Here is a 288,358-nt window from a genome sequence, read left to right as displayed (position 1 = left end):
GACAAAGAGAGAAAGACTCAGTTTTCTGAAGAAAAACAGTACATGGATATTGGTACCTCCTGTGACAATAATCTGTGGCTGTTGCCCTTGCACTGAGCTGTCACATTCCCCGGTGAGATCCTGGGACTCCAGGTGTGGCTGCAGTCTACTGGGAACAGATGAAAATGCTTTCACTTGCATTTTGGGTCCAAGCCAGATGGCAGAGTGACACGTGGGTAAGGCATGATGTGGCAGCTAACCGTGTCTTACCTACCTCAACTCCTTGGCTACTGAGGGACTTGAGGATGCGTTTAACTCTGCACTGTTAAAAGTGTAACTTAAGCATGTACTTAGCTGTTTTGTTAATGAGGGCTGGATTTCATTGAATGCTTAGCTAAACTAGTGCCTAAGATCTTTTGGTTGTTGTTTCATACAATGTTGTCTATAAGCTATGCAGCAGAGGCCAGTCCTTTGAGACTCTTGTCATGCTCCCTCCCAAATGACTGAAGGAAGTAACAAATGTCCAGATTTCTCTGGGAACTGGGATTTTAATCTTTCTTTTTGTTTATTAGATGTTTGCAAGTCTATATAAATGCAATAAAGCATGGGACTATATCATCATGATCAAAACCGTAAGTATTTAAGATGCTCATACTATAGAAGACATTTGTCATGGTGGTGAACTTGCAGTCAATTTTTATTTCAGTATAGACTGTCTAGAAACCAATGGCATGTTGAGGATAGATATTCACCTTACACTCCATAGATTGCCCCAAAGTAATGCCTTAAAGTGATCTGTTTGCTAGATAAATCTTCTTTATCATCTGTTTGTTTTGACAGTGTTACTCTTTTTATCTCCAAAGCTCCATCTGTCTGTCCTCTATTAAATTTACTAGGGGAAAAAAATCAATAATCTATGACTCTCCTGATGACTCATTTGTTACATTAGAAGGAAATGCATGTTCGCCTGGGTATCTGAGGAGGTGAGGGGTGTGTACATTTGAGATTTCAGAACTGCCAAGTGCCAGTTCAGTGTCACTTGCCCCATGTATGCAACCTGTAATTCACCCTTTAAGGAAAGACCAACATAATGGTGGCACTGTGAAAGTGAGAAATGACAGTGCTAGTAACCAGTGTCTTAGTTTGTCTTTACCTGCAGGATCATGCTGGGTGTCTTTGGCAGCTGTTAGTAAAGAGCAGAAGTTTTCCCACAAAGACTTTCCCTTCAGTTGTTTTCTGTCCCTTCCTTCACCCTTATCAGTACCCTTTGCTCCCACAATTTCCACTTTGACTAATCAAACCCCAAAGCTCTGCCCACATCTCAGCTCTCCGGAAACACGTGCCTGCTGCTGCGGGGCAGAGGCAGCTGCTGTGCGGCTTCTTTCTCTCACTATCATCTCATGACTGGGGGAGATGTCAAGTGGTGTAACTGGAAATTAGACAGGGGAAACAACTGTTGCAGTCTTTACACTTCTCCTTCTTCCCCCGATAAACCTACTCTTTCTGACTCAGCAACAGTGAGAACCTGCTTTTTCTGCCTCGATTCAACACATCGGGCAGTAGGATATACAATGAAAAAGTTTCAGATACTGTAAGCTTCCAATGTACCCTTTCCTACATAATCCAAAGCATTGAGTCTGTAGATAAGAAAAGAGCCTGCTGGGATCATGGTAAAAATAATCCTGTTTATGCTGCTGTTCACTACAGTACCTCAGAGAACCCTGATGGATCATGTACTTGCAAATAATGTTTACTCCATGAAGAAAACTTAAAATTCTCACCCATTATTATCCACAATGAGATCACATCACTAGCTCTGGGTATAATGAAACGGTTCTTGAATAAAAAAAAAAAAAAAACAAATCTGCTGTTTTTGTCTGCTCAGATGACATTAAGGACATAAAACTGTGGAAATTTACCAGCAAAAAAAGTCAGAAGTTCACTCAGCTGGAGACATCAGAGACGTGCCAAAACCAAAAAGCTGCTATCCAGCACCCCTCACTGAATTCAAATAAATAAATTTCTAATTTCAACTAATCCATTTAAGTATGTGAATCCAAACACCCTAACAGGCGTCTTCCACTGTGCTCCATGTCCTTAACTCCTGCTGAGGTCAAAGTCTGCATTTACTGTCTTTATTGAGATGGCCCTTAGTCTGCAGCCCAGACTGGACCTACCCACTGGACCTTCACTAATGTCCTCTGCTGGATTTAGGTGTAGCTGGGATGTGCCCACCAGGGCATGTAGGACCATGCAGGGAACTTTTTGGCTCACATGTTGCTGCTCAGCATGTTTTCATCAACACACAAGCTGAAGGCTATCCACAAGGTTGCTGTGTGGGTGGAAGACAAACTAGACATGGATATAAACATGGGTACCACACTTTAGTATTGCATAGACACAACTAATGAGACTTGGGGGCACACACTAAGGCTAAGTGAGGAATAGCTATTCATTCCAATGACTACATTTCTAATTAATAAATAATATTTGGCCAGGAAAGGAGAAAGAGTTTGGCTGAGTCTCAAGTCTTGTTGTTTGGACTAGGGTTCAAGTTCATACACCAATAATTATTCAGAGAATGTAGAATAGCTTTTGTAGGAGATGCTGAAACACAGTCAACTGAGAACAGCAAACGGGCTGCTAAGCTAGTTAACCAGGTAACTGGGCAGGCAGGTCCAAGGCTGTGGCCTGGGTATGGATTTGGGGCTGGATGTCCTGACCTCATCAAGTGCCCTAATAATAGCATAGAGGAGGGAGAAGCATCTCTCTTTCTCTTTGTCATTTTGACCAGAAATCCTATCCTACCATGGAAACCTTTCTTATGAAAATTTCATCAAAACTGGCATATTGCCAAGAGAAGTCTCCATTTCAACAAACTGGCATTTTCCAATGATAAACTATGTTTCTGGAAAGTACCCAAATAACTCTACTGCTTGGCACCTGTTTAAGCTGCTAAATATTGAATCAAGTGGTTCACATTACCATGGAACACCATAGCATTTTTCATTATATGACACTTGGAAAAAATGCAGCTATATCAGAGGGGAATTTTTTGCTGTGAGTCTCTCTTTTGTAGTACAAAAGAGCACTCTGAGCAGGGTGAAAGCTGTGATCAGACCATTAGCCATGTGAGAGTCCCACTGCATGATCAAAACTCTCAGGCTTTGGTTGCCCAAGATGAAACATTGGCAGCAATGCCTGATCAAGGTATATTTGTCCCTTTCTGCTTTCACTCCCACATAACCCTTGACATGTTTCTGCACACCCCCTTGTGATGAACTGTACTTGGGAATTTAAATTGGTTTTAGAAAAAATTCCAACGTGTTTCTGTGAAAGTAGGCTTGGTCCACCACAGCTTCACAGACAGTTCTGCCACACAGCTGAGAAAGTCCAGCAACAGGTCAGGAACAAATGCAGGTGTGAAAAGGGGCAAAGCAGACATATGGGAGTCTTGTGGGTAGAGGCAACCAGCAAGTCTCTGGGGCAGAAGACCAAAGATAAAAAGTGTGACATTGCTGCTACCTCAAATAGATATTTGATGTAAAGGTCTATTTTAGCCTCTTCTTGCAGGCTTGATTCAAAACCCACCAATGTCCACAGAAGTCCCTTTTACTGACTTCAGGAGTTCTGGTCTGTAAAGTTGTTCTGTTTTCTAGCCTATCAGTAAGAGCAAAACCAAATTATGTTTGCTTTTGGTAGGACAGAAATAGCAAATCCCTGAGGATATTTTCTTGTTTTCTTCAAAGATCACGAAGATTTCTTACTCAGATGTAAACCTCAACTGTGAGATTCATCCTAATTTCATTGTCTTTACATAAGTAATGATTGGGCATGATTCATCTCAGCTACCTGAGATGTCTACTTTGAGATGAGATGAACGGCACCTCAGGCAACATTGATTCTGTTGATTACCTCCTGTCTGACCATTACAGATAAATCCTCTTCCAAATGTTGGAAGTAGAAAACAACATCTCTTCACAGTCATGTTAATGTTTGTGCCATGAAGCTTTTAACAAGTTTCTTGATGACTCAGATGGCATAGCTTCAAAGGGGTGAGGCATGGCTAGTCTGAAATGCTTGTTTTCTATCTGCTTATGCACAGATATACACACAGAGCTACTTAAAATACATACATGCTGAAAGTCCATTTTCTTTCAAGATCAGTAGACTCTCCACTACAAATTCTCAAGTCCTTGATGCCTGGCACCCTGTAGGGTCACTTACGTGACTGCAAAGTGGATGCTTACTCCTGTTGTGAGTTTTACATCTGCTTAGCACAGCTGTGAATGGCCAAATTTAGTACAGGGTGGCAGCGAACTGAGTCCTCAGGAGGTTTATTCTCTCTGATTGCAGATTTTTTCTCCCCTCAGCGCACAGCTACAGTGAGGAATTGCCAACAGTCAATCAAAGAACGTATTTAACCCAATGAAGCTCTGAGGAGAGAAACATGCTCTTTGACAGCAAAATGCATGACTAACTCGGGGCAGGTCTGAGAAAATCATCAAGGAATCATGAGATACATAAATACAGGTGAATTTCCTTCCTCCTCTCTCCCATTTCATCAGCTACAAATTAAATGTAAATGGTTATTTAAAAAAAAGAACAGAAAAAATCCTGTGTGACATTTATTTGCTGTAGGGCACTTGGAGGCTAAAGTTTTCTATTTATTCCCACAGCATATGGAAGATAAGCAAAGGCACGGCAGGACATGGTGCTGTGGAAAGACCCCCTGCCATTTCCAGCTGGTATCCTGGATCAGTGTAAATTCATTGACCTCTCTGCTATGGCTGTTAATGTGACTTCTTGTGATGTGGGTTCCTATTCACTGGAAATGGGACTCTTCTCTTCAGGGTGGCATACTTGGTTAGGACACCCCACTGATCCAGAAATAAATGATTTCTCTTCCATAGTTTGTTCTCTTTCTCCCTGCTGGTGGGATAATTATAGTTTTAAATTACTGTTATTACCTTAATGACCTGTTGTTCAGTGAGGAGAATACTGTGAGGACATTTATACTGGTACTGGCAAACAGCAACTGTCCAGCCCACCTCAGATGCTGGAGGCTGCACAGACATGGTTTGGCCATTGAGAAAGCCCTCATGATGATGGACTTTCATGGTGGGCAAGTTTCTTGTTCTCTCTGAAGTTTTCAGGGCCATCCCAAAATGTAGAAGTTAAGGTCTTGTAGATAATATAGGTCATTTCTGCTCAAATAGGATAAACACTGAACAATTCAACTGCCATTTAGGAACTTTATCACAGAAACCAAAAGGATTTAGAGGTGTTAGTAAGATGGAGATTTTAAAAGATTTTTCTCAAAGCTTTGCCAGTATGTTTAAATTTGGGCCAATATTCAGCAGTAAGCCAATAAAGTGAGCCCAGAGTAGCATGTCTGCAGAGAGCTGTGAGGCTGAGAAGATCCTTGTGTTCTTCTGTACCAAGGAGACATCATGTGAAAATAAAAATCATTGCAAAAGGTTACTGAAGAGAAGGCAAGGTTGGGGTTCATGTCATCTGAATTTGAATGTGCCACTTACCTTACACCACACAGAGGTCAACATCTGAGTTAGTCCTTGTGTCCTGAAGGACTTTCCAGCTTTGCCACCTACTCCCAGATGCAATGAACTGCTCCATAAAAACTCCCATTTCTCTCCACTGACTACAGAGAGAGGCTAAACAGTGCAGCTGCAGACATGTACACGGCAGCCCTGATGCTAGACAAAGTAGCATTTAATATAACAAGAATGCTAGCAGAAGAAGCAGCTTGTGGAGATGGGAGCAGGATCTAAGTTTAGCACCAACTCCTCAACAAGACCATGCTGTCCCTTCCAAAGGAAACATTTTTCACTGCAAGAACTTGATACAGTAAAATGCACCACTCTTGCAGCTGAAATCTCACAGTAGCTCCCTACTATGGTTATGTGGATAATACATCAAATGCAGGAAAGGCTGGAGTCTGTGGGGACCCCAGAAGTAAGTGCAAAGTTGCTTTCTGACCATTGTTTTCTGGAAATAGCCTAAACCAGGTTATTTCCAGTTAGGAATTTGTAGCGGTTGAGTCATTGCTGCCAGGGCTAAGTCTCAACCTGAGGAAAGGTTTTCTGATAAGGCTATCCTTGTTAGTAACTATTGAAAATTCTCAGTCTCAGCAAAAATCAAATCTAATTTCTGGGACAAGAGCGAGGGTTAAACACACATGTGGATATTTCATTGTCACACTGCTTTTTTTTGTGACTCTAATTTTTCCTGTCTTTTTCAAGGCTCCCTTGGGAAGAACTGGATGCATTTTCCTTGGAAGTTAAGGCAGAAATGTGGAAGTATGAGCATAAAAGGAAAAGCTCTTCAGTCAAAGGATTAGTTCACAGTGAGAGTGAGTGGAGTACATCCTAAACATATAAATATCAATGAGACCTCTCTAATATGCCTTGATATGCTGTTGTACACCATCTATCAAAGGTGTTAAAGAGACATCTAAAGTGAGAAGAAAAATCCTTGAGTTGAATAAAGTAAAAGTCACAGATCAAACCTTATTAAAGCCTGTCACTTACAACACCCACGTCAGAGGAAGAAATTAGCACCTCCTGACACAAATCCCACGTGTACAAAAAGCAAGTAATGCACACAAAAAGGCACAAAAAGGGATGAATATTAAAGCAATCACTCAAAGGGAGGATTCATCTCCTGCTCCTAACTACGCATGAAGCAAAAAATAAAATGCCTATAGAGAAAATTTATAGGCAGAAAAGCAGCTGGGTACACCAGGGACCACAGTCAAAGCGTGGAAGCTGTGAAGAGCAGAAGAAGAACTCAGTTTGATCAAATGTAGATGAGTAAATATCAGTGAACTGAGAAATAATAAATACTTAGATGAGTAATGGGGCTAAACACCGATTTAAAACCAAGCACCTGTTTAGAAGGAAAAACAACCATTTTAAAGTACCAACAAAAAGCAAGAGGCTGAAGTCAGAACAGTGACAAATATTGCTGTGACAGAAAGCCCCTACAGTACTCTGGCTGGATAGAGATAACAAGTAAATAACTTTAAAGTCATGAATTTAAGGGATGTGTGTGTTTGATTTTCTCTTTTCTTCAGTACAGGTCAAAAGGACTGGAGTTTGCAATCATGCTGATGGAAATGAAAAGACCAGAAGAAAGCTAGGGAAAAGGAGAATTGTTCTGTGTCTAATTTACAATGAGGTGAAGGAAAACATAGTGATGAGCCACGTAGTCTTATTTCACTGTTTTGCCACTCTGTACAGATGCACTATCAATACTGATGTCTGGTCATCCATTAACTTTTGGTGTCTGTAAATATACCACCGCTCCTTGCTGGCAGCAATGATCAGGTCTCTGAAGTCCTCCTGATCTCTAAGAAGACTACTCCAGGGGCATCCCACCTGTGCTGGTCACCCCACTTTGGCTGACTTTATAGCCCCCCATGTAAGCACAAATCAATAATCTTCTATTGAGTTTGGGGACCTGATAATCTTTAGGAATCTGCTTTTCTAGCTTATTGTGGCTGTGTTTGCTGGCAGTGTCCCTCATTCAGGGCCCAATTGCTCCTGGCCACGTGAGGCCAAGGATGAGAGTGTGTGTGCATGTATGTGTCTCTCTAAAGGGAAGGCTGGTACTGTGCTTTTTACTGAGGCAGTTAAAGATGCTGCAGCCTACTCACTCTCTCTCTTCTCCTCTTATAATCCTACCCCCATCAGCAGCCAGAAATATTCCAGAGACTGCAATAACCTACACTGGCTGGGAATGATGCCAAAGTGGCTGTTGGCTGAGAGTTGCTGGAGTCTGCTTCAGCATGGCCTTTCATACCCTCTGCACGATCCTCCTAAACCCTGGGGGATTAATACCCCTATGAACCTCCTTATACCATCCATCAAAGAGCTCCCCACATGAGGGAAATTCTCAGCTGGCCAAGGAGAACCAGAGGCTGGGCAGCACAAAGACCTTCGTTCACTCCCTAGCCAAGGCTCTTAATTTTTAGACTTGCTGTCTGCATATATACAGTGTGAAATGCTCAAAGTGACTACTTCCTGGGATTAGGAATTAAAACAAACAAGTAAATAGAGAAGCAATGTTAGCCTGCTTCTGCCCTACTATTAAAAACGGTTTTATGACCTGAAAATTATACGCCAACTGATTTTGGCAGTGATTTCTCAACTAATCTATTCTGCACATATATGCATCTGTCTTCTTACTTACAGCATTAGCTGTCGCCACGGAACTCTCTCTTTATTTTCTTCAACAGATTTTTAGTGGGTTCTTCAGCCCTAAAACAAGCTCTCCTGGGGTATATGTTTGTCTCCTCAGCTCCCATGTGCAGGTTGCTGCATGATTCCTGCTGGCTATATGGAGATTTATATTCCAGAGCTCTGTACAGACCTGCCATGTGGCAGAATGGGAGTGGAAGCCAAAAGATGAATTACGGAAGTTGCTGGGTGTTTGCAGCAAAAGGAACACTGTCTTCCATAGAAACATGGGGACTGATCTTGCTTGTCCTTTTGCATTTGATACTGAAATGGTCAGTCTGTTGTGGGGTACAGGGCCTTCTACACTTGTGACTCCCTTGACAGCTCTGCTGCAAAACATGGTGAAAAATAAACTGATCTGAGTCACTTTGTGCACACCTGTCTCAAATATGGAAACTCATTCTTTTTTGTGTGCACCTTCAGTTTCCTCAGACTGTCAAACCCTTTGGACCTGCAGGACTCAGAGCATTAAGAAAGAGGCTATGAGCCCTACTTCACCATCTGAGCCCAGTTGATGAATTTAGGGGATTTAAATTTTTGGGCCTACCTGAAGAACTCTGAATCACAGGATCACAAAATAAAAAGTCTAGGCTGGAAGAGACCTCTGGAGATCATCTAGTCCAACCTTTTGTTGAAAGCAGGCTTTAGATTAGGTTATTTAGGGCCTTGCCAAGACAAGCCTTGAATATTTCCAGTGAGGAAGAAAGACTCCACTGCTTCTTTGGGAAACCTGTTGCAATGTTTAATTGTTCTCACATTGAAGCATATTTTTTATATCCAGGTGGAGTTTCTCTTGAAACCAGTTGTGCCCATTGCCTCTTGTCCTGTCACTGTGCATCCTTGTGAAGAAAGTACCTTCATCTGCTCTATAACTACCTTTAAGTATTGGAAGATTGTGATAGATTCTCCCTAACCTTTCCTCTTCTCAAGGCTGAAGCCAGTTCCTTCAGCCTTTCTTCGTATCTCAAGTTCTCCAATCCTCTGATCACCTTGGTGGCCTGGAGTGTCTCAGATTTTTTAGTGGCTCCAGAACAAACTGCGTTTGTCTTTATTTCTGTATTCATCTTGGCACACACTGGCCATATTGGGTCAGGCACAAAACACAGCCATGCATTAATATACTGCGGAAAATGACCTGTTTCCTCCTTTATAGAACCTGAGGCACCTTTGCAACCATGCTGCAGGAAACTTCTGCTGTAAAGCCTGCTGTGAGTATGTAGTGGATCACTCTTGTACTCAGGTCTCTGAGGCTGCCAGGCTAGTACACAGTTCATCTGTGCTAAGCATACTTGCAGACACACACGCACACATAAAGTCCTTCTCTCGGAAAGCTGGTTTAACTGATCTGTTTGGAATGCTTAGGCCATATGTTTCTGATTATTTATATAGATAAGTGTGTGTATTTTTCTTTGCCTAAAAATAACCAGACTTAGGGAAGGAAGATGCTTTTGTGTAAATTATTTGAAAAGGAAAACTGCTAATCCCTTGAGAAAACCCTCACTAGTGTTGCACGTGGTACCAGGAAGCCCCTGAAATGACAGGGCGTGGGGCCTGGCTGTTCAACCATGCTTCAACCACATCCTTTTACACCCTCAGCGTGACCACCCTGGCTGCTCCCTCTCGAGTTAGTGCACATTTCTGCAGAACAGCTGATGAAAGGCAGCTGCAGGGCAAATATAACTCGTGGCCTTCTGTGTTGTGGCTTCTTTTCTCCCTCTAGACTCCAAGTTTTCAACAACCCCCCTTAAACTCTCACCAAATGAGGCTCTAATGAGTCTGGAATACTGAATGCTAACATCTGTGACTGCTCATGGTCTGTTGCCATGGTGGAGGTTGCTCTAAACTGCCTAGCAGCCTCAGGCAGGATGAGCAAAGTGGATATATGTAGTGAAGAAATTCAGGTCTAGGAAGGGTAGGTCTATCTAAGGTCCAAACCGGACTGGATAAGGGACCCCCAGCTATAGTTGAAGAACATGCACCATCCTCCTCTTCGTCTCCTTCTTCTTTGTGTGCTTTGACATTCCCCCTCCATCTATCCCATCCTTGGCTAGCTATGCTGCATCTTGGTATAAGCACGGAAGGCAGCTAGGCCATGGCTGCCTTTAAACTGGGGACTTTTGATGTTCTTGGCAGTTGACTGTCCTAGAAACTGTGTTCTCCAACTGTGCCTATGCCTACTGAAGAATTTCATGAAGTTAAACACACTAACACTTGACAAGGTCCGAGATGCAAGTGTGAACATGATGGAAAATGTGCTACTGTTCATTCTAGTACAAATAAGCAAGCAATTAAACTTTGAATTTCTTCTCAGTTACAGCATCATTCCTTATGACATTCTTCATGGAACAGTGTTGCCTTTGCAAAAATCCTCTTTACAAGATTTATATTTATATTTATGTTTTTTATATTTATATAGAGGTCTCTCTAACAAGGACTTTCTATGGCATACTTCATAACCTTCCTTCACCCCCTTCCAACCCCAGTCTCATCCTGTAAGAAAGTGTTTCTCAAGGGTGAAACTGTGAGGAGACCAGCTATTTCTGTCTCCCTGACATTTCTCATTACAATCTTCCTCATTCCCCTAAACAGTTTGTTTCTGACTGTCAGCATTGCACAATCTTTTTTATGACAGTGGAGGAGATCTGACATTTAGCTGAGCTTTGCATTGGTTATTTGGGTGTAACGGTGCAGTGAATGGTTATTATTAATATTATTATCATTTTCTGAAGTTGCTGTGGGAATGTAAAAGTTGTCATTCCGCATCCCAGTTCCTCTCCTGTGGTAAGCGTTGGCCTGGAAGACTGCTGACTCATGCTAGCTCCCCCCAGTTTCACAGAAGATCCAGACTCATTTCCCATCCAGGGCTTCAAATCCTATATGCTTTTGTGGCTGTGACTGCTGCACTATGGGAGCAGCTCCCCATTTCATCCTCCCAACTGTGAAGCAGTTAAAATAGAACTCCACCTGTGCTGTACATGGGGACCTAAACCAAAAGTAGACCATATAATTTGTCTTTGATTCCACACTGGAAGTCTGTGGGAGGTCAAGAGCTTAGCTCAGATTCCCCCCTTGGAAGCAAGCGGTCTCACCGCTGGATGACCTCTTCATCTCTACAGCCTCTCCTTCAAGCCTATGGGGACCTCATCTTTTGCTTCTGTTTCTCAATCAGTGTTTTCACAGCAGACCTCAGGCTTGGAGCTTCACTCTGGGCTGCATTACAGAGCACTGAACTGGCACTTGGTTAAGGAGATGACTGCCAAGCAAGCAGGGTCCAAAGCCTCTCAGCAGCTTGGTGGATGCCAGCCAACCCCAGCCACGTGGCACCTTCTTCCTGCACTTTTGGAGCAGGGAGACGGGATTAGTCTTCCCACCTTGCCTTCAGGTGGCCAGCAATATGGAAGTGATCTCACTCATGTCTCATGAGAGACCAGATCCCCTTGTACATCCCATCAGAGCTCCCTGGGTTTGGGTCCAACAAACTGTTGTATCATACTACTGGGGTATATACATGCATAATAATGATTAATATGGTGCACAGAAGTTTTGAGATAAAAATCTCAGACTGTGGCTTGATCTGTGGTAGAAGATACCAAGAGGTGTTGAGTCAGGATCCCCTGCTCATTCAAAACAAGGTGACAGAGGAAATTGTTCCACTTGACACCTTCTCTTCCTCTGAAAGGCAGTGTGATTAATTACTGATAGGTAGTCAGAAAAAGAGATTTCTTCTCTGCTGAATGACAGCTACACTGTTTTCATGCTAGTGGCAGAACTGGTGTTATTGTTTCAAACCCTCCAAGGGTATATACTAATTAGTAGCAACAGTGAGTTCCAGAGATCCAGAGCCCAGCCCTGACCCATTTCTCTAGCACAAGGACTCTTCACTGGAACTTCTCTAGAGAGAGTTTAGAAAAGCCCCAAATGCAAACAAGCCTTTGAAGCAATGTGTTGCAGAGATATATATGTTCAATGTCACAAAAGACAAGTATTATTTCTGTGAGGGTCTAACTGAGAGTCATTCTGGAGTTGAGAGAGCATCACAAAAATAAAGATATTCCTTTGAGATGTTCTCCTTGTTGCTTTCTTCCATCACAAGCAATTCCTAATTATCAGAAATCATCCTTTTTTTGTTGTTGCAGTTGATTTCAAGGGCTAAGAAGAGTAAGGAATTTTCCTCCAGGCAAAGAAAGGTAGCTGGAGATTTACACATGTTTTCAGTGGAAGTACACTAAATCCGTATGTCTACATTTGGAAGAATCCTTTGTTGTTTTTGGACATGAAAATAATGAAGTTAAGCTTTCTGTTTTACAAAAAAATAAAGTCTAATGGAAGGAAATCAGTCCACAGAGCCAATTTTGGATTTTCTCCTACATTTTTTTTTAAAGAACTTCGAAAGGTAGGTTAACTCCAGCCCAGAGGAGATTAAAAACCTGAAACATTCTTATTCCACTTCCAACTAACTAGGAGAAAGTAGGCCTGCCTTGTTTCAGGTTTGCTCCCAACATGTTTCCCAAGTTCTTGTTTTCTCATATATTTTGGGATATTTTTTTTCTTTAATTTAGTTCTTTGTAGAATTGTTAAAGCCTATCACTAGGTTCAAAAGTAGTATGGGATCCTGCTGTCCCCAGACAAGCCTCAATAACTTTACTTAAAAACTTCTGTTTAAGGGTTAGTCGACTGCAGGGTCTGCAGTCTGGGAAGAAAATATCTGCAGCATTTTTCATAAAGTACATCAACAAGTCAGGTTAGAGCTGAACTTAAGTTCTGTGAAATGAAGATTCAAACCAATAGAAATGTTTCCGTATTTAAGCATTCCAATGAAAACAATTTTGATTGGAATTATTCCCCTGTTGGATTTGTAAGCCAAACACTGCATCATTTTGCTAGAAAAGAAGAGCCAGAGTTGTTACCTTCCAGTAAGTTTCACAGTCTATTTTCATTCTTTATGTGGAGTGAAATACAGAAAGTAAGTATGGAATGACAAAAATTGAAATGCAAATTAAGTTTTTAAAATTATTTGCTGTGAGCAACATAGAAATGTAAATGCACTGAAAAATATGATCTTAGGGTTGAACATTTCCCCTGTTTAATTTCGAACCAGAGAGGAATTTCTGTACTTTCAAATAGCATTTTATGGCTGATGTTTGCAATGCTCTCCCAGGTGCATAATACAAAGGACTGTTAATTATTTAATGATGTGTACAGACAGTCCATGGGAATGGGGAGAGTGGGAAATAAGTAAGATGAGTGGAAGGAAACAAAGAGAGCAACTCAATGTAAATAATGAAACTTGCAAAGCTCTGTCCTAAAAAAACTTCAGGATTACCATAGCAACAGAAGACAGGAGCATGACATGGGCAGCATCTCCATCCCCCTCAGACAGCTGCTGCTGAAGGGAAATGAGCTTCTGACATGAGCTTTGCAGAAGTTTTTTTGGGGGGATCCTTTGCCTAGAAAGTTGGAATCTTTTCCCTTAGATGCAGATGCCTTCCAGGAGATGCATAAATGTCCCTTCTGGCAGTCACTCCTTTTCTTGGCAGAACTTGGACCCTTCCCAAAAAGTGACTGCTTCCTGGAAGACTACTGTCTATGCCAGTCCTGAGGAATGATCTTTCATACCTACTCCAGCCTTAAAGCCAAAATAGACCTTCACAGCAGGTAGTTTCTATATTTAGACTATAAAGATCATACCAGTGCCCTCTCTCAGACCTCAGACTATAGCTAAGCTAGAGTTTGGGGGACCAAATCAGAGAGGACTGGAGAAGGTGAGGTCCAGCAATGCTACAAGAGTCTGCAGTGGCAGGATTTGATTTTAGGAGTTGCACCAGGATGTTATTTGTGTGTCTACACGGGTCTTGAAAGACAGCTCTGTAGATAACATTGTAAGTCAACATGGTAATGAAGCAGTTTCCATTTAAACAATCCTACAGGTTATTGCAGCTTCCACTGAAATTGCCAAAGGCTTGTTTTTTGTCTTCAGTGGAAGCAAGTCTAGATCTTTATTGCTTCACAGCATTTTTTCATACATGCTAGAGCTTGGGAGAATTAAATAATTCATATACTAACTTGAAATAATAAATAATCAGAGGGGGCTTAAAATTCACAGTACATAAGAAAAGATGGATCATTATAGCTTATTATAAAGCTCCCCTTATAGCCAAGCCTTGGGGGTCGGTGCCATAACATAATAAAACCAGTGAAACTGTAATTAAATTCTGCTTCCCTAGCCCCTTGAAATTCAGACAGGAAAAATTCAGGAAGGGGATATGATTCAAATGGTGATAGGAGTGAATGGTAATAACACAGAGTCAAAGAGAGGTCATTCCGAAACACACCTTGGGGACAGCAGGTGTGGTAATAAATTAACTGTATATACTTCTTCAAGGCAGGGCAAAAGAGACACAGAGGAATTCCAAGGAAGACTAAATTGCACGTGGCAGAGCCTGCCAAGCAATAACCTGCTGATTTAGGGTCCATTCTTGGAGGTGCTCCATGCTCAAAACATCTACAGACAACTGAACAAACAGGTCCAGACTTGTTCTTGCACTGGAGTCCCTTTCCTATGCTGGTGCCTTTCCAGCATGGTGCATTGATCTACCAGCGACTGAGGGGGCTCACCCTGGCTGATGAAAGGCATTGAAACACAAGGTGCTCTTGGAGGAGTTTTAGATCCATCTCTCCTTCTATATGAACACTGTAATAATTACAGTGCCACCTATTTGGTGGCCCATGGTGAGGACCTGACCTCTTCTTCTAGAAAATGACTCCTGGGGAACCACAGTAGCCTGTCCTCCCTGGCTAATCCAGGCAAGAGGGGATTTCATCCCTTTCCCTCCCTTATCATGGAGGGTAACTCAAGGGATCAAGGTTTTGAGGTACAGTAAAACTCACTCTGCCTTCCTGTGTGCTCTCATCCTGACAGAGAGGAGCACAGAAACCTGATGGTGCAGACACTTACAGAGACCTAAGACTGCAGTAGCCTGACGTTTTCACCCAAGACTCAGATAGACTCAGTGATGCACACAAATAGGCTCATTACTGCTCATTTCATTCTCCTCCAAAGTTTTATAAACTAGGTATTGAAAATCAATATATGAATTGCATAATTTTGAAAAGTGTGTGGAAACCCCCTTGAACAATCAGGAGAAACCCAATCCAGTGTCAATAATTGCTGAACAGACAGTTTTATGGCTACAGCCTTAAGGCTTTGGAACAAAAGAAGATTTTACTTGTAGTAGTTGCTGCAGCTGAATGTTAATCACTCCAGACTATGAAGTTTTGTTGACATTTGCAGGCTCTGAAATTACATGACCTAGATTCTGCATCTTTTTTTTTTTCTCATTTCAGAAGTCCAGGTTTGAGAAGCAGATCTCTGTTTGTGACATTTTAATGATCTGCAATTTATACAAAAGAATGGGAGACTCAATAGAAAGCTTTCACTTTTTTTGTAGGAAGTTTTACTGTGCACTCCCTCTTTTGATCCTGTATTCATATTCTGAGAATGTATGAAGTTTTGTGTATGCAAGGATGGTAGGATTGAATCTTAAATGGAAATCAGAGTGCTTTCCATCTCTTCTCCCCTAGTGTATGTTGTTTATATAGATGTCACGGTATACTCAAATATAAAGATAGTCTTCTACTTCATAACATCTACAAAATACATCTCAGCTGAACTGATGGAAAGTGGGTAATTTGCCTATCTGAATTTCTGGAAATAATGAATTTTATAGTGAAACAAACTCAGCTAACGTTCTTAAGAGCTGCATTTTGCTTTAGGTCTGAAACATCAGTAGTTTCCTTCAGTTCTCTTTGAGAGAAAGAGACTATTTAACATTTTTGTCCAGTCTATCCCTGCTGAAGGATGTAAGGGTATATGGAAATAAGATCTCTTGAATTAATGGATTTTACATGGGAATTAAGGGGATAAAGATTGGTGGTCTTGCTTTCTAGATACAAGTTTAATTCACTATAAGTGTTGGTAGAGAAATCAATGGTCATGACATGCCTTGGATATTCCTGCCTCAAGAGGAAGAGTCTTTGCTTATAAGGTATAGAAGAATTATATTCTTGAGGCATAGCTGATCATCTTCATATGTGTCAGGAGTGGAGATGACTTTCCTGATGTTCAGATCCAAGCAATAGCACAGCATGTCCTATCACAGAAATGGAGGTTGTATCACAAGGACACGGGAGTGCAAAGCCACTTGGAAAAAGGAGAGAAAAGGAATTTATGTCTCTGTGTGGCTAGATAGAGAAGAACAATATATAAGAACTAACTGGAGTATAGGTTCAAAAAAGTGGGAAATAACTTCTATTCAACTCAAACTGGGCAACTCAGAAAGTAGTTAGGATTGGCCAAAAAAAGAGAAATCTCTTAGGAGAATTGAGCAGGTGTCCTGCAAGGGGACCAGTACAATAATGCAGCTACTTTCCAGGAGAAGGAGGGGAAGCTTTTATTAATTACAGATGAGATCCTGAGGTATGGAGGGACAATCCCCTGTGATCCAGTGATCTGCACTGGAACTAGTGACATCATAGGAAGTTTCATTGCACAGAACCTGGGGGACATTGCAAGTGGGAGGACACATGTCTCTCAGTAACAGAGAAGAGAGATGCCAGGGAAGACAGGAGGATCCTTTCTGTTCTGTAACACTGGAAGGGAAAGGAGACAATTTTCATCACAGGTCATATTACCATTACGGGGCCATATATGATTCCATGTCAGAGAGAATGCTTGAATACTTACAGATTACTAAACTGTAAGATGTTTATCAGTTACCACTTCTGTCCAGCTTTCATTAGACAACATGCTGTCTTCTCCTTAAGCATCTCTTTACAATATGGGAACATAAGTGGCAAATATTAATAGACACTGTAAATTAGTTATCTGAATACTCCTGAAGACCCATAAAATCGTGATCCTCTGAACTCAAGAGAGCTTCCTTTTTTAAAAAAAAGGTATCCTGTAAGAAAAAGTACCTGTGAAACATAAGCGTTTCCCAAATGTAAAGAACAGGAAAGAAATGGGAGTTAATAACCATGAATGTAATTTACAAATTTGAAAATATAAGTGGGTGATAGAATAAGCTAAAGAATCAGTGGCATAGCAACAATTGACAGAATTACAGACAGTAAGAACAAACATTTTAAGGGAGGGAAAAAAAGCTAAGGTCAGGTATAAGTCATTTATTGGATACAGATGTAAAATCATGTAATAAGTAAATGTAAAATCATAAAGAGTAATGCAAAAATATTCAGCAGATATTTCTGTTCTGTATTTGAAGGACACAAGACAAAGAAGAAAACCACAGCCCAAGTGATGTGAAAAGAATTTTTACTACCAAAATAAGATATGAAGTGGCATTTAATATAAGACTTCTTCAAATAAACAAATCAAGAACATAATTTACTTTTAAGAATTGAGAAGAGCTGAGGCGAGAATTACCCTGACCCTCTGTGGTTAGCTGCTAATCCATCCTGGTAAATAAGACAACACTGTATCATCAGAGAATCATCTTGCGATTCCTATAGTTAGAGAGAAAAGGGATAAACCACAGATCAGTCAGCCTGATATTCCTTATGGGCCAGACAGTGGGGCAGTGAATTCAGGACTCTGTCAATGAAGAGTTAGAGCATAGGTAGGTAATTGACACCAGGCAAAACGTTTTTAATGGAAGGTACATCTTGTTAAACAAGTCCATTATCTCTGTTTGATAAGATTATAGGTTTGGATGATTAAGACAGCTGTGCTGAGGTGGTACCTTTGGATTTCTCCAGGGCGCTTCACTTAATACTGCCTGGCATACTGATTAAAATCTTGCATTAAAAGGAATCAACAGGGCACAAAATAGATGGATGAAAAGCTGGCTCACTGACAGACCTTGAAATGGAGTTGTTAATGTAGCTGTTCCTGAGTGAGGCCCTTAGTACAGGACTTGTCTGGACGCTGGCTCTTGGTCTGATACCATATAATGTTTTCATCACTGATGTAGCTGGTGATAATAAATATTTGCTGGTTAATACATGTTGTGAGAAGGATGATTGGAAATGTATGCTTTTTTAGTTTTCATACAGAAAATTAAGTCTTACATTGCCTAATCAAGGTAAAAGGACAGGAAGGAAAGAAAACAAGTGTCTCCACAAAGGATATACAAAAAAAGAGAGTATGTCTGTAGGGGACTGATACTTTCTTTGAACACAAATTAGGTGGTCTGTTAACAAAATATTTCATCCAATTATGCTGACCATCCTTCCAGACAGATATGGAAATAACAGAAAAAGTCCAGAAGAGGCCAAAACATTAACTGGGAGCTATGAAATCAGCCTTCCTTTAGAAGGTTTAAAGAGCACAATCTATTTAGTTTATTCAAGAGAAAGTGTGAATGGGCAATTTGGTCCTATCGGTGTCCCTAGATACTGTAAAGAATAGATGTTAAATATGTCAGCATTTTAGGTAAAGCTGATCCCTTCCTGGAACAAGATGAACCAAGAGACCTCTCAAGGTCCCTCCCAGTCTTGTCCTCTATTATATTGTGACATGATGGGTTATAAGTTAGAAAAAAATGTCGATGTCCTAGTTGTGAGATTAATTAAACATTGGAGCAGCTACAAGCAAAAGTGCTGAACTTGCCTTCACTTGAAGTCTTTCCAAGGAGACGAGCTATCTCTATTAAACACATGCTTAGTCCAGTTTTTTGGGAAGAATAAAATGGCCTGCTCCACCCCACAGGATCCTGGTGGCCCCCTGACTTCTGGCCTTGCAACTTGACTGTTAATCTACAGAATGGGAATATTTCTGTCAACATATCTCTGCTACTTACACCTCCATGCATCTTCTCTGACTGACTTTTTAGGTAATACCTGAGCATCTCACTGTCTTCTATTAATTTAATATTCATAATCCTGAGGTTAAGTCTCTTCATGGTGCTTCTTCAATATACAGCACTACCTTCACAAAATTACCTTTGAAACTATAAACTGCACTTTTCTGGAGGCTGAGGTATTTTAGAAAGCCTGATGGGGTGGCAAAATATTCAGCTCTGTGTATCCCCTGAGGTCTTGGACACATCTCAGCTACTTCTCTCTGTCACCCTTTGTGTCTGGTTTGGGGCTTCTCATAAGGTAGCATTGCAGTTTTCTTCCAAAATATTTGTGTCAGAGAAATGTAGCTACAGCTAGATGGTTTAAAATATTTTGGACCTTTTACTTGGTAAAATAAAGAACATAATGTTAGAATTGAATACTCCTTATTTAACTGAAGGGTGGATAGACTGGTGTTTTGGGTGCAGATCTAGGGCTCAGTGCTGCATGGTGAGATGGAGCTGCAGCCAAACTACTGCTCTGCACGTTGCAGCCTTTTCTTGTCCCTGCAATGGGCTGCCACAGAGAGCCACTCCCAGAGGTTCTGGTTTCCCATTTCTTGTACCCATTTCTGCAACAAGGGCTTATCTCTGACATATGAAGAAATGTCAGTCATCTTTGGTAAAATTCCAAGAAACTAAGTGTCTTGGAAGAAAATTAATATGCCTTTACTTCTGAGCAGTCATGTGATTATTATAATACAATCTTGTTCATAGTTATAGTTTACTACATTATTTAATGTTTATGAAGCAAGTTGGAAGTGCACACTTATATTACTTTGCCGAACCCAATGATCAGAAATATTCTTGCAGTCTAGTTCCAAGAAATAATTGTCTGGTTTTGGTTTGTTTGGAAATAACTCAATCCTAAATTATTGTTATTTTTGCATCAAAGAATTTTCTCTTCTTCTTGTGCTTTATCTTTTCAAGTGATATCCCAAGCAGTGTCATCCTGTAATAATTTAACAATATGGCAAAGCTAGACTGTAGCACTAAGAAAAACTTATGGCAAGTTTGGATAATGTCACAAACAGTGATGCAGAGAATACAATAAACAAAATTCACCCTCTCAAAAGACTGCTTTGCAAGATTATCTCATAGGAACTCCTGAGACTGAAATATTGCTGTGGGTGCCAATACTGATTTAGGGGACCAGCAGGCTAAGAGGGACCTTTTTCTTTTCAATGCAGTTCCACTTGGCCCTTCTGACTCAGTGAGAAAAACTAGAATTGTTATATTATCATCAGTCTTTTGGTCTTTTGCCTTTTTTTTTTTTTTTTGGTTCTTGTAACAACATTTTTCCCCTTAGCAAACAGAAGAGACAACACAGGGCTCAGTTAGTAAAGCTTTTTTTTAAAGAATGGATTCTGTCAAATCAGTGTGCATGCTCATTTTGTTTTCTGAATTCATTACTAGGTCTCTAAAGGCAACTTCTGATTTATTACTCCAGGAATAATTATTAGAAGCATTAAGGCTCTTGGTGTCTGGTCTCCTGCTGATAATGTTTCTATTGTAAACATCTTAAAGAAAAGTTGATAACTTAGCCTATTGTATACTACAAAATCTCATTCCCACTGATTTCAGTGAGAGCAGGGTAGCATCAGTTGATTCTTACTGATTTCAGAGGGATGTTAGGAGCCATCTAAATAAGAATTAGAAACCTAAATACTTTGTTATATCAGGGGCTTAGGGCATAATAAGATGGATTTCAGTTATAAGCTGAGAGCTCATCATCAGGAAATAACTAAGGAGAAGAAAGACTTTTGTGTAACAGTCGCAAAACAGTCATGCTGAGTGTGAGCCACAGAAATGATACAGATGTGAAGAAGGCAAAGGCAGACCTGGAGTGTCTCAAAGAAAATATTTCCAACCAGAAAGAGTTACGTTGTGTTGCATACTGCACAGTTTTCATCACCCATTTGAAAAGATGAGTTTATGCTGCAACAGTCACAGAGAGGGGTCACGGTGATGACCAGGAAAGGGAGAGTTCATAACCTGAAAAGAGTCTAACTGAGCTGGGAGCTTGTCTGGTCTTGCAGAAGAAAAAGTGAGAAGGGATGTAGTTGTCAGCTATAAATATACCAACGGGCGAACACCAGGGAAAGATCAGAATGAACTAATTTGAGGGATACAACTAGAAGAACAATTAGCTACCAATTGCTTATGGATAAATCTGGCCAGAAGTTAGAACAGTGCTTCTAATTATTGCAGCAGTGAGATTCTTCAAGACTCTCCAGTAGCAGTAAGGATGACAAAAATCCCTCCTCCTGTTTTTTTTTGTTTTTTAAATTCAAAACATGCTCAGCTCATAAACTGAACTCGATGTGTGTCAGCTGGGGATGAGACTTGATTCAGGAGATCCTTCCAGTTTCCTGTTCCTAGGGGTTGTTCAGGATTGTTTAAAGACAGGTTTGTCCTCTATGGCTCAAGCAGGCAGGGAGCTAATTCCTTCCAACATTTTGTATGTGACAAGAAGACACTGGGTCACAACAGAGCTTGCCACCATCTCCAGCGTGTCCAGTCCAGGAAGATCTCTCATTTTTTCTGGGATACAGGGTCATCCCTGAGGATGACTGAGGAAAGCTTAGGATTGTAAATAGAAGTCAGTGCCATTTTAAAAAGTTTTAACAAAGATGGTGCTGCAAGAAGTAGGACAAATTTACAAAGAATGAGAATGAAGCCAGTTCTTACACAAGAGATAAGAAAAAAAGGTCTGTGCTGCATGTCTCTTTGGGACTATTTATCTTGTAAAAACATGGTGTTTTTTCTCACTATTTATTACTTCTTGTTCCTGAAATAAGCAATATTGCATCTGGAGCCCAAGGTGATATAAAACTTTGTGTGCATTGAAACAGTCTCATGCCTATCATTCTGACCTGCTGGTTTTTGTTCTGTCACTTTGGAAACATGTCACACAGTGGTCAAGTCAGCCCTGGTTTCTGGGCTAGCTTGCTCAGCTTGAGAGACCTGTATATGCCCAGAGAGAGGCTGCTTATATCTTAACAAGCTGAATATAGCTTGTGAAATCTCATCATTTCCACTGAGCCTTACAGTGCTTAGACTTGTGCACCTTAGGTGCCTGTCAAATGAGGCTTTAGGCAGATTTGCTAATGACCTTGAGATATGGACTAAACTAGAGCAGCACTGAATGAATAACATCTTCCATTTCAACATGTTTCACCTCACAGAGCACAGCTCTGCTATGATCTATTAGTGAGGGAGACTGAGGCACAGTGGTAGCTTACAAGAGCTTTCTTTAATTAAAAAGAAAGTACCTGTGTGAAGATATTGTGGTGCTTGGTTCATTGGACATATCTACCCACTCTCTTCAGTGCTTCTTATTATCCTGAGCTGCAGCTCAGGCTGTTTAGCTTCCAGAAGATGAAATTTGCCTTTAGGAATAACAGCCAGCTAAAATTTTTAGTATTCATTGTAGGAAAGATATTTACAGAAGGTGTTCAATGTTTGATCACGTGATCAGACAAGTATCCACTAAAGGCAATGTGCCTGGCCACTTGACTTATATTTAGAAAAAGCAAAAATCCCATTTTATTTTAGTATTATTACTTAAGTCACACCCAGGGCATCCTTAGGCAGACTGGGCTAGTTTTGCTAGATTCTGTACTTATGCAATATCAGAGGCAGGAGTCTGGCTCAAAGGCTCTCATGATCAAAGCAATAAAAATGTGAAAGTGGGCCAGGGATGCTGAAACTTGGTAATTAGCCTATTGTATGAGCCTTGCTTAGGTGTTGTAAGAATTCCCTACTGCCTGTGCAGATCCTAGGAAATGAGTTCTCATCCGACTCATTTATCATCCTGCTCTGTTTCAGATGTCAGAGTAGCTGCTATAGCTGAAATTAGGCACCTATTGCACTTGTACATAACTCTGAATGGGGCTGTAACTGAAGAGAGATAAAATGGGATTCATCTCACTCTGCTTTAGACACCTATACTGTAGAGCACTGCTCACCAGAGAGGCAACCTCTGCTCTTTTTAGCCAGCGAAGGGATAAAGCATCTTTAGGGCATGTCATGCCAAAGGAGATGCTTAATGCAGACCAGACGGAACTCTCCCTGAAAGTGCCCATTTATGTCTGTTCACTATAAAGGGACTCCAGATGTTGATGCCTGGGGGGGGGGGGTGTCCTCCTTTTCTTCAAGTGCCCTGTGTGTTGTCGCAGGGCTGTATCCAGATTTGGTTTGTTCCTTGATGGCAGATGCATTTTGCCTTAATTCCTTATAATTAACTGATTTTTGTAATAGGGTGACCACTCACATGACCTGGAGCAGATGAAATCAGCTCTTAAATGGACTAGAGCTTCTGTGCATGCTAATGAAACCAGGAAAATAAGACACAGAGAAGCAGGCTAGGAATACAGAGCAAAAAGTAACAAAATAAGTGTCAGAAAAATGCCAGTTGCTCTCATATAGTGTGTGCAAAATGCTTTAAGCAAGGCATTACGATGATGGGGGACATATAATTTGTCAGTTTGATATTATCAGCAAATAAAGCAAGGCAGAATTGCAGTTAAAGACCAAAGAGGTAATTGAAGCTCTTTGTAGCTCTTAGAGGCTTTGCTGTAACTGCACCGCGCGTATTGCATTAAGTTCTAACTATTGGAAATTAGAAGGCATTCAAGAGAGCAATAAAAATGATTAGGGGCCTGAAATTACTGACCTAAGAAGGAAAGATGAGGTAGATTAAAGCGCATCCTCGAAAAGATGAAATGATGAGCTAACTGCTCCACAAAGGGCTCCACATGTGGTTTTCCCCACCACCCAGAGATTCAAGGGACCACAGTGTAGGTGAATGTCAGTTCTGATATGTTAGTGATGTAAAAAATCCAGTTTAATCCAGAAACACACAATTTATTCATTTTTGATGCCTTCTGACCCTGAAATGCTGTTTTATAACCGCAAACCCAAAGACTGGAAAATTCCTTTGAATTTCTTCTTTCAGCTTCTTTTCCAAGTACTCAGTGCCTTTCTTTTAGGACAGAAACTCAGATCATATTGGTTGAAACACAATGCTTTTAAAATCTTTATGCAATACTGGCACAAATGGTTTGTCTCTCTTCAGAGGCCCTTGGGCAAACTTCCTGTATATGTCAATAGAAATTCAGTGAATAGATTGAAGTGAAAATATTGTCCTGAGCAAAGAAACTTTTTTCACAACTCCAAATTTGTCACTGCTCTATTTTGAGGTTTAATTGCCACCTAGAGCATTTGGATGCCAACAAAAGTCAGAGAATTAATCTGTATATATTTTACCAATGCCAGTGGCAAGAGCCTCTAAAAATACACAATAGAGGACAAAAGGCTCAGGCTGAACATCAAACTTATGTCTGAAAATGCTGACAATCCTGATTGATGGTATTGTCCTGAGCTTTGACCAATTCTCAGTGAATCAAACTGGAGGACTCGTGCATGCTCCCCCATGGCTGGTAGAAAAGTGCACTGACAAACAGACTATTTTTCTGAAGGGTGAGTAGTGTAGGGCCAAGAACTTGAAGCTGACTATGAACTCTTTGAAGCAGGAATTATTATTCACAAGAGCTAGCTGTTATAAATAAACTAAATCACATCAAAGCTGTGGAAGTTATGTAAGGATCCTAATATACCCTTGGCTTTCCAGAATGCAGGATCTGGACTGAGTAGACCTGAGCCAAAGTTACAAGTGCAAACTCAGGCTGCTCTTAATGATCACCCAGCATTTAATGATGATGCAGGATAAAGGAAGAAATTAAGGTCGAGTTCATTGGCATGGTGAATCCTGCCCCTAATGTAAATCAAACTCAGATAAACTCTTTTGCATGTACTCATGTCACTGTGGAGTTCATAGGGTTTAAGCAGGAGTCATTTTGCAAAGTAAGCACGTGGCTAAGTGCTCTCTGAAATAGAGGTGCTTTCCTGGAACATGACTGAAATCAGAAAGAAAATATTAAGACTGAAAAGAAACACTGTGAAAAAATAATCCAGTCTTCTCTCTACCAGATGCCGTAAGATGTTACCCATGGGATCCTGTGTCACATATATACCTCTGTGGAGAGCTGGAACAAAATTTTCTTCTTGATTTAAAGATCTGCCATGATGGAGTTCTGGCCTTGAGTTAGTTATGCTAGTGATTAGTTATGCTGCCAGTGCATTAAATAGTGACTTATTTCAGCAGTTGTTCATCCTTCTGATTATTAAAAAACCAAACTGTAACAAAACCCCAATGTCTTTTAGGGACAAATATGTAGGTTAAGAGGAACTGCTTGAACAAACCCCATTAACCTGTTGCTCCCTCCCTCCCTCCCTCTTACCTCCTCTCTGGTCACACCTTTTAAATCACAAACTCAGACCTTGATCTGTTTCTTTTGCTTTAGATCTAAATCATCCAGCATGCTTGGGCCATTATATTAGTCATAGCTGATATCAAAGTCCAAGGCTGAGCTCTAAATCAGGAAAGAACCCTAGGAGAGGCATGACATAAAAGAACATTAATTAATGGAGTAGCAGAAGACTTTTGAGCTCCCAGTAACAGCTACCAAATATTTGACAGTTTTACTCTAAATGTGATCCGCATTGTACCTGTTCCACATGTCTGCTGTGTGGAAAGCATGGACTGCTAGGCTTCTCCCAGGTACTTAAAATTCAATATTGTTCTATAAATCTGAAACGTCAAGTTAGATCAAAGAATCTAATGCCATCCAAGGAGTGTGCTGCAAACACTGCATGCTAAGTGCCTGCAAGTTTTCACAACCTACGAGACAGTTATCTTTTACCTGTGCTCCTTTTACCTTTTACTCACAAAAAACAAGGAGTCATTAAGGAGGCAGGTGGAGGGATAATTCTCTACCAGATCATTCATTCATTTTTCAGGGATGACAAATTTTCAGGTAGTATCAGCAGATCAGGTCTCTTGTGCAGTATCCAGTGTCAAGCATACTGACAGTGGTCAGAAAACCAGCACGTCACTGTAGTTCAGCATCTTTAGAATGACACCTGCCCTGCAGTCCTATGGCAGTGAATAATAACTAATTCCCATAGAGGAGAAATAGCAAAGAGTCCTTGCATTAATGTTACTCGTGTGCTGGCTGTTCTGCACCGTGTGTGCTCGACGGACCTACTCCTATTCCTTCTTTGGAGGCATCAGCAGAGAATCTGTCTCCTTTTTCCCTTTGGAAGAGTACGCAGTGAAATCCTGACAGCTGTGAAGCTGGTGGGGATGTTGCCAGGATACCCAGCAAGGTTTTGGGACTGGACGAAACAATGACCCAATTCTATTAGCTGCATCTTTGTAGGTGCACTTCTGAAAAAGATCGGCTTAAACAAGTGTACCATGTATCAAAGGGTCACTGCTGACATCAAGCATGTTCGAAAAGTGACCTTTACCACTGCATCAGCTGGGAGAGCTGAAAATGGCCTGGGTGACTCATGTGGTGCTTTGGGAAAGCACAGCAACTAATTTTTAAGATGACAGAGTGACTCAGATTCACAGATCACCTCTTCCCCTTCACGTGCCCCAGAAATTGAAATAATTTTAAAACATCAGTATGGTTTTCCTAGATTAACATTTTTTATCTTTGCACAGAGAAGAAATCTTTAAACTGAAAGCGATAAAATATAACTGTCAGTTACTGAGATGTTATTTTATTTGATACTCTGTTCCAACTCCTCTTCCTTTCCTGCCTCATTGTTTCTTTTTACTTCAATTTCTCGCTGGATTTCTTCTTTGATTCTTTCCCTTTCCCGCTTTAAATTCTTCCCAAAGTAAAGATCGAACACAAAAGGTCCAAGTTCTAATCTAACTTTTAAAATCACCAAACTGACAAGAAAATGTTCTGTGAATACATTAGAAGTAAAGAAGGAAAAGAGAGTGCATAGCGGCCCACCATTTAATGTGAAGAACAAAAAAGGGGTTATTGCAGAGAAGACTGAAAATAATTGCCATCTTTGCTTCACTTTTCTCCCAAAAAAGGATTACTTATTCCTAGATACATGACAAAATTAATTTTAACAAAGAGATTGAAATGCAAATGAGATCAGGGAGTGAACCAAAAGTCAATGGTTATTTATATAAAATAAATGTCTTAGCTCAGCAGGGTCTGATAAAATTGAGTGGATTTAAGGAACTAGCCAAGGCAGCTCTGGATTTTTGGTGATTATCTTCAAGAACTCAGCAAGGGCACTACAGTCCCAGAGGACTGGTGGAAAATGTACATCATGTCAGGGATTTCAAGATCAGTTCCTTTAACTTTGTTACTCAGGTAGGTACCAGAAAAGATTATTAAATAATGAATTTATTCAGGTTTGTAGAATAATAAAAAGATGCTTAAAAACAATGAGTCTAAGTGTGTCAATAACAAATCGGACCGAATTAATTTAATTTCCTTTTTTGAAAGAAAATTGGAAAATTGTGTGGACACAGAAGATATCTGTTTAGTAAATTATAGATTCAGATTTTATGATGCTATTGATGATCTCCAATTTAGTGATGTTATCGATGAGCTCCCAATCCACAGTTGCACATAAACTAGGAGAAAACATTTTAGATCCCTTACAGCCAATGTTCCTGGTACAGGAGTGGGGTAGGACAAATAACAGTTTGTGTTAATCTGCTCTCCTTCATTTCCACCTCCTCATTTTCTATTAAGTGTCCTAGGTTAGAGACCATGATCTAAACAATGTCAGTAGATGTAAATACAGATTGAGGAGCCATGGAGAAAGAGTGGATTTTCACAGTGAAAGAGGGGTTCAGTGAGGCCCAGTCTGGGTTCCTGTCATGGTCATTAGTTTTGTGAGTGATTTTGATGATGAAGAGGCAACATACTCAGGACAGCTGAAGAGACCTCTGGATAGAAATGGGCTGTAAGCTCTTGATGGGAGATCAGTCTTCAAAATAATCTTGATGAACTGGAGAGAGTGTCTGAAACCAGACAGATGAAATTCAGTGAAAGTCAGGAACCAAGTCCTGTACTTTGGGAAGAAAAATGGACAAATGCAAAGTGGCTAATGCTTGCGTTATTAGAACTTTCAAAAAGGGTATGTTGAATATAGAGGATCACAAACTGAAATTATATTAAAATGGGATGGTGTTGCAAGGTTGAAAAATTTTCTTCTGAGATGTATTGAGCAAGGTTTTAGATGTGAGATTGAAGAAGTATGACTTCAGAATAACTTAAAAAAAAGATATAGGAAAAATCAAAAGAATACAAATGAAATCTACGGAAACAAATGTATTTTGAAAAGGCTGGAGAAGGTGTGTTTGTTCATCTAGAAAGAGCAGGTTAAGTCATGGTCAGTCAGTCATTGTGCAAAACAGTGTGATGAGGCCAATGAGAATGTCATCATTTGTGCTTGTAGTAGGATAGGTAGAAATCAGCTAGGAAAAGCTAAATTACATATTAGGAAAATATTACACAATATGAAAGATGCAAAGCACAGACAGTGTGTAGATTTTGTGGGATCTTCTTCACTGATAATTTCTAAGAGTAGTAGGACAAAAATTTTCACAGAAAATCTAAATATAAATACCTGTCCTTAGAGTAAAAAGGTCTGTTGTCATTCCTTCTGGTCCTATACTTCCACACATGCCTGATTAAGTGATGAAGTGAATTTACCCATCCATGCTGGCTGCATGCATGTAAAAAAAAACATTGTCAGGATGTGCTGAACCAGGAAAGGGGATGGAATGGCTGTGGTGTAACATCAGGAAGGAACTGACTCTGACTTGTAGGGATAAGAACTGCAGAGCCCAATTTCTTGAGGCTTTTTAGATATGGCTTTTACAGTGCAACTTGTTCTGCCTCTGTAAAATATCTCGTTGAAGCTATTGGATTAGGACAGAAAAAATTGTGCTGGAAGAAATTAAACTGAAAGTTTGAGAGAACAACAAATATATACAAATCCAAGTGATAATTTGCAGTAAGCCTTGAAAGAATGAAGGAAATGGGATAGTGAAGTACAGAAGAGAGGACGAGAACAGTGACCTTGTGGCCATGAGCTGGCAATCAGGAAGGGTCCAGAAGGAGCCACATGTGATGTTAATGTCTGTCATTGATAGTGATTCAGAAGGTAGTACACTTTGGATAATGAAATAAAGTGCACCCAATCTTTCCTTAGAGCTACAGTGTTCTCCTTGGTACCCAGCTTTGCCCAGCACCCACACCTAACATTTGGCTTCCTGATCATCTGCATGTCTTGACCATCTGGACCTCATTTTGGAGAAAGGCCAAAATAAGCTCGGAAAAACTTTTCAAATATGTGTCTATGCTAAAAGCAAAACACAAATATTGTACTGATCTCTTGAGTTCAGTATTCCAGGCAAAATGAGTGCAGTGCTCAGGCACTTCTGAGCAACAATGACCCCTTTAAACACCTTGCTGATAGCATCTAAGGTCTTGTGATGGAGGAGTCATAAGAAGGTATATAGCAATATGAAGGTTTTAAGTAATTTGTCACGTGACAGTCTAGAACACAATTTGGATCTCCTTACTTTGAGGTCTAGCTCTGATTTTAAAATTTTCAGCTATTGTGAAATAGAACACATCAAGGTTTTCATAATGACTTTCCATTCTAACACAGCATCAATGAAAATCCTTCATGACTGAGGTCTATCAACCTAAACTTGTTAGTACTATTTCTATTTCATTAACTCTGAGGACATTATTCCACCTTTACTGGCTCTTTCCTTGTAAGACTTATGTTTCAAGGCAATTTTTGAAACAACTTTTAATCCACTCTCCTCCATTCTTGCATATATTTTTTCTTTCTCTAATGAATACTAATGCTGGCAAAGAATGCAAGGCTTGACCCAGAAACAATTTTATGCAAAACCAGTTTGTACACTCTTGCTCTAAACCCAAGGGGACAATAGTCAAAGTCTCTTCACTTCTATTTCTACTATGCAGATTAATTAATTCATGTTCACAAAGTGCTCTGAAAATTTTGGCTAGTGGTGCTTATATAAGTGCTAATGTTAATACTGTGAAGAATTTTTTTCCTGTCTCTTTCAATAGACGTTAGTGTCAGGAGGGAAATCCACTGAAACTAGTGGCTAACTTGCTAGTATTTGGAGACAGCTGATTATTACTGGAGAAGGACAGAAGGGTTAGATGAAGGTTTGCTGAACACTTTCATTCTTTGTTATTGTCACATGACTGACAGCCATAACAAAGGTCTGAGAGGGAGCAGCATATCTAAGTGGCTTGTGTATGCCAGTGTCTTGAACAGGTAGTGTTTGGGGTAGAGCTGTTGCTCTTCACCTACCATTTTGAGGCGTGGTGGAGTAATTTATAGTTTCCTTATCTTATTCATCTTTTTCTATCCACAAACACTGTGCAAAGGGCCAAACAATGTTTTCATTAGTCCAAAAGGAATGGAGTTTGAGTGAATTGCTAGGTTATGCCTGTTAGATCAAAGGAGAAGGGACACTCCATCATTCATTAAGGACCCTTAGCGGGAGAGAATGATGGAGGAGCTGGAATGTTTCTAATGCCTGTCTTTACTTAGGGAGGCCATAGTCAATTTTAATGGGTAAAATATTTTAAGTCTACTTAGAGCTGTAGTGTCCAGCTCCTGCAATGGTCAGCTTCAAAGACCACCCAGGCTGTGGAGCAGTGGTGGAAAACAGCATTGCCTTGGCCTCTCAGTAATGCGGGAATACTTCAAGCAGCTCTGATAAAATAAAAACCAAAAAGCTTCAATTTACAACATAGCTGAAGAAAACCATAAATGTTTTATACACAGACATAGCTCATTTATCAGACCTCACAAGTATCTTTTCTCTGTGTGCACCAGACCTTGTGCACTGGGTCATGGGACTTGGAAATATGCTGGGTTACGTGATGCTTGGCCTGGGCTGTCTTCTGGTGGTATATGTCCAGCCTCCATGGTCTTCTTCAGCCAGGGGCTTTGACCCTTCTCACTAGGATGTCTGTGTTGTTATGTTGTCTATTTTTTATTTATAGTGTCTGACAAGCAGTACAATACTTGCATACAGCTGGTCAGAAACCACCCATGTAGAAGCCGCAATATAAAGTGCCACAGCTCTGACTTCTCTTACTCATTGACTACTTAATTGTGTTGTGTTGTAGATTAGTTAATGGGCTTTACTGCTTTTTCCTACGCTTAATGCAAATCACACTTCTGGTGTATGCCCACCCATACAATGGTTCTCACAGTTGTTTCAAACAGCACATAAAGAGGTCAGTTAAACTCTAGGTATTCTGTTTCTGCTAGGCCCTAAATTGTGAGTTAAATCCCATCCATGTTGGACTTCTCAAAGTTTAACATCACACAAGAGTAACCAACAACTTTCCTGTTTGAGGAGTTCCCCTGATGAATAGGTTTGCTCATTGCCAGGGCTCATGCTCGTTGCCAGATTCACAGCCAGGGCTTCTTTAAACACAGCTTTCCATTTTTGTGGCACATGAGCAGCTGTGACGCAGGCCTGTGCCCCTCTTCCACACAGTGGTGAAGCAGCGCATCCTGCATGTTCTCCTTCACAGGAAGAGATGAACCTGGGAGGTCTGATGAAGACAGTGGCTGGGAAGTCCTGGCTGTGATGCTATGTATGTTCTACCTGTAGGGTAACATGAGGGAGAAGCCAGTTGTGAGCCTCGTGTTTAGTATGTGAGGCTCTGCAGGTCTGTTTTAAGTATATATGCCTTGGTAGTAACAGTGTTATTGCATCTGCAACAATTGCCACCTGGTCTAAGTGAGCTGATGAAGCTCATCTCCTTTGACCCTATCAGCTGGTCTGACAGAAGACACGTCCTCTTCCCCAAACTTTACTTCCCCCTATGTACTTATATAAGCAACTACTTTCCTATTTATGAACCTAAGTGCTGCACTGCTAAAGAACCTCATAGGTGATTCTGGCTTATATTTTCCTTGAATGTAAATGTGGTCTCCCTCATGTAGTGTCTCCAGGAAGCTCTTTCATGTGAAATATGGAACACAAAGAAAGGTCATTCTGCTGTTACTATTTATCATCAAGATATAGACATTAAAAATGTTTTAAAATATCAGATTTAAACTGGCCCAGTGATTATTCTATTGCTGTAAGCCAGAAATGAGGAACAAGGAACAGAAAGGAAGGAAACCATTAGAAAAAATAATAGAATAACTCAGTATTTCTTTATATAAAGAAAAATGGGCTCAGGCTTGTCAGTGTGCCATTTATTATACACTATCTTACTTTTGTTTTGCTGTTTACTTCAAATGCCAAAGAACCTCTGAATTGGCGGCGATGAATGGAAGTTTTCTGGCATGCAGCAACACCAAGTTCAAAGGAACAAATGTGATCAGCCCTAGTAAAACACGTTCCCTGTTTCATTGTATGCAGCCTCTCTTGTGTGTTTATTTAAATTCCCTCTAGTCATACAAGACAAAAATGATGAGATGCAAGTCTACCTGGTAGCCTTCTTGCAAAAACATTGCTATTTTGACCATCTCAGCAACAATAATGTATTCAAAACAGATCTTGGGCTTAATACAATCCTTGCTTTCAAGGTAGGCCAAGGTTATAATAGAAACGTTTAAATCTTGTATGATGAATTATCTTCAAGCTTGAAAGCACTTTGAAAAATAAAGGTTCTAAGTAAATCTGTTCTCAGATGGGATCAGTGAAGCAAAAGTAAAATAAGTTTCTTTGGTAAACAAGTCAGTAGCAGAGACAGGAGTAAAACTCATTAGTATTGTAATTTGAGGGATCTTAACCAACATTAGACAATAAAACTCCTGAAAGTAGTATTAAAGTTTAATTTCAGTAGAGCTATGAGGTTTTATAACAGCTGAAGAGAGAGATGCTTCTGCAGAAGCATTACCTTGCACTTTGCACTAGGGAACAGCTGGTTAAATGAGATATTTGGTGCCTGTTTATGTTGAGTGATAGGAGACTTGTTAAAGTTTACCTGCTCCTGAATCTCAGCAAACTAATAAGTAGGTGTTCTGGAGTACCTTGGCCATGATCTGATGGACATGGGCTGCCCTCAGGCAGAACAGGCAGTCAGAAGGCTCTTGGCTGCTTCTATAAATAACAAATGCTATTGCAAGATGTTCTTTGTGTTGTCTATGCATGAAGGCATAGCAGCCCTAGTCCAAGAAAGTCTTCTGTAAATGTATGGGTATTATACAATAACACCCCGAATGTATGTGCATGTACAACACTGTTGGGAAAAGAGCTAAAGTATAAGCTTTCACCTGCAAAGCTGAGGTGATGCCCTTTTTTACGGAATGAGTATCTGGACAGTATAGTCTACTGAGAAATGAGAAATTTTGGTGTGTAGTTAAGCATTTCCTAGATAAGGAGCTACCACTGAGAGCCTTCAGCTCTGAAAACAGCTTCTTCTTTCTTCCTGAGCTGTCTGAAATGGACAGTATTATGATCCTGACAGTTTAAAGCAACAATTAATTGTCAATTGATAGATAATATCCTCCTTGCCCCTGTGAGAGACAACTTGTAACTCCCTGAAACAGGGGCTGTGAGAAACAGGACTGTGAGAAACTAAGACTGAGAAAAACAGCCTGAGAAAGAGATAAGTGATGGGGGGGAGCAGAGACCCCCCGAGCTGAGGAATGTCTCAAACACTCACAAGTAACAAAATTACAGTCACGGGGTGGATTGTGTGGAGTTTGGAGCTGATAAGTGTTCACAGATAGCACAGGATGCAGCTGGAGGAGGGAGCCCTGTGAAGGCAGGACGGTTCTGCTCTGGAGCATCTTGTAAAGTTTCAAGGGCCATCTGTCCAGTGAATGACCTTTGCTTCATTATCTGCAAAATGCATATTAAAGTTGAAACCCTGCATATGCTAATGAAGATTAACAAGATCATGCTACTTACATCATCCTATGAAGCACCTTACCCCTCCCCATACATATGGGGATGGGCCCAAGGAAAGCATGTATAAATTGAGAGGGGGTGAGGAGTGAAATATAGAAAAAAAAAAGAAGACTTGAAGAAGTGAAGAAGATGGATGCATCCCTGACAAACTCAGATGGGACCAGTGCAGGAACCCAGAGCAGTGATCTCTATTTCTCTGTTGTCTCTCTATCTCTCTTTTCTTTTTCCCCTTTTCCCTTATTAACATTCCCATAGTAACACAAGGCATACTATATCGCTTGCCATAACTTGTTATGTACTTAGCCTATTATCATGTATCCAGTTAGTACATTGTGGAAAATTAATAAATGTCTTTGAGACTTGTCTCAACTGGGGATTTACAAATCTAGAGTCACTTATCTTTCTCACCTGAGTGTGACGTGACAGGCCCCCACCTCCAGACAAGAAATTACTGGGAAAACTGAGTGACTGGTTTAAGGCTCCTCCCCCTAAACCCATGGCAAAGGGATCTAGTGACAGCAGGGCATGGTTAGGATGCCCTCATGCAAAGCCACTAAGTGTGGGGCTCCAGGATAAGCAAGTATTTGCTAAAGGAAGCAGTAATAGGTGTAAATGCCTGGAGCAGGCAGGAAGGCATGAGAGGAGGCCTGGCTATGTGATGGGGAATGACTGCTATGGAAAAAAGGCCCTGGAAGGGCTACCCTGGTGTACTCTTTCCCACTCTTTTTTTTCCCTTCTCCCCACTGGTGTGGCAATATATAGGCCACAATGTTGGAGGTGGAAAGGGGCTGATATTTCTGAATCTGGGCCCTGGTAAAGCAACATGGCAACTCCTGACCACTGAGTGCAGGGATCAAACCCCACTGACTCTTGTTTAAACCCTGACCCCATTATGCCGTCTCACGCATATCCCTGGAGGAAGGTGGCCATGCAGCAACCCACAGACCTGCACAATATTCAAGGTTGAAACTATGTCATCCAGTCACTGTCCAAGCCTACAATACATGCTATGAGGTTACTATGATACCACAGATACATGGCACTTGGCCACCTGATGTTTAATTCCAGGCTTAAGAGTGTTTGACAAACCCTACCAGCAAACATGGTTCTGTCCATCTCCTTCCAGTCCATCTGTCATAAAACAGGTTACATAAAATGCACGTTATTTCTTGAAAGGGCCACTTTGGAAATTTCAGAGGAAGTTTTAGCTCTGAAGTTGCCACCTGAAAGTCTCTGTCTTCCACCAGTTGTCACCCTGGTCTCTGATAACTAAATAGTTTCAAATCCTTAAACAGAGGTTAATCAGCTCTTCCAAATCCTGTCTCTTTAGTCAGTTTAGGGCAACTTGGATATCAAGACTGTTCCAGGTGATTGCTTGTGCACTTTACCATCTTGCTGAGCCCCCAGACCTTGCTATATTACTGGGAAAACAACTTAATCGCATGTGATGTATGAAAACCTTACTGCTTTTGAACTTTAAATTTTCAATTTTGGTAAATGCCTTCTTGTTCTTGAATGAGAACTGGCAGAACAAGCACCCGCTAGCTTCTTTGGATGGTGAATTATTTCTATTTCTCACCAGGAATAACCTTACTGGGAACAGAGAGGTGCTAAAGAGCACCCAGCTCCCTTTTGGCAGTGGCAGATGCTACTGCACCTTGGCCAGAGTCTGCTGATACGACTCTCAGTGTTGCCATACAGATAGATACCGCCTGCATCCAGCCCGGGAGCCCTTCAGGTTAGCAGTCCCTGTCTCCTCAGCATCTCTTCAGATTAAGTTTCGACAAAAGGAGTCACCTCTAAGAGATGTTTGTTTTCCCAAATCCCTGCTTTGATGCAAGAGAGCAAGAATGATTGCAGGCAAGTAATGGCCTGATCTGAGCAAGTTGACGGAGAGGAGTATCTGCCTGTGGTGAGAGCCCGCACCTCGCCATTGCCCCTGGCTTGTCTGCTTGGGCTCTGTGTGTAGCAGCCCTTTGGCAGCCCTCAGGGAGCAGCTGGGGGCTGGAATGACCCTTGATAACAATGAGGAGAATAAATAGAATTCGTGGCTGCCTTTCATCACAGGGGAGGGGAAAAGAATTTCTTTCTGAGGAGCCTCAGTTGGCCCCAGCCTATTGTAACTACAAAGATGGTGTTTGTCTTTTTTCAGTCCTTAGGAAAACTGAATGACTGTCACCAGACATGCTCTAAAAATATCCAGGCAGATCTCCGGACTACTCTGGGGAAGCAGTGAGCTCCCTGCAAGAGATGACAAACCAGGCTCAGATCACAGCAGATCCCAGGTCATGGCTGCAAAGTGCTGCTGCCCTCATTGCTTGCAGAGTGCTAGCAATTTAGAAGTGCTAATCAAAACTTTGGAGCAATATCTTGTCCTTCAGCTAAGCGGGAGGAGATATAAGGAATAAACAAATTTCTCAGCCCATTGCTTTCATTTAGGCAAACTTTGATGTTGTGTCCACCTTCTGAAAAGATTGCCTAAATGAACAGTGACTTGTGGTCACTGTGGCTTTGTCCCGCACTTTTTTCCCTGCCCTTGTCACTCTTCTTTTCCTTGCACAAATAGAAAAAGCAGGTTTGTCCTTAAGTGAACTCAGATGTCAGCTTGTACCTGTAGTTCTTGGCCTCTACATCGTTGTATCGATTCATACCAGCTGGTAGATCAATCTACTTTTCTAATTACAAGATTTAGATACAATACATGAAACTGGTTTGTAAAGACAACATTTTCCTGTATTTTTATCTCTACTGGGAGAAGAGTTTTCTATTTTCCATGTTGTTAGTTTCACTTTTTAACAAAGATAGATTTATGCATTCAGCAAAACACTTGAAAATTATCATAAAACCTGTGGAGAGGGGGATGAAGGAGATAGGAAGGACTTTTAGTTTCTGTATGTGTCCAGCAACTGTTTTCTGCTTTTTTTTTTCTTCTTTTGTAGTGAGTAGTGGAAAACTTTTCCCTTTATACATTTGGACTGATGTACCAAGTCATAGGCAGTCTGATAGAAGTGGCAAGTGGAGTTGTTTCTCTGAGCATGTCCCACCTGAATGAACTGCCACAGCAAAATCAGGAGGAAGATGATGCACTTCCATGTGGTCTCCCAGTGATGCTCCATGTACTATTTTGCTGCACTGGTAGGCAACAAGGTTTGTATTTGGGACATTCAGCCCTGTTGAAGGAAATCCTTGGAGTTCTGAGGTGGTGACACATTTGTATCTGCTAATCAGGCTGGAAGGTGAGAACTGTAGGATTTAACTGATAGCTCTCTGTGAGCTGGCAAATGTGAGACTCCCTCTGTAGTCAGTGGAGAAGAGCATGTCTGGGAAGGAATCATGGAAGAAAGTTTTCAGTGTAGTGCCTGGTCCCACTTTTCCAATGATTGGAGGGAACCTGGAATTTAAACTGGATGAAGACATGGGAGCTTAATCTCACCCCTGTCTTTAAGGTTGCAAGAACTTTTGTCTCTGTTCTGTATCTCAGTCTCCTGCATGGGAAGGCAAGTCATAGAATCATAGAATCATAGAATGGTTTGGGTTGGAAGGGACCTTAAAGATCATCTAGTTCCAAACCCCCTGCCATGGGCAGGACACCATCCACTAGATCTGGTTGCTTAAAGCCTCATCCAGCCTGGCTTGAACACTGCCAGGGAGGGGTCATCCACAACTTCTCTAGGCAACCTGTGACAGTGTCTCATAAGGGAGGTTCTCCAGCCCCGTCATCATCTTAGTGGCCTTCCTCTGGACCTCATCAAGCAGGTCCATGTCCTTGTTATGTTGGGGGCCCCAGAGCTGAACACAGTACTCCAGGTGGGGTCTCACGAGAATGGAGTAGATGGGGAGAATCACCTCACTGAACATGCTAGCCACACTTCTGATGCAGACCAGGTTATAGTTGGCTTTCTGGGCTGTGAGCACACATAGCCAGTATTCCATCCACCAATACCTTCAAGTCCTTCTCATCAGGGCTGCTCTCAACCTACTCATTGCCCAGCCTGTATTTGTGCTTGAGATTGCCTTGACCCATTGCGGGATGTTGCACTTGGTCTTGCTGAACTTCATGAAGTTTGCACGGGCGCACCTCTCCAGCTTGTCCAGGTCCCTCTGGATGGCACATCCCTTCCCTCCAGTGTGTCGAATGCAACTCACAGCTTGGTGTCATCAGCAGACTTGCTGAGTGTGCACTCAATCCCACTGTCCATGTCACAAAGATGTTAAAAAACATCTGTCCCAACACCAGTCCCTGAGGAACACCACTCGTCACTGTTCTCCACTTGGACATTGAGCCGTTGACTACAACACTTTGAGTGTGACCATTCAACCAATTCCTTATCTATCAAGTGGTCTATCCATCAAATCCATGTCTCTCCAATTCAGAGACAAACATGTCATGTGGGACACTGTAAAATACTTTGCACAAGTCCAGGTAGATGACGTCAATTGTTCTTCCCTTATCCACCACTGCTGTAACACCATCGTGGAAGGCCACCAGATTTGTTAGGCATGATTTGCCCTTACTGAAGCTGTGTTGGCTGTCACCAATCACCTCCTTATTTTCCATGTGCCCTAGCATAGTTTCCAGAATGATCTGCTCCATGATCTTGCTGGGCACAGAGGTGAGCCTGACTGGCCTGTAGTTCCCTGGGTTTTCCTTTTTTCCCTTTTTAAAAATGGGGGTTATGTTTCCCCTCATTCAGTCAGTGGGAACTTCATCGAACTGCCATGACTTCTCAAATATGATGGGTAGTGGCTTGACTCAGGAGTTACCTCAGGACCCCTGGATGTATCTCATGAGGTCCCGTCGATTTGTGAACCTTCAGGTTCCTTAGCTGGTCTTGAACCTGATCTCCTGGTGGTTCTTCAGTCTCCCAGTCCCTGCCTTTGCCTTCTGCATCTTGGGCAGTGTGGCTGGAGCACTTGCTGGTAAAGACTAAGGCAAAAAAGTCATTGAGTACCTCAGTCTTCTCCATGTCCCAGGTAACCAGGTCTCCCTTTTCTTTCCAGAGAGGGTCCACATATTCCCAAGTCTTTTATCACTCACATAAGTCCCCAGTGCTCTAGGGTTGACACATACTTCATCAATGTGCTGAACCTCACCTCTCCCACAAGTAGATGCACCTGCTCTCAATTGCTTGTGTAAGCAAAGTTTGGAGATCATATATTACTCAAAAAGCAGCACATTCTGTATCATGGACTGAGGCTTGCTTTGCTTTATGGAGGTTACTTTTTCATGGCTATCTTGTCAGCATGCATCAGCTTGGCAAACAATAAGTTTGTTGAAGGGAATAACAGTGCATATATATTTAGAAAGAGGGCACTTAGCTAGATGTTTCTGACCCAAAGTGACTAATTGCTTCTGATAAAGGACTGGGAGACATTTACATCAGTGGTTTCTGAAACTCTGCAGCTCCTGGTGTTGTGCCGACAGATAATGAATGAGGATGCTGCTGAACAGGGATGTAAACAAAAATGATGGCAAGTTAAACTTCATCATGGTTAAAAACCAGGAGATAAAACAAACAGAGAGCAGTGCTTCAGAAATGTAAAAGGATAAAAATGTTCAGAGAAGAGAAATGATACTGTCTGTCTTCCAGGATTGCAATAAAGCAAGTAATAAAATGCATAAATACCGTGTCATTAGTATGAGGTTCCAAGTGCTCTACAAACATTTTAATTAATAGCTCACAGAATCGTTGTGAGCCAGAAGAGTACCATCAGCCTGTCATAGCCCACATGGACAGGAGAATTCAAACTGCTGTTTGTCTCTTTAAAGAGGAGAGATAGGTTGTAGACACAAACCTTTGATTTTTTTTTTTTTTTTTTTTTTTTTTTTCCAAAATCCTGGTTTCCTGAACACAGGAGAAATGAAATGAGTAATAACAGCCCTATTCTCTGTTCAAGAACCACCCCATGTCTTAACTCAAAAGTTCTTAATTTTCTCTCCAGGATGAGCTCTTGGACTCATTCAGCATGATCCTTCACATTTTTATGCCCCCAGATTTCTTCTCTTGACCCCTTGCTCACAGTTCTGGTATAAGAATCAGCCAAACCATTTCAGTGCACCTATCTTTTGTTTCATACAGTGATATACTTGTGGTGGAACTGTTACTGGTTTATCTTTTTATTTGCATAAGGAACTTAGCTGTTTCTACCAGCATCCTACAAATGGAAAGACGATGAAGTCCCTGTATTTCTTATCTGGGTCAATTGGTTTCCTAAATGCACAGATCACCTTCAAGCTTTTTGGTTTTTGGGTGGCTTGGAGAGATACCCCAGAAATGAAGATGTCAGCCCTTGGAAGACCCTTCTTCTCCCTCAGCTCTCCAGCTTTCTGTGTTTCACATTGCAGCCACACAGCTGCAGTGACTACTGAACATTGCTGGATGTTTTCTGCTTTTCTACATCCCTCGCAGACCACTCCTTTTTACAGGACCTATCAAATACAGCTCCCCCAGACTCTTCTTGTGATCTATGCCTCCCCTGGAAAATGAGATCAAGAGGCATTACAGTTGCTACCCAACAGGTTCAGAAAACCCAAAGTGCTCTTACACCTTCCTTTAATCATTAACTCAGAAGACCGGTCTAAGACAACTAAAATGGAGCCTGAGAAGATCCTGGCAGATAGAAACCTTGGTGTAAAGGACTTTGATGTCAGCAAGAGGCTTGCTTTCGACAGAGCTGAGGGGCTGTTGCTTTGTCCCCTTCTTTAAGGCAGTCCTGAGCTCAGGATGACTTTCTAGTAGTGAATCATCTGTGTGCCCCCAAAGGGCAATTCCAACTACATCAAATGAGGTGAATAATTTTTAGGAATGACAAAAACTGTATTGCACAGGGGGACCAAGTCTTAAAACAGGGACAAGATGCTGCTACATCCCTCTTCCATCAAATAGTGCTCAGACACTCGTCTCAAACATGGGAAGGTGCTTTAGGATTCAGGGCAGAGAGATAAACCATGTCTTTGCCCCTCTCAAGCTACTGCCATGGCCAGTAAACCACAAATCTTCCCAGCACATGGGTCTCAGTCTGGTCAGTTGTTTGGCTTAGCAGGGCCTGAGGCACACAATGGGCAACGTGAAACAACTATTTGCCCAAATGCTCTTTTCAGAGCTGCCCATATCTGAGAGTTGCACATTTTAGGAGTGCAGCTGAGTAGCTGCATAGCCAAATGTAAATGGTATGTTAATTAAGTGGGCGTAGGTAGGAGAACTTTTTTCTCTTCTTCTTGTAAGTCCAGGAGCGGGTGATCCCCTTTACCTCAGTGATGCCTTGGCACCTTCTTAATTCACCATACCCTACCCTGCAATAAAATGACTGGGATTACACAAACTCAGCACCTGTGAAAATACGAACCAATTATTTTTATAAGCCAGCAGTGAGTTCCTATCAAAGAGCCTTCTGACAGCAACTGTGTTGTTTAGGAAAGGGTTTGTGGGACACAATAATTATGTCAAGTTGTCCCAGCTCTGTAGAGACATGGCATACAGAAATGGCTTTGAATGTGCTTTAGAAATGCATCTGGTCTCGTTCTCCTTCCTGGCAATGCTCTCCAGGGATTCTGGAACAGGAGGGAGATGACAGTGAAATGCTGGTGCTGGTGTCAAGGTGCAATCCACACTTAGTTGACACCAACAGTGGTGCTATCCACCATGCCAGGAGAAACCATATGATTAAATATGAAATGATCACGGGGCATTTCACTGCTCAGAGGTGTTTGTTTGTGTGGAACCGTGTGGCTGTTTCGGAAAAATCCTTTTCTTGCTCTGTCAGGGCTTGCATGGGAATGGGACTTAAGGAAAAGACGTCATACCAGTGTTTGCCTGGTAAGAACTCACAAACAGCAGAGGAGCAGTGGAGGGCAGCAAGCAGAGACCAGGGCAGGGCCGAGCCCTGATGGATCATCCACTGCCACAGACACAGCTGGCAGCATCCCCTGAGCCTGGTTCCTTTGGGTACCGGGGCATCCCCCGATTGCTTGTAGCGAGGGCTGTAAGACTCCCCGCTGTGCAGATTGTCTCCCCAAGTTTTCCATCTCTTCCTGGCAGCAGGCAGGCACAGTCAGCTGCGTTACAGCCTGGGTTTAGAGGAGAAGCAATTCCTGCTGCGAACCAAGGCTGGCTCCAGCAGCTCTCTTGCGAGCCCTAGTGATAGCAGGACCTGCCTGCAGACAGACGGGGACCCTGAAACACATGCCTGTTCTCACAGAGAGCACTTGCTAGGAGAAAAAGGAAAATGTTTCATCCCTACGCTAAACAGATTTCTTTTCCCATCCTTCTCTTCTCAGAGAAGATCGAAGCACCAGAGAACATCACTGACCTCCACAACGGTCTGCAGAGCTGAAAGTCTTGTATTACATTCATCCCAAGACAGAGATAAGAAAGGGGCCAAGACAGAAATAAAGGAAGGCAGAGATAGTTGGAATAAAAATGAATATTGCTTCCTATGACATCAAAAATCCCACGACATTTGCATTCAGAGGATTGTGGACCTGGTAGCAGAGCCATTTAGTCCTCCTTCCACGAAGTGGTGAAACACATGCTTTCACCCCAGTGAATGGTTGTGTGGAACAAGGACGGGCACCTAACTGCTGTCCTGAATGGGGCTGCAGTTCCCACCTGAAAACCTGACTTTCTACTAGACCTCAGAGTGGAAACTATGTGATGCTGTTATGAGTTTTATTTGTTCCAGGGGTCTTTTGTCCTTCTTTTTATCACATGCTCAGTGTAAGTCTTGGAAATTGGGATGCTGAGTATCGATACCCACACAAAGGTAGCTCAGGTGGCTTCTTTTTCAAGTAATGTTTTTGTAACTGCAAATTTGCTTTACAGGCAAGTCTGGTTCAATGGAAAAATCAAACACCCAGTGATTCATATCCAGGTTCACATCACCAGGCAACTGGTGAGGGGGAAAGCAGAACATGTAACGTGTTTCTTAATTCAAGGAATGTCTCATTTGCCATTCCTGGATTAGAGCACAATTACTTTTTAATCTGAAAACTGGAATTAGTGACTGGCAAATATTGTTAAGGGCAATATCTGCCTGGTGCACGCTCCCAGTGAACTTGCCTCTGTTCTAAACAGGTCAGATCAAAAGACAGTTCGTGTATCTCTTCAAATCCAGCACCAGTCTCTCAGTAAGTGAATTTCTGAAACCTGTCAGGATATTGCTAATGGAGTTTCTGAACAAATAACATGTAATTCAGGCTTTTTCTCTCTCATCTGATGAAATTACGATGAATATGACAGGAGGTGAACAGAAACCAGACTCAGACAAGGATCTGAAAGCATGTGTGTGTACATGTACTTATATATATACATACATACACTGCTAATTTTTATATTCATCTTCAGGAGTTAATGTAAATCTTCTTAATTTTGCTTGTTGACATTAACTAGGTAAATTTAAAAAGAAAATTTGCACTTGATGGGGCAAGTTCTGGTCTCGTGTGGTACAGAGCACTATATTTATATTTATACCACAATAAAACAAACAAAAAGGTTTTCTGTATTTGTATTTATGCCATAATAAGTGAGATCAGCATTTGGCAAAAAAAGATACTCTGAATATGATAAAACAAACCTCTCAGTCTTCTTTAAATAAAAAGACATTTTCCATCTGGCTAGTACTAGGTCTGAAAAGGCAGTTTTCTTCATGAGGAACTTCCAAAACTGATAAGTCTGAAAGTTCAAAGTTTCCATCTTGTTCTCAGCCAACTTCTTTTTTTATTGACAGTGTCTGGGCTAGCTATAGGAATAGAGCAACAAATCTGTTCTTCCTGGATTTGTAATTGCTGCAGTCTTCTAAAAAGCTGTCTGGCAAGGGTACTGGATTTATCTTCAGGAGTGAAATTTAAGTAGTTTGGAGACAAAACAGTTGAACACAGGCCTCATTTTTCTTTTAATACAGGCAGCAAGAGGTTTCCCACTGGTTTAAAAAGAAAGCAAGCTGAATATGCTTCATCTAGGCTTACATACAAGTGTCCAAGCAGACAACTCATCATTCCAGGAAAAATCACCCAGTTTACTCCAAACAGAATGTGAAAAGGAAGCCAAAGAGACAAAAATGTCAACTTCACCCTGTGTCAAGATGATCCTCTTTATTGACACGACTATACTGTACCTTACCCAGTGATAATGCAGCTTCTGGTTCAAATCACTCATCGGGGATGCTCAAGATAATGTACAGATATTAATTTTATCTCCCAAAACTTGTATGTGGGGAGCATAAAATAACAGATGGGGAAAACAAGGACAGAAATTTCAAGTTCTCAGAGATATTTGCATTCTCATTCCTTAAATCAGTAGGGGAATCCCTGGTCTTGACTCCCAGATACTCTTTCCAAATAATCATCTTCTCCTTACAGAGAGGCATCCTGCTTCAGCTCATAGGAATTGTCTTCAACCCACAGCATCCCAGCTAAACATCACCTCTGATCCTCAATTGTATCTCCCACAGTCAGCAATTAAAGGGCAAGACAAAGCAGTCCAGGTGATTCTGGGTGAGGGACATCTTAGTCCTGCCTTGTTGCACAGGCTTGACAGACCGTGCAACAGCCTGAATGGCTGAAGCAGACCTCTGGACAACACTTGGAGAAGTACCTGCTCTCCTGATGGCCCAGTCTGGGCAACAATGGTGAAAGATTTGTGGGTCCTTCTCAAAACACAGCCTTGTTTTTTAGTTTTCTTATGTTGAGTTTTGTATTAAGGTAAGAAAATGAGAACAAAGAACTTTATTATCAAGAAACCACTTTTATCTTGGTCTGGTTAAAATATTCCCATGAATTTATACTTAACAGGACTGAAAATACCCACCCAATTGCCAGTGGCATTTAAAGCTCCACCAAAGCCTTTAACATATAAATAAAAATACAAATCAATTTAGCATCTAATGTATCACTTTTTGATTTCCATGTACTTTCATAACATCAACTTATTAATTCCCATAACTGCCAATAAAGTGTTTTACAGATGAGAAAAGTCATAAAGAGAATCTGTTAAGAGGCTAGATTTAAGGCTGTAAGATGACTTTTGGCTTTTTCAAAAGAACATTAAATACTTGAGGTCCTGTGGCAAAAATCTGCAATTATATTATAATTAAAAAACAGAGAACAGAGGAGGAACACCAATGTTTAGCAACTTGTAAATCTCCTACAGAGATGTATAGGGCAGTGCTGCCTGCCTGGTGGCTGATTTGAAGGTGAGAGGTACAAATCCACGTCCTATCTTCCTCAGTGCAAGCCAAACCTAGAAACTGCTGCAAAATATCAGTAAAATGGCAAGTATCAATATCAATAAAATGGCACGTAGTATGAAGATCTGCTCATAAAACCAGACTGTAGTTTTAAAATAGCTTTTGGCTCTGTTCCTTTTGTGGGATTCATACTTCTACTAAATTAAAGTTTGACACAGGCACTTTGATATATTAAGTCACAGTTTATTATAAAAATCCCATTGCCTCTTTCAAAATATGAAATATTATCTCAACTAATCCTGTTATCGTCCATTATTTTGGCTATTCATTAGCATATGGTTTTATCTGCTTTATGTGATAAGCTGTGTTACAAACTTCCAACGTGCTTTGCTATGCAGCTTTAGGCCTGGATAAACTTCTCAAGATCTCATATTTCATCTAACAGTTTGGGGGGGGGGGGGGGGGGTGTTAGGTTGCTAACCCAGAGCTTGCTCAACACCCTACCCCACCACCCTCCCCACCACCCCAATATGAGCTGTTTTGGAGTTCTGCATTTTTCTTACTTTCCCTTCTGAGTGAGGTTTTCTCTAACAGCCAGATGGCTGTTAGAAAACAGGAAGGCCTGTAGGTGGTCTTCATGATTAATATTTTAGTAGATTGGTACAGCTGCTTATTCAATGGTCAAATAAAGATTACGTCAGGCTACAGAAAACATGCAATTAACTAATAAACTGTAACTGTGCATTTTTTATATTTGTTTTCATTTTGATCTGCTGCTTATAGCAGAAACAAGAGCTTTATAACACATATCTTTTTAAACCTGATTAGTTATGGTCTTTTATAGCTTCAGTCAATAAATAGATTGAACCAAGCTGGTCTTCTGAAGTCATATATATAAATTGATCACTGATACTCCACAAGCTGTGAACCACTTCGAGATGCAAGAAGTACTGCATTAATCCACTGATAGAACCAGTAAAAGAATGCTTATTTTAGAAGTAGATATTCACAACTTTATATGAAGCTTGCAGATCAGTTTGGTATCCATCCCTAGCACAGATAGTTCCTCTCTGGAGCATCTAACAGCTGGCTAAATTGGATCCATTGCTAACTGGTCAGTCCCATAAGTGGGCAAGGCAACACAGAAAAATATTAAAGTGCTACAAGGAGAGAAGTAGTGCAAAATGAAACAGTCATTTGAAAATTAAACAGATGAGATAGAGTCTTTTCACCTCCCTGCAAGATTCAAGACAAAACCAAAACCAGAAGCTAAACCAAATTGTTCTTTGGAGCTCTAAATGTATCCTATTCTGCCAGATTGCAAAACAAAGTTTATTCTCCTATACCTTTTTTTTTTTTTTTTTTTTAAAGTAAGAATTTTGGAATGGGTAACCTTAATCTGTGTGATTAAGACTAACAATATGTCATTTGTTTCTATAAAAAACATATATTTAATTTAGGGCAACACACATTCCGAGTATTTTTTTTAGAATATTTACAAAAGTAATTTCAGGGAAAAGTACAATCAGTATTTCTGATTGTGGTGGGTTGACCCTGGCTGGACACCAAAGCCGCTCTGTGACTCCCCCTCCTCAGCTGGACAGGGGAGAGAAAATATAATGAAAGGTTCATGGGTTGAGATAAAGACAGGGAGAGATCATTCACCAATTACCATCATGGGCAAAACAGACTCAACTTGGGGAAATTAGTTTTATTTATTACCAATAAAATCAGAGTAGGATAATGAGAAATAAAACCAAATCTTAAAAACATCTTCCCCCACCTCTCCCTTCTTCCTGGGCTTAACTTCACTCCAAAATTTCTCTAACTCCTCCCACATAGCAGTGCAGGGAGATGGGAAATGGGTATTGTGGTCAGTTAATCACCCATTGTTTCTGTCACTTCTTCCTCCTCAGGGGGAGGACTCCTCACACTCTTCCTCTGGTCCAGCATGGGGTCCCTCCCACAGGAGACAGTCCTCCACAAAATTCTCTAACATGAGTCTTTCCCACAGGCTGTAGTTCTTCATGAACTGCTCTAGTGTGAGTCCCTTCCATGGACTGCAGTCCTTCAGGCACAGACTGTTCCAGCACAGGTCCCCCCCATGGGGTAACAAGTCCTGCCAGCAAACCTGCTCCAGTGTGGGCTCCTCTCTCCATGGGGCCACAGGTCCTGCCAGGAGCCTGCTCCAGTGTGGGCTTCCCACAGGGTCACAGCATCCTTCAGGTGTATCCACCCATCCATGGGGTCCTCCATGAGCTGCAGGTGGGTATCTGCTCCACCATGGACCTCCATGGGTGCAGGGGCACAGCTGCCTCACCATGGGCTGCACCACGGGCTGCAGGGGAATCTCTGCTCTGGCGCTTGAAGCACCTCCTCCTCCTCTTTCTTCACTGACTTTGGTGTCTGCAGAGTTTTTTCTCTCACATATTCTCACTCCCATCTCTTGGCTACTATTATGCAGCAGTTTTTCTCCCTTCTTATATATGTTATCCCAGAGGTGCCACCACCATCACTGATGGGCTCGGCCTTGGCCAACAGTGGGTCTGTCTTGGAGTCGGCTGGCGTTGGTTCTGTCAGACATAGGGAAAGCTTCTAGCAGCTTCTCACAGAAGCCCCCTCGCTACCAAAAGTCATGGTTTGGTGCCACTGGTTTGCCATGAAACCAGTACAGTGATGGAAAGAGACACGGGTATAGCAAAGCATAGAAACAGGCAGAAGATGTACACAATCCCCGTTATGGTCATCTTTACCACTAAACTCTGTAATTACGGTTGGTGAACACTATCGTTCATGAGTCTCAATTAGAATTGATTGTTAAAGAGATCTATCTGAGGCATTTGTCTTCATGGGAGAATTAATGTAGAGGTTACCTCCTATATGCAGTTTCACACCCTTAATTTCTTATTAAGATTAGACTGCAGTTACATTTAACCCTAACTGATAATGAATTGCTGTGTTGGCTGTAGACTGTTCCTAAACAAGAGTCTCAAATATTGAGCAGTTTTAATCCAGTGAAAGGACCTGTGCACTAAAGCAGGCATGTTTGTGAGTCTGATAAATATATATATATATATATGTCAAAGTATGACAGCCATTTTGTTCCTTGAGTTAATCCTTGTTTTGCCTTGGCCTAAGGTACAGACATTCATTATGGTTGCCTGCTCAGAAGAAGAACAATGCAGAGATGCCATCAGGGTGTACTGGGTTAATGACTGGCAGGCACCCATCAAGTGACTCTCTCATTCCCCCTTTTTAACAAGACAGGGGGATAAAATGAAAAACTCATAGGTCAATTTAAGGACAAGCTTGAGAGTCGACTGAAGGACAGAGAGATTGCTTACCAGTTACCATCACGGGCAAAACAGGTTCGACTTGTAGAAGATTAATTTAATTTCTTGACAATTAAATGAATAGAGTAGGATAGTGAGAAACAAACACAGAACTAAAACCACCTGTTCTCTTTCTTCCCAGGCTCACTCTTTCATTCCAGACTCCTCTATCTCCTCCCCTCTGAGTGGAACAGAGAAATGCGAGTTGGGGATTGTGATCAGTCTATAATGCTTCATTTCTACTGCTTCTTTGTCCTCACAGTCTTCCCCTGCTCTAGGATGGGTCCCTCCCACAGGATGCAGTTTTTTGAGAACTACTCCAGCATGAGTCCTTTCCACGGGGTGTAGTCCTTCAGGAATGAACAACTTCAGCGTGAATCCCACATGGGCTGCAGCTTCTGCCAGAAGACCTGTTCCAGCATGGGGTCCTCTCCATGGGCCAGAGTTCTTGCCAGGAGCTGGTTCCAGCATGGGCTCTCCATGGAGTCACAACTTATTTCAGGGGACATCCATCTGCTCCAGCGTGGGGTCTGCCACAGGCTGCAGGTGGAGATCTGCTCCACCATGGACCTCCACAGGCTGTAGGGGGACAACCTGTGTCACCATAGTCTTCTTCACAGTCTGCAGCTAAATCTCTGCTCTGGCTCCTGGAGCACCTTGTCTGTTTCTCTCACTTTTTCTCACTCCTCTCTCACAGGTGCGTCACAGTGGCTTTTTCCCTCACCGAAGTATGTAATCATAGAAGTGCCACCAGCATTGCTGATGGACGCTGCCTTGGACTGCAGTGAGTCCATCTTGAAGCTAGCTGGAGCTGGTTCTGAGACTGGGGCAAACCCCTGGTCTCAGCCCAGAGGGGATACCCCTGCAGTCCTTCACATCCCCTCTCCACTACCAAAACTTTGCCATGTAAACTCAATACACAGGGAGCAGTCAGTAATCATCAGTTTGATTGTCACAGAATCACACAGAATCACAGAATCGTCTAGGTTGGAAAAGACCTTGAATATCATCTAGTCCAACCATTAACCTAGCACTGACAGATCCCAACTACACCATATCCCTTAGCTCTATGTCAACCTGACTCTTAAACACCTCCAGGGATGGGGACTCCACCACCTCCCTGGGCAGGCCATTCCAACGCCTAACAACCCGTTCTGTAAAGAAATACTTCCTAATATCTAGTCTAAACCTTCCCTGGTGCAACTTAAGGCCATTACCTCTTGTTTTAATGCTTATTACTTGGTTAAAGAGACTCATACCCAGTTCTCTGCAACCTCCTTTAAGGTAGTTGTAGAGGGCGATGAGGTCTCCCCTCAGCCTCCTCTTCTCCAGACTAAACAACCCCAGTTCCCTCAGCCATTCCTCGTACGACATGTGCTCCAGACCCTTCACCAGCTTCGTTGCCCTTCTCTGGACATGCTTGAGTAATTCAATGTGCTTTTTGTAGTGAGGGGCCCAGAACTGAACACAGTCATCGAGGTGCGGCCTCACCAGTGCTGAGTACAGGGGTAAGATCCCTTCCCTGTCCCTGCTGGCCACACTATTTCTGATACAGGCCAGGATGCCATTGGCCTTCTTGGCCACCTGGGCACACTGCTGGCTCATGTTCAGCTGGCTGTCAATCAACACCCCCAGGTCCCTCTCTGACTGGCAGCTCTCCAGCCACTCCTCCCCAAGCCTGTAGCGCTGCTGGGGGTTGTTGTGGCCAAAGCGCAGCACCCGGCATTTGGCCTTATTGAAACTCCTACAGTTGGCCTCAGCCCATCGCTCCAGCCTGTCCAGGTCTCTCTGCAGAGCCTCCCTACCCTCGAGCAGATCAACACTCCCACCCAATTTGGTGTCATCTGCAAACTTACTGAGGGTGCACTCCATCCCCTCATCTAGATCATCAATAAAGATGTTAAACAGGAGTGGCCCCAAAACCGAGCCCTGGGGGACACCACTCATGACCGGCTGCCAACTGGATTTAACTCCGTTCACCACAACTCTTTGGGCCTGGCCATCCAGCCAGTTTTTTACCCAACAAAGCGTGTGCCCATCCAAGCCACGAGCAGCCAGTTTTGCCAGGAGAATGCTGTGGGAAATGGTGTCAAAGGCCTTACTAAAGTCAAGGTAAACAACATCCACAGCCTTTCCCTCATCCAATAAGCAGGTTGCCCTGTCATGGAAGGAGATCAGGTTTGTCAAGCAGGACCTGCCTTTCATAAACCCATGCTGACTGGGCCTGATCATCTGCGTGTCCCGTATGTGTTGTGTGATGGTACTCTGGATGAGCTGCTCCATCAGCTTCCCGGGCACTGAAGTCAAGCTGACAGGCCTGTAATTTCCCGGATCATCCTTCTGACCCTTCTTATAGATGGGCTTCACATTGGCCAATTTCCAATCTGTCGGGACCTCCCCGGTCAGCCAGGACTGCTGGTAAATGATAGAAAGTGGCTTGGCGAGCACCCCAGCCAGCTCCTTCAGCACCCTTGGGTGTATCCCATCTGGTCCCATAGACTTGTGTGTGTCTATGTGATGCAGTAGGTCACTGACTATCTCCTCCTGGAATGCAGGGGGGTCGTTGTCCCAGTCTCTGTCTTCTGGCTGAGGAGGCTGGATTCCCTCAGTACAACTAGTCCTGTTATTAAAGACTGTCCTTCAACTGTCTTCTCAGTCTTCTGGGATTAAAGGCAGCCTATGTAGTCGACATTTTGGAGATGTCTAGGTTTTCAGTCTGGACACATGCAGACATGCTAGAATTGATGTTAGAGATGCTTCTTCAGGTGGAGTGTGTACAGACTTCATGTGAATAAGAACTGGTAGAAAGGATGAAGGCAAGTGGCATTCTATGCAGTCTGAAAGCTTGGAGGATTTATACTTGTAAAGATGACTCACCACATAAAATTTTGGAATGGGATTTCTGTTATTTTTCAGATATACACATACCTCTTTCCTGGTCTGAAAGAATAAATTGTGTGGTGTTAAGATATTGTTCTGCTGTGTCATTGCACAGTCTTGTTCTCCAAATCCACAACAAGGTTGCTGATTGAATGTAGGATGGGGTAAGCCACAGAGAAGTTTAGGTCTTCTCAGGATAATAGTCCATGTACACCACAAGCCAGCAAACATGAATTTAGATATATGCTCTACAGTGCATGCAGAACGTGTCCAGTTACATCCAAATGATGACTGTAGAGGCAGTCCTCAAACCTTTCTGAGGCAGCCACATGGAGACAGAGCACTCCTTGATTGAACTTGCACTGGGATCATATCTTCTGAAGAATAAACTTAGCCACTGATACCACGCATATCCTTGCAATGCTGGGTTATGGCAGCGTGCTTAAGAATCCACTGAATCAGAGCCCTAGGGTGGTTTTTGTATGAACTGGAAGTATCAATTGAATATGACAGCATGGATGTCACTCTGAAACCCACTTTCTTTTTTTTTTAGCAATGTCTGTTTCAGTTCAAATTTGCACACTGTCAGCTTTGCTGGAGGAGTCCCTTTCTTGGAAGTTCTTTAGCTTATCATTTTTCATGGCATGTGTTGCACTGTAATAGTAAAAGTGTTATCCTGAGAACAGTGTTCTGTGGGTGCTCTCCTGCAAAGTGAATTTTCCTCATCCTCAGTTCTGCTGTCACTTAGCAACCAAGAGGATAACCAGTGAAACTCTAAATATTACCTTGTCAAGGAGATCAAAACACAAAATGAACAATGAAATTGTTTGGGAAACTACCTCGTCTTCTTTTCTTTTTTTCCCTTGCTTCAGCACCTGTCAGTGGCAGATGCACAAAAAATTGCTAATCATAGTGAATTTATGCTGCAGTCTAAGGATCTAGAAGATAGCTCCAGGGATGAATGCCTTTCAATGCTCTTTAAGTCAAAAACGGTCCAAGGATATATGGAGGTGGATCTGCTGAAGACAGGACTATGGCTTAGCATAATATCACTAGTTATCACTACCACCTTTACCTCCTGATGTGATCAAAGGTTTGTTCACAATGCTCCGTGAAACCTCACCTACTGGAAGGGTTACATAAAGAACACATCAAGATTAGGTCTATGCAAGAGTTTTAGAGAAATAGGATATAATAGTAGATAGGGACTGTGACAAGGATTTGGAAGAATTGGGTCCCACTGCCTTAACCCATCATTATTGCCTTGTGGTTTGACTTCCTAGATCACTCAGGCCACAGAGGTTTACTCAGTGATTCTGTTTCACATCCATGACTGAGTTAAAAAATATCTTTTTAGAGAGGCAGAGTGGCGCAGAGTATGCATTTAAAGGGTGATGGTTATTTAATCGTGTTGTAAAAAAAGATTTTCAGTGCTTAATTATCCATTAAAACAGGCTATTTTATTTCCACTCTGAATTTGCCTGCCTGTAAAAGAGACTGTATTCTGTTCTTTTCTATTACATTAAACAATCTTTATAGTGGTCATTTTTTCCTCATGGAAGCATTTAGACTGTCATCAAATCATCTTCTTACCTTCCTTTTGATAAGCTTCTCTACTGACCCTCTTTAATCTTCCTCCATAGTGTTGTCTCCAACATTTCCTTAGACTGTTCTGGAACCTTTGTTTTTTAGAAACTAAGAAAATGAACAAAAAAAATCACACAAAATTTATGGTTGGTGGCATCCATCATTCTCCAAGTGCAAACCTTAGTACGGGGCTCAGTATCCGAGCACTGAGCTCTTCATGTAAATGTAATATTGTCTTCCTTTTCCTGATTAACATTTATTTTCTACAGCTGGGTATGAGGCTTGGTTTCTTTAGTTATTTATTACAAAAAAAGTCAGTGTTCATCTGGTTACCCTCAGGGAAGTCTGAGTTGCTTTTTTCTAAAACACAGTTCCTTATTATGAAAATGCATCTCAGTCACTATGATGAACCTTGATGTAGCCTGTGTTAAATAACATATTACATGAGTCCATCTTGCATATGTTCTAGATCACACTATATAATTCAGCTTCCCTTAGATAAACTTATCAGGTTTTGGGTTATTCTGTAGCTCTATTGTTTATGTTTTATCATTTCTTCTGGCTAATAGCTAGTGATCATAGACTATAAGGTTAGAATGGACTTCAGTAGGTCACCTAATCCATCCTGCTGAACACAGGCAATTAATGTCTAAGAAAAGTCCCAGTGAGGTTCAGTGGCTGTCTGACTGAAGACACTCCAGTTTCACAGCTAGGTATGATGACAAGCATTTCCACCTGCCCATCTTGAATTCTTAGTGCAAGTGATCAGGTACCTTCTTGTGACTGGATCACTTGGAGGTGGCCTTCAGTGCCAGTCCCCAGCAAGGTCCCAGGTCATGCTTTTGAAGCTGGAGACCTTTAGTGACCTCACATCAGCACCGTTGTCACCTGGCACTCTAGTGAGCTGGCTGGCAGAATTTAAGACAGACAAGCAGTTCCCTCACGATGTCGTTCTGGGATTTCAACAACTAATGGCCCAAACAGGCAAGGCTTGAGAGGAGAGGGTTAAAAAATGGCAGCAGTTACTGCTGTGGAAGAGTATGCTGGCATCACAGCAGAGGTCTGTACAGGAGCATTGCAGTCTTAGGCTGCAACTGAACCTGACGATCTTAATGTTTCCTACTAAAATCCTTGTGGCTAAGCTTAACTGATTCTGATAGAGTTGTTTCTTATTAAATACAGAGAAAATGAACAGACAAAACCATTTAGGAGTGTGTCTGTAGATCAGAATATGATTAAAGTAAATGAAGAAAAAGAAAAAGAAAGCATTTCTCTTCATTTTCAATTCAATTAATAACTTATGCTGCATTTGGAGTCCCTGAGGCCTCTGTGAAGAAAACATTACTGTCCCCTTTCTGCAGGCTAGAACCCAACAGGCACAGAGACAAGCTGACTTCAGGAAAGTCACACAGTCATCTCGGAATGTGTGAGCTGTGGAAAAAACCACAGGTGTCTGACTTTCATTTCTATGCACAGCTTAATAAATAGCTCCTCCATTTATTCAGAAAATACATAGGGTTCCTGTCGCTGACTAAAGATTTACTTCAGCTCCAATTTGTAGCCACATGAATGATAAAATTAATCTGTAGGCAAGAACTCAACTTAAATGGCTCTGTGCAAATGCACGTAGCATGGGGACTAAATAAGAGGAGTTAGAGACACGCGCACGCCTGCGGGGCTATGATCTGATTGGCATCACTGAGACTCCAGCTCCTAAGGCTGGAGTGTTAGAATGGGACATTACAGGCTCTTTAGGAAGTACAGGCAGGAAAGACAAAGAGGGGCTGTCACCCTCTGTGTCAATGACCAGCTGGAGAGCATGGAGCTCTGCCTGGGGATGGATGAGGAGCCAACTGAGAGCTTATGGGTCAGGATTAAAGGGAGGGCAGGGACAGCTGATGTTATTGTGGGGGTCTGTCACAGGCCACGTGGCCAGGAAGACTGAGCAGATAAGACCATCTATGGAGAGATAGGAGCAACCTCACGTTCACAAGTCCTGGTCCTCACGTGAACTTCAACCACCCCAATATCTGTTGGAAGAACAACACAGCAGGGCATAAGCAATCCAGAAAGCTCCTGGAATGCGCTGATGATAACTTCTTTTCCAAGTGGTAGAGGAGTTAATGAGGAGAGGTGCTGTGCTGGACCTTGTTTTCACTAGCAAGGAAGGGCTGGTGGGGAATGTGAAGCTCAAGGGCAGCCTTAGCTGCAGTGACCAGGAAATGCTGGAGTTCAAGATCCTTAGGGCAGCAAAGAGGGAGCTCATCAAGCTCATGACCCTGGACTTAAGGAGAGCAGACTTTGGTGTTTTCAGGGATCTGCCTGGTAGAGTAGCATGGGATAAAGCCCTGGAGGGAAGAGGGGCCCAAGAAAGCTGGTTGATGTTCAAGGATCACCTCCTCCATGCTCAGGAGTGATGCATCCCAATAAAGAGAAAGTCAGGTAAGAATGCCAGGAGGCCGCATGGATGAACAAGGATCTCTGGCTAAAGTGTTAATAGATTATCCTAAACTGATACGAACCACGTGTCAACCTGGATTCTTCTTGGGATGCAGTTGGTATAAAAGGGACACACAGCATTGAGCAATATCTGAAGCCTTCAAATTGCACACCTCTCTGTTTTCATCCAACCTTCTCACTTGTTTTCTGTATCTGCAGAAGCACTGAGCCTAATGTGATCTCTCTTCCATCTGTTTTGGAGTCTTTTATGGGATGGGTTAACCTTGACTGGACACTGGGTGCCCACTAAGCCGCTCTATCACTCCCCTCCTCAGCTGGACAGGGGGAAAAAGTTATGATGAAAGGCTCATGGGTCAAGATAAGGACAGGGAGAGATCACTCACCAGTTATCATCACGGGCAAAACAGACTCAACTTGGGGAAATTAGTTTAATTTATTACCAATAAAATCAGAGTAGGATAATGAGAAATAAAACCAACTCTTAGAACACCTTCCCCTCACCCTTCCCTTCTTCCCAGGATCAACTTCACTCCAGATTTTCTCTACGTCCTTCCTGCCAGCAGCAGAGGAGGACTGGGGAATGGGGGTTGTGGTCAGTTCAATACCCATTGTTTCTGCCACTCCTTCCTCCTCACGGGGAGGACTCCTCACACTCTTCCCCTGCTCCAGCATGGGGTCCCTCCCACAGGAGACAGTCCTCCAGGAACTTCTCCAACATGAATCCTTCCTATAGGCTGCAGCTCTTCATGAACTGCTCTAGTATGTGTCCCTTCCATGGACTGCAGTCCTTCAGGCACAGACTGCTCCAGCGTGGGTCCCCCATGGGGTAACAAGTCCTGCTAGCAAACCTACTCCAGTGTGCGCTCCTCTCTCCACAGGGCCACAGGTCCTGCCAGGAGCCTGTTCCAGTGCGGGCTTCCCACAGGGTCACAGCATCCTTTGGGTGCATCCACCTGCTCTGACATGGGGTCCTCCATGAGCTGCAGGTGGGTATCTGCTCCACCATGGACCTCCATGGGTGCAGGGGCACAGCTGCCTCACCATGGGCTGCAGGGGAATCTCTGCTCTGGCGCATGGAGCACCTCCTCCCCCTCCTTCTTCACTGACTTTGGTGTCTGCAGAGTTTTTTCTCTCACATATTCTCACTTCTCTCTCTTGGCTACTATTATGCAGTAATTTTTCTCCCTTCTTGCATATGTTATCTCAGAGGCGCTACCACCATCACTGATGCGCTCGGCCTTGGCCAACAGCGGGTCCATCTTGGAGCTGGCTGGCGTTGTTTCTGTCGGACATGGGGGAATCTTCTAGTAGCTTCTCACAGTAGTCACCCCTGCAACCCCCTCTCTACTGCCAAAACCTTGCTGTGTGAACCCAACATGTCTTATTTCCCCCTCTCTCTCATTTTTTTATTCTACCAGTCTCTAATTCTCTTCTCTATTTTTTCCCTTCGATTTTGTCTCCTCATTCTGTTGTTACCTCCTTCTGTCCTGACATATGGCAACTATTTTGTTACACTATTTGACCAAGTCCTTACAAGATCAATTGAGGGAAGGGTTCCTCCCAATGACAGTTCAGCCCTTCTAAGTGAGGGCCACTCTGTTTCCCAGCCCATAACTGTTAGGCAGTTGCCTTGAGCATGTTCTTTACTCTGGGGATTAAATCACTTCCTGGAGGTCAGTGGTTCTGGCAAGCAGGATAGAAGCATGAACCACCAGGAAGAGCTGGAGAAGGAAATCAGTAGTGAAAAATAAGTATGTCACAACATTGTAAGCTAGCAGTAGACTTATTTTAAACCTTTGGCCATTTCTGTCTTCCCACCAATTACTGAGTCTGATGGGCTTACATTCTTTGTGTGAAGTGGTATCTTCTCATGTTCTTCATAGCTCTTGGGAGCTCCTGGGATCTTTATAGCTCCATAGGTCCTGGAAGACCATGATTAACCTAAAGGTGCTATATACTTATATTATCACATAAAAGCAAACTCCAATAAGCTGTATTCATATAAAACCCCCTCCTACTGATTTCCTAAATTGACTTTTACAGTGAAACAAGAGGTGAAAATTCTGTGGCTGCTGTCCTTTCCACAGCTTGACAAATACATAGAAAATAGTAACATGGGAGTAGATATCAATAATATTCCAGATAAAAGGGCACAGCAAGTGGCAAGGGGTCCATGTGCAAGGATGATCTTTATTCCTGTTGTTTATATGGCAGCTGCACTTTATTCAAGATGACCCATACTCCCATCAACCAGTACTTCCTAAACCTGGTGGGAGGCAGAACCTTCCCTCCTGAGTTAATTTGATGCCTTTGTCTTCCCTTGCAGTCTGTTCTTCTGTAGCACTTGTAATGTTGAAAGCCAACATGGGAATGTTAATGTTTGGCGTATGCGCATTTATGAACTATGAAAGAAATTAAAATTGTCATTTCTGTGCCATTGGCTGGGGACCATAGTTTGGCTGAATGGTGCCCTCTTTTAACAGCATGGGTGAAAGGAGCCAATATGAAAGCTCATAAAATGTTTCCGTCCCCTTTTGATAGTAACTGAACAACAAAGAAAGAACAACTGATGTTCTCACATTAAACGTTTTGTTCAATATTTAAACATCAAGGCCTAAATTTTTAACACAGTGCAGAAAGCTTCATCTGTGTGCCTCCCATGGAAGGTAATAGGAGGCGTGGAGCTAAATCCCACCACACCACATTTAATATTTATCCCTAAAGGCTTCTTCTGCTGCTGAGGACATTCGAGCACATTGCACTTGCTAAGGCTTCCCAAGGCATTCCAATATAACCTAGCTGATTATGCTGTTTGCAAAGAGCATATTAACTTTCTGCCTTGCAGTACATGGGGGGGGGGGGGGGGGGGAGAAAGCAAAACAATTGTGCCAGGCTGCAGAAAATGAAAGAAGTTTATAAGATTTAAAGGAAAATCAGAGATTTTGGTTAATCAATCTAGCCCAAATAATTTAATATACTAATTTAAAAAGTCTAGATAAAAGATAAAAGAAGAAAAGAGCCCATATGGGTAGTATCCTGTATTTTTAGATATTGGCTGCAAAATGTGTTTCTATTTATGTTATCCTGCTCAGTTTTTCATCAAATCTCTGAAGAGGCAATGACAAATACTTGTTGTGTGCTAGATTGTCAGAATCAGTTTTGCAACATGCTCCTTGGTTCCTGCTCTTGGCTGGGCAAAGCTGTGTTGGTTTTATGTTCAACAGAGTGCACTTTTCCCTCCACACTTCCTGGAGTGTGCAATTCACTTGGAGGAGGAAAATCTATACCCATTGCCATCCCCTGGACTACTGGGATAGAGAGAAAGAAGACTGGTGCCCTCCATGATGGCTCTCAATCCTGTGATGCAGTGTTGGGCATGGGCCATTAGTTTGAGGATACAGAGGAGCACAGAGCAAGATGGAGGATTGCCCCAATGTGGTCAGGGTGTAAGTAGAAATTTAGGTGAGGAAGCTTGCTGTTGTACCAGCATGAAGTCTGTGGGTTCTCCCACTTTTTCTTTTAGCTTACAGATACACTGTGTGAGAACTGTGGCTGTAGCACTGCATGCTTCCTGTCCTGTGTTTTTCTTCCCCAAACTGCTGAGTGAGTAGCCTTCATGGTGAGGGGATACTTACCTGGGCAAACATCAAGTATAAGCTCATAGTATGAACTATTTATGAGTCTGGTCTTGAAGCTGCAGTCAGCATTACAGGCGTAGCCTATTTTCCTTATATTGTGAAAGATCCCATGTGAAGACTTGCCTAGCTTTTCTCTCCTTGGAAGTAACTCATCCAAGTTACCTTGATTCAGACAATTCTTGGACTGTGCTGTTGAGACCAGTCCCAGAAGTAATCAGTTGGCATTTGCAGATTCTTGAAGAAACCTTTATAGGACTACAGCTATTAATGAGATCTATCAATTGAAAAAGTATATGGACTATTATCTAGTAACTAGCTGAGCTAGTAATATTTCAATTAAGAGATTTCAGGAATTACAAATTTCCATAATTAGGATTATCTGTGGTTTGTTAAATGACGATTAATGGAAACTCTGAGATAGAGTTTATAATTATGATGAGTTTTCATTATAACAATATAAAAGTAAAAGACACTAAGGCATGTAAGAAAGTGAGAAGATATTTAGTGGAGCTACTTACCACACAGCATATTTAATCAGCATATTTCAGGGTATAATTACTTTTTTATTATTATGCTTATAATTTAAGACATTTGTGTAAATGAACATACGATTCTTTTGTGACTCTAAAAAGATAGTAATTTTGTATGCAAGTAAAAGTTTTTCATAAATGTATTAGTAAGTTCTCCTGTTGAACTGGCCAGTCCACAACGCTAGGGATATACTACAATTGTAATGCCAGACACTGAGAGTTTTTCCCATAGAAGAGAGTTTGTGCATCTTGTCCTCCAGTGAAGGGTGGGTACATAAGCCTAAAAGTGGGAAGAGGAGGACTGATCCCACATGCAGTTTCCAGGCGAAGACTTCCTTCCTCCCCCTTAACTTACTCTCTCCAAAAGTTGATTATGCCTCTGAGCCAGTTCAGCCTCCTCTTCATCTTTAGGTGGAACCAAGACACCACTAAGACATACCACTAATCTTGCAGTCTGACTCTGTTATGTATAATATCATTATTTTCAGTGGCAATGCTTGCAACAATGAATCAAAAGGGGTATGAACTGTAGTCTACTGCTATGAGAGACTTGACATGGGATCTATATGGACCTTGTTCTCACCAGCAAGGAGGGGTTGGAGGGGAATGTGAAGCTCAAGGGCAGCCTTAGCTGCAGTGACCAGGAAATGCTGGAGTTCAAGATCCTTAGGGCAGCAAAGAGGGAGCTCATCAAGCTCACAACCCTGGACTTAAGGAGAGCAGACTTTGGTGTCTTCAGGGATCTGCCTGGTAGAGTAGCATGGGATAAAGTCCTGGAGGGAAGAGGGGCCCAAGAAAGCTGGTTGATGTTCAAGGATCTCCTCCTCCAAGCTCAGGAGTGATGCATCCCAACAAAGAGAAAGTCAGGTAAGAATGCCAGGAGGCCGCATGGATGAACAAGGATCTTGGGGACAAGCTCAAACACAAAAAAGAAGCCTACAGAGAGTGGAAGCAAAGACACATAGCCTTGGAGGAATGCAGAGAAATTGTCAAAGCAACCATGGATCAGGTCTGGAAAGCTAAAGCCCTGATAGAATGAAATCTGGCCATGAGGGCTGCTGTAGGGGAAAACCAATTCCAGCTCAGCCAGACCCAGTACAGGATGCAAGAGCAACAAGAAAAGCCTCTATAGATACATCAGTGATAAAAGGAAGACTAGGGACAATGTGGGCCCTCTCAAGAAGGAAACGGGAGACCTGGTTACCTGGGACATGGAGAAGACTGAGGTACTCAATGACTTTTTTGCCTCAGTCTTTACCAGCAAGTGCTCCAGCCACACTGCCCAAGATGCAGAAGGAAAAGGCAGGGACTGGGAGACTGAAGAACCACCCACTGTAGGAGATCAGGTTTGAGACCAGCTAAGGAACCTGAAGGTTCACAAATTGACGGGACCTCATGAGATGCATCCAAGGGTCCTGAGGGAACTGGTGGATGACGTGGTCAAGCCACTACCCATCATATGTGAGAAGTCATGGAAGACCGGTGAAATTCCTACTGACTGGATGAGGGGAAATGTAACCCCCATTTTTAAAAGGGAAAAAAGGAAATTCCAGGGAACTACAGGCCAGTCAAGCTCACCTCTGTGCCCAGTAAGATCATGGAGCAGATCATTCTGGAAACTATGCTAGGGCACATGGAAAATAAGGAGGTGATTGGTGACAGCCAACACAGCTTCAGTAAGGGCAAATCATGCCTAACAAATCTGGTGGCCTTCCACGATGGGGTTACAGCACTGGTGGATAAGGGAAGAACAATTGACGTCATCTACCTGGACTTGTGCAAAGTATTTTACAGTGTCCCACATGACATGTTTGTCTCTGAATTGGAGAGACATGGATTTGATGGATGGACCACTTGATAGATAAGGAATTGGCTGAATGGTCGCACTCAAATTGTTGTAGTCAACGGCTCAATGTCCAAGTGGAGAACAGTGACGAGTGGTGTTCCTCAGGGTTTGGTGTTGGGACAGATGTTTTTTAACATCTTTGTGACATGGACAGTGGGATTGAGTGCACCTTTAGCAAGTTTGCCAATGATACCAAGCTGTGTCGTGTGGCTGACATGCTGGAAGGAAGGGATGTGCCATCCAGAGGTACCTTGACAGGCTGAAGAGGTGGGCCCTTACAAACCTCATGAAGTTCAACAAGACCAAGTGCAGGGTCCTCCACAAGTGTTGGGGAAATCCCAAGCACAAATACAGGTTGGGTGATAAGTGGATTGAGAGCAGCCCTGTGGAGAATGACTTGGGGGTGTTGGTGACACAGCAATGCATATTTGCAGCCCAGAAAGCCAACCGCATCCTGCAATGCATCAAGACGAGCACGTTTAGCATGTTGAGGGAGGTGATTCTTCCCCTCTACTCTGCTCTTGTGAGACCCCACCTGGAGTACTGCATTCACCTCTGGGGCCCCCAACATAAGAAAGACATGGACTTGCTCGAGCAAATCCAGATGAGGGCCATGAAGATGATGAGGGGCTGGAGCACCTATGAGGACAGGCTGAGAGAATTGTGGTTGTTCAGCCTGGAGAAGAGAAGGCTCTGGGGTTACCTCTATAGCAGCCTTCCGCTACTTAAAGGAGGCTACAGGAAAGGTGGGGAGGCACTCTTTATCAGAGAGTGTAGTGATAGGATTCCTCTCTAGCATGCAACATTTCACATGGTTGAAAAATTGCTATCAAGTGGAAAAATGTGTTCTTTTTGATCCCACAAGTCACAAAAAATGACCATACAAAGTGAAGTTCCTTCTGGTCTCATGAAGTCAGAACTGAAAGTCATTTTAAAAGATCTTATATTGTGATATGCAGCTAAAGCATTCTTTTTCTCCATTAGTTATAATGTATTACTTTCACCTAAAATCAATCACATAACCAATCAGTCACTCCTGAGAATAATGTCATAATTTCGTCCACAAGTTTGAAAGGTGTTAGCTATCTGAGGAAGTGCTCTGAAACAAAGCCACCAGAAACTGGAAGGATAACAGAAAGTTAAATGGATGGTTACTCTTATGCTACATTTTAATTTAAAAGGTAGTGAGCTCTGCAAACCAGGTGTGATACCCATGTAAGACAGGTAACCCATCAAACACAAAGGAGGAAGCAGCCTTGACATACAATGAAGGGCTATTGACCAAAAGTAGACCATCAGTCAGAGCTGGCAGCAAAGATTAGGAAAAGCTCTAGTTGCAATAACTTCTCTTAAGGCTGCTGATTGTGGATGTGGAAAATTACATTAGGGAGGCAATGAACAATTCAACCCTTAAGGGAATAAGAGAACTAAATTTTAAAGCTAATTTAGTCACAGCCCTGGTGAAAGCTCATTCTTTGGCCTCTGTAACTATCTCACAAGATTCACCATCCATTTTAAACACAATTCATTTATTTTTATTTGTTTTACATGTTAACAATAAATCATCATAGTTTTCATCTACAGCAATAAAAGTAGTACTCCTGCAATCACCTGCTGGAATTGTCATCCAATTTTAACTTTTTTTCACTGAAGGTATTTACAATGACTGCAACAACCTGTTGTTATTGCCAGCAAGTGTTAATATAAGGTACTTGTCTGTCTGTCTCTATATCACTGGAGAAAAATCACAGAAATATCGGTCTGGAAGGACCTTGGTACTAAAATAGGAGCAAGTGTATCTAGCCTGTCCCTGGCAGGCAGTACTATCACAGAATCACAGAACCATCTAGGTTGGAAAGGACCTTGAAGATCATCTAGTCCAACCGTTAAATCAATCAAATGGAGAATGTGGGCAAAGCTGTGAGGGATATAATGGCAGAAGATAACCTGTTGCTCTAGTGAGGGGTTAAATGTTGACCATCTCATAGGAAACACATTTTTTGCCCAACCAGGACCTCAAAACTCTGTCAAGGCATGTCCATGTCCTTCTGCAGGTATCTCCTTCCCATGCTTCCCTACCTATGTTGTGGAAGGATTTTGTTCAAATTTAACCAGGTTTCCCATGCTGGAAATTAAACTCGTGATTTCATGTGGGAGCATGTGGAAAATGGAATTAGAGGCACTGTTAGCAAACAGCTGATCACAATTCCTTCTAGTACCAGCTCATCTGCTCTTGTTCCTTCCCACTCCTTTCTTTTTTTTCCCCTCCAGTTCTGTTCCTGCAGCACTGGTCTTTTCTTTTCAGGACTTAACACAGTAATTCCTGAAAAATATTCTCAGAGGCCATATTTTGCAGAGTGTATCTTTTTTGTTTCTCTTCTCTAGACTCTCACTGGCATCCCTGAGTTCAGTTCTGTAACTGATGTTTCAGTAATGTGAAAACTAGAAGAACGATGATGTCCCACAGCTTACACACACCGCACCTGTTAATTTCTCATGGAAGAAAACTTTTCTTTTTGGACAGCAGCAGCAAGTGCTGCCCAGATATGGTTTCCAAAATCCATTTTTTCCCATGTTATTGCTAAGCCCATTGATCTTCATGTTGTATTTGCATATTTTCTTCCTCCTTCAGAAATACAATGTGAAACCTCTGTTTTCTGAACTTCAGCTAACATACAAAAAGATCATGCATACTCTGTCCCTCAACTAAAATGCTTTTACAAGTGCGTGCCATTACATCAGCTAAGCTGTTAATGAGAATCCAGACTATGACAGGGCAAAAGAGACTCTTTTAAATCTCCACATGAAATGCTTTTTCTGCATTGTAGTCAGCTAATGACATGAAACTTTACAAGGCAGTTACCAACTGGTTGTTCAGATACTTTAAGGTGGATTAATAGAGACTACATTCCATTTGTTTATGATAATGTTATGTGAGAAAGTTTCAAATAAGTTCCTAATTTTCACATATCATCCTTAAGCATGCTCTTCTTAAGTGCTAATTCAGCTGACCATCCACATAGCTGGTAAAAACTGCTGACTCCAGCACCTAGCCTGTTCCTGTTGTTTGCAATGGACATCTGACAGGTTTGTTTCCCATGGCAATGTAAAACCTCCCCTTTTTCTTAAAATGTTTTATTTCCCATTGTTCCTCTGCTTGTGTAAGATGATTTAGCTCAGTAATTATATTAATTTCATATGCACTTTTGAGGCATCATTAGTCAAGTAGAGCTACTGAATTGTTTCCAAAATTTCATCTCATAAATTTCACTTTGCATAAAATATGAATTTACATCAGGTTTTCAAGGTGTGCATTTTCTAGATAAAACTACAATTTATTTGTAAGGAAAGATATTTGTGTACTATAATCAGATACACATCTTTACGTGATGTGTGAGGAGAGATTCTAATATGATGTTGCATAAGACATTGCCTTCATAAGGTAATGAGAGGAAAAGTTAATCTGTTTCATCTGAAGATGCCCAATGTCAATCACAGTTATCTTGATTAGACAGCAAGAAGTATAATTGCTGTTCAAGTGAAATGTCTTCACTGATTGCTGACTATGTAATTGTGAGGGGTTGATAAAACACCCTGGCAACACAGACGTTAATGCTATGCAGTTTTTCCAGGATTTTAAAGAAGGTATAGGTATATAGTTGGTAAATAACGGTATTGAAACAAGGTATTCAGTTCTTTGTCGTGCTGCACTTCTAGGAGCTTATACAAGGTAATTGAAATGTTACTGAAAGGCAAATCTGTAAATCCCAGTCTGTGTGGGCTGAGGAAGCAACCACATTAATTAATTTGGAAGGATTGGACCTTGGATCCTTCCTCTTTGTGTAGGTCAAGACTGACATTGTAAAAGGTCAGAAGGAGCTTTCCATGGGCCAGAGCTGTCTAATATGCATTAGAAGCTGATCCTGTGAGAAAGGCAACATCTCAAGCCTCAGGTCAGTTATGAGTTTTAACCCATTCTCTGTGATCTTTCTCAAAGTCTTAGGCTTTTCATACATGAGCACTCCTAAAGTAATACAGATATAACACTTCTTCGGTAGTCTTCTGTTTACAGTAAAACTGCTGCATGACCTCAAAACAACAAAAGTTAAAGGAGACTGATCTCATTTGGGGGTTCATATCCTGCTGTTAATGAAGAAACACCCCTGGCTTTGCAGGTTGAAGTCTCTCTCTAACATACCTGTACATGTTATTTCCCTTGCTGAGGGTTTGTCAGATGCCACAAACTAAAATCTTTCCATCCCTAGGGATGACCTGATTAACTTTAGTCTGAGAAGCAGGATATTTTTAAACCTAATTTTATACCACTTCTTGTCAGTGGTGACAATTCATTATGATAATGAAGGATAATAGAGAGGAACATTTTTCCAGCAGCCATGAGAGATCATCTTTAATTTTCTTTATAATATCTTTATGAAAAACCTGAATTTTGCTTGAATGATAGATATCATATTAATAACAATGATAAAAAGGTAGTTTCTGAAGAGAAGTACATTAATATCAGCTTCAATGTCAGCCAGAGAATTAAACAAACAGTTTTCTTGGTGAAAAGCAAATAGTGAAGATAATGATCCATCAAGCCTTGAAAAATAAAAGCATAGTATGATTTTATCATTACCTTTCATTGAGGCCATTAAAGAGTGAGGGAAGGTAGAATGACTTTGAAAGATCTTGTGTATGGACACTAAGCACTGGAATGCCGACCCAGCGCTCTCTGCAAAGGATGGAGCCAGACTTCTGACCTTGCAGTACTCCTTGCACAGAAGACCTGATCTCCTCTCCAGGATCCTAGTTCAGCTTTTCATTACATTACCAGCAACTCTGTATGACACTCACTGCCCCCAAATGCCAGGATGGAGGTATCTGTGGAAGGATCCATCTCGCTTAGTTTTAGGTGTTTATAATACAGACTTTTATATGGGACCATGTGATCTCTTTATAATCAGTGGAGATCTGTTCAGTAGAGTCAATGGAGTGTGGGGTGTGATTTGTCTCACTTCAAAATAGGTGTCCCCATTGACCAGATAGGTCACAATCCAGACTCCACTGACTCACCATTGACTACAAGGACACTTAGACAGCAGGTCAGGATAGATGCCAACAGTTGGTATGAATTCCTTCTTTGGGTCTGGCTTGCAAGGTGCTAGTCTATGAGTAAGCAGATATTTTGTGGATTAAACTCTGTTCTTAGTCACAGAATCATTCAGGTGACTCCACCACCTCCCAGGGTAGCCTGTTCCACTATCTGACCACTCTTTCTGTCAATTTTTTTTCCCTAATGTCCAGTCTGAACCTCCCCTGTTGCAGTTTAAAGCTGTTCCCACTTGTTCTGTCACTAATCACCTGTGAGAAGAGACCAGCACCAACCTCTCTACAATGTCCTTTCAGGTAGGTGTAGAGAGTGATGAGGTCTCCCCTCAGCCTTCTCTTCCTCAAACTGAACAGTCCCAGCTCCTTCAATCGCTCCTCATAGGATCTGTTCTCCAGGCCCTTCACCAGCTTCGTTGTCCTCCTCTGCACTCACTCCAGCACCTCGATATCGCTCTCATATTGAGGTGCCCAAAACTGGACACAAAACTCCAGGTGTGCTCTCACCAGTGCAGAGTACAGGGGGACTATCACCTCCCTACTTCTGCTGGTCACACTATTTCTAATACAAGCCAGGATGCTGTTGGCTTTCTTGGCCACCTGGGCACACTGCCGGCTCATAGTACTTCACTGTGCTTTTCATGTCCACTTACCCCATGACACTGGTTACAGCTCTGGAGGTTCCATGTTTTGACAGAGTGGACCTGCATCATTGTATGCAGGAGTTGACATAGAAATAAACCAGGCCCAGAAGTCTTCAAGTAGAATTAAGTTCAGCTGGTTGCTTGCAGGATTGAAAGCCCTCAGAGTCAGTTACTAACAATGGTGTCGTTTGTATTGAATTTACAAAAGTTAAACATTAATCACAATCTCTCTGTAGCTGGTTGGGGCCTAGTGAAACTACAGAAAGGCTCCAGCTGGTTTTAATGAGACAGGAGAGAAGCCTTTAGTTAGGCATTAAGTGTGAGACTGATATGAGCTGACAGGAGAGTCATGGTTTATATCCCTGCCATGGGAAGCCTTCTGTTGAAGAAAAATGAGTCCTCTTCAGGGACTGTCAATTACTGATATATCTCTCTAGATAATATCTGTTTTACCAGTTCTGTAAAATACACATACTTAGTGTGCTAGTTCAGATCTTTTTAAAAAGTCTTCCTAGACTTGAGGTGCACAAATGGGAACTTGTGTGTGGAGACATCTAAGAAAGATGTCTAAAGAAGTCCATGCAAGTTTTTGCAGAAACTTCTCTCACTTTAAAGAGGGGAGACTTACAGCCTTTGTGCAAGACTGGAAGAGTTCTCTGTGAATAACTGTTGAGGGTTAGTTCTGAGCAGATGACAATTTATGTCTGATATATGTTTAGGAAAGCACTATTTTTGCTAATGTTTCCCATGCAACAACAAAAGAATAAAATATAATTGATCAAGAGTGTGAGAAGAAGTCACTGTTTAGTAATTCAGAAACATATCCTGGATGTGAAATGGCCATTTAAATGACCTTAACTTTTAGATTTGACCAGTGGTTCTTTCTTCCTGTAAACCTATGTCTCAAGACAGTCATTTCAATGTTAATTACATTCACTCCTGATTAAAGCAGGTGGTTGAATTAGGGGTCTATTACACAGATCATTTCCTGCTCTGAGACTGGTAAATGTATAATTGTGCTGCTGTTCTTCAAGCCATCTAACCACAGGTTTGGAATATTTTTTCCCACTCACAGAGTTGGGCAAAGATCGTGCAGCCTCCTATTCCGGTGCATAAATAATTTCTCTGTTATCTGAAAATCTAAATCTCTCACAGCCTATATTTCCTTAAGCATAAAATCAATTAAAACCATAGAATATCTCCCAAAACTAATTAACACTTCTTAGCCAAGCTTTTAAACCATCCGGCTTCAAGCTAGTGAGTCACCTCAAGGCAGAGATATCTGCCAGGTCTGTGTAGACATTAATGCTCAACTCTGTGGCTCAGGTAAGGCAGACATCAGCTAGAAAGCAATAGCCTTGAATCTACACTCACTTTTTCATAATGGGCTGACACTGAGGTATCCTGGCTTCACGCAATAGTGAGAAAGGTCTGGGCAGAACCAAATCCCAGAGGCACCTGAGGCAAGCAAGCACCTTGAGTGATTCAGCTGCTGAGACATCAGCACTCAGGTCCTCAGGTGTGCCATGGATCATCAACCACCCACCTAAAGGTCATGGTATCTTCTACAGCTTCTCAGCAGTAGAAAAAGAGCCATTGTGCTATTTTGCTCAGTAGTGCCTCTCAGAGCCATGACTGCTTTCAGTTCCCATATGTAGGGTCCAACTGCCCCATCAGGTATTATAAAAGAGGCTTTTTCTTCTTCTCACCTCCCTCAACCTGAGACATGGTCTGAAGGACAAAGAAATACATTCATTCAGGTGAACAACACCATAACTTGAAAAACATCAGACAATTGGAATAGCTCTAAAAATCTAGAGAACAGTGCTCAGAAGATGAAGGGAAAATTATCCTGGCAATTCGTTTAAATTGTGAATAAAGTGATGAGAGTGTCCTGAAATTAAAAAAATACTGACACTGTTCAAAAAAGCATGCAACATGTTTTGAAGACTTGACTTTTGACAGAATTGCACGGCAAACGTTTGCCATCTGCAGCTCTCCTTAACCATCAGGATCTAGATGGATGAACAAAATGGTTCACAAAAAGGTGTTGGATTCATTAGCTCATCTCAAGTGCATCTATACCAATGCACGCAGTATGAGCAACAAACAGGGGGAGCTTGAAGCCATGATGTAGCACAAGAACTATGACATAGTAGCTATAACAGAAACGTGGTGGGATGCCTCACACGACTGGAGTGCTGCAATCGATGGCTACAAGCTCTTCAAGAGGGATAGACAGGGAAGGAGAGGCGGTGGAGTGGCCCTGTATGTAAGAGAATGCTATGACAGCTCAGAAATCAAGTATAATGATAACGGGATTAAGAGTGTGTGGATTAGGTTAAGGGCCAATAAAGCAGATCTTGCTGTGGGAGTCTGCTATAGACCTCCCAACCAAAGCAGTGAGGTGGATGAAGCTTTCTATAAACAGTTGGGAGAAATCTCGCGGTCACTTGCTGTTGTTTTTGTGGGGGACTTTAACCTCCCGGATATCTGCTGGGATCACAGCACAGCAGAGAGGGAACAGCAGGAGGTTCCTGGAATGTGTGGAGGATAACTTCCTCACACAGCTGGTGAGTGAGCCGACCAGGGAAGGCGCCCTCCTGGACCTGCTTCTTTTGAACAGGGAAGAGCTTGTGGGGGAGGTAAAGGTTGGAGGCCGTCTAGGGTGCAGTGATTGTGAGATGATTGAGTTTTCAATCCTTGGAGAAACAGAGGGGTTAGTAAAACTGCCATCTTAGACTTCCAGAGGGCTAACTTTGACCTGTTCAAAAGAATGATTAACAAAATCCCTTGGGAGGCTGCCTTGAAGGATATAGGAGTCCAGGAAGGCTGGACATACTTCAAGAGAGAAGTCTTAAAGGCACAGGAGCAGGATGTTCCCACGTGCCGAAAAACAAGCAGGCGGGGAAGGAGACCGGCCTGGCTAAACAGGGACCTTTGGCTGGGTCTCAAGAACGAAAGGAGAATCCACCGCCTTTGGAAGAGGGGCCAGGTCTCTCATGAAGGCTACAAAGACGTAGTGAAGTTATGCAGGGAGAACATTAGGAGAGCCAAAGCGCAGCTAGAGCTCAACTTGGCTGCAGCTGTTAAGGAGAATAAAAAATGTTTCTATAAATTCGTTAACAACAAAAGGAGGATTAGGGAAAATCTCCCTCCTTTATTGGATGCAGAGGAAAACATGGTAACTAAGGATGAGGGAAAGGCTGAGGTGCTCAACGCCTACTTTGCCTCAGTCTTTAGCAGTGGAACTGGCTGTTCCCTGGACACCCAGCCTCATGAGCTGGGAGATGGGGAGGGGAAGCAGACTGAGGTCAGCACAGTTGAAGAGGAGGTGGTCAGAGACCTGCTACACCGCTTGGATGCACACAAGTCTGTGGGACCAGATGGGTTACACCCAAGGGTGCTGAAAGAGTTGGCAGATGTGCTTGCCAAGCTGCTTTCCATGATTTACCTGAAATCATGGCTAACTGGGGAGGTCCCATTGGACTGGAGGGTGGCAAATGTGACACCCATCTACAAGAAAGGCAGAAAGGAGGATCCAGGAAACTATAGACCTGTCAGTCTGACCTCGGTGCCAGGGAAGGTCATGGAGCAGGTCATCTTGAGTGCCATTAGAAGTCATATAATGGACAACCAGGGGATCAGGCCTAGTCAGCATGGGTTTATGAAAGGCAGGTCCTGCCTGACAAACCTGATCTCCTTCTATGACAAGATGACCCAACTATTGGACGAGAGAAAAGCTGTCCATATTGTCTACCTAGATTTTCAAAAAGCATTCGACACAGTTCCCCATAGGATTCTCATAGAAAAACTGGCTGCCCATGGCCTGGGTGAGCAAACGGTCTGCTGGGTCAAGCACTGGCTGGATGGACGGTCCCAGAGAGTGGTGGTCAATGGAGCTAAATCCAGCTGGCGGCTGGTCACAAGCGGTGTTCCTCAGGGCTCGGTGTTGGGACCATTTCTGTTCAACATCTTTATGGATGATCTTGATAAGGACATAGAGTGCATTATCAGTAAATTCGCAGATGACACCAAGTTAAGCGGGAATGTCGATCTGCATGAAGATAGGGAGGCACTACAGAGACTTGGATAGGTTGGATCGGTGGGCCAACGTGAACGGGATGAGCTTCAACAAGGACAAGTTCCAGGTCCTGCACTTGGGCCACAATAACCCCCTGCATCGCTACAGGCTTGGGGAAATGTGGCTGGAGAGCTGTCTGGAAGAGAAGGATCTGGGGGTTCTAATTGACAAGCAGCTGAACATGAGCCCAAGTGGCCAAGAAAGCCAACAGCATCCTGGCTTGTATTAGAAATAGTGTGACCAGCAGAAGTAGGGAGGTGATAGTCCCCCTGTACTCTGCACTGGTGAGAGCACACCTGGAGTTTTGTGTCCAGTTTTGGGCACCTCAATACAAGAGAGATATCGAGGTGCTGGAGCGAGTGCAGAGGAGGGCAACGAAGCTGGTGAAGGGCCTGGAGAACAGATCCTATCAGGAGCAATTGAAGGAGCTGGGACTGTTCAGTTTGAGGAAGAGAAGGCTGAGGGGAGACCTCATCACTCTCTACAACTACCTGAAAGAACATTGTAGAGATGTTGGTGCTGGTCTCTTCCCACAGATGATTAATGACAGAACAGGTGGGAACAGCTTTAAACTGCAACAGGGGAGGTTTAGACTGGACATTAGGAAAAAATTTTTCACAGAAAGAGTGGTCAGACAGTGGAATAGGCTGCCCAGGGTGGGGGTGAAGTCACCATCCCTGGATGTGTTTAAGGGTCGTTTAGATGAGATGTTGGGGGATATGGTGTAGGGGAGAACTTTGTGAAGTAGGGCTGATGGTTGGACTCGATGATCCCAAGGGTCTTTTCCAACCTGAATGATTCTGTGATTCTATGATTTTATGTGAGAATCACCTTTGGATTTCAAGGAAACATTGTGGATGGTGTGTGAATAAATCTTATTTCAAAATGCCTTTGCAAACAAGTTGGCTAAAACCCACTGAAACTGCAGCATTTTTGAAGATGTGGATGATGGGTTACCGTTAGAGTCAATCTTGTTTAACACCCATGTTAATGGTCTAAGAAGGCTGAGTAGGCTCCTTGTTAATGGGACTCTTAGACTATTAAATTAAGGGAAATGTGAACATCAGGCAGGAGAAAGTAATAATGATAAAAGGACACAAAGCTGCCAGCAAAAAACAAAATGAGGTTCAGTTTAGAGGAAAAGAAGAAAAATTATCCAGTGAAAAAGATTTTTGTTTTAGACACTGGGTAGAGGGATGTTAAAAATTAATTGTGCTGAATAAAATGTGGAGACAGAAATATATCTGTGGAAATGTTATAGGTAGAGTTGACAGTGTTTGGATCAGGAGGATGGCCTAGATTCTTTCTTCCTTTCTGTCCTATTTTCTTGGACTCTGCAAGTTTTCAACAAGCTACTACAGAAACTTTTGGTCTGCATAAACAAATGAGCAAAACAAAGTGATCGTTTAGCTGAGAGGTGTCAGTCTTATCTATGTAGGCAGAGTATCATTGTACATAGGGCCGTGCATTCAAAATGGGGAAGATTCAAAGAACAAAAAATAGTTTGAGAAAGTGGAGGCATTAAATATAAAAGAAAAGATTAGATGTTAAATTGATCTAGCTAAATAAGGTCTTGTAACCAGGCCTGGGTGGAGTTGCAGAGCAGATGGACAAGAGCTGCTCTTCCATGCCATGGCACTGTGGCTCACCCATGGCATTTCAGATATGTCAGTCCACTGTAGTGCAGGTCTCCCAAACACAGTGAGCAGATGAGAGATGGGGTGGGTGGGGGCCTTGCACCTTTCAAGAACAGCAGCTGATGGCTGGCTGGGATACCATGGGGAATAAAAACTGGCACTATATGTACCTGAATTTCCCCCAGAGTATTTGGGGATTGAATAAAACGGGACATCGATTCTTGCCTTCCTTGGTAGGTGGCCTTTTGTAGATGCAGAACAGGGCCTTCATATCTCCCTTCATTTCAGGTGCTGTACAGGGGACTCCCCACTTGTCTGTGGGGCAGAGAAAAATGTGACATGGAGATTGCACCCTCTAACCCTGTTGGTTATGTGCACCTGGCTCATAACCCTGCAGGCTGCTGTCCTACCATCACAGGCAACTGCAATCCTGTCCAGTCACCAACTGAGACCCAGCTCAAAAGCAAGTCTGTTGATTAGAAACCTCCCAGGTCAATCTCACATGAATAGATGAGGTTCTCCTTGGGGTGTTACTGGGCTATTTTTCTCTGAAAATTTCCAAATCTCAGCAGACCTGACTAATAACACCACAGCAGGGCATAAACTAAGGAGTGGCTTGTAAAGGTAAGGACTCCTTCTTCTGGAGCTTACAGCTCTATGCAGAGATGAAACTTACCCAGCATCTCCTTGCAGTGACACCTCTCTTTCACCACCATGTGGGCTTAGGAAGGTCTCCTAGGAGAAGCTAACCCTGATATGTGATCTGGGCTTACACTGTGGGGCACAGCAGAAACAGCTCCTGGGAAAGCTGCTGAACAGTGATGATGTCAGCTTAAAGCATTGGTAAAACAGCTCAGGATCAAGGAGGGAAGACTGAGGTCCTTGTAGTAGAGTGCATCAAACTATTCCAGACCATGGTGGATGGAGGAGTTTGTGAACATGAAAATCTCTCTGGACACGGGCACCCAGGAAACAGCTTGTTTATGGCTTGTTCTTGAAATGGAGAGCTGTCATGGCCAGATAGCAGATGTGGATAGGTGTCACAAACAGCTCACTCTGCTTTCTGGAGGGGCCTGGGAGTGAGAAGATGCACATACAAGTCAGACAGGCCTGGGGTTGGGGTTGCATCCAATGTCCTTCTCTGTGAGTACAGGGAGCCCCTTCTCAAAAGCAGCAGCCATAAACAGCATAGACACTTTGCTGTACTCTCAGACTGAGTCCCATCCATCACTCCAAACCTATGCCTGCTTCTGATTTTCCTCCTTGGCTTAATTTCCATATTTGGCTGTTTCTTCCCTACAAAACCTTACATGTCAGGATAAACACCATGACCATAAGGGTAGAAGGCAGCAGAACTGCCTCCCTTTATACCTCCAGCAGAGGTCACCAGCAGAATTTTGGGTTTTTTGATCATGGGTTGGTCTACACAACACCAGGCCTGCTGGTGACAGTTTGGGTACACCTGTCTCAAAGGGGGAAAAGAATCTTTGCACAGGAGTTAGCAGGACTCATTGAAAGAGCTTTAAACTAGATAAAAGGAAAAGGGCTAAAACCAGGCTCACTAGAGATAAGCCTGGGGGTGGCACGCCAATGTTTGAGGAGTGGTATGTTAGCAAAGTCCTTTGGTCTGCCGTCTCAGTGGGGGTAGGGGATGGAGGCAGCAAAGACACAAAGGTTATTGATGTGTTAGAAACCACAGAAGTGCCTTTGAATGGTCACATAGGAATTAGAGTTTCTCTCCCAAAAAGGTGACAGGATCAATAGCCCAACTGAAAAATGCCTACACTAATGCACTCAGCATGGGCAACAAACAGGAAGAGCTGGAAGCCATTGAGCAGCAGGAAAACTATGATATAGTTGCCAACACAGAAGCATGGTGAGATGATTCGCATGACTGGAGTGCTGAAATAGATGGCTATAAACTTCAGAAGGGATAGGCAAGGATGGAGAAGTGACGGGGTAGCCCTGTATGTTAGGGAGTGTTTTGATTGTCTAGAGCTTAATGATGGTGATGATAGGGTTGAGTGTTTATGGGTAAGAATCAGGGGGAAGGTCAAGAAGACAGGTATCATGTTGGGAGTCTGTTACAGACCACCCAACCAGGATGAAGAGGCAGATGAAATATTTTACAAACATCTGGGAGAAGTCTCACAATTGCTAGCCCTTGTTCTTGTGGGGGACTTCAACTTACCAGATGTCTGCCAGAAATACAGTACAGCAGAGAGGTAACAGTCCAGGAGGTTCCTGGAGTGTGTGGAAGATAACTTCCTGACACAGCTGGTGAGGGAGCCAACTAGGGAAGGTGCCCCGCTGGACCTGTTGTCTGTGAACAGAGAAGCACTTGTGGGTGATGTGATGGCTGGAGGCTGTCTTGGGCATAGTGATAACAAAATGATAGTTTTTGATTCTTGGAGATGTAAAGAGGAGGGTCAACAGAACTGCTACCTTGGACTTCTGGAGAGCAGACTTTGGACTGTTTTGGAGTCTGGTTGACAGGGTTCCTTGGGAGGCAGTCCTGAAGGGCAAAGCAGTCCAGGAAGGCTGGACATTCTTCAACAAGGAAATCTTAAAGGTGCAGCAGCAGGCCATCCCTATGTGCTGAAAGATGACCTGGAAGACGACCATCCTGGCTGAACAGAGAGCTCTGGCTGGAACTCTGGGAAAAAAGGAGAGTTTATGACCTCTGAAAGAAGGGGCAGGCAATTCAGGAGGACTACAAAGATGTCATGAGGTTATGCAGGGAGAAAATTAGAAGGGCCAAAGCCCAGCTAGAACTTATCTGGCTACTGACATAAAAGACAATAAGAAACGTTTCTATAAATACATTCACAGCAAAAGGAGGGCTAAAGAGAATCTCCATCCTTTATCTGATGAAGGGAGAAACATAGTGACAAAGACTGAGAAAAAGGCAGATATACTTAATGACTTATTTGCCTCATTCTTTAAAGTAAGGCCAGTTGTTCTCTGGGTACCCTGTCCCCTGAGCTGGAAGACAGGGATGGGGAACAGAATGAAGCCCCCATAATCCAAGGGGAAATGGTTACCATCCTGCTACACCACTTAGACACACACAAGTCCATGGGGCCAGATGGGATCCACCCACGGGTACTGAGGGAGCTGGCACAAGTGCTGATCAAGCCACTTTCAATCATTTATCAACAGTCCTGGAAAACCAGGGAGGTCCTAGTTGACTGGAGGTTAGCAAATGTGGCACCCATCTACAAGAAGGGCGAGAAGGAGGATCCAGGGAACTACAGGCCTGTCAGTCTGACCTCGGTGCCAGGGAAGGTTATGGAGCAGATCATCCTGAGTGCCTGTTTGACTAACCTGACCTCCTTCTATGACAAGATGACCCACTTAGTGTTTGAGGGAAAGGCTGTGGATGTTATCTACCTAGACTTTAGTAATGCCTTTGACACCATTTACCACAGCATTCTCCTGGAGAAACTGGCTGCTCATGGCTTGGATGGGTATAATCTTCACTGGGTAAAAAACTGTCTGGATGACGGGGCCCAAAGAGTGGTGGTGAATGGAGTTTAATCCGGTTGGCAGCCAGTCACAAGTTGGCTCAGTGCTGGGTCAGTTCTGTTAATATCTTTATTAGTGATCTAGATGAGGGGATTGAGTGCACCCTCAGTAAATTTGCAGATGACACCAATTTGGGCGGGAGTGTTGGTCTGCCTGAGGGTAGGAAGGCTCTACAGAGGGATCTGGACAGGCTGGATGGATGGGCCAAGGACAGTTGTATGAGGTTCAAGAAGGCTGGGTCCTGCACCTGGGGTCACAACAACCCCATGGAATGCTACAGGCTTGGGGAAGAGTGGCTGGAGAGCTGCCTGGAGGAAAAGGACCTGGGGGTGTATGTTGGCAGTTGGACAAATATGAGCCAGCAGTGTTCCCAGGTGGCCAAGAAGACCAATAACATTCTGGCTTGCATCAGAAATAGTGTCATCAGCAGGACTAGGGAAGTGACTGTCTCCCTGTACTTGGCACTGGTGAGGCTGTACCTTGAATACTGTGTTCAGTTTTGGGCCCCTCACTACAAGAAAGACATTGATGTGCTGGAGCGTGTCCAGAGAAGGGCAATGAAACTGGTGAAGAGTCTAGAGCACAAGTCCTGTGAGGAGCAGCTGAGGGAACTGGGTTGTTTAGCCTGGAGAAAAGGAGGCTCAGGGGAGACCTGATCGCTCTCCACCACTAACTGAAAGGAGGTTGTAGCAAGGTGGGCGTCGGTCTCTTCTCCCATGTAACAAGTGATAGAATGAGACGAAATGGCCTGAAGTTGTGCCAGGGGAGGTTTACACTGGATATGAGGAAAAATCTCTTCACTGAAAGGGTTGTCAAACACAGGAACAGGCTGCCCAGGGAAGTAGTTGAGTCACCATCCCTGGAGGTTTTTACACCTGGAGGTGTAGATGTGGTGCTTAGGGACATGGTTTTGTGGAGAACTTGGCAGTGCTAGGTAAAGTCCTAACACAAACAGCCTAAAGGATTCTATGATTCTATACCCACCCCAAGCTTATGCTGGTCCTTTCCTTTTAATCTGAGAATTTTGAATCTGGGATTATCCTATACTCTGTGTTATACTCCATGGATAGCACACAAAGGATATTGTTTACAAATGTATAAAGGTAAAAGGGCCTTGGACTTTGTTGGTCCTTATAAGACAATAATACATGTATTTAAAGAAAAAAAAATAATATATGCTTCCCTATTGCTATGAGGAACACAAATGACAAGTTTTTGAAATATTAAAGTATCTAGGAGAAAATCATGATGAGTCTTCCAGCCATAACATAGCACAATGTGGTTCATTAGATTTTGACAGATTCTGCTTTCAGGGAAAAAAATAAAAAAGAAAAAAACAAAAGAAAAAATAAAGAAAGAAGCAAAGCAAAGTAAAGGCCTGAAAGTGAGATACATTATTTTCCCCAAAGAATAAGTGTATTGTTAGTGTTCCCAGAAAAAATAATGATGTGGTGAATTCACAAAGTATGAATAAACAGGGCTGTCAGTACAGTTTGGGAACCAGGGCTCTTCCATGTGTCCCTGAATTGCTGCAGAACTGAATGTGTTGCTCATTACTGAAAATCAACAGGTCAGATACTAATTGTCATCACTTCCTTCTCTCATCATTTATACTGTGTGTTGTGGGTGTTAAATGTTACTGTGGGACCAGTGAGCGGAAATCTGTGATTTGACATTGAGTTCACCCATTTTACCAGATTCTGTATGAGGACTTAAGAAAAATTGTTGCAGAAAATTAGGACCTGAAGGTGTTGGTTTGTTTTTAATGCTCAGAGCATGATACTGGTTAGGTTGTTCCTTAAATTAGACACGAGGAAAATTATAAGTTATGGGTTAGAATTTCTGCAGGTGTTAATTAATGTAGCATCAGCTGATGCAACAGAGCCATACCAATTTACACCAATCAGTGATTTACAGAAATTTGCATTGCCTTAGAACAGCATCCTGATTCCCTTTGCACACCTTTCCCACATGTCAATGTGATAGGTATTTTTGCTCTTCATGTTTAGACTGTTTGTAATGAGATGTGACAGGCAGTACATAAGTTTATTGAAGTGACACTGATTTAAACAAAACAGCAATTACTGTAGCAAATTACTGATGATAACATTTGCCTGGCTACATCATAACGTAGTGCTGACTCTTACTGTGTGCTGTTATATGGTCAGAGGAGGTAAAGAGAGCTTGGAGTTCACATGGGTGGAGAGCATCGCTGAATTGCCAGACCATTTGGTACACTGAATAGCATTCATCACCCTTAGAAAGGCACTCACAGCTAGCTATGCTAGGCATTACATGAACAAATAGAGCATTTTCTGACCTCAGAGAATGCAAACATTATGCGGTGTGGTCAAGTAGGCAGAGTACTGGTCTCCAATTCAAAGAATGGAGTTTTCTTGCCTGCTGCGTGACCTTGAATAAATTGGTTTGACTCTTTGTGCCTTAGTTTTCTCATCTATAGAATTGTGGCTGTGTTGCTGATCCCCATTGGAAAATATTTTGGGATAAACTGCTGAAAAGGACATCCTAGTGATGCCTACTTCATTATCTCTAACAGACCCTAGCTAGAGTGCTTTAAATTTTAGTGCCAAGCTCATAGCAGATGAAACTATTTCATTGCAGTGATTCACCCTCTTGAACTGAGGTCCTGGCTCACAACACTTACCACTTTTGACAAGATATTTTCTCTCATTTCCTGCAAAACTAACAGGAAAGTAGTTGTTCTACATTGCTCCAGCATCATGAATGAATCGCTTGATGACTAACCTTCCCACTCCATCTGCCACGTGTCCTCTTCTAGGATATGTAGTCTCCCCCTTTAAATGCTTTTTAAGTAATTCAATGAATTTGCACAAAGAATTCTCTGTTTCTCTAAATGATCATAGAATCATGAACACAAAGCATTTGTAGTTGTCCTGGATTTTGGAGCTCACATACATATAATAACAACTGGGATGCAGCACAGTCCAACAGGAAGACCTGTAGTGATACTTTCCTCTGAAAATAACAGAGTGCTGATGGGGATCTTTGAAAACATCGCCTCAGATGAACTCATTATGTTTCGAAACGCTAATATTTGACAGAAAAGTCTAATGTTTGGGCTTACTTCAGCAGTGTCTGTGAAGTACCCGCAAGAATGTAGGGGTTTCGCGAATAAATCCACTTCTGGAAATGGAAGGTGGGGTAATCTCCCAAGTCCATGTGCTTTAGGACTGACATTTAGCGTACCCAAGGAACCCCCAAACAATTAACCTGGCCTGCTTGTACATGCTACCATCATCCAAAGAGACATCTGAAAAGGGGCTATGGTGGATTTACACAACAGTGCTCCTTTGACAGAATCAAAGAATCACAGAATTGTCTAGGTTGGAAAAGACCTTGAAGATCATCCAGTCCAACCATTAACCTAACATTGACAGTTCCCAACTACACCATATCCCTAAGCGCTATGTCGACCCGACTCTTAAACACCTCCAGGGATGGGGACTCCACCACCTCCCTGGGCAGACCATTCCAACACCTAACAACCCGTTCTGTAAAGAAATACTTCCTAATATCCAGTCTAAACCTTCCCTGGCGCAACTTGAGGCCATTACCTCTTGTTTTAATGCTTATTACTTGGTTAAAGAGACTCATCCCCAGCTCTCTGCACCCTCCTTTCAGGTAGTTGTAGAGGGCGATGAGGTCTCCCCTCAGCCTCCTCTTCTCCAGACTAAACAACCCCAGTTCCCTCAGCTGCTCCTCGTACGACATGTGCTCCAGACCCTTCACCAGCTTCATTGCCCTTCTCTGGACACGCTTGAGTAATTCAATATCCTTTTTGTAGTGAGGGGCCCAAAACTGAACACAGTCATCGAGGTGCGGCCTCACCAGTGCCGGGTACAAGGGTAAGATCCCTTCCCTGTCCCTGCTGGCCACGCTATTTCTGATACAAACCAGGATGCCATTGGCCTTCTTGGCCACCTGGGCACACTGCTGGCTCCTGTTCAGCCGGCTGTCAATCAACACCCCCAGGTCCCTCTCTGACTGGCAGCTCTCCAGCCACTCCTTCCCAAGCCTGTAGCGCTGCTGGGGGTTGTTGTGGCCCAAGTGCAACACCCGGCATTTGCCATATTGAAACTCCTACAGTTGGCCTTTAGCCCATCGCTCCAGCCTGTCCAGGTCTCTCTGCAGAGCCTCCCTACCCTCGAGCAGATCAACACTCCCACCCAACTTGGTGTCATCTGCAAACTTACTGAGGGTGCACTCGATCCCCTCATCTAGATCATCAATAAAGATGTTAAACAGGAGTGGCCCCAAAACCGAACCCTGGGGGACACCACTCGTGACCGGCTGCCATCTGGATTTAACTCCGTTCACCACAACTCTTTGGGCCCAGCCATCCAGCCGGTTTTTCATCCAGCATAGCGTGTGCCCATCCAAGACTCGAGCAGCCAGTTTCACCAGGACAATGTTGTGGGAAATGGTGTCAAAGGCCTTACTGAAGTCAAGGTAGACAACATCCACAGCCTTTCCCTCATCCAATAAGCAGGTTGCCCTGTCATGGAAGGAGATCAGGTTTGTCAAGCAGGACCTGCCTTTCATAAACCCATGCTGACTGGGCCTGATCATCTGCGTGTCCCGTATGTGTTGTGTGATGGTACTCAGGATGAGCTGCTCCATCAACTTCCCGGGCACTGAAGTCAAGCTGACAGGCCTGTAATTTCCTGGATCATCCTTCCAACCCTTCTTATAGATGGGCGTCACATTGGCCAGTTTTCCAATCTGTTGGGACCTCCCCGGTCAGCCAGGACTGCTGGTAAATGATGGAAAGCCGCTTGGCGAGCACCCCAGCCAGCTCCTTCAGCACCCCCGGGTGTATCCCATCCGGTCCCATTCCTCTGCTTGGGTTAATGACCACTCCAAAGCTTTTGTTTGGTTTTCTTCTCAGGGTAATGACAGGCCATGCCCAGGGAAAGAGAGACTTGGTGCATCATGCTGAAAACTCATAGGAAGAGTTTAGTGTAGTATAAACTGCCTGAGTTTTGGAAATGTCAGCCAATTCTGAAAGATGTGTGTGTCTGCCTGCTTTTTATGGAATTCAGCCTTTGTCTTTCTAAAGAGATAAACTTTAACAGGAGAGGAGAAAAGAGGCAGAAATAATTCTAAGGTAATATATTTAAGGTGTCTCAGCCGATGCTCTTTTCAGTGTGTTAATGAGAGACCATGTCTCATTGCAAAGCTGTACCTACAGAGCCCTGCAGTCCCACAGGCTTTTACAGCACTGTTTTACTGGGAAAACATAAGACCTTTAGGCCTCACAGGTTTATGTCATGTAGTCTGTGGATATTTTCCTTGACAGTGGAGCAAGCTGGAGGCAGCCTTGGCTGCAGCTCATCCAGAGATGATTACATTATCTGCTCTGGGCCACCCTGTATTGGATAATAACATTTGGTTACTCATAAATAAAGATCACGTGGCACCATTATTCAGAAATTAAAGATGTTAATAAACTAGTACTGTGAAAGGGAACCTACCACGGCTATGAAACATTCAGGTCAATTCTGATGATTTACTACCATAAAGTTATAGTGTATGTTCATGATGCCACTGGGAGAAAACAGCTTTAAATTGCCCATGACTTTTGTCATTCCTACAAGCTTGAGCAGTGCTTGTAGGATCTAACTTAAGACTCTTCTGGGTTTTTTGAGGATTTTCTGTTCTTTCCCTATTTTGGATAAGAAGACTGTCTGCTTGGAGAGTCATACAGTGTACTTTTTATTATCATAATCATATCTGTGCAAATAAAAAAGTATTTCTCTCATAATAAACAAAGACTCACATAATGTTCAGCATTCATCAGCTCAAGCAGTTCCATAAAAGGATAAACTCAAGAATGATCTTTCTTCAGCTTCCTTTTAGGGTTAAAGTTACATTACCCCTAAGAATAGATCTCTTTTCGGAAAATCTTGGATAACAATGTACTTGCAGAGGTGAACGTCATCTGTAATGTGCAAGTGCCACTGAGATCCTCAGAACTGGTGGGTTACAAACTTGCCTTGTGACCTGAGTTTCCAGAAAAATGTGTGGCTCTCAAATGCAATGAAGGTTTGTGAGATCACTCTTCAACATCACTGGGAACTTGTGAGCATTTAATGTCTTTATCACAGGGCTTTTCACTTCAGCATTTTCATATTTAATGGAATGCAAAATTTGGCTGTTAATCTTGTCTGACTCTTTGTCTTCAAAATATGGTATGGGACTAGTCTCTCAAGACCAGGATTGTCTTCATGGCTAATCCGAGAATTCTGTTAGAGCTGCATTAAATAAACCTTTACATATATTGTACTTTACATATGCATATATATACACACATATATGTATACATTTACATAATACCTGTGTATACAGTATATATGAGTATATACTGTATACATGCATATATGTATCTTCCCCCGCAGTTCATTGAATTGTTTCATGCTGTTTCCAGCTGATCTGAACAATGATGTTTTACGACATGGATATTTTACATTTGATCTGTTTTACCATACAGAGGCTGCCACTCAAAGAAAACCTCCTCTCATGAAGAAACTGTATGAAATAAAACAAGCTTCTTTCACAGAGATCTATCTCCAGTTTAGGTGAATTTAGGTCAGGATATATTTTGATGAATGAAGCCTTTTATTTTTGTTCTGAATGGACGTTTTGTCCGTTATCCCACAAGAGGGCAGCAAAGGAAAATGGTTGCCAAAACACAAGACAAAAACATTCAAGGACATTTAAGCATTTAAGTTTCCTACTGTGTTTAATAAGATACTGAAAATACCATTGTGTGGGAACTAGGAGAGCTTGTAGAAAGCCACCTGGTGAGAGAAATAGACATTTTTTTTTTTTTAAATGCTCTCCAAGCTTCCCAGTCTATTGAGAGCTTAATGTAGTTACTTGCTATTACCTTCAAATATGCTCCCTGGTCATGTGGTAACAGCACAGCAGCTAAGCAAGGTCTCCTGGGCTTCAGGATTCTCATCTCTAGTGCTAATTGCTCTATTCTCACAGAATTTAAGTGCTTTCCCCAAATCTCTCCCTCCCTTTCTAAACCACTCTTTGCCCGAGGAAGCACTGACAAAAATGGGGAGGGTTACACTTGAAGAACAACATGGTGACAACAAAACCATCTCACTTTTGGCTGTTTTATCCCAAGATCCCACTGAAGTAATAAAGGAATCCTGATTTGAGGGGGTTTGTTGTCCGACAGCCTTAGCTAGAGCTATTTGAGCAGGAGACAGGATGTTAGAGCTGGTTCGAGTTGTTTGGGGGAGTGTCTGTATGCCACAGTGGTTGTGCTGAATGCAAATAGAGATTTAGTCAAAGAAGTGGTGCTGTGCCGCATCTTGCATTTTCATTCATGCATTCTGCAATCCTGCAGGCAACCAAGGAACAGGAATGTTAATTACCTTTAAAATATACAGGAGATTTTTCCCCATTTTGAATGTTTCAGCTTCTAAATAAATGACAAACAGAAGGCAGAGAAAAAAAAATAGCATAGGAAAGTGAAGGCATCTTTCCAAAGGCTGTATTAGAGCTTGGATGCAGACCCAAATCTCAGTCATTCTGCAGCCTCGGGATGGTGGTGTTTTCTGCTACCACTGCTGCCATATTGTACCTAACAAAAAGTGTGCTCTGGGTGATACCAGAACACAAGTAAGAGGGACCACACAGGGACAGGATTGTTTATTCAAAGCAGGATCCTACTCCATGCTGGTTGCTTCCAATGAATGTGGTAGAATGAGATGTGAAATGAGGCAAACCACAAGTGTAACCAAAAGCATCACAATTTAGCTGAGAATGAGGACGCAGATAAACTATTGCTTTAATTGATACCTGAGAACTATTGGGTCTGAGTGTAAGACATGGGCATCCCTCCACCATGTGCCTGATATTGCCAGAAAAGAAACCTGAGCATCTGCCCCAGGGGAAGTACCAACATGCTCCAACCTGCTGCTCAGATGGAGAAGTGGACCATATCCCCGCTGCCATCTGTGGTAGATGCGGTCATATGGAGCCGATGTCTTAACTGGGACTGGGGTATTTTTGGCTGCCTGGAAGATTTCCCTAAAGAAGGCTGTATGTCTCTGTCCCCCCTTTTTTTTTTGCTGCAAACTGGCCTATTTCTGACTTCCTAATGAAACCATCCTCCTCAGACTCAAACTAGAAGTGATAAGCACTATGCCCTGTCTGCTGCTACTCATAGAGTGACATGGTCTAATATTCACTGCAGAGCATCACACTTTATGCACAGCTGTGAGCAGCAGACTGGGTCATTTTGGGGACCTGCTTGCAGCTGTGCAAAATTTTTCTCAGTACATCTGCCTGGCACCAGTGCACCATGTCTTTATGCGGTCTTTGTGTCATGCTTCTGCTATGACTTGCTGGGGTGGGGTGCATTGTCCTGTCCCTTCAGGGTTGCAAGAATTGAGCCTAAATCTATTCCAGGGCAGGAAAGGCCCTGGCAAGCCCTGATTAAGGCCAAAAGAAGAACATACATGGAATACAACCATGCACTCAGTGTAACTCTTTCAAGCCACAGAAAACAAAATCTTTTCCATGTTAGACTGAATGTCTGGAATAGCAAGTACCGCTCAGCTCTCCAGAGCTCTAGCAGATGGATGGACTGGGAGTGTTTTTTAAGCCAATGTGCATCTCTCCAAGCAAAATGCCACTCTCCATTATTCTGAGCTGGAAGAATAATGAAAGAATCAATCAAATCCTCTAACAGTGACAGAAAACAGACAAAAATCCATGTGAGTCTCTTTTGAGGCTCTAAGAGGATTAAACTCCTCAGGCAGGAACTCTTCTGTAAGGGTTTGTTTATGGGGAGAAATAAAAGTTTGACAGATGTGTGTGGTCAGTTCAACAAAGCAGCTTGTAAAACCCTTGTATACTATCTGAAGCGACGCAATCTGGTTCTTTAGGTCTCGGTTAGGATCAAGGATCTGAAATGCAATTTTGACTCTGATACGAAAAAGCCAAGAAGGATCAAACAAATCCCTCTGGTGCTTAGAGCTTTTCATTTCCTTCCCTATTCATCCCGTTTGTCTTCTTGTGTAGCAAACTCTTCAAGGCTGTGGCTATAGACACACTTTCAGAAGTAGCTAGTAAAGTGATTAATACAACCTGAGACCCACTCAGGGAGTCTTGTGTAGTCCCACCATGCTAGATCTGTGTGCAGTGATGAAGATGAGGGGTACCAAGGAAGCTTCCTTTCTTATTTAGCAGCGCCTTCTGGGGTGCCAGCACCCCACATGAGATTGTGCAAGAGCAATGCTGAATACTTCCCCTCATTCTCAGTGTGACTGAACGTGGACCTGCATCTGATAACATTTCCAGGGGCACTGAAGAGATAACTAATTCCTTTTACATGATATGGAGTGGAGAAAAGTGGGATTCCAATCTTGTCTAGAGACTCTATTACAAAGCAACAATAGTCTGGTGTAATATAAAACAATTGTAGAATGAATTAGCCAACAACTTGGACTGTGCATTTTGTTCATGGAAGATAATGTTTTGGAGAATATAATGAATAGGGTAGAGTTTTCAGGATTCTCTAGTACAATAACTCCAGTACAAAGAATTTTTAATATTAACCTTCCATTTTAATGTTAGAAAGCTCTGGGTTATGTATTACACAAGGTGAAACTACTAAGCAAATTTTATTTCTTCCAGGTGATTGAAATGACTTCCCAATGACTGATGCTATTCAAAGACTTGGGCTGCGTCTCAGGCTATGTTGATCAGAAACAACAGAGGTCCCAGAACTTCATGGGTTGCAATATGTCATGAAGGTTTTTTTAAACAAAACAGGCTTTACTTTGCAGTTGCCAGGGGCTATCATCAGGCATTCAGTCAATGACAACTGGTACCTTTGTGGGGAGCAACAATTTGTCTGTGCAGCTGGAGCATGGCTCTACTGACTACTGCAGCATCATGAGTTAGATATATAGAGATATAAAATTCAGGGCCTACTGAGGTCCAGCAGGGAGAATGCGGATATCCTGGGTGTTATTGCTCACTGTTACTTTCATTTAAGTCTTCATGACACATCTGACTACTGTATAGGACAAAGATACTAAAACAATCCCTGTCCCAGCCTTAAAGAAAACATGAAATGCTGCGGATTGCCAGGAAAAAATCAGGTTAGAAAAGTCCATCTGTTCTCCCTGTCCCCCTCCTTCTCATTTCAATTCCTGTCTCATTCAGAACATGATGATTCCACATCAAAACCACACATTTCCCAATAGATATGCCAAACCTCTCTAGGTTAGTTTGGGGCCTACAGATGACCTGAAAACCTCAGAAATTTTATGTGACCTTCTGGGAAGCTGATGTGATCTTTGAGCAAAGTCAGATGATTTCCATGCACTTTAAATTTGCACTCTAAACTTTTTGCGCAGCTATAAATACAGCAGCATTATATTTTTGGACATATCTGCCTTCCTTGTTCCAGGCAGAGGGTGTTGAGCATAAGAAGAGCATCTGATGCTTGTTTGTTAGAGGCCCACGTGAGTTAAGAGCTCCTTTTAAAAAATGATGCACTGTAAAGGACTGAAAGCAGCTGACCTTTCTGCACATTAGCATTCTGTTCTGGTAAAAGAGTGAGTGCTATTTAAGGGTGTCACAGGAAAGCAAGAAAGAGGGAAAGTTGTTCATAGCTACCTAAACAATGATTACACAGTAAATGGATCTCTCAGAAAATACTGGAAGGGTTTCTAATGCTAGTAGTTTTCCTCTGCAAGCAGCGTGACAGATTTTCAGATGAATTAGACTTCAGTAGTCAGCAGATGTGATTGTTTTTCAGAGCCATTTTTAAGACAACCCTACTGAAATTCTCTGATTTTTTTTTTTTCAAGATCCCTGCCTCCAAAAGGAGCTTGCATTGTCTTTTTTTTTCTTCCTCAGGCCCCCACGCCCCACCCCCACCATCTTAGGTGTTTTGGTTTTTATTTCATGGCAACTTGTTTCAGATATCCAGGTCTGAGCCTGTGTTTGCCCATGTGCATGTTCTGCACGCAATTTTTCATCCTTTCTATTTCTGTACCTGTAGCTCTTTTGTAGCTTCCATCATTTTGATCATGGGACCAGCTGTCTTACCAAAAGCAATGAAAGAATTTGCCCTGGACTCTAACAAGTGCTCAGGTAATGCCAAGTGTAGAAAATGTCATCTGCTAAATTCATTTTATAAGAATGTGCATATTAGTGTTTCAGCACCAAACTTGATGTGATGCAGCCAAGTGCTATAGCCAAGGTTAGGAAAGGTATCTGTCGTGATCTGATTGCTCTGGAAAAATAGCTCTTCCACTTTAACAGTCCCTAATGTGCTTTGGCAACCACAGTAATGAACATCACGTCTTGAGGGCTTGAATCCAGCAAGAGTACAAGATTCAACATAAAGAGTGCCAAGATTAGTGCCTTGAGTGGCCTTTCAATACTGATAGGATCATGATCATGAGGGAAAGTTGACAGCAAAGATCAGATTAGGAGGAAAATCCACAGGGGTGTCTGAGATGCCAGTAGCCATTTTATGCTGTTTGAGTTGGGAAGAAGGGTCTCAGTTGGACTGGATGGTGCTCCAGTAAAACTTTAGGATTACTCATTTCTATGGCTCTCCAATCCAGCTCTCTGTGACTGAGATTTGCATCAGCAGAGTAGAGGCCTGAGCTGATTCAGGATTCTTCAGAGACAGCTGGGAGGAGTTAGGTTTCCATGAATGGGCTCAAATTGTGCCAGGGAAGGTTTAGACTGGATATTAGGAAGCATTTCTTTACAGAACTGGTTGTTAGGTGTTGGAATGGGCTGCCCAGGGAGGTGGTGGAGTCCCCCTCCCTGGAGGTGTTTAAGAGTAGAGTCGACATAGTGCTTAAGGATATGGTGTAGTTGGAAACTGTCAGTGCTAGGTTAACGGTTGGACTAGATGATCTTCAAGGTCCTTTCCAACCTAGATGGTTCTTTGATTCTGTGAATGCTTGAATAAATGCAATGTATTTACCACTGTGGAAAGTATTTGCTGACCCCATGGCTGGGATAGAAATTGTAGGACTTGGTAGACTGACAGGGCCTAGGTCACAGGGTAAAAGCAACCAAGGTCAGAAATAAGTGTTAATTTTGTGTTGGGTCATAAAACTTATTTATTTAGATTATCCAGCCCTAGGTGCTTTCAGTGCAAGATAATAAACACCTGAGTCCATGGACATAACTTGAAGAAGAACTGTGCCCATGAGCAATGTCCACAGCTCTGTATACATTATCCCTGTATCTCCTTGTGGTGGCATTGTGAAGAGAGTACCTACACAAAAGCAGCTTCTGGCTGGCTCGTGATAAACAGTCTGGATTTATCCTGAGCAAGTCTACTCCCTGCTATGGGAGTCAAAATTAGTAACTTGGTCAGCTGTGTGTGCTTCATCTTTTTCATCTCTCAGGCCAATAGTTTCATCCTGCCTGCTGGTGCAAAAATATATTGCTGTGTCGTTTATACTTGTTTCAGGTTTTAAATGTTTTCTTCTTCTTTCAAACAGTAAAAAGTGAGCTTTTGCTGTAGAAATACAGTCTTATGTTTTCTACGTAAATGAATGTAATAAGACAGATTTATGATTCCTCCACAAGCTGTCACACCTTGAATATTTTCACCTATCAAAGACAGAGGAGACAGGAGAGGTTGTAAATAAAGTTGTCTCTGCCAAAATAACTTTTTGCACAGTTCAGGAACAACTGTAGAAGGGCACTACAGAGACAACTTACTCTAGTCTGCTGCAGCCTAAACCCCAAACCAGTTAGAAAGTCAGGTTATCGTTTTTCAGAATGTTTATTTGGACACAGCAAATACACCACTGACAAACCCCTGAGCTGTGCTTGCTGGCATATCCTGTGAGTTACAATGATTCCAGGACATATATAACAGGTGTCCAGCAAAATACTTTCTGGTTGTCTTGAAGAAACTGCTCCTCTGCCTCAAAAATACCATTCAAGCCTGTTAGATATGTTAGGAAAAGTCTAAACATCAGAATCTGTGGGATAAGCTGCATAAAGGCAACCAGCCGAAGGGAATCACGATGCATGGCAATTTAGATATCTATATGCTTGTATAATTACAAATTTTAACTTTTCAAACAGAGCCTAAGGGGTTTAGGAGCACTAAACTGTTCTCCCTCCATTTGGATGCTGTTGAAAATGTCTTCCCAAAATAACCCATGTGAAATCCTCATATCATGCCTCTAAGCAGGATGATATGACTTTAAGAAGTCTGCCCTGCCCTGAAACTATCCCTGGTATGAAATAGCTGGGTGTACTCAAAGAGCTTTTAAAAGGCTTGAAGTATGCTGGAAACTATACTTCTTTCTCCTGAGGCACCAGAAAAGAGAACAGTGTGACTGGTGTGTGCACTGCGGTGATACACTATTAATAATTCAAAGCAGCAGAGGCTTTTATTCTGCCTTGCCATTGTTACTTTCCAGTACAAATCTCTCGCCTCTATCATTTGGTAGGAACTGATAATCCAAGTAAGATATTAGGACTCAACTTTTTCTTGTCTTGGTAACAGAATTAGGTAATAGTGCAGTTCAAGAAGAGAAGGGGAAAAAAATCTTCTTGTCAGCCTTTGTGAGATGTTTGAGAAATGCATCATGAATTACAGGTTGCAAATAGGTAATCAGGTTATTTGGAAGATATTTTCTGAGCATTTAACATGGGTCTCTTTCTTGCCTCCACACAACTTCAGAGGAAACTTTTATTTCCATTCTTCTTTTACTGCATACTATGTTTTCTATTCAGCAGAGGCTTTTCTGGATGTGGAATTGATGATTGGACTGGATGATCTTCAAGGTCTTTTCCAACCTAGACAATTCTGTGATTCTGTGGAACAAAAGCCTACAGAAGCCTTGTCAGTCTGGGTATCTTACATATGTAATATCATCTGCTTATATAACAATGACAGGGAGACATGATAAAAAACTACTCTTGTAGTGAACTCTTCATTCATTTGACTCAAGGTCACATTTTTAGTTGTAAGGGAAAGTACAGACATGTTCAATGTAGCCAAGGTCACACAACTCAACTACCACAAAGATTTCTTGACATCTCACTAAATCCTCTGTGAACAAACTCCTGTTAAGAAACAGATGCTCTTCCCCAGTGGGTCTTACAGCCCTTCCTTAGAACAAATGCCACAGAGAGTTATTGCTCTGAGCACCAGGATAAGTAAGGAGAAACAGCAGAGTGAGAGGTGGTGGGGTGCGAGTCGTGGAATGTAATTGGGGGAGTAATTCAATTTCTTTCTTGATGCTTGACGACAGAGTTTTTTGCTAAAATCAATGAAGCAGTTATATAAGTCATAGGGAAGCTAAATAGCTTGGTAGAATGTCTGTCAGTGAGCTGAGACACTGGTTTTCAACACCTTTGGTGCCTTCCACAAAGGGAGACATGTAACAAATTATGTTTTTTCTGGGCTCTGAATTAATGGATGAAAAGGAAAAAGTTTGCCTTCCTCACCTTCAGTTAGTATTAGCAAGGGCTGTGAAACATTCCCAGGACTGAGGATTTTACCTTCTATTTTGGTTGTTTATCCCAGTGGTGAAGAGATAATACTAAATTCATGGATTTAGAAAAAAATATTATTGAAATTATTGTTGCTACTTCACAGATTGTAGAAAGCCTCATTGTTCCCTTATCAGTGGATTCAGGCACTTGTATTTGATTAAAGCACAATTTTCACAAAGATCTCTATAATGTTGTTTTGAACTCTTTGGAAGATAATAGATTCATTGTTTTTCATGGTGGTTTCTTCCAGTGGTTAATTATATTTGCTGACAAAACTACATGCTTTATTTCCAATTTGACCTTGTTTAACTCCCCATCATCATTTTTGTGGTGCTTTTCTTCACTAGCTTAAAGATGTCTCAAGAAACTACTATTTTTGGCTCATGAAAGTATACATATATTGGAATTAAATCAATTAACTACATCGAAGCTTTCATTTGCATAAGCCACACTGCTTGACTCAGTTCTGCCACTGACCTCCAGCAGAATTTTTATGAACACATATTTGTCATCTCTGACAGTCTTAAGGATCATGAAATCTTAAAATGATAGAATCATAGAATCATTTAGGTTGGAAAAGACACTTCCAAGCCCACCACTAAACCATGTCCCTAAGCTCCATGTCTACACATCTTTTAAATACCTCCAGAAATGGTGACTCAACTACTTCCCTGGGCAGCCTGTTCCAGTGTTTGACAACCATTTTGGTTAAGAGATTTTTCCTAATATCCAATCTAAACCGCCCCTGGCACAACTTCAGGCCATTTCGTCTCATTCTATCACCTGTTACATGGGAAAAGAGACCGACACCCACCTTGCTACAACCTCCTTTCAGTTAGTGATAGAGAGCGATCAGGTCTCCCCTGAGCCTCCTTTTCTTCAGATTAAACAACTCCTGTTTCCTCAACTGTTCCTCATAAGGCTCGTACTCTAGACCGTTCACCAGCTTCATTGTTGTTCTTTGGACACACTTCAGCACCTCAATGTCTCTTGTAGTGAGGGGCACAAAACTGAAGACAGTATTTGAGCTGTGGCCTCACCAGTGCCGAGTACAGGGGAAAATCACTTCCCTAGTCCTCCTGGCCATGGAGTAACCAAGACTGTTACAAAACTTGAACCAGAGATGAAGGAGCCTGACGTCTAAAATGGACTTACACAGAAGACATGTGCTAAAATCTGAAGTTATGACCTTGAGCAAAGGTGATAATGGCTGTTGTCTAGATATAATGCCTTCTACCACAATGGAGGAGCTCCGATTGGATACCAGTCTCTGCTCCAAAAACAGATTAAGGTTTTTGCTTTGTCGGCTTTTTTAATTTGTTTGTTTTATTTTTTGTTTGTTTTACTGGTAATTTGTTAACCATGGGAACATGGAGCAAAATCAACTTCTTCCCAACTGTGTTGATGCTAATGTGCAATAGTTTCTGACATCCACAAGTGTGGGGTTTTTTTTAAAAAAAAGGATAATAGAGTGGAACTGTAAGGATGCTTTTTGGACTCTTAATCAATGAATACAAATTTGGCTAAGTGTCTGAAGGTGGAAGTTCACACTGCAGCTGTTGCCATCAAATTTTTCTTTCTTGTATGTGATGCTTCACAAGAAAGAATACAAAGGCATGGGTTGCTATGCCTAGCCAAGACTGGCTAACGTCAATATGCTTTGCATGGGAATACAGATTAAATGCAGAGGCAGAAACAAATAGGAACATAAAACCTGCAAAAATATCTTCTAGGGGCAATTGATGATACTAGTGCTCTCTGTGTTCACCATGAGTTTAAAGCTGAAAATAAAATCTTGACTTGTGTCTGTAAAGCTCAAAATAGCTTGGAACTTGTTTCATGGAGAATTTTTCTTTTTTTACATCATTCATGAAGGCCCTTCTGCTCTAGTCCTCTAGCTCTAGAAGTGATGAGAGCATTAAGATGGGGTGAATTGGTGGCTGAGGTCTTCTTGCAAACATGCTGTATATGAACTTTTCAGTTTGTAGAGCTAAGGGTGGAATACGTCTGAGGGAATATGGTGGAGAACCCTAAGTTGCAATGGACATGTCATCAACATTGTCTGAGAGGGTAAGAGGAAAGCATGTTGTTTTTTAAGTCATTTTTTAAGTATTGGACATAGGTGTGGTTTTTTTGTCTGAGTAAATTCCAAATAGATAAATAAAATGGAAACTATGAAAACCCAGATTTCTCTTTGTTCTGTGGGAAGCAATAAAAAAACCCCCAACAAACAAACCCCAAAATAAAGCCAGCAACAGAAAAGGATTTGTTGGACATGGTTCCATTTATACTTGCCTGCTAACACCAATACAGTGGTTTCTGAGATGTAATGGGTCCTGCCACGTTAAATACCAGGAAGGGGGGAATTTAATGGGATGGCAAGTGACTGCATGCTGCAGTGACCTCATTGCCTTGTGAGCAGGTCTGGGCCAGACAAGCTGCTGAGTGGCCATTATAACAACTTGCAGGTAACTAGGCTGTTAATGAAGAATGAGCTGTAAAGGTGCCAGTTTGACTTACCTTGTGGGATAGGTCCTGATAGGGTCTTCTTCCCACCCTCATTCAGATGGGAAAAATGTTGGGCTACAGCTCCCACCCTGCCCAAGCCGCTGGTCTTGCTTTTCTCAGGAGTAGGGCTATGGGGAAAGAGCTGGTGTCACTGTGAGCCTTGGTCTCACCCACAGAAAGTGTGCTGACCCCAGAGATGGGAATGTGACTCCTGACTCCTGGATGGAGCTTTAAAGCATTGATCTGGGCACATCCAGAGGAGGTAATCACTCATCTGAAGTAAAATTACTTGGTGATTTATAGAAACTTAGAAAACTGACAGCCTGTCACAATAGTCTCTGTGAGGAAAGATAAATAAGAAGAGGCTGTTCTATTTTTATTATTTTAAGTAACTGATGAGTTAATTAAAATGATAATTACTATCCAGTTGCTGTGAAAATATCCCTTGGTGTATCCCATGTCACTGCTGCTGGGAATGGGTTTTGCAATCAGAAGTCATTTCATACATATGTCATTTTTTTTAGAACCTTAGATTTTCAGCAAACCAGCAGAGATTTCTTCTTTTTCTCCATGTGACAACAGTGGTGCTGTTTTGGTTTGGTTTGGTTTGTTTTTTTTAAATACTGCATATCTGAAGGAGGCTGTGATTTCAAGACCCTTAAAAGGTACATGCACTATGAAACAGTTAGATCTTCAGCAGATCAATATTAACATATTTATCAGCCAGAAAAAAAACCACCCTGGGCTGAGGGAGATCTGTGTCAGGAGAAGTAGCATGAGTAGCATTTTACAGGAGGTGCTGTCTAACCAGCCCTGCACACTGCTGTCATTTTCACATGAAAGAGCTGAATGAATCAGTTTCTGGATGGCTCTAACGCTGACAGCCATCACCTAAAAAAGAGCTTAGTGGAAAATGGACAGAAAAAAAGATTTTTTTTTAAAAAAATTGGGCCTTATCTACTAAAGTTATGTAAACCAAGGAAATATTTTGTTCTACTATGAGAGTTAATGAGAGCATTCCTTAAATACTAACTGAACTGCAGTAAGTTTCAAGTGCCTAGAGATATGCATATTTAATTTTTACCCCTTCCCTTCCATCTGCCAACTGCTCCACTGTCATATTTTTTCTCCTCCTCCAGCAAAGCCCAGAGCTGGGGAAACCACAAACACTTAATTGTGTCACTGCTGTTGAGCAACAGAAAAAGATTGATGGGGAGGTTAATAAGTTGACTGTGCAATTATAACGTTTACCATGTACCACCAATGACGGTTAATGTGGTTATTTCCTCCTGCTTCTGATCATTTCACTGTGTGTTCATCAAGTCAGCTCTGGAACCAGGCTCTCTGCTCCCTGTGTTGCAGCCTGACAGTGTGCAGTGACAGGACATGTGGCTATTGGCCCCCTTTGCTGTGCTGTGTATTTGTATAAACTCCTTGACTCCCATTACACTTAGGAAAGGCAGCTGAAGTTCTTCTAATGAGAAAAGGATTAGATGAGATTATTTTTTTTTTTTTTTGCTGTGCTTTTCAAAATGTGCAAACGACTGTGAAGTAATCAGGAATGAATTAAAGCTGAGGACATGAGTGATATTTTTCCCCTGTGTGCAAGGACTATTTTTTGAACTGCTTTTTTTCTCAGCACACACTTCTAAATGATATCACACCTATCATGTTGTTCTCAGTAAACTCCCTTGAGTTCTGATTCTTAATGTGAGCTAAGAGTAGATACCTTGACAGGTATCAGTACTTAACTGTGACTTTCTGGATAGATATTACTAAAATTGGTGAATGGCATAAATTAATCAACACTTTTCACCGTCCTGCAAAGAGATGCCACAGATATAATCTTCACTAGAAAATAGGAATGACGGTTGCAAACATGCCAGTGGAGCATTACAGGGTAATGATTTTGGTACAGAAGTACTGTCCAGATAGTCAATATTCCATCTGCTTTAATGATTGAGTCCTTCAAAGCTGACATAAACTGCCCTTGATTTAGTTGATTGTATGTTGCTTTTCAGAGAAGAAAGCTGTGGATTTTAGCCTGTTTGTTTAGAAAACATTTAAGTCAGCAGAGCTTATGGCATGGAACTTGTTTGAGGGACTGAGGTACAAATTTCTGAGCAAGCAGCTGGCTGCTGTTTGTTTCTGTAGTGCACATTTGTAGAAATAAATAAGGTGATATCAAAGAGTATAGTGAGTTTCTGCCAAGGTTTTCTCCTCTTAATGGGGAAAATCTAGGAAATGTCTCAATATTGGGTGGCTGGTTTGGTCAAAGAATTACAGTATCAAGGCAATTTACCTTTATTAACCCAGCCATGCATGTTTCAAAGGATATTAACCAGGTGTTTTGACTTTATAGGTCCTTCTTGTTTGAGGAATTCTATCCTGTATGAACAAGAAACCCTGAAGATAGAGTTGTGACTGAAAGTTGAATACTGTAATGGTACCATAAAGTCATGGAGTAAAACCAGAAAACTGAGAACGTAAATAATAGCTGCTGCTCCACTGAAAACAGATGCTACAATGAGAAATAACATTGCTGAACCTTTAAGGTCATCACAGTTGGAAAAGGAACAAGCATTGTAATTGCTGGGGTGACAAATAGCCATTTAGTGTAGACAAATAGTCCCAAGTAGGGATTTACCTGCAGCAGTAACAGGTGAAATTCCTCACTAAAGAATTATTCATGGTAATAAGCTGATTTAGCAAACTCTTTATCTGGTCAACACAGACTCAGGCTTCATTAGCAGACAATTTTGCTTGGGAACATAGTTATGCTAATGGAGATTTTGAGAGGGATAACACAGGAAGCCATCCATGTCTACAATAAGAAGCAGGAGATTTGGGCCCATGTTAAGGAGCAGTGAAGTTGCCCTCACAGCTCCAGTGTTCAATCCTGTTACCTAGTTAATACCTTCCACTCACTGTTACTCATTATTACAGAGGTTGGCAGCAGTGGTGAGAACTAGAAAACCTGTTCAGCTGGGATATTAGCAAGAATTAAATGTTTAGAGAACCAGGAGAAGCGAACCCATCCAGAACAGAAATAAGCTGGGAAGGAGAGGACAGCTGTTAATGAGCTGTTTAAACCAAAACTCCCTTCTATAGTGCCTCAAATACCATTGTAAATGTGAAATTAATTTAACTGCTTCAGATGTTAGCCCTTGCTTGTCTTCATCTCCTACAGTATTAGCACTGGCCTGGGTGCGCTGAGGGACTCAGTTTTCCCTGTGTGACATGAAAAATTCTATTTGTGGGGTTTCAAAGGAGTAATCAATTTGGAATGAGAACTCAGTTACTGGCAGCAGTCATCACTGGGTGTAACATTTCAGGCTGCTCTTTGCTCTCTGTGCTCAGACCCATCATTCAGTGATACAATTTTCTGTGGAATTTATATGATCATTTTTATTATTTTCTATTTCTGAAGACAACACTCAGCTGTTTAAATTTTGCCCCACAAAGCCATTCATCAGGTTATTTTACAATGAAAACCATTATTTTTATCTTACTACAATTAAACACTTTCATGTTTTGGTGCCTCTTTTGTTAGTAAACAATAGTGTCTTATAGGAATCAAGTTTTCCTTGCCATATTGGCCATCTTTTAAAAATGTGTCTGATTCAGTGCTAGTGCTCCCAAGAGACCCTGGTTTTCATTAAGGCCTGGGTTACAACCTGTAAAAGCAAGGTCTGTATTTACATATGTATTGGTTGTATGGGGTCTCATCTGGGGATTGATGTGTGATTACAGGTTCTGCTGCTTCCATCTGTGATTCACTTTGAAGATAATATTTACTGTGATAAACCCAGCTCCTCTGAGCATACAGACTTGATGAAAGGTTCATTTGTGCACTTTACAGCTCAGTATGAACCATGGCACTGATGCTTATAGGAACCTTTGCTATATATTTACTGCTTCCAGGGTGAAGTTGATTAGCCATCCCCCCAAAAGTTATTGTCCTTTCAATGCAAGTCTTGTAACACCTAGGTGTGCCATTGTAGCATCCCAGCAGGACTGTCACTGTGCTGGCACACAAATAATTTGGGGTATCCTCAGTCTTGGCCCCTCCTCCTCTTGAGGCAACTGAGCAGGAGTTTAGCAGTGAGCTTTATCTCCTACTGTACTTCAGCATGTACTCATTTTACAGCCTCAGACAACCCTTGGTTAGGTGAGATCTCAAACTGGTGGTGGGTTTAAGAGCTAAGCTCTGGCAAGTGACTCCAGAGAATTTTATTAGTTCCTTGACTGGACAAGAGATGCAGCTGTAGGCTCCAGACATGCCATTCAAGGTGTAATTCTGTTATCTATTCATATGTGTCTTGTGCTGGTCAAGATACCCTAGTGCCTTTGAGCCCTCCGAATGGAACTGACAGATATGATATAGTGCCTACGGGAGAGCCTTGGCCTCCTGGATTGGATGCAAGAAGTCAGGTGGATACCAACATCCAATTTATCTATCTACAGTGCTGTCACTCTCTTGTGAGGAGCACACCTTAAGCTATTTTAAGAGCCCACAACCAGTGAACTCAATTAAATCAGTTTAGGGCAAGATCCATCTCTTCTATCTCCCAGATCCTCACATCTGGGCAGATAGCACACCTTAAAATCCTATGGCTGTATTGACTAGCTTTTCCCCGGCTGTTATGGAGACCAGGCAACTATCTTAGGTGTGTATAACTCTACCTGAAGGTAACTAAAGGTGTGAAGAACCTAGTCAACCTCCTTATACCTTTTCTTTCACCTGAAAAGTGTGGACAGTATTCCCTTCTTTCCCCATCATTAGCTCCCTACACTATTTATGTTCTAAATCCCTCCAGTCAGAGGTTTATTCTTGTCCCTTTCTGCAGGTAGCTGGCACAGCAGAGTGTTGGCCTACAGCTACTACATCTGAACATTCAGAGGTTAATCACAGGTCGGAGGGAGAGATGCTGGCACTTTTTGTTAAAATGTAGGAATCTGAATCTTATCAAAATACCACACTAGAAAATAATCACACTTCTTCTAAAAAAAATTAAACCCTTTTTATTTGTATATTTATTTTTATATATAAAAGAAATACAAAAAAAAAGAACACAAACAAAATGCTGATTATGGCAATTCAGTTTTGTCAGCCCCCTCTGCCTGGGCTGCTGCCTCAGATCCACCAGGAGTGAGCAAAGTCCTCCGGTTATAATGTCCTTTTATGATTCCAGAGTTATTGTTCTCATTAAGGATTTGCTTCTGTTTTTGCCTGTTAAGAGACTGTACAAGTCCTAATACAACAGCTGCTAATGAGTACTGTCCAGTCAGTTTTCTTGGTTGTAAGATTAAAGGATTTGGTTGAACTCTTCCTAGAAGAAAGTATGTTTTGATTTTTCCTTCCTGTTCACTGATACCTTTGACATAAATCTCTCCCCGGTAGTCGAAGGCAAATCCCCGGTCCTTCAGGATCAGATACGTTTCTTCAGGCACTTGAATTCTGTCACTAACACCTGTGCTGTCCATTCGACTTGCTAAATTAACCGTTTTGCCCCAGATATCATATTGGGGTTTCTTAGCACCAATAACTCCCGCTACGACAGACCCATGGCTAATCCCTATTAAAAAAAAAAAAAAAAAAAATTTGAGAAGAGATATCCAGTTAGAAAAGAATGGCTGAAACCATATTTGCACTTAAGATCAAGATGAAGCCTTGTTCAGATACATTTATCTCTAAGCTTAAGGAAAAGGTATATATACAAAGAAAGTGAGAAAAAAAAAAAAAAAAAAACAAAACAGAAAAACTAGAAAACATGGAAAGTGATATCCACAGAGTTATTTTACAGGATGTCCATCTCAGTGGAACCACAGTACTTACGTATCATCTGTATTCTGCACATTATTGCCAAAGCTCCTGCAAACTGATTCTTATGTAGTAGGAAAGATCTCTCTGGAAGGATCTTTCTGGGTCTACACTTGTTGAAGGCAACCTTGTTAGCGCTATACAGTCAAGAAATTACATTCTTACATTCCATCAAGTGAAAATATTAAAGTATTCTACAAAGTTATTGAAAGACTGTATCTTGTAAGATTGTTGCATAAATTCAAGACAAGCAATAATATAGAAGAGACTATTTTTTTTCTACAGCAGTGATTTAAGAATACATTTAGTGGTAGTGAAAGGCACATCTTTGGGAAAAGGATCTTAGTTTTTTACATTTTTTTAAAAGAATATTTCTTAAAATTGGTGATAGAAATTATTTCCAAATACTGTTGCACTCATGCTCTATGAAATCTTTGTAAGTGATCCACACTTACTAAGAGTGGATGCATGTTCCCTGAGAAATCTTGGGTACTGAGAGTTTTCTGTTTAAAACTGTTAGGAAGTGCAGATCACAGATAGAGATGCTTCAACCCTCCATGCTGTGACTGATTAATATATTTCAGCTTGTTAATGGCAGAGTTGTCTGTAAAGGACATGTTTCTTCCAGGTAGTTTTTGGTTTTGCCCAGTGATCCAGTCAACATGAGAAGCCATCAGAATTACTTCTGCTATGTGCCATATATTCAGGCCATCTTTTCATGTCCCATCCTACTAGCCACCCAGAATATCCTTCCAGGATAATAGGCTCCCCATCACAGCAATTCAGAGCTGCTGCCACTGGTCAGGTCAGAACTGGAATTCAATTTTTGTGCAAAACCAAAGTACTACCTACACACAGGGTTTAAGATAAGCTACTATTATGTCTTTACTGAAGAACAATCTAAGACAGGAAGATTAACTGCAGATTGTGTAAACCAGTTTCAAGCTTGGGGTTAGGTCTTGGCTCTCCAGTTCACTTCTTGTGTTATATCCATTGGCTCTTAGCCAGACTTGCTAAATACGGTAGCTTAATTATGCTACCCATCCACTGTTCACCAAAACTTAGAACTCCTGCAGTCCCCAAATCATGGCCCATATTCTATAAATGAAGTATTTCTTATTTCTAACTTTGCCTGGAATAAAGTCAATTTGAAAACAGAGGATACAGTATTGGAGTCTCTTAAATTGTACATGTCCTTTCAATGTTTCTGGGGTGCACTTACAGAGTTGGATCCTTGCAGACAAAACCCCATTTTAGCTCTTGTGTTTGAACTATGCTTACCAATACGGAGTTCAAAGTTGTTAAACGAATGCTTGTTGATCTCCTGTATGCTTTCATTCAGAGCTATGGAGAAGTCAGCCAGAGCACACAAATGCCCCCATTTGTCTTCACATTGCTGAGGAGTAAGTTATAAACCAATATGTTAGAAAAGTTTTTCATTTACCCAGCTCCCACCCATCCTTACCAAGTTCCCAATATCTGAATTTGGAGATTGTAAGAATAGTCTCAACATGCTAGATCCAAGAGTGGTAGGGTATTATTAATGGTAATGCTTCCCATTTATATTACACCACCTGTATACCTGGATAAAGAGAAGCTTAGTGTGAAGTACCAAAGAAAGTAATTTCCTGTCAGTAATCTGACAGGCAATGATGGGAATTAATAAGGCATGTGAAATCTCTCTAAAGCTGAGAAAGAAAGTACAGACAGGATTGAGATAGCTCAGGTGCAAGGGACAAAAACTAGTGAGAACCAGGGACGACCCATGTAGGCAAGAAGCAGAGAGAAAGAAGTGAAAGATATAATTCTCCTTTGCTGAAATTATCACCCAGGAAAAACACCAATTCTGGTGCTCTCAGGGATGGAATAGTGGCCAGAACAACAGGGTAAGCCAAGCAACCTGGGACAGGTTAACTGGGAGGGAAAAGGTTGTTCTGTATCTCATTAATCACCACAGCTTAGAGCAGTCAAGTCACTCCCTGCTCCTTCTCCTCCTTTTCTGTTCCTGCAGGGCAGTCAATATACAGATGGGGACCAGGAGTAAGTTTTAGTCTTCCCAGAACACCAAGAGAGCACATGATGGACAGAGACTCTCAAGGGCAGATAGGGAACTCCTTAATTGTTTCTTTGAGTAGGCAGTGGAGTAAGGAACAGCCGTGGTTTTGGCCTGATTGTTGTATGATGTCATCTCATCTACTCTGAAGCCAGGTAATTCTTTCATCAAACAAATTTTCAGTTCATAGAAGTGAAGCATTGCAAGCCACTCCCTGTCTCCCAGGTCATGCTGTCCAGTCCTTTGCAATTTTCATTATTCTCAGTGTTTAATACTGAACATAAGCATCTCCCTGGCATCACCCTGTTTACACCATGCTCGGTCCTTGTTCTCAGACTCATTCAGTTCACAGCATGCCAACCTCTGTCAGCAGCCCTCACCTCCTAGATGCTGACAAGGTGATAGACATGTATGTATGAAGATAAATATATTTAGAACATACATAAAAATTCCATTAGGCTATTACAGCTCAAGAAAAAGGATGAGTTAATCAGTCTTGGAAATGCAGTAAAGATTTTCTTGCTTTGAATTTTTACCCACATCAAGAGACAAAAGATGTGGTTAGGAGCTGTGTAGCTATAACCAGATACCTCCCTGATGCTCAGTCCTTCTTTGCTCATCTCTGCACAGAAACATTTTGAGTTAGTACAAACAAAAATCTCATGCATGTCTAGTTTTGTGGGTTTCTAGCTGACAGCATCAGTTGTTACTCTGTAGGTGGGACATGCTCAGCTAGTTACACTCCACATGTTTTATAATGTATTCTAAACAAACAATGGAAATTTTCTAGTTTAGAAAGCTCACGCTAACCTGACTTCTGCTTTTCTGGCAGATGAAATCAATGTGAGCAGATCTGATTCTCACTCTATGATTGATCTGGGGCAGCACACCTTTTTTTGTGATCCTCTTACTTGGGGAGAGGCACCAACTGTCAAGCAAGATAGATTTCAGCAACAGCTGACTTCCCAATGGATGTATTTTAGAGCCTCGTCTTATTCCTTTGGAGACCTTGTTTCCAGGCATATTCTTGGGGGTAATTATGAATGGATTTCTCTCATCTGACTTATCTGAGGTTTATGGCTGTGACTGTGCATATGTCCTCTGTGGCTGATTTTTCCCTCAGCTTGGTTTACACCTCTGCAAGTGAGAGCAGTGTGCAGGCTTTTGGCTTTGTGATGTTCTTCAGTTGAACTGATGAATCTGCTTTCTTTTTGATGTATAGTTTATGATGCTGTTTGTAGATGTACAGCTATATCATCACAAAAATGTATAAATTCAACCTTACACTTGCATAAGTATGCTGTCAGTTAATAGATCCTCTCTCCATAGATTATTGGAGGCTGTCAGCCAGATACCAGTCTGAGTTACAGTGGTAACTTTACAGTATGTCCAAAGATATAGATAGGCCTGCTCTAGATTCACATCAGTGTGATTGAAAGGAGATTTTTTTTCTCTCCTATAAACCTAAATTTGAGGAAAGAATTCATATGGTTCTTGTTCTGAGCACAAGATGTCATTTCAATTCATCAAGAAGTGCAACTGTTGTCTGCCAGAAGTTCCAAATGTCTATTTTCTTTTAGCAAACACAGCTCTGTGTACATCATAAATATAACACTAATATTCTCTAATATGAATGGTCGGACACACCAAAAGCTTGGCTTCTTAAAGAAAACTATATCTTACCTGTTTTTCAGGTGATAATCCTGACACGGCCATGTATGTGCTGCCAATCGTTTTAATTTTTTCAATATCTTGAAATCTCTCTTCACCTAGTAACTAATACATATGTAAAAACCCACTGTTACTTCTGTAATTCTTAATGCAAAATTCTTCTACAGATATCAGAATGAATCATTGCACTCATGGTATCTTCCATCTGGTCACAGCACACAGTTTATTCTGGGTTCTGGGCACACTGAGCTGGGAGTCTTTGCAACATCATCTACTCATAGTGCATTCAAACTAAATTCTGCTGTGCTCTGTAAAGCTGGCTGGTAAATCACATAATGGATAATATAAGACATGCATATTCCAGCCTAACTTAAGTACAGATGAGTCCTGTGTTTCCTGAGGTATAATCACTGAAAATTAGTGAAGACAAACTCTCTGTGTATGTATGTGTGAATATAAGAAGACTTAATCACTTAAAAGTGTTCTTAAATCTCTTTTGGAGGAACTCAGTTTGCAAATTAAGTGCTGCTACAGCAACAATTCAGGTGATGAGACCAGTGTTAAAGGGAATTCAGTCCACTTACTTAAAATAACCATTTTAACCATCTTACACAGTCAATGGATGGGGGTAGATGCCTCCAAAGAACTTGTATGAGAGATCAAGTCCTCCTATATCCCACCCATGCTTCCCTCTACTTACTATCAGACCTAACACTGGTCTGTTCATTGAGTCATTCAGCCAGCATTTTTGTTACATATTTTCCCCTTCTACAAAAAATACAGGGAACCAATGGGAAGTGGTAAACACCTGTATCTATTTGGGATAGCTATAGGTGCTAAGTAGGCATAAAGAACTTGTCAGATTGAGAATCTGCAAGAGCAAGAATAAATTTAGTCTAGTGACTAAAGCACTGAGTGGAGGGGGAGTGACAGTTTGGTCCCTATTCCGAGTTTATATTCACAGTTTAACTTAGGACTTTCCATGAAATGGAAGCCAGAGCCTTACTTTCCTTGAGAGACCTAAGCAGAGTTCAGGTTGTGAACTCCATCAATGACAATAGGGTTTTATGTGGGATATGGACACATATTGCTTCATCACAGGCTTTAGAAATGTGTATTGCTGAAGTTAATACCAAAATACCCTGGGAAACTTCATGATAAGCAGTATGATATCTATAGGTATCAATATGGTCAGGCAGGAAGAAAAAAAACAGTTCACAGAGAAAAGGAATTTCAAACTTTCAGTTCTAAAGACTCAACTTAGCTGGGATTTAAATAAAAAAAATTCTTGCTGTGGTCAGGCAAAAATTTAATGAAGCATTTCCCCCTTTTTTTATACACTGTCGTGAATTCTTTTTCCATCTTGTGGGTTTGAATTTCCTGTCAATTAAAAACTAAAGGGATTATTTCATTCAAAGAGAGAAACATACCAAAGGCATAACATGAAATATCCCCTGCCATTGAACTAACCACAGTGTACGTCAGCCGGAGCGCCGGGGTCTTGGAAGCTTTGCTGTTCGTGTACAGATATCGCACCATCTGTCTCTAATGGGAGGCCGCACAGCATTGCACGCAGGGAATACAAAGCCATATGGTTAATGGCTCCCTTCCAAGTCAGGAAAGTCCGAAAACTTGACCTGCTTCTCATTTTTCTTCAGACTGCCAGAAAAGCCCATTATCTATGTTTCCCTCCTACAAGGGCAGCTCTTTCAACTGCTCTCTTAAAGAAAAAGATCATTTCTTGTAGCTCTGCTTTTGTGAAGAATCTGAGAGCACCAGGTGTGTGGGCAAGGGGAGAAAATGGCCTTGGTTATAAACAGTCTATATTTTCATTTCCAGATGGTTGCTGGAAGCAACAGCAAACAGCACAGTAATTTAAAATATATGATAAATATCTGAAATGACTCTTTAAGAAAGAAACTATGTATTGGCTGTGAAGCAATTTAGAAAAAATAATCCTAAGTAATCTTTTTCTCTTCTCATTCATTATTGTTTCCAAATCCCTATTTTCCTCCTGCTTTATCCTGTCTGTTAGATAGCTTCTCTCCTTCTTCAAATAATGGTTTATTTACCAATTGCTTTCTTTACAGTATGACAGGATGATGGATTTTGATTTTGGGGACATTCCAACTCAGTCCTAAATCAGTTGCTATTTGTTACAACATTTTAAATAGGCTTGCTAATTTACCAATATAGTCCAGGGAACATTTTCAAACACTAGAATGTGGTTGGTATCTGAAAAGCAACTAATGGCTTGATGCCGCAATTCATGTACAGCCAAGGTTATATGAAGGTCAGACCCTGGGATATATATATATATACATGTGCAAAGTAGCACAAAAAAGAATGTTCCAGGACATGGCACACAATTGCAAAGTAATCAGCAAAGTCTGAAAGCAAGATCCTGCCTTCTGCTGAAACCTTTATTTGTGGCAACATAATATATTTAAATCTGCTGTCATAAACACCATGTAAATCACTGCAGGATAAAGGAAATGGGGGGGGGGGGGGGGGGGGGGAAGAGCCCATGAACCAGAAAGCTCTTATTAAAGCACAAATCCCAACTGTAACATCACTAAAATACATAAATGATATATTAAAAAGGCTAGAAAGAATATTACATTCCAAAACCAAAAAATTCCTTCAAGACTCATAATCTTCAGGAGAAATGTTCCAATAATATTTTTTTGGTGCAACATGCCTAAGAATGAGAGTTTAGCTCTGTATGTGTCTTAAGACTAAGTCATATAAAAAAATGGGTAATTATAAAAGTAGATTTGCAGTGTTCATATTTGTTTTTCGATGTATGAACTGTTCCTGTCAGCACCTCTGTGCTTGGGTACAAAATAGCAAATTATATATAACTGCATTCTAGAATGATGCTATATGTTAAATTTTAAAAAAAATCTCCTTTTGTCAGTCCAGAAACCAGCACCTCCCATTCTGCCTCAGTCGACAGGAAGCCTGGATAATTTGGAAATCAACAGATTCATGAGCCATCAGGGAAAAAAAAAAACCAAAACCCACAACTGAGTAAAGGCTGTGCTTTGACAAGAGTCAATCACCTACTTCCCAAGACTGACTTTTGGACCAGGTTTCCCTGGCTCCCTAAGAAAGACCCAGTCACAACCTGACTCCTCTGTGGGCTCCTACCCCGTGCAGTTGTTGGTGGCAGGTTCTGTTCCACTGTTCACTATTTTTTGTTTGACTGGCTTTGTCTCTCTAACATAGATCCATTACCTGGAAAACAAAATAACAGATCTGGATTGTAAGCCTTCTGTTTTGTAGTAGCAAGGAAACTCCTCTAAAAAGAAGAAAGAAATAACCCAATTCTCGTGCACCTATCACATTTTTCCAGCCATATCAATTTGTATTTTTACCATTGCTTTCATTCAGAAACATCTACCTGGCCATATGGACAGAGCATTCCTACATCTATGTAAGGAAAGGAGGGACTCACAGTGTAAAATCTGATTTGAGATTAGGAAGTCAATTCAGTTGTCTAAACCTAGATGTCTAGCATCATCTAGAGCATACTTTCCTGAAAAACCTCCAATGGCTTGTTCCAGAACAGCATGAATTTTATGACGGTGCAGTATGGGATCTGGTGGTCCCATATGGGTGTTTCAAATCACCTAGATTATCTCAAATGGCACCAGGTACCAATGTCTTACACTCCTGTGCTAAGACTTCTATCTTTGGGAGACTCTACAGAGGTATTCATGTGGTGCTGAGGAGCAAAGTTTTCCCATGGCTAATAGTTCTGCTCTGCTCTCAAGCTGCACATCTGCATTTTGCTTCCAGGGCTGTATTGAGGCAGCAGGCAATCTTAGAAAGAAACATCATGAAAAACAAGGAACAGTGACATCATGTAGTGTCAGTCAACAGTTACATGGAATCATTACTGCCCCTGAAACATCATCCCTGAAATGACTTCTGGTTCTTTTTCCACGGATAGGATTACTCACTTCAGTTGTTCTCTCTGACATATCCCCTTGCAGACTGCTTAGACAGAATAAACTAACGACATGACCATGCTGAAAGTAGGTTAGCAGTCAGCAGGGGATCACATAATTTCATTTATTACCCGTACCAAGAACATATCTATTATTCAACTAAACATGTCTGGGACATAATACAGTCCCTAATTAGGTCCTTTATTAATTACAGAACAGGTGTTAGGGGCCTGAATGTAATATTGTGGTAGGGCTTTTGATGAAAACCTTGTCTTCAATAATCGCCACAACATCAATGGAATTTGGTTGTGAAGATTATTATGAACGTGCGTGACAAAATATCTTAAATTAATTCCTAGGAATAAGCTATGCGTTAAGTTTGAGCCATAATAATTTTAATCAGATCTGGAAAGAAAAACAAAACTATTAATCAAGAAGCATGCTGACAGCTGTGCAAGATTCAGAGATAAGCAGGTATTTATACCTATAGGGAAAGCAGTGCAGGAGCTTAACACATTACAGAGCTCTTCTCATAGGAGAGTAGATTTGTTTTCTACTAAAGTGCACAGGCATGCATGAATTCTTCTATTTCCAACTAGTAATTTTAGTACCTGACCAATTATATGGATAAACTCTCAATTTCATTGTCTCAGATTTTAGTAATCTTAACCCTGCTTCAGTTTTTATGAGCTACCACTCTATGAACATTCCCCATGCAGATGCCCAGGATGAGGAAGAATGAAGATGCAATTAAGTACCTGATCTGGGTTCATATTTAGGTTCTAGCTTCTGGTATGGGAACAGGTATTTTTGTTTTCAAAAAAATGCATGAAAGTCAACTACTCCTTTGTGCCTTTGTTTTCCACTTATGAAATGAAGATAACATAACTTCCACCAGAGGAACAAATGGAAAATATATTCTTCAAAACTTGTGAGACACCTTAGGTACTTGCTGCTCAGAATGGAATTTAAAAAGTCTCTTTTTCTAATCTCTTTTTTGCAGTCATATGACTTCCACTTTCAACTTTTCCTCCAGCACCTTCCTCTGAAGCCCTTTGAGATACTTGCTCTTCAAAGCAAAAAACCCAACCCAAACCAAACCAAACCAAAAACTCTAGGCTAGATCCGCAAAGAGAGATAGGTGCTTAAAGTAGGACTGAGTTAGAACTAAATAATTTATTTTTTTTAAAAAAAAAGACAGTGATTCTCAAATCTTCATTCAGCTGTATTCTACATCCTGGAGAGGTCAGAATTCTGCCAATACTTTAATTTTCTGGAAAAAAGCTTTCTGTATGGTTAATCTATGGGCAGAATCCTTGTCCAGATGCAAAAACTGAGTATGCCTTCTTGTCTTCTCTCAAAATCTCAATCTTTTGCACTCTGATAATGCCTTTTGAGTTAAGAGCCAAAGTGGTAAAAGATGTTGTCTTTTTTCAAACCATAACCTAAGTAGAGTTTTTTCCTTCTCTGTTTTAGATAATTGTCCATAGTTACATAGCTTATGTGGGATGTGAGATCCAGTTCCAGCTCCTTTTGAGGGAACAAACTCTGTTTTCTTGAACTACATCTTAATTTTAAACTGACAATACACTTATCACTTCTCCAGTTGATACTTTACCACAATACAGAAATGAATTTAAAAATTCCTTGAGATAAACAGATTAAACATGGGTTTCTTGGGTAGGATTTTTTACTGTTTCTCAATGATTTCTTGCTATCCATGTGACCCCTCCCCTGCTGTCCAATTTAGTACTGATCTTGCCTTGTTCAGCAGAATTCTGAAAAGGATGTCTTTTTCCCACTTTGTCTTTCGATAACTTAACTAAACCCAGAGTCACAGACCAATGATACCACCATCACCTCCCTCTTTCCCCTCCCCTTTTCTATCTGGACCACTCCAGTCTGTCCCACAGATCCAATCTCACTGACAAGTAGAGATGCCTCAGATTGTACTTCTACCACTCAGAAAGCTCAGGATGTCTACTCACTCCTGAAGAAATCTTGCAGTGTATAGGTTAAAAATCCCCATGCTAGGTAAGTTTGGCCTTACTTTTGCACCTTTCCTAGTTTTAAAGTTTTTTCAAAGTTCTTCACTGGTCTATCCTTTGTCCCCTTCCTTAATTCCTCTTGGTCTCATTGCTGGACATGATACCACCTGTCTAAGCTTCCTTACTAACTAGTTGGTATGCCATATACCAAGTATACAACTTGCTCCTGACTTCCTCTTCACTTTCCAGGTTTTCCTTGCTTACACCTGGAAATAGCTACATTGGGGATCTGACTTCTTCTGTTTATCTTATCCCCTCCTCAGCTCCCTTTCTGAAATTAACTGGATGGGATACCTAAATAAATTATTTTTCCTTTCTATGTGCTTTCCTTTTTTATTATTTTTTTTAAATTTCCCTTCACCTCTGAATTCCTAAGTAAAGCAAGCAGCTTTATTTCATTTATTCCTGTATAACATACCTGACCAGACAAGTGTCCTCTGTTAATACTTCACCACCTTTCATTCTCTACCAAGCATTCACTTCTGAGCTGTGTGCTTCACACTTAACTTGACGCTGTTTTAGCTTTAACATTCATGGAGTCCATTCAACCAATGACTTCAAAACAACATTTTTATCTGTTTGGATTTAGACCACTACTTTCCAGAACTGTTGTAAATACCTTTATCCTTCTTTCTTCTACAGATCTAAGCCATGTTCGTCTTCTAGATACACTGGAGCAGACTGGGATTTTATTTATGCATGTTTATACTCAAGTAACTATTGTTTTCAGTTTCTATCTCACTAGGGCATTCAGACTAAAGTTTGGCAAAACTAAGTACAAAAAAAACAAAATACACAATTCTAATTGGTGTAAAAAACCCCAGACAATTATTGGAAGCAGAATAGTTATTAAATTTGACAATTTAGGGTGATATATTTGGTATTTTGGAACTCATCATTTAAGCGCTATCATATTTTCTCTAGTAGCTGGTATTACCTCATCAAAGTCTGCAATGATTTCATTCAGCAAGCGCAGACATTCTACTCCTTGGTTATTCATCTCGGTCTGGGAATAGAAGTCAGCAAATCCAGGAATAGAAGCAAACATCACACCAACAGCATCATAGGACTGAGAGTATAATTCCTAAAAGAACAGTGAAGAAAACATGAGTTGAAATGGTAAGATATGGAAGAGAGCATAATTGGCTGTTATTAAAATGTTTCTTGGTTTTTCCATGTGTAATAACTTAATATCTGAGGTTAGCATTTATATACTAAGTGTTAGTCAAGTTCAGCAGGAGACTGACAGCTCTCACATTTTTTATCATGGATTACATGCAGGGTTTGGCCTTTCTTTGAAAGTCTGCTTTTTCTGCTTCTGAGATCAGGGGGCTATGCCAGAAAAAATGAAATAGAATTTTTCATTTTGATTTATATGGGGAACCACTTGAAGAAATGAAGGGCTTTTTGCAAGTATGAATACCAGAAAATCAAACATTGTTAGACAATTAAAAGGAACCTAATGCTTATTATTATTTATTATTGTTTAAGTCTGTTTCATAAATGTTTGCAGTTGACAATATTTTTCTAAATTTGTTGATTAACAGGGATCATATGGGACCATTTAAAATGTCTAATATGACCTCTTTGTAGAGATTAACTCGGTTACCACATTTTCTGGTGGATAATTTATACTTCACACTACTGCAGCCCTTTACAAGTTTGTTTATTCACAAGTGTTCAGAGATCCCTTACTCTGTGGTAAACTGTGGTTCTCCTAAAGTGACTATGGAGCTATTTGGTTGCCTGGCTCTGTGTGAGGTTCCTGTTATTAGGGTTTGAAAGGAGGGAGAAACATGAGGGTGATAATGGAGTTACTGGAGACAGAAGGAAGCTTATAAGGGATGGAACACAGGAAGCTATTAGAATAAAATATGCCCTGGGATAAGCTTCCACTTATGTTACTCATATAATTCACTTTGGAACTGAATGACAGATTTATCTATGGATGTGTTTGTGTTATTATGTATGTGAAAATGCGTTCAGTTCTTCTATGATCCCAAACAAATTTTTAGGAACAAAACTAATTTCAACTTCTAAAATGCCAGGGACTGAGCACCACCCCCCCCACACCCCCCCAGCCCACCCCCCCAACTCCTAATATGCTTTTCTAGTGGCTTATATACCATAACCATATGCATTCTCTTTTGTTTAATTTTTCTTTAACTTCAACTTCTAATTTTACCCAATGGTGGATACTTTCATTTTTGCTCTGGGACTTCTCTTATGACATTCTGACCTGGAGTAATTGCTTCTCAATGTTCTTGTTAGTATACTTTAGGAAAATTTAGTACTTTGGTCTCAGGATAAAAGGACTTACTGCTGGATGCCATACACCTGATGTAAACACGTCAGGCTCCTCTCCTTTCTTCATCTTGCTTCTCCCTAGAAAAGCATCCTGAACCCCTGCCCTGCATTTTGTTATGTTGTTAATGGTGCTACTCATCTAGACTGTTTAACAATGTGTTCTACAGTAAAAGTGGAAAAGTTCTACTAGCTTCCAAAGACACTGCAAAGCTTTGATTGAGAAAAAACATGATTGATTTCCTTCCTGCCCTTACATTTTCTTTCACTGAATAACATCTGCAGGGTCATGGAAGCCATACTCTAAAGACATTCTTATTCCCTTTCATAGGTATAGAAAAAAGTAATATACATGTTAGTTTGTGGATGTTTATGGAAGACTGGACAATATGTGTTAAGAGAAGCATATATACACTCAGGCATACTCTTTACTCAGATCATGAAGATAGAAAGCAACTGGCTGAAACCTTCAGCTGCTCCGTCTTTCTATTTTTGGTAAGAAGCATCAAGACAGAAATAATACATCCAGGAGAAAATGCTTACAGTACACATTTGGGAATTCATTTTTTGAGAGCAGAGAAATTAACTTAATGGCCAGACATGAACTGCAGGATTGATTGTACTGAAATCTGGTAGATGTTACAGCCAGCCAGCTCATGCATAAATCATCCCCATGTATAGTCACTTTGGAAATTGCCTTACAAAAAGCAGGGGTGGTGGAATTGAATTCAGTGGCAAATTACTGAAGCATCAGCAGTGATCCATGGGGCATCTGTTTGCTTCTGAAGATTATTATGCGTGTGAGTGTATGTGAATGAATGTGTAAGAGAGGACATGTATTCCCTGAAAATCCATAATGCAAGATTGCCAGAACACACTCATGGATGGTATTGGGGTCTGCTTCATTTGTAATGAAGCATTTTAACCTAGTTGCTTTCACACACACAGTTTCTCAAGTGCAGAGCAGTGTTTTTATGGCAGTTTAATACCCACAGAGTGTAAAATTCCTCAGGAGGCTGATTTCTAAAGTGCCTTTTCCTGTAACTGCTCACTATGTCGTCCTTCCCTAGGTGATATTTGAAATCACATCTTCAGAACACAATGATTCCTCATTGTGCAGTTTAATTCATTTGGCTACATCTATTTCCAAAATGTACAATCAGAAAAAGATAGCCTTGGTTCCTTTTTGCTGCACAATGAATAGTTATGTCTGTGCTGACAACCTGAATCTTGCACCATTTGTTATCTCTTCATTATGAAAGATAATTCCAACATTACATGAGAAAATTCCAGTTTCATCATACAATAGCCTTCATTGACTGATAATATTGTAATACACATTTGCCTTATTTCAGATAAGGAGTAAATGACTTAACTGCTGCTTTCAGAAACAAATTCTGAACTTCCCTTAATCCCTTCGGCAACCTCTCTTCAAATCCTGTTTTAGGAATATCCAGAGGCTCCTTATCAAGCTTTTCTTTGTATACTACAAACACTTTTTAGGAACATAGCCACAAACTATGTTTCTGAAATGGGTGTTTTGTTAACTGCCCAAAGAGGTAACTCAGGGCCAATATGAAATGGCAAAAATGTTCTCTTGGGTCTGAAGATGTGAGTGCCTGTTGCACAGATTCCTTCCAGAATAACTGGCACAGTCATAATAATACTCTGCAACATTGGGCTATCTTAAGGTTGCACAGGCATTCTGTTAAATTCACATATCTTTTTTAGGAATACTAGATTTTCATAGAGTCATGGGTTGGAAGGGACCTCTGAAGGTAATCTACTACAGTTCCCACTCAAAGCATGGCCAATTAGGTCAAGTCTCTCATGATCTTGTTCAGTTGAGGGTTGAATATCTCCAGGACAAGTTTTCACAACCTCTCTGAGCCCTGATGCAATGATCACTTTCCCAGGGATTCTTTTTCCCTTGTATCTAACTGAGATTTTTCTTCCTACAGCATGTGTCATTGTCTCTTGTCCTTTTGCTTGCACATTGCAGAAGAATTTGGCTCTGTCTTCTCTATAAACACCCATTAGATAGTTGAAGACAATGATGAGATCCTCTTTCAGCCTTTTCCTCTTAAGGTTGTATGAACCCATCTCTCTCAGTCTCTTCTCATATGTCATGTGCCCCAATCCCCCAATCATTTTAGTGGCCCTCTGTTAGACTTGCTCTAGTAGGTCCATGTGTCTCCTACTGGTGAGCCTGAACCTTGGAACACCACTGCAGATGTGGTCCTAGAAGTGCAGAACCCTTTACTTTAAAACTTGATTTTTTTTTTTAATGTGGATCAGATACCAAATATTGGCAGTATTTGTGTAATAAATCCTATTGAGAATTAAGTTCTAACAATTTCCTAACAGATCTGCTTTTCTTTTGCTAATTAGATAAAAGTATCAAAAATAAAACTGATACATACTTCATTATCCCGATCCTTCTCCAGGAAGTGACGGGCAACGTGACTGGGTAAAATATTTCGTAACATATTTTCATTGTGCTCCCTTAGCTCCTTCATTTCATTGATTTCTTCTTTTGCTTGAACACGCCACAGAAAATCCAGCCTTGCTGTGTATTCAAGCTGCAGTTCCAGAAAGAAAAAAAAAGGCAAAAATAAAACCTGACAAGATAAGAGTAGAATTTGTATTGTCATCCTGGCAGGCTGCTCCTGCCATGTAACTGCTATCAGTGCTTCTGAAGATCTTTGACTCTGAAAGAATTTGATTTCATTGCCAGAAAAAGAGATTATTTCTCTTCCTTGTGTATGGTAAGTGTCTCAGAGGAATCTTGGGCAAAATAATATTTGTCATATTACTGCTATGGTCAGGGGCTAGAAAATGCCATAAAATTATTTTCCTTTTAAACAACTCTTTATTAATTGGATAATGGAGTCAGACAGAAGACAAGGTATTGGAAGATATTGGTATTGGTATGAAATAAATATATTCCCCTTTTCATATGTGTTTTCAAATGAAATTATTTTCATGAGAAAATAGCACAAGGGTCATTCTAAACACTTTGCAGAGACAGGTAGTTTACTTTTCAAGGATGAACATCTTTCAGCAAAACTAGCTATAACAGCCCAACACACTCCCAAAGAGGACTTTCAAATCTGTGGCACCAAAAATGAGGTATTTTTACTGTTGGGGTATGCACTTATTTACAATTTAAGTATTTTAAAAGATAGTGAAAGACATGCTATTTGATAACCCATCAAATACTCTGTCCCTGATATATCATGGATCCCGAGTCTGCAATCAGAATTTACTATGTGCACAGTGGCAGTGCCTGATACCCTCACCTCAGCTACAAACTGAACTTAAATGGTTTTCAGTGAGGTATGTGTACAGAACAAAAGGAACTTTCCTGCACAGCACAGTTTATATGTGTGTATATATATGTATTATGTATTTTTATATACATATATAAAAATGCATATTCTTATATACATAAATGACGACAGTCTGCTAGCTGAAGCAGGGAACATGTCGAAACATCATGCTGCTTGCCTGAGAGGTATATGTGTGTCAGCACATGGGCAGGACCAACACTGCCAGAACTTTTAGGTGCATAACACTGAAGGAGGGTTTTAAGCACGTTTTAAGGCAGGTGATACTGTAGCTTGCACAAGGGATGATTTATTAAACTACAGCTTTATTGAAAATGATGGAAATATATCCGTGTGCAGTAAACTGAAAGAGAAAACATATTTGGGAGGCTTGAGATGCTCTAACAAGAGATAATAATCAAACACCCAGCAGAGAAGCATATTATACCAGCAAATAGATGACTTTTACAATTGGGAGAGACATCAAATGGTTTGCCAAAAGGTGCTGGGATTAAGGAAGTGGTTGGGATATAATTCACGTACCAAACTGAGATAAAGTGCAAGCCTGCAGTGGGTGGGAGTGACTAAGAGGGGGTTCACGCATTGTTTAGTGACTCATCTTGCTGACATTTTTCATTACCAGCAGTGGTCAATGGCAAACTGTCAGAAGAAAATGCAAAGCACCTTGCAAGGGGACTTATAGGTTGACTGTACTCCAGGGAGCTTTCCTTCCTAAAAGCTAAAAGGGAGCCTGGCTTGGTATAAACTTCCAAAGCTTGTATGCAATTTAGCAGTGATTTACTTGCCCTCTGGATGCTATTGCTACCTTTATAAGCAATTAATCTCTTTTCTAGTTCTAATGTTTTGATCTCCAATCTTGTGACTACTAATTCCCTAAATTAACTGCACAAAAAAAACTGTCAGGAAAAAGTATTTTAAAATCTTTTTTTCCAACATTTTTCAGTTTCCTTCACCCCTCATTTTGTGCTAGAAGAGAGAGCCCATACCAGATGATAACTGACTTTTATCTCTACCAGCTGACTGAGAAGGCAACATTGACTATAATTTTGCAAGGAGTTCTAAAGGTATTTTGCAGATTGGCGTGGAGCAGAAGCTGCTGGTAAATTATGAGTTATCTGATGCTTCAGATATTTAATGCTACTACAATAAGAGCTTTGCAAAAACAGGTAGTACAGTTTTTCACAGTTGATTTTTTATGCTTCTGTACAGGAAAATTTCACATCTCTAATCCTAGCTTAGAATAGCAGTAGCTAATCTTTACTTTTTAGATAACATCATTTTGGTTATTTATAATCACATTGTAACATGAAATATTTTTCTTGCATCATCATTGGACAACTGAGATGACACCGTTAATTCAGAAATAAAAGGGTGTGCCACATATGAGATCTGAAAATAGAAAATTTTAAGTAGATGCTTTGCTATGTTCTCATATATGTTAAAACTAACAAAATTATAGGGTTGAGTTTTGGATTTATTTTTTGATTGTGTAATGAAATGTTCCTGGGCACAGCGGTGTCAATAAAAATGACTGTCTGCAACATAAATCTGGAAATGTCCATGTTTTCTTGCCCTGATATGTAGCTCTATGAGATCCCCCTAATTGTAATAGTGAGTGAAGAAAATAGAGAAGATGTATTACACACAAAGTTTAACACTACCTATGTCTTCTAAATGCTGTACAACCCAAACACTCTGCAGACAACTGTCACAGACAAGGAAAGCACAAGGTAAGGATCAGTGTTTGTGGTATAGTATATTCTTCCTTAGAGAATGAGAAAAGAGGATTTACATCCCAAAGGGACACTTTCAACCACCAAAAACAGTCTAACTCCAGATAAAACAAACAAATATCCTTTCTTTGTCACATTAAAATCTGAATATAGAAAGGATAATGAAGAGACCTGAAGTGTAATACCAGAATTAAGTATGTCTCTTCCTCTCTTTTTCAGTTGGAAAAATCTCCTCTTCATGTTTCCTGATTCCTCCCCTTTTTCCCAAGCATGAAGAAGGTTCAGAGGGGCATGTTTGTTGCAGATAAATTGCTGTGTAGAGATGTCAGTCTCTCCTCCCTTCCCACAAGGCTCTGTAGAGCCAAGCCACAGCCCTGACACCCAGAATGTTATTAGGTTCATAGCCATCTGTGCCTGCACTGTCAAAGTTCAAGTCTTTGTACTAAAGAGCCCCAGAAGCAGAAAAGCAAACCAGTCACTCAGTCAACACTTGCCTACATCAGAACACTCATCTGGTGTAGGCAAGGTGTACACTCAGATCTACAATCTAAAAGAAACCAGAATGGATTTTGGCCTCTGTTTTGTAAGGTGTCTTTTTAGGGCTAATTGAGTGGAGGGAGAGGAGGGACTGAGTCTGCTGTGGGTAGTTTTATTCCCTCTTTGCAATTGTTAAGACCTTCTCTTTTAAAACCATGGCAGAAGGTTTCACTCAGGGTTAATAAGCTATTTATATTGTGTGTTTTTACTAGAAATGCATTTCTAATAAAGAAAACTGTATATAGTATTGTATTTTGATAAGATTTTAAGTGATAGCTTATGTTCATACAAAATATTCTACTTGTTAAAAAGATAAAGAGATAAATGAACACATTTTGCCACAGAATAAGTCTAACCTCAGAATTGTCCGCAAAACCTCTTTCATGCGCTTTTTCTCAAGTTTAGTTTGCAGAAACACTGCTGTAAGATATATATTACTCATGTTAAAAAGATGTGCTTCTAGATGAAATTGAATTTCTAATAGGGAATTAGCCTATTTAACCTGATGTCATGTAACAGTAACACAATGACTTTTAATTATGGGTTTAGCACAAGACACCTCGAGATTTATTGGCTGAAGTACAGGTAAGATTTTAAGAAAGCTCTGAGTCTAATTAGACAGTCTCACACAACTTTTTCTTGAATCTAACTTAAAATTTTGGATGCAAAAGTGGGGATTAACTTTAAATCACAATGGGTAGAGAACAGTAGTTAGTTGTTCAGAAATAAAAGACCCATAAATTTAATGCTACAAAAGTAATCTTTTTTGTAAATCCACCTAGAATGAGGCCAGTTTTAAGCTATTTTACTTCAGAATACTTTTGCAGTTTGTGAGAAGCTAATCTGTGCTGGAGGAAATTAAACAATACAAGAAAATGTTCTTGGGCACTGCCATTGGATATTGCTAAATTGACAGAGTGGTCCTGTGAATGATTTGGGAGAACATGCAGGAGTTAACACGTCTCAGGGACAATTTCCAAGGGTAGCTTGAATGCAGTCACCCTGTTTTATGGAACAGGAATATTAATAGGATGGAAAAAGACTGTGCTGTACTAACAGACCTCTGGGCTGGAAAATACTCTTAAACACCCCAGATCAAGCTTTTGTAGAAGACAGATATTTACACTCAGAATTGTGATCCTGAAGAGCATTGCCTGGATTCTGCCTCATACTTGCTTTACTTAGACTCCGTTAGTGTTTTCTTTCTTAGTACTTACTCTCATTTTAGATGATTCCCAACCCTTAGATTTGTATCTTTGCTTACGTTAAAAATTGTTGGGAATATTATAAGGCTTATCATGAATCTGGGATATTCAGTTCTTATTTGTTGCATATTTTTCCTAAATGGGCTTTATGTCTTGATAAATAAATGTCAAAGTGGATTGTTTCCCGTCAAACTTAAATCTGGGTATAAAGCGTGTTTCGTCCCTTGCTTTCCTACTCACTCATTCCTCATTTCCTCAGAAAGAAGATAGGAAGGAAGAAAATTACTAGAATGTCTACGTGTTGCCTTCTTTTTGCTCTCCTGTGGAAGGAATGGAGCCTGTAGGTACTTGCACAACTTATAAAGTTATTGTAATATTGTAATACAGTGTATGATACTGTGTTATTAATCACAGCAACGTTCCTCTCTTATTGCCTCACTCAAATTATGATGATTGAGAAATGCTGGTATTAATGAACCTAGTGCTCTTGAGGGGAAAAATCTTTAAGCAAGTTGAACACGCAGAACAATGTTTAAAGGCAATTGTGGTTGCTCCTTCTTTTAATGCAGTGGTCCCATTTGCCTTTATGTGACCAGAAACTGCCTGAAGTCAAAATGTTTGACATGCGTCAGCCTAGAGGTTGACAACCAGAAACACTGTGGAGAAAACACCCTGCTTTATGTGCCTTTTCTTCAATGCATTTGTTGTTTTAAATCTTCATTGTCGTACTTCACTTTCCCTGTGCACTGTGTATAGAATCTTGAAATACCCAGTTTCTCACTTACCTCTCGAGGGTATCAATCCTAAAGCTCTGAGACCCTTAAATCCTCGTTATGAACTAAGTCCAGGTGAAAGAATTCTTGCAAGTGGTCCATGACCCAAAGAAATTAGTGTTGGTGCTTACCGCAAATTTTCCTCGTTTCCTCAAATCTGTTGTTTTTTCCTCTATGAACCTACTAAGCCATTTCATGTGAGTTTTATTATTTACTGTTTGTTATTCCCTTTCCTCATTTGGTTTTATGCCTACTCGAGTGCACTGAAGCAGTCAGATGCCACTGGAATTGTACATGTACCTAAGATAAATGAAGTCCTGTTTGTTCCTTTAATTTCTACTACACAATGCAATATAACTTGTGTATTGCTGAATATAATATAGCACATGTTCTTTAAGAATGCTAAGCAGTGTCAGATGTGGGTTTTCTTTAATCAGATTCTGCATATGGTTTATTAAATTGTTAAAGGTCATATGCTCAAGTGAATAAAAAGGTAGTTGGTATTTTGAAAATAATTATTGTCACATCCTGTAATTGCAAGTGATATAGAGAATGGTTAAAACAAATGTTTGCATTACCTGTTGACCGTGATAAAATACAGCTAAAAGGAACATTGCCATCAGTAGTAAAGATGCCTCCTTTGTACCCAGGAAGTCTGTGCTGGAAAAAAAAATCCAAAGTAAAATACAGTTATTGATTTGTCAGTGTTGTAATTGTTCAGAAGTTTCATTTCATAATGAACCCTGGTACTTTTTGTTGTTCTTTAAAAAATCCCCTGCATTTGAAAATTTAACTTAGCAATAATTAGTTCAAGAGAACAGGAGTGTAATTGCATGGCTCACTGTTTGGAGACAAATGTATTAAATAACTAAATTGCAGCCTACAGTAGCTACACAGAAGATGATCTTTCTCTTCCAAACCTGATATGCAATTTTGTGTCACTCACTCTCTTTTCCTGGAAGCCTGGTAAACAACCATGAACACCACAGCCCTTGCAGAGTACAGGAGGTGGGACCTGGATGGGGAAAGGTTGAGGCTGGAGCTGGGAAAGGGAAACTTCTAGACTGTGAAGGTGAATAGGCCCTAGACATAAAAGATGAACCCCAAGGCAGGTGCTGAAAGTTAAACATCCCCACATTGTGAGAAAGGTCTGGAAAAGGTGACAAGTGGGTGAAGGAAGGAGGTGTGGATCAAAGGGGACAAATGACAAACAGTAATTAGGACTAGTTTTACTGAGCTACAAAGAGGAGTGCAGAGAAGAAATGACAGGGGAAGAAAAGGAAACTTGCAGACAATAGGGAAGCAAAGATGAGCCAGGAAGGTACTGGCTGTATGAAATCTGCTGTATGAAATCTGCTGTATGAAATCGCTGAGATGCTATGTGTGGAGCACAGGTGAAAGGGATCCAGAACAGTTAAAGGGGATTTCAAATATGAGGAGAAATTACAGTTATGAAGGGGGTTTCAAATATGAAGAGAAATTACAGTTATGTGAAAAGATGAAAAAACTGGAGAGATTGAGTATCTCTGTAATATCAGGGTTTTTAAAAAAGGCATGTTTCCCAGGGGAAAATATATAAATAAAGAGGTTGGGGAACTTGTAGGGCCAATCTTATAGCAAAAGAAAAGGGAGAAAGAACTAAATTTGGAGGTGAATCGAACATGGATACTTGGCAATTATTTTTTTGAAGGGAGATGAGGAAAGATGAGGTTAAGAGGTGTTTAAAGCTTGAAGTTGTGGAAAAAAGTTAATAAAGGAGTAAACAAGGAGTGGAAGTTGGAAGAGACTTTGGGACACTCCTCTGTCTATCTTGAGATCTAAGAATAAAGCAGAGTCCAGACCCTGAATCCATTTTCTGTAGTAATCTTAAATAAAAAAGATCAGGTGATATTTGTCAGAGGAGGATTCTTATGACAGAGAAATTAGAGAGAGAAAGAGCAGAGCCTGATGAAGAATAAACCAAAAGGAAACTTCCTTGTGAGAGAGCTAACTGAACTGACATTGTGGGGCTAATGAAGAATTTACTGTGAGGAAATGAGTCATCAGTATAGAGCCAAAGACAGGCAGGAAACATCTTTGTCATCTGCAAATATTTTGGAATCCAAATGTTTCCCATTTTGAAGTTGTCTGAAATACAACCTCCTAATTACATTCATTACAGAAGGACCCCTTGTACGCTGGCTAAAGGCAACAGCCTCAGAGGTCTTAGTTATGAACTCATCTGTTATTGCATATTGTGGCAATGTACCTATAGCCACAAATATATAGCTAGATGAATTTTGTAGGGAGTTGCAAAATCTTCATTCAACTAATTGGTATAGCTAAGCAAACAGATACATTTCTGGACACACAGCCTTGAACCTCATGTTCCCTAATGTCAGAGCTGAAGTTCAGATCCTTGTCCTGAGCATGGAGCATCTCAGCTGAGTTCCCTATGTCCTGGGCTGCTGTCTACTCTAGAGAATATTCCTGACTTTTTCTTACTCTTCTGTGATAAAAGTCACTAGAGAGTTTCATTGACACAGGGAGTAGAAACTACTCTGAATTCTCTAAGATTTTCACACAAGAGAGAATCTTTCTTTGCCGTGCTTGATTAGGGACAAAAATTAAACACAATGATCATGATTTCTACTTCTAGATGCTTAGCCAAAATATTGCTTACTACCATTTGCCATGTTTACTGGGGTCTGCAGTGAATATGCTACCTGTCATATCATTAGTTATTTTAGGAGGATAACTAGCATTAAGAAATGGAATTGCATACCAGATTTTTAGTACCTTGCTACCATAGGAAGCTAGCAAGGAAAGATGCAGAGTCTTACTATGTATAAAGGTGTGGCTGTTGTGAGAACTAATTGTACTGCAAATCCATGCTTTTCTGTCATTCTGAGGATCTTCATCTGGCATGCACTTACAAGAACAACCATCTGTAATACTACATTGGTCAAGTATCAAAGATTGAAGAAGTGTTTTTCTGAATGAGCTAAATCACTGTTGCTCAAAATTCAGTTATTGCAATGCTTAGTTCATCTCTGACTGCAAATTACTGTGACTCTTCTGTCCTCCTCGTCAACTACTCTTGCTGGGAAGGAAGCCTGGGAGGAGGAGTCTATCCTTCAAATGCACTCCTACAAAACTCAGTCATCCCTGTATTTCTTATATCTTTCACAGCAACACGTTATAGTTTAGATTTTATTCAGTTAAAACCCCGTCCCTAAAAAATCAATTGTTCACTCCTGTTTTCTTAAATTGAGAAGAGTTTCAAACAGTATCTCTACAGTTTTCAAGAATAGAAGCAACCAATCTATATGCACTGTAATGCATATTTTTAGCAACATGGATAGACTATGGAAGACATAAACGGCACACAAAAAACCCTGCTCAATATTTAAATGTCCTCATGAAATGAACATTTTAATAAAAAGACTTAAGAAAGAATCGCAGTATAAATCTTTCTGGATTAGTCATTGCCTCTTGCAACCATCACTCCTTACTTAAATATGGTGCTATACAATGTGCGCAAACTCTAGCAAGACTTGACCTTATTAAAAAACAGTTCCTAAAGGGGACTGTGAACACTTACTCTCCATTGTGGTTAAAGTTGTCATATTGCAGAAAAAGGGAAGCATAAATGGTCTCAGTCAGAAGAGAATAGATCGCAATCATGATGAGAAGTACTGCCAGCTTCAGGACAGAGTTGAGACGAAGAAAGACTGCACAAGTCACCATTGCCAGCACACCAGTGAAGACAAAATACTGAATAGAAAACAGCACTGGTTACTTTTGGTGATCAGTGACTACATATTAACTCCATAAATATCTATATAAATGATCAATTGATCAGAAGTATAAAAAAAATTGCTCTGGATTTCAGTTCTCGGTCTTCTTAGGGTGCAGGACACTTCAAAAGTAAGGGTTTTGCTAGAATAGAATGGGAAATTACAAATTCTCTATTTTACATGGAACCTCCATGCTAGCGGAAATCTTCCTCTGTGCCTTTATAGAATTTTCATTGTATGAGAAAGGAAAGGGCATCCTGTATAGTTAAAAGAGAAAAGAGACAGATGCTGCATGTAGTAGTTTGCTAATGAAAAGTCAACTTTTCATTAGAGAAAATAATTTATCTTCCTTTGGATTCTGAATTTCCACAAGACCCACATTAATCAGGATGGGAGAATCATATTCCTGCTTTAATCCTTTTCTCACACTAATTGAAGAGAGGATAAAGCCACAGGTTTGTGTGTTTTTTAATATATTTGTAAAAATTTTATTTTTAATATTGCAGGGTTAGCTTAGTTACACTACTTTCTTAAAATGTGATGCCTGGAAGTTTTATTCATATCTCATTTTCTAATCTCTTTGTGATCTCATTTTGCTCAATGATTAGTCATCTGTCAAATGCAACCCATGCAGCTGATACTGGATATAGAGAGACAATCATGGTCATGAGCTGTTCAGATTTAAAATAGCAACATCAACACCCACAGTCCAGATGTAGTTTAAATTAACTCCTATCATACAGCTTTAGGAGAGATAGCCTTCATTCTTCTGAGTACAGTTTTTCTTTAGTACAGTTCCTCTGTAGAAAATTCTGCTTCCCTGCATTTGCAGCATGCTCCTGGCAGTATCATGACACTGCCATATGAATTTCTAGGCAACATACCTCTTTTACCTGCACATGACCAACCCATTGATTTTGTTGCCTGATCCTCATCATAGAGAGGATTTTTTTTTGTTCCAAAAACAAATTTAAAATAACTACAGTAAATGACTGATGGTTTTCCTGTTGAAGAAGTATTAGTCTCCATTAGCTTCATATGTGTTAAATAGCGTATTTTATTGCACTAGGTTACTGAATCACTGCTAGATGTATTTCCAGCATAAAGGTTCTGTATGAAGTTCAGAGGTTGAAACTTGGTTGTAATGCCCCATTAGACCATAAGACTAAATCCTTCTGTAACCCGCCTCTGCTTTTTCTATCAGCATATGGATATATGCAAAGGTTCAGCTTCACAGTGTTGTTGAGGCACCTGACTCCACCACCAGTACACAGGTCACTGATTCCAGGTAGTGGTTGCCATGTAATCTTTGTGAATTCATGCCTCAGATTCAAAAGTACCCTCAGAAATACCTCAGGATAGGAACAGATGTCTGTAAAAGATGCAGATGAATTGAACGTCTGGTTCTTCAGGGTTACTGGTTTGTCAAAATCACACCATAGCTGTGAAGAAAGAAAACAAAAACAGGGCTATATTGTACACTGGTGACTAAGTGCTTGTGTGGTGACTGGTTGGGTTCAGGGATGGAACTGGCTGACCTGCTGCTCTCCATGCCAGCTCCCTAACTGGCACCAAGGACTAAATAGGCAGTAGGAAGACATACTGTGGAGATGAAATGGAAAGGGGGGAGCTATTCATGTTACAGACGTTCAGCATCTGAGTAGCCTTCCTATGCTCTCTTGTTGCCAAAGGGGAAAGATGAGCTTCTCTAGGAGTTTCAGGGGACTGATGTTGGACTCTTAAGAATTACTGTCTCAAAATGTTTACACTTTGCTATAAACTATAGAGAAAATTATTAAATTGGGAGCATAAAATCAGATTGCATATGTGCACTTGTTTGCAAGCAGGTTTTTTTTTGCTGTATGTTGCTATGGACAGTGTTATCCTTCTAAATGTGGTACAAAATCCCATGGCATCATGCAGAATTGGCTTGTGCCAAAACAAATGTGGTCCCAGAACTGCAACTGTGATGCCTAGAATGGAAGGGAATAAAAAATAATTCACAATATAATGGTTTTGAAAATGTAACACTGCCTTTTGCTGTTATGACCTGCATTCATTTTAATGGTACTTCAAAACAAGTGTATTAAATACAAACAAAATAGCAGTGTTGAGTTGCAATATATCCTGGTCTTAGAACACAGAAAAAAAATTGTTAATGGTTTCATGTTTTGACATTAAAGCAGATGGAGTCTCCTGTTACATATATTAATCCAATCTGGATGTTTATACTAGGTCATTTCATCAACCTGGTATGTACAAGCTAGTTCCCCTGTCTTTCTTTCCAACAGAGTTAGAGAGTTTGTTTAATGAGGCCTTATTTCTTATAATTAAATTCTAATGAATTTTGAACTTGAAACTCTCTTGTTTGTTCTTTCAGCAATTCAGTCATCTCTGCAATGCAGCAACATTATCTAGGTTATCTGTGCAGTCCTCTGTGACAACAGATAATTATTGGTACCTTCTGAAAGTTTATGAGGTGTACAGTACCTGTCTGCAGGGCACAGTGCCGTGAGAACCACTCTGGGTGTCTTTTAAAAAGACCTTCAGGATCAGAAAATTTATTCTAATTTGATAACAATAAGAATGCACTTGATATAAAGAACCACAAGGCTCATTTGCTGCCCTGGTGCAACCAGAGACTTACAGCTCTTGTTAGAAAGCATCTGAGTATTAGTTTCCTCCAGCTGGGTGCATTTGAACTCAGTGGACACATATAGCTGCAAGGCTGAGCTGCATTACCTGTTCTTAAATGCATGCAGGTGCCTCCTGAGCAAACTATTATTATAGCAGAATTTTGACATATGAAATAATGAGGTTATATGAATGTTGCGATTTCCTGTAGAGGTCAGGACACAGTGACTCAAGCCACTGACATTCTAAATATATGATAATAAATATAACTGTTTATTGCTTTATAGAAACCCACTGGTATGACAGTAAAAAGAGTTTCTTTTAACTGTTTTTGGATTAGCCATCCCACAAGATTGCAGTGGACACAATTCTAAAAAATAATCCACAACAAGTCAGGGGAAAATCCTGTTATTTTCATATCCATAACAAATTGGATATTGATAGCCCATTAGAGATCATCTTGTTTCAAGAGCAAGATTAATTCTACCAAAATCTTTCCTGACAGATATTCTGAAACATGATTTAAAAAACTCTAAATTTTACAACACTCCTTAGTGATATATAATATAATGTACCTCTGTACTTATGTTCAGGAAGTTTTCAGCCTTATTGAACTTCCTGTCATTTACCATATTTATATTTTCTCTGTAAGGAGAGTAATCAGTGACTACATTCTTCTTTCTCCAACTAACTGTCTTATCAGTGACTGCATGGTATCACTAAAAAACCCAGACATATGTTGAGTCCTTGCATATTGGCAACTGGAATTCAGTCATGGAAGGATGACAGCAATAGAATGTAATAAAATCTCGTATCTGATAGCAGAAGATGAAGCAAATCCTTGAAGTATCAGACTTCAGCATACTTTAATGATATAATCATAATTATTATTATTATTGCAGGATAATTATTGTTGTTGTTGTGTTGTTATAGTTGCTATTGTTATTACTGTCACTAAATGCTTTCCTGGTCTCATCTAGAAGGAAATAAATATTTACAAAGAATAAAGTTCAGATGAAAAAGCACTGCTACATCCATAGTCAAAAGGTACCTTACAAGAGGAAAGAGTGATGAAAATGTTACTTTTAATCTATTGGTGAGATATTTGCCTTCTTCTTGGCTCAGGCTTCAACACCTGCCAGGTTGTCTGACATGATAATCTGCCTAATTCAGGCAAAGCTGTCTCATATTTCTGAAGACATCAGGATAATCAGAGCTCTAATTTATTTGCATATAAGACCCCACTCTCTTACCCTGTGACACTGTATAGAGCCAGCCCCACAGCATTCAATTACCAATATTTTTATCTAACTACAGCTGCTAAGCAAAGCTTGGTACATGCCTTTCCTCACAGATATACTGATGAACATTGCTCTAGATTTGTCACACCTTAGAGTCTTAGTGGAGATGTGTAAATTAGGAGTCAAATCAGACTAAACTTATGTGGATAGTGGAGAGAGAAAAATCTCTTTATTGGGACCAGTATGATCAACAGAAATCCTTGCAGATGCCTGTTGGTCTGCACTGACTATAAAGAAAGCTGAGAGTGACAATGCCCATGGTCTGGTACTTCAGCTAAGGTGAATCTGGACAAAAGGGGTTTGTCAAAGCACTAAATGAGCAAGGCAAGGTATGTGTAGAATTTTCAATTTTTAACTTCTTACATGCTGTGGTTACTGTCTCAGCTTGACCTGCTCCATCCTTTCTTTAAAGGTATTGTCTGTGTTTGTTTACACTCCTCATTTTTTTAGTAATCTAATTAATGGGAGAACTGTGAGATGAGGAATTTAACATCTATAAGCATTACTTGCACTGACATTCTTTAAAAAAGTATATCAGCATGTCAGAAAATTACAAATGGTCCTCAAAGTATAGATATATTGAACAGAAAGTAGCAAAAGGGTTTTAAAAATAGATGATTCTCATAAGGGAGAAATAATTAGATATTTAGAAATACATAGCTTAAGCAACAGATTGAATTTCCTGAAGCAGTGGTACTTTCCCTTTTATGTTTAAATTATAGCTGGCTTATAAACACATTAGTTAGCAAGTCCCGCAGCAAGCTTAATAATTCATAAATCATCTTTTCCTGTATAATATTCCCTAGTTCCCTATAAGCTTACAATATTGATGATGGCTCCAAGAAAGTTAATCAGAATGGATGCAAATATAATGACATTCCTGGCCAGGTAGGTCTCATTAATCCAGCAGCAAGTTTTCCGCAGCATTAAGGGTAAACATTTGTAATCTTCTGCCGTAGTGATTAGCACAAGAGCGGAGTGCAGCATAATCAGAATAGAAAACTGAATGACCATTGGTATCACCCTGGGAAGAAAAAAAAAAGAGAACCTATCATTAAACCTCAACACAATACCACTGTTAATAAAAATAAATGTGTAAACAGTTAAGACTAGGAAAAATCAGTTGTCATAAATCTGAGTCAATTAGTCTAGGAAAAAACCCAGAGAAAGCAAAGATTTGCTCATGTTCCATAGGTCTGCCATTACTTCACATGGTTTCTTGCTGAGAAAATGCTGTTGAAGAAACAAGCCAAGGAAATAATTGCCACTGCCTCTCTCTGTCTATATAGAGTCTCAGTGGCAGGAATGTTCTTTCTTTTGTGTCTCGGTTGTCCCTTAAGTTTCTTTCAGAACAAATCTAGTCAACCTGTAGGATCCTGATGCCACTTATGTATGAGCTGGTTCCCACTCTAGTACACTAGTTTGGGGGCAGTTTAGTAGTGTTATTTTGTATGCAGCACAACACTGTTGTCTTAAACTCATGCTATACTGAGGGTCATAGACTCTAAAGTGAATTCAATAGTGCAGCCTCTTTTCTGGATATAAACCAGGATATAATAATTAGAGAAATGCAAGATTCCCCTCCTAATTCTTAGTGGGTCAACTGCAGCTAAGAATCTCATTGGTTTCTAAAAATGCAAAAGGATTGATATTCTGTTTTCATGGAAGTCCTTTAAAATATAGAGCATATGAAAAAGTTTTCTATGATCCAAACATATTTAAATAAAACATGTTCTTTGGCATACTCTATAAACATTGTCCTTGCAAATGTGATCCTTAATCAAGCATTGTTAAGTGTGTACACAGAATAGACACTTCAAATCTTTTGAATAGACCATTAAACCCCATAATATCTCCTGGTTCAACTTCCATTATATTTTTCTAATTTTATTCCTTTTCTTGTTTAAATCTGGGACCTGAAGTCAATCAAGTAACTGACATGGTTGGAAAAAGCAGTAAATCATTTTACTTCGCTGAGAAGAAAGCTCTCAACACTTCATAAGTCAAGATTTTTTTGTCCTGATTTGTGCCAGTCATTGTCCTTCTGTGTCGCTTTTCCCAAAGATCAAACCCATGCAAATTAAAAGTAACCCCACTGCTGCTGCAAAGCTCTCCCTTCTACACTCTGTTTTCCTTTGCCTTTTTGCTATAAGGAGAGTGATTAAACTTGAGGTTTTGAATTAAGACATTAAAATTTCCAGTAACATAGATGTATACGTGCCAGTACACTGCAGTGATTTAATCATAATGTCTCACAGAAAAAAAAATCTTTGAAAGTGGACTATCAAGGGGATCCAGGAAGACTTCTGCACTTTGAGGTGGCTGAATGTAGGTAAGTTGACTCTGGTTATTAAGCCTTCTGTAAAAATATGTATGTTTTGTCTTATTAAAAACATGAAGTTTCAGATTTTGCTACACATCACCTATCCTTCTCGTTGGCAAGACAAATTTAAGGGTGCAAGGTGGAAATAGAAGTGGAAATATTAACATAGATTTTATTTCCTCATTTTTTGGTAGGTCAGACATATCCACTCCCTGAATCTAAATGGACTGTATTTCAACCTACCTCACATTCCCCTTGATTTCAGGCTATTTAAATTTGGCTTTAGAAGAGCAAATTCTAAACTCACACAGATCTGAATTCAAATCTGTGGTTTGAGCCTATTAACTAAAACTTTCACTCTAAAAAATTTCACCATAATCTTATAGGTATGTAACTAATGGGAAGAGGAAACTACACTGAACTGTAGGAGAGGATACATGGACATAGAAGAAAATGCTTGAGAATCAGTCTGGGCAGGAACTGGCATTTCTTAGTTCTGGCCATGTTTGCAGCAGATGGATAGAGTCCAAAATATTTGTCCCAAGGAGAACAAAAGATGCACTGGCTAGTTTATGTGAAAACTGTGAGTACATCTTCCTCACAGTACTGATGTTTGTAGAAAATACCTTGAGAAAACAAGAGAAATGAAAATGTTTATGTTCAAAAGGATATTCTTTTTTGAAAAAAGTAAGCATAAGTCAGGGTATATGCAGGGAAATGTTGGTCATGTTGAGGGAAAATCCAGAAATAACATATGAGATAAAGTTGTCTTTTAGTCTGAAAGATTTAAGTGCAGAACTGTACTCCTGTATGCTTTAGCCTGCTTAATTTTAAATATCTTTTACAACAATGTTCTCATTTTTAATGTCCTAATTCAGCTGTGATGATGATAGAGATTCATATACATTACATTTGATGTTGTTTTAAATGCAATATTTGCATAAACATTATTCCTTTCTGATCATCCAAGCAGTCTTTCTGGGCCAATAACTCCCTTAAAGTATCAGGACAGAATAACATGCATTTTACTTCAAACTTTTTTGTCTATTACCTACTAAAATTAATCAAGCTAACACAGAAGTGTGATCAAGGTATAAGATTTTGAAAACAGCATGCAAGCCTCAGAATAATTTACAGTAATGCAGCTGTGTCTTATATGTACAGCTCCTAATCTCAGAACCTCAAAATTAATGAGACTTGCAGTGTAAGAGTCCAGAAAAGACAATGGATTAAACAGATAACAAACACAAAGTGAGGCTGTAGTTAGCAGAGAGTTTTTCTTTGGGAATGTGTCTGAACTGCTATAAGTAATATATATATGCAAAAGATGTTTGGAGCTTTTTTGTAGTACCAAATTATATTACAAAATATTTTGAAATAAAATGTTGAAAAATATCAAAATGGAAGTTCTGTTTCCTAATGAACTTACATAAGATGAATTACACATTAACTTCCTTTGAGATCTTCCATGTGGTAATATTAGCTTTGACACTGTTCTGATGATGTACCACTTGTATGACATGTTATCTTACACTTGGGTCAGCATTTCACTCCAACAAACTTTGTCAGAGTTCTGTGTGTGTCTCGAATACAGGACACAGTAGAGCTTCCCAAAAAAAGTCCCATCCTCTCCAGTGGCCTCACCCAGAAGTTAAAGCTTGCTTTTGAAAGAAGGAACAATGTAGCCAGTAAAAACAAACTGTATTATGAAGAAAAGAGTGAATAATGAGGAAACAAAGACTGGAGCAGAGGAGCCACATATTTCATCCTGTGAGACTAAAAGTTTTGTGGGAAGAGTCTCAGGACTTCCTGAAATTCCCAAGGCTACCAAGTAGAAACACAATACAAAAATGTCTTGAGAGCATCTTCTGTCTGTGAAAATACACAGAAAGCCAAGGGAGAGACAATCAATAAAGCCAGGGAAAATCTGGACAATATGTTCATGGAGAAGTAGTCAAGGGAGTCAGCAGGGCTCATCAAGAGAGCTGTGTAGTTTAGGATACAATTTATCTTACTGCTCAGCAGTCTTAGATTTATTCAGATCCACTGATTGACCCATTCTCCATTGGCTATACTTTGAACCCAGGGTTTAGAAAATGATAGATAGTTATGTAAGATTAATTCCTTGTTGCCCACACTACAGCAGCATTCTGCAATAGTCTTCTTGCTTTTCAAAGCCAAATGACTGAGATCCTCTTTGGAACTGATAGTTTCTATCTATATCTCTGATATATATAGACAGTCTATATATGCAGATGTAGCCTATCAATTCTGCAGACCCAGCTCTAAATGAAACTAAATTAATGCTTTCAAAAAGATTAGGGTCAAGCCTCCAAAGTTCAGACCTAAGGACACTGTACATGAGTTCTTATTTTGGACTGCCAAACTCTACATGTAAAACCTAGTACTATTGAATTTAGGTACTATAAAGGGAGTATCTAGGGACCTAAGCCTGGGGTATCAATTCAACATACAGCATAACCTGATGAGGTGCCTGAGAAACCATGGCCTTGCATTTGTTCATAATAAATATATAGGCAACAAAAATTCTTCCACTGTAGCTCTTCGGTTGAACATTGATGTGTTTGTCTCTTGTCTAAGACTGCTTGACATAAAACCAAAACTGAAGTCCACACACCTGTGACTTCTGAGAGGATCAATCCAGTATCTGTGCTAAGATTTTGTTGGCAGCATGCTGACAGTATCCAGTACAGCAGAAGACATAGCCGAGTTCAGAGGAGTAGGAACAAACAGCCATAATATCCTTCTGTCCGTTAACTTCTCCCAGAACTAGGACACTTGGGTTGGATCCCCTCTTCATTCAAGAAGAAATTCAAGACCAAATGCTTTTCTTTCTAGGGGTTCCCTAACTGTCAAGATCAAGTGAAGTATGAAATGGAGCTTTTGCCTTCCCTCTTCCTTGTGTATAGTCACAAATCAAGAGTTGTGTCTGAAGGAAAATTTAGATGCAGATGTTTAAATGAAGAACAGTTTTAAACCTGTTTTTCTTCCCTCACAAGAATAACCCAGCGAAAAACTAACAGAAATAAGAGTAATTCAGCAGTCTACTCTAGTATGATCTATTGCCCATGTGAGCATATAGAAAGTTCATTTCAGGAAATGAATCAAACTCCTGGGCCTCTCAGATGGAGAAGATGAATCACTGCAAGGTTGTCAATGTAACTTAATGGCTTCATAGAGGATAATTACAGCAGAAATATGGCATTAATTTATGTCACTTAGAGTAGTTTCCCCAACTCAATATTTCAAAGAATGAAAACTATTGCAAAGATTTTTAAATTCAATGATGTGCCTGCCCAGTCAGGGAAAGGTATGAATGGATCAAATATTTATCCTTCATGAGACAGATATAAACTGAGATAAAATTCTGAAACTCCCATACATGGTAGATGCATTAATAGAAAGATGATTCCCTTCTTTAACACACAGACTGAGGCAACCTATCTGGGAAACTCCCTAAAGATCCTTAGTAGGATATGTTTTATGATGATTTAAATAATGTTTTCTTTCACCAAATTTCCAGAAATCCCCAAAAGACTCAGCTCAGAAAAATATTTAAAACATGCACTTAAGCAAATATAAAATTCCATCCTTGTTCAACAGATCTCTGAAGCATTAATTGAAAGACACTTAACTGTGTTGTTGGGAAATGGGTAAGTTACCATAAGGAGTGTGAATCATAGTTCGTTAGTTGTTCCATGGAAATGATGTCCATGCTCTTCCACTGTGGTAGTTTACTTCTCTGGTATCTACTAGAAGTATAACAGATGAGCATGCAGTTATCTCCAAGACTCTCTGAATCCAACTCCTGCTTAACTTTGTGATAGTTAATTTGCTCATACCTCGAATTGTTTTTAGAACTGGAATTTAGGAAATCTGAACTTCCAGATTATTTCCTCATTCAATGTGTTTAAGCATACTGAAACTTTCCCACTCAAAGCCCCTCATCCTGTTATTTTAGGGTTGCTCATCTGCTGACCTCTGCTCATTTAATAGGCATGCTTTTTTAAGACTGAAACACATTCCTTGAAGCAGAGTATCAGAACTTGACAAAATAAGACCAAAATTTGCCTTCTTAAACCTTGACAGTGATCTTCATCTCCTGAAGGAACATAAGAACTGTCATAAAGCACACATGTGGCCCCAAATCTTCTCTCATAAAAGGGGTAGTACTAAATATCCTTTCCCTAAATATCTTCCCTGCTGATCTTGTAAGAATTTATCTAATCTTTATTTGAATCTATTTATATTTACAGCCTCTTCAACATTCAGTGACAAAAAAGTCCACAAAGCATTTTTGAAGTGCAGGGAAAAACACAAGACTACTGTGCAAGATGGGAAACCAGGAAGTGAGACAGCTGAAGGCAGTGTGGTTATGTGACTCCTTCTCCCCTAATTCCAATGACACTAGACAGTCTCGTGAGAATTAACAAAGATGAATCTGTGCAGTAGAAAAAAAGTCATTTTTTTTTTCTAACATAGCAGTGATTGATATAGCAACAGAAATCTTTTTGGAAAACAGGTTCTATTAATAAGATCCATAAATCTTCTTGTACATACTGAGAAAAAAATAAAAATAACAGCTACCAGAAGTGGAGAATTTTGAATGTGTATTGGGAAAAGAACTTTAAAAAAAAACCCCGAACTTAATAGTATCGGAGCAATACAACACATAAAGAACAGCAGAAGGTCACATACTACTCTGGGTACTTCCCCAGCTGAGAACTACAAAATACATGGGACACCACTGCTGCAGAGTGCAGTTGCCTGCCTGCATCTAACCACTATTTTGATAGTCTTAGACATAAACAAGGTGAATTAGGTCTTCCAGAGATGATCCAAGAAATATTGCTGCATTACTGTAACAGAATAAGTGTCTTATTTCTTATATAAATACTGTATTTTCTAGGTTATTCTACAGGCAGCCATAAATTAAGTTTCATCTGAGTGTTAGAAAACACCTATGAATTATGTTCAGCTGGGCATTTCCATTTTAGCACGTGCTCTGTCAAAGACCAAATGGGATCTGGGACGTGTTCTGCTGGTCTGCTATGATGCTACAAAACTGACCTTAGTCCTTGTACACACTCTTGTATTCTCACTATTAAATAGTAGACAAAAATGCCAGTTGATGGGTTTGACTGTGTGAAACATGTGGACACAGAGGTCTCAGCTATTCCACATTTTTGTCACCTTGATAGGAAGTTGTTGCTTGGTCAGCCCCATATAAAAGCAGAAGTGGGAAAAGATCTCCCACATCACCTCCTTGTTTCTTAATGGCACAAGATTGCTTTCACCAGCTGGGTAATACGTATCATCAGCAACAAAGCACAACAGTACAATTTTCTTATGTATCACGTAAGAAACAAAACCAGAACAATCACTGATTCCCAAAGTGATTACCAGTCACTTAGCAAAGAGGCACTGTTATAAGTCTGGATCATTTTTTACTTCAACACCGGAAGCAGCAGGCCATATCATGTCAAACTTTTTAAACCCAAAGTTCCTACTTGTCTCAGTGAGGATTCTGTTTAAAAACATAACAACATAATGTCAGTAGATGTTGCTGTCTCACATGAAAACATGTAGCTGCAGATAATGTGACATGAAAGCAGTTAATATTGGGAAAAAAAAAGTGAAAAAATATTTCCAAACACTTTTGAGGAACAAGCAGATTTTATTGGCTCATCCCATGTCAATCCTTGAAATGTTATCCCACTCTTTCCCCAAGAACGCCTTCAGATATATAGAGATATATTTCTGTATTTACCTGGAAGAAGGAAGTAAGCTTTGGATAGCGGTAATAAATACAAGAACAATAAATGCACACACCAAGTTTGATTTGAATACTTCATCCCGCATTTGAGAATACTAGAATGGAAAAAAAAAAAAAAAAGAAGAATAAATTAGCTGTTAACCCATGCAGTAGTTTCATAAAGACTGATGTATATAGAAGACTTTAGGGAAATTAGAAGGAAGAGCTAATAAATCAAAACACTTGAAATGAAACGCATCAAATAAATCATTAATAAGCTGGTAAAACACTTTATCCAAGAGAGCAAAACTCTATAATTTGCAATACAAAGTTGTTTTACTTGGTTGCCTCTTTTTCAAAATTATTTGCTTTAAAAATCCCCAGGTAGATAGTAGGGACTTGTGCTGCTGAGTAGAATACTAAATACTTAATAGCTTAATCAGAGGAATCATGAGTTTCCTCACCTGAAGACAAACACTGAAGTTAGCTGCAACTCTGCATGCATGACATCACAGAGGTGTCTTCATTCTTCCCAAATTGAGGCCATTCTGGCTTCTTTTTTACTTTTTTTAAGAGAAGTATATACTTTGGGACATTCTGTGACTATTTGGAATGTGGGTCATGATCTTTGTATCCTAACTTATCCGGAGGCTGTGCAGAAACTTGGCGATATGGGCATTCTCCGAGGAGAAAATGAAGGTATCATTATGTAAAAGACCTTTTGATGTGCATTATTATTATGATTTATTGCAAAAGTATTTTTCTCTAGCACATCAAACTACTGAAAATGCTAGCAGGTTCCCCTTTTATGTGAGTTACCAAGAAAAGGAGTAACAGATACATCGGTGAATCACAGTGGATCAGTTAAAGTGGAAACATTATGCAAATCCTTAGCTGGTATTTATCACTGCTAATTCAGTTAAACTCCAATTGTTTACAGCAGATGAAGATTGGTCCATAGACATATTTTTGTAAATCTCTTTATCCTATACTGATGCCAATAAATTATCTTCACCTAATAAAAAAATCCCACAGATGCCTGCCCAAGTAATTTTTCCTCTGAACAATAACTCCGTTTTATTTAATCTCTTGCACTTTTGAAGGAGCTAAGAGTTACATGTGCAGAACAAAAGGAAACCAGAGTCAAAGAGATATCAGATATCAGAATCTTTCTCCAGCAATCTGGAAATAAGGCAAAATGTAGTTATAAATGCCTAGAGAGCAATATAACAGAGAAAAATTAAAACCGATTGAGAAATGTATCAGGAACATACATTGAGAGAGTTCAGTTATGAACTGTGTTTTATAGATAATCTGTTCTTGAAGGAAGATCCTGTCTAGACTTAGACTATATTCACTACATGGACCTTCAGTAAGGACTTCATCTCAGTTATAAACATCTGGTCAAAACAGTCTCAAGCTCCTGAAATGGGAAAATGGCTTCTCTCTTCCCTGCTTCCACTTGTTATGAGCATGAGAAGGGGTTTATTTGTTGGTGTCCCTCATTTTTGACTCCTCTGCTGTGATAATACCCTGTGTCTGCTGTTGGCAGAAGCAGTATCACTTTGACATCACTTTTGATGGTGCTCACAGGCAACTCCATTTTGCTGCTGGAAGCACAGACGCACTGACCCTGATTTCATGAGTGGGAAAACAGAACTGCATCAATCTGCTTAAATAATGCACCAGGGCATTTTTGGTTGTGGTACAAAAAGAACCAAAGGAAAAAAGAAAGGTACATTCCTTAAAATATAATGTGAAATCCCAACTGGTCCTTAGGGAAATTATAGCAAATTAATTGAATGAAACACAAACATGGAATTGCCTGCTGTGTCGAGCTTTATGTCAAAAGGATGAATGCTGTGGTCTAATCAGTAACAATATTGTGATGAGAAATTGTTAGCATCTCTGAGGCAGCACAAACACCAATGATAAATGTAGCACTTCTGTAGCAGTCTGCCCCTTAATGACTTGGAGAAGTAATTGAAGGATAGACTAAGCCTCAAGGCACTTCCAGTAAGTATGGAGAGGTATGTAGCCAACTAGAGCCGCACAGAGTGGTAGAAAGAATCATAAGATGACCTACTCTGCAATGAAAACCTTAACTGCACCATCCCACAGACCTGCCTTGCACTGCATGACTTGCTCATGGTGTGGCAAAGGCTCACCCTGCTTCCCATGGGACTTGAGCCATTTGCCTGCGCTGTTGGGGGGGCATTGTTTATCTACTGGCTAGCCCAGCCAGCTAGCTGAAACTGAGATTGCATAAGAAAGATCAAGTTTCCTCTGCCAAGTAATGCTGCTTATTCCCCACCTCTCCTCTCTTTTCCCAGGGTTCTCTGAAAGGGGAGTACCAGTAATACACCAGGCTTTACATGTTCACCTAGAGAAAGTGTTTGTGCACTGGGGAGGAATGTTTTTGATCTTATCCTCACAGTTGCTCTTTGACTCAGACAGGGCCTTATGAATGAAAAGGGAGACCATGGGATTTTTTTCTTCAGAGCAATGGTGTTTGTGGCATTGGAAAAGCTTCTGCAGTACAGGGGAGAGACAGAAGAAGATGTATCAGGAAGCCCAAGGCAGGAGAAGAGATGGATAAACTCCTGAGAAGACCAAGAAGTAGACATAGATCCAGTTGCTGACCAATGACAGAAAAGGAAGATGCTGAAACAGAGTTTACCCACAGTGTTTCTTGCAGACCTTCTTGCCACTGGAAGTTTCTGGGTTGAAGGAAAGAGATAGGCCTATGTCTGCAAGGATACAACATGCAGAAAGGACAAAATTTTCTTCCTATTCATTTAATTTCTATTTATCTCACCCATTGGAAATTCTGAAACAGAGAAACTCAGATATTGACGTCTAATATTTGACATAAGAAAACCTGTACTGTGAAATTCAAAGCTCTTTAGATATTCTCATTGTGCTGACCTTGGAGAAGATATGTAGACCTTTAAGCCCAGTCTGATTTATAATCCCAATTCAAATATGCAGGAAGAGTTCGAATATCTTTATACAAATCTTTATGTTGGAAACTTTCCTTAACAAAAACCCTACTAGCATGTAAAATTCCCTACCCTGTTATTATGTTTTATCCTGTATAAAAATACATGGTACTGATATTTCCAAGTTACTGCTATTAAGGTAGAGCATCATGATGATATCTTTTAATTATGGAAAATCATCTAAAGTAGTGTCAGATTTTCCTTATGAGCTATTACATATTGGGAAACCTTTAGTGAATTTTCACGTTACCATTGGAAGTACTCTCATGTGATGAGTCTTTTGCTCTATCTGCCTACATCCTATTTGTGCAAATAACCTTTAGCAAAATTGAGAGTGAATTGGTCTCTAAATGAGATATCAAGTGCTAACGAGCAAAATATGGGTTAGTAGTGACTAGTCCACTTGGGTAAAGAATCTCTAAAATATACCAGGTGAGGATCCTGCACAAATCCTCTGAAAAATGTATTACAAAATTCATGTGGAAATATACATACTGCCTCAGGGAGATCACCCATTCGCAAATGTGACTGCTACTGCTTGCTGTGGAATCTGCATTTATTCTATCACCAAGAAGGACACAGCGCAATGAGATAAGAGAGCAGTGGGAAGATGCACTAATAGCTTGAATTGCTGTGATATACCAGTGTGTAAACCATTGTGTGCTAGCTCCCATGGTAGTTCTGGGGATGCTGATTCTAGAAATTTTTTTTTTTTTTACCTTTTGAAACATTAAAAGAAGCAAACCAGTACTTTAATTGCTAGCATAAATCTGCTGTCTGAAATTGATATGCAATTAACCCCCCCCAAAAACCCTAAGTGTTTAAACAGAAGTCCAGCACGACATTTCAGATCTATTCAAGTCACCCTAAATGATTTATGATTCCATGGCATGGTAGTCCTGTTACTAATGCAGGAAGAAGAAATATAGTTTATTGTTCATATGGTTTCTCACTTCTCTATGGTTTGAGGCACAGAGTATTAACACAATTCTCATTGAACAAAGTTAACGTAACACTTCTTGATCAGGCTCTCAGCTATGGATACTGGCTGTTCTGCCTGCTGAATAACTGTAAAGTCTGGCCTGAGAAGTACTTACAGATAAAAGAAATAAGTATTAGACAGATGGCAGCACTGCCTGAAAGTGTGATGGCTAAATGTGAGGGCACAAGATTTTACATAGGAGAAGTTACCTCTGACTTGAAGCTGCCACTGGTCTGAGCAGAAAGGGAGTTGCAGCCAATGAAAACGGCAGTGTGAGATGGGAGGTCCATGGACATATACTGTCTACTTGCTCAGCAACGCTGCAGGGAGCAGCTCAAGATGCTGATGTAGAAGGTCATGTAAGCAGTTGTAAAATGTTAATGACTAGAAGGAAGTGTAATTCCAGGCTGAAAGGTTAGGGATGGGGAGAGCAGAGGGAAAAGGCTTCTGAAATAGCTTTATGAGACTCCGATTTAGATATGAGTTTGATTTGTTTTCTTTCCTAAATGGGCAGGAAGAGGGATAAAGTGCTATTAATATAAGATAACATGGAGGAAATAGGTACTTTCTGTAGCAAAACAGTTCACACATCATTTTTTTCATGACCATCTGTAGACTATGGTGTAACACTAAGGCTACTGGGACAAACCTGTTGCACAAACAAACAAGGAGGGAAGGGACATTTCCCACATTGTCCCACAAGACATTGTTCTTGTCTATAATGAAGAGGACACTGTAATTCATCTTTCCTTAATTCACATCATCCCTTTGCATTCTGGTGCATTCCCCATCCTCCTATGAGCACACCTACAGTGCCCTGACACTATGAACACAAGCAAGAAAGTTTTTGACCAGTAACTATCCAGCTGTTAGAGGTGGATGAACCAGAACAAGTAAAACAGTACTGAAAGTTTTAAAAAACTTTACTCCAGTGTAGTGCTAAAAACCAGCCAGATTTAGTCAACAGAGGGAAGATTCAGTCCACTTTATGGGAAGGATTTTGTGCTTGTATTGTCTGTGTTTACAGGTTGGGACTAACACCTAAGGAAATACTGAATGAAAGTGCCATTTTCTAAGCATTGCAGGACAGGTGAGCATTAGAAATGTCATACTGAGAAAAAAATGTATCAAAACTGCTTAAAATGTTAACTTTTTTAAAAACAAACCTTTCTTTTTCCTTCTGCAGGATTGTTTGTGAAATAAGAGCTTAAATATACTTCAAGCAGAATTTTTCTTTTCCAGTGGTTTTCTTTAAGCTCTCACCACTGATAGCACCTGAGGACTGGTCTCCCATAAGTCAAGTAAAAGAGTTTGTTTTCCAGTGGAGGTTAAAGTGATGATGGAGAAGTGGGCCTCCATGCTTGCAATTCCCCATTATTTTTCTTTCTTTTCAGTCTAAGTACACATCCTATTGCAGATCTGCTCTTGCTGCATTATAATAGCATGCAAGTCAATGAAATTATTTGAGATCTGTGCTGTCATATCATCAGTTTACAAGGAAAATTTTCCCATTACTTTATCTTTTTTAACTTACAACTTACATGTGGATGTAGAATGAAATACAAATTAGGGAGATTATACTGCTGTTGAGAAACAGCAAAGACATGAACAATATTTACCTCTTAGAAGCAGATGTTAAAAAAGGATGTTTGAAATAAAGAGTTGACAAATTAGTTTTGACTTGTAATAAACATAGCAGCTGCCTAGAGGACATCAGATGGATCCTATGACTAAATGAAAGAAACATATCTATATAAATATAGATATATGTTTTGAATAGAAGTGTCAGTTTTTTAATATGCTCAATCACCGTTTGTGCCAAAGCAACCTGTCATCTGACAGAAAACTGCTTGTTCTAGACAGCAAACAAAACCTGGCAAATGGCTGTTGTTTTCAGAAGCAGAGTTTGCTCAGTGTAGGCATTTTTCAACAATGAAATGAAATCATTGCAGCATTATAACACCTCCATCATGACACTGTCTATTATGACCTCTAGCTCAGTCCCAACTTCTGAAAACTGAAACAAAATGAAAAACAAAACCAGAAAACAAACAGTGCAAGCTAGAACCTACAGCTTCTCTATTTCAGTGGACATTTATTACAATTTGAGTTGCGAATAATGCAGCTACCAAGACCCAGCTACCTTATGCTCCAGGCTGGAGTCTTTAAACATCAGTGAAAAAGGCTTGATATGCTCTCTTCTCAATTTATCGCCACTCCGTAAGTCGATGGTGTGCTCTATTCGCTTGTTAATTTCCTCAGGCCCAGACTGGACATGCAAAGCTTGTGCAAGATGGTTTGGAAGCAGATTTATTGAATTTCTTGTTAGGGCAGCCAGAGTCTAGGGGAAAGCACATGCAAACAGAATAAACCTGCTGATCCCCTTGGGTTAAAAATGCAATGTTTTAGATCATGTTGCATTGCAAACCATTATAGCATTCCATGCAATTCATTCAATGAAATCTATAGAAGTGTAAAATAATAAGTCTGTTCCACTAAACACATACAGTACATTAAGGGAAGTACTTTAATGTTGTCTTTTATACAGACTAGGAGGTTTGGTGCTGCACTGAACACTAGGACCATATTCCCCTTTCCAGATTCTGTTAATTAATTATTAGAGCATGCATGAGGGGAGTACACACCAAAATCACAGCAGGGTATCTAACTCAATGGTGTGTTTTAACAACTAAGAACAGAAGCTACAGAAAACAGAAGGCACAAAACAGGAGCAATGATGTTTTCCTTGGTCTTAAAGTTACTGGATGTGTGTAGTTAAGGAACAGATCAGTTAGGCAGGAGTGAAGAAGGTGACATTTCTGATTACTTCAGCATGGGTTTTCAAATAACATGTTCTTCTTCACTACTGGTATATTTCAGTCAGTCTAGATTACAGTTAGGCTATATGATATAATTTAACTGTAATTCATATTATTTTATATTATCTCAGATGCATTATTCCTTAGGTATTTCACTGACTAATCAAAAGAAAAAAAAGAAAATACTTTTGCACAGCTTCACAAAGGAAAGCTAGTGGAGATAATATGAAGGGTGCTTCACTTTCAGGAAAGAGGTAGAGTTTGCTTTCATAAAGAGAATAACTCAGTCCAGTTTCATGGTATCATTTCGTGACACAAACCACAGTGAAGCAGGTTTCCCACTTGAATGGGAAATGAAACTTCACTACCTGTGATATTCCCAAGGGTTAAGAGATGTTAATGAATGGAAAGGATATAAACCTTCATACATCACAGCATAAGACATTTCAGAATTATTACGGACAGGAAATACACTTCTGCTTGAGAAAAGTTATCACATGGGTCCTTGCTGGAAAAATCTTCTGCTGTATGTCCTACTGGGCATTGTTGGGAACAGGAGTTTGGGATGTATTTATCACTAGATTTCTCTGGAAAGCCAATTCTTTTGGATCATGGGATTATGTACAGCAAATGATATAGGGAGATTTCCCTTGTTCATATTCAAAGGATAGTCAGCAATTACATTCTAATGAATCTAGGACAGCACATTAAAACACAGGAAGGGTCTCAGGTACCTACAGTCAAACCCCAACCGACAACTTTCTTTGCAGTCCTAAAATAAAGTCCAAGGACTTCGTAGTCACAGGCAGTATCTTGTTTTCTCATATTTCATTGTTTGATGAGTAATTTAAGAGCTCAGTAAATAGGCAGAAAAGGATATCAGGACTGAAATCCTCTGTCTATTGAAGTGAAAAACAATATTCCTGTTTGCTCTCTTTTCACTAGAGAAAGTTTGGCAAACCATTCTGCTCAAATATCCCCGTTTTCTTTCAGAAAATCAGTATCATTAATATTTAGAGAAAAAAAAAACAAAAACAAAAACAAAACAAACAAGGAAACTTTTCTCATACTAAAGTTTCTTTTCTCATACTAAAGTTTCAAATATGCCTGACTCCTTACCTTAGCCTTGGAGCTAAGGTTGAAACTCTAAAGTTAGAACCAAATTCCAGGTAAACAATCCATTGAGTCAACTGGATAAATACTGTATTAATACACACTGAGGTACTATAGTTTAGGTATTCTTATCTCTTTTAAACTGAGCTATGCAGAAAAGTTATCAGTTTGTGCTGGCTGAAATCTTACAAGAGAGTCTGAAGTCATTCATGTTAAAGGACAAGATCACATCAGATGGTGGGGTGTGCATTAGTTCCTCGGAATTAGTTCATATTGCTGTATCTCCATTGGAAGTGAGGGTGGAGAAGCTCCCTAACATTTTAGTTGGGCATTGTGTTTTATTTGCATGACGAGAATGATCTCAATTCATTCTAGTAAGTGACTAAATTTTGCTTCAAATTATATTTTAAAAATTGATTAATATGAAGAACTGCCTTGCTGAATGTATGAAGTGATTTACAATTCATGGTAGATGAACATGACATAGTATCACCACTATGGCAATGGTGCCGGTGGTATTGGTGCAAAAATGGACTCAGAAATTGCATTTATTTTCAGAGGATAGCAAGGAAATTAATATTTGAGTTTAGCAGTCATTTCTCCCTCACATCCATACACATACTTAAGACAACTTCTTTCCTGTAATTAGTAACAACAATAATGAAAAATATGCAAATTATTGTCCCAAGAATATGTTCTAAACACATTTTGTCTCTGTATCCCCCTCTTTGCTCTACATCTTTTAAGACTGTGTTATGCCAACATTAAGAAGTATTGGTTCTCCCTGTTACCTCACCTACAGTTTTGTGAATAGCTGTATGGAAGACACAATTGTGAATTGTAAGATACAATGGACTTGAACTTTCCTGATGCTGACAGTAACCGTTCATCATGCAGGAACACATACAAGCTTCTATTAAGAAAAAGCCCAGCCAAACTTGAATCTGAGACTAAAAGATAAGATGAATTAAAACAAACAAATAATAAAACTCCAACTTCAGAAATATTTTACAGACATTTAAAAAGGTGGCTGGGATTAGATTTTACTTACTTCCTGTAAAGTTTTCATGAAAAAAGTTCAAACATCCTGACCTCAACAAGAAAGGAAATTTTTAATCAGTGTCATTTAGAAAAATCTAGGAAGGCTTTAAATTATTTTTTCATACTGCAAACACCAGATCTTGGAGGGAAATAGCAAAATACAAAGTCATATATTTAAAGGTCAGATTTGTTTCAAGAGGAAGACACCTAAATTAAGATGTCTAGGGGCGTGGTGTCTAAGCTTCTATTATTGACAATATACACTCTGAATACTTTCAACTGGCCAATTTTATGCAGCTGTGGTCAGTTGAGATGCCCTAGGGTATCCTGGACAACAGTGTGGAGCTAGGAGATATGGCATAAGACTTATGGGAACCCCATGCACTTCTGGTTGGTGGTGAGGACCAGCTGGACTGTGACAAGGTATCTCAAACTGCAGTGGAAACCCACAGTTAAACTGAATCAAGCTCTTACTCAGCATGTTTCAGCATAGGTGTTTAGCACTATTTGAGACATCAAAGTCTCTTACCTGGATTTTAACTGATAGTCCAGATGATCACAGGTCTTTTATAGACCCCTTGTCATACAGATGTCTGAGGCACCCTAGAGCACCACAAGTAGCACTAGACCCGTGTGTTTAGGAGCTGAGCTGTGTGGGATTTTAACTGGGATAGTCCATAGATACACAAATGCAGGTGCCTTGGTTTTGAACTGAATTCCACCCTGTTGTTTATACTTGTCTGTCATCTTGGCAGTCTTTAAGTATAATTTTTGTGATAACTGTTAAGAGTCATTGCAGCCACCACTAAAATATGCTTATACCAGACAGACATTTTAATATGCTTTTTTTCCTAATTCACATAATTACAGGCCCATCAGGTGCCTCCAGCACCACACACAGTGACCACATAACACTTTCAGATACTTCTTTTTAAGGTCTGGTGAAGAAACTCTGCTTCACAAGCTATTAATTTATTTTAGAGAGGAGGTCTTCAGTCTCTTAATATAAAATAACTTCTGTCCAACTTTCTTTTAATTAGGAAAGAAGCCCAGACACTTGTTTCAATAACAGAAAACTCTATCCATATTGGGCATGGTCTGAATTTCAGAGCAGGCACTTGCATCCTTGGCTTATCTCACCATTAGAGATAAAGCACATGGTGCTAAATGTGCTGTGGACACATGTAGCTTTTGTTAATGTCTGTGACTGTATACATAAAGAGTGGTTATTCTGTTCCTCACTCATATCAACACATCTTCAATTCACTGACTTCGGCTGCGCATAGAAAATGAGTTTGAGATAAAGAATATGGATTGTGATGAATTTGTGTTTGGCCAGAAAACTCATCAGAGCCTTTGTCATTTCATATTCTTCCTAACATAACTACAGCTAAAAGTAAGACACGTGATCACTTGCTCAAATTCTGTTGTAACTTACATTGGGTAAAGAAATTATTTAAATGCTATTGGCAAATGTTCAAACATATGGAGTGATTCATTGTTGGGTTGCTGCTACTTGGATTCTCAACATCTGCTGCCACCAGTGACCTTTAGGCTGCATAATTAATGTTATTAACTGCTTATTCTGTCCAAGACTGACACACCTCTGGAAAAAGCTACTATATCCTAGTTAATTTAAAACGGTGATCTAAATTTTGAGCTGAAATACATTATTTATGAGTAGTAATGCCTACTGTCTCAACTTTAAAATTGAAAATTACATAATAATTGAATCACACGTGGAATAGCAGATTTTTTAAATCTTGTCTCCACCAAAAAGCTTATCGTAAAGCTGTGCAATATAAAATTATAGTTATTTCCAGCATAAAAACAAGTTCTTAAAAAAACAGTGAGAAACTATTCTAAAAATGGATTGTTTATTGCCGGAAGACAAAAATCTGTTTTGAAACAACTGTTTAGTTATGCCTATTTCTATGTTTTTCATGGTTTTTTTACTAGTTTATTGGGTGGGAGTTGTTCAATAATTGAATAGAACCACTAGTCCTTTATTTCATTCCTCGCCTTTGTTCATATCAAGGTCAGATTTGCTGAGAAAATGACCTACTCTGCATAGATTTTTTGGACTACAGAAATTGGAATGTCCTAAATAGAAAGAAGAAGAAACAGAGAGAGATCAGAAGATATTCACAGCACCATGCACCCATACCTCTATTCCTAATGAAATGAGAATATAGAGACAGATCAACAAAATACAGAGAATACTAAAAGGCAGTGTACATGCAGATACACAGATGTACAGAACATATATAAAACAGGTGTTTTATATAACAGCAAACTATGCCATGCTCCAGTTCAGTTTGAAGAGACGAATAAACTGCCATGGACTGATTGACTGTGAAGGCTTATCATTTCTGGGCAGATTTGTAAGAAGCAGAAGACGGTTGACAAAGCAAGACCTCCACACAACGCTTGAAGTTCAACAGACAGTGCAGACCAGTAGGACTAAGGATGTGCAGCAGAAGAAAGGATATATCATGTCATTACAGATCCCTCAGAAAAATGGAAAAAAACTCCAGCTGACCTTGTTTCATAAAGACTCATCAATCTTTCAAATGCAGTGAAAAGAGTGGTGTCTGAGGGCATTTTAACATTTCCATCTTTAATTCCTCTAAGCAAGCAGATTTCACAAAGTGATTTTTATGACTGTACAAGAATTGCTGGTTCCCAGGGTGTTAGCAATTAGCCATGCAGTGCTTTTGGAAAAGATCTGACCAGGAGCAGTTGTTATTATCTCATATTTCTATTGAGCTACGCATGACCTTAGAGTCTAACTCACCTGCTAGTGAACCTTAATTATGTCTTAGAATCTAAGTTTTTAACATTTTTTATTAAAAAAGAAAAAGAAGAAAAGTGAGGAATGGACAAACTGTTTTCACAAGGTGTTTTTTTAAAGTAGATCTTTTTTCTTTCCCTTATAGATAAATAACCTACTCTGCTTTTTCCTCTGGTGAAGTGTCCATTCACTCATCCCTTTATTTTGATGGCAGTGAAGCTATGTAATGAGATGCACGGATTGACTAGAATGTCCAAGCTACTTTAGTAACATCAGCTTTACTTTTCATTTCCTTCTTTATGGACTGGTTAAATTAAAACCACACTGTGTAGCATTTAATTTCAGTTGGAAAATAACCTCAAAAACCTCTGGTCCACTGGCATTTCCCCAGTTTGTATACATGATTTATTTCTGCCCTGAAACAATTTGTTTAATCCTCTGTTGTTACAGTACGTGTTAGAATAAAGGTTAAAGATTAATTTGTCTCCTCTGAGGATTCCATTATTGAAATGCACTCAAGCATGCGTTCATACTTGATGACATTAAAGGAAGTTTGACTTACATTCTGTTTTCCCACTATGTTATCAAATGGAAGTTCAGGGCTCCAGGATCCTTCGGTAAATGTTGCTCCACTGTTTCTCCTGTCGGAGGAGCTGACAGCCTCTTTCACAATATCTTCAGGCAAAGTCAACAGACTCTCTTCAGGTTGTTTAATTAAATAAGTCTCAATGTTATGTTTCCTCAAGAATTCATTACGCTCTTTGCCATGCCCTTCTTCAACTTTATAATCCCCGTTCAGGCAGTCCAGAGTGGCTTTGGAGATGTGAATTCTCCTGCATAAGTGAAATAAGTAGTACCAAATACTTATTGTACTCTAGTATACATAGGTAAGGAGGAGTTTATGAACTCTGCATCATTTTTAACATGATCGATAAATAGAAGGTTTTCTATTGTAATGATGATTTTTATAAAGAAAATTAAACAGTGTATTCAACAAACATGAGCTTCATTTGGGAACAAATACTCTCAAGACATGTTCACATCAATAGGAACTCATGAATGCACAAAGTCCTGTCACAGAAAAAAACACTTTGACATTCACACCTGGTACCTTTGCTTACAGTAATAGATTAATGGGAGACCTTCCTGAGTAAAATACTATTCAGAGTGAATGCAAATTGCCTCTTCAGGTAAATATGGTAAGAGGAAAATATATGGTATGCATTAGAGCAGTTTATGTGAAGCTCTGTCATTTCCTCCAATTAACTGAGATAGCTTAGACAGTTGAAATTAGTGGTCTGATTGCATTTGAAGTGAATTAGGGAAATAGGGAAACTATACAAAGGCAAGTGAGGTGATAATTTCTAGTAAAACTAAGCAATGAGTTCAAAAAGCTTTTGCAAAAGTGAAGTTGAATTTAAGAGATGACACAGAAAGCTAAAATTTTGCAACAAGATGATCGGGCTTTGGCTGTCTTCCAACCAAACCTGAAGGGTCTTTCTTATATCTGTTTTTAAGAAATCTTTAAGTTTTTACATGTAGGGTAAATTGCAGACACCTCTAAAACACACCCACATGGTTAGCTATGCTATACTTTATAATGCAGCATCATAAATGCAATAAGAGGAGATGTTTGTTAGACTTTTATCTAAGTCAAGAAAATAAACACAGTAACTCCATTAAAATTGGCTCATTTTTCAAATTTTGGATGCATGGCACTTCCTGAAAGTCAGACGTGCAGGCAGATTCCTAAAATTCAGAGTCAGCTAAAATTCTTGATCACTTCTTGATGACCCATGCTGAGGCATTTTTCTCAGGTACCACAAATTGGCTTTTCCCCACTGAAGGAAATGGTCCTAACATGCCCCTTGGGAACTTCTGGAACATAAAGGATGCCACTACAGTTAAACTGCATAAAATACTGATGGAGTACAAAGCTATAAGTGCACGTATGATGTGTACGTACTGTCAGAAAATAAAGTACTCGTTGTCTTTAAGCAGTGTGAAATGCCAAGCAGTACCAGAATTTCACACAAACTGGGTCTATGTGGAGTGATAAATATCAGCAGCTCATTAAAAGATCAAAAATCAGCCATTTTTTAACCTTTCTCAGCTTCTCTCTGAAGTCAACACGGGTTTTGTACAATTTTCACTCTCTGAAGTCATGCCGTTATGAAGTCCACAGATATAGGACTCTTTTGCAGTCAAATGTCATTAAAATTGACAATAAAAATCAGTAAATATGTTTCTCAAATGCAAGCAACTTTTGACCTGGACTTTAAAACCAGAGCATATGACCTCTCAGAAAGATAATGCATTTCCTAGCTCTTAGAAACCTAAATAGGCTAAATTGATTTAAGTAAAGTACTTATTTAAAAAAGAAAAAAAAAGAAAAAAAGAAGAAATAAAAAGAAAGTGATACATTAGTTGCCAGGGTGACTATCTTTGTGCTGAGTTTCAACTAACATAATTTGGATATATTGCATTATAAACCCTGAAATATGGATTTAATAATGGAAATGATAACAGTTTTAACTAGAGCGTGGAGCTGGCTATTGATGTAATACACTTAAATGGACTAAATATTAATAAATAGTTGGTAGATTAAAAATATTTTCTGGTTTCACCTTTTGTACAGCTTGTTTAAAAAAAATTGTGTATACTGGAGAGGTGTCTTTCTAATTTCATACAAATACAGTAAATTGGGAACCTGAGTACTGAAGTCAAAAAGTATAGCCTGTCCTACTGTTGAAAACATATCAGGCCCAAAGCTTTAGATGATACCTGTCACATATATATCCTGGAAAATTAAATATTAACTAGGTTTTATGATAATTCAATGCCATAGATTAATACCTATATAGAGCACGTGAAGATTATTAGAAGATAGGGTCCTGGCAGAAGACTGTCTCTGAAATAACACTGTAGGATCTTACATGGTTTCCTTCTCAGGTGTTGTGGACACATTTTTTCCTCTCAGAAACCCAGAAATGATTGCTTTGTCACAGTGCACCTGAGTGCCTTCTTCCACGACAGTTGGGCTACCTGCTTGTGCTTCTTCACTTGGGGGCAATCCGTCCCTGCATCACACATGCTTTTGAGCTCTCATGGTGATATGAAACCATCTAGGGAAGAGCTGAGCCCCTTCTCTCCTGCCCCCATACTGGGTAGAGGGATCCTCCCCATCCTGGGCAGGTGAGCTGACTCCCTCCGCTGTGAATTTAGGAAAGGGCTGTCCATCTTTGGTCTTATTTCACACTGGGAGCAGAACCATTCATAACCCCAGGGCAGATTTTCTGATGAAACAGAGGAAAGCAGTGCAGCTTGGCAGTGGGAATGATCTCAGTATTGTGGCAAACAGGGGGATTTGAATGTTGGTGACAGGGAGTAGCAAGGAGAAGCTGAAGTGAACTTAACTGCTCTATTAAATCTGGTCTGCACACTAGGAAAGCCTGACATGAATCACTGTTTTGAGGGACTTAGTGATCTGCTGTCATATACAGGTTTTGTTCTGTTGGCAAACTAATAGCCAGGAGAGGAAATCATTTTGCTCCAATAGACTGCAGCATAGCCAGGAATTTTATCAACAACAAGGTGGTGCATTCTCTGGGTTATTCATTAATAGCCATACTACTTGCACACATTAACAACAATAAACTATATTTTTTGCAGATGCGGATCGTGAAACTACAAATGATTGATTTGCACATGTTGTTAACAAAGCAGCATGTGACCTTTCTTAGTCATCTGGGGCCACCATGTTGGACAAGCAGCAGGGAAAGATTTTTTCTGCAACTTTAGACACTGGTGACGTATGTAGAGTATAGAAGTTGTTTTCAGAGCATGCAATGTTTCATTTTCTGTTGATTCTAAGAATGTATATTAGTATAAATGTCTCTATGGGGAATGATGGAAGGGATCTGCATTCGCAAATACAGTATAAAGCAAATATCTTTCTAACTTCCTGGGAACATAACAGCTCTGACAGATCCTGATGTGTGTGTAGGGAGTAGAGCACGTGACTGAGATTTGATGATTTAAAACCTCTCTCACTCAAGATGATAGCATCACTTAGACTTTTTCCACATAAAGATGTCCACTACTATTGCTTCTATGTTGTAGGGAATCTTTTGCTATATCTTTCATCAATGGAAAGTGGAACTGAAAGTGAACAGAGTATTCCTGCAACCACTGCTGTTTCTTCAAATCTAGGATTTGCAACTTCCAAACTACCATGAGATATAGGCTGTGTCAGGCAGAAATAACATTTTATCTTCCAGGTGAATCAGCAACCTCAGACAAAGAAAAACTAGGCAGCTCAATGGAAAACCATATATTTTCACATATAGACAGGCTGACATAAATGTCTCTAAACATCTAATAAAGCATCAAATTATTTAAAGGACTCCCTAGAGAGCCTGCTGTCCATAATGTCTTGTTATTAGTGTAATGACCTATGAACACATAATTCTTCCCACGCTTTGTGAATTATGAAATAAAATAAATTACAGCCTTGTGCCTCACAGCAGCATTTGAATGCAAAAGACAAGTGAATGAAGTCTGGAAAACCTCAGGAATGGTCAACACCTAACTGGGAAATCTGGGCTACCTCTTAGTATTATATGGGCTGAATATAACTACTGACCTTTTTCAGGAAATCATAGCTGACAAAGAAAAAAAAATATTTTTGTCTTTTCCAATGCCTCTGCAAACTGACCATTTCTACCTTTTTTGAGTATAGCCTCACAAATCCTTGCCAACTGCGAAATAGCAAAAAAAAAAAGGTCATAGTTGCTGAAATAATGTAACACCATTAATCTGTTGGCAAGGTTAAGAGTGTAGTGTGTTGACAATGTTTTCTGACTGTGGGAAATACACGTTGCCTTACCCAGGAATTCCACCTGACTCAAGTTTGTTTGCGATATCCACGTCCCATGACCAGACATCAAACTGCCACTTCCGTAGGCCCAGCACTCCACACAGAACCGATCCTGAATGTATCCCTATTCTCATGTCAATGTCATGCTTCGTTCTTGACCTAACATATCTGTTAAACAAAACAAGAAAAAAAGAAAAGACCAGACTCATGAAAGTATATGCAATGGTTTTTCATATCTTTTAGAAGTGGATACAGTGTAAAATATAATGTAATTTGTTATAAAGAACCACTTAGTCTGTAAAATCAAGAGATAACTTTCTAGGTAGCAAAGTCCAGGTAGTGATAAAATGACTCTAAAAGCCAGATTATCATTAAGCACTTAATTGCATGCATGGTTCAGCAGCACATGCTATTATTCCTATCAGACAGAAAGAGAAACATAGGGAGAGAAAAAGATGTCTGTGTGAAGTGTCTGGACTCAATGAGTCCTTTACCTTGGAATTATAAAAGAGCATTCAACAACATTACAAAAATTATTATAATCAAAGCTGCATGTATTTTATATGCTATTGTACCTTTTTGAATAATTTTCAATGTTTCAAAAATGTTACTTTGTTGACCAAAATTTTCCAGAGTTACTCTTTGTCCAAAGGTGAATTATTTTCAGTAGATTTGACTAGAAGACCATTTTCTCTGTTATGGTAACAGCGTGAATCTACAGTCAGTCTCCTCCATTCTGTGTGATGGCAAAGACAATTTCATCTCTCAAGAGTAAACATATGGAGGCATATTTGTTAACGGTCTGAGAAAAGGGACTTTGTCCCAGCACTGTTTTCAATTAATATGTCTGTTGATTATAAAGGGAATTTTACTGTGTTAAAATAGTATCTTCTTCTGATATGAGACAACATATATCATTCACAGCCACAGGAACCTTAGTAGTGTCTTAGACCTAGGACTGCCTCTTCCAAATCAGTATTGAGATACTGCAGCGCATCACCATGGGAAGCTCACAACTAAAACAATTGAGCTGTGTCCATAGGGATGATGAAGAGAGCGCTTTTACAGTTCTGCCTGTATGACAAAAATTATTTGCACCGGAAATACTATTAATTAGAGCTACCGTTCATTAATATTTGAATAACAAGGTTGGGATAGAGAAAGCTCGTTGCTACTGTTGGTCTACAAACAAAGCTGCTCTTTCTCTATAAAGAATCTCCATTCTACTGTCACTGAAGTCAATGGCAGCACAGCAAGATCACACAACAGAGCAGGCAAAGAATAAACAGCTCTGTTTCACAACTCTGAAGGTAACTATCATTGCCTCAGATGCCTCAGTCAGGACCTTGACAGACCCTCTCTAGAGGACAAGGGTAAATCGCTTACTGCTTCTAATACTTGGCCTTTCATTGTTGCAATGGGGTATCAATTCAGTTTGTGGGGAAAAAAAAGAAGAGTTTTAAAATGGAGAGAAACTACTCATATAAAAATGTGAGGAACTGAAAATAAACAATTCATCTTTGTTTCCCATTCCTGTATATTCTGAAACCTTGGAGAAAAGCATGCATATGATAAGTCCTAGTGCAGTTGTTTGCCTAAAACAACATCTGTTCACTGTATCAGGAAGCTAACATATTTCAGATACTTAAAAGGAAGATATTTTTAAAAGTTAATCATAAAATAATAAGAAAGAAGCTTTATGAATGGATTTATCTGCATTCTGATACTCCGAGTTTATAGTTTTCATTTACAAATTTCTTTATTGCTTTGCAAGCAAGAGGGCTTGAAATATCAAAATTAAACAATCACCTGTCTCTGGAAGATGGGACAGGGAAACAACTCCTCCACACTGAAGTAGTGCCTTAAAGGCTGTGAGAACAGCTAAGAGAAGTGAAAGCACTGTAATTTGTGATGTGTTTTGAATAATTTTTATGGATATGCTGCAAAAATATCTAAACTAACACTCATAGCTGTCAGAGGAATTATCACACAACTCCCCACATGATTGTTTCTCTAGTCTGTCTTTTCTTTTGTTCAGACTAAGATAATTATTTCTCATTTTATGTCTGATTTCCTTATCTTGAAGTAAAAAGCAAATTGGCTCCAGAGGAATAATTGAGCAAAAAGCTTTTCATTGAAAAAGGCAGACAATAAGAGGACCTTAAGTTTAATAAAATGGTCTAATAGCATATATTTACATAATACCTCTCTCTACATATATACACACACAGTCTATTAGACCAATTTAGATTTTAAGTACTATAGTATTAAATTGCTAATAAATATTAGTGTCTAACATTGGACAAACACTAGCACTGGACAATCATCAATGGCATGGAATATAACAAGTCCTAATGCCAGACAGAGTAACACTGGGCACAAGCCTAAATTGGGAGAGTAGTGGTTGGAGAGCAGCTCTGCAGAAAGGGATCTGGTTCCTCTTTAATTTCAAATTAAAGCTATATTTGACCACCAAAACACCCAGCTTTTTATGCAATCATTCAAAAGAGCAAACTTGAATGTTTGCATTACTTGATAAACTTGAAAAAATAAAAGTCATTTAAATGAAAAATCAGTTACATGAATTTAAAAACTTGTTTCTAGATCCCAAGAGAATTATCGTACCTAATTAGGCTATATCATTTAGATACTTGATTATCCTGTCCACTATCTGATTGTCATCAGTGAGAAAGATATTAGGCAACAACATGAAAATGATAAATGTCTTCTTAACCATGTGCCATTAATGGTTTCCTCATCCCCTGAAACATAAAGGTTCATATCCATTTTCCATATTTATATGATGTCCGAATCCTCATCCACATAAATATTTAACTCTTTTCAGCTGAGCTGTTTCATTCAGTGTCATCTAGCAGCAAAAATATATTAATATACTATACTATACTATAGTATAATACAATACAATACAATACAATACAATACAATACAATACAATACAATACAATACAACACTAGAATAGAATAGAATAGAATAGAATAGAATAGAATAGAATAGAATAGAATAGAATAGAATAGAATAGAATAGAATAGAATAAATATATTAGTAGACTAGACTAGACTAGAATTACAAAGGGATGAAATTTAACAAGTCCATATGCTGGATTCTGCACAGAGGATGTAGTAACACTGAGCACAAGTCTAACTGGGAGAGGAGTGGCTGGAGAGCAGCCCTGCAGAAAGGGATCTGGGGGTGCTCAGTGTGAGCCAGCAGTGTGCCCTGGCAGCCAAGAGGTCAAACAGCACCCTGGGGTGGATCAAACACAGCGTAACCAGCCAGTCAAGAGAGGTGATTATCCCGCTGTATTCAGTGCTGGTGCAGCCTCACCTTGAATATTGGGTGCAGTGCTGGGCCCTACGATGTAAGAAGGATGTGAAGGTCCTTGAATGCGTCCAGAGGAGGGCAACAAAGCTGGTGAAAGGGCTGGAAGGCATGTCCTGTGAGGAGCGGCTGAGGACCCTGGGTTTGTCTAGTTTGGAGAGAAGGAGGCTGAGGGGGGACCTCATTGCTCTCTACAGCCTCCTGAGGAGGGGAAGGGGAGAGGGAGGTGCTGAGCTCTTCTCCCTGGGATCCAGGAATGGTTCAAAGCTGTGCCAGGGAAGGTTTAGACTGGACATTAGGAAGCATTTCTTTACTGAAAGGGTGGTCAAACACTGGAACAGGCTTCCTAGAGAGGTGGTTGATGCCCCAAGCCTGTCACTGTTTAAGAGGCATTTGGACAATGCCCTTAATAACATGCTTTAACTTGGTCAGCCCTGAAGTGATCAGGCAGTTGGACTAGATGATCATTGTAGGTCCCTTCCGACTGAATTCTGTTCTATTCTATTCTATTCTATTCTATTCTATTCTATTCTATTCTATTCTATTCTATTCTATTCTATTCTATTCTATTCTATTCTATTCTATTCTATTCTATTCTATTCTATTCTACTCTATTCTATTCTAAATTTAAAATACTATAAATTATAGTCTTGTATTTGAACCCTATATGGGAACTAACACACAGAGATCTCACTGGAGAGACCAGGTACAAATGATGGTGCAACTGAGCAATGCATCCCTCTGTTTGCAGTGTTCACTACGGATTGCTGGATTTTAACTTTTCCTTTGTCATAAAAATGTGGTAATGCCCTGAAAAGTCTTTGGCATACTCAGTCAGACATATAGGACTTTTGCATTTGTTCAAAATATAGCTGTGCTGTTCACACCACCTCCTGCATGACACTGCAGACTCTAATCAAGGTCCTATCCCCCTCGCCTTATCTGTTGTCTTTCACAGCCTCCCAGCAACTTCTTCCTGTGTGCTGCTCAGGTGATATTTGATCTCAGGTCTTCAGATGCACTCAGTGTGGATTTGGCTAGCTGCCTGCATCCTTTGACTGAGGGCTGTTGTGTTTTTCTGTCTGCTGCAGTGCTGGTGCACCTGCAGGGCCCTATCTTCACATTCTCTTATTTGCCCTTCACAGAAATGTGCTTTTATATTGATAGGTAGGAAACTAATTGCTTGAGGGGACCTGAATGGATCAAGCCACAGACAGTCTGAGATATATTTAAACTGGCCCTGTCCAGAACGTGAATTAAAGCACAACAGCAATCTAGTCTTGCTTCCATTTTTTTATTATTTGTAACACAAGACTGAGAGTAGAGCTGTTGAGAACCTGTTTGTAGAGACATTAGTTTTCACAAAACTTTTGTAATATGGTTTTAAATTGAATAAATAATAAATGGCTGTAGTTTAAAAGTGGGGCATGTAAAAAGCCAATTAATTATTATTTTTCTTAAAAATTTGGAGTGATGGGGAGTGAAAGAGATTTCTGAATTGTGTAGAGAAGAGGACTTCATCATGGTCAAATCGAAATCCCTAACAGCCATACTACCACATACTTTCAGGAGGTCTTGCTTATATACTGCTATAGGGAAAAAAAAATAAAAACTTTGAAACAACAAACCCTGGATCATCTTCATCAATAACAGTAGTTCTCATTTATTCAGAAAAAAACTTCTCATAAATAATATCGTGTACTACATACTGAAAAAATGAAAAGTGTTCATTTTGTATAAGCTTAAGTGTTCCACATCTTTTAGTTCTTCGGTCTCTTAAATTTATTCATCAGTGAAGCTTCTAATTATAAAAAATAAAATGTATTATTTGCTTCAACCAGTTTACAGGCTCTCACAAATACTTTGCAAAGCACATGCATGAGGATGCATTATTGATGATCTGTAAAGCAGCCCTGTTTACCTCACAAGCTGTCTGATATCTTATCCAGGATGAGGCAACTGTGACTGATGTTATTCATGCTCTTCATCTTATTTCAGTCAAGTCAGTGATAAAAATTTCATTGATTTTAATTGGATCTTGGCGTTTCCTTCTGGCCAGCATACTTTGATGGGCATTTGATTTTTGTGCTGTTAATCAGAGGCTTTCCTATTTGTATGTAGAAGGGGAGCCAAAAGTTATAAATCTGCTTTTCAACCTTTACTGTAGCTGCCAAAAATCTGAATGCCCTGCAATTCACACCTTGCATGTCCAGACAGTGACATACTGGCTACATCTGTGCTGACCCGTTTAACTCTGCAAGGTTCTGTCTATACTTTGAGATACTTAAAAGAGCCCCAGAATGTTTTTTTTCCTGGTCAACTAGCCCTCTCACAGCCTGTTCCCAGGTTCAGCAGCTTATATGTGATGAAGACCATTTCCAGTAGGCAATTTGAATGCAACTGCCTGGTTTTGGAAGCAAAAAGTTCAGAAGAATGGACTTGGACAGTCTGTGCCACTTTTTCCTGGTGACAGTTAACATTCCCTGGGGCTGTTTAATTTACCTATCAAGACATAGCCATTATCATCCTTGTGCAGATGTAATAGGAAGGTCTGTGTATTCTGGTTGAAGTAAATAAGGGTCTTATCTGACCCTGCTTTGAGCAGAAGGTTGGACTAGTGATCTCCTGGTGTCCCCTCCAAACTGAACTGTCCTATGATCCTAAGGTTCAATTACATAGAGAATTTTTTGGTTGGACTCAACAGATATGTGGAATTTTGCTAAAGGAACTCAAATGATTTTTGGTGCTGACCTGAGAGGGTAGTAGGTGAACTGAGGTAAGTGCTCTTTTTGGTGTGACTCTGGGAACTGTGTCATGCTTGTGAAGGAGATATCCATTATTTTTAAAAAGCTAGGTAATAGGATGTACTAAACTACTGAATAGTTCAAAGAATACAGCTCAGGTAATATGACTCACAGGATATAACACTTTGTAGATGGACTTTACACAACACTGAATTTACAATTTAAGGTAGATATTATCCCAAGAAGCCAGTTTAAAATAGCTCCAGGGTGAGTTTACCTTGGAATTAGAGCTGAATTCCAATGTCAGCAGAAACTATTATCTGGAGAAGTTTCATATCATCAGACTTATCATTAATATAACTGACTTGTTCTGAGTTCAGACGGAGACTATAGCAACATGGACAGAGTTAAACCACTCCTGTATTCTTGTTTGTTATGTTTATCTGCGCTGAGAGGCAGGAAACTAATATATCACAAGAGACTACAAACAGTATTATCAGAAGTCTGCTTTTTCATCTGAAAACTATGTTATAAAAAGCTATATAGTTATATACACTCCTATGCCATCTTGCCAATATAGCTTTGACTATATTTGGTGGCACATTCAGAAGAAAGATGCTCAGAGGCACACGAATCTCTTAATCTCTACCCATTTCAATTCATATTGTCACCCAACAGCACAAACAGGGAAAGATATACTGCCCTGACGCTCTGTTCATTTGCAGTCAGTGGCTGAAATGGACACATGGAGGTGACGATGTGATCAAGTCCCAGTGTGAAACCTATTCACTCTCTGGCCTGTCTGAAAAGTGATGGCTGAACTTGTGAATATCTTGCAACGTCCCTTTCCACCAGCACACAGAAATGAAGGTAAGCAGTAGTCTTTTCGTAGGCTGAGCCTTGTACATTATAGAAGAAATAATCTGTGGAAGGAATCCAGAACTGGATCAATTATACTATTAAATAATTATTTATGAATCATGGAATATGAAAGCAATCCCTGGATGTTTCACTGTCTGATTAACTTTTTTAACAAGCATTGATCACTTCATGAATTGTTTTTAATACCCAACAGATGAAGTTAAACGCAGTTTTTCATGCTAAAGGCACGAAACTTGCCAGGTCAGTCACTGAGATCATCTGAAATAGTTGTAGTGTGTTGGGGCTTTTTTAGTTTTGTGGTTTTTTTTTTTTTGTTTGGGTGGTTTTGTGTGTGTGTGTGTGTGTTTTGTTTAGTTTTATTTTTTTTTTCCTCTCATGAATTGATGCTAATATTAGCAGTTAATTACAGAGTTTTAATGAAGACAAGCTGTTATGTGATTTCTGGAGTTTAGTTTACATTGTATGCTGGAATTATTTTGTCTGTCATAAAAATTACTCTTTCAGCTGGTATTTTAGTGGGAAATAATCCAACAGATGAAACCACTCAGAACTCCTTGACTTATCAAACAAATACACCAGCATAAAGGTTTGTTTGATTTTCCACTGTTATGTGGATTGTTGTGGGATTTCCATCATTATATCATGTGAGTGAGTCCTTGAGGAGCTGGACCTCACACAGTCTCCCTCCCCACTCTCTTCCCAGTCACAGGGATTTTAGGAATAAGGACATTTGAGAAGGTGGTGGTGAAAGCAGCAGCTCTTGCTGTGAAGGCAGCTCCTGTCACTTACACTGCCACTGTGTCCCAAGCTGAAGAGCAGAAGGGACAGTTACATTGTCCACCTCAATACATTGTCTCACACAGGCTGGTACATTATACCCACTCATGCTTATTTGTATTCCTGTAACTTGTGCCTGATGGAAATATTTACTCTAGGAAGAAATTCAGTTTTGATTTGAAAATACTGAGGAACAGAAAAGCCATCACTTCTCTTAGTAATACCATCACCCATTTTCAAATCTAGTGTTTTCTGCCCATAAATTTTTTTATGTGCTGCTACCAGATAATGTCTCAATCATTTTTCTTGCTCAGCTAAACAGATCAAGTTTCACAATTTTCTTATTTTAAAAGCATTCTGCTTCACAAATTATTTTTGTGACTTTTCCCTGTACCTTTATAAAAATGTTTAGCAAGCTTTTTAAAACGAAGCCACTACATCAAGATTCATCTCAGTCTTAACATTGACAGACTATGCTCTATGATTTACACTTTGGAAGTAGTTTCTCCTCCTCTTTAAGATTATTTCCTTCACCTCTCTTCACAGCCCTTCCTCTACTTCTGACTTCTTTCATGCTTCCCATTCTTTCTCCTTTACTCACTTTCACTCTGAACTTTCCTCACTTTGTTTTATTTAGTTATTCCTCTCCTTATAGCCCAACCCAAAGAACAGAAAACCCCAATGAACAAGCATGCTAATCTATTTCTGAAACATAATGTGATATTTAGAAATTATTTCCATTCAGAATTACTTTTATGTACTGTATTTTTCCCTTATCTACTTTAACATCCATCTTAATATATTTGTGAGGAAATTATTGTCTCACCAGATCTAACCTCATTTTATTGTTAGGTCTTAAGCTCATGTTCTATATTTGACTGTCAGCAAATAGATATACCTGCCTTGAATTTTATCATATATCCCATCCATCTGGCACTCCAGCATGGCTTTGGAATTTCATTAACAAGCAATGAAAACACTGATGCACTCTTCTCACTGCTTTCTTCTTACATATCTTTCCCTCCTCATACAGACATAATGATAAAATGGCTGCTTTTTCTTATAGGTAAGAGCAATGGCAGATCTAGTTTCTCAGTGTTACTCTGACGCCCATTTAGCTTGGGTGATAACTTAAAATGAAACATTATCATCTGATGACTAAACATTCCACTAGTATCTCATTTCTATCAACTGTCAGTACAGCTAGGCATTAATACGATAAAATTAAATACAGGAAGAGTTATGCTGCATGTGAAAAGATATGAGAACTAGCTGAGTAAATGAACCCCTCATGAAGAGATCGTTCTTTTTATTTTAATTTGCATTTCTAACTGCAGCTAAAGAGAGTTTACAGGAAGTTGGGTTTTGCAAGACAGCCGGAGTTAGTATTCTTGCCCATGCACAAATGCGACAGGGCAACGCTTCCTTGTTTTGGAGTAAATATCACATTTCATGGAACCTTCCCATGTCTGAAAGTTGTATTTCAATTGTACTCAGTTTTTAAGTGTCCACAGTACCGGAAGACAGACTGGAAAAACAATAATAGCTTTTCTTTTATAAGATTTGTAACAAGACAGAGTGATGCAAAAAATCAGTACAGAGAAAATAATGATCTTGGATTGTTTTGTTGAGTTCTGAACAGTTCCTTGCATCTGCAAAGAGAGAAGTGGAGCAACAAGACTCAAGTCCAGATCCTTGGTGTATGAGCTTAAGATCAAGTTGTGGAGTCTCAATTAACAATCAATTAACACTTTAACTGTATGGATTTGAGCTGTATGAAAACAGTCAGAAGTCCCTTGTGAGTCAATCTGTCCATGTAGATTTATTTCACCTGTTGTGTAATGAATAGATTTGACATTCTTGCTCAATTCCCACTGATCGTGCAGTCATAAAGAAGACTAGAAGGAAAATTCAGTAACAGAACCCTGAGATGGTAGATTTCTGGGCACTGCATCACCAGAAGTGATGGTGCTGATACTTGTAAAAATTACCAACTACCTGTTGTCAATGGAGAGGACGGGAATCTTGGAGGATGTGCAGGGGAAAAACTGATCTGCCTAATTTAAAACTTCCTTCTACATTAATTGCATAAAGAACTTAAACCAGTACAAGAATGAGGAGTTGCAGAAGTACCTGTATTGTTCTCCATGATATAGGTGCCTAAATCCCAATTATAGGTGGGATGTTGTAGCATAAATCCCAGTTTCTGTTTTAATGTCGAATTCTTAAGCTAGGCTAAGTGCTTGAGTTAAAATATAGCTAAGAGTTAAAAGCTAAGATATAACTCTGCAAGAGGGAGAAGAAATGACTGTTTAGGTAGTATTTATGAGTAGTGAAATTTTTGGAAGTTTCCTGTAAAGATCCTTTGATTTGCAAGAAGGCTTTGAGCTCGTCTATATAACTTCAATGTAACTGTGAAGTCTGAATGATAGTTTCTCATATCCTGGATCATCTCCCTGTTGTTTTGAACATACAAAATATTTATTTTGTGAAATCTTCAGATGAAGATAAAAAAATTTATGATCATCAAAATGTAATTTCCAACAGGTTTTACATCTGATTAAATTCTGCAGTGACCAATATAGTAGAAGCTCAGTTTTCTAAAGAAGTTGTTGTTTTGTTTTGTTTTGTTTTTTTATTTTAACTGTAAGACATATCTACTAATTTAAGTTCTAATTAATGGACTGTAGTAACTCCACATTCTCTCAGAAATGTGAACTGAAGTATTTGTAATATCCCATGGAGCGATTCGTCCTCCCTGTGAACTATACAAACACACATTAAAATAAGTAACATAAGACTCCTATACAGAAAAACCTGCTCATCGAATGGCCAGAAATTCAGGTACTGGGATTATCAAATAAATTGGAGGCAATCTGAACTGAATTAGCCTGGGATGACCCAAATCCTAATGGACTTTGGTTTCCCAGCTCCTACTGAATATAACTGTCATTTAAGATACTGAAAATACAGTACCATTTCTACTGGACTACTGCCTCTGAGACGCCATTCATAAAAAGGCACTGGAGTGCTAGAGGCTTCCACAAGTGTAAAGAGATTCAGAAAAATTTACTATCTTAGGAGAAAAAAACTTACAATGGGTTTGCTGAAGATGATTTTGCCAAGCAAATGCAAATGATCTGTTGTGTGTCTCCAAGAATTTTTAACAATGCTGGCAGATTTTTTCATCTCTGTATTCTCTAATTCATGTTTCACTTTCACTATGGGAATTCCAGAAGCAAAATATTGATTACTTTGTGCAACATTTAGTCTGTGATAATTGAATCTAACCTTCTTAGACATCATTGTTGTATAATCATTATTCAGTTACATTTCCCATTAATTAATTTTTGTCAAATTCTTTCTCTATTATGATCTCAGTAATGTAGCTGCAGTACGCATTAACTGTCTGATGCACGTAATGATACACATTCAGATTAAAGGGACAAAGCAGTCTGGAAAATAAGCAGATGAAGAGATTGGACAGCAAAACATCCATGGAAAGAAGAGAGTGTTTGACAACACTGTTTTACGGAAGACAGAAACAGAAGAAGAATCTGGAGAAGGGGAACTCGGCAACATTGATATAGAGGATAAAAAAGATGGCAAAAACCTCTTCTGGAGCATTAGATGTCAGCTACTGCCATGATAAATTATTGGACTAGCTCTATACACAGACTGCTGAAACATTGTTATTATTAATCCTAATTGCATCAAAATACAATAATCTATCAGCAACACAACTATATTTACATGATGAGAACACACTGCTTAGTTAAAACACTTCCAGTGCTTGTGGATTTAAGCACCAACTTAATTTAACAAGTAAAATTTACTCATCTGGCAAATCTTAGTGCTTATGAGTTTGTCTATGTGCTAGTTTCCAAGCTGAAGTATTGCCACAGCTGTCTATTTAGGGTGTATATTGTTGGTTTATTTTATTAAAGGGGTTATAGAAAGCAATACAGCCTCCTCCTCCTCAACCCCCTCTTAAAAATGACAACAGTACAAAGTGAGAACTGTTAAGAACCATGAAAACGATCACTCACAATGCACACACAGCTGTTGTGTTATATGTTCTGAAATAGCACAGGTTAATAAAATGCATTTAGTACCTGTTCCCATGCATTACATGGATCGAAAAAGTCCTGCCCTTTTTACAGTGATAATCCTGAGGTCTCTGAACTCCCATAGGAATTACTTGTCTAGTAATAGCATTCTCAGATAAGAAGTTCAGGAGACTGTCAGAAACAATGAAAGAAGAAGAAGAAGAAGGAAGAAAATCAACACTACCTGATAGTTTTGATCATGCTGAGCCCCATTTCAACACAGCAGTGTGCGTGGTCCTGGCGAGGTTCTGGGAGTCCCGACACACAGTAATAACAGTCCCCCAGGATCTTTATTCTGAGACAATGATGTTCCTATACGTAAAGGTATCAAAGAGAAAGAAAAGATTTGCAGTTATTTTTTCACTATTTTAAGGTGAATGTGAAAGTGGTTGAAAAAAATACTGAAAAAAAAAATTTAAAACGTGTTGCTGGATGTTGTCTGCTGATTCGTACAATCCTGGTTTATTTCATGTTTTAAATAAAATACCTTTACATTTTAAGTAAAAAAGGATATAGTGATTTCTGTCTTATGCTAATCAGAGATGTCCTTGCTGATGGTGAGAAAGTGTTCATCAGAGTTAGGCTGGAAGCTAGACCAAGGATTCAGAAACACCAGCTGAGATAATGAATAACCCATTTTAGACTATATTCCTCCAGGGCATCCTTTCTGGCCCTTTTTTACACTGGAAATAAATGAAAAACCTCTTTCCTGCCACTGATAATCCCTCCCCACTTAAAAGTTTCCATTGTCACTCTCAAGAAATCCCAAGAGCTGTAGGAGTTAATCCAGTATCTGCATACAAAGGATATCAAAGAAGGTGCCTTGCATTAGACTTGCACACTGGGGAAATGACATTTATTTGGCATCCAGGTAGAGACATCCTTTACCATAGGAGAAAATACTGACTTTCTTTTCTTAAATATATATTAACAGTATCCTTATACACTGAAATAGCATATTACTGTGTGATTGGATCATTATTTTAGAAGATCCTTTGCTAATGAGCAGAAATACCTGAACTGCCAAAACTTTTGCAGTTCCCAGACAAGCAAAACAAGTGAGCCCAAGATTAACTGTATACTTTCCCAGTGTATTCTACTGGCTTGGCACTCACAGGAAACAAGTAATGCACAGGAACAGGGAGCATAGTAATTTAAAGACAGAGCTGCAAGTGTCTAGGGGCAGACAGTATCACAAGTTGAGTCAGAGAATTGTTTTTATGATAGAGAATCATTGAAATAATAAGTGCAGTATTAACACTCAATCGGTCAAAACTCCAATGACAGAATATTAAAATGAAGACCACTCATTACTGGGGAGTAAGATAATGATTTGTAAAACTAGTTCATTATATGACAGCAAAATTTGCCCTGTGGTTTTTATTTCAACTTTTCTCTTCTCTTTCTGTCAACCTGTGGTGGAGGCTGCATTAATAAAAGGAGCAGGGATACACTAAAGCCTCTGGGGAAGAGACAACTTTAAGTAGGATATAGGAGCAAACATGAACGCTGACTGTGCCTCAGGAATTGAGTACTAGCCAAATGAATGGGACTCCAGGTTATTATTCAAGATTTTGCCTAGGAAGAATAAAGCTTTGTAGTCAACCTCAGACAAGTCTTTACAAATCCTAGAGTGGCACAGAGAACCTACACACTTGCACTCAAAAGTCTTTGCAGAAGTCAGCTGAAGCTTCAAGCATGCCAGAAAGGGTAAAATCTGCTCTGGGCACAGGGCCAAAGGAAGCTGATTCACCCACAAATCTCCTTAAACCATCAGTAAGAGCTGACTGTGTTTCAAGCTTTGTCTAAGTCTCCAGCTAATACCATTGCTGGCTCTCAGAACGTGATGCCTAGCTGCCCAAGTTTCACAGGAAATTCAAGACTTCTAAGATGTCAAAATTCATGTCACTCTACTCTTTCCTTGTCCCCTTCCCTTCAATCCCTCTGCAGAAACACACAAGTGAACGCTGGGTACTTTTCATATGGTTGCAACTGAAATTGTGCATCCTAAAATCCACTGAACCATTATTTTTTTACATATTTCCTCCTCAATGGAAAGAATGGGAGATTCAATTTTACCACACTTTCCACCTTTTTTTTTTTTTTTTCTCTAGAGTGTAACTATGAAACAAAGTTAATCAACAAGGAGCAAGGACTCAATGGCATAAATTAGTGCATGCCAAACTGCTAGTGGGTTTCCTTAAGATTCTCTCTGTGTTCCCTGGTTAGACAAAATGCAAAGAGCTAAAGCTATTATAAAACACAGATTCTAAAGTTCTTCGACTTTTCTAATAGTGTCACTCAATTGATTCATATTCTAATTGACATTTGTTTACATCCACAAAGTAAAAGGAGCATTTATAATGTCATATCAGTTTGACTGGGGTGGAGTAAAACAGAAGGCAGCACTTTAACTCCATTCAGACCCACTACAAATACATTACAACTGATAACCTCATAGTACAATAGAGAAAAAAAAAGGGAAACCAGTCAATTTGCAGGAAAGAAAGAGAGAAAGAGAGAGAGAAAGAGAAAGAAAGAGAGAAAGAGAGAAAGAGAGAAAGAGAGAAAGAGAGAAAGAAAGAGAGAAAGAAAGAGAGAAAGAAAGAAAGAAAGAAAGAAAGAAAGAAAGAAAGAAAGAAAGAAAGAAAGAAAGAAAGAAAGAAAGAAAGAAAGAAAGAAAGAAAAAGAAAGATATATATCAAGTAGTATCAAATTTTACTATTATAATTACATTTTTACATGCAACATTTATCATGTAGTCTTGCACCTGAAGTACTTGCCTATCTGATGATGTGGGAATGCCCTATTAAGTGAGCATCTAATTCAGCACAGTTAGAGAACATAGTCTATAACAGAAAAAAAATTGCAGCTGTTTGGTTCTTAATGACTTATTTAAACTGGCTGAAGTGCTGATTCCATTAAAGATAGGTGAGACCTCTGTCACCTGGCTGCATGTCTCCTCATTTGCTGAACATCAGAACGAAGCAGACCACTTCAAAAAGAAGTGATTTTTATAAGAATAAGAAAGAAGAACCTTAATGCATAAGAAGACCTACTAATGAAAGTTTGTTTGTAAATGTGAGTACATGTGTGTGACACAGGAAATCTGTTCAGCTGTACACAAATGTGTGCTTTTTCTTGTCATGATATGTCACCTCTACACTCATTTAAAAAAGCCCAGGAAGTCATCTACAGAGTGAGATATCCAAACGGAGATGACTATATATAGGTGTCTGTATGTCAGCCAGCAGTTAAGGCTGCCATTACAGTCAAAGGACAGCCAAGCAATGCAGTCAGTGAAGCCTAGGGACTGATTCAGCTCACAGCTAAAGTAGTTGTTTGGGTTGCAGTTCAGTTGTTTATAGTCACCTTATGGTACAGCGGTAAGACCCCTTGGTATGTGAGGCACCCACACAGGACTAACAGACATGACATAAGACATATATCCTTCTGGAGCAGTGCAAGGGCCAATCAGGATGTCTCTATTGGCACAAGAAGCCCCAAGGAGCACTTAAATGACTCCTTGTCTTCCTTATTTTCCTGTTAGTCAAATCATTATGACTGTTAAACATGAAACGTGTTACAGTCTGTCCATATTGTCCCTACCCTTTTTATTCTTCCCTTATTATTCCCATCATACCTGTTTGAAAAGCAAACTGTGGATTTTTTAGCACTGGAAATGTTTCAGCTAGAAAAAGATAATTCCACAACTGCCAGGAAGGACAGAGGGCTAATGGTATCTGCCTTTGGCAGAGGAGGACTGCATGGTCTCCTGAGATTCCCTCTGATAACTCTATAGTTTAATCACATTTACAGTTTAGACTAGATGCTTTGTCAGGCTGATTGTATTAGTACATTAAGGTTAGATTCATGGCTAATGTGATAGACATGCTGTAGTTGTAAATAGGAGACAGAGTTTTGTAAGGACCTACCTACTTTTCAGTGGTATAAAATGATAACAATAACATTCAAGTTTTTCCTCACACACTAGAGCTCAAGCCTGCTTCATAAAACCATCTCACTGCACCGGTATCTAAGAGTTGCAAGCTGATATTAAATGAAAATGAACGAAAAATATAAACATTCATGAAGAAACTGTAAAATGAATAAATTATTTAAATAAGAGAAAATGACCATACAAGAATTTTGATGCAGCCAATATTACACTACAGTGTTAAATCCTTACACTGTTGAGAGGCTGTTATGATCTGCTCTTTATTTTAGTCTATTCCTCTTTCCCTTCCCATAAGCAGTTCCAGGAGTTGTCCTTGGGTGTGTAAATGGTAGCTGTTATTATATAGACATTCAAATAAGAATACATCAGCCTCTCACCCCTCCCCATATTCACTCAGTAATGTCATTTGTTGAAGGTATCAATTAATTTCTCAACATGTCACAAATAGGTGGTTTTTTTCCCCTTATTTACAGCTTCTCATTTGCTACAAGTGAAAGATTAAGGGGCCTGATTCTGCAAAGATCAATTGAAATCAGTAGAAATTTTGCCTGGGGATATTGAGCAGACTGAAGCACTCAACTATTAATAATTCTAGGCAAATTCAGTGCCAAATTGATTACAAATCTTTTTCCAAATCACCTTAATCTAGAGCATCAGAAAATATGCAGATTTTTCATAAATAATTACCTCATATGTATGAATGATTTATGTTTAAGCTTATTAAATACACACTTAATGATTGGAAACAAAGCAAACTGGCATAAGGCGGAGCTGGAGAAATGAGTTTCTCAAATACCAAGTTACTGAAAGACACAGTCAGAAACTTCATTAATATTTCTTGTTTCCTTGGGCTAAATTTCTGACGAGCGGAAAAAAGTGATTGTGTTTTATAAGTTATGCCACTTTGTCAATTCTGCCTGTGGTGAATTAATCACTTCACCTACTTTTGAAGGGAATCCCGCAGGCTAGTGAACAGCCCACAGAAAAGTCCACATTTGCAATTTTTATAATTTCAAGCTCAAAACTTAGAACGTTGTGGATGGGAAATTACTGAGGCTGAACTACAGAACAAAGAGATTATACACATAAATCTTTTAAAAGGTGGCCAGAGTGAGAGGAGGCAGGGACTTGGCCTTTGTGTACAACAGCTCAGTTCCTGAAATGTTTGCCAAAGGTATAGGAAACCTAGATAAAAGGCCTTTCTCAGCATGAATGGGGTCTAAGCCAAAGCTCTTAATCAGCAGGCTGTTTTGGGGTGGGCTGGAGAGAGAGAGGTCTGTCCAAATTCCTCCTATTGCAGCTCTGTTGGTTTGGAAAACAGAACTGGGACCTTGACAGAGCCAGATAGAGGGAAGTTCTTGAGTTCGGTGATACAGGCAGAAAGGAGGACCAGGTTTGGGTCATGGTTGCAAGGGCTGTTTCTATTCTTTATACATGTAAAGGGAAAAATGTGGCAATCTTTCATCCTCTGCCTGGACCAAGGAATACTTAAATATAGCCCTATATTAAATTCTTTTTCATAGTTTAACAGATCACATAAGGAATGTTTTATTTTTTTAGAATAGCCTATAGCAGTGTAGTTAGGACTTCTCCAAGCTGAGAGAAAATATGGGTTTGGGGTCTCTCATGCTGCAGAAGGAACTGAGGCACGTTCTTGCGTGAGTTTATAGTATATTATATCAACACTTCTGTCCCTTGCCATACTGTGGAAGAAAACCAGCTGTGGCTGTTGTGTCTGGTGAACAACCATCCTTGCCGGCTAGTGTTAATTAGTTGATTATGCTGTAAGTCTTTTTAGGCACAGAAATCCCTGTTAGAAAGATTCAAGGTGTGTTTCCTTCCTACTAAGGCAGGAACAAGTCTGCATGGAAATTCTGCCCCTTAGGAATTTCTAGAACTGCAGATACATAAAGGGTGAGGTGCACATTTCTCAAGAATATACTTGTGAAGCCAAGATTTCATTCACATGTCAATTTAGTCAAAAAAGTGCTTTGGTTTTTTTTAGGTTTGGATTTACATAACTCTTAGTTCCGAAATCACCAAGAAGTTTTGAAACTGAAATTTTATTTAATCTGTCATTTTCATCTGACTTTTTTCATAAAATACCTGTAGACTATCACTTCTAGAAGTGTTATGTGGACTGCAGTTTTATTTGACTGTTCAAGTCTTTTGATGATTTACTGGGCTCTTTAGCATCTGAAATACTATAACTTTAGTAATAACATTGTTTAATAGTGGTGTTTTTTCTCTAGTATTAGACAATTAATTATTAACATTGGTGTGGAGGGAAAACACCCAGAATTAAGCACTGCAAAAAGAGTGTTGACTCCCTCTCATTACTATAAATTCATACAATGTTCTTATAATTAATTAATCCATACTGCTTAATACAGTACCCTAAACATGCATGAAGAAACTCACACCTTTATTTACTGTCACATATTTATAAACAGGTTTTTTTAGGGAGTCTCTAGAGTCCTGCGGGTTATGTGCTTGAAGATCATTTCACAAAAGAACAAAGCACTGCCAGCTCAGAGGTTAAATGTGGTTAAAGCACTGCAACGGGAGTGCCTTTATTGAGACAAACAAGCCTTTAACCCCCTCCATTCTCTCCTCTTTGACACCAGCTGGTGCAGGTATTGTACTGGGGCTATAGATTATGCGTTCTTGTGGAACCTGCTAGTTAGGCTGGTTTCCACCCCTGGAAACCCTAATCACAAGTAAGACTGGTAATACACTGTTGGAGGAATTTTTGACAGGTTGTCTGCAATCTCCCAAGAGGGAATTTAACCAAGGTTACAGAAAAAGACCACCTCTCTTAGGAAAAAAAGATTAAAAAAAATCAGTTGTTTAATAAGCAAAAGCAACCTGTGATTCACTTTACATAAATAACTCTCCCACTAACAGTGGGCTAGTGACATAAAGGGTAAAAAGGCTCATATTAAAGTGTGAATTTTCCATTCAGCACCTACAGTTCCTCTGAGTAAGAAGCACTGGTGTTCTGGTTTATCCTATGAGAACTGATGAGAGTAAAGAGATGAAGTGTCTTACAGGCCAGTCATTTTATCCTTATATGAAACCCATGGGTTTTAATCTTTCAGGAGAAGATTTCTGTTTCAGAATCAATGCTTCATATTAAAGATGAGTCCAAACTCAAATCTAAGACTGTGTGTTTGTGCATGCATCTAAACTAAAATGCTGTGACTTGATTTTATCTTTAGGTCTCAGTAATGTTGGACTACCTCTCAGCTGCTGTTGCAAAAAAGCTTACCAATGCCTGCTCCTCTATTTAGGGTTCTACTCTTTCCTGTTCTTCATATCTGAAACCGAACCTACACACAGTGTAGATACATCTAGAAATATGACAAACAATTTAAATCATAGTATTGGCTGACTTCTAGCACTCTAGAGAAGGCAGAGGAAAAACAAATGTCAAAAATAACTATTACTTCATGAAAGCAGGACCTTATCCAGGCTTAAGTATCTTACTGAATGTCATCTTATTTCCCTTCTCTCTTCAAAATTTCTGCCTAAGGAAAATATTAATATTAATTAAGTTTCTGTTTAGGCCTTTCAGTAGATGGATATATAGGGAAATCTTTTCTTCAGTTCTGTTTTATGCCAACTTATTTTTCTCTCTTTCTAACTGTCACTTTTCTCTTTAATAACTATAAATCTTTTACAAATATCATAGAGTGATTAGAAAGGGGAAGCAGCTGCACATAACATAATATTACATTTCTTCTTATAAGAAATATTGAATTGACTTCTAATTTTCATTCAGAGTGTTCTGTGGTAATGATACAGGTATTCTGAATTTGTTGTTATTAATTATATGCATCAACATATGTTATAATACTTGATGTAACCAACTGAAAATGAGGAAAAGTCTCAGAGCTCTCATAGCTTCTGCATTACATTGAGAAAGAGGAAGGCTGAATAAGAGAAACAAGAAACTAAGCTAAATTACATTTTTCAGTAACTTGTGAATTAGTGTCTTCTTTATTATTATTTATTTTATTTAAGATGATAGAGCAGATAAAAAAATTCTTTATATGGAATTATAAAATACTACTTTTATTTAGAAGTAAATAAGGATTTATAAGGATTTTCCTTAAAATCTAAAGAAACTGCCTCAAGCTTTCTGCAATTGATCTCTTTGCTTTGATGATAATTCTTAGCAAAACCTAAGAGTTCGAGTAACTTTATTTTCAAGAATTATGATAACTCTAGGTAAGATGATTAAGAACCAGTTAAATGCTAGATCTGAAATCTAGATGTGAATGTGTAATCTTCTTTAGTGGAAGATCCTTCTAGGGTGGTCTTGAAACGATCACTTTCCAAAAGGCATGTCAAGGATTTACAGGCAAATATGAGACCATTGATAATAACGTTTGCATAAGGAATAAGACTGGTAGAATGATCAATTACCATGCAGGCATGGTGTTCATAACAAGACATCAAGACCATAAAACCCCAAAATAATATGTTTTAGTACTATAGTGTCATCATTGTATGTTCAGAAACATGATCTTTGGACCAAGTAAAGAGAGAAAAAGAGGAATGGTGATGATCTGCCTCCACAACACTAGTGGAGCTTAGTCCAGGAACACTGCTTCCAGTGCTAGCACATATGCCCTAAAAGACATTCTGAAAAATTGGAGACGGTCCAGAAAACTAGTCTCAAAAGTTATTTGAAGGAATATATCTTACAGAGAAAAAGCCTTGTAATGAGATTGGTCTGTTTCTTTTATCAAAAGGAAACCTGAAAAGTGGCTTGATCAAAGCACACAAATGTATTCCCAGAGAAAAGCAGCGGCTACAAGACAGTTCTTTTGTCTAGGAAAAATAGGTCATAGCAAGAATCAATGTATGCAATTCAAAGTCAGAAAAATAAAAAGAGAAACAAGCCATACTGAATTAACAGTAAGAGAGTTAAGACACTGGAATAAACTCCCAAGATACACAAGTACTTCTCCATCTCCTGGGATCTTCAGATAAAGGTTGGACATTTTTCCAAGAGATATACCTTTGCCAGGTGTGAAAGGTTTGTACAATATCACACGAGTAGGCTGACAGGTTCATGTAAATCACAAGTCCTTAAAATTCTGTTCATGGATCAGTAAGTGTCCAAAATTTTCAAAGGTAAATGTTAAGTTGAATACAAGATTTAGGCCCTTATATTTTAGGAGCTTTTAGAGGTCTCTCCATAAGAGTCCAGAACCCTGACTGAGAAGTCTTGGTTTCCTATGAAATGCAGAGGGAGAGTTCATCTCCTTGGGTTGGACAGAAACATCAAAAGCCATGTAGAGCTCCTGTTCCTCTCTAGGGATGTTGAACATCTCTATTGTCAGGACATCAGGTAGGTATCATGACATCCAGGTTTAAGAAGCCACAAACAAGGAACACAAACAGAATGCCTTTCTTTTTAATAAATTTTGATTATTCACGGTTAGATCACACTAATCTTTGTAGTCAAATCTGTTCAATTTCTGCAGTGACTCTTCCCTGTGTCTTTCACCTTTCAGAGGACTGACCTGGATTAGTCTAGTCAATGGTATGTAGAAGAGCAAAGCAAATTCACAGACTAGGAAAGAAAATGCATGAACAAGCCTAGAGTCCTGAATTTAGTGACTGGGACATTCACTTGAGGGATGACTGTCCCGATGATGAAGTTTTGCAGACAGAGTTCTTTCATCCTAAATACTGCAAATTTCTGGGTAAGAAATTCATTGCTGTGTTAGACAAACTGTAAATTTATAACTGTTTCTTTAAAATAAACTCACCTACATTTTTGGAATACTCACTCCTATGTGGGCACATTAAGTGTTCTCCATGAAGTTTTATGAGTTTAGGACTGTGACAGAAAGATTTCGAGAAGGATGAAGCAGGAGATGTATGACAAACCACAGAGAAGGGGGAAACCTCTGTGCATTTAAAGAAGCAAAATTTTCAGTTCCTATAAAATGTTAAAACCAAGCAGAGTGCCTTCAGGGTTAAGTGGCAAGTGAGGGAGGATTCTTTGGATCACACTTTTAGATGTAAATGCCTTTCTTGCTTTTAACTCCTTTATTGGATCTAGTCCTTCTATACAAAATCTCTGTTGGTTAAGTATAATTTATGGAATTATTAGAAAATATGGTTAATGATCATGAAAGAAGAATTTGTTCTACAAAGAATGCTAGGCAAAATTGAAATGAAAATAAAGGCAATAAGTCATATGACGTACATGTTTTTCCTAAAATACTTATGTGACGTACATACGTTTACTTTGGTTTAAGATATGTTTCTTCAGTTGGGGTAGCTATTTTTGTCAAGCCATACAGAAGCAGACATTACTCCTATAAGCTTTCTAAAAGACAAGAATGAGGTAACTTCTTTTACCCTGCTTGATTTTTAATGTAAATCAGAATGATGAGGTTTTTTTGTTTGCAAAACAAATATTGTAGATTACATTTTCAATTTACCAGTGTCCAGGCAATGGATTACGACATCACTCTGTACATGAGAAAACATGTTGCTATTTAAGATAAAAATTGCTGACCCAAAAGAGCTGTGAATAATTATAGAAGTCTTGTCTTTCTTGACTTTAATTTGCAGTCTAAGAGACTACACCAAGAGTCTTACTGATACCTGTGCAATGTGTGCACAAATACCCCATACCCCTGAGCCAGAAATATATAAAAATCAATGAGGGTGTATATCCAAGAAAGTCACACCAGGCTCCCTTTATAGTAAATACAGAGCATGTCTAGAGAGCAGGTCAAATATATTCAGAATGTAATTCTTGTTTTCCCATAGTATGTGCTTACATTTGATTGGATAATTTATAAGCTAAACTCCATTAAATATACTTCATTGCCAACACTATCAGCCTTATTAGCTAGCTCAGATGTTGACACTTAAAGATAGTTACATGGAAAGAAACTTTGACCAAAGAAGAAAAGAAAAGAAAAGAAAAGAAAAGAAAAGAAAAGAAAAGAAAAGAAAAGAAAAGAAAAGAAAAGAAAAGAAAAGAAAAGAAAAGAAAAGAAAAGAAAAGAAAAGAAAAGAAAAGAAAAGAAAAGAAAAGAAAAGAAAAGAAAAGAAAAGAAAAGAAAAGAAAAGAAAAGAAAAGAAAAGAAAGAAAGAAAAGAAAAGAAAAGAAAAGAAAGAAAAGAAAAGAAAAGAAAAGAAAAGAAAAGAAAAGAAAAAGAAAAGAAAAGAAAAGAAAAGAAAAGAAAAGAAAAGAAAAGAAAAGAAAAGAAAAGAAAAGAAAAGAAAAGAAAAGAAAAGAAAAGAAAAGAAAAGAAAAGAAAAGAAAGAAAAGAAAAAGAAAAGAAAAGAAAAGAAAAGAAAAGAAAAGAAAAGAAAAGAAAAGAAAGAAAAGAAAAGAAAAGAAAAGAAAAGAAAAGAAAGAAAAGAAAAGAAAAGAAAAGAAAAGAAAAGAAAGAAAAGAGAAGAAAAGAGAAGAAAAGAGAAGAAAAGAGAAGAAAAGAGAAGAAAAGAGAAGAAAAGAGAAGAAAAAGAGAAAAGAAAAGAAAAGAAAAGAAAAGAAAAGAAAAGAAAAGAAAAGAAAAGAAAAGAAAAGAAAGAAAAGAAAAGAAAAGAAAAGAAAAGAAAGAAAGAAAAGAAGAAAAGAAAAGAAAAGAAAAGAAAAGAAAAGAAAAGAAAAGAAAAGAAAAGAGAGGGAGAGGGAAGGGAAGGGAAGGGAAGGGAAGGGAAGGAGGAAGGGAAGGGAAGGGAAGGGAAAGGGAAGGGAAGGGAAGGAAGGGAAGGGAAGGGAAGGGAAGGGAAGGGAAGGGAAGGGAAGGGAAGGGAAGGAAGGGAAGGGAAGGGAAGGGAAGGGAAGAGAAGAGAAGAGAAGAGAAGAGAAGAGAAGAGAAGAGAGAAGAGAGAAGAGAAGAGAAGAGAAGAGAAGAGAAGAGAAGAGAAGAGAAGAGAGAGAAGAGAAGAGAAGAGAAGAGAAGAGAAGAGAAGAGAAGAGAAGAGAAGAGAAGAGAAGAGAAGAGAAGAGAAGAGAAGAGAAGAAGAGAAGAGAAGAGAAGAGAAGAGAAGAGAAGAGAAGAGAAGAGATGCAAGTCTAGCAAAACTGAACATGTGTTCTGCTTGTATTTCTGTGATCTGCTTTTTTTCTAATCAGTACTAATTAAATATCAACTAATTTGCCTAACATAATAATTTTCTCTACTGTGTTTGATTTCTTTAATTGTTGCATTAGATAGAATCCAACTTAAAGGTTGCAAAACTTGCTAGTAACTAACCATCGCAATGACTGTGGTGGGTGATTAAATGACCTTTAAATGAACGGGTTGGTTAACCTTCCTTAGATCTTAGAAGAAAAGTCAAATAAAGCTATGGTCTTAAAAAAATTTAATTTTCCAGCAAGGACCAGAACTATTAAACTTCCTTAAAACTGTGGTAGGTGATCTGCTTTCATACCATTTTTGTCTAACACTACAGAAGCACGAAGTTCTGATGACTATCTGAGCTCTCACATGCTATCAAAACTCATCCTTTTTGATAAAGCTTGTCAGTGTCTTCCAACCTCAGTGGCTGTATAAAATCCCAGTGGAGAAAATCTGGATGAATATTGTTTAAAGTGATCAGGGTATTTCTCAAAACTCCCAAATACAGAGTTGACTTCATATCTTTTTGCAAATAAACTGTGTTTAACTTACATGTGCTAGTCGATCAAATCTGGCAAAGAGTTCATTCAACATTCGGACCAACTCCTGGGCTGACAGAGTTGTTGAGAGGTTGGTGAATCCTTTAACATCTGCAAAAAGAATACTAAAAAAAGAAGAGATATTAATATTGCAGCCTATTTCCTTTGATAACTGAATGTCCTAAGTAACAAAGACCTTCTGGTAATTTGCTAGTGAAGGATCATTTTAAAGTCTTGCTACATTTGCACTAGACTTGTAGAGATTCTGGAGTACTGAATATAAATATTGAAGGGACTAAAGAAATAGTACCAAGTATGAGAAAGGGTTTTGCAAAAAATGTGTGTTATGCAATTTTGGATTTTCAAAGCATTCAGGAAGACATAGTTAAGCCTTAATAAGCACAGTTGTCCCCGTTTATCAGCTAGAAGACTAAAACATAGTGCACCCAAAATATAGAGGGATGTATAAACAGATAGGCTTGGAACCCAGTTGTCTATTAGTATCTGACAGTGTTCTTTGAAGGTGTGTTTATATATAGCTGTTCTTTACTATGGACTTTACCTCAGTGATTTGAATTTTTAATGGCATTTTCAGGCTTTACTTACCTATGTGTCATACAAGACTCAGATCCTAAAACAACAGACAGATTAGAATCATAGAACGGTTTGGATTGGAATGGACATTAAAGATTATCTAGTTCCAACCCCCCTGTCATGACAGGGACACCTTCCACTAGACCAGGTTGCTCAAAGCCCCGTCCAACCTGGTCTTGAGTGCTTCCAGGAATGAGGCATCCGTAACTTCTCTGATCAACTTGTTCCAGTGTCTCACCACCCTCACAGTAAAGAATTTCTTCCTAATACCTAATCTAAATCTACCCTCTTTCAGTTTAAAACCATTACCCTTCATCTTATTCCTATACTCCCTAACAAAACATCTCTTGCTATCTTTCCTGCAACCCCCTTTAAGTACTGGAAGGCCGCTATAAGGTTTCCCTGGAGCCTTCTCTTCTCCAGGATGAACATCAATTCTCTCAGCCTGTCATCATAGGGGAGGTGCTCCAGTCCCCTGACCATCCTCATGCCCCTCCTCTGGAGCCACTTGAGCAGGTTGCTGTCCTTCTTACGTTGGGGGTCCAGAGCTGAAAACTATATTCCAGCTGAGGTCTCATGAGAGCAGAGCACAGGGGGAGAATCACCTCCCTTGACCTGCTGGTCACACTTCTCTTGATGCAGCCCAGGATATGGTTGGCTTTCTGGGCTGCGAGTGCATATCGCTGGTTCATATTCAGGTTTTCATCCACCGTTACCCCCAAGTCCTTCTCTGCAAGGCTGCTCTCAATCCCCTCATCACCCAGCCTGTATTTGTTGTTGGGACTGCCTCAACCTGCATGCAGGAAGTTGCACTTGGCCTTGTTGAACTTCATGAGGTTTGCATGATCCCACCTCTCAAGCCTATCAAGGATCCTCTGGATGGCATCCCTTCTCTCCAGTATATCGACTGCACCACACAGCTTGGTGTCTGGCAACTTGCTGAGGGTGCAATGAAATCCACTGTCCATGTCACCAACCAAAATGTTAAAAAGTGCTGGTCCCGATACTGATCCCTGAGGAATGCCACTCATCACTGATCTTCACTTGGACATCAAGTCATTGACTGGAACCCTCTGAATGTGACAATCCAACCAATTCCTTATCCACTGAGTGGTCCATCTGTCAAATCCATGTCTGTCTGATTTAAAGACAAGGACGTCATGTGGGATAGTGCAAAATGCTTTGCATAAGTCCAGGTAGATGACATCAGTTGCTCTTCCCTTATCCATGAATGCTGTAACCCCATCGTAGAAGGCCACTACATATGTCAGGCACAATTTGTCCTTAGTGAAAATGTGTTGGCTGTTATGAATTACCTCCTCATTTTCCATGTGCCCTAACATAGTTTCATAGATTCATGACAGCCTTGGTATATACCAGGCTCAGGCCATCTTTATTCATATATTTTTAGGGACTTGACAGAAGTACCTGAGTTAGAAACAGAGTACTCACTATTTAAGGTATGAATCTTTATTTGGATGGTTCCTTGTTCTTTCTGCTTACTTCACAGGGAGCCCAGTGTGATCATACTTAGAGTTTAGGTTCATCAGATAGGTTGCCTGAAGTTATGGTAGGATCTTAGTCAACAAACTAATGCAAACAGAGCTCTAACCTATATTTCATCAGCCAGTGAATTTTCTAGCTATGCAACTTCTGTTGTCCACTATGCCTACAGTGAACACATATGAATATAGAGAAACACATGCACACACACAAAGTCTGTGGTGTGCAAGCTATCACCCAGACCAAAGCATGTAATAGGTCAGTACTTAACAGCTGAAGAAAGATAAGTATTGTTGTGAGAGAGCAAAACGTCAAATGATTGCCTCGAAGCTTGCTTGTGTGTGTACTTTGAATCATGGGATGGTGTAAGTAATGCCTTGAACATTCATCAAGGACCAGCTTTTTGTGGCTTTTGTCTAAGAAATGCCACGCAAGGAAGCAGGAGTGTATCGAAGAATGCACTCTCCCACTCCCTTGCAGTTGTATTGACAAACTGCTTAGATAAGCCTCAAAGAGGGGGAAACTGAGAGTGGACTGAGTGAAACGGGGTGTTTCTCATCCAGCACAGGGACTGCTGATCACTGTCTCTATTATGTAAGCCAAATACTTTGTGGCTCTATTGTGTACACCAGATGCCATGCATGACTTGCAAGACTTGTGACTTCACCAGTGAGGAGGTGATAAGAACTGATAAGAGGTGATTATTTTTGTCCCAGAAACCTGATGATTGCTCAAGAAGCATGAAGTCATCAGATCTGTGGGAACTGATGCAAAAACAAAGGTGGGCTGACTGAGTGTGACCTCTGACTCAATTGGACAATGGGTGCTTCACTCCATTCCACCTCAATGTACGCACAGAACCCATGCTCCACCTTTTCCCATCTCTCATGGAAACGAGTTTGTGGAATACCTGCTTCTCTTTGTCTAGTATGCAAATCAGCGATAAAATGAGCTTAAAAGGTGACAGAGAACTTTGCTGTTGTGCACCCACCACCGAAAAACTGAAGACTGAGGACCAATGGGATGCTGCTGGATCCATGGTGGTGACTATTTTTGTGACTCTATTCCAGATGGTTGCTTGATTTCTGTCTTTTCCTTCCATTCTGTGCTATTGCTGCCACTTCACTTTTAATAATAAAAACTGTTTTGGCTGTATGGCATTTGACCTCATTTGTGTCTTAATCTCGCTCTTGGGATCATATCAAAACCTCTCCCGACATTGGATCTGGACAATTGTCTACTTTAAAAGGTAGTAATGTTCCAAAGACACATATCAAGTTGGCATAGACTGGAAATAACCCAAATGAACCTAGTTAGCACTTCAAAGTCAACTAATAAGTATGTTTTGTAGTTCAGTTTTGGGCCCCTCACTACAAAAAGGACATTGAATTACTCAAGTGTGTCCAAAGAAGGGCAACGAAGTTGGTGAAGGGTCTGGAGCACATGTCGTATGAGGAGCAGCTGAGGGAACTGGGATTGTTTAGTCTGGAGAAGAGGAGGCTGAGGGGAGAACTCATTGCCCTCTACAACTACCTGAAAGGAGGTTGCAGGGAGCTGGGGATGAGTCTCTTTAACCAAGTAACAAGTGATAGAACAAGAGGTAATGGCCTCAAATTGCACTAGGGAAGGTTTAGACTAGATATTAGGAAACATTTCTTTTACAGAACGGGTCGTTAGGTGTTGGAATGGTCTGCCCAGAGAGGTGGTGGAGTCCCCATTCCTGGAGGTATTTAAGAGTCGGGTTGACATAGCGCTTAGGGATATGGTGTAGTTGGGATCTGTCAATGTTAGGTTAATGGTTGGACTGGATGGTCTTCAAGGTCTTTTCCAACCTAGACGATTCTGTGATTCTGTGATTCTGTAATAACTTGTGTTACAATCTGAGTAGCTGAAGATCTTTCATTTGTGCTGAATAAGATCACAATTTGACAGTGTCTGAGAATACTAATGTAACCAATAATAAATATAGTCATGATCAGGTGGACAATAAAATATGACTAATGATAATTCAACTCATGGTCAAATATGTGGGCTGATAAGGGTTTGGGTGAGGTTTAAATAAGAGGCTCACAAACTGGGTATGATTTTTACTAGTGAGAAAACAAAATTAAAAGGTAAAGTACCAAACTACCCAAAGAGGAACGAATGTTACTAGTAACCTAAACTGATAATTTTTACAATTTTCATTATCAAACCCACAAAAACCTCTAACTGGATACTAATTTTAGGGATTGGTTTAGGTAGTGTTCAGTGCTCAACATTTAGGAAAAAATAAGGTGAAACCCAGCTTTGAAAAGATCTAGTCCCTGTCAGCATGCTCAGGAATCAACCAGTATTTCTACTCTAAAGCACATAGAATCTTCATTTTAAATCTCTTTCAAGCATAAATTATGTTTCGGTTTTTCACCCCTGACTACAACTCTTTTCCATTCAAAGAGATGGTCCATCTTCTCCCGACTTTGATTCTTCTACAGCAACACTTACTCTGAGAATGAAAAAGGGTAATGGAAGACATTTTAAACTAGTGCCATTCAAACCTTTTGTAAGGGTCCTTGAGACTTTCCACCAGATTTAATAAAATGTCTGAGCTACTGCACAGCCACAGAAGAAAAAGATATTTACTCTTTTGCAAAAGTTCTAATTACATCTATGTCTTGTTCAGACAAATTTATATTTGGGTTTCATCAAAAGGCAAAATACATGTTTTTCTAGCAAACTCCCACCATATCCAAGGATGTTTATTTTTCACTTCCTTCAGTGATGGCCACTCAAACATTTGCCCTTGTGGTTTGGGACAACTTAAAGGAAAATGTTACTGGTTTAGCTAAATATCTGATGGTTGGGAACCACAATAAAATCAGAGATTCTGTAACATCATGGAGTGGAAGCTGACCATTCTGGTGTAAATGTACAATTAGAACTTACTACCTTGAGTAGCATCTCATAGGATAACTATCACCTTCCTGATAACTAATTTCAGGAGAGACAAAATTTAGAGAGGGGAATGAAAAAGGGAAATGAAATTAAGAAAATTATAATAAGAATGAATGAAAATGGCTACTAAACAGAGGCGCCACATGACATGTCACATGACATTGAGAGCATCTTACAAGTCTCCATCTCATTTCTCAGTGTGTGGGGTCAGCCAGAAGATTGTGGCAGAATATGTGTTCACGTGCAGTCAGGGCTCCCCTTTCTGTAATACCCTGACCACTTAATTAGAGTGAAAAAATACACAAGTGGTCCAGGCCGAGTGTTCAGGTCAAATAGGTCTTGCCATGGCAAATGCATCCAGCCATCCTGATGAGTAAAAGAAAGCAAAGTACTTCTCTGCTCAGGGATTAAACAAGTGTACACTAATTTTCTAATTTATGAATGAATAAAGCAACAGAAGGGAAACTCTCAAACAAGAGACACTTAGCAGCATCTTAGACCTTAAACATTAAAGAGAGGGTCCTCCACTCACCTGACATTCTCATAACGATGAATGTAGATCTTATGAAACTGGTGTTGCAAATGTTCATCTTCTACATTGGTCATATCATTTATCATTTCCAGGACTACAAACCTTGGTAAGACAGAGAGCACCAGCCGTTCCTAAAACAAAGAGGAAACCAAAGTGTCAGTATCAGTCTGAGTTAGTACTTCACATAAAACTGATCGAGCTCTGACTTATTCAAAGATCTGGATAACTCGAAATTTAAGATGTGACCCTCCCCTCTAAAAATTGTAGCTCAGACCATTTGTGGTAGTTCACATTACCAACCTGAGTCCAGATTATGGACACTTTTCTCCCCTTCCTAGACATTCTTTCCTTTAATGTTTTAAGCTGACTTGACGATTATTTAAAGAACCATCTTACTTATGACCTCCATTACAAGCTTCTCACTAAACATCACTTACAAACATATTGAGCACTGCACTTCAGGCAGTGGTAGCTTGATTAACAGATACAGGCCAGAGGAATTTGAAAGTCCTCAGCAGCAAGTAGGGTCAGATGTTTATTGTTGCTTATTTACTAGAACCTACAGACTGTGTGTTTAACATTCATAAACTGTATCATTAATAATAAAGCTGGAGAATAAATAAAGCAAAAAATATGCAGAAAAACCTGACTCCACTTAGTGAAAAGGACAGCATTTAGACAAAGCTTAGTTGAGATAAGACAGAGATAATATAAACTAATTCACACCTAATAAATATTTTACAGGACAGATTTAGCCATAGACTAGTTTGTGTTAACAGGGTTACAGTAGTTAACAGGAACTAAGTTTTAAAGTGACTTGGGAATCTCAGTCTTCTCAACAGTCTGTGGCACTGAAGTGTTTATATCATTTTGACAAGTGGGGCTGGGTTTCAAAGTTCCTTGAAAACTCTATACATAATCTCAGAAATAAGCTTTTATATGTATCAGTGAAGCAGGTTTCCAGGGTGATTCATTTGGCTTGTGGCTCTCTTTATCACTTTTTTGAAGATTCCCCCCAGGACAGATTGTGGGCTGAGCTGTTCTGCTGAACCAGAGCTGACCATTCTTTTTCCCAAAGGCCTTGTACAACCGCCCTGTCCCATAATGTACTGACATCTGTTCACATCACATAGTTAGGGCTGTACAACAGCAGCCATCAAAACAGTTAATGGAACATATATTAGCCTTCTCCCAACCCAAAAGCATGTGGGAGTGGGGAGTGGGTTGACAGCCTGCTCCTGGCCATCTTTTGGGCCCTAAGGGAACAGATAGGCTTTCAGTCATTCATTTTATTGACATTCATGGCAGAGTGCCTGTCAAGAAAGAAGAAACTAATTTATTGGGATGTTTGCATGGGGTGATGCTCGCATAGAGTTTCAAATCTCCCAATATGGACAGTCGGTTGCTGGTGGGGGCAGGAGTCTTCATTGCAAGGGTCCTCATGCCAGTGTCTTCAGCTAGGTCAAAAGAGACTCCTCACATGACTGTTCTGCTCACTTTGTATAACCTGGCTGGCCCATGACCCATGTCACAACCCTAGTCCTACATAATTTACCACTATTGGTGTATTTTAATCACATATTAAACATTTCTTAAATATCTAAACTACCTACAAAAAAACTAGTTCCATAGACCATTTCTGCAAGGACAGTTTCTACTGGGCATTTACAAATGTCTTATCTATGCACAATTTAATCACTTCAGGAGCAGGAATCACCTAGAAAAGGTCCTGGATGGGACATTCCACCCAGAATATTAATTAAGACTTATTTAAACATATAAATGGGACTAGACAAAGAAGGATTTGCTGGAAATTTCTAGAACTGCCCAAATTTCCAAGCTCCTGTAAGAGTCCATCAATGTTTAATTCTGAAGTTTCAGTCAATCTCCTCCTTTCAGGGTGGTTTCAGGTTAGTCCATTGTGTCCAACCAGTCTGTTATCTCATACACACAGACGACTAGCCAAGAAGTTGCTGGATCACACAGAGAACTGGGGATGTAAGTCTGTTGTGTGAGCACATACACATGTCTCCGGTGCTAGACCACAATTATGAAAATCAGTTCTTTAGTTATAATTGTAAATTGAATCCCTTAGCTCTTTCCACACATGTAGATGTGCTACACAGTTCTGAGAAAGGCTGACTCTTCTGCTCATGTGCGATAGGTCTAGCCATGTGCTCTGTTACTGGAGAAAGCTACATGAGCTCCCTGAGCTGGCATTTGCAGATTGTGCATCCAGGACTCAGGGCTAGCATATCTCTTGACTGACTGATTTAGGTAATGAAGAATGCAAATGAATTTAAATAAAGCCATTCAAACTGGCCCTCTCTACTAGAAAGACTGGAGAACATATTCAGCATTTCTAATGAGCTTTGTCTGTGTCTCAGAAACATACAGGAAGAGTAAACTTTTGAGACAAGTTGAAGTGACATAATTATATATATGCATGTGTTTAACATCTTTATTGATGACCTAGACGAGGGGATTGAGTGCACCCTCAGTAAGTTTGCAGATGACACCAAGTTGGGTGGGAGTGTTGATCTGCTCGAGGGTAGGGAGGCTCTGCAGAGAGACCTGGACAGGCTGGAGCGATGGGCTAAGGCCAACTGTAGGAGTTTCAATAAGGCCAAATGCCGGGTGCTGCACTTGGGCCACAACAACCCCCAGCAGCGCTACAGGCTTGGGGAGGAGTGGCTGGAGAGCTGCCAGTCAGAGAGGGACCTGGGGGTGTTGACTGACAGCCGGCTGAACAGGAGCCAGCAGTGTGCCCAGGTGGCCAAGAAGGCCAATGGTATCCTGGCTTGCATCAGAAATAGCGTGGCCAGCAGGGACAGGGAAGGGATCTTGCCCCTGTACTTGGCACTGGTGAGGCCGCACCTCGATGACTGTGTTCAGTTTTGGGGCCCTCACTACAAAAAGGACATTGAATGACTCAAGCATGTCCAAAGAAGGGCAACAAAGCTGGTGAAGGGTCTGTAGCACACGTCGTACGAAGAGAGGCTGAGGGAACTGGGGGTGTTTAATCTGGAGAAGAGGAGGCTGAGGGAAGACCTCATCGCCCTCTACAACTACCTGAAAGGAGGGTGCAGAGAGCTGGGGATGAGTCTCTTTAACCAAGTAATGAGTGATAAGACAAGAGGTAATGGCCTCAAGTTGCGCCAGGGAAGGTTTAGACTAGATATTAGGAAGCATTTCTTTACAGAACGGGTTGTTAGGAGTTGGAATGGGCTGCCCAGGGAGGTGGTGGAGTCTCCATCCCTGGAGGTGTTCAAGAGGCGGGTTGACATGGCGCTTGGGGATGTGGTGTAGTTGGGATATGTCAGTGTTAGGTTAACGGTTGGACTAGATGATCTTCAAGGTCCTTTCCAACTAGATGATTCTGTGAAATTCTGTGAAATTATTAATGTATGTTAACAATCAGTGTATATTAGCTTATTATTAGTGTGTATATACAGTACATCAGTGCATATTACTGTACATATACATATAGTATTAGTGTATAAGTACATATACACATATACACAAAAGTGCTGTTTTCCAACACCTGTCATAACAACTAACCACATTTAAGTAGGGCCAGGCAATCCCTTGGAAGATTATTGAATTCTTTCATGAAAGCCCTAGATGATCCCCCGAGAGATTTTACAATGTCCCTGTTTCAGAGGCTCAGTTTGACAGCTTTGAAAGATTTTGCAAGTGTCCCCCTCAAACCTGTTTTTCTGCAAATTAAGCTTTCTTTTTATCTTTTCAAAGGTATGGATAATCATTGATTGCCATCTTCTCTGTAATAACCTTTCTGTACTGAAATACTGTTATTGTGTCCTCTTGCCCTCAGTCTTTCTTTTCTAGGTTAACCAGATTTGTCCAGTATTGGACTATATCACTCCAAATCACTCTCAGGAAAAGCTAGCAGTTTTTCACTGAACTGACTCTAAAATATTAAATCATCTTTTGCTCTACAGGATTGCAAAGAGTGAAATCTTATTGAACTAAAGAAGAGAATATCAGTTCTGTAAGCTAGTTATCACCAAATTTCAGATAACATTTTGGGGAATAGGATAAGTCTAGGGAAAGCCAGATGTGAACTTCCAAATTAGGCACATATGGAGACTGTAAAGAGGTGGAAGACAACAATGAAGAAAGTCCTCCAAGTCAATGTCCACAGAGGAAATACAGTGCAGTGTGAATCTCTTCCTGTATTTTCAAAGCAGCTAAGTGACACTACTGTGGAGAGAGCACTTATATAGTACCAAACCATATAGGGGGTGGAGGTGGTTTCCAGACCAACTCTTCCCTTTCATACTTAGAAAAGGCAGCTATTTCCATAAACCATTGCCCCATCCCACTCCACCCCACCCATCACACTTTAAGAAAGACCCTTTACAAGTTTGGGAATTGAGATCAGGGTTGAACCCAGACATGAAGTGGGAGGAAAAAGTTATCAAGAAATCAGTTTCAGAAAAGAAAATGTCCAAAGGTTTCAAAATCTCTTTACTGAAAGTATGAGTATGGAATAAAATAAGTAATTAAAAAACATGTTATCTAAATATTTAATGAGAAAAAGCATGAGTCCTGGAAATAGCCTCGTAAATTTTAAGATGTTTAGAAATTCTAATAGATTTAACCTCTTTAGAGCGAAGTCTTACTCAGACTTTTAAACTGTAAGGAATCAAACATTTCATTACCACTATTGTCAAGAAATTCTTAATCGGGAAGGAGATGTGAAGTAGGATATAAGATTAATTCCAGAGGAGCCCTGGTGCAGGACAGAGCCCATCTCATAAAATCTAAATACTAGTATGAAGCTAGGCTATCACAAACATGATAAATAGATGTGTTTTGTTTATGACCATCTCTAGGCATGTTTGATCCAAATCTTAATATTAATTTCTGATTTTTTTCAGTCAGCTAAGCCAGCCTGATTTTGCTTTGTGTCCTGTCCTAGTCAGTCAGGTAAAAAAAATTCATTCTTGCCATCATTTCTTGGTAATGGCCATTTGCTTTGATTCCTATTGCCTTAACTTGGGCCGAAGACCCTAACTTCAACAGCATTTGCATTTTCTATGCATATTTCTTAGTTAATCCTTACATTAGGAGCAGTCTTTTCTTCTGTATGTACCTCACCTCTCATACCCCAGAAGAGTTTTCATCTCCTAAAGGTCTATTTAGAAAGGTCACTCAGGAGAAATATGAGGATAAAAGGCAATATTAGGTTGATTTAGAAGAATACAGTTAATTTTTGTGCCAGCTCTAAGGAGACCACCATCCCTCCTGAGTACCATACAAGTGAAAATGCACTCCACAGGCAATACAGTGCTTCTTGGCATTGAAATCCTAAATCTTACAAAAGGAAAGGGTTTTGATTCTGAGCTTTCAGGTTCTCCTGTCACCATAATGGTATCTTGGCATTTAGCTTGGCACTGATCACTTTCTTTCTGGCTGCAGTTGCTTGCCCCCATGGTTGTTTTAGCATGCTCCAGTGAGATGATATTTAAGGATGAAGACTGGGCAACTTTTCACAAGTACCAAAGTACAAAGCACTCAGGAGTCCTGGCTTCAGTTCCTCTCTGTACTATGAGTTTTCCTGTGGAAGATTAAACATGTTATGTACACTTTCCGACTTCTGCCAGAGACACTGATGTTGAGGTTGTTGTGAGGCAACTTGATATTAGGAATATTAGTTTATTTTATATCTTGTGGGGTATGTCCCTTCTTGAGGGGAAAAAGTTGCTCAGAGAGAACCGGACAGAGCAAAGAGGGATGATAGGCGGAATGAGAGAGAGAAGGCAAAACAGTTGTGAAAATGGTGTTTCTGATGCCAGCAGGATTAGATGTTGTGGATGAAATGTAGCCATAAATGAAACATCTGAAAAAATGAAGGAACCCCTCCCCAGCATTTGTAGGAGGCAGTATCATTTCTAAATTACAACTTTTACAGTGAAGATCATTAAGAATTCCCACTCTGAGCAGTCTTAGTCAGTAGTTAGTAAACAATCCTCTGCTACAATGAAAACACATTGTGGATAAACACCTTCATTTGTCTAAATGGCAGCCCCAGCTGAGGTGAACTGTATGTTTACTTAAGAAGGTGAAACACATGCTGCTAGTAGCTTCCTCTGGAGTGGAGGTGTGTAATGCTCCACTCAGAGATAGCAACTTTCTCCTGGGCTACTGCCTGCATAACATGCTAACATGAAAGATGAGAGAACTGAGACTCTAGTAATTTTAATCCACCTGTTCTACAAACCTTTACTAAATCAAGGGCTGCCTTCAAGAGGGAGAGAAAAAATTATGCAAGGCAGTGATAGCTGATATAGAGCAGGCAGTGAGCTATCATACAGTGAGCTCATCCTTTATTCTGGTAAAAACCCCAGCTCAGACCTTTCATTTCCCCATACAAGGTGGTACTAATTTTAGCACATCTACATTGGCTTGACTTTCTTTCACCATTCCCACCTGGGAATTCTGCTATTCTCACTTTTCTTCTGATGTGGTGCTTGTGATAATAACAAGAGAAAATCCATCCCTCAGGAGGTCCTCCTTACACTCCTGCACACCCAGGTTTTCACAGGAATGTCTAGCTCTAAGGTAGCTCCACTCTCAAGCAAATGTCTTATGACATCTTAAGATGGCATGTTTGGGAAGAACTGCTGACTGATTTTCCAGGAACAAGAAATATTTTTGATATTTTGTGTCCTTCACCCTCCTATAACAGAAGGCACTTAGGTTATATATTCTCTTATTCCTTCAGTATTAAGATACATTGCTCAATATGACTATATAATATATCCACCCTTTGAATAAATCAGATCAGTCTTTCAGGGAGCCATGTGATTAAAGTGTTTGATAAGTTCCTGTGAAGATACTTTCACAATGGCACAAAATCTTTTCACTATAAAAATAAATGTTATTTCCTACCTTATCCTTGTAGGAAGACAAATAGGAATACAATTCAAAAGAAAATAAGATAAAAGAAAGAAAGCAAACAGAAATCCTGATTATTATTGAACTGCTTATGAAATCTGTAATAAGAACATAAAAAGAAGCTGTTTCTTCATAAACATATGGCTAAAATGGAGAATGTACTTTTACACAACAGGAAAAGCTTACATTCCTTGTTTGCATTCACTTAAGAAGGTATCAAGTAATGGCTCTAGAGCATTTGTTATAGAATATTTAGAATAAAACAGAGTTCACTTGGCACATGTTCACTAAACCAAGAAAAATGTGTCCAGCACATATGATATCCTAACCTTCATGCTACTCATTAAGATAAGCTAGGCATTCTTATCTGCACATAAGGTTTGGCAATGACCCATAAAAACAGAGGTTAATTGGTATGTCTCTGGTGCAGTCCTCCTCTATTAATACAGTAGCATGTGAAGAGCTCTTGTCAGGATCACAAATGAAAGTGCATATACAGCTCATGTCACTCTTCTGTATTAAGTATGTCATGCTACGGAGGAACACTACAAGAAAAATAACATATAAGTGTGTGTGTGTGAGTGTGTGTGTGTGGCAGGTGTACCCGCCCAATGAAAATAGGGCTTCTTGGCTGAAGTGTAGCAGCTCCTGACTGCCTTTGTTCTCAGGGTTTCATGGTAGTCGGGGCCTTTGGCCAATTGAAGCCGTTATTGACTATAGGTCAGATTCGGCCTGGGTATAAATGGAGTCCCCTGGGGGACACATTTTGAGCTCGTCCCCTGGAGCAGCATGCTGCAGTTGAGTACTCTCCTCTTGGGTCAGGACGCTGCCCAAGGAAACTCCTTGAGGTGACTTGGATAGTGTCCTGGTTTAACCAGGATAGGGTTAAGTTTCCCCAGCAGTGGGGGGGGAGCTCTAGCCGGGTTATTCAGATACCATGCGGACATCACATCCTGGCAGGTCACATTTTCCTGGCGGGAGCGCGGTGCACTCGTGGTTTTGTACATCGTGCTTCAAACTGCTGTATTTGGTAGCTATTTTGCTCTGTTCATTGCTATCACTATTACTGTTATTGTTATTGTTGTGGTTTGTTGTGTTGCTATTGCATTGCTGTATTAAACCTTTCCTTATTTCAGTCTTGGGGCTTTGTATTTCTCTCCCTTTGTGGGGGAGGGGCAGCGGCCGCGTGGTCTCAGACCCCGGCAGGGGCTAAACCACCACAGATAGGGATGCTACGCTGAGAAGGTCTTCGAGGTTAAGAGCTGTCACTTGTTAGGTGAGTGATAGAGTGTTCTAGACTGTATTAAACCCTAAGGAGTTTTTTGTTCTGCATTTTGAGTTGTCATTAAACCCTAAGGAGTTGTTCTTTGTTATGCATTTTAGGTTGTCCTTTAACCCTAGGAAGTTGTTCTGTTCTCCTCTCATGGACATTCGAACCTGTAATCTGCGAAGGGCTAGTTAATTGTGTTGACAATAAATTTTTAATTTTTGGTGGTTTGCTGTTTATTTGAGAGCCTCCGTAACAGTGTGTGTGTCTGTATAAATTTTTATGAGGCATTCCAGCCACCAGTCAATTCTCTGGTACTGAAACATTCAAAGGACAGAAGATTCTTCCCTCTATGGGCATCAGCTGTCCTTTGTTGTTCCAAGCTGCTCTTACACCACACCCGACTGACAGGGTGGTAGGGATGCTGAACAAGGCCCTTTCCACAAATTAGGCTCTGAGAGATGGACTCTAGTGTGGATCATGTACACCCTTTCTTTTCATACAGCTAAGGTTAATGTTCTATGGACCAAGATGTGTCCCTCTTCACAGGCCTTTCACATCACTTTACTTCAATCCAGCAGTTAAAAATATTTTCAGTTATCCAAAAATGAGTGTCAGATCACTATCCCCTTTATATAAAGATCCTTGCCACATAACTCCCCTTTAAACTAGTTAAATATTACTATTCCCATTTCACAGATTTATATACTGTGGCACAGAAGAACAGTGCAAATGTGTGGAGGTCATGTGCAAAAGAGCAGTAGCAAATCACAGAGAAGAAAAATGTAATTTTTTATAGTATTCTCTACTTTGTGCATGATTATAGAGTCCTCACATTTCTAGTCAGTCTCTCCTGGAAGGCATTTTCAGAAAGGGAGGGAAAGACATGAGAAAAAAGTATCATTTTATTTTTCAGAGAAAGGCCTAATAAAGAAGTGTCATGAACCCTAGGGTGAGGAAACCACATTATCCAGCTTTGTTGAAAGCTTGTTGGTTGAGCAGTTGGCTAAGTGGAGACAATTCAAAGGTGAGCAGCAGTAGTGGTAAGGGGTTTGAAAAGGAACAGAGATATATTTGTTCAAGAGAAAAGACAGAAGAAGGTAGCACCAAAAGGATGTTATAAAAGAGCTGGTGGTTTATTCTGCTATTAACCATTCATGGCATGAATCAGCCCTAGTCTTTAAGATGGAGCAATCAAAGCTTAGTGTAAATAAAAGAACCTTTATCCTAAAGAATAACCACGTAAAAGAAAAAAGACCAGCAGAAATCACTAAATATAACAAACTGATTCAGGTCTGAATTCAGACACCTGAATTTTGGTCACTGCAATGTAGACATGCCTAAGTTTCCATTTTATCCAGTGAATTTGGAGAGATACTCAACAGATCAGATGTAAATGACTACTTTGGTGTCACTACAGGTCCCTCTGAGCTCCATTGTTTATTGACTAGATCTCAGCTGACTCTAGCAGGAGCTCAGAGGTGTAAAGAGCATGTAGTCACCTAGTTTAGAAGGTGTCTAAATACAGAGATGACTCCTACCCAATCTACTCCTTCAGGAAAATGTAGGAACAGTGAAATAAATCCTGCAGTGATAAAGCAAATTAACTTCATGAGTCACATATATCTGTTTAAAGTCCCAAGACTGTAACATTGATGCTTTCTCTAATGCCGACTTCTTGTTTCATGTATCTGCAATAGTCATTCTTTGTTGAACAACTTCTCTGTGGCCTGCATACACAGATCCCTTGTGTCCCTCATACTGACATCAGGGGGTATCAACAGTGCTTACAACTACACAAATGTAGCTAGGCACATTCATGGGAAAGTGGGACATGTCCCTAAAGAGTAAATAACCTTTGGAACAGGTTTTGAAAGGAGTCGGTTAACAGTGCACAAGGTCTGTCTTATGAATAAAATCAACTGGAGACCTTTCCACTGGGGCTGATCAAAGAGAACAAAATAGCAACAAACACCAACAAGCAATATGTGACCTGCAGGAGGTTGCCAAGAGGAAGGTCAAACTCCCCAAGGTTTCCCTGTAGGTCATGTGAGGGCATCACCCCTGAAGGGTCTGCATGAGCTCCCTGCACCATCTCCCCTTAGATGGTACAGGGCAAATGATGAAACACTGCCTATACTGCCTGTCGTGGTTTGAGCTCAGAGGGCAATTGAGCACCATGCAGCTCTCATTCCCCCCTTCCCCCACAGCGCTGAGAAGGAGGGAAGGAAAAGAACCAGAAATTTGAGATACGGACAGGGAGGGATGACATCATCCTTTAAAGCACAGGCAAAAACCAGACTCGATAGGGGAATTAAAAAAGAACATAAATTTAATACAGACTCTAACAACAACACTGTGTAACAGACAGAGTAGGGCCATGAGAAGCATTACCACATCTTGAAAACACCTTCCCCCATCCCTCCCTTCTCCCCAGGCTCAGTTTTGCTCCGGATATCTCTACTGCCTCCCCTCAAGCAGCACAGGGGGCAGGGAACTAGGGGTGCAGTCAGTCCCAAAACTTCTTCCACCTCGGGGAGGGAAAATCCTGGCATTCCTTGCCTGCTCCAGTGCAGTCCCCTCTCACAGGAGACAGTCCTCCACAAACCAGCTCCAACATGAGTCACTCCCATGGGTGTGTGGGTCACCCTGCGTGTTGCAATCCTCACAGCACCAAACTACAACAGTGGGGCCTTCTTCCCACAGGGTCCCGGCCTTCTTCGGGTGCAGTCACCTGTCCTGGCGTGGGGCCCCCCACAGGCCGCAAATCGGCATCTGCTCCGCCAGAGACCCCCATGGGTGGTGGGGTGTGGCCCTGTCATCTCACCATGGGATACAGGGGAGTCTCTGCTCTGCCACACCTTCGCCCCTTCTCCTCCTTTCTTCCACTGACTTTGGTGTTTGCACAGATGTTCTCCTTGCAACTTCTCACAACTCCCACAACTTCTCCCAGGTTCCCCTTAAATTTGTTATTGCAGAGGCTCAGCTAATTGGCCTGGCCTTGGTGCAAAGCTGGGTCTGACTTGGAGCTGGAGGAGCTTCAAGAAGCTTCTCACAGTGGCCATCACTCTAGCCCCCTTTCCTGCTTTCAAAAAGCCCCCGCCACTCACTCAAACCAGGACACTGCCCTGGAATTTTCCTTTGTTTCTCAACATCTTTATCAGGATTGTCTTTGCCAAGGGATGAAAAGCCCCTCTTGACCAACAGTTCAGTTCAGGTTTTGTTCTTCCTCCTCTGCATGTACTTTCACATGGGTGAACCTACATATATCTTGTCTTTGGACCATGGAACAAGTTGCTTATGGCTGTTCCCAAGACACTTCTGTAAAACTGGAGTAAACATACCCCAGAAATATTTAAGTGACAGAGACTCTAGAGAAACTGCTCAACACTTTTCGTCTTGATTTTTAAGAATCATTTTACTAGAACCACCAAGCTTTGCTTTAACAACATTTACAATTGATATCATAAAGGCTTTAGTGTCTTAAGCACTGAACTTGATAGAATGAGAAAGGACTGTTCAGAACTGGTTTTAGCCTTTCCAGAGCACTTGGGCTTTTGCTACATTTAAGGGAAGCAGATAAAAATGGCATTGTTTTGTACTGAAAAACTGACAGTGTTCAGAATTGAGGTAATTACTGTAGATGCCACTCTAGAAAATGGGAATTAGCACTTCTCATTATGATGAACAGCTCTAAAGAGAAATTCCTTCATTCTTACTTAGTACACAATAGACAGTCTATTTGCAGGTGTTCTTTCTTGTGCATTATCAAGACAATGGCAAGTAATTAAAAAATATGGAAAGAACTACAATATCTAATATGTTCAGACTTGTGAGGTTATGAGGTTACCTATTAGCTTTTATTACTTACTGCTGCAATATGCTATATGAGCTATATTAACCTTCTTTTATTTTAATTCAGACAGTTACCGTTCCCACTCATCCCATCCTGGGCTGCATGTTCCATTTAGGCATCTGCTGTTCTCAAAGAGAAACAAGGCCAGATGACACAGGAGATTTTGGAGTCTCCTTTTGTTTAGCTATTGGCTATGAAACATAGCTAGATTCTCATCCAAACTGATAACCCAGTGTTTATGAGAGTCATGACTTTTTATAATGGTGTCTAATTACTTGTTAACTGAGAAACGTTATAAAGTTTGTGGTAATACAAGAAGGACTTGCATACAATAATACAATACTTTTTTTGTAGAAAGGACATTTTATCGAATTGTTTCCTCAGTACTATTTTCTAGAACACTATGAGACAATATATGTAGCATGTGCTGAAGGTAAGGACTACAAGATACTACTCGTCCTTTGCTTTGGTTGGATGATGAATGGTTTGAAGATTCAAATACCTGAAGCCACATTGCAAAAGTATGTCAGGGCCTGATGATTAACAGTCTATTGCCAGGTGTCAAAGGAGGTGCCTTTCTCATAAACCAGTTCGCTATGTAAGAACATTGCAATCTTAATGCCTTCTTGCCCTGTGCTCCCTGAGCTGTAGAAGACTGATTCCAGGGATGCCACTTTGTATTTTCATGCCTTCCCAGTATAATTTTGGTTTCATAAACACTTAGCTCATCCTATACCATGCTGGGAAGTGGTGGAACAACTCTCCTTGTTGACTTTTTTGGCATGATACCTGTTAACTTTGCTGTGTGTATCTTCTAAATGAAAAATTGTATTTCTCCATAAAATGATTACAAAAATATGTATAAAATTATCTTTAAAAGTAACATGATTAATCATGAACCTAAGGGCAGCCAATGCTTACACTGTGCGGCATAGGCGCAATGAATCTGGTCATGTAGGGCCACATGAGCACCACTAACTTGCATGGGAGTGGGTGGGAGCACATGTCTGGGGATAAGAGCTGTTGAGAGCAAGTCTCTGTTCCTTGGCAGCAGTGGCTAGCTGTGAGATCTGCTAGGCTACATCATGAAACAGTCTTCCGGCACTGCTTTGTCATTTGAGCTGTCTTTTAGCTTAGGCAATAGGAGCTATAGGTCTCAAATTCAGTGCCCTATTCTATACTGAGTATGAGCAATGGTTAATAATTCCAGATCCTCTGTATCCTAACACATGATATTTTACCTCCTGAATGAAGACCATGTTAGACTTACATTCCATTGTGAAACACAACCATGTGACAAAGACATGGTGAAAAGCAGGATTTACAAAACAATTTCTATTACCACCCTGTCTTGCTGACATGAACATTTATGCTTATAAGTGATACTGTCCAGCTCCACAGTAATTTATTAGACATATCTAATATATGGAAAGACAAATTTTATTGTTTTGTAATGTTGTTTCTTCCAAATCTCATGACAATCTTTTTTTTTTTTTTTAATTTATACATTATTAAAAGATTGTAGAGAAGAAAAATATCCATAAGAAAAACATATGTATAGAAATAAGACAAATATCTCAACCAAAAGCATTGTACTGTCTTCTAGTGTACCGGCTTCCATAAATTTAGTTGGACAGGAAGGACAGAGACGGACCTTAAGAACAGGAGAAAGATAGATACACTTACTGGAGGCTGAATCCATAATGGCATAATCTTCACAGAATCAAAGAATCACAGAATCATCTAGGTTGGAAAAGACTTTGAAGATCACCTAGTCCAACCATTAACCTAACACTGACAGTTCTCAACTCCACCATAACCCTAAGTGCTATGTCGACCCTACTCTTGAACACCTCCAGGGATGGGGACTCCACCACCTCCCTGGGCAGCCCATTCCAATGCCTAACAACCCGTTCTGTACAGAAATGCTTCCTAATATCCAGTCTAAACCTTCCCTGGCGCAACCTGAGGCCATTGTCTCTGGTCCTATCACTTGTTACTTGGTTAAAGAGACTCATCCCCAGCTCTCTGCAACCTCCTTTCAGGTAGTTGTAGAGGGCGATGAGGTCTCCCCTCAGCCTCCTCTTCTCCAGACTAAACAACCCCAGTTCCCTCAGCCTCTCCTCATACGACATGTGCTCCAGACCCTTCACCAGCTTCGTTGCCCTTCTCTGGACATGCTTGAGTCATTCAATGTCCTTTTTGTAGTGAGGGGCCCAAAACTGAACACAGTCATCGAGGTGCGGCCTCACCAGTGCCGAGTACAGGGGTAAGATCCCTTCCCTGTCCCTGCTGGCCACGTTAGTTCTGATGCAAGCCAGGATGTCATTGGCCTTCTTGGCCACCTGGGCACACTGCTAGCTCATGTTCAGTCAGTTCTCAATCAACACCCCCAGGTCCATCTCTGACTGGCAGCTCTCCAGCCACTCCTCCCCAAGCCTGTAGCGCTGCTGGGGGTTGTTGTGGCCCAAGTGCAGCACCCGGCATTTGGCCTTATTGAAACTACTCCTCCAGCTGGCCTTAGCCCATCACTCCAGCCTGTCCAGGTCTCTCTGCAGAGCCTCCCTACCCTCGAGCAGATCAACACTCCCACCCAACTTGGTGTCATCTGCAAACTTACTGAGGGTGCACTTGATCCCCTCGTCTAGATCATCAATAAAGATGTTAAACAGGAGTGGACCCAAAACCAAGCCCTGGGGGACACCACTCGTGACCGGCCGCCAACTGCATTTAACTCCATTCACCACAACTCTTTGGGCCCGGCCATCCAGCCAGTTTTTTACCCAGCGAACCATGTGCCCATCCAAGCCATGAGCCGCCAGTTTCGCCAGGAAAATGCTGTGGGAAATTGTGTCAAAGGCCTTACTGAAGTCAAGGTCGCTGTCCTGGTTTAACCAGGATAGGGTTAAGTTTCCCCAGCAGTGGGGGGGGAGCTCTAGCCGGGTTATTCAGATACCATGCGGACATCACATCCTGGCAGGTCACATTTTTCCTGGCGCGGGAGCACGGTGCACTCGTGGTTTTGTACATCGTGCTTCCCACTGCTGTATTTGGTAGCTATTTTGCTCTGTTAATTGCCATCACTATTACTGTTATTGTTATTGTTGTTGTTGGTTGTGTTGCTATTGCATTGTTGTATTAAACCTTTCCTTATTTCAGTCTTGGGGCTTTGTATTTCACTCCCTTTGTGGGGGAGGGGCAGCGGCCGCGTGGTCTCAGACCCCAGCAGGGGCTAAACCATCACAGTCGCCCTGTCGAAGAAGGAGATCAGGTTTGTCAAGCAGGAAGACTCATAGAATCATAGGATGGTTTGGGTTGGAAGGGACCTTAAAGATCATCTTGTTCAAACCCCCCCTGCTATGGGCAGGGACACCTTCCACTAGACCAGGTTGCTCAAAGCCCCGTCCAACCTGGCCTTTAAGACTTTCAGGGAGGGGGCAACCACAACCTCTCTGGGCAACCTGTTCCAGTGTCTCACCACCCTCACAGGAAAGAATTTCTTCCTTCTGTCTAATATAACTCCATCCTCTTTCAGTTTAAAACCATTACCCCTCATCCTATCGCAACACTCTGTGATAAAGAATCCCTCACCAACTCTCCTGTAAGGCCTCCTTTAATTGCTGGAAGGCTGCTATAAGGTCTTTCTGGAGCATTCTCTTCTCCAGGCTGAACAACCCCAACTCTCTCAGCCTGTCCTCACAGGGGAGGTGCTCCAGCTCTGTGATCATCTTCGTGGCCCTCCTCTGGACCCATTCTAACAGGTCCCTGTTCTTATTTTTGGGGCCCCAGAGCTGAATACAATACTCCAGGTGGAATCTCACAAGAGCAGAGCAGAGGGCAAGAATCACCTTCCTCGACCTGCTGGCCACACTTCTCTTGATGTTGCCCAGGATGCGGTTGGCTTTCTGGGCTGTGAGCACACATTGCTTGCTCATAGTCAGTCTTCCCTCCACTAGTACCCCCAAGTCCTTCTCCACAAGGCTGCTCTCAATCCGCTCATCACCCAGCCTATATTTGTTGTTGGGATTGCCTCAACCTGCATGCAGGATCTTGCACTTGGCCTTGTTGAACTTCATGAGGTTTGCACGGGCCCACCTCTCAGACCTGTCAAGGTCCCTCTTGGATGGCACATCCCTTCCCTCCAGTATATTGACTGCACCACACAACTTGGTGTCATTGGCAAACTTGCTGAGGGTGCACTCAATCCCACTGTCCATGTCACCGACAAAGATGTTAAACAGTGTTGGTGCCAATATCGATCCCTGAGGAATGCCACTCATCACTGGTCTTCACCTGGACATTGAGTCATTGACTGGAACTCTTTGAGTGCAACCAGCCAGCCAGTTCCTTATCCATCTCTCACATCCATGTCTCTCAAATTTAGAGACAAGGATGTCATGCAGGACAGTGTCAAATGCTTTGCATTTAAGAAATGCTTTATTTTAACAGAGTAGAAAATGAGCACAAAACATCTCCTGCAATTTAATTTTGTTCTAAAATATCAGAATGGGCCCATCTGACTTTAAAGTCTGTGGTGTTATGCCCCGGAACACTTTTTCTTCTCTAGGACTGCTTTGACTTGTCTGCTGTTGAATCTTCATGTAATTGTTCTGCATTGTTTCTACTTGTTATTAATTTAGATTATTTTTTTCCATTTTGTTACTTTTTTGCTGTTTCAGAAATTACTAGGCAACTTCAGGAAAATATAAATTTCCCAACAGTACTAGTTATTGAAGGTAATGACATGGAAAATTTCAGAAAGCAAGCTCACATGCCATTTATTTTTCAGCTTTATATGACTAAATCACTGCAGAACAAGATAGAAAAGAGCTAGGTCATCTGTTCTGGTCAAAACAAGGAGTACACCTTGTCAGAGACTTACAAGACTCCAATACTAAACAGCACAAGCTGGATAAAACTTCCCCTGGGAAGTTTCTATAGGTGGGAGTAATGGTCACTTTCTGAAAATCAAATCCTTTCAACAGGTTTGTAGGTGGGTACTTAAATACTGGTGGTCTGAAAGACCTTCAGCCTATTCATAAACTCTAATCCAATAATTTTTTCTTACCTTAAATTATCTCAGCAATCAATGGCATCAATGACTTGACTCTGGCTAGCTTAGAACTGGTACTGCTCATGGTCAGATAATTTAAAAACATCTGGACCACACAGTCTCTCTATTAATTGTGGAGCTTGTAAGGACATTTCTAGAGTCCTCCTACAGTCATTTCAGTTTATACTGACTTTCCTTAGTACCTTAAAAGTTCTAATTGAAAAAAAAGAAAAATGATCTTAAAATGAGTAAGTATATTTAGAGCTCAGGAAAGGTACTAGCCTGATGAATTTGGAGCCTGGAGTTCTTTATTTAAGCAGAGATGACTGCACTGCAGACCAGCTGTCAGAAGTGTCTCATCACTGTAGGGGGCTGAGCCTATTTCATTCCCCTTACTCATTTCACCTTTGTCCCCTTCCCTGAAGACAATCAGCAAGGATCACTAGTCAGTGGCAGCTGTCATAATGGCTTTTTTTTTTATTAGACACTTCTGTCTTTAGCAAGGAGCTGAGAACACAGGAGGCACAGGCTTCTGAAACCTGTGGTGATCTGATAGATCAATGAGCTATCAGTCCCATTCACTATCGACCAGCACAGCATTGGAACAGCCTGGTTTAGGGATCAAAAAACCCACACAGAGATTCAGAAAGTATCTTTATCACTAGTGAATCCAAAAGCCATCTACTAGGGAGGGGAAATAGAGGTTTTCTTCTCACCAGTTTCTTCCAGGGAAAGCTCCCATGTCTGAAGTCCCGACACTCTTTGTGATTATTTTTTCCCTGTATATATTGCAGTTCAGGGTCTGATTCCCCTCTCTACAGCATTGGATGTAAATCTCATTATTCTGTTTGAGTCCATGTCACTACTTCAGATTTGCAAGGAATGGGGGAGAAGGCAAAGGGTTATATTTATCTTGATTTTACCTCAGATTTCTGCTTGAAAGCCAAATGTGGAGGTTATGCTCTGATGATGAGAAACAAACAGCAGCAAATATGAAGGAACAACACCCAAAATCTGACATGTAAAATGACATGTTTTCTACTTCAAGTGGGTTGAGCAGATGGGGTGTTTTGAGACAAGAAGACGTAGAAATGTACATGCTGGTCCTGTGATGTGTTCCCTGGTATCTACAAAAACATAAGTGCATATAAATATTGCTTCACCCCACCCCAATAAGGAGGAAAAGTCTGTCACTGAACTGAGGAAACAGATCACCTACTGAATCACAATATGGATATGGATTGTGAAGAATATAAAATTTGCATATTCCTTTGCTTGTTGCATTAACCAGCATGTTATACTTTGAGTTTGATCCTCCACGTATCAAAGGAGCAACGCTGAGAACAAACTTCTATGGGGATCGTGGTTCTTCAGAGAAACGTACCAAAATGAAAGAAAGTCTGGATAACTGTGAAACCTTTCTAAAAATCTCACATTCAACAGATTGTTTCTTATAAAGAAAAAAATCTAACTAACATGCAGTATCTAAACATAGGGTTACACAGAATTTTTAATTGTGAGGTTATTGTTTGTCCTTTAAAATTAAAACCTCAATTGTTGTGACCATAATTTTTATTTATGAAGCATTTTAAACTATGTTTACAACAAAAAAAGAAGGTCATGTGATCTCTAAAATTCAGATTACTTTTTTTAAACCAAATCTGAACTTTATCCTCATACCACTTTAGAGGGATTTTCATATTCTTAGCACCAATATATATATATACTTATAAAGACTTTATAGTGTTTAACCTTCTTAAAGTGTCCGTTCCAATCCCAATCCAATCTGCTCTTACTTTAGAGGTTGCAAAGTACTGATGGTTGATTAAAATCTAGATCTGTAAGAGCTTGATAAAACCTACACAACATGTAAGCTTATTTAAAAAAAAAAAAAAAAAAAAAAAAGAGTTCATCATTCTGCAGAGAGCTGCATAAAGCTGTGGGAAATACAGATTGTTGCAGAGGAAAGTGTGAAAAAAATTCTCTGGAAGTAGAGGTACAAGGGAAACAAATGGTCAAACAGAACAGTTTTCTAATGGAAAAAGAGATTAAGATGAGATTACTGTTTTTCCACAGATAACAGGCAGAAGAGACTAAATATGCCACAACAGACTGCTCTGGAGACTCAGGGGTGACTTCTCCTTCTACAGCCCTCACCCACACTGGAAAAATGTGAAACAAAACAATCCTCTTCTCACCTTGACAAATGGTTCATTAGGGTGGTTGAGCTCAAATCCTTTGTGGAAATTGAATGAAATAATATCCAAATTGTTTTATCTTTCAAAATGAGCTTTAACTGAATATGTGGAATCCCCTATGAGAAAGAGATTAGCTGGAAAGTAGGTGTCCAGTAAGCCTGTGGCAGGACTTGAAGGGATGAAATATCTGCTAAGGTGTTCTCATAGAGGTCTCTTCTCACTAGACCATGTAAAGAAGAAAAGTTTTTTCTTCTTGTTGCCCACTAATCTGACCAAACCCATAACTATACCAGCAGATGTCTGTCTTCACCCCATCTTGATGGGAAGCATCCCCAGAAACCTGGTGGATCAGATATGATGCCAGCCTGGACCTTCTTGCCTGAGTACTCCTGGCAAGACTAGAGGTGAAATTTGAGATGATGCCTGCAGAGAAAGGGGTCTGCTTGCTAAAGACCATATTGGAGGGAGATGTAAACAATACAGCTAAAGAGACTAGTGCATTGTGGCTTTAGTACCTTGTAGCACTGGGAAACTCCACTGAAACTGCACAAATGTAGTGCTAAAGTAGAATAATTTTCTCTATTTGGCTTCTCAGGGCTTAAAAACTGGAGGATTTTTTTCTGATTTGAGTTTAGTTAGTCCCAATAGTTTAGCACAGCAGTGGCAGTGCAGCTTTGCTGGTGAGTTCTTCAAACAGGTAGGGAGTTTTCTCTCACCAAGAGGATGGGTATAAGCATCACACTGCTCTGGACTGATTTCACTGATGTCATCTCAAACAACTGCAGAGAAGATCCTTCTGTCATAAGATACCATGAGGTGCTCTAAATCTACCAGAAATAATTCAAATTAAATATTTCAGAGGGGCTTTATATTCTTATTTTTGAACACTAGTCCTATAAACAGGTTATTCATGTCAACAGGATAGAGCCTAACAGTTTTGCTTAGCTTGAAAGCAGCCTCCCACCATATTTCCCTACCACTTTATCTGGGCATCATTAGTCTCATTGGTCTAGAGAGGTCTTGGGTGGAGAGTAGAAGTGTGGCCATGACATAGAAGTCTCTTAATTATGAGTAAAATGCCTTTGCTATGAATAGCAATCCTGTAATGTTGTGATCTTATTAAAAGATAATAGGTGCTTGACTGATTTTTAAAGCTATTTAAGTTACTTGACTTCTGTGATGTCCCCTTCCTAGTCATTTTAAGCCTCCATTTCCAGCTTCAGTCATAAGAAATTTTGTAAGTCAAATATTAACCACCTTGCACCTTTCAGATATGTATAACTTGGTATATGTATGCATGGTGGAGGAAGAGGCAGAGTGATAAAGTTATCTGAGATACTCTAAATTAAATGGTAATATTTGAGGGTTTAAAATGTTAGATAAATTTAAAGTAAAGATGAATTGCTGGAGAAAGAGCAGGTAAGGACACCAGAGATATATTATAAATTCAGTTCTTCATAAAGTCATAATTTTAATATGTGTCTGCATTTAATATGTCATTCATTTAAAATTTAGGGATTTTGTATGATAAAAAATAGAAATGAAAATAAAATTTAATGCAGGGTCCTGTTCTTCATTAAGGCAAAAATCACAGCATTCACAATGAGGGACATTACACACTCACTGTTTTTGAAAGGTTTGCAGTAGCTAATTAAGAAAGTAAGTTATACTTTCTATTTTCATTGCCCAGATATGATGAAAGCAGAATTACCTGCTGTGTCCTTACAATAAAATCAAGGCAAAAGGGAAGACAGTGTTTTTGAAGTGGTTATTATCAAAGTACAGCACTGGGTGTCAACCTTTTTGAAACATATAGATATCAAATCAAAATATTGACCCAAAATTTCAAACAGATAGTGGAAAGTGATGATATTACTGGAATGAAATGGACTTAAAAAAACCCAACAAAAAACCCCCAACAAACTGAGAACCTCATGTTTGTTGTTTATTCATGATTACAGTGTGTTGAAAACAAAAGTGGACGACATTTTATAGCTATCATTCTTTGTTGGTTGATATAACTACATATCTTAAGCACAAGCAGCTACTACATTTCATTAAAAATAGTTTAATTATTTGATCATTAACTGGTAAACTAAGACTGTTTTTACAACACATTATTTTGTCTGTGTTCCCTTCTGTAGCTTGCTTCTCTGATATTTGTCTTTCTGTGGTACAGTTTTTCTGGTACTCATCAACAGTGGAGTCTTATTTAGCTAAGCCAAGCTCTGAAATGTTTTAGATCTTCACCAAAATTCTAATTTTGTAATGAAAATTGGGAAACACAGATGTTCCCTCAGTTTCACAGAATGCTGGGATTTCCAAATGGTGTCACACAGATAATACCGTACAGTTAAGTGCATAAACATCATTAGCAATGACTGCTGGAGTAATTCTCCTTTGTATCTGCAGTACTGTTCACTTTGTTAATAGAGTAATTAGAGTTAGAAAATGCATTGTAATTGAAAATGTTAATATGTACTTGTTAACAACCCCAGGTGCTTAAAGATAAAATAAAATAAAAAAAAAATCAGATCCTCAATGAATTAGTCAGTTTTGAAGATATGACTGAAACTCTTAACTTTCTGAAATAATTCTGAAAATTTTACTCAAAAGTCTTGTTGAGAGTACATGCTGATGGGGGAGGAAGAATGAAAAAAGATGCAGGAGCTTAATTGTATAGAGTTTGTGAAACATGGAAACTGGAAATTAAGTCACTTAAAAGCTTTAAAAACTTTGGCCAGGCTCCTTAAAGTCTTTTCCATCATACAAGTGCAGTTTGCCCTCTTCCTTCCTGTTGCAGTAAGTGAATGAATTGCAATTAGTGTAAAAGCTGAACTTGCACCTGAGAGTATTTTCTGTGGACAATGAACCAATGGTGCTAATTCAGATTTACAGAGATCATACATGGCACACAGACATTTCTACAGAGCAAAATGGCTTTCACTGTCAAACTGGAAAACCTCACAGCCGTACTGAAATAGCGCAAGGAGTCCTTAAACCCTGAAAACCACACAACAGGAAGAGTCTGCTGGAAAATAACAACATCTGGAAAACAAACTATCACATCTAACTGTCCAAATTTCAGCTCACAGTGGCACAAACAACAAAAAAGATTTTTTCTCCCCTAGTGGGATTTTGATTGTTTCACCTTCTATTTCCATCACACTCTACAAAAAAGTATGATGGTAAATGAATGAATAAAACTGCTTTCACAGAAAAAATTTCAGCTTATCTATATGAAATTCATCAGGAAGTACATAACCATATCTTGCTTTTCATCACAAGAGAGAAGCTGATATGGTAGAAACTTTATATTCATATTTCAGAAAATCTGCAAATACTCATTAGGGGATTTTTGAAAATCTCTGAAATGCAAACAGATCCTTACTTATAAGTATTATTGCTATCTTGTACAACTCCACATGTCTGATAGTACCTCTTGCTTGTCTCCAAAACGTAGATTATAAAATATTTGGCTCACAACTGGACAACTTTCCATGGCTGGCTCTTTTAGGCAACACTGAATAATGATAGCAATAGCATTTGTAGTTGTTAGAATGATGGATGATTAGAGATGACAAATCTAAGGGATATTGAGAAATTGGAAAGGTCATTTTGAGAGTGCAGAAACTTGATTTTTTAGTTTTAACAGTGCACAGTAATGAACAGAAGTGTATCTGAAGCATTTATATAACCTTTATAAAAAATTGAAGTCTTATTCTGCAATTACTTATGGAAGAACATGCCATTCCTTGTTTAATTTTGTAACTCATGTTGGTTTTTCTTACTTTAATTTTACTGGTCTTCAGATTTAAACAAAGTAAGGACAAAACCAGACCCTATGGGACCTATCTGGCAAGCTGTCATATTTCATATGACGTGTCATACCTATGACTTGTCAATCAATATAATTATCTATTTTAATTATTTATTATTTTTAGTTCAAGAAGTGGAAGCTTTGAGGAGTGGAAACAAACCTTGAGAGATTTCAATTATGTCACCCATTACTATAAAAAGTAACAGTACCACCACTGAAAGCCACAAAAAACATGACCCTGCTGTAAGAAACCTTAAGTTTAGTCAGTTTATGAGAAGTGAAACAAATCAAAGTGGAATAGAATTTGGAATTCCTGAAATTAATATCTGGGAGAATTACACTAATAACTGCTCTTCTACTTTCTCTGCACATTTTTAGTGCCTCATCCATATTGCTAGAATTTTTCAGAAGCCATATCACAACTATTGGCCTATATCTACTTTTTCCTTCTTTCCCCCCCCCTTCATTTATCAGAACTATTTTCTAGAGAGTCATAGAAAGAATTTATTAACCCTCACCAGGATCTAATCTTACTTTTTAAAATGTGATATGCATTAACAGGTAATATGATTTTTACATTCATGTCAACTACGTATTCCCTGCATCATGAAATATATGTCTTCAAGATAGAAAAATGTTAACAGTCACCAAATTACTGCCTGTGGATACTGATCAAGTGAACATGAACAAGCTGATCAAGAAAAGCAGTCACCTAAAATGTGACATTGCCAGTCTTCTTAAAGAAGATATCTTTAGAAATTGCTTAAATGAGCCACTGCTTCAGAAGCAAAGGGAAAGAATAGAAGACTGAGGGAAACAGGCTCTTCATTCCTCAAGACATTCCAGTATTGGAATATTTTGTCATTGTTGATGTCCCAAATACAAATGAAAAGCTGAAAAGTATGTTACATATATTATATATATATATTTATAAATGTGCATAATAGCACAGTTTCAAAGTTCCAACAACATTAATTAGAAATATTTCAAAATGCTTTGTTCCTAAATTTTAGGGTAGTTTATCATTAAATTGAGTTTTAGAAGAGATCTTTCATTTGGTGTCCTGATGTTTGTATTTTTCTCTTGTGGGCATTTTCCTTGGCCTGAATATAATTTTCCTTATGCATTTCCAGTCATAAGGTGCCTATGACAGACTACTTTGGTTATAGGTGAGTCTCAGCTGCAATGAGGTAACTCTCCAGGAAGTTCTGCCTTTAGGCGACAGCACAGCCCTGAAACCTTGCAAGGCACTGGGCCAAGACAAAATGTACAGTTCAACATTGACTGATTAAAACCAAATATTTCAGATCCAACCCCTACTTCCCCTCTCACAAAAAAAAAAAAATCTGTTTTTTTTTCAACCCACCTAAATGGAAAAAATCTGTCTTCATTTTCCTAATAAGAAATAAAAAATGAATTTCTCAAAAAAACATTTGTCTCAGTAAAATTTCATTTTCCATGAGAGAATAAAGTAATTCTAATGGAAAATCCTCAGAATCATCTGGAACAAGGGAATCTTTTTTTCATGTTTTATAAAGATTTTTACAATGAACTCTACAAAACAATGATCAAAGTAAAGCTTACAAAATATTAGTTTGTAAAAGATTAGACAAGAAGGAAAATGAAAAAAAGATAACTCACAAAAACCCAAAAGCCATAAAAATGTGATCCTACAGTTAAAATGAGAACAGAGCATCCTAGATAGCATCCCTCAAAACCTCTTCAGTCAGCAATGGCTGGAGAGATGTTCTGGCATAGATAACTTGCATTACTCAGCACAGTCATGCATTCATACTGAGTCATTAGTCAGTAAAGTCTAGAATATGACATCTTCCTAGATCTCTGTATAAAAGCATGGCTTTAAGAAGTAAATTAAATAAGATTGAGAAGGAATATATGTATCTACACAACAAGTCAAAATGAATGGCTAAATTCATATGAGAATGAAATAACAGTGTAACACACACACACACACATATATATATATATATGTCCAGGTTGTATTTTGATCTTAATGTAAGTTCTTAAACAGCAGGTGAACCTTTTGATATTTCAGTGGGAATGCAAAATATGTATATCATGCTACATCTCATTTCTGTTTCCTTGGTACAAAGTAATAAGCAGCAATTTTTTTTTTTTTTTATTCAATGCCTCTTATTCTGGATTGGAAAAGATGATGTATCTAAGAGCATCCATACCTGCTCGGATCAAAAGTTCACCTAACCCAGTATGTTATTGCTCACAGTGGCCAAAAGGAGATTTTTAGAGAAGAGTTTAAGAACAGAGAAAGCATATAGTGATATTTCCCTGCAGTGGTCTCCCAGCTCCAAAAATTCATCTGTGAACCAGAGATGATTTATTTTATCTGCCTAGATAGAGTTCACTTCCATGACCTTGCTTAGTTTTCACTTGAGTGATACAAGTTTTAGTATCCACAACACTCTGAAACATGAAGCTTCCCAGTTTAACCCCTTTTGTGTAAAGAACCATTTTTAAACACCTTCCAGTTGTTGTTTCATTTGATGGTCTCTTCTTCTTGTATGGGAAAGGACAATGAACAGCCATTGTCTATTCATCCTCTTTCCCAGAGAAAATCTTGAAGAGATCATATCAGATCGATACACACCAACAAAATAACACCATGAAACTCCCTTAACCTGAACAAATCAGGTGATACCACATTGGAGTCAGCAAGGCTACAAAAGCCTGTTCCTGTCCAATTATCAATTCCAGTTAATATAAAAATAAGATTGTTTCTCCAATACCTGTCGCTGATTTTCTGTCTCTAGTCTCAGTCTGGCTTCTACACATCTTCTGGTCTCCAGGAAGGCTTGACGTTGTGCTCTGTCTGATAGGTAGCTAATGAAGATTCCTGCAGTGTTCATACACATAAATAACACTGCCTGAGCCGCTATCTGCAACGAACAACAAATAGGATTTGATCAAACAGGAGAAGCAAAAATATCTGTTCAAAAAGAGAAAAGGAGAGAGAGATAAATAGTGCTCTGTAGTCATGTAGGCTGTAAAAATAAAGGTTTGGAAAGTTTGCATAAAGAATCTCTTGGATCTTAATTAGAGGCATCAAACGTGTAAAATTCTCTCTGCCTTGAGGAAGAAATATGCAGTATTTGGGGGCATTAAACTCTAGTTGAACCACAAATGATGTTTCCAAGAACTGACTCACAGGGCTTTAGTCAGGAATGATTACAAACATAATTAACAAATTGTTTTTGCACTGCCTCTTCTGTAAAACAACTTTGTGATTTGTTCCATGGCTTAGTTTGAGAAGAAAGCCATATTAAGGAAAACAACGAGTGTCAGTTATTTAAGAATTAATACCAGCGATAACAGTTATTCTGTTATTATTGAACAAATTAAATAAATTCATTTTCAGCTGCTGCCAAAGCACAAGCTTGCACAATCTGAATCCTGAACCATTCAACAGGGGAAGCTGAAAGGATAACCAAATCTTTGCATAGCCTGTGCTTGTGTACACAGACCTTTTCTTCACTGAGCCCTACGTAAGAGCTGCACTCTTTCTCCTTGTAGAAGGTGCGTCACAGCTTTTTCTTTGCAATATGAACTTAAAAGAGCCAAATGGGAGTGGATCCTTGGACAGTGTACATTTCAGTGGTGTATTTGTCTTTCATTGATACCTCTTTGTGCTCTGTATATTTGAAAGACAGGACACATCAACACCATTGAACTGAGGATTGTTTGGGGAACTGAATAAGAAACTTGTAATATTGCATACACTAGAGACAGAACAGAGACCTGCAGTTTCAGCAGCTTTATCCAATACCTCTACCCTGTTATAGGTTGCAAATTCATGTGAACTCCTCAGTTTCCACTTCCTCCTGCCTTTTTTTTGACTTGTGAGAGGGTCAAGAGTGAAAAATATGTCCAGAAATCATTAATATTCCTCAAATGCAGCATGTAGAGCCAAACCGCTCTATCTGCTACCTTAGATAAAGAAGTCATTGGGGCACAGCAAACCAGCTGAAAGTCTGCAAACTTGCAGGTCCCCATCTTCCTGCCAAGGTCCAGTCACAGCCGCTGTGCTGATGAGGTCCCCCTGAGTGCACCCTGACTTATGGGATCACCTCTCTTTCCCAGTGGCAGACTAGCCATGGAGCGGGATGGTCTACGTTACCCTGCGGCCACATCACCCGCCTGGCAAAACCACCCAGACTCTGACAGCTATGGACTGTAATGCTATGGGTGATACCTACAGGATCATAACATCAGAATAGTCATGTCAGGACAGATCAAGTGTTCATCATTCAGGATCCTGTCTCTAATAGAATACAGCAGAGAGTGCCCAGGTAGGAGTACAAGGATAACAGAGTGGCTACGAGTACATAAATAAAATGAACATTCAGTGATGTTTTGTCAAAATAGTCTTGAACACTCCACCAATATGTTGTTACAGAACATTGTGGGTTAGGGGTTGCATTTTTGTAGTATTATCTGATAATCAGTCCCCCTAAAATCAAAGTGTTGCTTGTCCTTATGAAAGAGAGAAAACATTTAGCAAAACTCCCTAATCTCATTGTAACGCTGTGCCTCAGATCTGTAGGTCTCGCTCCTCAAAGTCATGAAAGCGAGATCTGATATCAAACCAAATGCATCCGGCAGAAACTTCAGCTTTATATATTCCCGTATTTCTGAATCTGGAGTATTGTTCTACAATAGTACAGGGAATTCATTTACAATTTATATGCCATGATTAAATAAGGATGCATATCCTGGCTCCAGATGAAGTTTTGTTTAACCTTTGCCAGTAACAGACGTCTAGGCAAAGCTTGTGAGAAATAGGGCATGGTTAGCAAGATCCTTGCATCTTCCTGGCTTCCAGGATCCTGTGGTTTACAGCACCTCTGATCTGGAGATAGCATACTCTATCTGTCTGCTTAACTGTTTCTGATACTTTCTGAAGTTAATTGTGCCTTTGGTCCCTATGTCTTTCAATGTCAAAGATTTCTACAATTTAATTAGGCACTTTGTGATAAAAATGCTTCCTTTTGTTTGCTTTAATTCACAGCCTTATCACTTCTTCGAGTGCTGCATCGTGGTTATAATATGAGAAACAGTGACTAATCATTCTCCATTCATCTTCCTCTCACCATTCTTGATTTTACAGGCTTACAGAATTACCCCTTACTTTTATTTTTTTAAAGGGAGGAATCTGACACTATTTAGTCTCACTGCATTTGTCACTATTCCACCTCTGTGCTTACTGCTTGTTCCCTGTTATTTACCTTACCCTGTTTTACTGGAGACAGGTTGCCTTGGACCAGCCACCTTCCTCCAGATGCTTTCTGCCTTTGCTCCAAGATAAAACAGAATGTAGTAATTCAGCCCATGAGATAAGTCCTTTGTGGTGGAGGCTACTAAAAGGCGTATGATGAGCTGACATGAGATAAGACCAGTTCAAAATTACATTGTTCAGCAGGACAACTGAAATCAGCTGTGGGTGGCTGGAGGAGTCAACGTTTCATACCTTTTTGACTGACTTGAAGATAATCAGTGCTCACACACTAGGAAAGCTAGACTATCTGGTGAAAAAAAGAAAAGCCTTTCACAACATTTACAATGTGCATTTCAAAAATGAAAGCACTGGCAGGGTGCTCTCGTTTCCTTGCAAATTCAATTGCAAGTTCCTCATGAGCCCGGTTCAGTCACCCATCTCTGCTAATTCTCAGGACTAGTGCCACTCACTTCAGCAGATCTCCTTAGAGAAAATGCAGTAGAATTTGGCCTTCAATTAGATTTCATGAGCACATAATTTGATTTGGACAAAGGGAATTATGGAAAACATGTTACAGGTAAAACAACAGCTTACTCAGAGGAAAAAGCTGCTTTTCTTACATATAATAGTCTGATTGAAACCAATCTAAGGAGTAAAGCACTATGCTTTGCAAGGATACTAATCTGTTGCTCTTGTTAATAAAAGAATAAAAAAGATACATAAGACTTGAGTCTCTCATTGCCACTCTTTTTTCCTACAGCTTACTGTGGCCAATTCCAGAAGTCTTGCAGGATTTTCTACTGCCTATCAGGGCTACAAGCCAGGGCAGAGTCTGACTTTATAAGACATACACAATTCCATATCTTTTTGACTGACCTAAAGATAACCAACGCTCACACAGCAGGAAAGCTGAGGTATAATGTGAGAAAAAGAACACTTATAAGCTCTTTAGTCTATTTGTACCTTGCACAGCACTCAAATAAACTACTGTAGCAGAGACAGCAAGTGATCTTAAAAAGCTGTGAGTGATACTTTTTTGATGTTAAATAGAGCTCTGGGGAGGTCTGCTTCTTGAATATTTAAAAAATATAAACAAGAAGGTACCCATCCCCATGTTGCTTGAGAATATCTGTGTAACAAGATCAGCACTGTCCCTGCTGAAATTGAAGTTGCACATAATCACATGATAGGATGAACAGAGCTAAAGAAAGTTACTTGACAAGATCATGCAGGTAGTTGGAAGCAGAAGTTAAAAGTTTTACTCCAAAACTCTTCTTCCCATATTTCTCATGGGAGGTGATTAAGAGTTTAGTTCACAGAGAAATCTCTTGTCAAATAAATTTACATTTATAAAGTGTCCTTCATACAGGAACCTCAGAGCCCTTTGCAAAATTAATACAAAAACTAGCCAAAAACAAAGGCAATGAAAGGAGAGGATGCAGGTCAGACAAGAAAGCTAAGTTTAAATTTGACAGTACACATTGATTCAAATAATTTCATTTTCATCTGTCACTCATTATATAAAAAGGACATTGCCAAGACAGCTGAAACCAAGATAATATTCTGAGTGGATTTGGGAACCACCAGATCTCAGACAAAGAAACAATTAAAAGTCACTGGACACAGCTGGTCAGGAAGGAGTATCAATTAAAGTAGGTATAGTGCAGTAATGTAAGAGGACAGGAAAAGGAAAAATCATTGAAAGGATGGTAAAGTAGCTCATAAGTCTGTTTTGAAGTAGTAGGTGAATCAGCCACAATTGAATTGAATGTAGTTCAGGAAGTCAGAAGGGTACAGGTGAGCCAAGAGCTGGGTTAAGCATAACAACAATTTGTAGACATTTCTGCTGTTAGGAGCACCTAATTGAGTTTGCCTTGATTTGGAGTTTCCACAGAATCTTGTGATTTTATGAGCAACTGGGAGTGAGTTAAAAAAAGGGTTTAAAAATGACAGAAGTTTTGAAACTTCAAAAATCACAACTGAAGTGTGTTTTAATTTTGCCATGAATTTCCTCTTTAAAAAGGTGCAATTGTCCATGAGGGAATATAAAGCTATAAAACCAGTGCTTTCTAAGTCTTGCCATTGAGAGATATTTATGGAGTGTATAGTGATTGACTGAGTTCAGCACTTCCAAAGAGCCCATAACCTGAGGGAAACTTAGGAGCATTCAACAGACTCAACAGATTGGAAATATGTTGATTGATAGCTAGCTCTAAAAGATGATAATTGCCACAGACAATCTTCATCATGAATAGTTGAACCAACGGTAGCATACATTTACATGGAAAACACAGTGGAAGTGAAGCTGAAAAAGTTTAGAAACAATTCTGAAATCCAGAAGGACACTGAACTTGTGTGTTACTACCTCAAGTGCAGAAAGAAATCCTAGTGTGCTCTGCAGAAATAAACTTATTATTAATCTCTTCAGCAGGTAATTTTGTTCTGCTGCATAGAAACAGAGCAGTCCTGGGGCTGATCTCACTAAAACACATCTGAAAAGTAAAGAAATGTTTTCGCTGTAATCTCCAGTTGGATATTCTCAAGGCAGATCAGTCCTAAAGAGCAGAAATTTCATTAATTTCCTATGGGAAATTATTTAATTCTTTTCCTATTTTGTTTTATAATTTTTGGATTGGCTTCAACAACGGATTAGAGTAGTTTTTTTCTGTTTTGGGAAAACTGGGAAAGTAAAGCTGTTGTGCTTCTTTAAGAGTGTTTTCAGCATGTGCCACATAAAGAACTGGTTGCTATGGTAATTATTATTGGTTAATTAGATTTGGAGAAGCATTTTGATTCATCATTAGTTGTTTAACTAAAAATAGCAGCTTGTCACAAGGTTGTTTTTTGTAACTAAAATGTCACAGAAACCCCATTGCCCTCTCTCTCTTCTCCATCACCCTCTTGTTTAGGTTACTTCGAGGGAAAACAGCTTATGCTCTTATAAGAACTGGTCACCAGGAATGAACTGAGGGTTGCATGATGAGTGTGGGATTTGAGATGAAAATGTTCTACTTTGTATAGAACGGGAACATCTGGCAGCACAGACTCTGCCACTCTCTCCCTGCTGGGCTGCAGCAAGCCTCTGTCTCCAGCTGAGACCATGATTTTATGAATCAAAGCTACTGGCAGCAAAACTAGTAAGTACCTGTATCTCTGTACTGCCTCTTGCCCACCTTGATCCCTCAGCACAGCTTCCCCTTTGTCGTGCCAGATCAATTATTTGTGGGACCATACTGTGCATTATATCAGGGAACCTGGCCAACTTAAAAAACAAACATTTGGCGTTGGCAGTGATTTTCCAATCTAGAGCAGTCGTCTGATTGAGTTCACAGCACAGCCTCCACAGGGAGAGGAAGCACGTGACCATTCATAGCTGGCAATGCTGCCAACTCATTAAACTGAAATCATTACTGCCTTATTGTTAAATCACCTTGTACGGAGCTTTTTTGTTCCCCAGGTTCACTCCTTCTGACTTCTCCTGGGCCTAACTGCTAAATGCCAATGGCCATGATAGAGGTTTTTTTTGTTTGTTTGTTTGAGGGTGCTTCTTCATCAACATTTATTGGAATCCAACCTGTCCCACAAAGGTGCCCAAAATGTTGCCATGACTTTCCAGAAAGCTCATCTGTCCCTGGTCTTCTATATTGTCCAATGTATAAATACAACAGCTGTTTATCTCCTACTCAGAGCTGGAGTGAGTGCTAAATCTTTTATCTGATCTACACATGCATAGTTTACTGAAAAACAGGAACATACCATACAGTTGAGAAGACAGGGATGTAGAAAGGTATATAAAGTATATTGTTTATTCCCGGTAAATTTAGTCAAGCACAGATGAGGATGATTAAGATCAGTGCTTTGCCACAGGCACCCCTGATTTGCTAAATGTGAAAGGAGCCGTTTGTATCAGTGTCACCTCCCGATTTTGTGTTTAGAACCGAGTTTTGTGGTTCAGCTGTGCACAGCTCCCATGCAAACGTCGACCGATTCTTCAAAAACTCAGATCTTATTTATGCCTCTAGGAAAGCTGAGATCTTTTAAGAAGCTTGGTCTTGTTGCTTCTATATAAGGCATTAGAGGACTTCTCTATGGATTTAGGGGACACAGTCTGGCCTTTAATGTGCATGAAGTCTGTAGCCTGCAAGGCAGGTTGCCCTACCAAAACACATGTTGTACCCCAAGGAATTATTAGATTAGCCTCAATGAGAGTAACTCGTCTCAGACATGGTTTTCTCCATCCTATTGCAGAATATCCTAATATGCCTATTGCTCCTGCCCTGCTGGTGATTTAGAAAACAAAGACCATTTTCCATCTGAACGATGGCACATTTGCATAAAATCAATTGTTCTAGTTCAAGACAGAATTCAGAAATATGTATCTTTAATATTCAGAACAAGAGTTTAATTTGCTCTCAGAAAAATAGCTTTTTCTTTCCTGTTCTTCCTCTCATTGAATCCATTAGAAATGCAGAAAATTGAATGTCTGATTAAGTTGTTCATAGGTAGCTCAAACCATATAAACCGGTAAGTCAGCTATCAACTTCGGCAAGACTTTTGCAACATGGTATGGTACAAGAGATCTTTCAGGAAAATCATATCATCATATCATATCATATCATTTCAGACACATAATGGCTGACATAACTTGAGTGATGCATGTAGGCAGTCAAGCAAATGCAGAATCCTGCTAGGGCCATTGAGCAGCCCCAAATGGGAAATAATTTTCAGCACATATCCTCTAACTACCCTTGAGTTTGTCTAAAATTTGGGATTCAGTATAATCTTAACTAAAAAAATAAAAAAATATTCTGGGACTTTGGATAACATTTTTTTGGTGCTCTTTATAGATGTTAAAGTGACTAGATATGTCTGGGACATATCTATGACAGGGTCATAGCCTGTGCATATAGGCGAATGGATGGAGATGGGTAAATGATCTGCAATTTTTAGTAAGCATTTCCCACAGCTGCAGGTTACTCTGCTGAAGTCTCTGACCCCCATGTAGGAACTGATCCTGAACTACACACCAAAACCTGGTGATCATGTCTCCTGTGCACTGAGCAGCACAGCACTCTTTTGTCATAATTTTGCACACAGGATGCTATTACAGATACCTGAAATGTTCCTATTTAGAAAGAACAATCTTATCCTTTGACATGAATAACCCTCTCTATTCAGTGTTTTCTGTGTGCTGCTTAGGTACCTTCTCCCTCTACTCTAAGACAGCTGCATTGCAGGGTAATTACAAGGAGGAATCTAAAGCCAAACCTTCCAGATGTCATCATTTTATTGTACAAAAACATCACCTCATTTGGTGTGTTTAAGTAAACATAAAAGGCTCAGACAGAAATCTGTTTTCTTCTCCAAATACACGTAACCTTGAAACCATAATACATATACTACAGAATTACTTTACATTACCTATGCTGTCTAACCAGGAGTAGACCCTGTAACAACCCACAAAAAAACAGCAAAAAGCAAGGCACTGCACAAATGCCTGCATAGCAGAAAACACACTGGAAGCAGTCCATGGCAGTCAGGGTAGGTTAGGAAACCATTAAAGAGAAGGTGTTCCCTGCTCACTGCTCAGAATGGAGTGTAAAGCAGCTGTGGAGTTTCCCTTTCTGCACTTCATGTTTCAGATTCATGAAGCTCAGTCTGATATTAAAATTTTCCCTACACTTTTTCTACGCGGAAGTTGATCTCCCTTACAAGCTGCACATTTACTGTTCAAAACAGATACCAAATAATTATATTCAATAGAAGCCACATTCCATTTAAAGACACTAGAGAAATAAATTACTACTAATAAAAGTTAGACCATCTAAACAAAGATTTATAAGAAATTAATCTAAAATGGGGAAGCACACTCACAGCATCCTAGATATTAAGACTAAAAATAATTCCTGGTTTTTTTTGAAGCAACCCTTACAAAACGCTAATTTTTCCCCTCGCATTACATACATGCATAACTGAATTGTAAAAAACTGTCTCCCAATTCAGATGTACCAGTATTTGGGGACCAGGCATTAGACAACTTCAGTGACAAAAAATTCCATCTGAAATGCAGTCTGGAAACGTCTGGAAATGTCTGAGAGCGTTCCTGAGTTTTAGGGTGAGGCTAGACACCCTAAAACTAGAACCTCTAAAGTGAAAGTAACTTTTGGAAATTTTCCTTAAATTATCTCAGTAGTTCTGCATAAATCAATACAAGATAGCCAAGGTAGAAGAACTCCTGGTACTTCCCTTAATAGATTATACAACTGATGAGAGGTAATGGTAAAAAAAACCAAACTCATCAGAGCTGCTTTGCAGCATTGGAAAGAGTTTAACTACATTTTAAGGAAAACAGAATTAAGTAGTCTGCATTTCTGCTAAATGAGTTTGGGGTGGTGTTCTGCACAGCTGTTTTTATTGCTCTAGATAATGGCTCTTATCTGAAGTAGGATGTCAAAACTGAGTGAGCAATGATTATGTTTGTAAGGCTGACAACTGTTCATCTTTTTTGACACACTGCATTGCTGTTTTCATCTGATCAAAGGTATGCATGTCCCAGCAATTACCTGCAGTATGTACTCCATGCTGCTTCCCAATGGAACTGGCAATCGTCAGGATTTGTGTACAGGTGACCCTGCTTCGGTGCATTCTGCAGAGTTATAACAACAGAGCGCACAAGAGAAGATTTCATTTTTCTTTGCAGCTGTGTTAGGCCCGGTCATGGGTGTTTTCCTATGAATTACAAAGCTATGGCCATAGGTGGAAGAAAGAAGCAAGACCTGGCAAATAATTTCTCTCCTTTGGTATTGTAATGGAAAAAGAAAATAATAGCAAAATGTAATGATCTTAAATTACTCTTGGACTCTCTATCAAGAAATAAACACAGCGTTATGAAAGCCAATCCAGTCTGGGTGAGAGTGAGACTAATACCTATTAAAAAGTAAATTGGTTTAACTGAAACAGTACTGAAAATACAGGTAATGAAAAATAGATGAGGGATATCATAGTGTTGAGTGTCCTTTTCCAAACAAACCTTGTCCTTCAAAGACTGCTTCTACTCTGATGGGAAGCTCTACTGATCAGCTGTTTCCGTTAATCAGTTACACTTGCTGGCAAACAAACCACCCCCCACAGCTGTTCTTTTTTTAAATTATTAACCCCAAAAAAGTCAAAACCGTGATGGAAACAAAGGCTCTTTACACTTTATTATCAGCATTTTTAACTAAAGGCCAACAGCAAGACTAAATTTGTCCCACAGTTGCACCTGTAAGTCTGCCATTTTGCCCAAGTGTCATTAGAGATGGAGTTTTCCCATTGAACCTACAACTGATTGATGTGTGAGATGACAGGATTAGACTTATAGTTCCCAGATCAGGCTATAGATTTGCTAGCCCAGAAATAATAAGGTAAATATCTCCTCTCTCCAATTTTCCTATTATGGTTGTTCCGCTTTCATTTTAAATTATTTTTCGAAAAATGACCTGAAAACCTCAATGAAAGCAATTTGATATTCCCTGTGTTTATTTTTTACCTCGGTATCTCCTTTTGTTGTTGACTGTGATGATCTCCAGAAAACCAAGAAAAGGCAGAACTCAGTAATGCTATTTTTAGAGTACTTTCCTAGCAAAACATTTAAAAAAAAATCAACAAAACCCAAGAACACCTACTTTCTCAGCTATCACTGATGTTAACATTAGGCTGTAAACATCACAGATCACAGCACCTGAGGCCTGCCTTTGTTTTGGAGAAATCTTGGGTAGCATAAAGATAGTGGACTGTAGTCTGACTTCAGTGTATGCAGAATTTCAGGCATCCTTAACCACACTGGGAACCGCTGCTGATATAACCTTGGGAGACCATGGAAAATTGAGAGCTTGTGAAGATATGGATGAACCTGCAAGGAAAACTTCATAATGGTTGGGATGGGGTGATAGGGACCAGGAGCCTTTGTCCTCCAGAGCTGAACTGTACACAGCTTAGGCACAGAGGAAGACATGAATATCTCAATGATAAATGGGAATTTTATTGATAACTCTCTAATGTTACCCAATATTCTACTTAAGTCTGTTTTATCTCAAATTTTTTAACTCTCAATTAGAAACTATCTTGGAGAGAAAATAAGGGACACAGGAGCAAATGGAAATGTACCAGACAAAAGCCATGAGAGGTTACAGCATTCCAGACCAGCTGGATTAAAACTTTATCTCAGAGAGTTAGGCGAGGACAAACATTTTCCTTTGTGAAACCTGTGGGTGTTGTTTTGCTATTAGTCATGGTGAATGCTTCAGTGTGGTGAGCTAGAAGAAGTCAGACTGACATCAAAAGTACAGAGAGTGCTGTGGGAAAAAGTTGATTCAATCCTTTGGCTGGCAGAATACGCCACAGACAAATAATGAAGGATTAGGTTTCTTCTGCCTCTTTGCTAGCAGAGAAGACATATAGTGCAGGATTCATTCTGCAGTGACACTGTTGTGACCTAGGACTAATTCCTTTGAAGACAGTGGCTTATTCTGGTATAAAACAAGGATGGGATTAACATCAGACCCTGATATTTACTGTGGGCCAAATTCTCCTTGCCTAACAATATAAGCCATGCCTTTGTTTTCAGTGCTTGTGTAAGCATGAGAAATAGAAACTGGACTGCTCATAGAATATTAAATAAATGATACAAGACAAAACAACTGCTGTTTCAGATGTTGAATAATGAATCCTGTCGATACCAGCGAGAGCTGCTGGAGACTATTAAAACTTGATGGACATAAACTCAAAAGAGAAGCCCCAGATGGTTTACATCAGGATAGCTGTGTATAAGTGCATACAGGGTTTGATCCAATGCACAGCCATGAATGCTCTCCATCTTTTTGCAGTTCAGGTTATTTGAAGGCACCTACTCAAGAGCAAGGTCAGTCTTAACCTGCTCACACAGAAGCTCATTGGCTTCAAAGAGAAATCTGCTTGGGCAAAGTAGTGTTTGGTCTTAGTGAGTATTTAGCTCATGTATCTACTATTTAGATCAATGTAGCAGCAGTCATGATACATAAACATTGTTCTTTTAGGAGCACTCAGCAGATGAGTGCTTGAGAAGAAATTACATGTGGCCTTGGACATGCTGGGATATGAATACCAAAGTTGACAATGTTGTGTTTCATGGCACAAAAACCATGACAGAATTTAAGTCAAGGATTATCTGACAACGTGGGTTTCTTACTGGAATTTCAGGCAGCGGAGAGAACATTACTTCTGAGCCTTAAAAAAGAAAACCAGAGACCACCAGATTTATAAACTGATCTTCCCAATTGGTTGATGTTTTTTGGAAGCCAGACAGAGCTAATAGTTAATTCTATGAAAGGGCTCAAGGAGAAAGGACACAGTTAATGACAGGATGAGACATTTTCTAGCGTTTAATGCTTGATCCAAAGCCTGTTCTGTTTGATGGAGATATGCCTTCTGGCTCTGATGGCTTTTTAAGTAGTTTCCTCCAACAATCTTGGTTTGTTAGCTATCAGAATACAAGTGAAATGAAGCATTTCAGATATCCTAGGGAATTGCTTATGTCTCCTTCTTGATAACAATTTGAATTTTTTTTTTCCCTAAAATGATGAAATCAGTTCTTAAAGTGTAATTTTTGCCATCCATTGCAGTGGCCAGATGCACCCTTTCCAAGGTATGTACAAATGCAAAAAAAATAGAATTTCTGTTCTTAAAGGAAAATAAGGCCCCAGCCAGGTCCCACTGTTTAAGTTCTTTTTTATTTGTTTAGATTGTGTGGTGCTGAAAGCAATTAAAGCCATGTCTATAGACAGCACTACAAACATACCAGCTGTCAATATTAAGATGACATCTGATGGCTGACACTGTACAGTAACCACGTGTGTAACATATTAAATTCTGGGTAAAAACAAGAACAAGCTCAAATGACTTCTTATGTTGTCCTCCTCATGAACATCCACATCCATTTGTTAAAGTCAGCTTGATTAATCATTAAGTGAGCATAAAGCTAACATATCCTTGAAATAAACACACAATGTACCTGTATCATAAATAACTTTTATCTCTCATTCTGGCCTTCTTTCTTGCCTTCTGACATGTTCCTATGTACGGTTTCCGCAAAGAGTTCACAAAAAAGAGAAAACCTCTAAGTCATGCCATTTTTTTTAAGGAGAAAAATATTAACAAGCAAAGTAGAACTAGTCAGACTAAATACCTCACAATATGATATTTTAAAAAAGAACAAATCTGGGGACAATGTCTGGAGACAGGCAAGACAAATCTGGAGAACGAAAAAGGTTTTATGAAGGGCTATTTTAAAAATTTCTTTCAAGAAAACAAAAAAGTAAATGTGTGTATGTGTGTGTGTGTGTGTCTTAAAATTTTCAGTTCTTGGCAGATTATATAAAAAAACCCAAACCTCACATTTTTTTTTCTCTTTCTCTAGTTAGTAGCAAAGAGGTGGAACTATTGCATTTTGGGGCAACTCAGCCTTTTAGGCATGTAATTGTCTTAGATTGGTACAACTCTGGTGGCACCCAGAAGGGAAAATGTGGCTACCTAGAGATATTTAAGATTTAGAAGACACCTATAGCATGTGGACAGCATATGGTAGCTCTTAGTTTCCAGTTTCCACTGAGTTCAACTGGAAACTGCAATAGAAGAGTCATTGCCATGCAGAGTTGTAAAATCTCTCCTCTGGGACATGAGGGCTCCTGCTGAGCTCTGTATTCAATAAAAACTCTTTGCTGGATCACAAGGGCAGACATTGCTGATCTGCAGGACTTGCAATTATGAGCAGTGGTAGCTCAAGAACCTGTCCAGTCCAGGGCTTGCAGGAACACAGCAGTATGACTGAATTTGGATGAAATCATCCAGAAACTCCTGGAAAAAAGTATCCTAATCCATAAACTGTCAATGTGCGTCTCTTCAAAATGATTATAATGATAAAAAAGCCCAGGATGACCTAGCTCTACCTACCACCTTACTTTCACTAAGAAGAACAAGAGCACCTGTACTTCACACGTGTGTTTTATAACACCCTCTACTCTGAACAGAAAACTCAGCATGAATTTGCAAAGTATTCGTCTTTCAAAGACATTCTTGTATCCGACAGGAGTAGAAATGGTTGTCTAAAAATCTTCCATTAAAGGTTTCTGTATAGTTGCTGTGAACTGCTGATACTGATTTTGTAGTCTGGAAATAAAAGTATTTTGCTGAAAGACTGAATTGCCCTTCACAACATGAAAAATGTGATTAAGGTCAGAGTTTATTGCCCTTGAAGAGAACATTATCCACCATGTTCTCTGAATTACAGTTGTGTAACGCTAAGGCCTTTTTCTTTATTGGAGAAGAAAGGAATCATTTTGTGTCTGTTCAAAAGTAAAAGCCCAATTCCCTGCTTTCCGGCAGGGTGGGCTGCTCAGCCCTAGGAAAGGTGCTGTTCTACTCCAGTAACAGAAAGCAGTCTCAGGTCTAATGGACTAATTGTGGGTGTTAAACATGGAGAAACTTTGCAAGAGACAAACTATCCCATGAGGCTTCCCAATGTGTAGGGTGGATATAGACACAAAGGAAGAGCCAGGACTCTTCCACCTCTTAACAGTGTTCCAGCCACTCAGCAAGCATGAACTAATCTCTGTATTTAATTATGGGCCTGTATGCCTATATTTCCATTATTTTCTTGTGTACTATATATCTAAGAATAGTTCTAAAGTCAACTGTAGTCCCAAAATTTTCAGACAATATCCATGTCTTTTAATGTACATAGGTACTTACATACTTTGCTTAGAGTAGGAACAACCAGGAAAATTCTTATTCTTTGTAATTAAGTGGCATACACACCACAAATGTATATAATGAACAGAATCTACAATAATTATGATCCTCTGAGTATATTTATATATTTATTTTATATCTAAATAAAACAGATCAGACCAGGTTTACCACATAAAAGGAGAAAGATTAAAGGTCAATTAAAATGAGCTAATGATGACCTGAAAAATATTTTTCATTGTGCAAAAACAGCCCTTCTTATTCAGCAGATTCACTCTTTGCTGTTTCTTTGCCTTCAAGAGGTGTTTATTGACAATACAGTCCTTTCACTAGTTGTTAGTTTCTTGGAAGAGACAATTAGATTCTGTAATTTTCTTGCACCATCAGCAATATTATTGGCTAATGGTTGATCCAATATATCTTTAGCAAACCAAAGATATAAATGTGGCATTTCAGGCTACATAAATGAAGACAGTTCAGACTAATCCATCAGCCTCAGTGTAGCAATCATTAGAAATACAAAATAGTTTGTTTCTTTGGGAGCTGAAGTTTGCAAACACTTTGCATCATAGACAGAATTAGGAGCCAGTATCATTTAATTATAGAAAGTCGGGCATGAGAGGACCTTGACAGGTCATTTAACCCATGCTCCAGGTCCTGGATATTATCTAAATTACTCCTAAAAAAATGCCTCTTTAAACTGCTTAATCATACTTCAGGGTAAAGCCTCCCAAGCAAAATGAGGTTATTTAAGTTATTGTTATTAGGTTATTGTTACAAGGTTTCTCCTACTAACTAATGTAAATATTCCTTATAATAACTTAAGCCCATCATCTCTTGATAGCTATAGATGAAGCAAAGAACAATTAATTTCTTCCTCTCTGTAGCAACCCCTGCCATATTTGAAGGCTGCCACAGTCTCCCTTCAGCTTCCTTTGCTCTAGAGCAACCCTCTTCCTACAGAAGCAGTAAAAATGAGTAGTAGCCACTGCAACCGAAAAGACTATGTTTAAAGATCATCAGTGTTTTGTTGGAAGAAGGTTAATTTCTGACTTTTTAAAAGAAGGATAGTGTCAGTTGTTCAGAATATTGTCCTGGCAATGGTGGACTGCCTAAGGGTAAGCCTGCCTCTAGCTTGCTTTGACAGCTAAGACTGCTGAGAAAGCCATAGTGAGACAGGTTTATCAGATATCTCCTAACACTTAGGTAGCAACCTGACCATCTGAAACTGAATGGTTGGTACTGATGGAGGAGCTCTTTTTGCTGGTGGAAAGAAAGGATATGTATTACTGATATTCAAACTCTCCCACCTGTAATATTGCAAATACCACAGAGACAAAACTGTTCCCCAAAAGAAGAACAGAGTGTGTGTGTGCCTGATGTTTGCTATATGCTTGTGCACTGGGACTGCCTGATGTCACCAGATGAGGGTGGGGAAAGCAAGGATATTGCTTTGAGCTTTGGACCATATGATGGTCACAAGCCTATAGAACAGCTCTCACAAAGAAGTCATGTGCCAGATCAGGTGATGACATGTGGTGGACTTGGTACTGTTAGGTTTACAGTTGGACTCGATCATCTTAAGGGTCTTTTCCAACCTAAATGACTCTATGACTCTATGATACAGGCCTGCAGTTAAGTCCCAGAGTATGACTCAAGACTGGAATGGACTGAAGTGAGTGCAGGAGGCATGGTACCTATATGAAACCAGGTCTCACACTGTGATCACAGAAGCTGTGGCCTACGCTAGCTGTGTGTTTTCTTCAGGCTGGATTCGGAGATGTTTGTTCTGCCCTCTAGATCCTCAGCAGATCTTCGGATCTGTCTACTTGAAACCTGTAATGCTATCACTGAATCACAGAATAAATGAGTTTGGAAGGGACTTCTGAAGATCTATAGTCAAACCTCCTTCCTCAGAGCAGGATCACATACAGCAAGTTGCTTGGGGTCTTGTACAGTCAGATTTTTAATATTCCCAAGGATGAAGACTCAACAATATCTCTGAGCAACCTGTTACAGTGTTGTCACCCTTATAGTAAAAAAGGTATTGTGAAGCTTACTGTGTTTCAGGGTGTGCCCATTGACTCTCATCCTGTCACTGGGCACCACTGGGAAGAGCTTGACTCTGTCTTCTTTACTACCCCCAGTAACATATTTATAGATATTAATCAGATTACCCACACACACCCCCTGCCCCAAACCTCATCTTGTGCTGTCTGCACCGTGTAAGACTGCTTAACCCCATAGAGTTTGGTGGGAGTTAGTGGGACTTAAGGAGTCACGAGAGATGCTCTTATAACCACTTAAGTGATTTAAGGAGTCCCTTCACTTGAGGAGTGTTGCAAATCTCCCTTGCTACTCCCTGTACTAGTCCCTAGATCACATTGAAAAATGAGCTCTAGGCCAGATGACTGTCTTGGGAATAATTGCTGTGACCACCTATCTTTCCATGTTTTGTAAACCACTGGGCTCATACAAAGTCTGTGAGATATTTTGTGTGTGTGTTTATGATTTTGACGTTTAATCCTTTCCTTATTTGTAGGATGTTCTAGCATTTTGTTTTTTGTCTGAGATTCCTTGAATTGTCATTATATGGTAAAGGCCACTAAGCTCTGACTAAGAACTTTGCAAGTTCTCTGCAAATCTGCAACTGCTGGATCCATATTGCTGTTAGCCAGAAGACAACAGTTTGATTTCCAGATTATAGTTTGAGTTTTTAATGATAGTAATTAGAAATAAGTCTCTTAATTAATGGTGTGTGTATTTTCCATTTTTAAATTGCACCTATAAACTCTCTTTAGAGATACACAAACTTTAGGAACATAGTAAATATTATTTTGACTTGCAAATGTAATTACTGAACCTGAAAGCAAGTTACAAAAAAAAAAAGAATAAAGCATGAAATTCCACAGCATTGCCTTTGCTGAGTATTTGTATCTAATACAAATATAGGTAAATCTATGAAGTTGTTTGAACCTTTAGAAATTTAAATATTGGAAATGATATGATTTTATTAGATATATTGGTTTCTTTTGGATTTTAAAAAATCAGCTATGTCGTTTAATTACAGAAGTCTTGTATTGCAGAGGAAAAGCAGAAGTGATCTCAAATACTCTTCCTTCTTGTATATAATCAAAAGAGTTCTTTAATAAATGACACTTGGATTTGTAAATTCAATAAGGAGTTTTGTTCTGGTGCCATGGAAAGAAATCTGGCCAGCAAAAGCTTTGTTAGCTGCTTGAAGAGGAAAGAATAGCTAGCTTAACAATCTTTGTACTAAGTTTCAAGGCCTCAGGCCATCAGACAACTTAAACTTATACCCATCTTTCTGCATATGAGTGCTTTTCTTGACTTTCAATAATTGGCATAATGTTAAGATGTGTTCTTTGACACTCCTTCTTCAAAGTCACATTACCTCTGAGAGTCCTGTCTTTAAAGCTTTTAAATTGTATTGTTTTGATTGTTGATGGGATTTGGAGTAACTGAATGCTTACGTTAGATATTCTACTATGGAGGAATATCAAAGAAGAGTGGCTGCCATCAGATAATTACTTAACTATCCCCTAAGAATAAGTAGACACAAGTACATTTTTACAGAAAAGTGAGAAATCATTGGAAAAATTGTTTCTAAGCATGAAGAGCTATTAAGATTATAAGAAGATTATTGGAGGCCCTATCATCCTGTACCATCACACAGAAAATGGGAACACTTCATGTGTTCTTCTACCATTTCTTGTAGCCTCTCAGGTGACTAATGAAACTTAACAGGCAAAAACAATTACATTAGCAAAAATGAAATACATATAATAAATTCTTCTTCCCTTCCCATTATTGCCAGCAAGCTGCTATTACTCTAGGTATTGAGAAGATCATGGAAATTATCATAGCATCAGTCAGAGTGGCATTCAGCTATATTCTGGAAATGTCAAAAAAATTTTTACAGTAAGGTCCTCGAGCAAGATTCATATGACTTAAGTTCTGCCTGAGTCTCACAGTACAATTTTCACTAGCTGCTCTCAAGGACCTTCAGATCTTGGAGGAATCTACTATAAATCTCTCTGTCCATTTTAGGGCATACTCTCCTTTAATGCTTCAAGTATAGGCGATTTTATAGAACCACAGAATCATTTAGGTTGGAAAAGACCTTTAAGATCATCATGTCCAACTGTTAACCTAACACTGCCAGGTCTACCACTAAACCATGTCTTTAAGTGCCACGTCTACATAAAATACCTCATGGTGACTCAACCACCTTCCAGGGCAGCCTGTTCCAAGGCTTTATAACCCTTTCAGTGAAGAAAGTTTTCCTAACATCCAATCTAAACCTCCCCTGGCACAACTTCAGGTTATTTCCTCTTGTCCTATCACTTGTTACTTGGGAAAAGAGACCAACACCCACCTCACTACAGCCTCCTTTCAGGTGGTTGTAGAGAGCAATCAGGTCTCCCCTCAGCCTCCTTTTCTCCAGGCTAAACAACCCCAGTTCCTTCAACTGCTCCTCATAAGACTTGTGCTCTAAACCCTTCACCAGCTTCGTTGCCCTTCTCTGGACACACTCCAGCACCTCGATGTCTTTCTTGTAGTGAGGGGCCCAAAACTGAACACAGTATTTGAGGTGCGGCCTCACCACTGCCACGTAGAGAGAAATGATCTCTTCCCTAGTCCTGCTGGCCACACTATTTCTGATACAAGCCAGGATGTTATTGGTCATCTTGGCCACCTGGGCACACTGCTGGCTCATATTCAGCCAACTGTCGGCATACACCCCTAGGTTCTTTTCCTCCAGGCAGCTTTCCAGTCACTCTTCCCTAAGCCTGTAGCATTCCATGGGGTTGTTGTGACCCAAGTGCGGGACCTTAGCCCTTAGCCTTGTTGAACCTCATACAATTGGCCTCAGCCCATTGATCCAGTCTGTCCAGATCCCTCTGTAGAGCCACACTCCTGCCCAACTTGGTGTCATCTGCAAACTTACTGAGGGTGCACTCGATACCCTTGTCCAGATCGTTGATAAAGATATTATACAGAACTGTCCCCAGTGGACTTAGCACCTCGATCAGACAAACCAAGTATACACCTCTCACTCACCTTCATTGCAATTCATAGGAGTACGGGCAGGAAGGGAAGCTGCATCCCTCCAGTGCACTAAACAGCATCAAGGAAAGTCTTTGGAATGCAGTCATCTATGCTGCTAAACCGCCAGAATGGTTGCAGGCACTGTTCTGGGTCAACCAACCCTCCCTCCTCAATTCCCATGTGTAGTTTGACAGTCATCATAGACCTGCTTTTCCCACCTCACAGACTGGATGCAGGAAGCCTGTTTGGGAGGAGTTAATATAGCTACAGCCTTTGGGGAGAGGGAGGGACTGAATCCTGAAATGTGTCCTAACTTTTCTTAACTCTTTGGGCAGCACAGAGCTCAGCCTGAGACCTATAATCTTCAGAATATTTCACTCAGGAAGAAGGGAATTTCTTCTTGCTCAAGAACTGACAACATTTGCGCAAGCATCAGGGCATGATTTCTGGTCTTCCCTTAGCTCTAGGTGAGGCAGTTTGCATCTATGGATCCCAATCCTAGGAAAGAGACCTATTAAGGCAACAAATTAACCCAGGTGGGAGTCTTCTCCAGTCCTCTCATTGAAACTGGTCCACTGTATGGATGTGAAAGCAAGAAGCATGGGGTAACAAGGAGGCCAGCAGAGGAGGCATCTGGCTCTGAAGCCCAGTGCTGCAAGCACAGCCTTGTGTAAACTATATGGCATCTACTTTAAAGTCCCCTCCACACAGATGGACTAATGTAAGGAGATCTTGGAGTCACTGATGATCAGGCTGAAGCAGAATAGAATAGAATAGAATAACATAGCATAGCATAGCATAGCATAGAGTAGAATAGAATAGAATAGAATAGAATAGAATAGAATAGAATAGAATAGAATAGAATAGAATAGAATAGAATAGAATAGAATAGAATAGAATATTTCAGTTAGAAGGGACCTACAATGATCATCTAGTCCAACTGCCTGACCAATTCAGGTCAGACCAAAAGTTAAAGCATGTTATTAAGGGCATTGTCCAAATGCCTCTCAAACAGTGACAATCTTGGGGCATCAACCACCTCTCTAGGAAGCCTGTTCCAGTGTTTGACCACCCTTTCAGTAAAGAAATGCTTCCTAATGTCCAGTCTAAACCTTCCCTGGCTCAGCTTTGATCCATTGCCACATGTCGTGTCACTGGATCCCAGGGAGAAGAGCTCAGCACCTCCCTCTCCCCTTCCCCTCCTCAGGGGGCTGTAGAGAGCAATGAGGTCCCCCCTCAGCCTCCTTCTCTCCAAACTAGACAAACCCAAAGTCCTTTATCACTCCTCACAGGACATACCTTCCAGTCCTTAAGAGAATTATGTGGAACCAGAGCTTTTAAAAAAGAGTAAAATTATATGAAAACATTCCCAGTACATTCAATGTATACAGTATTTAACAAAAAATGTGTATGGCTGACAGAAGTCAACACAGTATTCCTTTTTTGATGCATCATGGAAAGTGATGGGCATGTTTTGTACAAAAATCTCAAAGCAATTGAATGTATTAGTCACATATTACAGCAACTGAGAAAGGCAAATTTTCAAATCAAATGAAGCACAGAAACATAAAGTGATGTGTGGGGGTCAGCACAGGCCAGTGATAAATTGAGTGATGAAATGGGAGTGATCCTCATTCCCAGTCCCTAGTTGAAATCTGTGGTGAATAACACTCCTTATTCTAAAAGAATATGCATGTCTGGCACATTAAATTAGATCTACACTGAGCACATGTGGGATGATTTCTGTGTCAATTATAACCATATCCATTATGCTTATGAATATTATCAATATTAATAAGCATTAGAGATAATTTCATATGTGGCAGAGAATCATAGGATAAAAGAATGTGTATATCTGCATCTTATACAGTTATTTGAGTAGCTGGAGGAAGATCCAAGTAATTTCTTTACCTAAGATCCTTACTTCACAGTTATAAAACACCTAGTACACAGTCTAATATCATGTAGTTCTTTTGTGCTGATTGATTTTCCTGGTTATTATTATTTCTTGTTTGCATCATGATGATACCTCTGCATTGATGGATGAGGCTCCTACTGTGGTAGAACTGAAGCATGTAGCACAGAATAGATAGCTCCATCCCTGAGTAGCTCCCAGGTAAACAAAGCAGCAGAGTTTGAACAAAGGAGAAATAATAAAGTTCCTGGAGATCAGATCCCTCCAAAGAAACAAACTGATTTTCCTGATTAGGATTCTGCCACTGTTGAATGCTTCCCCTGATTTCAGTAAAGAGGGATTTTGGCTTTTTTTTTTTTTTAAGGGACTGTGCTGTTAAAACAAAGGAAAGTAAAGAAACAGAAAAATCCAAAACTGTAAAGTAATGATTAAATCAAAATCAAAAAAGAAAATTGAGGTAAAAAAATTAAATCATGAAACTTATTCAAATAATATTTTATACATACCAGGGGCTACTCACCTCTAGATTAAAAATAATAGCATCACATAAAATTATAACACTGACATCAGACTGTTTGGGGCAAGTACAACTATTTGTTAGGGTTGTGAATAAAAATTGGCTCAGGTTAGTTTTGCTTTTTTTTTTTTTTACACTGATATGCTTCAGCTGTTTCTCAGACTGCAGCAATGGTTAATTAATGAACTCAGCAGCCTTTCTCTCTCCTCTAGGGCTAACTGCGTGAAACCTTACAGCAAAAGAAGTTGGCAAATGAAATAGCAGCACTTCTTAAAATAGTTGCTAATAAACAAAACTCACACGACGAAATATTACTCTGCCAGCCAATGGCTGCCTGGCTTTGCAGTTTGCCCTGTGTACATTTCCTGGTATTTTTTGTTCTAGGTTAGGCACCACCACAGTGGTATCTCTGTCTGCAGACCTGGGTGTTTGGAGAGGTGAGAGTGGCAGAGCTCACTCCAAGAGATTCCTGGAGGAGCTGGATGTTCGTGTTTGCGTTCTCTTTCAGAAGATACGCAGATTCAGAGCAACACTTTCCCTAAACAGGGTCCTGAGAAGTGTTCTTCTTGGCTCACCTAAAAATCCTAATGTCTGTGGAATTCTTTATATTACACTTTACGGGCTTTAAGTCAGGTCCCTAAATCAAGCTGTTGGGAGTCTCTGAGTCAGTCAGACCCTAAGATCCCGTAGTTCCAAGAAATGATAAGTACTCAGTACTTCTTGTGCTTGACCCCTTTTAACCAGATAGGTCTCTTATCCCTGGTTTGAATGAGTGAGGGTGGTACCAAAATGTTCAAGATTCTCTGCACCATTAACTAACTCAGTGATTTGCATTCATCTCCCTCTTTGGGCCAGATTGCAACTCTACAGTCCCTTCTGCACTGGGGATAGGCACGAGCTGCACTGCACCAAGAACAGAGCGAGTGAAACAGAGTTTGTCTCTGGAGAAAGGGCTAGGTGAAAAAAAAAATCTCAGAAGCCACAAAGCAAGGTCCTTGTGCACCTCGTTTTCAGACACAACTGATCTAGTTTAAGCCAGAAGCCTATATTGAATGCCACCATGTTCTTACAGATCCTTAGACAACATGAAAAAAGAATTTAATGTCTCAGATCGAATATAAAATAGCCAGCATGATGAATAGGAGGAGAGCTAACTAGGAGGGAAGTATTAAAGACATGGAGTATATCTTAAACCTCATTTTTTCCCAGGATTTAGAGAGTCACCATGAAGTTTTTCCCCTATATTTGGGCTTCTCAGTTCCCAGCCCCCTTCCCCTTTACCCCTGAGGACACTGTCTATATCTTTTTGTTCAAAAGCTGAACAGGGACTAGCACTGTCTTTTAAAATAGCTATATATCTTATGTATAGCAACTCAGTGCCTGGAGACTCACCCCTCATTCAATATCTCCTGCCTCCCTAGTAAATGCCCTCCATGTAGGCTGTATTTGCTTTTGAGTAGCTGGAGGGGCAGCAGATCAGAAGGGAGAGAAATTCTCTGGGGAAGCTGCACCACTCTAAAACAGACGTTCAAGATTCATGGGTCAGAGATAGGGGACCAGACCGTACAGTCTTCTGCTTGGGATATGTGCTTGAGGGAATGATTTAATAGCATTGTATGAAACACTAAAATGTTCAGCAAGGGCACCACCAAGGATGAATTCCTTAATTAGTTGACTACAGAGTCAGGATTATTCTTTCTTTCTTTTTTTGGCCCACTGGATCTTAACCCTTTATTTTCCCAGAAGAACAGCTGTGCTAATAATGGGGGAAGGTTTGCTTTGGAAACTCTCTGATGAGGTAAAAGAGGTGGACTTCAATCTCTTCCGGGGAAAAATAGGATTTAAACCTTGGTCTGTCACATACCAGAAACAACTTCACCACTGCAGCTGTTACACAGAGGAAGAGCACAATCCCCTTCTCATCTGTCTTTGACATCAGGCAGGCACCGTGTGTGTAGCACAACTGCAAAATATGTTCCCACTAGAGCAGTGTTTGGATTCTGGTGAGGCTGCGTGGTAACTTTAACACTGAGTCATTGAGGCACTTCACGGGATGCTCAGAGACAGAAGTGCAGTTAAGTGCAAGAAGACTGCACTTAAAGAAATATGATGTTAACAGAGTGCCTGCAGGGATGGGGTACTAGGCAGGAGCTGAGCAAGGGTTTTCAGGTTTGGAGTTTCCATCAGCCTAAGCACCACTTTAAAAGCTTAATTCCTTTCTGTTTACTAAATTTCACCTTTTACGTGAAACAATCTAGTTTTTCTTGTGCTTAACCAGATACTCTGGGAATAAGGAGAATGGAGGAAGGAGTCCTTCCACTCCCCATTTTCTCTGGCCATTGGGAAGAGAAGAATCTATTAAACGTTCTAGTTTTGCCCTCTTCTCTTTCCTGTTCAGACCACACCATTGACAGGGTTGAGAATTGCAGTTAGAGGATGGAATGGGGATGTTTATCCCCTTCAGTCTTCTGTACAGGCTAATAAGGATCATTCCAGCATGTGTCAGCTGTAAGTGTGCTGCTTGAGTGTGTGATTATTTTGCATTAGATGCTGCTATTTTAGAGTGTATGCCTCTTTCTAGGACATGAGAAACAACAAGCAAGTAATAAACAAAACCTTAAAAACAACCCAGAAGTGTCCTGACAACAGAAAAAATGCCACATCAAATCTGGCAAAGTAACTTTCACTGAGAACAAGTGCACTAACTGTTATAGGCTGAAACTCACTGATAAAAGCAGGTTTCATTCATGTTTCTGCCTGAGTTCCTCCATTTTGGAGGAACTCTCTGAAGGCAATTAATCATCAAATTGTAAATATAACTAATGCATTTGCCCTACTTAGCACAACAATGATGCAGCTGCTTCAGAGAAAAGTGTATCCAATACTAATCTAATTATGCTGTGACCCACTGATACTGTCAGGTGATATTACAGGATATAAAAGGAAACAAGATCATAATCCAGTCTAAAATCACACGATCAGGTTATAAGTCACCCACAACGAACTATAGTAGAAAAATGAATAGTATATAATGCTATGAAAGCAACCATAGGGATAAAGGTGGAGTGTTTTAATTCTGATTCTGAGATGGTAGCCAACTTTGAAATATCCTTATACCTTAGAGATTTAACAGATACTTCACAAGCATTTGGCAGAAATTTTGAAGAGATGTGTTCTATACATACTCATATGCTGATATCTGTGATCAGATTTTGGAAAATATGTAGCTAAAATATGCATGCAAAAGCTGTCATTTGCCATTGTATAATTATACAGATTTATCTCTATTAGACTCCTTGTGACTTCAAGAATTCAGCCTTTTCCTCTATTAATAACCCTGAGAGAGGGTTTGTGGAAAAAAAGCAAGAAAGCAAAAATTGCTATCTTAATTCACAAAACTGCTTAGACTTGGAAAGACAGATGCTAACAGAGGGAAAAGAATTAATTTCCCCACTCTTGGTATTACCCACTTCAAGGATATTTCTGAATTTATTTTTAAAGTTGTATCTAATATGTGTAATTTAGGATTTGATCCTTCAAGGTATCCCTTATGCAGGTGACTTACTCACAGGAGTAGGCTTCTGACTCCGGTGGAATTTACTTATGTGAGTGAAGAGTGAACAGGCAGAGGATTAAAATGCAGAGTATGTTTGCAGCTTACATAATTCCAAGCCTGTCAAAATTCATATCTATATTATCATCTGCCTATGTTACATAACACTAAGGAGCTCTGAGTTGTTTGTTCTTCCCCATATGCCTGAAACACATATACGGTCTTAGAAATTTTGGACTGTACACTGCATTATCACCAAGGAAAAAGCAAGAGTGAATGTAATACAAATTGAACTTTCATTGTGGGGAATGTCAGAGACAAACGCCACCCCCAGCATAGCATCTGACCAGGCACACAAATCAAAGCACTTTACTTGTTCGCCAGTAAGATCTTGCATTTCTCATTTGTTTCCTGACAGAATCTTTAGTTAAGACAGTAGCAGTGATGCCTTTACCTAAATCATGGTATCAGGCCCTTTTTTCAAGGCTCTCCCCTGGCTGAGAGCATTTGTTCAGCATTTTAGGCTGGGATCAGTTGGATTTAAGGGTGGTCATATCTCCCCAGAAACACTGAGCACTTGGCAGAATTGAAACTAGTAAGTCTATGTTTGTTTTCTTGTGTTTTTTGTGGGTTTTTTTGTTTTTTTTTTTTTCTAAAAAGGTCTAATTTTAAGACAGTCTTTCTCCTTCACCTTTACCTAGGATGCTGATTCAAATTAATTTTGAGATGCAAGGGAAGAAAAATCAGATGACCTCTTAAGTGTTACTGAAAGAAAATGGTGAACAGTGGGCATTATTTGTATTCACGGTAATGCATTCTTTGATAACTTCAAAAGCTGTATCAGGCAGTAGTACTGCATGCTTGTGTTCAGCATTACTAATGATTTGAACTGTCTGTGAATATATTTATCAATGAAAACTAAGATAAATTAAGAGATTAAGGGAAAACAGATCACAACACTTGATTTTCCTCTTGAATAAACCGTTACAACTTTATGAGTTTAGACAGACTTACAACTGATTTATACCCATGTGACTGAGAAGAGGATCAGAACCATTTGTGCCTGTGGATGGAATGGGGTACAGTAATAAACTGACTCCAGGGTAGATAATTCTTTCTGTTCAGAATTGAATTCAGTATTTTCTCTGCATGAAATCCTGGTCTCATAAAAATCAGTGGAAAACCCATTATCTGTACCATGATCAGAGTTCTACCCTCTGCTTTTTCTTTCACTGTATACTTGAATTCCTGGTTTTGGTCCAGTGTAAGCAGCTGTTTTCATCCTGAGGCACAGCAAGATGGTCACAGGTATTACTACATAATCAAATAGTTCATTTAGTCTGGTAATGCTTCTCTGAAGCAAAGATGCAGTATTTTACCTGGAAAAATATGCCTTGTGATAAAAGAGAGTGCTTTGCCTGCAAGATGAAGAAACCTGTGCTGCCCCAAAGATTTCCTGTATAACCTTGATGCCACGGTCATTTACATTCTGAGTGTTTACCTGTAAAGTAATAGTTATAGACCCTTCAGCAGCCATAAAAGCCCTCATTCTCTCACACTTGAAAGCACCCTGCAATTTTCTGGGGGAAAAAAAGAAAAAAAAAAGAAATGGTGCAGCACTAGAAAGTAACAGAGTAGGGCTGCGCCTCTCCCTGGGCGCCAGGCCCGGCTACCCCAGAGCCCCCACCCAGGCCCCCGCTTGGGGACACAGCGCCTGCCGCAGGGAGGCGCGGAAGGGGCGCAGCGCCGTGCGCGGGCGCGCAGCTGGCGGGGCCGCGGTCAGGGGCGGGAGGTGGCGGGCAGGCTCCCGCCGGGGCCGCTGGAGGGAGCCCCCGGGCCGCGCAGCGCCGCGCAGCGCCGCGGCGGCTTCAGCACCGCGCCGGCGGACAGCGCCCGGGCGGCTGCGCTCCGCATCCCGCGCATCGGCCGCGGAGGGGGCAGCGCCGCCCGCGGGGGGCTCGCCGCGGCCGTGCGGGAGGTGGCGGGTCCCCGTCCCCCTCCCAGCTCCCCCTTGCAGCGGGGTGGGGAGCGACCCCCGGGGCGGGGCAGGGTCCGTGCCCTGCCATAGCGGCGCGGAGGTGGGGGGCCGCAGCGGCGCAGAATTCCGCGACGCTGAGTGGGCTCGGGGAAGGCGGGAGCCGGTGTAAATCGAGAGCGACGTGTGGGAAGCTGTACGGATCCTGTTAGGGAGATTTATAAATGTAGTTCACGAAGGCAATCATCTGGCGGGTGATCTCTCATTGTGCACCGCTCAAAGGCAGTTCATTCACACAACTGGCGAGGTACCGGGCTGCAAAATGAAGATATTAGTATCTCTCCTGAGAAACATCTTTGTTAGGAATGTCTGTGGGAAAGGCGCGTGTGTGTGTGGACTGGCTAAACAGCCGTGAGACCTGTGCATAATGAGGTAGCAGCACATTAGTCATAGCTCCAGGATGGGACATGGAAGTAAATTAAGAAATCAGCATAACTCACAGTTTTTGACCCAGCACGAATAGCACCAGCAGCGCATGGGAATGGGAATGGGACACGGCGCGTGGCTGCAGTTCATTCATCAGCACATTACCAAGAGCCAGGGAACAACTCTGCGCAGTCTAATTGTCTCACATCCATAAGACTCAGACAGGCGCAACACACTGGGGCAGCTTTTCCCAAAACAGGGTGAGCCTGACCACTGGGAAGGGAAATCAGGCAGCCCACAGCTAATAAGTGCACTGAGGAAGGGAACAGACAGGGGTGGGCAGGGGTATCAGGAGGGCCAGGGTCTGAGGGAGGTAGATGTGTCCAAAGAACCATCATCATCAAAACTTCCAGGTGCAAGATCAGCCACTTCCCAGCTGCTCATCCCAGCGTTCATGTAAACAACACCACATTCCTCTGCACCCTCCCTCCTTTGGGGATTTTCTGCCAGTACCTCCACCCCCTTCTTCCCGAGACCCTGGAGAGAGCCAAATGGAGATGATAATCTGCTGAGAAATATTGGTAGCACAGAGCTGTGACAGTCTGGGAAGGGAGGGGAAAGGGAGAGGCAACACCTCCAGGATTAAGTTGCTCTAGAAAGGCAGTGTTTTCTTGCCTTACAGGGATGTCGGGAGTTCAGTGTATTCTCATGTTTTTGTTGAAGAAGCCAGGTGAGTGTGAAGTCAGGTTAGTCCTGGTTTTAAGTCCTCAGACCCCTATCTTGCCTGGTGCCTCTCCGTGGTTTGCACTGCACCACCACCCTCCCATGTAACCAGTACTCTGTCCTGGACATCACCAGTAAGGATGCAGCACAACAATGTTTGCCCCATGACCACCAGCAGAAAAGGCTTTTTTGGTGCCCATCAAAGACAGCCTAGGATCTCACACCAAAACTCCAAGGGGAGCTTTTCCCTGATTTCACTGGGGCATTGCTTTGCTTTCCTTGCAAAAGAGCAGCACGCTTTGCTCCTGTTTTCTCACAGTCCAGATCAAGCTGCACTGCACATATGAAAGTACTAGTCCTCCCAGCACACCCAGAGTTAAAAGGCACAGAATCACAGAATCATAGAATCATTTAGGTTGGAAAAGACCTTTAAGATCGAGTTCAACCATAAAACATAAGCAAGTAAAATGAGAGATAAGCAGTGGGAGAGTTTGGCCAAGACAGAGTCATCTAATTCCACGGACTACTGTTGGAAGTAAGGGAGGGGAATGATAAATGACCCATCCTTCCCACTTGCCCCAGGAACTCCCTTCCCCAAAGCTATTTCAAGGGATAACAGTGAAGTGAATGTACAAGGAGAGGGGACAAAGTGGTCAGGAAGTGTCCCCATCCCCAGCTTGAGGTGAAACCTTGGGATAGGCAGTGGGGGACTGAGGAGGGGGAGAGGAGACAGTTGCATTTTGTCTATGGTCTCCGCTCCAGGTAATGAACCTCTGAGCACCTACTAAAAGGGAGAGGACCTCTTGGGACACCCCACACCTCCTCTCACCCAGAGTAGCGGAGAAAGAGGAGGGTTCCCACCCTTTTCTCACCACGGTACCTGGTTGAGGGAAGTCACGGCCAACCTGGGGATAACCAGCTGCATGACGAGCTGCAGGACAGAGGTGACCAGCCCAGCCAGGATGGCCCAGGTGAGTGGCAGAGGGAGCATGCTGTAGGTTGCAAAAAGCGTGAAGAGCACATAGCCAATGCCGTCCCCAAGGAGGCCACAGCCCAGGCCGGCCGCCAGGATCTGTGTGGCCATGGCCACCCAAGTGACCACGCCGCTGTACTGCAGGTAGGTGTACGAGGTCGTGTCCTTCCTGACCACCACTAAGGCACAGATCACCACCTCGATGCCGGTGAAGAAGCCCAAGAGGATGCCCTTAATGGGGTCCATGGGAGCAGAGGCCAGGGTCAAGTGGAGGAACAGCAGGGTCAGCTTGGTCAGCACGTCCAGGATGTTCATGACCACCTCGGATTTGCGCCGCTGGCCCAAGAAGTAGCGCTGGTAAAGGCGCTCCAAGTCCCGAGACTTGAAGGAGTTGCGGAGAGTGGGGAAGATCACCCCACGATAGGTGTAGCCCCAGTTGAGGAAGAAGTCGGAGTTGCTGGGGGCACAGTCCAGGGGCAGAAAGCCCAGGTCCCCGCTGCTGCTTGTGCGCTCCGGGAAGACTTTGGTGCCTCCGTTGTTGTGGCGCTCGCCGGCCAAACTCCGGCCGGCCGACTGTCGCCGGAGATGGTGATGGTGGTGGTGGTGGTGGTGCGGCGGGTGGGGATGGTGGTTGGGGCAGCAGGTCTCCTCGGAGCTGAAGCCCTTGCCCCCCCCGCTGCTGCTGCCGCCGCTGCTGCTGCTGTGCTCCTGGATGAAGCGCTGCTCGGTGATGTGGCGCACGGCCGTCTGCCACAGCAGGCGCTGGGGTCTGCCGCTGCCGGGGGGGGTCCTGTTGATGGTGTAAAGTTCATCGCTGTCGCTCAGGCACCGCACCTCCGAGAGCTCCATGGCGGTGACTGGCGGGGGGCAGAGCGCCGGCCGGGGCGGGGGGGGGGGCGGGGGGGGGGGGAACGTCTTTGGGGAGGGGAGCGGGGGAGGGCTGGAGCGGCGGGAGCGGAGGGAGGGGATGGAGAAGGGCGGGCGGCGGCGGCGGGGTGGCGGAGCGGGGATCACATTTATAGGCAGGTCCCCGGGTCCGGTGGTTTGGCTGGCGGCGGGGCGGGTTTGCTGCTGGGGTCCGCGGGGCGGCTGCGCCGGCTCAGCGCAGGCGGCCCTCGCCCCGCGCCCGCGCCCGCTCCCGCGGCGCCCCGCGGAGCCGCATCCCGCGGAGCCCGGCTGCGGCGCAGCCCCGGCGCCCCGGCGGGCTGGGTGCGCGCCCTCCTCGGGGCGGTGAGCAGGGAGGGAGCCGAGCCGCGGGTCCGGAGAGGATGAGGGAGGAGCGGAGCATCTACGGGCGCAGCCCCGCTGCCCGGCGGGCGATCCTCGGCCCCATCCGGAGGCTGGAGGCGCGGAGGGGTGGAGGCAGCCGCCTTGCAGAGAGCCGTTCAGAGCGGGCAGCTCCTCTCTCCGGGAATCCCGGGGCTCCGCTCCGCGGTCTGGTCCCAGGGAGCTGCTGTAATCCCCGCGGCTGCGGTCAGCGGGAGCCCTGCGCGCTCGGGCGGGAGGGGAGAAGCGGCCGGGTCGCGGGCATCCTCGGTCACGGCGCCGGAGCCGCCGGCCGGGGGCTGCCCGCCCGCATCCCCCCGGCGGCGGGGCATGCCCCGCGGGGCGCGCAGCCCTGGCTCACGGGGCACCTCTGCCCGGGGGGGGGCTCGGGGCTGCCATCCATCGCAGACGCTCGGCTTGCTTGGTAACGAGAGGAAAAAAAGGAGGGAAGGAAAGAAAGAAAGGAGAAAAAAAAAAAATCCCACCAAAACCCAAGTCTAAAAAAAGCGAAAGAACGGGGAACGAAAATCCCGCCCTAAACTCAGAGCTGTGGGAAGACCGCTGGGAGCATCCCAACTTCTCCGCGGGTCAGGGCAGGGAAGGCTCCAGCTCTGGGGCTTCCCCCGGCGGCAGGGAGGAGGAGGAGAAGGAGGAAGGGGCGAGGGGCAGGCGCGCAGGGAGCGCGGCGGCTGCGGGGAGCCGGCGGCCGGTGCTGCCCCGGGAGCCGCGGGGACCCGCACGGCGGAGCCGCCGCCGCCGCCGCCGGAGTGGTGCTGCGGGCGGGCGGCCCGGGAGGAGGCAGAGCCCGGCGCGGTCAGCTGATGCCCACGACGTCGGCGGGGCTGCCCGCACCCCCCCTGCCCGGTTAAAGCAGCCGCAGCGGAGGAGCCGGGAGGGGGACGGCGGGCGGCAGCTCGGTTTTGGGGGGCGAGGGGGCGGCCGGGGCAGGTTCCCTGGTCCCAGGAGGCTCCTCCGTGTGTCACTTCGGTTTCTCCAAGCCGCTCGTCTATAGGTGCCCCGCGGTGCCTAGCAGATTCGTCCATCGGTTACGCTAAGGGAGAACAGACGCTGCAGTCGGGCATCCCTCTGCCTAGGCACAAGGGAGAGCAGCTGCAGGCCTTGCTGGCGAGGTGACACTCTTGGCCAGGGTGGGGGAGCCTTGGGACCGCTCCACCTCTTCCTGGGCAAGCTCAGACCCTCTGAGAAAGGTGCTGTCGCTGCCAGGACTGTGGCTCTAAGCACCCTGTGCTATGTGAGGTTGTATGTTTGATGGTTCCTATCCTGTCAGCATTTACATTAAAGCCACTGGATAAATAACAGAAACTGTCCCGTACACAGAGACTGGAGTTAGAGCCACTCCTCACTCCCCCATGCTGGCAGGTGAAATTGTCCCTGCGCCTCTGCTTGTGGGCTCTGTCTGTGCCAGCAAACCTGGATGCTTCAAGCACGGTGGCACAGCCTGGAGAAGAGGGGTAGAAGGTGTCCATTTACCTCTCCCATCCCTCCTCTTCCCAGAATAAACCTAATAAACCTTGTAAAGTGGCTGATCCCTGTCCTGGGGGAAAGGCAGTTTTGGAGCTGAAACCCTGCCGCTGGAAGCAGCTGAAACAGAAATAGTCTACACATTAGACTATTGCAAATTAAGGAAGAGGTGTTTTCTTTGTGTTTCAAAAGACAGGAGTGATGCCTGCTGAATTCTTTGACATAAATGTGCAGCTGCCTTCTGTTGGCAGTGAGGATGTGTGTGGACAGAGGCACTGCCTGGAAGGGAGCTGCGCTACCCTGCTCGAGCTCTGGTTTCTGTTGAGAGTCCGAGTGCTTGAACATGGCATGTGATGCTTGACTTGCAGTGGGCCTGAGCCTCCATGAACACTCCTCCAACTGTCATTATTTAATTCACTTTTTATTATTGTTGTAAGGAAGGCATGGAGATTTAGGAAGGATTTTGCTGATTGTTTCTGTATTTGCACTACAATGGATTCAGGGACTCCAGCCAAGTCTGTGTCCCATGTGTGAGGCAGGTTTTATACAGATATAAGCAGAGGAAATTCTTGTTCTTGAGACACCAGATAAGGAACGAGTGCTGCTTTTGTGAACAGGGATGGGTCTTTCCTGTGGTTCAACATGACCCTGCTAACCTGGAAAGGGTTAATACTAGTTTCACAATAATAATAGAGGCACACATCCTTACTTCTAGATAAATCCCAGGGAAATCGCAGCACTCCTTGAAGATGAAAATGTTACTGTAAGTGGGGAAGACTTATATAAAGATTTATATATTTCTTTTATTAAATAAATTATAATTATTAGCAGTATTACCCCAGAGCACAGAAAGATAACATCTTGCTCGTTCAGATTGCTCAACACAAATCATGCTGAATCAAAGGAAAAGGAGACAAATATGTAATGGAGCTTAAGGAGACACACATTCAAAAGAGATAAGATGAATCCAAGATAGGTAGCTCTCAGTTCTCTAATGTTGCTGCAATCATTGAAGCACAGTGCTGGAAGGGTTCTTGGGCCCCATGGCAGAGTGAGCTCTACCCTCACCATTGTTCCTGTGATGGAGGTTCTGTACCTCCCCAGACAGTCTATTTCTATGCTTCTCCATCCTTACCATTTTCATATCTAACCTGAATTTTCCTTGCAGCATTCACTAAGCACATCACTTCTTGTCCTGTCCACCATGGACAGGGAGAACAGGTTGTGCTGGCATATGTAATGAACAACTCTTCCATCTGTTCCCTCTTCCCCTTCTCATTTCTTAGGCTAAACAACCTAATTTCTGTAATTTTTTTCCCCAGAGATCACATTTTCTAGTTCTCTGATTGTTCCTTTTGATTTGTCCTGGATTCTGCACACTTGTTTCATGATTTTATTTTCTTTTTCCCCTCTGTGAGATGACCACAACTCAACTTGGTTCTACAGTGGAAAGATGTCTTAGGTCCAAGAATTAAGTCTTGTGATCTGCACTCCTATTTATACATCCTGTGAGATGTTTGCCTTCCTCCCATCACAGGCTTATCCACAACTGATGACCTACTGAAACTTCTTTGCTGTCCTCAAGGCCTGGGCAGGTGTTACTTGCTCCATATGTGCATAACAGCCTACATGAAGTATCTTGCATTTGCCCTCACTAAACTACACTGTAGTTTTTCTATCCTGTATGCCCAATTTGCTTAGAACATGTTGAATACTAAACCTGCCCTCCTCCCTGCCAGCAGTTCTCCCCAGCTCTGTGCCATCTGTGTGTTTGGTGAGCCTACTCTCTCTTCAGTGGCGATGGCAAAGTAGTGCAGTGCATTTAGGTAACAGTCAGTGTATAAATTTCTTACATGTATTTCTGAATCTCAGCCTCAGAAGTACTGGACACCTTTGTGCAGGGCTACAAAGAGGGGACAAGAACTTTCTGAGCATAGGGACCCACTGCAGCAATGCTCTGGGCTCTGCAGAGTAAGGAGGAAGGCTGACCATCCTGGGGACTGCCAAAGCCCTGGTTGACATTGAAGGGTGGATGAGCTGGGGGTCCAACAAGAGAATTTCACACATACCTTCTGAGTCCTGTAAGTCCTGATAGGGCTCATTTAGCCCTAGATTAGTACTGTGCATTATTCAATTTTTGTTGCTATTGGATTATTTTTTTTTAATAGAGGTAAATGACTTGGCAGTGGCACAAAATCACTAAAAAACATTTAAAAAGAATACTGTCACTAGAAGGCTTTTGAAAGATGATATCAGGCAGAATTCATTTCTCTTCTGTCACCTGAAAGTTTATGTCACACTCCTCTCCTCCTTCCCCCTCTCTACCCACAGCAGTAACATTTATGTACAGTTTAATGTTATGATATTTAATCATGCAAATAATGATCTCATTCACTTAGTGAGACTATTTATGTCAGGATTGCAAACCTGGCACTATGCTCTGCAAAGCACTCCAGGGTTCTCCAGTAAAGGTATCTAACACATCATGAAGGAACACTCGTGTTACTATACATCTTCTTTATTTAAATAGAGATTTCACAGAATAATGAAAAAAAGGAAAAATGAACAATTGGCATATAGCCTATCTATCTCTTCAGGCACACAGGAAATGTGAAACTTCAGTAATGATGAAAATGACAGAATATGAGCAAATAGACTTTGATTTCCTCCTTACCTGTTTGGTTTGGTTTTGTTTTATTTTGTTTTTTTTTTGTCCTATAACTCCCTCTTTTTTTTTTCCTTTTCTCCTTGGCAACAATTTAGACATTCTAATAATACTGAAAAAAAAAAAAGAACTTCTGGTATTGATTGAGCCTCCTTTTTTAAAACCTATCATTTTTCTCAAATGAATGCATATCACAATATGATGTCTGTATGAAAGCAAGCAAAGGGCATAAGGGAATGGACTAAAAATTGTAACACTAGCTAGTAGAAGCACTCAGACTGCTTAATGAAAGCCATGGTAAAAGAAAAGCAAGGCTTCATGGACTGAAAGATCAGAGAGAAAGAGCATGAGGACACATAGCTTAACAGATGATGGAAACAATCATCATTTGCTGGGATTTGAAGATGACTTTTCTCAGTACAGTAAAAATATCAATGAAATATTTTAAAGTTTTCAGGCAATGAAACTAAATTATTGCATACCTCAATGACACCATATAGCAGGGGAAAAAAAGGAAAAGAAAAACAAAAGGAAAAAAAACAACAAAAAAAGAAAGAAAAAAATTTAGGTCAGTTGTAATGTAAATAAGTAGCAAGAAATGTCAATTTTAACATCTATATTATAAAAGAAGATTTTTACTTTTTTTTTACCTTTTTTTTTTTTACTTTTATTTTTTCTTTTTTCTGTTCATGCTATTGCTTCTCCATTTTGTGAAGCAACAGTTCCCTCATATGCAAATGAATTTCTTCGTCTCTCTTACTCCCTTCACAATACACATACAAGGGTCAGAAGAAGATCTAAGCATGTGGATTTTATGAAGGGAGATAAGGGGCTGGAGATTAATAATTCACTTTTTAACCAATGGGTGGAGCTGTGGTTTCCCTCTCTCTCTTCCAGGCCTACTTCCTCATCCACACAGCTATTACTCCAGTTCTTAAAATGGATTAGCAGCTGTGACTATCACAAGTCTTTTACTTATGACTTTGTGGGCACTGGTGCTGACCAGGAATATATTAGCCAGGCTGTTTTGTACTGAAAAATATTGGTCTGTCTATTCAAGTGCTTGTTGCAGTTTCCCTGAAAATTAACCTTCAGAAAGGTATTAACATGATGGAAACTTTCAACTCTTAAGAAGGAAAAAAAAAAAATTAAAACCATGAATTTAAGTTTTTAATTTTCAAATTATTTTTTCACCTTTTCATAGTGGATAACACGTTTTTTTCAGAATCAGAAATGAAATGTGAGAGTCCTTAAAGGAAACAAGATTGATTAGAAAAGACCATTCTTCTTCGTTGGGAAAGGAGGACTTTTATCCTAAATCAAAATCAGGTACAGTTTCAATAATTTGAAAAAACTTACCAAACCACAACTTCTGTCCTTCACTTTGCTCTCTGGGCCACCCAGAAATTCCCCTCCACCCTTTCACCCTTTTCCAACCAGGTTTCAGAGAGCAGCTCTTTCTTCGCTCGTCTTTCTCCTCTACGCACACCATCACTCTCCTGTAATGTTGTTAAGACTCGTGAATCCCTGGAGCACCTGTATTGCTGAATGAATAATACTTTTCACAAAGCGGCAGGCAGTTCTTGATGCTTTATGGGATTCCTTTGAAGAAGAGATATTTTTTTCTTTTAATACAAAAGACCTTTGACTTGCATGTTAATTGCAACAGAAGTTAAAAGGAAATGAACTATTAAATTCACCTCTCAATGCACTACAACTGAAATCTTTATAATCTACAGCAGACAAACCATTCACAAGCATTTTATTTTTGATTTGCTATCTGAAGCAGCAAGTGGTAGGAGTGATGGCCTGATGGGTGAAGCTACAATTGAAATTAATACTAGAAAGGACACTTGCATTTGATACATTCAAAAGAAAATAAAAACCTAAAAAAGCACACATAAGGCTATTCTGTATAATTTTTTTACTTGGAATAATAATTCTTAGCTCTATGTAGAGATTTTTGCAATCAGATCTCAAAGTGTTTTTCTTGTTACAGGATGGAGATGTTTCCTGTGGATGTATACAATAAATCTAATTAGGCTGAATAGGGAGCCGTTATATTGTATGAGATTTAAAATCCATCCAGATCAGTATCCTGCAGTTACTGCAGTATAAGACATATCCTAAGAGGAAATCCCCCTGTCAGCCAGATCAAAGGGAGAAAGTCTGGTAGAGTTGTGTGTGCATGTGCTTATGTGCATGTATTAAACTTTGGAACAGGAACAAAACCTAGAAACGTTCATGTTTCCAAAGGAAAGGAAATTCTTTTTTGTTTCTTCTCCTTCTTCTTCCGTCTGGGGGAAAGTAATTCTATTCAGTTTTTAAATAAAATATGAAGCCAACTTTTAGGTTCCTGGCAACTCCTTTCTTTGCATCCCTGCTTCTTTTATGAACCAGGAAATCTGGAAGCCCTGTGACTGTGTCCTGGGCTTCCAGGGATGTTGGGGTTGCAAGGATGGTGAAGCTACAGAAATGTTGGGAGTCTGGGCCGAAAGAGAATCGCACTATGTCATCTTAGATGTAGAGCCCCTAAGCTGAGTTCTCAAGCAGCTCTTCATGGAGCTGACAGGATGCCAGGCAGGTTTTTGAAAGAACCCGGCCTGTGTTTCTGAAACATTGCTTCATCAGATACTTTGCATATGCGAATGCGTAGGACTCTGTGTTTTGCTGGCCTGCAGATAAGCACAAGGTTTAATTCAGCTGGGTTCCTAGGCAGTACTTTTCCCCAGCAACAAAACCCTTGCCCCCCACTCCTTTGTTTTCTATATGAAGGTTTCTTGCATTAGAAAATGGAGAGTATGTAAAACAACCCTTTAAGTGACTTGCCATCTCACACAGAGTGCACCGATGCCTGGTGTGCTGCTATTAACAGTGATTTATTTCAAACTGAGCTCCCATCATAACTGAATCATGTTAATCTGCTCATTGCCAGTCAAGCTGGGGATGGTAGGTGTTCTTAGACAAAATGTTTAGGAGGAATCGTTGACTCATGGCAATCTTTAGTCATTCTCTGAAATGATACTATTAATGTGTATGGGATCAGCAGAGTACTTGTTTCTCCATTCTATTATCTTGTTTTTACATTCAGTAACATCTTCCTCGGCATAGGGGGAGGATAACAGATTTGCGTTTGAGCAATCTATTTCATATTGCATTTCTCTAAATCACCAAAACCTGTCATTTTCTAGTGTTGCAGGATTTGCTGTAGCAGATTAAGTCTGGTCTCCTTTTGATAGCAATGGCAGGTTCTTGGTGCTCCAGACAAAGATTTAAAATGGGGCTGTAGGTGGTCTACCCTACACATGAGATTAGTTTGATCTTCTCTTACATGACTAGAAAAGGCAATGTCAGCCTTAAAGGCTAGGTCTACTCTGCTTGCAACATTGTGAGGTTACTAAGAGCCAAGGAGAATATCATCTCATTGACAGGTAATACAGGGATCTAGAGAACATCCAAAAGCTTTTTCCAGGAAACGGGCACAGAGAATGCCTATGACACCTACAGGGCTCTAAAGCTAGGTTAAATAGCTTCACAGGTACTGTTATTGTGATTAATATTATTTATAATGGCAACACTAATAATTCACACAGAGGATGGTTGTGGCTACTCCCAATTGTATGGAGAAGCAAGCAAAATTATTTGTTCTGGAATCATAATGGGAGACAAAATATCTCAAATTCCAATGCTTTGTAAGGAGGAAGCTCCACATTACACTACACTCTACTGTAAGTTTTTTGGTATCTCTCTAATCAAGAAATTTCCAGTGGATGTTTTCAGCATGCAGCACCTCAGACATTTTGGTTTAGCAGTAAAAGAACGCTATGGTACTACTGCCTGTTGATCCCAAGCGTTACTCCAATATGGCTCACATCATAACATATGAGAGATGCCTCTGAAATGAAAGCCCCGTGCGTTTTTGAGTGCTCTAAGATTTTGCATATATTTTTTCCTTTGAATTACAGTCTCAACTTGTGACTACAACCCCTTTGCATAATTGTCTCTACAAATGTATAACAAAACATTTCTGGTTCCAATGGATTTGCAGCCCAGGATGGGACACAGAACTTAAACGCATAGAATTACAAATAACAAAAGAAGTATGTGTGGGAGCAGTAGTGACCACTGCAGTAAGCGATGACCTTTACATAGCAGTTGACCCCTTTTGAGATTTCTGCAGGAATTATGGCAGGGAAATATTTAAATATTTAGCAGGCAAGACAATAGCTTTCCTCATCCTTACAGAAGCTGACAGAGTTGTAGCAAAAGGCTGGCAAATTGGTGAAGCTTTAGTGCCACAAATTCAGGATAGAAAATTGAAGTCTTTCTCCAGATTTGAACTGAGAGTTGTCCAAAACTACAGCAGTAAATTTACCCCTGATCATCCAGCCTGTATATTTTTTTGCCAGCTAAAATTGGGAACTCTTAGCAAACATCCTGGTGGACCATTCTGTCTGTGATCATAGATCATTGACTTTTTATAGCTTCAATAGCACTGCATTATTTACACTTTAAAATATCTACCAGGGGTAAAAGCCTGGATGATGGAATAAATGCTGTTCTTACCAAGTACCAGGCCAAACAGGAGCAGCAGTTGAAGGACACAACCAGATTTAAAAATAGTTTTGGCTAATTCAAGATATGGTCTAGAAAAACAAAGAAAAGAACAGAAGATGCAATTCACCAGGGGCAAGTGGAAGGTACTGTATATAGGCAGGAATAATCCGTTACACTAGCACATGATGGGGAACAGCTGCTTAAATAGCAGTTCTGCAAGAAATGATCTGGGGGTTGCTGCAATTGAGCCAACAATGTCATGCTGTTGCAGGAAAAATAAACTTTGTGGTGCATAAGCAGAAAGTAGTCTTTTAAGGCTTGTGAAATAATCCTTCCACTCTGTTCAATACTGGTAAGCTCGTAGCTGGACTGTGTGTAGTTGTAAAAGCACAGCATGGGTTGGAGACTCTCTGGGGGATGGGTACAGGGGATGCTCCGCTGGTGGGGCCGTGCAGCCCCAGCCCAGGTCATCAGAAACCTCTGTGGGAACAGGGACAGGCTGAGGCTGAGACAACAACCTGAAGAGCTGGGGACTGACATCTTACGGCATCACTAAGGCAGGGACTGATGGCCCTGGGACAGGCTGTGATGGGGTCCCAGGCCATGGGCAGGAGTTGGGGAGGCCCTGGGTGAGGTGGATCAGGGCCAATAAAGAGCTGTTGGTAACCTCAGGGGCTGGACCCCAGTTTTGGGAAGTGCACATCAGGAAATATTGGACCATCCAGAAACAGAGAAGCATGATCTGAGATGTAGGAAATGTAACCAGCAGGAAAGTTTGAAAGGAACACTTGCTTGGCTGTGTTCAGGTGTTGCCTTCAAATGTTGCCTCCTAATAAATTTAAAGAAGAGTATTATAAGAATAGTAAAGCAGTAAAGCAACATAAAGCAAGTATTAATGTTTTATAACTGTAGAGGATATTGCTATTTAGGTATTTCTATCTGACTGATACATATTTCACTAAAGAAAGAAGGCATTCAAGCTGCATTAGTAATTTTCCGAAGAGTGCGGTGGATGTTACTTACATGTGATGACACTTGTCATCACCATATGTAAACTTTATGCATAATGTATTCTTGAGTCATATTCACCTTTGCATTTCAAAACTTCATTTACTCTGTGTTAATTTAAACTGTACATACAGCAGCATGGGAAGGGGACAAGTTAAGAATTTCCTTTAAAGCAACTTCAGCTTCTAGCAGCTCAATTTTAACAATTTCAGCAGCACAGGGAAGAATTCTTTTTTTATCCCTGATGGACTATTAACTGTTGAAATGTAGCTATTCATCTTTCATTATTTCAACAGCTCAGAGTCATAGATGCTTGTACATTTACTCTCATAATGCTTTGTATTTTTGCAGACCTCAGTATTTTGTATGAGCTGAACATACAAGGCCACGTTGTCATTCCATTGAGACTTTCTTGACTCAGCAAAGAGAGAGGCTGGCAGAAGTCCAATTATTTCTCCCCAGTTCTGTTTGGCATAGGGCCAGACCCAGCATAGTCACCCATCCCTGGAAGGAGACTAATCCCCAGAAGGCAGGATTCACCTTTTGGGGTGCAGTGTGTGTCTATATGTATTTCATTTCTTACTGTATCTTAGAGCAGTGGTGCAGCAGAATGAATGACCATTCAGCTAGACCTCCCTTCACTACCTCTCATTTGCTGTAATGGTTTGCTGGAAATGGCAGAACAAAGGCTCTGAATGGCTGAATCCTTTAGCTGTTCTGAAATCCTTTGTTCCTAAGCCAGCTCCACTGACACCTGTTCTGGTCTTCTCAGTACAGAAATGCTTGCAAGCATCTTGCTTTGCTGCGCTCTGCTGGGAAGCATTATTTTTACCCAAAGAGTCAATCTATTCCACCTTGCCAGCTTGTCTCCTGATTTACTTTTATATAGCCATGGGGTATCAGTTCTATGCCTAACTCCAGGTGCCTGAAGCTATACAATTCTGACATTGATATTGTTGAATGATTGATGCCGTTGCTGACACTCTATGCTCTGAAATTCATTTACTTGGACACTGTGGAATGGGACTTCCATGCAGGCAGTGCCTGTAACCAAACAAAAGGACACTTCAGAGATAGGTCACTGCAGAGCTTTTGCTGCCTCTTTGCAAAGTCAGAAGCAGAGTCAATTTTTCCACATATTCTAAAGTGTGACATCAGGGAATGCCTACTACTTGTGCATCTGTGTTTCAGCTTGGCTCCTCACTATACACCAGCTGAGGGCACTCAGGAAATGACCCACTGGGATAAGTCTTAATCTGGGATAGAACTTCCATTTGGCCTCCTCCTTTTTAATGTAGAATAACACTTCCCACAGAGGAAGTATACTGAGGAGGTGCATTCCCAATAAACTTCTAGCTCACCCCAGGACCATGTGGTGGATGTTACTTTCCTTTGTCATGGCTTTTCAGAAGCTGATGGTGTGGTAAGACCAAAGTGCAAAGGGAAATTCTCACTCCAAAGGTCTCCTGGGTCATACAACGATGTGAACTGTTAGCTTGGGAAGATCTTTGTCCCCTGGGAGAGTCCAGTGTTAAGAGATTCATGAGAGAAGGAAGTCAACAGTATGCACTTGTGCCACATTACATGAAATGAAGAAAAGAACCCAAAGGAAAAACTCCAGACTCTACTGTCTTCTTTCTAAGAGAAATTTGAGAAAGGTGTGGTTCAAACCACTAAAAGGAGAAGTAAATTGTAAGTGAGGAAATATGAGAGAAGCATATGACAAATATGGCCTAAGGCAGGAGTCTGAGATAGCACCAAAGAACAGTGTTGGTGTTTTACTCAGTGCTAGTCATAGCATAGTCAGGCATGTTTGACCAAAGATCTTTTTCCAACAAAACCCTACCAAGAAAAGGTTTGTTGGCATCAAAATAAGAAAGGCTTTCAAAGACACTCCTAGCAGAGATCTAGTGGTTCAGATACTCATGTGAAATAAGGGAAATTAATCTTCCAACTCCTAATCTGTCTACTGCAGAGCAGGATTTGAAGTTACATCTTCAGATGTCTTGTGGGCTTCTCATCACACAGGTGCTGGGATAATCTTTGTCTGACCCGCTGAGTGTGGAACCATTTATTCAAAGGAGAACTGGTTGAATAGGAGACCAAAACTGACCCTCCAAGAATGACTCTGCTTTTTCCCAACTATCTGTGACTGTGCCTCACACTGAAGTAGTTAATACCAGGAGTTGTAAGCGGATACCACAATATCATTCACCTTTTCCCTTGGCATGCAGGCTTCATTCACCATAGCACTTGATTCACGTCATACATTTAGTCAGGATTACCATGATGATTTTTATAATATTTTATTTGAAACTGCTTCATTGTCTGAGTCCTTTGGACGTGGAAAACCTGCTGGACACCCTCACAAATTTTCCACTTGTATTAGAGTAGCTGCCTCAGAAAAACAGAATGACCTTTATGTTTTTTTCATCCTAAAAGTACAGTGCAGCCAGAGGAATGCTGGATGGGCTGGAGATAGTACAATTTGTATGGTTTGTGCCATTAAACTTGGTAAAAACAACAAGGATGATATATACCTGCAGTGTCTTCCCTAAAATATATGCTTTGACATCAGAGGTATTTAGTGTCCCCACAACAATTTGAAAGGCTGGAGCTGCATTTTAGTAGGCCTTTGATTTCACTGCAATGAAGAGAATGAAATGCAAATGAATATTTCTAATGCAGAATAATAATCACTTTAGTTGGATGAGCAGTAAATGTGCAGAATGATCTAGGCTGAAAACAGGTGGTTTCAGCAGAGCTGTGGGATCCTAAAAACACCAGGCAGAGTTTCAAGTCAGCAGATTAGAAAAAGAAAATATCATTATCTATGTCACAGTTAAATTCTCCCATTTATTTGAGGAGGGCTGGTGGCTAGGATCTCAAATGCCAAAGCAGAGGACACACTCAAGAGACCCTTTGACTAAATGAGTTCTGAACTTACATAGCTCCTCCATGGCTTGAAGAGTTGGAGGTGAAAGCTACACTTAAGTGCTGGGAAGTGGGTTATGAGGATTAATTAAGTGTCCAGGGAGAATGGAGTGAGTTTCTTTCATTTCTGCCTCACACTTTTGAGAAAAAACAGGTGATGTTTCTCTATTCAGAGAAATGAGACTGTCAATAGGGTAAGAGGCCCCTTTATGCTAAGAGGAGCAATTAGAGGAGGAAGGCTGCCTGCCCTTATAAAGGCCTGGGAGCACAGAAGAGTGGGAAGTGTCTGGGTGAAGAAGTGCTGCACAAAGAAGGTAGGAGCAAGGGGATATCTTGATTGAATGCTCCATGACATATAGCCAGGAGAAATTTGTTCTAAGGAATGCTTTCTTGCTCTTCTCTCTCCAGGGTTCTGTCAGAGCTGCTTGGAGCTGTCTATGAAAGGGCTCTTTGGTGTGGAACATCCTTTACTTGACTGCCTCTTTCTGAGTGTCTTGCTGCTGACAGCTGATGTGCAGTGACATGCTGGTGTGCCATCCACCATGGTGGAAATATCATAAGGGCCTCCCTCAGCACAACTTCCAACTCCTTTTGCAAGGCTGGAGCAATCTCTCTCATCTCAATCAGACCATCTAGAGGGCAGGGACAGAGAAACTCAGAAAAAACAAGGAGCAGTTCAGCAATCATGAAGTTCACTACTGTAAAGGATTAAGGATACCGTCATGATTGAATTTTAAGTGGCAGAAACACTAGCTCAGCCCAAACTACCCAAATATTTTTCTGCAGCTGCTTATTGAAAGTTTCTCTTCTTCTTCAGTTAGTAATGATGTGCAGCCTGAGCTCACAGTGATAAGTCCTGAAGTCTTGTTATCAGCCTCCATGACTGAACTGGAAAACACAGTTCTACAAGTATATCTAAGGATGAAACTCAGACTGGCAGAGAGATGGGCTGAATATGTCTCCAGGCTTTTACCAACTTTGGCAGCAGCTATTGCAGTGCCTTTAACAGGTCTGTTTTGACTGAGATCTAGAGACATTTCTGTCTCAGCTGTGATCAAAAAATCATCCATGCTCTTTATTTCCTCTCTGAATAAAAGTTTCTGTTTCCAGTTGCCAAATACAAAATCAATCCCACACGCATCCTCTTGAAGACAATGAAACTTAGCTTGCATTGTTCTACAGTTTCATTCCTGACTGCCTGTCATATTTTCAAGTCAGAGATAAGATTGAAGGGAAAGTTTTGTTATTCAGTAACCTCCTCCAACTCTCTGCTTATACAAGATTGATTTCTTCTTCCGTTTTGCACAGTTTTCAATGATTAAAATGAAATGCTGCCTACCATGGACATGTTTCTCTCTGGCTAAGAGACTTTGCCATTAGTCTATTTATTAGAGGTCTATCTACAGGCATTTTTGCTCTGTCATTCTATACCTTCTGTTTCTCTTCCTCCACCATAAAATATCTTTTATTCTTCCAACTCCAGAATAAAATAACAGATACTTTTGTCTCCTGTGTATTTACCTACCTTTGATCAAATAATACATGACCTCTTCAGTTTTGTTGTTTGTTTGTTTGTTTGTTTGTTCATTTTACATAGTACAAACTCCTGTGTTTTTCTTTCTTTAACTTGCTTCAGTAGGCATAATCTTTGGCTTTGACCCCCACATGTTCTTCAAGATCTTAAAACTGTGTTAAAGATCAAATCCCTTGAGCATTAGAATACACAGGACAGATTTAACTATTTCCCTGACAGGGCTACCAAAAAGAACCTCCAATTTAGAGACACACTCTGCCTTTTCAACAGTCTCCTCAGTATGCAGCAGAGCAGGTGGAAGGAGTTTCAAGGTTGAGCAAAGAACAGCTTGTGTGTACACAACGTTATATTTATAATCTTCTTGCCTCCAAAACAGAGGTTTCTTGGGATAACTATACCTCTAATATAATTGCCAAGGATAAGGATGAAAGCTGAATACATCTGATTAGAATCTATAATGCTGTAGGTTGCCTCTCAGATGCATTGGCAGCATCTAGACAGAGAAGTCAATAGTTCAAGGAAGTATTTTATCAAAGTTGTACTATATCCCATTTTTGTGGCTCTATTTATTTGGTTTTCTTATTAGAGTAAGTCAGAGTAGGTCCAGAAGTAACAGATGAGGACAGGTCACTTCTTCAGGACAACTCTGTGAACTCTGTAGCTGAGGCAATGTGCATTTCCAGAATGTAGAGTTTTACTAGCCCATGAGGGTGTCCAGGTTCAGATGTCTTTTTTGTCTTGCATGTAATTTAAAAGTGCTACCTCACTGAGGATGACAGGAACTCTATCACTGTGCTAACCACTAGTGTTATACTTCAGTACTCTCTCAGGCTCCTACCATGTGTGGAGGTTTTTGTGCCAGATATTTTCATACATGTGCTCAGTTATTATCTAATTTAGATTTAACAAATGCTAGAACAAAGCATGTTGTTTATTTTCCTTCCCAGTGGGCAGTGGTTTCTTGATATTGGAAATCTCAGCTCATGTACGTCGGGAAAAATGATGATCACTCCCCACACTTGTGTTGTATGTTAATAACGGCTTAACTTTCCATGTCTCCTCCTGCCAGGTAGTTTTCTAAATCCTTTTCTTCTTCCCATATTGGAATACTTAAGGTAACCTTGACGTGCTATTGTGTTACAAAAAAGTTTTTTCTCCTCTCATGTCATGTGAACAGCAGAATAGCACATGCTGGCACTGAGTAGTTGTAAAGATATGCTGGCCCACAGGTGCTAAATCATTTTTTTTCCTTCAGATATGTTGTTCCTGGCTTTCTGTAGTCTCAGAAGGATTGAGTAGCTTCTGCCTGATGTTTTGAAAGTTTTCAGTGTCGCCTTTCAGAATGAAGGATTTTGGAGAACACTTATAAATCTTCTCACACATTATTTACACCCTCTTTATGTTACTTTATGGGAGGAAGATATCTCCACTGGTGTCTGTGATCCCATTGTGTACTCCAGTTTATAAATATTTAGCCAGATTCTGCATCTGCCATAGGTCAATGAGATGAATAGCACCTACAACACCAATAAAACACTGTCCATTGTCAGGGAGCAGTGAGGTCTGGCTGTTTCCTAAGGAAAAGACAGACAGGATCTGAGGGTGATCCTTGTGGAGGCAGTGCCGTCACTAACAGGGCAGACTCCTGCAGGGTCTTGACATGGTGGACAGAGTTGAGTGCTGGTAACAGGGTCCATTGACAGTCCCAGACATGGCAAATGATGAACCAGCTCCAGGGTCCATGCAGGGGTTTCAGTCATGAGCAGAAGGTGATGAAGCAAGGGACAGGACTGGAGATTGCGCTACAACAAGATTTGACTCCTGAGTCCATCCAGTAGAGAGTACTAAAGACAGGGCTAGGGACAAGTGCAGCATACATCTGAGGGGTTGGGTCCATCCAGCTTCCCTACCTACAGTGTAGGTTGAAGGCCCATCCAGAAGTCAGGCTCAGAAACAGGCTAGAGACTGGTACTCCTATGGCAGAGCACAAGCAGAAACTGATGGTCCAGGGCTGAGCTGAAATGGGGATCCTGGGCCCATGGGCAGAGAGCACAGGTGGAGGCCCTGACTGAGACTGGTCAGTGGCATTTATGCCTATTAGTGCTCTCAGGGCTCTGATACTAATCTACTTAGGGTGGCAATTGCTTGAAGGTTAAGGCACTTTAACCTTCTTACCCGTGTGCACGTGTGATAGCTGTTCAAGATCCATTAGAGTTGATACGCACCGAGGGCTTAATAAATCTGCCTAAACATAGGTTTTTGACCACATATCTGAAATGTCTACAGGGAGCTGGCTGGAGATCGTGTGCACATCTCTGAAGTGCTGAAGGCCAGGTGGGCATCCCTAGGGCAACTCAGCTGGCCCCAGGGATCCGTGTCAGACACTCAGGTTGCCAATGGCTGTTGCAGACATACCGGGCTGAACAGTTCATAGCATTGAATTCAGATGCCTTTAGCCAGTATCGAAGCTCATTTTAGACACCATAGATGAGTTGTCTGACAAACTCAACATGGAGATGAGAACTTTCCAGGCTTATATGATAGTCTTATCTTTTTTTGTCTGTCACACTCAGCTCTTGAAGTCCCTATCTCATAATGATTTTGTCAGATGATTCATGTTCTTTCTTTCCCTCTCCTTTCATCACATAGACAAACCATCCACTGAACTTAAACTAGGACAAGGAATTTATAAGAACATGGACAGTGGGCAGGGAAGAAGACCATGTCTGCCCTGGAAACTCTTTGATCTGGTCCTCTCCCTCCTCAGTTATAAATGCTCCAGCCCCATGCTTGCCTCCATGCTAGAGCCCCAATCTTCATCTTCAGAACCAGCTTGTGTTACACTGGCAGCACATCCTTGACTATGGAAACTGGGATGCTGTCAGATAAACTTGTCCAGAAAGGAGAGCAGTGCACTTAAACTATAATCATCATGAGTCACTACATCAGCTTTTTAGAACCAAGGGAAGTATTTTGACTTGTGCTCCATTTTCAGTAAAAAGTCAGAATGTTCTGCAGAAATCAGACACTATAAAGGTAATAATTTCCTTGGTAGTACAAATTTTCTTCTACTGGATAGTTTTGATGTAAATTTTTCAGTTAGCATTTGGAATAATCTTGTTTAAGACATGATTCTTTCAGAATTTTAACATCAGGAAAAGGTAAAGATGGGATTAAAAAACCCCAGTCTAATCAGTGGGAACACAATTATGCCAAAACTAAACACTTTAAAAAAAATCCATATTCATTTTCATTTGGTCTTCCTTGATGATAGTTTTTGTAGAGCATGTCTGGTTTTGGTCCCTCTTTGTTAAAGCTTATTTGAGACACAGGGAAAAACAACAGTCTTGTTAAGAACTATAAAGTATTGTCTCTATTCAGGAGACTGCTGTATTAGTGGAGACTGGAATTTTAGAATCTCTTCCTGATAAACCTTGAAAGATGAACATGTATGAAAAAAAAAATTGTCTGCAATAGTGAATTGAAAGCATATAATGTAACTTGTTTGCTTTTCTGGAGCCAGGCTGGCAAATGTCAAAAAGAGTTATAAAGAGTTTACAGCACCAGAGAAGGGTTAAAAATTGATCACAGATTTTGGGGCTCGCTTTTGATGAAGCTATACTCCCAGATCATCATGTCTGATGTCACATGCTCAGTGTATGTAGGTGCATACAAACAAATTGCATTTGCACTATACAATCTGTAAGACGTACACTGGCACAGACAACAAGATTTCACCTAAATGTCTGCCAAAGGGCAGGGAAAACCCATTGTAATTTCTGTCATTACACGTCTAATAAGATATAGAAGCAGATGTAGTCCAGATTTTAGGTAACGAGTTTTAATGATCTCTTCAGTTAAGATCCCACAGATAATAATAAATCTAGAAGAATCTCATATATTTAGCTAGGAAATGCAAGGAACAGCAGACTAATTGGACTGAAACAGCTGCATGGCAGGACACAGCTGCTTTGATGTCAGATAGCTCCTTCCTATCCCCGACCAGCCCCTAACGTTCACAGTCGTCCCTCAGAACTGTTTCACCAGAGCTTGCTGCTCTGATCTCCTTGCACAGTCAACATCTGCAGCAAAGCACAAAGCCTGGGAACAGTTAGCATTGAAATTAGCTCATCTGGGAGTGGGGAGGGAGCACTTTGTCATTATTTCTTCTACCTTCACTTTTACCTATTCGTGGCAACACTGGCGGTGTTTTTTCCCATTCTTCTTAGAAACGGAGAGTAAAGCTCATTAGTTTTGTACATGCCAGCTCCTCTTTTTTTCAGGATTTCTATTCTTAACCTCTCCAGTTGTAAAATGAAAGAATTGTCAGACTTCTACTCACCTTATACCATTCAGAAGTATATGTCAGGTTGTTTTCTATCATTAGTGTCTTAGAGCAGTCTGCAAGCTGGAAACATTGCAATGAGTTGTGACTTTTCTCTCAGAGGAGTTTAAAGGCAGTGTTAATGTATTTGAACCAGATTTTAATTCATCACAGCTGAACTGCTACCTGAGGCCACAAAAGTCAGTGAGCAGATGAGTTAGGCTTGTTCCCGAGGAAATTTCCTCCTGTCTCCATAAGGGGAATGGACCAGTGTCTTTACAATCCTTCAGATGACTTCTAGCTGTTTTGAAAGCAAAACCTCTTCCATATGGCACCCTAATTGCACAATAAAAGTGATTTAATTACAAATAATTACTTTGTTTTCAAATTACTGTAATTATCTCAGCCCAGAGCCAGCTTTTGGAATAGTATCTTGTAAAAGAGTTCATAGATGATGCAGGTGTCTGTTTCTTTTTTAACTATTGTGTACATACTTCAATTTACTTACTTGATATTTTTTATATTGCTACAAGGAACTAAAGACAAATGGCTGTTGGTAAGAGCAGTCAGAAATGAAACAAGGGCAGAGATAAAATATCTTCAAAGAAAATTTCAGAAGACCTTAAAAGAACAGACGAGGCTTAGGGGAAGTGCCTATTTATCTGGCTGCAGCCAAGTACACAGGCATGAGGTTTTTTTCCAATGTTGGGGTCTAAGATCAAAAAATAAGTAAAGTCTTACAAACCATTTCTATATACACTTTGGGGATTAAGTGAGGCATTTCAATGTTATTTGAGGAAGATATTGCAGGAGCAAGACCAAGAGAGGCAGAGGGGACCAGGAAGCTCCAGGCAATGAGCCTGGCTGTTTGAGTTAAACAGAAGCAACATAAATTTGTGAGGAGATTGTGAACTTTAGTTAGACTTGATGAAGCTTTTCTCTTGGGCTAACTCTCTCCTCTGGCAGCTGTTTGAGTAAATAAGCAATCATTCATTTTGACAAAGCTCTTTTACATCACTTTACTCAGCAGCTGGTCAAAAGTTTCCCAGAGGAGCTTCTTGGAGGTGTAAGTGTGGCTGAGAGAGCGAGACCAAGTTCCCGAGCAGCTGTACCTTGACAGAAGTGAAAGAAAGAGTGCTGATTGCCTGACAGCAGTGTTTAAAAGGGACTAAAGGGGTGTGATGCAGAGTTTGGTTTGTATTATGACGGAGATTTTTATTTTGGGATAGCTTTAGTGTGAGAGTTATTCCAAAAATAGCTCTGGCAGACAGCTTATGCCTTTAGACCCAGTCATAAGATAGTCTAAAGTAAACAGTTTTGCTGCTGAAATATGTGCTTTCACAGCCTTTGGGATTACTTTAATGATCCAGGTGTGACACCATATTAGCAGCTGTACTGATGCAACTTTCACCTGTAGATCAGTTTGTGGAGATGTCTCTGCATTTCTGCTGTCACTCAGTACATCCAGGCTATGCTTTTATATCACTTCAGAGGCATGATCTCATGCAGTCAATTATGCCGGTGTAATGTGAATTGTTAAGGTCATTCTGTTGATAACTAATTGGTTGTGCCACATTAAAATAGTATCCCTGAAGTCCTCTGCATTACAGATTAATGTGAGCTTCTCCACAAACCTAGCAGTTTGAAGTGTCTCAGCGGTCATCTAAATGACACTGGTGTGCTGGGTTGATAGTTATTCTCTGTATTGCAGGAGGGAAAGATTTTAATAACGTTTCAGCTGTGTTTGGATGTCTGTTGAAAATACTCTCTCTGAAATACCAAATGAAATCCATGTGCCATAAAGAGAGTAAGTAGAAAAGTGAAGATCATTTGGCTATGTCTGAAGACCTCATGTGAGCCCACAGTGTTAGCAGACAGATGATGAGAAGCAATAGAATTACTGCCTTTTAAAAACATGACTGAGTGTCTGGGAAGCCACCTATAGGGAACCTCTAAATGCTTGACCCCACTAAGCAAGTGACCATATTGTTTTTAATAATCTCCCAATGTAAACTTGGGGAAGTTTATTCATAAACATCATTGTAATTTCCATGGGCAGCTAATCATTGCTATTATACTCATGCCCAGCTGCAGCTGGCTGCAGCTAAAAATGGAATGCTGGATTTTTTTTTCCCCTTGTAGTTTGTTTTGGTAATTAAGATTTTGATAATTGGAGCATTATTGTGAGAATGCAAAGCATGAAAGCTTTGCAAAGCTCACCTTGTGATCAAGCTTTTCATCTGAAAAACTTGGCTCAGGGCCTACTGACGGCCAGGATTATTCCCCGATTCCTCTGCTGCTTTCATTCTTCTTTTGACAGTCCTTTCAGGATCCCAGAGTGCTGATACAAATGACTGCTTCCCTTGGCAAGCAGCACTTAAAGTCTTCTCTCTGCACCCTTGTTACAGAGGCTCTCAAATAAACAACAAACCACCAAAAAAAAAAATTTTTTATTAACACAATTAACTAGCTCTCCGTAAATTGCAGGTTTGAATGTCTGTGAGAGGAGTACAGAACAACTTTCTAAGGTTTAATGGCAACCCAAAACACATAACAAAGAACTCTATAGGGTTTAACGGCAACCTGAAATGCAGAACAATGCCCCAGTCCCTAGGGGTTAATGACAACCCAAAACACTTTATCACTCACCTGACAAGTGAGGGCTCTCAACCTCGAGGATCTGCTCAGGGCAGCGCACCGACCCAAGTCACCTCAAGGAGTTTCCTTGGGCAGTGTCCTGACCCAAGGGGAGAGTCCTCAACCGACCGCAGTGTGCTGCTTCAGGGGACGAGCTCAAAATGGCTCCCCCAGGGGACTCCATTTATACCCAGGCTGAATCTGACCTGTAGTCAGTAGCGGCTCCCATTGGCCAAAGGCCCAAATTACCGCAAAGCCCTGAGAACAAAGGCAATCAGGAGCTGCTATCCTTCAGCAGCCAAGAAGCTCTGTTTTCATTGGGTGGATGCATCTGTCACAACCCTATTTACTTGATTTCTTTAATCAGCCTTTCCTCATGAACCCCACTTGTTTTCCTGATCATTGGGAACTCTTTGTCCTTCAGTTAGGAAAAAGGAACATAAGAACATAAAGAAAAAAGTAATCACCACAAAAGTAGTTAACCACTGGAAGGAGGACCCACAGAGATGGTGGAAGCTCCATCCTTGGGGATGTTCAGACCTTGACTAAACCTGAAATCAGGCTCTGAGCTGCCTCACCCAGATTTGAAGATAGCATGGCTTTGAGCAGGGGGGGGACACTACATATTTCCAGGAGTCCTTTCTAACCTAAGGTTTTCTATGATTGTGTTCTTATCCTAGGATGTTTTTTCCATTTAGTAATGTAATGTAGAAAAGATCATTGAATCATTTAATCTGAACCCTTGCAGAGCTTTGGCTATGGAAGCTAGGAAGTCCTGAACTGAGTCCAAGAAGAAATTCAGGTCTCAAACACCTCTTTGTACATTTATAGGTTGTCTTTTAAGACCCTGTACATATGTACAAAGTTTTTATAAAGTGGGTGGAAAATATTACCAAACCAGATGGAGGCATGTCTTAAACCCATATTGCCAAGATGTGTATGTAGCCCTTGGACATGAACTGAGCTGCTGCTGCCTCAGCACAGCATAAATGCAACTGCACGCTGCAGGCAAAGGGAAAGAGCTTTCTTTTCCTCAGGATTCGCCGAAGACCAGTGCTGTGCCAGGTTTTGCATACATGGTCTTGTGACAACAGTGAGTCACTCAGTTGAATGAGACAAAACTGATTGATAAAAAGTAAAAAGAGGGACTTTTATATCTAAAAGTGGGTGTGTCCAGGCACAGAATCTGTTTTATTCCCTAGTACCTTTGGACATCGCTAAGCGTGTTTTACAAGATAATAAAAAAGTGGTGGAATTAAGGTTATGAGGTCCATGAGTCCATAGACCAAAGCCTGTAGGTTCCTGAACTCTGTGGACACCTTTCCCATCACTGCATGCCTCAACCCAGCTGGGACTCTCAGAAGAGGATGTTTCTTGGTTTTTTTTCCCTAGTGAACCAACAGCGGTGCCTATTGTGATCCTCTTTGTCTCCCTTTATGTAGAGTTGAATGATTAGAGGATTTGACACAGAACCAGGGAGGTTCAGCTTGCATTCTCCTCCACCTCAAAGGTTTCAAAGTTACTAGCCAGTCAACCTTGCTAAGTAAGGGCATCCTCCCCATCCTTACATAGAGGGGTCTCTGGGCCTACAAAAAACACACAAATGAGGACATAATTGTGGTATTGTCATTACAGTACACAACTGGGGAGGGGGAAACACTTGGTTCTGCTTCTAATTCCCAAAAACTACTTCTATGTTTTATTACTTGTGTTTCTGTAATAACAATCATTAGGTAAAATACAGGAAAGTCTGCTAGAGAAGTAAGAATATCATGCAATTCAGAATGCAAAAAACCCACATGATTATACTTTGCTTAGTCCATAGACTGCTTGAAAGGCATAAATTAAAAGCTATGTGAAGCTTAGAGATGAGATATTAAGATTCTGCTCAGTTCTTCCCAAGATTTTTATTAAAAAATGACTTCAAATAAATGAAAATCAGACAAATTAGTTTACATATAAAATGAGTTCTGCTTGGAATTCTCTGATATTTGAGCTGCTGACATTATATTTCATTACAAAAACAACAAAAAAAAAGCTTTACAGAAAAAAAAAGAGTATCTTTTTGCTATTTTAAATTATATTCTTGAAAAAATAAACAAGTTTTAAGGAAAATAAAACTATTTGCAGAACTGTAGACAGTTATGGCTACAAGAACATTACTCATAATAAAACAATAATAATGAAGTTTTAATTGTAATAGCCTGAAAAGGTCAACTGACAATTGTAGGGAAAAATAAATGAAAGACCTACAAAACTGGCTGAATTTCTCAACATCAGAAAAGTCATTAGAATTTTGATTTTTTTTTGTTTTCCTTTGAAATGTCAGAGGAACTTCTGCAGTTTCAGAAATTAGAGGAGAAATTTTATGTTTGTTTTTTAAGATTACTCTCGTGAACATTACTGAATAATCTTGAGAGTAAGCACAAACAAATCCTGCAACCTGAATATAAGATAGAGATACTAAATCTGCTGTGAGGAAAGAGATAAAAATCTAGATCTCTGAGTAACAGAGCAGGAAGTTGCTAACATTCATCCTTATTTTACATGGGATAATTGGACTAAGTAAAGCCATTATTTTAAAAAACAATCTGTAATTTTGGCTACATACATTTGAAGTTAATTCTTAATTAAAAGAATTTCAGAATTAAAGGTCTACATGATGTGAGTGCTTGAATAGTCTTAGAATTTGATCTTGTATGTCAAAACTGTAGGTCACAGACACTGTGGCATCAGAAATAATTAAAAAACCTCCAAGAGTTCTTAATATTTGATCCATGACCATTCTTAGTGTTCTTAAAAGTCCAGAATGCTCATGGCCGTACTCCCACTGAGCTCACTGGCAATACTCATTTTGACTTACATTCATATATTGACTTGTATATGACACAGAGACACAGTAGAATTTAATTTGTATTTTTATAGTATTTAGGAAAGTAAGATTGCTTTCTCCAAATGTGTTCATTTTGTACAAAATGAACATACACATACCAAAAAAAAAAAAAAAAAAAGAAGAAAAAGAAAAAACATACACTTGATTTCATTCATTGTTAGTTTACATTTTCCATTCTATGACAGTGTCAGAGGTCCTTGGGACACCTGGTGTTCGATGATGATGGATTGGTGATACTATTCCTTGAAGAATAGCCCAGGACATTCTTTATTATTTTCCTTTCTATTTCAGATATTTTATTAAGCATCAAGCTCTGTTTTCCAGTGTAGACTTCCATTCGATTAAAAGCAAAAAATTCTCTAAGTCAGGTTTGTCTGGTTGAGAGCCATCTCCTATGGCCATGCAAGCAGGTCCGTCAAACTGTGACCCTTCCTCATCCCTGACATGTTTATGTTGGCAAGGTCACAAAGAGAGATGTAAATTGTTTGGTTTGAATAAAAACAATCACAAGCAGATCATAACCCGGTGACATGGCAATGGAAATATCTCAAAGTGCTGCCCACATTTTTCAAATGAGATGCTGTTATAGTATTGATTTATGGGCAGTGATATTTTAACAAAAGAGAAGCTTGAAAATAGCTGCATCTGGCATCAGTTAGGGGATGTCTGGAGACAGCTGGGATTAATCCAAGCCCCAGCTACATCTACCCTAGTAAACTACCTGTGTCCAAATTCATCCTCTGATACTCTGGCTGACTGGCACAGAACAGCCCATGTCCATACTGTTAACTTTTCTTGCTCTCTAAAGGGTGACTGTGTAGAGGCTAGTTACTAAGAGTAGTTTCTGCCCTCTGCTAGGTCCTAGAGGAAATGCTAGATGCCCCAGGCCAAAACTATGCTGGTCTGATGCAATACATACAGCCTGGGTCTGGTACCCACTGATGCTCTCTCATTCTGTTTAATTTATTAGGAAATTAGCTATATCCTTTGAGTGTTTCTTGCTGTGTCCAACAAACTCCACTTTCCTTGATCCAGATTAATTACAGCTAGTAGACACTGAACTGAGTGTAAGGCAGGAGTTGAGATGGCTCCATTTTCCCTCAAGAAGAGAGATGGAGTCCATCATACACAAGCTAGATGGACAATACTGCTTTCTTGGAGATACCTATTTCTCCTTCCAGAATACATGGGAGATTTAGATTGACAGCTCCCTGATGTGGGCACCTCTGGCTGGTGTCTGCAGTTAGCCAGAGTGAATCTGGGCCTTTGTGTTTCCTTTCTTTCCCATGGGAGTTGGGAAATGTACAGACTCAGTGAAGTTTGATGCTCAGGAAGTCATGGTCCAGTGTATATTAAGTGCTCAAAAACAGTTCGAGCAGGTATGCTCAGTAGAGACATTCACCATTCAACATTTCTACTATCATTGGACTCAATTTTAAAGTATACATTTGTAATTTAAAAATAAGATACAAACCCAGACATTATCCAGACTGGCAGCAAGCTCAATCTAACCTCAGACAGGCAAAGAAAATTGAGCGTTCATACAAACTGCTGATTTATTAACTGGAGTTTACTATCAACGTTGCATGAAATGCATAGGAAAAGCTGAAAGGTGAGTAAGATTTACATTTACGTGACTCTTGCTACAGATGCACAATTTCTAGTAAGTCTCCGGATTTGTGTTACAGGCTAACTTCAGCTGACCCACTTTAAGGTGGATAAGCCAGTGGTTTAATGCAAATAGAAATGCCTAGTTATTCTTTGCATGTAATCAGCAACAGAAAATGGTACACCATCACTTCACTAGTCCGTAAAGCTCAGGAATATCATAATGCCACAGTTCAGATTTGAACAAATAAGATTTGTCCTGTACTTTGAAGGAACAAAAAGTAGCATGACTGTAATAGCACAAAGCTGAATTGAAGCTAGCAATAACATCTTGACTTTTGGTTTGCTTTTCCTTGTTTTAGCAATCATTTTGGTTCTTCTAGTTCAAGTGGCCCATGTGTTTTAGGACCAAAAAGTGATGGAGAGAAGAGACATCTGTCTGATAGTCTGACAGGAAGATACTGATAATAACAATACCAATACAATCACTGCTCATGCTGGAGTCCACTGCTTTCATCTAGGTAGGTGAGGAGACACAGGATAAGGCTAAGTGCCTTTTCCAATGAGAAAAGTGCCTGGACTGTCAGAGTCCCCTGTTAGCTGCAGGGAGGGAAGAAGATTAAAACTCTTCAATTCTCTGCTTCCAAAGGGCAGGCAGAAGCAGAACTAAGTGATGCCTGATACTTTGCCTTGGAGGAGAAAAGTGGGGAGCAGGAGTGGCAAGCACTGGAGTATCCTACTCCTATTTTAGTGCTCTGTAGACACCCTGCATGAAAGGCTCATCCCTTTCTTGTCTTCTTGCCTGTCATCCAGGAGTCAGGAGACAGACAGTGAGAAAATACAAGACTGCTTTAAGCAACAAGCTATTTTGAAATGGAAGGAAAAATAATAGTATTGAGGTTTTAATTAATCTTCTGATCTTAGAAATATACAGCACCCTTCTACATTCAGAAGGTTCCTTTTATTAAAAAAAGAAAAGAGGAAGAATAATTCTAAGAATTAGGACTTCATGAAATACAAGGTATTTTGTGACTGGAAATAAATCACTGGAGTTGTTAACCTTGTGCCCACATTGCAGGTTTGTTACCTATCCCATATGAGGAAAAACACCCACAGTTCAGACACATCCACTAAGACAGATACTAAGCCCATGAACTTGTACCTCTTTCTGATTTGTGGAGGCTAAGACCCTGGTTCTTCTGCAGTGAAATCTGGGGATGAAGTCTCTGGTACCTATTAATCCTCCTATTGAATTTAAAGTCTTCTTGGATTTCAGGCCTTGATTTTCTTCAGTAGCAATCAAGCAGAATATCCCTCCATAAAGCCCTGCTGACATGGCCCTGGGTCTTCTGAACCCTCCAAATTGAGGTTCTCCATTCACAGTATCCCTTTGCAATTTTCTGTGGGGGTTTGGGCAAATCTCTTCCTCTAATAATAAGTCAAGATGAAAACACTGAATCTGGTCATTGTGAAATTATTGGCACAAGCACAAGGTTTTAGTCTATTACCATTACCACTGGTTAGAAGAGAAATTGTTGTTAGAGGGAATCTAGCACTACCTGTACTTTCCAAACACGTTGCATGTAGACATAATTTCCATTTCATTTCAATATCAAATCCAGTATTGTCCCTGTTTTATCTCCTTGGAGAGTTTGGAAAAAAATAATTTCTTCTTCTCACAGCCTTTCTTTCTCTCTCTTCCACCTGGGACCTTCTCTGTGCCAGAACTTTTCTCATGCTTGAAACAAGCTCTCCATTCCTCTGGCTGACACATTGCCTTAAACCTCCCTGACACTTGCTTTGCCTCTAGCTTTCCCATGTTATTTGCTTTTGGTAGAGATGATTTGCTGCCAGAAGGACCAGGGTTCTCAGCCATCCACTGTAACAAAACAAAGCAAAAGGAAACAAAACAAATCCAAACTCACAATTTACAAATAGCTGAACATTTATTCCAGCTTCATTCTGTGTCCCCATCTGTTAATTTAAGAGGAGAGCTCTCTGAGAGAACAAGGATCCCTGTAGGGACAGCTGCTTCCACAACCCTGATAGCCTCAGGAGGTCACTAAAGGACACATCCTAAAACAATATTTAGTGAACTGTCTCCTGCAAAGACCTGATGAAACTTCTTATTCCTAGGGTCCTCACTTCTCCTGGCTCAATTCTTTAATGTGGACTGCAGTGAAATAAGGGTTAGACTTTTTGGTATACACCCAGATGCTCACAGAGGCCACTTGGTCCACTCGAAGCACAGCCCACACAAAGGGCTGAGGCAGCTGGGAGCTGTGCACCAAGTATGTTCCCTTTCCTGGAGTCCAAAAAGGTACACGTTATCCTAAAAAAAAAACAACAGAGAGGGAAAGAATGACAATTATAACAATATGCAAGTGATTCTATCTTTGATTTGTTTATCAAGCCAACATAATAATAATAATCATTAAAAAGATTGCCTGGATACTTTTTTTGCTTGGTTTGTTGTGTTTTTTTCTTTTTCCCCCAGATAAAGATAGGTCCATTGTGTCTTGAAATACCACTGACAAGTGCAAAATATCAAATGTTGTCTATGAAAAATCAGCAGGCCCAGAAGCATCAACAATTTAATTTTTGTTTTCGTTGGCTTCCCTAATTAATATTAATTAGCAGAATTTAGGTCAAATTTGCAAATAATTTCCTTCAATTCAGTCCTGGTGTTCTGGGGTTTTTATGCCAAATCACATACCCAGTTAAGCCCTTCTGCCTGTCCCTGAGGAGTTACATGACTTTCACCTCTGTCATACAGCCAAGGGGCTGATGGATAGGTTGACCTGTCACAGCCCAGAAAAAAACCAAAAATGTGTACCTTATGGTCTCAGGGATGTACCAAATGAAGTTTGTTTAGATAGATGCATGTGGATCACCTTTAATGTAGCAGTGGAGGCTGGCCAGCCACTATGACTTTAACTCAGCTCCTCAGCTGTGCTGGACCCAGGTTAAGCTGGCTTCCTTCTTGCTGTTGCTACGAGGCTAAGAATCTCCTGGTTTTAAAACCATTTTCAGTGCTCCATGAGCAACTTTTTCAGTACGTTACTGACATCCCTGGAAAGAGCCTCTGGGCAAAGATGACGCTTTCCTATGTGCCAGCAAAAGGCTACACTCATCTATCTTGCACTGTTCTATTTGAGGACTAATTTTGGTTTTGGAACATTTTGTTGTTCTTTGATTTCATTCTTGATTGCAAACTGTATTTACATGAAGCAGATCTTAGTGTCTGGAGTGTTTATCCACTCTCCTGAAGACCTAATTGCTTGTTAGTCACCTCCTAATTGATTGCTGTGGAATAGTGATTAGGAAGGCAGCCAGAGGATAATGACTTCAGGTGGGATGTTCACTGGAAAGCCTGAGTGATATTAGGTGTTCATGTAAATTGCTCTCTTAATAAACAGTAGTTAGGGTGGGGCCAGCCTGGAGGAAGTTGTGGTGGTGAGAAGGAGCTGCCACTGATTGTGCAACTGCGTGCACTGACTGACAGCTCCAGGAGTAGTACAGACCCTTCAGTGACATCCTGTCTGTGTGGACAGCTGCCTTCAACATCTCTTTCAAACTTGTTTTTAAAACACTGCCTGTACCACTGGTTATGTTTGCCTGTGGCTCTTGTCCAAGGCATAAAAAGGAAGGAATATCTCCCATTCCCTATCGAGTTTGGGGATTTCTGCGTTGAGTTACCAAGGCAAGAGAGGAAGAAAACTGTGACTGACACCACTACAGGGAGAGATACCATTTCAACCACTGAGACAGCTTTAACAATTTGTCCTCTGCAAACAGAGGAGCTCTGGGTTGGAGTGAAGGATTGTGCGGAAATGGTAGGCATTGGTGCCTGCAGAGAGCACTGCTTTGGTGACCTGTTCATCTTTCCTACTGCATCCCCGTGCCTAAGCCAGGGGCAGCAAGAAGGTGCTCTGAGAAGTGGGAGTCTGGTCCTGTCTCTGCACAGCTGTGAGCGATGCCTTAAGCGGTCTCTATCACTGTATGGGGTGTCCGTGCTGGTAGGGGGCTGCAGGGCGGCCTCTGTGGGGAGAGGCCGGGGCTGCCCCGTGCTGGACACAGCCGGTCCCAGCCGGCTCCAACGGCCCCAGCACAGGACACAGCTGAGCCCCTCAGCCAAGCTGGGGGCGCCCGGGGGAAACCAGGTTTCAGCAAAGGCCAAAGGCGGCCCAGGCAGAGGAGGAGGAAGCCAAGGAGGGAGCAGCAGCAGAGGGACCCCGAGGCCGGAGGACGAGGAGGGCAGGAGGTGCTGCAGGCCCGGAGCAGGGATCCCCTGCAGCCCTGGAGAGACCCCGCGGGAGCAGAGACCCACCCTGCAGCCCGGGGAGGGCCCCACGCCGCAGCGGGGGGATATTTCCTGCAGGAGCTGCGGCCGTGGAGAGCCCAGGCGGGAGCAGGTTGTCCCTGAAGGACTGCAGCCCAGGGAAGGGCCCGGCTGGAGCAGGGAGACGGGGCAGGAGGGAGGAGCGGCCCAGAGGGCTGCGAGGGACCCACTGCAACCCCCAGCCCCGACCCCTGCACCCCTCTTTTCTCACTACTTGAATCTACTTAAATGGCAATGAAAAAAATTAATTTTTCTCAAGCTGAGTCCAGTTTGCCCATGATGGTAACTGGTAAGAGATCTCCCTGTCATTACCTCAACCCATGAGTTTTTTCATCCTAATTTCTCTGGTGTCCTCCTGAGGAAGGGAGATGGAGCAACTGGGTGGGCATCAAGGTCAACCCACCACAGTTGCAGCCCCTGTCTTGTTATATAAAGCTAACTGTGATTTGACACAAGAGACTTGTTCTGTATGAGCTCTTGTTCAGCTCTTAGCCAGCTATCTATTCTAAATTCATAGTATAGCCATTACAGTGTATAGACATGACTATGGCAAAAACATATAAAATTTTTTATTAGATTAACTATTAAAACTGGAAAAACAAAAAAGAACACGGACAAGTTTGTGGGTACACCCACCTTCTTCAGGTCAAGGGTCTGTCTATAAGCTTTTCTCTTTTTCGAACAGAATCTAATGCTCAAATGAAAGAAAACTGAGATCTTCTAAAAAGCCTGACTCACTGTCTGGGATCAACATCTTGCCTCCTCCTTACTTGTTGGAGACACCTACCCATCTCTTGTGGGTGACCCAGGCCATCTTAAGAGAGTGAAGTATTATAGCAGGGATGAACTGGTTTTTTGAATTAGTGGTTGGGGGGTTTTATTATCACTTCAGAGGAAAGACAAACTTAAAAAAGATATTTAGCTTTTACTTGACTGAAGTAGGTGTGATGTATCTTATCCTTAGCTCCTACCATGATCAGTAAGGTAGACATTTTGGCTAGGATGAAGGGTAGGAGGATGGAGGGCAATACTCACACCATCTGTCTATTTCAGATAAAATGCAGAGGACCAGTATGAGATATTATATATAGCTGGTACATAGGTGCCTATAAGGGGCACTTTCAAAGCCCTAAATTAGCTGCCAGCTACATACAGGGATCCACTGAAATATGCCCCATGGATATCAGCACTCTCGAAAGAAGCAACACGCTGCTGTGCACAAGGCCTGGACACTGCATCTGGTTGTAAAACAGACCTTCCTGAAGGACTCTGGAGTCTTTAAGTGTCTTAAAGATGTCTGGATGATTTGCAAAAAATATCCATCCAGGTAAGACATTAAATCTCACAGAAGGTAAAGGGGAAACTCATTTGAATGCTATAATAGCTTTCCCTTGACATCTCTTTATCTTTAGAGGTCTAGACACCATTGTAAACCTTGTCTGATAGGCTTACAGCCATACGGGGATTTAGGTGTGGTAGTGCTCCACTAGCAGCTAAAAATAGAGTGCATGTTTATTTTCTCAGGCTTCTCTGAATTGCTGTTTGTCTCATCCATTTAAATTTGAAAACTACCATTTGCCTTGTCCTTGTACTGGTTTAACACAAAAACAGTCCCTGAAAATTGATACCTCCATAGCAAATGGCAGCCTGGGCCTTGGTGGCCAGGCAGTCCAAGAAGACTGAAAGTGTGTCTGTTTCCTGCATCCAGTGGCACAGAGGAGAGTAACAGGGATACCGGTCTCCCAGGCTGAATGAGCAGATGCCCATTTACAGCTGAGAAAATCCAGGATAAATGAGCATGCACACGTTTGCCAATAGCCATTGCTTTGTTCTAGGATGTGAATGTGCCAAGCCTATCAACAGCAGCATTGGGAAGTTAATTCATGGCTACAGACAACAGATGCTGAGGCATTGTCCACTCCCCTGAAACGTCTTTATTTCTCACCAAAGGTAAAGCCTGTGCTGCGCAAAGAGCAAGACTCCTGAGATAGAAGCTCTCAGCAGGCATGGTTCAAGTGAAAGCTCCTGGTTCAGAGAACACTCAGCTTCTGCAAATGCAGCACGGTTTCTCCAGGCCTTCCTATGCTTGTTTTTTTAATTTTTTTATCATGGGCATCATTTTAACACCTGCCTGCTCAGAATCAGAAGGTGTTTTAGTAGACTCTGATTAATATAGCTTCATGACAACACACCAAGCTAAGCAGCAGTCCATTTTGCAAAGGCAGAAGCAAAAGTTTGGAGGAGAAGCACGAGGAAAGACAGGATCACCTCCAGGATGAGCTCATTCAGTCTGTGCAACCACCATGGGAGACACAGGAGGGAGACATACAACCTAGCAGTGACCAGTTTTATCTTGGACTCTGTTTCTGAATCGCTGGGGTGGGGAGAATGACCTCTTCATCTGGGCAAGACTGTTCCAGGTCCTTTGTGGCAGAGAAATTGAAACCTGCACTTCTTCCGTTGCCCATGCAGATTTGTATTTTCTCAGTACCTTCCTCCAGATTCCTCCTCCAAGAGGAAACCACCATGCTGCAGACTGCAGGTCAGCACAGCACAAGAGAAGCACTGAGAGGAGCCCATCCTCTGTCTGCACTGCCAAAAGCACATCCCAGCTGCACTGGCTGAAGGTACGTGGCTGTGTGTGCCGCCACCTCACCCTTGACAGCTCATAGACGGTTTCTATTTTTGGCCACGTGCTCCAGCTGTTACTCTTCCAGCTCGATTGCACCTTTAACCCAGCACTGAGCTAAAGGATAGGAAGGGATTAGCAAGGTCTGCTGACCATGAGGACTGCACTTTGATACCTGCAGTTGCTTTTAAAAAGTAATATGTAAGTGCTTGGTGACACTGACTGTGTGTCTCTTTACAGCAGCAATTTTCTTAGTCCTTGTTTCTCCTCAGTTTAAACAGCTTGGATTTGATTTTATCCCTTCAGTCTTTTTCCTCTGTGTGCCTGTACTGAGTTCACAGCTTCTGTTTGTGCCACCATGGTCTATCACTGTAGGAAAGTGGGACCTGTACGTAGGCCTTTGCTCACATATAAATGTATGTGACCATTGTTTTATGAAGTTCATTCACATTTGTTCTTAAAAAATGTCAATAAATACCAATACCTAATTAATTTTAAAATCCTGAAGTGGTAACTTCCTAGCATCCAGTTACTGATCCTGGGTGAACTTCCTTAGATCCAGAGCCATGAGTTTCATTTGTTTGTACAGTTATTCACTTATTTATGAATCACAGAGCAGATAAGCACTATGTCCTGCCTTTAGTTGGCAGAAAACAGCTGAGTGCAGGTGAAATAAGTTAATTGACAAAAAACAGCTGAGGACCAGGCTGGGTGAAACTCTGTGAGTGCTCTCTAGGACCATGTTATTTTGTCCAATTTCTAATTTTCTATTTCAGTTTTATATTAAAGCAGCCAAACTTTCTGAGAGTAGTGGAGAAGGAGTGGGAGGTTAAAAGATATCGACTGTTACAGTGTTTTTCAGAACCACTGTGCTTCTGCACTTCAGCTGGGCTTTTCCCTGATCTGACTTTGAAACTAGGGGCTAGTCAGAAACAGATGTTATGACTGGTTTTACTGTAAATACTTGTATCCTCAGGGCTAGAGAGCTCTTCTGCTTTCTGGAAATGTGGGGAACCAGGTAAGTGGAGAAGCATTATCGGAAAATCAGGTAAAGCTGTAGTCTCTGATGCTTGACCTATGACGCAGGGAGAGGCTGGTTGTTCATTTTCCTTTGGTAGAAAAGGAAAGAAGAGCTTGTAATGTCAAGGCTGATTAGGCAGCTGTAATTGAAGGAAGTGCTATTGTGTTTAAGATCCTGGGAAAGTAAATATAAAAAAAGGGGGGAGCAAAATCATTCTCACCTGTAAGAAAGACTGGTTATTCAGTTGGAGCTTCATAAGTGGTCCTAGACAAGTGCCGGGGAGGTATCAGATGCTCTTCTCATTGCATCCTAGTGGGGAGGCTGGGGAGTGATGAAGTGGTCAGTGGGTCCACGTACAAGAGAGGGTCTCTCTTGGTCATAACATAGGAGAAGCCGGCACAGATCGGTTCACAGATACACTCTTTAATCCCATATATGGCGTCAAGTCTAGATCTCCTGACAATGACATGCTATGGTTCTTTGCCTGCTCTTTATTAATGCTTGCTATTGGTGTCCCAGCTGCATTTCCCAATTATTAAAACCTGTTTTGTGCTAAAAGGACTCCCTCTGTTCACAAATTCAGGAGTTTCATTAATTTGTAGCTCATAGCCTAGAATACATTAATTTTATATGTGTATACATTTGAAAGCTTTTCTAGGAGGCACGGCCACTGAATCCTTTGTCAAACTCTTCTGTAAGAATTGCCATGCTTGAAATCTACTTTGTGGGGAGAAAGAGAAGACAGCAAAATGAAATTGCTATTCCTATGCCCCATGTGAGCAACAACTGTTTGATACTTTAACAATTCAGGGATGCATCAAGGGATATTAGAAACCGCAACACTTTCCCATGAGACTTTTTTGAGGGTAGCTGTTGGCAGGATATACTTTACCCTTACAAAATCTAGTCCACTCCCTTGCTTTTCACGTTTCTTCATTATGATAAGCAAGAGCCATTGAATTAGAATTTCTGAATTCTATTCCTACCTCTATAGCTTACCTACCACATATCCTAGAAACAAATTCTGCTTTTTCCAAATTGCTCATTATTTTTGTCTTCCTGGATATTTGAGTCTTGTATATAGGATAGCTTTGACACTGTAGTTAAGGTAATGCAAAATGGAGTAATTGTCTACCTCTCCTGTAAATTCCTTTTTTCCTTATAGGGAGTCTAGTGTATGTTTGTATGTGTGTGGGCAAAGCACGGCTAGTAATCAATATTTTTTATAATACTGCTATTCATTAAACTGTTATTACCTGTAGCAGACAGCTATTCGTACAACATATTCAGTTATTCATTCACTCAGCTCACTCATACACAGTGACCCAGTTGGAGCAATAGCTGGGGAAACCACCCCAGCTGCTCACTCAGAAATAGAGTTAGCTTCTCATTCAGTGTTCAAGTCCCTCAGAAGGTCCTTTCCTTCACCAGGTATGTATAGACCCCTGTAGTCTTCATGTGCTTATGGCTGCCACCCCATCTTGAATGTGGCCTGAGTTACCCAACCTGTGATTGATTTTAGTGTGTGCTCATGTCCCCGTACAGATTCAGCAGATTTTTGGTGCTGAGTTCATCAGGTCTTGCAAATTCAGCAGAAGACTCCTATTGTCCAGAGCCTGTCAGTCCATCACAAACTTCCATACAAAATTCTAAGTTCATTATTTTCCTCTTTCTGGCCTGTTGTTTTCTGGTAACTATTTCTCCATCCACACCTACAGACAGCTACAAGATTCGCTCACTGAAACAGAAAGAGCCTTTACAACCTCTCTTCCCCTGGCCGTGAAATATTTATTTCTTTAGGCTATTGCATTGAATGTACATGTGCGATTTCATGTGCATGACCTGAACTAAAGTCAAGTTGCTGCCAGAAGAGCAGATCTCCCAACTCCTCCCCTGCATATCTAATGTTTTCTCCAGTGTGACCTTGATCCCTTTGTTGACCTGAAGGAAAATGAAAACTTTTTTGTTAAATTAACTGTTTTTCTTATAAATCAATGAGATGACACAATCATCAGATTGAAGGCAAGAAGAACTATGGGAGTTCACACCTGGAAGGCATGAGGAAAGGAGTGCCACAGTGATGGTGACAGAGTTGGATCACAATAACTCTAATGTTAAACTTCTCCCCAAAATCTAGATGACAAATCCTTAAGCTTTTTCACAGCACTGTGCTGATCATCAAATGAATATGATCATGAAAATCTTTTGTAAAGTGACATTTTTATACATTCCCTCTACTATGCATTCATGGATTGCTAAAGCTATACAAATGTGACTGAGCACCTCAAGAGTGTATTGTGTTACAAATGTTCAATGCCTATAGGAAAGCTAAAAGCAAGTTGCTTCACTATTAACAAAGTAATAGCAGTATGGTCTCACTAATTTCTGGAGAGATCAACTTGATTTTTACATTTGATGGAGACAGGTAAAACAAACCCATGAAGAAGCAAATATAAACCACCAAAGATAAGGATACAAATCAAAATTCCATAACTCTATTGTCAGACAGCCCCCATAATGTCAGAGAGGACACAAATGCACAAAAGCTTGCTAAGCTTTTAATGGTCATTTTACAATTAACCACTCAGATGAGACTGTTAAATTCCAAATTGAATATGCATCATTGTGGCAGAAAATCAGAAAGTGGGGAAAAAAAGAGAAAATATAGCAATTACCATTTATTTTTATGCCAAGCAGAATCCTAGTGGAGAGATAATTTTTCACAGAAAGATAAGATTTTACTGCTTCCAGGCATTTATTCTAACCCTGAGTACTCTCTTGCTCACACTCTTTTTTTAAATCTATCCCCAACAGGGACCAGTGCAGTAGAGTGGTTTACAGGTCTGGAGTATTCAAATACTTTTCTGCAGTCTTGAACTCCTGTTTCTGGAGGCTATATCACAGTGCTTAGCAGCTCAGATGACCTCAGATCTATGTGGTAGCCCTCGTGCAGATTTATTTCCTAATCCTGATGCAAGATGGTCAGTCTGCACATCCAAAGGCCAGCTTGGTTCTGTCTGATATCAAGTGGTCATTCATATGAGCAGAGGCAAAGGGCAGGACTCAATTACAAAAATCCAAAAGAATGATATTATGGAAAGAGGAGGGACCCTCACAAGACTTCTTGCTGGCTCTGTTGAAGCTCTTCTGCAGATCACAGGTCATCTCAGATACCTGGATCCCAGACACCCCTCTACTGCGCTGTGGACAGGTATTTATAGTTCAAAGGGACTGGAATAGCAAGAAGCACAATCTAGACTCATCTGCCTTCTGACTATCAGCCCAATAGAGACATTTAATAACTCTTTTGTCTGAGATATTTAGATTATTTTCTTTGTTTCTCTGCCAAAATCATAGCTTGAAGTGATTTTCGTAGCAACTGTGAACACTCAGCATTTGAGTAAATTAGACCCTGGCGTCTGCTGTTTGGTACCTTCCCAGTAAAAGAGGAGCTCAGAGAACAATGACTTCTGAGGTGGTCATGTCCAGCATCACATGAAATCTATAGCAGAGGGAAGGGGAAGATTCAATTTTTCAGTTCAACCTGTCATCCTATTAAAACTGCCTTTCTGTTGCAACAAGCAAAGGATGTTCTTGCAATAAGTCCAACAAATTACTCTCCTGTATGAGTTTGGCTGAATCCAAGGACAAGGAAGAAAAATAATACATGACCAGGTACTTAAATATGGTATTGTAACGCTTATATACAAATCACCATTCCCGGGACCATACTGACTGTAATATTTTCTCATTTCTGAGTGCTTTACTTTGTACCCTCAAGCATTCATCAGTCTGCATTGGAGTTATTTCTGTACAGACAAGGAAGGAAGTAACTTATTCTGGTTTAATTGCTTCTACCTCAAGGACTGAGAAGTATAAACTATATCAAGGGAAAATTTATGTTTGCCAGAAAAAGTCTATAGGTAGTTCAGGGCACAGACTTCTTGGGCTTAGTGTTCCAATACTCCACGTCATGTATAGACGTTAATGCCCAAGCAAAATGAACATCAGCTGTGCAGAAGGTTGCATTGCGATACATAAGAAATGATTATGTTTTCATTCTTAATTTAGAAACGTGAATTGCTAAAGGCCTTTGGGCTTGGTTTCCAGTTTTACTTTTTCTGTCGTCTTCTCCCACAATCACGAGTTTCTGTTAATATACAATGTTATGTACTTTTGAGAGGATGTTACTATATAAAAATGGATCTATAAAAAATGTACATAAGGATGCAACTCAGTATAGGAAAGAGTAAAAATAGCACAGCTTCACCTTTCTGCAGGACTAAATTTCAGGAAGTTTGAGAGAGATGATTTAGCTGCACTACTTTCTGTAGAAAATGCCAATAAATACTGCAACAGCTCTGTGAAAGTGACTCTTCACACTGGCTTGAAGATAGGCACAATTAAGTGATGTCTTCCTGATCTCATGGACACGATGCCAAAGAAGACACTGAGTAGCTAATAAGCCAGGCAACATGTCATATGTCAGTAGTATTGGTTAGGCTGTCTCAGGTCTAGGCTCTCAGTGCCATGGCACAGTGCAGATTCTCAGGTCAGCATTAGGAGACTGTCTCTGCCCAAGTTCCTCAATATCCTGAAGAAGGGAAAGCTCAAACACTCACAGCTCTGCTAACGCTCATGGCCAACAATATGAATGAGAAATTAATAGGTCATGACAGGCATATTTACCATGATGAACTATATACCTCCTCCATAAGAACAATCTCCTTACATGAGATTTAGGTTTTTCCTTCTCACTCTTCCTGGTCTTCACTCTTTCCTGCTTACTTCCTTTTTTGTCATCATTGTGGAAGAGAAATGATGAAAGCAAAGCTTTCTCAGGCAGTTATTTACAGCAACAGAAAGAGAAATGCCATTTGCAGGTTACTTAGAATCATAGAATAACAGAATAATTTAGGTTGGAAAGGACTGTATGTCCCTCTCCATGTCAGGTGCTCCAGTCTCCTGACCATCTTGATGGCGTTTTGCTCAACTTCCTGTTCTTTGTCAATGTCTGGTGAGCCCAAACTGGGCTCCTTTCAGTTTAGTGTCATCCAACAGCTTGCAGGGAATGCATTCTTTCTCCCTGGCTCAGTTATTTAAGAAGAGGCAAAACAATATTGGCCCCAGTATTAAACCCTGAGGAACACTACTTGTGACTTACCAGTTTTACTGAAGTGATCATCCCCCAGTTAGTTCTCATCGTTGACACTCAATCTGGCATCACTGATCATCCAAGTTCTCTCTTGAGGGGAACTAATTGCACTTCCCAAAGTGAAATTTCCAAGGTCCCAATTACTCCCTGGACACTCCAGTGAGCTGATCATCTGAATCCTTCACATTTTCATTATTATATATTCTTTAATGAAAACTGTAATGAAATCTGTGAAATCTAATAGCAGTGTACAAAAAGGATGAAATTTCCAATTTGGGATAAAGTGGCCTCATTTTAATTCTGGCAGCAAATATTAAAAATAGAATTAAATAAAAAAAAAAAAAAAAAGCAACAAAATGTGATTATGTATGTACACAATAGACCTAGAATCCATATAACATCTCTAACTACTTTTTGTTATGCTTCCTTTTTGTTATGCTTCTCCAGTGAAGGGCACATGAAGTTGGCAGTGTTCTTTGCAAACCTTTTGGCCAAAGTGCATCTTTTTTTTTTTCTACCAATATGCTACTTGCAGAGTAAGAATTTAAGCAATGACAAACACAGCCATAAAAAATTGTAAATCAATGTATATAGTGGCTTATTGCAGACATAAGCTCTGTCTTCGGAGAGTCAAAGTGAATTCAGTAGACCACTGACCTGTGGCAGAGTCCTTAGAAAATAAAACCATCCAGAGACTGTTTATTTTACTTTGTTTAAAACATATTATTTTATATCAAATGAGATCTTGGACTTAAGCCATACATATTAATTCCCTGAACCTTCTCAAATCTATACCTGCTGCTTATACCATTAGTACAGAGACAAACTCACCACTTCAACATTTTAAACTAATTTTTCCAGCAGAGGCAATACTGCACAACATTGAGACTTGTGTTCCAATGATTTGACAAGGACGTGAACAATAATGGCCAGTGGCAGTGTGGGACCTAAGCAGATGAGATTGTCAGAACCAAACAAATGAGATTTGTAGTGGTTTTGGATTTTTCTAAATGACTATTTATTTTCTACTGCAGGTAAGAAAATTGCAAGACAGGAAATGTATTTTGGAAAACAATTACTGCTGCAGGCAACAAAATATCAGTGCAATGTTCACGTAGTGCAAATTTTTTTCCCAATCTAAGTTTTGATCTGTTCCCAGTGTTAGTTTCATATTCCTTCAGAATTAGAAGGAATTAGAAAAGAGAGAGAAAAAGAAAAAAAAAAATTAAAAATGGCACAGCCACAGAGATAACACCACTAAAATAAACCTCCAAGCATATGTATTTTAAGTTCTACTTTTGTATTTCATAATACCTAAAACCATATCGGTTGAAATATTTTGTAGACATCTGGATCAAATATCCCAGGAAAACTTCAGCTAGTACTTAAAAAAAATGAGGTGACATCTATGGGGAAAAAAAAAGGAAGACATGATCCTTGCTTTTAAATTTCCACCTTTGGAAGTAGTCCCACCATCTAACTGTAGGCATCTGTACCTGGGTGCCTAAGTTAGAACATCTTTCCTCAGATCTGAATAGCTTTATGGAGATGAAGTGACACTTTAGTGCTGGTTGATACATATGGTTTAGGCTTTAGCTCAGCATCACCTGTTGGAATAGATGACTTTTCTCTCTTTGTGTATAGAGACTGAAAGCAAGGGGATTTGCTTCCTAGTTTGGACCATTGAGTTTGATGTGTAATGTGAGGTGGTGTGATACACTTATTTGTATGGGTGGGGCTCATCTGACCTACTGCAAACATCTACACACGGCCTGGTCATCTACTGTTTACAGTCAGTGAGAGAAACATGGTACCACACACCTCACCCAAAAAGGAGTCTGAAAATGAACACAGAAATTTTGCTCCAAAAGTTCTCTGTCTCTCCACTGACTAAATCAGGAATTTAAGTTATTTTAAAATCAGACCTTTTTTTTTTTTTTTTTTTTTTTTTTTATGGTGTGCACAGATAAAGTTAAATGAGATTAAGTCCATCCTACATATCTGGCATTAAACTCCCCACCTAATCTTATCAAACCTTTGCTAGTTGGTTTACAGACAAGCTCCAAAATAATCAGAAACATAGTTCCTCAAAGAGTTATTTATCAACAGTTATTTATCAACATTTCAATATTGAACAAAATTTTTGCTAAATAACATGGGCTAAGCTTTTCTACTTCCACTGTGAGAACAAGATTTAGAAATTGCAAATCAGTTAGCTCAGTGATCAATATATACTAACCTCATTTTAGATAATTTTATATAATTTGAAAACATTCCAGGGTAATTTCTAAAACAACTGTATGAGAGCTTCATTGATATTCCCAAACACAAAGTTAAATAATGACTGAAGTAATCCACGGATTCTGTTAAAGTAAAATTTTCAAATTTTGATTCCTAAATGGAGGCATAACATCCACATTCAGGTACCTAAATGATTTATTGAAGTGCTTAGCAAATTCAGCTTTTTAAATCTGAATGAAACACGATCCAGCTGCCTAAACACAGACATGCAGTGCCATTTGAGACATGTGTCAAGACATCAGCATGACCCCGGCTCGTATGCCACAAGGTTTATGAGAAACCCTGCTCTCTCAGCTGGATACTGGAAGTCAATCCCCCCTGTCCCAGAATGGGGAACAGACCCTGGCCTATGGAGGCAACACAGAGCAGGGGAGGATTTTCAGATAAGACCTGGAAATCATGTCCGTCTCTGTAGATGCTGTGCTGTAAGCAACCAAGCCAGAAAACTTTAACCTCAGTTATTGGAGTAATGCATTTAATGGCTTAATGTAAGGCACTTTGGAGCTCTGTGGTGTCTCTTATACTAATGGAGATTGCTGGTAACATTTAATATCTTTAATAAAACATCCAATCTCTGTTGGATTGCAATTATGCATAAAGAGGCTAGAGAATGAACAAACACAACACACACTGCAGGCAAGTGAGATCAACTTAACTTTGTTAGAGGTAATGGAAAAAAAGGCTGCAGTAGAACAATGCACTGCACTTTGCTACCAGGAATATCTCTCTTCTGTTAGCTCTCACACACAGGGAAGGTCTTGAGAAACTTTACCAAAAGGGAAAATTTCATATGGACGTAGTGTTTCTGCCATCACTATAGTATAAAGGAGTAATTATTTCACAGAACACAATCATGTTATGAGGTAGTTTAGACATGGAAATTACAAAAAAAATCACTATCTTTGCAGTCACTTGTGTGGTTACTAGTTGTTAGATAGTGACAGGATTTATAAATAACCATAGATAATAGAGAGCTGGACCATTAGTTAGCCATCCATCAGTAACCACTTTTTATATCATTGGAGCTTTATATCACTTTTCATATCAATTTATGCCTGATGGGGATTTCCACAATGCATTAAAGTCAGTAATCCAATTTACAGACAAAATAGAAGTAAAATCTCCCTCATTTCTGAGGTTACTCAGATATTTCATCCTTTCCCCTCAATATGCTCTCCCACTGCCTGACTTCTTACACCTTCAGGTTTCTCTTTCTTTCTTCATCCTTCTCCTCTAGTGTGTGTCTTCAGCAAGTGCATCATGTGACTACATAGCATCATCCCTCAGTCCCACTGGATCGTCCCTTTTTTTTCACCATTCTTGCAAACAGTTTTCTCAGTGTCTTTACCCACATTTCTCTCCTTTAGCTTCAGTTTGACTCTTCTGCTAGCAACCTCTTCAGCAGTGCCACTCTAGAAAACAGTTATTCATAAAAGACTGGTATTAGATGAATATTCCCTTTGTAGGACTGAGAGGACTTGCCCAGACATCCTCGTTTGTATTTGCAAAGAGATTTACAAAACTGCTGTTAGTCTCCCATATTGATAAACTATTGTTATTGTCTGCAGTAACATGTTGTCCCATGCCAACCTGCATTTTCGCAGACAGTGTCTGTGTGGCTTGTGTAGGCCAAGGACCATTCCCAGTCAGCAATTTGGATGCAAAACCTTCTTCAGAGTCAATAAGTTTAGCTGTATGGATGAAAACCAAAATGTGTTTGACACATCAGCACCAAAGAACAGCCCTCGTCCTTTTAATTTAATAGTACAGAAGTAATTCTACAGTCTAAAGAACAGTCAGGTCAGTGCCCCCCTACAGAAGTCCTTCAATACATGGTGAAACTGGAGAAAGTCTAATATGAGCTAGACATTGCAGTCTGAAGTGATAAAGCTCTGAGGAAGTCTTCTGTGTTCTCTGGCTGAGTTTCTTCCATATGGCTTAGCTGGAGGTATCATGGTTTTGCTGCTAAAGGAGATTGCTGGGTTGATTTCAGGACCTTTGAAAGTCTCTGCATAAAAGTCCATTGGTGTGTGCCAGCTCCTCAGAAGTACAGTACAGTTGCAGCCCTTGCTTATAATTCAGCTGGGTTTTGTTTTGTTTGCTTGTTTGTTTTCAATTCAATTTTGACAGAAGGAAAGGGATAATGTTTAGCAAACCATCCCAAACACTTGTCCTTCTCCCCAGCACTTCAACTCTGTGCTACCCCAGCTGGAAATGCAAGCAGAACCCTGTCAACTTCAAAAACACTCAAAACTTGACTGCAGACTATGTGTCAAGGCAGAAGAAGAAAAGCAAGCTTGACAACCAGACTCCTAGTCACTTATGATTAACCTGCTCAAATAACCCAGATAACAAACTCATGCCTGTCCACTGGGCACCATGAAGTTTCCTTTTGTACCTCACTTTTTGTGCTTGTTCAAGCAGATCTCACTCCCACATCCTGTGATCATTTCTGCAGACTTTGAAAAATTCTTAAAAATCTTTGTTTCCTATGGCTAAAACAGCCACTTACACTGTTAGTCTAAAATTAAGCCTGTATTAATATTGCTCTTTCAATGAAACATCTCTGAATACCATGCAAACTGTATAAGACATAAGCCAAGATTTTTCAAGAGTCAAGCTCACATTTAGGATACTCAGTCACTGTCCAGTTCTTCATTACCAGGGTAATGAAGGTTTTTTGGAAGTCTCAGAACTGGCTTTTGCAGTAATCTGCTGTTATTTTACATGATCTCTTAGCTTAGGTAAATCTTTAAAAAAATTCTCAAAATTCGTTGTTCTCAAACCTGTTACATCTGAATAGTTATGTGCCTCACCAATACCACTCCTTTTCAGGAAATGAACTTTTAGTTTTCAGTATTTCCATTTACACTATTCCTTTTGTTTCTCTTTGTCACCCATTTCTTGATCGCTCACAACTCTCAACAATGATGCTTCTTCATCTGATGAACATCACTTAGCAGGATGAATATACCTGACATGATTAAAGATGCTGTAACCTTTCCATTAGCAACATTTAGTAAAGTACCTAGACCTTACAGGTCTCAATATCTGCCAGTCATAGCAGTGGCTTTGCTAGTTCTCATGGATAATTGAATTCTTGAAGAGAAACGTTGAATAAGCCCAGAGAGTGCAATGTGTTCTGACACACTTGACTTAATATCCCTACAGTAGTCCTAGTGCAGTCATGCGTGCAGAGCATGTGTGGTCTAACCTGTCCTCAGTGTGTCAGACCTTCTAGTCATGAACTCTACAACAGATTTCACTAATAGAAATGAGGGAACCCTAAACACTCACTCTGACATTGGTCAGTCACAACCATGGCACTAAGTAGCACCCAACCCCATTCTTCCCCTATGGATCCTGGTGTTTAGCCTGTTCCTGTTCTCAAAATATTTATCAAAGACCTTTCAAAATGCTAAGTGTTAAGTCTTAATATAGATGTTGCCATAGTGATATTTCCTTTATTCACTACACTAATGACATATGGAAAAGTCCAAGGGAATAGGGTGATGTCATTTTCTTCTGCAAGGGTCAGGCTGGCTGCTCCTTCTCTTGAGATACCCTCCAGACATTTGTTATTCTGTCTGCAGTTGTTTACATATGACATTTACTACCTTCTTCTGCTTTGGAAGAGTGGGTATTTTGAAGACAGACTGCATATTTTTGTAGATTTTTTTCCCATACTTACGCTCCCTTAGAACTCCCAGGTGTGTCATTTGGGTCTGATGAATTTTATCACTCTATAAGTTATTATTTCTTTTCCTGACATTTCAATATCCAAAAATATTTCCTTTTCCATGCCAGGAAAGAACAAATTCAAGGTAAGCATTTACCCAGCAGTATCTTTCATGAAACTTACACAAAAAAGCTGCTGTGCCTCTCATCAATGTGCTTAATATTCCTTCATAAATCCCTTTAGCTCCTGATCATTCAGTGGAATTATTGATCTCTTGCAGACTTCCTAATTTTAATTTGTTTTCACATCATTAGTTATTTATTCTTTGAAATCCATCTTGGCCTTCCTAATTTTCTTCTTACTTAATAGCTGTTTACTTAATTTATCTTCCTGTTCATTGGCTTCGTTAGGGTCAGATAATAAAGGATTTTTTTTTTTTATTCATTTTGCTATTTGGAAGTTGCCATTTAATCATTTCAGATAACTTCTGGCCTCCCTTCTCTTCCTCTTTTCCCCTTTAGTTTGTGCGTCCTAATTCCATTCCAGACTTGATTTGTAGAATTTTTTCTTTTTTTATAACTGACTTGCCACTTGCTTTAATTTTAACTGTGAAATATTTTGCTTAATTTTCCAGGGGTTTTTTTAATCTTCCTTGTAAAGTCTGGTGCCATATTGGTTCTTTTGGGACTCCTCCCATGTCCTTGAGTAGAAAGCAACTAGGCTGTGTTGGCAGTTAATTTAGGGGCTCAGAAATCTGACTCATGCTGTCTAAGACAGTGTCCCACATAAGTGACTCCCCTCAGCCACATAGCCTGTCTTTCTGAGGAAGGATACCATCCAACCCCAAATCTGGAGGAGTTGAGAGAATGCCTAAGTTCCAGCCACTGCAATTTATGGTCTGAATTCTCTAAAAATTCACCTTCTTTGGCAATTTAAGTCACATCTTTTGGCTGCTGGACTATGAACTGCAATTATTTAGTAAGCATTATTTGTCTATAGAGATGAGGCAGGTAGGTAAGAGATAAGATCTTAAATAGATTACTGGAGGTTGCATCTCAAAGACCTTATACTGGCACTTCTTGAATTATTTTCTATATACTACCTCAGACAAAGACAAAAACCTAAAAGAATGAGGATGCCACTTGCAGGTCTGCATATTGCACATCCCTTCTGTCAGTCCACATTTCAAATAGACTCTCCCTGCTGCCCCAACAATTTGTAACTGTAATGTGGACATCATACACACCAAGACTGTGCTGACACAGTCCGTGCATTTCACTGAGTAAGTCTATCTCTCCATTTAGAGCCACAGTTAGGTTTGGTGGAAACTAGAAGATGCCATTTCCCAAGACAAATTCAAAAAATAAGCTCTGACCTCATGGCTCATTTAAGACATACACTGCTCACCAAGGACTTCATGGGTAGTCTAAGTATGAATACATTGTTGTTTCCATCTACTGAATTCTTAAAACTACACTTCTTTCTTGGGCTTGACAAAGTTAATGGTCTTTTTCCTTTCTGTTTTGAAAAGGGAAAATATGTGGTGATAGATTATCTTAATGGTCATTCAGAATGACATGTTTGCTTACAGTAATTTGTGCAAATTGGAAATCCACTTTTCTCCCCGGGAAATGAAATTATTCCCAGTGTTGACACATTTCCCTGGACAGCTGAAATAAACAGACAGTTCACATTTCTTGGAACCATGCTGCAGGCGGCACACAAACTTATCTGTTATTACTTACAGGTAGTCAATCAGTTGTGAACCAGTGTCACACAAGGTGAAGGCTTTGGAGTGTAGTAGCTGTGTATCTGCCTGTGCCCTTAGAAAGCTAATGTGAACTGCTGCAGAGAAGACTAACCTCAATCTAATGGAGCAATCCCCTTCCACTCAGGCATAGAAGGAGCACATGTCTAGCCTCACCTCCATCACTGTGTATTTGCCTTATGCAGTAATTTTGCTAGGTGTGTGCAGGACATTGGTTCATTTCACTATTACAAATTTCCTGACTAATCCGCTCCTCCCTTTCAGTTTCTTTTTATTTTTCAGTCTCACATCATTTATCAACAAAGGTATGTTTCATTACCATAAGTGGAAAATATTCTTAGTTGGTTATGTCATATGTAAAAGAGAAGACAAAAGTTAGTCATGCATGGAACTTTATTATTATAAACTCAACACATGTCTAGGAAGTTGTTAATTTTCAGTCCTCAGTTTCTTATTATTTTTACAGAGACTATGTGGACAATTTCTAAATGCAGGTGGTGAATGTAATTTGGCAGGTACTGCAAATAGTAAAGGTTTTTTACAAAGACAACAGTTCAATTTCACCTGCATACAGGTGAAATAATGAACTTAGCATGTTCTTAACATACTTTAAAATCCCATTATTTTCTGAACAGGAACAATGAAAAGAAGGAGCTGTGAAATGTGTGAATTCAATATATTTTCAGTGACACAAATGTTATAATTTTGTATATTACATATCATTAGCTTGTTAGTCTTGAATGGTCAAACTAAGCCAACCACAAACAGTTTTGTTGGATGCTAATTCTAATAAGGAAACATGAATGTGATTGTAATTGTATGCTTTCCATGAGGAAGCATCAATATTTCTGACTGAATATATTCAGTATATTAGAAAAGCTATTATAAATTATGCACAGTATAAGTATAATTAAAACATTACCCAAAGGTTTTTTATCATTACTTTCAGACTCATCTTTTTCCTCACAGTCTCTGCCCTTCCCATATAATTTCATATCTACCCACAAAACAGGCTACTTGGACTTTTGCTAGGATTTCAGTAGTCATTCACCACTTCCTCCATTCTCAAGACTCTTATCTGAGTACTGCAGGTGATTTTGGCATTGATACGTAGATAGACAAGTGATTCCTAGGAAAGACTGTAGACAGGAGGAAGATCCTAAATCCTGTCTTTGTTTGTGATCAGCTAAAATAAGAATATCTTGTTGTTTTGGTTTGGTTTGGGTTTTTAAATAAGGTAGCAAAGATAACATGCTTTGAAAGGTATGTGATAGCTCAGTCATTCTGAGTGGTTGCATGGCCACAAGGATGTGGAGTCTCTATCTGTGGAGGTGTGACCACACCTCAGTGTGCTTTGTGTGGCTCCGGTTGTGACTCACAAAGGCAGTGAGGATGCTGGAAGCAATGGGGAGACGTGGATAGGTTTAGTTCCTCCCTCTTTGCTCATCCAGAAGCTTAAGGCTCAGTGCAGGAGTCTCTGGATGAAAGTCCATGGCCTGTACTAATGCAGATGTTCGGTGTAGCTCATTGAGTAGTCTTTTAAATGAGCAAAGAAGAGACTGCTAGCATTTCTATTCCTCGATAGATAGACAGATAAAAGACATTTGTGCATATGAGTAAGACATATATCCACCCTTTAAGAATTTATTACTCCCACAGCTTGTGAACTGCTGCTTGCTATGTTAAAAATTATATTTATCCTTATCTTACTCAGAGGAACAGATAGGAAATGGAAGTGAGGGAGACATTCCTATGTATCTGATCCAATAAGACTTACCCTTTTACCTGCTGCAGTGCACAGATCCTGCCCTCTGGTCACCAGCACCTACAATTGAGAATAAGAAAACACAGCCTGAAGTCTAGAAATCAGTGCATATTGCACCAAGGACACCATCACAAGCAGGTTCACCATGTTGTGTTAAATAGGATTGTGGAAGAGCATAGGCAATATCAGGGTCATATGGCTCTGCACTCACCTCTGTCCACAGCCAATCATACTTAAAAAGAGAAATCTGTTGCATCTACATTATCTACCTGGACTTGTACAAAAAATTTGACACTGTCCTGCATGACATCCTTGTCTCTAAATTGGAGACACATGGATTTGACAGATGGACCACTCGGTGGATAAGGAATTGGTTGGATGGTTGCACTCAAAAAGTCAACGGCTCAATGTCTGAGCATTTGAGTTTAGCTGAAAAAAAAAAAAAGAATTTATTACTCAGGGAAAGGTATTCCACTTTTGCTGGTACAGAATCAGAGTCATGCATAGATTGCAGTGAGAATTAAGTTTTATTTCAAAATGAAAAAAAACCCAAAACAAAAAATAAACCTTGCATTTAGAAATAGACTAGTTTTTCATGGTCTATTTATCTAACCTTTGGGAAATTCACATTCTTCTTTAAAAATGCATTTTAAAGGAGAAATACTGCAGATATTACTCCAACATAAATCAAAATAAGAAAATAACAAAACATTAAATCCCTTTATATCTAAGAAGTCCAGGACAATTGCAGTTTTTCTTTCCAACCCTTCAGTAATAAGCTCAATAACAATGCCTAATTTCCATAAAGATAATATTTCACTTACTATTTGACAGGACTGTTTTAATATTGCTTACAAATTAACAAAGATGTTTACTTCTCCCAGTGTTTTCCTATAACTGAATATGCCCCTGTGGAATGCTTTTTCCATAGTAAGTTTTCAACATTTAAGCAAATAAATGGAGGAGAGTGATCTAAAGCCAAATGAAGAGAATATGCATCAGGCAGTCATTCACTTAGCCAAACCAGCATGCACTCACCATATGCCCCCTCCATGAGCAGTCACTTATTTTCCCTTCCTTTTCTGTCCTATTAAACTGTCTTTATCTTAACCCATGAGATTTACCTTTTTTTCTGATTCCCTCCCCCATCCCACTGGGGGTAAGTGAACGGCTGTGTGGTGTTTAGCTGCCTGCTGGATTAAACCACAACAGCATGCCGTCAGGTCTCACTGATGCTCTCTTGTAGCTGTCAGTGCTAGTCCATGTGTGCTGAAATTTAAAAACATGCATCTGTGGATAGCCAGAAATTCTCCAGATGTGAAAGTGATTACTACTGTCACATAATTTCAGACACTTGGGTTAACACCTATGCTTAGATATAATTTGCCAGAAAGATTCTAAAACAGTGAAGATAACTGCTGGAGAATTTCTGCATACCTCTTAACCTGCCATCCTACAAAGAGCCACAGACATGAGGGACTTGAGCCTGTATGTAGTACTGCTGAAATGAAAGAAAATTTACACATAAACTTCAGGTACCTAAAAGAACTAGGCACTGGAAGCTGTTTTTAACTACCAGTATTTTTTAGTTAACTCGCTTCTCACCTTTCCTTCCTTCCTTCCTTCCTTCCTTCCTTCCTTCCTTCCTTCCTTCCTTCCTTCCTTCCTTCCTTCCTTCCTTCCTTCCTTCCTCTTTCTTTCTTTCTTTCTTTCTTTCTTTCTTTCTTTCTTTCTTTCTTTCTTTCTTTCTTTCTTTCTTTCTTTCTTTCTTTCTTTCTTTCTCTCTCTCTCTTTCTCTCTTTCTCTTTCTCTCTTTCTTTCTCTCTTTCTTTCTCTCTTTCTCTCTTTCTCTCTTTCTCTCTTTCTTTCTCTCTTTCTCTCTTTCTTTCTTTCTTCTTTCCTTCCTTGTTTCCCTCCTTCCCTCCCTTCCTTCCTTCCATCCATCCATCACTGTGTATTCTTGAAGAACACCCAGTAAATATCAAGTACCACAAAATTTATGAGGAGGTTGCTGATATATCAGTAATGAGAACATCTTGTAGTCTAAGAAGAAAACAGAGAGAACTCTGAAGCATGAAATTGTAGAGTAGAGTAACTGTAGATCTGTAGAGTAACTTAGCTGCTCATAAATCAT

General features: G+C 40.4%; 1 protein-coding gene and 1 long non-coding RNA gene across 3 annotated transcripts in view; both read right to left on the bottom strand.

Annotated features, from left to right (window-relative positions):
* Nucleotides 1-98,469: 98,469 nt before the first annotated feature.
* Nucleotides 98,470-237,511, bottom strand: ADCY8 (adenylate cyclase 8). 2 transcript variants are annotated; one of them, XM_074840604.1, is made up of 18 exons: nucleotides 236,564-237,511; nucleotides 207,256-207,405; nucleotides 181,373-181,503; nucleotides 175,823-175,934; nucleotides 163,389-163,516; nucleotides 151,362-151,520; nucleotides 147,036-147,306; nucleotides 140,850-141,047; nucleotides 134,738-134,838; nucleotides 127,446-127,647; nucleotides 124,041-124,130; nucleotides 122,493-122,665; nucleotides 119,488-119,569; nucleotides 113,735-113,893; nucleotides 109,945-110,091; nucleotides 103,016-103,108; nucleotides 100,561-100,675; nucleotides 98,470-99,034 (listed from the first exon to the last, which is right to left on the bottom strand). In XM_074840604.1, the coding sequence occupies exons 1-18, from the start codon at nucleotides 237,503-237,505 to the stop codon at nucleotides 98,547-98,549; spliced, it is 3,741 nt and encodes a 1,246-aa protein (XP_074696705.1). In that variant the 5' UTR covers nucleotides 237,506-237,511; the 3' UTR covers nucleotides 98,470-98,546. The 2 variants fall into 2 exon arrangements, with proteins under 2 accessions (XP_074696705.1, XP_074696801.1); XM_074840700.1 differs by lacking the exon at nucleotides 140,850-141,047.
* Nucleotides 237,512-280,350: 42,839 nt separating this feature from the next.
* Nucleotides 280,351-288,358, bottom strand: part of LOC141932670 (uncharacterized) — a 9,449-nt gene continuing 1,441 nt past the window's right edge. The window contains exons 2-3 of the long non-coding RNA XR_012625876.1: nucleotides 286,237-286,284; nucleotides 280,351-280,424 (exon numbers count right to left, since the gene is read on the bottom strand). This is a non-coding gene — a long non-coding RNA (uncharacterized LOC141932670). The remainder of the gene's footprint in view (nucleotides 280,425-286,236; nucleotides 286,285-288,358) is intronic.

The sequence above is a fragment of the Strix aluco genome, chromosome 1 (assembly GCF_031877795.1).
Source record: "Strix aluco isolate bStrAlu1 chromosome 1, bStrAlu1.hap1, whole genome shotgun sequence".
Taxonomy (NCBI): Eukaryota; Metazoa; Chordata; class Aves; order Strigiformes; family Strigidae; genus Strix; species Strix aluco.
Note: the sequence above shows the minus strand (reverse complement) of the source record. Positions and strands in the feature narration are given on the sequence as shown.

Excerpts from the sequence above, each read along its gene's own strand:
- ADCY8 (XM_074840604.1), bottom strand. The coding sequence starts at position 237,505 with ATGGAGCTCTCGGAGGTGCGGTGCCTGAGCGACAGCGATGAACTTTAC. Across the intron at positions 147,307-151,361 it reads GAGTCAGGTGGAATTCCTGG|GAGAATTCACATCTCCAAAG; the intron begins GTAAGGCAACGT and ends TCACTTATGCAG. Across the intron at positions 122,666-124,040 it reads ACATCTGTTCCTATCCTGAG|TATTTTGTCTTCACTGGTGT; the intron begins GTATTTCTGAGG and ends TTTTCTATTCAG.